This window comes from Macaca mulatta, chromosome 14 (assembly GCF_049350105.2).
Source record: "Macaca mulatta isolate MMU2019108-1 chromosome 14, T2T-MMU8v2.0, whole genome shotgun sequence".
Classification (NCBI taxonomy): Eukaryota; Metazoa; Chordata; class Mammalia; order Primates; family Cercopithecidae; genus Macaca; species Macaca mulatta.
In genome coordinates, this window is record NC_133419.1 from 57898896 (window position 1) to 58105958 (window position 207063).

General features: G+C 44.6%; 3 protein-coding genes across 52 annotated transcripts; 1 reads left to right on the top strand and 2 right to left on the bottom strand.

The window, feature by feature from the left end:
* Positions 1–9551: 9551 nt before the first annotated feature.
* On the top strand, positions 9552–19935 carry CYB5R2 (cytochrome b5 reductase 2). Of its 3 annotated transcripts, none has more exons than XM_001099164.5 (9): positions 9552–11376; positions 12202–12345; positions 12563–12635; positions 15338–15444; positions 15735–15864; positions 16506–16589; positions 17255–17340; positions 18482–18581; positions 19491–19935. In XM_001099164.5, the coding sequence occupies exons 1-9, from the start codon at positions 11356–11358 to the stop codon at positions 19661–19663; spliced, it is 918 nt and encodes a 305-aa protein (XP_001099164.3). In that variant the 5' UTR covers positions 9552–11355; the 3' UTR covers positions 19664–19935. The 3 variants fall into 3 exon arrangements, with proteins under 3 accessions (XP_001099164.3, XP_014970425.2, XP_002799707.2); XM_015114939.3 differs by having other exon boundaries at positions 18486–18581; positions 19491–19926; XM_002799661.4 differs by lacking the exon at positions 9552–11376 and adding an exon at positions 11623–11673.
* On the bottom strand, positions 17750–172433 carry PPFIBP2 (PPFIA binding protein 2). Of its 48 annotated transcripts, none has more exons than XM_028833731.2 (28): positions 171875–172433; positions 135890–135989; positions 119662–119876; positions 91714–91806; positions 87392–87505; positions 74980–75111; positions 68224–68406; positions 64537–64629; positions 59786–59897; positions 57312–57373; positions 56116–56191; positions 54615–54718; positions 52728–52795; positions 51120–51177; positions 50087–50128; positions 40061–40199; positions 38872–38904; positions 38322–38463; positions 37522–37650; positions 30861–31011; positions 30484–30595; positions 30160–30248; positions 29743–29865; positions 28443–28568; positions 27558–27746; positions 26202–26378; positions 23919–23984; positions 22210–22683 (listed from the first exon to the last, which is right to left on the bottom strand). In XM_028833731.2, the coding sequence occupies exons 2-28, from the start codon at positions 135951–135953 to the stop codon at positions 22612–22614; spliced, it is 2964 nt and encodes a 987-aa protein (XP_028689564.2). In that variant the 5' UTR covers positions 135954–135989; positions 171875–172433; the 3' UTR covers positions 22210–22611. The 48 variants fall into 48 exon arrangements, 46 of the variants coding, with proteins under 46 accessions (XP_077819664.1, XP_077819666.1, XP_077819676.1 ...); XM_028833730.2 differs by lacking the exon at positions 171875–172433 and adding an exon at positions 171378–171500; XM_077963538.1 differs by lacking the exons at positions 22210–22683; positions 23919–23984; positions 171875–172433 and adding exons at positions 17750–18477; positions 171378–171500.
* A 1768-nt stretch (positions 172434–174201) lies between these two features.
* On the bottom strand, positions 174202–202141 carry OLFML1 (olfactomedin like 1). Its single transcript, XM_015114956.3, has 3 exons — positions 199523–202141; positions 197143–197431; positions 174202–176145 (listed from the first exon to the last, which is right to left on the bottom strand). Exons 1-3 carry the CDS (start codon positions 199649–199651, stop codon positions 175355–175357), a joined length of 1209 nt encoding a protein of 402 aa, XP_014970442.2. The 5' UTR covers positions 199652–202141; the 3' UTR covers positions 174202–175354.
* Positions 202142–207063: the final 4922 nt, after the last annotated feature.

Here is a 207063-nt window from a genome sequence, read left to right on the forward strand (position 1 = left end):
TTCTCCTCCATGAGAATTTCTTGAGTCCCAGTGTTTAAAGCAGACTTTAATGAAACTATTTTTTCAGTTTTGACTTAAAGACCTCAGTCTGGCTTTCCTTGAGATAAGTCTGGCAAGCTCAAGAGAGGGAGACAAATGCAAGAGGAAGACAAACACAAGAGACAGACACCACGATGTTCTCAGAATTTCCCCCTTAAGATGCTAAGATTTCATTGTCTCCCCAGACTCTCTGTGCCTGGATCACTGTTCCCTCAACCTAAGTTCCTCCTCAGGAAGCTCCTCAGCACTAAACAAATAGACTTTTGCTGATTCCATCCCACCAGTTCATACATCACTGGATATGTCTGAAATCTGCTTAGACTAAAACTGAGACTGCCCATCACACAAGAGAATCAAATATGTCTTATAAACAGACCATACACCTCATTTGTTGGGGCTAATTTGTAGTTACACTTAAGAAGCTAGGGACAAGATGAAAAAGAAATGTGCTCTAATATACCTTACCAAAACTGGATTTAAGAACCATTTTTTATATATATACATATACATATACACACACACACACACACACACACACATATATGTGTATATATATTTGAGGGCAGGCAGCTGGCTTCCCAGGCACAGTGTCCCAAGGTGCTCTTCAGGGTCCAGGTCCTCAGCAATGTTGGCCCAGAAACTCAACCATGTCAAGATGCTCACAGGGACGAGGCTCACAAGAAATGAGTTCCCGACTCAACAAGAGGCTATGCAAACATGAAGTCCGGTATGTGAATGTGTGAGAAGGGCTATTTCTTTCCAGTAAATAGAATATATGTAGCATGAGATCCATACCTCCACTTCTCCTAACTTCTGCTGACAAAGTGTTTTGATGGTCAAGAAAGGTCAGGCATTATCCTCAAGGGCATCTCATCCAGGCATCCAGGTATAGAACAGGTCTGCTGACAAAGGATTCTGCAGTGAGAAAAACAGACAACAGTTTAGTGGGGATGGGGAAGCAGATAATAAGCAAAGAAGTAATATATATATTTTTAAATATTTTATATATATAAATATACATATATAAGAATGCCAGATGGCAATAAATGATACTGAGAAAAATAAATCAGGAATAGGGGATAGTGAATGCAGGTGGGCAGGGTATTGCAATTGTAAAAAAAAATATGGTCAGAGAAGAGCTGATAAAGAGACATTTGAGAAAAGGCCTGAAGGAGTTGAAGGCAAAGGCTATGCAGATAATAGGGGTTAGAGAATTCCAGGCACAAGGAATGAAAGGCAAGTGCGAAAGACCTGAGGTAAGAGCATGCCTGATATATATGAAAGCCAGCCAGGAGGTCAGTTATGTCTGGAGAGTCATGAGCATGGGGATATCAGAGAAGGTAGGTGGGAGGGCAGCTTGTGTAGGATGTTATGGGCTAAGGTAAAATTATTGGCGTTTACTCTAAGTGGAATGGGATGACATCAAATGGAGTAACGGGACCTAAAATCATTTTAACAAGATCACTGTTTCTATTGTATTGAAATTAGACTGCAGGAGAGGGAAAGGGAGGAAGCAGAGAGATCAGTTAGGAGACTATTGCAATAATCAACGTAAGATACTGAGATCTGAATGCTAACGGTGGAAGTGGTAAGTCAGATTCTGGACATATTTTCAAGAACAAACCAACAGGATCCCCTGATATATTGGATGTGAGGTGTGAAAGAGAGACATCAAAAGTGACCCTGGGGCTTTTGGCCTGATCAACTGGAAGTATGACATAGACCAAGGTATCAGAATTCAGGGTCGGGGCGGGTGGGGGGCGATAGAGACCAGGAGTTAGTATTTGATCATGCCAAGTTTGATTCCCCTGTTCATTGAAAAGGATATACCAAGTGGGCAGTTGGATATATGAATGTGGAGTTCAGAGGACTGACCCATCCTGGATACGAAAACTTCAAAACTATGAGCATATTGTTGATATTTAAACCCAGGATGCAGGACAAGATCACCAAAGGAGCTGTCTGTGATTTGAGCCCTGGGACACTCCAACATTTCCAGGGGTTGGAAATGAGGAGAATTGACTGAGAATTGACCATTACATTAAATTTAGCAATGTGAGGATATTGGTGATTGCAACATGGGTGGTTTCAAAGGAGTGGTGAGAGTAAAAGCTTTTTTGGAGTAGACTTTAGAGAGAATGTGATGGGAAAAAAATAGAGATCACAAGTGTAGACAATTCTTTCAAGGAATCTTGTCATAACTAGGAACGTGGAAGTGTGTTAGCACCTGGATGGGGATAAGGAAGTTAAGAGAAGATATTTTGTCATTTAAAACATGGCAGAAATTACAGCACATATGTCTATTAATAAGAATTATCAAATGGAGAGAAGGAACTGATCATAAGGGGCAAAGAGAAAAGAACTGCTGGGGCAATGTTCTTGAGCACTGAGAGGAAAAGAGTGCTAGGACACAAAAGGAGCATGTAGTCAGATGGGAACAGTAACTGGAGGAAATGCAGAAGAAAAATGTATGTTTTCTACATCTCTGTACTTTCTCAATTTTCTTCCACTGGCTCTTAATCAAACTGCAGGCTGTGCAAAGCTGACACCTCAATACCAATGACCCAGTCATAGCCCTTCCTCCAAAAGCATCACTTAACATCTCCGGGCCTCAGCTTTACCAGCTGAAAATGGGGAGCTTCTTTCAATTTGAAATCAGAAATTTAAATTTGCATGACATTAAAATAAAAATGTTATTTATGCATTTGCTGGCCCACAGGTTGCTGTGGTGTGGGGGAAGAACACTAGGCTGGATTTAGGAACATGGGCTTACGTCCCAGCTTCGCTACTGTCGAGCGATGTGATCTTTGAGAAGGCAGAGAATCTTTCTGAGATTTTTTTTTCTCCAAACTAAATTGTTTGTAAAAAGATTATAACAATTTCAGAAAGATGTTTCATTGTTATGCTTTATAAACTATACAGCTCTATGAAAACGAAGGCTTTAGAACGCCCAGAATGGAGACTTTAGCCCAATTTGTTCTATTTTCACTTGTTTTGCTTTTTAAAACAGAAATTGTCATCACAAACAAAACTCTTCTCTGAAAAGCTCCTGCTTTTGTCCCCATAAAAGAAAAGGAAGCAGAGGCTGGGGCAAATTTGTGAAAAACCAAAGTCCTGGTCATGTTTAAGTAGGAGTCTGGAATGCGTCCCTTCATTTATCTTTTTTTTTTTTTTTTTTTTTTTTTTGACATTTTCCCCTTCTCCCCGTCATGGAAGCCAGCTTTTCTCCTATTACAAATCTGAAGCTCCCAAGCCCACACTTGCTCATGCAGGGGGAATTCTCCACTGGAAACTACCTCACTTACTCCTGGTTGTCTCCAAGCTGTGAACTCACAAGCAATTCATTCTAGAGGCTCTAAAACAGCCCCTGCCACAATAGATGCTGTTTATAAAGAGTTGAAACAACTGCTGTAAATATTGGTGAAGTAATTGACTAGCATCATTAGCACAGCTCTGTACACATAGCTAGGTGTGGAAGGTTCTACAGGAATAGGACCCTGAAAGTGGTTCTGTTGACTCTTCACAACCACACCATTTCTAGCAAATTCTGACCACTCCAGATTCTCAAGACTCTTGCTTGTATGCAGTCTTACCCTATCATGCCCACGTTAGCCCCACACTGCCAGGAGTGCACAAGGTTTTTCATGGGCACATTTATGTTGCATAAGTAATGGTTGAAGATATTCCAGAAAGCAAAATATTGCCATTGCTTTATGCCTGTCTATAGTGCTCCTTAGAGAATTCTGAACAGGTAGCATTAACATGCTTGGCATGTTAAAATCCTTGAAAAGGGAAGCTAATGAAACTCTGATTTAAGAAATATTCTGCATTGGTCAGCATTGAGTGTCTGAGTGGGCTGGGTGCTCCATCAGTGGTCCCTCATGAAGCTCAGCCCAGTCAACTGTACTAGTCCGCTGAGCCTCTTTGTTCAGGATGACATTTTAGCAAAATGCACAAAGGATGGGCCAGCGCCAGGGTGAAGAGGAAGAGATGGAGTGGGTGGGCTGCTTACAAGCTCTGGCAAAGACAATGAGCCGAAGATGTGACTGGGTAGCAGGGGGCACATTGGAAAAGAGGCCCACAATCAAAGCAAACAGAACATCAGAACAGGGGGCTCCTCCCTTGGGGGACTTCTGATCCAAGCCTTAGGAGATTTTTTAATACAGTAAATTCAAGTATAAATAAATAAGCCCTATGAGACAAAAGCAATCATTCATTTATTGTATTAGTTTCCTATTGCTACTGCAACAAATTACTACAAATTTGGTGGCTTAAAGCAACACAAATCTGGTCTATTACAGTTCTGGAAGCAAGAAGTATGAAATAGTTTCACAGGGCTAAAGTCAATGCATCAACAGGGCTGATTCCTTCCAGAGTCTCTGAGGGGAAAATCCATTTCTTTGCCTTTCAGCCTCTAGTAGTTGCCTGTATCCCTTGGCATGTGGCCTCTTCCCCCATCTTCAAAGTTCATTACGCCAATCAATCGCTGCTTCTGTTATGGTGCTGCCTTCTCCTCTGACTCTCTTCTCCTGTGTCTCTCTTATAAAGACCCTTGTGATCACATCAGGCCCACCCGGATAATTCAGGAGAGCCTCTCTGTCTCAAGATCTTTAAATTAATCACAGTTTGAGAGTCAGAAAAAAAAAAAAGTGTTTGTCCTGTTCTTTCTCTCAATGATCAACACTTCTGTGACCCTAGATTTGTGGAAATTTTTCCCCATACACCACGTGAGCCATTCTCCAGTAGACACTGGCTGACAGTCCTCTAATTCAATTCATTTCTGACATCGTCTACTTGGAAGTAGCCTAAGAGACCACACATTGAGGGTTCAGTCCCTAAGACTGCCACCCACCCCAGATGCCAGTCTCAAGGCTGGGCTTCCAGAATTTCTGACTGATTGGCTATGAAGTGGGGTTCCCATGACTCCCTACTCAAATTAGATTAATTTGCTGGAGTTGCTCATAGAACTCAGGGAATCAAGCTAGTTATGTTGATCATTTTATAATAAAGGATATTCCAAAGAATACAGTTGAACAGCCAGATGGAAAAGATGCACAGGGCAAGGCATATGGGCAGGGTCATGGAGCTCCCATGCCTTCTCCTGGCACACTGTGCTCTAGGGACTTCCACATGTTCAGCTATCCAGAACCTCCCTGAACTCAGCCCTTTGAGGTATTTATGGAAACTTTGTTATGTAGGCATAATTGGTTAAATTATTGACCACGGGTGAGCGATTCATCTTTCAGTCCCTTTCCCCTCCCTGGAGGTTGGAGGGTGGGAGGCTGAAGGTTCCATCCAACCTTCTGTATTAGTCCATTTTCATATTGCTATAAAGAACATCCCTGAGACTGGATAATTTATAAAGGAAAGAGGTTTAATTGACTCACAGTTCTTCATGGCTGGGGAGGCCTCAGGATACTTACAATCATGTCAGAGGGTGAAGGGGAAGCAAGCATCTTCTTCACAAGGCAGCAGGAGAGAGAGAATGAGGGAAGAACTTCCAAACACCTATGAAACCATCAGATCTGGTGAGAACTCACTCACTATTATGAGAACAGTATGGGGAAACTGCCCCTTAATCCAATCACCTACCTCCCTCTTTCCCTCTACACATGGGGATTATAATTCAAGATGATGAGATTTGGGTGGGGATACAGAGCCAAACCATATCACCCTCTAAACATGAGGTTGGTTTCCTTGGCAACCAGCACCCATCAGGAGGCTATTCAGGAGCCCCTAACAATCAGTCAACTCATTATCATATAAAAAGATCCATATCACTTGGGAGATTCCAAGGATTTTGGTTGTCGTATGCCAGGAAACTGGGAGGAAGATCAAATATATATTTTACAATATCATGCACAGCTACAAAGTCCCTTTTGTCATAAAGGGTAGCATTCATAGGTTGTGAGCATATCTGGGGTGCCATTATTCAGTCTGCTCCAATTTAGGTTTAACAGCTAGGACCTAAGAAATGGTCATTTATATAGAGAGTAAAATGGAAATAAATTATTTTCAAGAGTAAACACCTAATGAAAAGTTCACAGCTGCCTGGAAACCGTTTTGTGAGCAAACATTCATTTAAAGAAATTTTTACCTTTTATTTTAGATTCAGAGGGTACATGCACAGGTTTGCTACGTGCATATTACTGCACAATGCTGAGGTTTGGGATACAAATGATCGTGTGACCTAGGTAATGAGAATATTAGCCAATAGGTAATTTTTCAGCCCATGCCTCCCTCCCTTCCTCCCCGTTCTAGTAGTCCCCAGTGGCTACTGCTCCCATCTTTATGTCCATGTGTACTCAATGCTTAGCTCCCACTTAGAAGTGAGAACATGCGGTATTAAGTTTTCTGTTTCTGTGGTAATTCACTTAGGATAATGGCCTCCAGCTGCACCCACATTGCTGCAAAGAACATGATTTTTTTTTTATGACTATGTAGTATTCCATGGTGTATCTGTACCACATTTTCTTTTTCCAATCCACCATTGATGGGCACCTAAGTTGATTCCATGTCTTTGCTATTCTGAACAGTGCTTTGATGAACATGTAAGTGCATGTGTCTTTTTGGTAGAATGATTTATTTGCCTTTGGGGATATATCCAGTAATGGGATTGCTGAGTCAAATTGTACTTCTGTTTTCAGTTCTTTGAGAAATCTCCAAACTGCTTTCCACAGTGGCTGAGCTAATTTACATTCCCAACAACAGTGTATAAGTGTTCTTTTTTCTCCACAGCCTCACCAACATCTGTCATTTTTTGACTTTTTAGTAATAGCCATTCTGATTGGTGCAAGATGGTATCTCATTGTGGTTTTTATTTGCCTACCTCTGATGATTAGTGATGGGGAGCACTTTTCCATATGGCAATCACTCATTGACCAATGACTTGGGCAGGACATCAGTTCCCCCAGAGGATACTCAGTAATGAAGGAGGCCTCGCTCCTGCACAGGAAGAGCTGAATCTTTGGGGGTGGAGTCTCACAGATGTTCAAACAGTGACAACAGAGATTCATCTTGTTTTGTTTTTCTTTTCCTTAGCAAATGCATGCTGAGAGCCTACCCTTGCCAGGCCCTATTATAAACCTGGGGATTTAGAGACATGAGACTTGTGCTTATGATTTATTTCAGGGAATTAGTAGAAAATGAGCCAAAATCCAGGCAGCACATGAGCATGTGAGGGACACATTTACAGTGTTTAGGAGTTAGGAGAAGAGAGGGGGATCACTGCCCTTTCAAGATTACCGGGAGCCCATATAAACGCCTTTTATCCTGCTCCAAGAATGAATAAAGAGAATGTGCTTGCTATCTGCCTCTCTAATAACAAAAGGGAACAGGCAGAGAAAATGAGAAGGAAGAATGAAGGGTAGAAACAAACTACTAAGAAAACCACAGGAAAAGGTGAGGTGCCTCTGGATTTCAAAGCCAAAAGTAAAGGTTTTTGCCAGAGTCAAAGGGAGAAAACAATGTTTGTTCATTCATTCACACATGCAATAACTATTGAGCATCTACCAATTGCCAGACACTGTTCTAGGGATATAGCAGTAGCTAAAATAGACAAAGTAACTCCCATCCTCATGAAGCTTACTGATATGGTTTGGCTGTGTCCTCATCCAAATCTCAACTCGTAGTTCCCATAATCTCCATGTATTGTGGGAGGGACCCAGTGGGAGATGGTTGAATCAGGAATCATGGGGGCAATTACCCTTAGGCTGTTCTCGTGATAGTGAGTGAGTTCTTACAAGATCTGATGGTTTTATAAGAGGCTTTTCCCCTTTTGCTCAGCACTTCTCCTTCCTGCTGCCATGTGAAGAAGGATGTGTTTGCTTCCCCTTTTGCCATGATTGTAAGTTTCCTGAGGCCGCCCCAGCCAGGCTGAACTGTGAGTCAATGGAAACCTTTTTCCTTTGTAAATTAGCCAGTCTCGGGTATGTCCTTATGGCAGCATGAGAATGGACTAATACACTTACAATCTATGTAACAAATAAGTAAAATATGTTGTATAGGTAAAAAAGTATATGATCTGGTGCTATGTCTTACGGAGACAAATTAAGCAAGGAAGGGAACAGAGTACGATGGAAAGGATTGTTCCTCTCCTAGGTGAAGAAGTATATATGGAGCATCTATCATGTGTTCTAAATGCTGTAGGGCAGAGATGAATTCATTCATTTGTTCATTAAATATTCATTGAATGTTGCCTTTGTGACAGTCAGTGTGCTAAACCCTGGGAAAACAAGGTGTCTGCCATAAAGGAACTTCCAGACTATTGTGAAAGTCAGTCATTTAATAATGCACTATTCAAATGTACAATTACAAACTCAAGTAAAAGCTATGAATAGGACCGGGTGTGGTGGCTCACACCTAAAATCTCAGGACTTTGGGAGGCCAAGGAGGAAAGATCCCTTGAGGCTAGGAGTTCCAGGCTGTACTGTGCAATGACCATGCTTGTGAATAGCCATTGCTCTCCACCCTGGACAACAAAGCGGGACCCTTACCTCTACAAAAAATACAAAAATCACCCAGGTATATGGCAACAGTCCTTGCTACTCAGAGGCTGAGGCTGGAGGCTAGCTTGAGCTGGGGAGTTCAAGGTTGTAGTGATCTATGATCATGCCATTGTGCTCCAGCCTGGGCAACAGAGTGAGACTTTGTCTCTGAAAAAAGAAAAAGGCTATGAATAGAATAGTTAAAGTAAAAGAAAAATTAAATTTAACAGAGTTTCATTGAGCAAAAAACAAGTTATGAATCAGGCAACCCTAAGAACCAGAATAAGTTCAGAGCAACTCTGGGGCTGCCACATGGTTGCATAATACTTATGGACAGAAACAGGAAAGTGATGTACAGAAAATGTAAGTGAAGTACAGAAACAGCGGGATTGGTTACAGCTTACCATTTGCCTTATTTGAACACAGTCTGAACAGTTGGCTGCCTATAATGGCTGAAATTCCATGATTGTTACAATAGTCGGTTACAGTTCACTATGTACGAAGAAACTTTTAGGGTGAACCTAAAATATGTAAGGAGGCAGCTTTAAGTTAAACTTAATTTGACAGACAAATTAAGTTACAAACATTACAAGTTAAATTATGTTAAAACATTAATAGGTACATGTACTTAAGTTGGGGGATCACAGAAGCATCTCCAAGGGAGTGATATCTGACCCGAGATCCAAAGAATGTATAAGAATGAAAGACATAAACACTTGTTATAAACTACTGTAACTAAAACAGTGTGGTATTGTGACATGGTTAGGCAACTAAATAATGTAAGAGAAATGGGAGGCCAGAGCTACACTCACACACTTATGAAAACTGACATAGATAGCACAGGGGTAGCAGATCAGTTGCAGGTCAGTGGCCAGGTGTGAGCAATTCAATAAATATTACTGAAAAAAACACATTAGCCACATGGAAAAATGAAATTGTATCCCTGCCTCACATCCTACACAGAAATCAATTCCAAGTGGTTGAAAAACCTAAATGTGAAAGGAAAATCTTTAAATCTTATTGGGGAAAATACACAATATCTTTAAGGGCTTGGGTAGAAATAGACAAGTCACAAAAATCACTAACTATAAAGGCAAAAAAATTGAAGATTGGTACATTTGGTTACACTGCAATTCAAATTTCTATTCGTCAGACTACACCACAAAAAAAGTGGGACAGAAAATAAAGAAAAAAGGAAGAAGTTACAAATTACAAGAAAACATTTATAACTCATGTAACTGGCAAAGAAGGGATATCTAAAATATATATAAAAGACTCCTAAAAATCAGTAAGAAAAAGACAACGCAACAGAAAAATGAGCAAAAATCATGAGCAGGCATTTCTTTTTTCTGAAAAGGAAGCTCCATGGGAAATAAATATATTAAAGATGTTCAACCTTATTAGCAGTTATTAGGTAATGCAAATTGGGTTCCTGAGACATCATTTTACACCTATCGCATTGTCAAAAATTAAAATATCTGACAATAATATCCAAGCACCTACGGGTAAATCAAAAGTAAAGGCATTTGATTAAGTCAAAGAGAGAAAATTAAGTTTGTTTATTCATTCACACAGCAAGAATTTTTGAGCCTGTGGTGGTGTGTGTTTTGGAGATAAGGGTTGGTGAAGTGTTACGGGTTATTGTTTTCACCCCGATTCTTATGTTGAAGCACTAACCCCCAGTACCTAAGGATGTGACCTTATTTGAAGATAGAGCCTTTACATAAGTAATCAAGTTAAAACAAGGTCATTAGGATGGACCCTAATTGAATATGACTGGTGTCCTCATAAAAGGGGAAATTTGGACACGGGCACACATAGAGGGATGAAGATGTGGAGATACAGGAAGATGCCCCTTCTCCTAGCCCCTCTCCTACAAACCTAGGAGAGGCATGGAACGATCCTTTCCTCCCAGCCCACAGAAGGAACCTACTCTGCCCACACCTTGATTTTGGACTTCCAGCCCCCAGACCTGTGAGACAATAAATTTTTGTTGTTTAAGCCGCTCAGTCTGTGGCACTTTGTTACAGCAGCCCTAGCGGAGTCAAACAGGCGGGGATCTGCTTCTGGGCGTCTCTGTTTCACACAGGTCCTGAGGCAAGAATTTGCCTTTGCCTGTAATCAAGGGTGAGCGGGCAGCGAAGGCTCCAAAATGCACCGTGAAGACCCTCTAACCGTGCCTACTGTTCTGCTCCCCTCCGATCGGCGCGGGGCCCTAGTTCTCCCTCTCCAACCAGCGAATGAATGAACACATGAACACATGAGTCTTCAACTCGGCGACGCCCCTACTTCGGCCCCACCCGGAAAACACCCACCCCGGACCAGGCCCAGAGTAGGTGCCCAAGAGGCATATTAAATGAATATATTCACGCGTTCTTTGCAGCTGCCTGAATTCCTCCTTCACCAGCATCCCCCTCCGCCCAGTCCCCCAGACGGCCTTCTCCAGCCTTGCCGCGTTTAAGTAAGCTGAGGGGTGCTCAGTGTGGCAGCTCGGAAGGGGCCAGGATGCAGAGAGGCAGCGCAGGAGCGAGGACGCCCGGGCTCAGCGCCCCGCCAGCCTCAGGATCGAGCGCTGCCCTGGGGGCAGGGCTGACCCAGAGCCAGCGGCTCGCGAGTGAGAGCCCCCCGACCACGGCCCTTCTCGGGGAGCGGGCCAGCAGCCAAGGTCCCAGCCTGCGGGGTCCGCCCGAGCCTCTGTCCTCCTGGGCGCGCATGTCCGCGTCTCGGCCGGTTCCCCGTCGGCCAGGCGGAGCTGCAGGGCGGCGCCACGAGTCTGCGGGCCCGCGGGGGGAGCCGCGCACCGGCCCCCGGCCAACCCCAGTTCGACGACATGTTGGGTGTCTCACTCCGGGTGGGTTCCGCGGCGGGGTGTATTTATGGAGTATTTAAGAAATATCTCTGTCGGGACGGCCGGAAGGAAAGAGGCCGGAGGCCGGCTAGAGCCGGGAACGTCAGACCGGGCGGCTGGGAGCCGGAGCCGGAGGCGGGGGAGCGGTCGTGGGCGGGACCGCGAAGGGCTGGGAGCGGGGCGGGCCGGCTCGGATTCCGGAAGGCGTGGTGAGGGCTGAGACTCCAGCGCCCGGGCGGGAGGAGAGGGAACTTTCCCTGTCAGGCTTGCGTTGGGAGAGGAGCAGGCCGGCCTTGTGGGGTAGGGACAGATGCGGGGAGGCTGGCCGAGTCTCTGGCAGTTGAGTGCCCAGGCCCCCTTCGCCCTGTCCAGGAGAGTGTTGGGGAGTCCCCAGGCTCTAAGTCACGGGGCACCTCTTAAAGCTACGCACCCTAGTTCTGTCTTTAGGGACTGGGCCCCTTATTCCGGATTGTGTGTTAGGGGTAATGTCCTCCACCTTCACCTCGAGGAAGGGACTTCCAGTGTGTGAACCTTTGGCTGTAGCCAGGAGGGGCCTAGTGACCTGAGCACCCCAGGCCATGTGTGCGGCCCGGTCCAGGGGCCTGAAACATCCTTCCTGTGTGACCTGCAGCTGACCCCTCCCTACCTTCTGGTCCGCCACAGGCTGTCCCAGCCGCCTTCTGTGTCACTACCGCTCTCTTTGCCTATTTCCTTCAGGCAGAGCTCAGCTTCTGTGCCTTTGGTGAGGGGAGGGTGTACTGCGCCTGAGAGCTGCCCTGTCCAGGGCGGGCAAGACCTGAGGTGCTCTGCTTACATTGTGTCTACCAGGACCCGTCCCTGCTCCTGACCATCACCGTCATTGGGGTCACTGTGCTCGTGTTGGTCCTGAAGAGCATGAACTCCAGGAAGAGAGAGCCTATCACCTTACAAGACCCTGAAGCCAAGTACCCGCTGCCTTTGATTGAGAAAGAGGTAATGGGTCAGCCCTGCGGGTGTAAGGCAGTAAGTGGATGATGGCTGGGATGGCAGGGCAGCCAGACAGTCATCTCATGGCCTCCAGTTCACTCCCTGCCGCCCTGTGTGCCTGTGCTGGAATAGCGCCAAACGGATCTCCTTTCCCAGGCATCTCACCTGCCCAACAAGGCTTTCTAGAAAGCTGACAGAACCTGCCTATGTTTTGTTTTGTTAGAAAATCAGCCACAACACCCGGAGGTTCCGCTTTGAACTGCCTTCGCCTGACCATGTCTTAGGACTTCCTGTAGGTGAGCTGGGCTTGGGTCATCACCAGGACTGGGGCCTCTGGGGGCTAAGCCCTCCTCTCCGAACAGAAACACAGGTTTCCCACGTCCTGAGGTGTGGAAGATGCCCTCATGCTCCTCCTGAGCCTGTGTGCTCAGGAAGATAGGTGGATGCATGTGGGACAGAAAATTTATTTTCTTCATTATTCCAATTGGGCTGACACAAGAATGGTACCTCAGTGAGCATTGAAAAGAACTGAACCTAGAGCCAAAAGGCCTAAGATCTCACGGAAGGCTCCTTGCTGGGGAACTTTAGGGAAGTCCTTCAATCTCTCTGAGCCCCAGTCTATGAAATGAGATTTCCCAGGCCTGCCTGTCTACCTCACTTGGGTTGTTGTGAAAGTAGAGTGACTGATGGATATGAAAATTCAGAAACTGCAAAGTATTGTGCACCTGGGAGGGATGGGAGGAACCAATGGTCAGGGGAAAGGCCCAGAATGTGCGGGCAGGCAGGAATGAGTTAGGTGTGCCCTGCCCCCACGGTCACTTAGATTCTCTGCAGGGGCCTCAGACCCACATAAGGAGGGGCCAGCCCTAGGAGTCCTAGAGTTGACTTATCTCATTTCTAATCTGTAACACCATCAGATAGCTGAGTCAGTCTTAGTGCAGTAGAAAACTGCTAGAATCAGGGATTCAGAGAAGCTTTGTATAATCTGCTAGTGCTGCTTGCCTGCCTGGTGGATCCTACTCCATGGCCTATTTGTCTTATATGCAAACAGGACAAAACTTTGACCTCAACTCCATCAGGGGGTGAGATTATACTCTAGCCAGCTGGCTGGGCCCCTGAGCCTCCTTGCTGCTCCCTCACTCCCTCTCTATGCACGAGAGCTCAGTGTTGTGCGTGCGGTCTCCCAGCTCTCTGCTTGGCCTGTCAGGCCGGTCCTGTTGGCAGGAAGCCTAAAAGAATGAAAAACTTTGAGATACAGAATTTCTTAGAAACTGCCTTGACCCACTATCTCCTCAGCCTTGGCCTAGGCCGTGCAAAGTTAGTGGGACAAGGTAATGTAGAGGCTTCTGAGAGAGTCTAATATGAAGCCTCAGAGTTCGCTGCTTTGTCCCAGGTCAGTGGAAGTGAAGCCAGTTAGAGATGGGGCCTGAAGGACCAGCCAGGGAGCCCCATTTGCCCTGGGGACAGCATCGGGCCGGGCCTAGGTGGCTGCATATGAAAGAGCCTTTCCAGGTTTCCAGTTTCAGGTTCTCAGAAGGAAGCTAGATGTCTCAGGCACTTATTCCTGCATATCCCTGGTGCTCAGAGGGACCATGACCAGAGTCATTGAGCCTGTTCTGAGCCCAGAGTGTTGGCACCTCAAAGACTTGGCTCATCCCCTTGAATCAGCTTCAGGGACCAGCCCCTCTAGTGCCTACTCTGCCTCCTTTTTTCCCCTCCTGCCACCTCCTCCTCCCTGCACCTTAGGTCTTGGTTTCTATCCATATTTCTGTTCCATCTTCCTTGTCTCTTGACTAATTTCCTGTATGTAGTCCACTCAGTTTCTGAGCGAGTAGAAACTGAGGGAGTAGAAACTGACTACATACAGGAAATTAGTCAAGGTTTAGGGTTAGGGTTAGGGTTACAAAACTTTATCTCTTGATTGCACTCCTGTCCCTGCCACTAATTGCCTTAGTAATTTGAGTCTCACATTTTGGATCCAACAGGTTGTAGCTGCCCAGTGTATCATCTGACAGTGGGATGTAGTCATGATCCATAGGTCTCCGGCCATACTTGGTTTATTGAATTCTACCCAGGAAGTGCAGAGTTACATGGTTTAAAACTTCACTGCTACTCCTCACAGGGCCATAGGCCAGGAAGACATGATATTGTTGCTTCATTTGCTCCATGGGTACCCAAATCCTAGGACCCTATAGTATCTATTAACCCAGGCCTGCTCTGTGCCTAATACCAGGATACAGATGGAGTAGTTGTAATTTATTCACAGACCCCAGTGATACATCCAGTTTAGGAAGAAATTAGTCTGTGAAGGCCACTATTTTTCTTGAATAGACAAATACTCCTTTCTGTATTTTTTTTTTTTTTTTTTTTTTTTTTTTGAGACAGGGTCTCATTCTGTCGTCCAGGCTGGAATGCAGTGGCACAGTCTCAGCTCACTGCAGCCTCGACCTCCTGGGCTCAGGTGATGCTCCCACCTCAGCCTCCCAAGTAGCTGAGACTACAGGTGTGCACCACCACACCTGGCTAATTTTTTGTATTTTTTTGTAGAGATGGGGTTTCGCCATGTTGCCCAGGCTGGTCTCAAACTCCTGAGCTCAAGCAATCCACCCGCCTCTGGGCTGGGATTACAGGGGTGAGCTACCATGTCTGACCCCTTTCTGTAATTTTTAATACTCACCCTCCAACTTTAATGATCTTTTCCTGCTCCAAAAAGCAGTTATACTATGATCACAGGTGGGCAGACATATCATCCCTATTTTACAGATGAAGACACCAAAACCCAGAGAGCTGAAGTGACTTGCCTAGGGTAGCACAGCAAGGCAGAGCAGGCCTAGGATCCAGGCATCCCATATTGGGGCTCCTTCCCTGATCTCTCCTTCCCGCCCCCCTTAACATTCTGCCCCAGTATTTGCTCCCTTCACTGAAGCTCAGTCCGTTATCCCTGGGCCTTATTTAAGCTAAGTATGCTTTGACTCAGTGCTTGATGCCTTTTCTATAGGTAACTATGTCCAGCTCTTGGCGAAAATTGATAATGAATTGGTGGTCAGGGCTTACACGCCTGTCTCCAGTGATGATGACAGAGGCTTTGTGGACTTAATTATAAAGGTAAATAGTGCTCACCATATCTGGCTGCCTCGTGCTTTCAAGCCTATTGAGGGTGGTGGGGTGGAGGGGCAGTGCTTTTTCTCTGAGGGGACATATGCCCTAGACAGGGCTTTCCAGCAGTGAAGCTACAGTTAACCTTGAGGCAGCTTCATCTTCAGGGACTGCGTACAGCAATTAAGAGAGCAGAACATTTTCTCTGCAAAGCTTCCAGCAGTAAATGCATTTTCTGGTTGTGTGTGGCTGTGGCATTGTGTCTGGGAATGTGAAAGCAGTGCTGCCTTGCTTTTCAGATCTACTTCAAAAATGTACACCCCCAGTATCCTGAAGGGGGGAAGATGACTCAGTATTTGGAGAACATGAAAATCGGGGACACCATCTTTTTTCGAGGGCCAAAGGGACGCTTGTTTTACCATGGGCCAGGTACTGGAGGGGTTCATACTGGGCTCCCAGCCAGGAGGAAGATTCCTTCAATGGTTCCATTGTTCTCGTACACGCCTCAGATTTGAGTCACATGGGGTTGTCCTTAGTCTTCATTCATTCACACACAATGCATAATGACCACACTTGTTATACATTCACACACCCACTTCATGAGGTTGTAAGCTTTTTTAAGGTAGGGGAATGATTTGGTGTTTCCTCATCATTGTATCAATGTCTCCAGCACAATGCCTGATACATAAATGGTGCCTGCTAATACTGAAAAATGGATGGAGGAGTCCATGCTCCTTTGCTTACTCACATAGCCATTATTTACTCACTGGTTCACCTCCGTGAGTGAGAATGCTCTTTGAGTCTCTGTGTTAACTTCAGCTTGCCCCTCTTTTTCCTCAGAACCAAAGGTCCAGCGATTCCCTGAGCAGGCTCAGGCTCTATTCCCACTTTGTGCACTGGGGCGCCAGAACTCGCTGAGGAGACTGCCCTGGCCTGCTTCACCAGCTTAAAATGGTGCAGACAGTCCTTTAGTTGGAGCTGCCTCCTGGGAGTCCTAAAGAATGTCAGTGATCTTTTGCAGTCTCTTAGGCAAGAACTGCAGAGGTCATAAGCATTCCCTGTGTTTCCAGGGAATCTTGGAATCAGACCAGACCACACGAGTGAGCCTAAAAAAAAACTGGCCCATCACCTGGGAATGATTGCTGGGGGCACAGGTAAGAGGCTTCTAGGGGCTCCATCCGGAGAATGAGCCCTGAGACCATTCTGACTTGGGAGTCATTTGATCCTCGAAGGGACAACATGAGCGATTTCGCCCCCAGCTGTAGAAGGTGGGAATGATGAATCAGTGACAGGTCTTGAAACTGACCCTGTGTGCCCTGCTTCCCCTAACCAACATGGTGGTTGCTCAGGAGCCTTGCGGGGACCTCTCAGGTCAGGCTGAGGGCCAAGCTGGGCAGGCCCACCCATGCTGTCCCAGGAGCGCCTGGATCCGGTTCAAGTCTGACTCTCCCCATCCCTTGAAAATGACTGCCTGAAGGAAGAGAACAATCTTTGAAGGAGACATACAATGTGCCAGGCACTGTAATAGGCACTCTTAAAGCTATCACATTTACCCGTCATTAATTGTTTGATGAATGAGGACACGGAAGAACTTAGAGTGTTCTTTCCATCTTGCCATATGAAAATGAGAAAGACCTTCTGACTTACTGTTGCATTAGAAAGGAAAACCAAAATGAAGGGCTGTTTCCCACTTTTGAGTTTTGGGGACAGAAGTGAGAAAAGGATAACTGGGGCTGGGGGCAGGTAAGCTTGCTGCAGGTCAGGGACTGTGGGCTTCAGAGACAGGGAGAAAGCTGGCTGCCCACTCACTATGTTCCAGGCATCACACCCATGTTGCAGCTCATTCGCCACATCACCAAGGACCCCAGTGACAGCACCAGGATGTCCCTCATCTTTGCCAACCAGGTCAGTTCCTGCTGAGCTTGCAGTGGTAGGATGGAATGTTTGCTGAGCTGGGCTCTTGTTTTCATTTCTCCTCCATTGACTGAGCTCATGCTGCTTGGGTGCCTGTGACTGTGGGAGGGCTTAGTGGGATCAACAGGGCTGCTGGCAGGGAAGCTGAGTCTAGGCCTGCTTTTTGCATGTATTTAACTCTTTTGTGTCTCCTCAGCCAACCCTAAGCACTAAGCATTCCTTTTTTCCTTAATATGTATTGCTACATTTTTGCTAAGTGCAAAATCACAGATGTCCTCAGTGGACACTTCAGAAAATACAGAATATAAATACTTACTTATTTTTAAATCTTTTTTCTATATATGCGATATATTTATAATTTATATATGCATTTTTTTCACTCAGCATTACCACACAGGCATTTTCTTCTCTTTAAACTGCTTTATAAATATTTTCATCATAGTTTTTATCAAGTTGCACTATAATCTAACTTCTATATTCAGGTTGTTTTCAGTTATAAATAATATGGTGATGAATAATTGTGCCTACGCTTGATTACTTTTAGATTATTTTCTAAAACAGAATCCCAGAAGTGGAATGACTGGGATGAGAATCATGAAGGTTCTGTGCAGGTCTTCTGTGCAGTACGTTTGAGCCTGTGACAGGTTATTTTTGGCTTTGGTTCCCTTTCCCCCAAATGAGGCTCCAGACTGTTTTCCTCTCCTTCACATATCCAGTACTGTTCTATCACAGGACTTTCTGAGCCCATTACATTTCTTCCAGAAGATCCTGGGCCTGCACTGAGCTTGTTCCAGTTAGGTTTGCTGTGCTAGAGCTCAGTGTAGATGTAGGAGGCAGGGCTGGAGCTCTGCGTGAAGCCATCCTGGCCAGTGCTTGGCAAAGGTCCTTCTAGCTGGAGGCAGTCACTACAGCTCCATGGGAACCTACATCCTACCACCAACTTCATCCACAAGACAAACGGTTTTGATCTTCACGAGCAGCAGCAGAACTCCTGTTTGCCCTGAAAGTTGGCAGCAAGCATTCCAGCTGGAGCGGCAGCAGCTTTGGCCAAGAGTATGCTGACCAGTGTAGTCAGTCCAGGGAACAACAGGATGGCCCTGGAGGGGCTTTTCTAGTGTTGCTTCTTTTCTAGACAGAGGAGGATATATTGGTCAGAAAAGAGCTTGAAGAAATTGCCAGGACTCACCCAGACCAGTTTGACCTGTGGTACACCCTGGACAGGCCTCCTATTGGTACGATATCCAGTGCCCTCACCCACCATGGGTCAGCATCAGCCCTTGACCACTTTGAGGACTGGTCTCTGTTTGTTTTGTTTTTGTTTTATAGGAACAGATGTGGGGGTGAAGCCTTGGGCTCTGGCTCCAGGTGGGAAATGTGAGAAATTGAGGGAGAGAGGATTTGGGATGGCCTGCTTTTAAGGGCAATCAAGAGCAGGTGTCTAATACATCAGCAGCACCCCACACACTGCACTGAACATCAAAAGGGACACTGCCCCTGTCCACTCTGAACACCCACCCACTCCACACACCATCACATACACATCTAATATGGGCACTGACCCCTTCACCACTCACGCCTCTGCTTACGGCCACCACACCCCTCACCACCCACCTCGCCTGGACAGCAATCTTCACATGCTGAGCCCCCAGACAGCTGCTGCAGCCCAGGCAGCATCCCAGCAACCACTGTGCACAGAGCACCCCACAGGCGCACATCTCACACTGCGCCCAGCTGTACCTGCTTGTCATACAGCTTCGTGGTTGGCAGAGGCCACTACCCGTCTGAGCAATTCTGAGCAGTTCCACTAACACCAGGCCACACCCTGCCGGACAACTCCAGCCGGCCGTATTGATTCACACACCTCAGTATACCTCATTGTGTTCTCCTTCCTCATTAATGCTGACAGCTGACAGCAGCAGGGCTTCAGGGTCCCCGCAGTGAGCCTGGGACCTGGGGCGACTGCTGCAGAGGGCTGTTTACTAGTTCTGAGGCTTTTTGCAGGGAGCCGTAGTACAGACTTCTAAGCCTTTGTAGAGCAGCTTGTCACCTCCTCCCTGGTTGAGGGTGGGTATATAGGCGGCCTGGGATCAGGAACTCCACCTGGCATCCCACAGCTTTCTCCTGCGTCTGCTTCATTTCAGGCTGGAAGTACAGCTCAGGCTTTGTTACTGCCGACATGATCAAGGAGCACCTTCCTCCTCCAGGGAAGTCCACGCTCATCCTGGTGTGTGGCCCACCACCCCTGATCCAGACGGCAGCTCACCCTAACCTGGAGAAGCTGGGTTATACCCAGGACATGATTTTCACCTACTAACACCTCCATGTGCTCAGGAAATTTGCATGTCCCTTTTCATCTGTTTCAGAGTAAGTTCAGTTTCACCACGTTAAACTGGGATGTTTTCAAAAGTGCCTTGCCAGGTACCCTCACGCAGACACTGGTTCTCCTCTCTTTTGGGTGGGGGCCTAACAAGAAGGGCTTAAGGGGCTGGAGACTGGCTGCTGGGGCCTCCTTGCTTGGAGGCTGGAAAGAGCTCCATTTCAGTATCTTTCTCCATGGTTTTGTGAAATAAACTCAAGTACAAAGCAGACAGCCCATGAAGTGTGGCTCTGTGGGGGACCTGCTAGGTAGTCAGAGGCCATGGCCTGGCCTGTGAGTTGGCGTCTGCATACCCATGGGGGTCAGAACTGTCAAGTGTAGGGGCAATTCCCAAAAAACTCCAAGTGGGGTCACATCAACTCTCAAGAATCTCTCCATGGCACTGGGGGTCATGGTAGGAGTGGTTACACACAGAAACTTCTCAACTTTCAAAGTCAGATTCCAGAAGCTGCCTTAAATCCTTTGTAGTATCATGAAACCCAAACGATACGAGTGACCACATGGCCCCCTGCGGTTCATGGCCAGGATGACACAGTGCTGCTCTGTTACCTGTGAGTGGGTAGAGCTGCTTCTGCCCTGCTTCATAGAAGTCTCATAACAAACCAGAGATTCTGTAGGGATTTTGTTCTCCAAATTATAGATGAGGAAACCGAGGCCTGGAGACTGTGTTCCCAGGTCATTCAACCAGTGGGTGGCAAAGCTGGCCTTCAACCTAGGCCAGGTTTATTCTAAGTTGTTCCCCTTTTCACAAAAGCTGACATAATGGCGGCCACATTGGAACTTGGTGTCACTGGACTTGTTACTCAGTGTGCATGTGCGTGAGGGAGAGGGGAGCGGAGAGAGAGAACAGGGCTCTGGGGAGCTGTCGGAAGTACAGCTGTGTCTGACCCTCCGGTGGCCAAACACAGAGATGACCTCACAGAAGGTCTGTGGGGGTGGGAGGGAGGGGTGGCCAACCTCACCCATCCACCTGTTCAGTGTCTCCTTGGGGATCCTTCACTGTTTTCAAGGGAGACCCCACTCTGGCCACCCCTTCTCTCCAGGACGCACTCCAGGGTCTGGCTCCCAAGGCCTTTCTTGATTTGGCTCCTGCTTTGTCAGATTTTCCTTTCCCTGGGCCCCCAACTCTGACCCCATTCTCTCGCCTAGTGGTTCTTCAACTAAGGGTGATTTTGCCGCTCAGGGAACAGATAACAAAGTCCAAAGACATGTTGGTTGTCAACTAGAGAAGGGGTGCATCTACCCTTTATTGGCACCTAGAGGGTAGAGACCAAGGATGCCGCTAAACGTCTTAAAACCCACAGGAGAGCCTCCATCACAGAGTATTACGCAGCCCAAAGTGACAGCAGCACAGAGGCCAGGAAACCCTGCTTTAGCCTACCAACTTTTGGCAATTCCTAGGTTGTGCTGCGCTGTTTCAAGTCTGTCTACCTGGAATGCCCTTCCCCTCTGGCATACCTGGGAAAATATGATTCATCTTTCCAAATTCAAGTGTCACCTCTTCCATGGAACCTATTCAGACTCCTTCCCCAAACCCCCATTAAAAATGATAACATGCTCTTTTAGGCTGCAGAAACTAATATTGGAGCATCTGTATCCTTTGGCAAAGTCTTGTTTGAAACTGGTCTGTACTCCACTAGACTGTAAGCACCTTCAGGCAGGGACCTTGGCATTCATGCCTATATCTGTAGCCCTGGCATGGAAGGTACTTAACACACACGTGTGAAGGAGTGGGTGGATGGGGAACTTAGGAGCATGGATCTCCTTGGCAATTGGAGGACTGTCTGTACGGGAACCAGCCCAGAGCAGGTGCTCCAAGTTTGTGGTGAGGACGGGTATGAAACTTCAAGGTGAGCTGTGCTCTGGCTCAAGGGCAGACACGGTACTGTGGGACACCTGACCTGTAACTGGATCATGCGGGAAGGCTTCCTGAGAGACGGTCTCTTTGACATGCCTTGGGACACAGGATTTTGCCTCATGAAGGGGACTAGGAGAAAAATGCATTCCCCAGCGAGGGAAGGGCCTGAGCAGATGCCTGGAGGGAGGAAAGACTAAAGAGTGGAGAGGAAACGGACATGTTTGGGAAGTTGGTGAGTTGCGGTGGAAACACGGAGCTTGAGGTGCCCAAGGGCCTTCCACTTGGGGGAGCTATTTAATCAGACATTATGCCTGAGCTGCTCCAAGGGCAAGGCCTGGGAGGCTGTGTGTCAGCTTGGGCGGAGGCAAAGGGCAGGGCGTGCATGTGTTGGGGACGCCTCTGCTCCAAGCTGGGAGGTTGCACAGATACCCCTTGCAGATGACGGGAGATAGAGTCAGGCAGGGCTGTGGGAAAGGGGCCTCGTTGCTTTCCCTGCTCACACCCTAAACACCTGCCTTGCCCGGCCACAGTCCTGTGAATGGAAAAGCATACTCCTGTGAAGCAGCGCCGGAGAGAGCTCCCGGTGATCATTTCACAAAACGCAGTCTCTACGGAACATTCAAAACAGTTTTTCGGAACTTTTTTTCCAGCAGGTTTTATTAACTAACAGCTCTCCTCCTCGGGTGTGAGAGCCTCCAGGATGTCACCAGGAATAGCATGAGCCATCTAGTCTGCGTGCTGATATCTCACTGCCCTCCCACAAAAGTGGTCCGCAGACCATGTATAAAAGTACAAAAGGTATGAAGCCTGCGGTGAAGAGCGCAGCATGGTTGAAGACACGCACGGACCCTGGGGCCACCCCTGGACACCTGTCCCACAGCTCTGCTTCGTGCCTGTCGGCACCCTGTCTGAGACACCCTGCCAGCCCAGACTGGGCTTGCAGAGAGGGCTGTGTGCCAGCTCCCCACAGAAGCAAAGGCTCTGGGCCCCCACACATGCCTCCCTACGCTCTCAGCCATGAAGAAAGTCATCTCCAGTCATCAGAGTCGGGGGCAGGCAGGCGAGAGTCATTCAGCAGCTGGTCCTGGCTCAGCATTGTCTGAAAAGGACACAGCCGAAGGGTCAGTTTAACAGAGTTTTGGTCCAGGCTGCCCTGCAGCAGCTGCATGGGAACTAGAGGGCACTGGGTGAGGGCTGCATCTGACGCAGGTGAACTGTATAGTGTTTATAGTGTCCCAAGAAACCCTGAGTATTGGATCAGAATAAACAATACTATTAAGATAAAAATAAATTGTTCATCTTAGAAATACATTTTCTATTTTCAGGCCACCGAAGGACTAGATCATAAGGGCAAGTGTGGTCAGATTCCTTTCATGGGTGGGCCAATAAATACAAACGTTGAATAAAACTGATCCTGTTTGGAGTCAGGGAGACTTCCCTGTTGTGTCCTTGGATACAAGGAGAGTCGTGTGTCCCTGTCCTTGTCCTGTCTTCCCAATGGGCCTTGTTAGACAAGCAAGCAAAGTACAGTGACAGGGGCCTCAATGGGGACAGACCCTACAGCCAACAGGCTGAGTGATGGGATGTCCAAGAACTAAAAGGCCTTGGGAGTTATGGGTCCTCAAAAACAAATCCTGTGCTCTGTGGCTGCGCTCTGTGGCTGGCCTTTTCCTGCCGGCTCTAGTCTGCCTGTAAGCCTGGCAAGGAGGGTATCATTAGCCCTGCTTTACAGATAACTAAGCCAAAGCTCAGGAGAGAATGACACCCCAGGTCACAGAGCTAGTGAAGTCAGAGCAGAGACTTGAGCCTCACTCCAAAATTGCTTTTCAAGGCCAAGCTCCTTCCCCATGATATAGTTTGTCCTTTCAGGCATGCCAGATGTGCTCACAAGCCTGTCAACACTTTGTGATACCCACAAAGTCAGAGGCACCATAGGAAATGCATTTGTCTCTGGGCAGAGGGTGGAAGTGTCCACTAGGACAGGATGCAGCCTGGGCTCTAGGCTGCTGAGACAGATGATCCAGAGCTGCTGAGCATTTTGGTTTCCTCATCTTTAAGCCTGGGAAGAGGACCTGAGATCTAGTGTGCTTTAGCTGGCTTTGGCTAACAGCCCATGAGCCTCCCCAATGCCCTTAAGGGCTCAAGGTCCAGTAACAGGCCAACAGAGAAGGCCCCTGGGCTGCTTTCTGCCTCGGGGCTGTTTCAGGCTCAGGCTGTGACCCCAGCACTGAGCACCATTCTTTGCCGTTCTCCAGGCCTTGTGCACTACCACACCAAACTCACTGGGCCTCCCTAGCACCAGTCTGACTATGGGGGAGAGGGTCAGAGTCCTACCGTAAGGCGGTGAATGTCTTGGGAGAGGAGCCCTATTTGCGTCACGGTACCTTCCGAAGGTGCCATCTGTAAAATGGGCAGCAGCCTGGTCAGCACACATGGACGTAGCTCGTGATTCACAGAAATGGCATGCAAGTCCTGTCATACTCAAGCCTGGCTTCTCCAGGGCATGCTTCCCTGGAGGGATGGGCAAGGAGGGGGCCGGGCCCTGAGGAGTGACAGGTGGGTGGAGCACAGGCTGCTTCTGTTTCCTGGGGAGAGGCATCAATGTCCCACACTGCATGCATACCTCTCCTGGGGCCCCACTGGGAACTGGCATTCAGGGTACACAGAGGCAGGACACAGGCTTGTCAGAAGCAGCCCTTCTGCACGTTTTCAATGTTCCAGCTATTTCCAGGAGCAGAGAGCAGTAGCAATGAAGGCCTTCAGGATGCTAAACACACTCACACTAACCAGGCAACAGAAGCTCAGACACCAATGCCCTGACATAGGTGGGCATCCTTCCTCACTACTCAAGAGCCTCCCTCCTGCCCCTCCTTCTCAGGTAATGCTGGTCTCTTCCTTCTTCCCTAAACCTACTTAGACACTGTAGATTTGGAAACATCCTCTGTAAATTTGGAGGGCACCAAGTGTAACCCCTCCCTTGTTTTATAGGTAGGAAAACTGAAGCCCACAAAGGGAACAGGACTTAATTGAGGGTGCAGAGAATCAGTGGCAAAACAGTTCCATGCAGGTTTTGAAAAGAGGCACATGCAGAGATCCCTGTACTGTGACATAAGAAGCAAGGGACAAAGCCTGCCCTGACTGGCTCTACAACTCCAATGGCCAGGCGTCAGCCTGAATGACCACTTCTCATCCAGCGGACCTGGGTACCAGGATCTAACAGCAGCATTGCCAGCTGGCAAGCTTGTCCCGACATCTCTCACCTCCTGTGGCAACAGACCATGCCTGAGGCTGCTGGTAGTTTAAGAAGCGAATCTTAGCATAGCCTCCATCTGGGACAGAATCAGAGTGCCACAATGGAATGGGGTCATCAGGCCGTGCCCAGGCCATCAGATGGCGGTGATGTGGTGTTACTTTTCTGCGATGAGGCCCAGGGGATTGAGGGGAGCCAAACGCTGCCTGGGGGCAAACTAAAGTCTCTTGACCAGGAGCCCAGACTGGCAAGGCACGTCTCTCCCTCAGTCCCAGCCAGACAAGGCCCATCTGGAGGAGCCATTATCAGTCAGTCAGCCTCTAAATCAAGGAGACAGATCTCTTTCAGTTCTGCCAGCAGACAGACCAGCCCCCACCATGGTTATGAGCCTGGCTAAGTCAGTAATAGAGAAGTCAGAAAAACACAAGAAAGAACAGAGAGTCTTTCCAGCAAGGTGCCCTTCTTATCTCCCCACCATCCCCTTCACTGAGGGAGCTCATGCCACTAAAACCAATCAGCTTTGAGGTCTGCACGACAGATGTGCCGTATGGTCAGGACGTGCATGAGACACGAAGCCCCCTCTGCTTCACAGAGGGAAGCAAATTCTGGAGCACTGAGGTCACAGACCTCCTCTGAAGGCTATGGGAGGGGTTCCCGCCTTGTTCTATCCCCTAGTGAATCCTGAGCCTGCACCTGGCTGAGGACCAGGCTCAGTGCCATCGGCTCTTCAGCTCTGCAATTGGTAGGACTCCATTTCCAGCTACCCTCAGCTCTCTTTCCCCAACAAAGTTAAAGATATGTTGCACTTCTTGCTTTCCACATAAATATTGCTTTTATTACAAGAAAGAAGAGACCACCTCTGAAGTAAGGCACAACACAATTCCATTGTCACTGTGGCAGAAGTCCCTGTGGCTCATCCCTTTGATCTCAGCCAAGACTGTGGCCCACGGGCCTAAGGCACTTGAGCTTTTCCCTCAACTGAAGCATAGAGGGTGCCTGAGAGCTGAGCCTCGTGGGAGTGTCCATGGTCTCTGGACCTGCATCGAAGTTCATGTGTTTCCACTGGTGCTGAAGATGAACATCAAGACTTACTAGAAATGTAAAGGTGTCTTTAAGTGTCTTTCCTGCTGAGTCCACCTTTGACAATGGTCCCCAAAGCCTGGCCCCTTAGAGATGCAGCTCCAGATCCTGGCCACCCTCAGAGTTCAAAGAGAGACTGGCCCAGGGGTACACAATTGCTGGAATGTTCTCTGCGAGTCATGCACATGTGCAGGGGTGAGGTGCAGTTATATGGTGACACAATGTTACTGTGAGCTCTCAGGGTGCACAGAGGGCAGGTGACAAGGGCATCAGCTAATCTGTCCCACCTGGTCCAGCCCATCCAGTTCAGGGGCATCAAGGGGGCTGAGGTCCCGGTAGCCACTGTAGACCCTATGACTGTCACTGACACCGTCACCAGGCTCCATTGGGCAAATGTAGTCCGTCGATTCATCAAACTTCTTTTTTCTTATGTTTCCAAAGTGTGAAAATCCTAGTTTCCTTGGCTAAAACACAGCAAATGTAAGATTATGAGAAGGCAATCAGGGCAGTATGTAGGTATGACTGACAATATAATTAAAATTTAAGAGCAGGCCCGCAAGGAGAGGAATGATGTAAACTGCTCCTAGAAAGATTCTGAACAAAACAGAGCTCTTGTAAGCAATTTATATGCTGCAGAAAGGCCAACAGGTAAATAATCTTGAACAATAAGAGCTGCCCCTCCAATACTATGCCAGAAACTCATGCCTGGCTGCCCCACCAAAGTGACTTTCTTATTTCCACAGATGAACTGGGAGTTTCTTTAGAATGTACTTGAGGTCTGCACTTGAGGCGAAGCACAGAGAACTTGCCTCAGCACAGCTACTGGCACCCCAACCCTTTCCCATCTGAGCACCTGGCACCATCTAAAGGCATGTAGGATAGCCCCAGGTTGCTCCCTGCCCTAGCGTCACACAGCACTGTTTCTGCTTGACTCCCCCAGACATGCTTCCTGTCCTGCTCCCTTGGGGAACGAGGTCTGTGCCTGAGTTATAGCTGGGCATGAAGCCTCAACACTACCAGGGATAGGACCAGCCTGGCCTCCAGAGGTTGCCTGTGGGTCTTTAGTCTGGGAAGAATGTGGTTTGAGGATGCTGTGGCTCAGGCAGGTCTAAAGGGCTTTGTGGGATTCTGGGAGCCCCAGTGAGTAGTGTTGGTGCTTGGAAGACCTTGGGACCTCTGGGTATCTGTGTGCTGGCCACGTCACAAAGCAAGACAAATGGAACCAGCTTCCAATGGGAACACTTCCTATGTCAGCAGGACAGCTTTGGCCAAGATCCCACGGCATTGCGGCACGCAGGCAGGCCTGACCGAAGGAAAGCCAGACTCGGAGCACTTCTGCTCCGCAAGATGAGTCACGGCAGCAATGGGGTAGAGGGTGAGCTCGAAGTCACCTGAGGATAGGTGCTTCCTGAACATATTTTCTAGGTAAAGAAACCTGCACTGTCTTCCTTGGACTCAAAACTGGTGGAGAACTGGCTTAACAAAGACTGGCCTAACAGACCACAAGACCACAGCAGAAGCTGCAAGATCCTCCTTGTCCAGGCTGCGCGTGCTGCTCTGGCTGCGGGCATCGAGCCAGGTGCTGTGCTGCCTGAGGGCCAGGAGGCAGCCCAGGGCCCACTCAGAAACGGTCTGCAACTCACCCGGACTTTGGCTGTGGTGGTCAGTGGTGTGTAGGCTGGTGAGGCCATCTTCTCTCGCTTTTCCTGTTCAGCCTCTGGACCAATCAGGGCATTGAACTTGGTGGTCAGGTGGCGCCTGAGGAGCGTCTTTTGTGGGGGGATATTGAGAAGCATAGCCAGGGTGTCCCCAGTGAAGCGCGGCTCCAGGATCTAAGAAGGAACCAGAAACAAACCTGGCCAGGAGCAAATACAAATAGCTCGAGGGGAGGATGCCGAGAGATTGGCCTGTTGGGCTGGGGGCACCTCCAGAGCAGGGGCAGGAGCTCAGTCACTTGTTCTGAGTCCCACTCCTCTCACTGGCTGGCACAGGACCTGACTCTGAGCACACACTAGCACATTTGCTGACTGACCACCTTGTTTTCACAGAGCAGCAGAGAACTGGGACCTCTTTGGTAAGGCTGTCTCTCAGGATCTCCTCTGGATGACATCCAAGCCACCACACTTCCTCATTTCCCCTCTGGCTTTGTCACTGACAGATCTGAGTAGTGATAAGAATCATACTGCAGCAAGTGGGAAGCTGCATTTTTATGGCTTCCCAGTCCCTTCCCCAGCCCCACTCAGGGACAGGCAGATCTGCCTTGTAAGCGTTGGTCTTCATGCAGCCCATTGACCTAGAATCCTCAGGTCTCATGCCAAGGAGGTGCTGCCAGAAGGCAGCTTGCTTCCATGAGGTATATTAATTCTCAAGGACAAGTTATCAAAATACTTTGAGATGTCAAATTATGCAAGAGCTTCAGATGAAGTACCTATTTTTTTGGTTAGATTTTATGTCTTGTCCTTAATAAATAAGTTTCTGAATATCCCATTTGCACCAAGGCAGGTGGGCTAGGCCAGAGAGCCACTCACAATAAGGCCTCCATGGACTCCACTCCCTCGAAGATTGGGTGCATACTCTGCCAGGTCCACAGATCGCAACCACTCCATCACTCTGTGGTTGGACCACTGTACAACTTCTGAAGGAGAAAGGTTACTCTGTCAGAGGGAGGAAAGTGAGGAAGTTAGGCTTAATAGGTCCCACCGTGGTCCTCTGTGGAGTCAGCCCCTGTAATTAGCCCTGCCCCAGACGCATCACAACAATAGAAGACCCTCAAGCTTAGTGACCCACCCCATCTGCCAGAGCACCAGCCTCCCCAGTTTCCAGGAAACAGAGCTCCCACTGAATCTTGCAAGATCTTCAACACTGAGATATCTGAATCCAGAATTCTGTTGCTCCCTCATTTTCTGGCTAACTTTGAGACAAATAAATGAGGACATTATAGTTATTCTTTCAGTGATTCAATAGAACTTTAAAGATGACTGTCAATTACAATCCAAGTGGTTTACAGATGAAAGATCTCCCTAGCATGGCCAACAATTTTAGGGGAGCGCACCTTAAGATACTTATTCCTAAGTGCTCTCACCTAGCACTGTGGTCTTAAAAATGCACAGCGCTGTGCTTGACATATACAAGACATTCAAAACATGTTGGTTGAATAAGGAGAAAATAGGAGATAGATGGCAAAGGTAACAGCCTAGGAAGCTGAGTTAATTTTATATCAAGGTTGGACCTAGTTCCCAGGAACAGAGGAGATAGGATGTGACTGACAATCTGCAGTTTGAGGGTCCACCAAGAACTCCAAAGTTCATGGAACATAATCAGTTATTTCTTCATGACTTGGGGTGCTGTTATTTTCCTATACTGTTTCTTCTGTAGCAAGACTGCTCATGGATCCCTTGTACCTGGGCCTGGAAGTCAGTTAATTTTGGATCTAGAAGTAGGGATACCTATTCTGAAATGTCTAGCTTCTATGGGCTCCTGTTCCCTCTCCTCTGTCTCTTCTCTTCTACTGTGACACCCATCTTTCCATTTTTTGTTTCTGTCTCCCTCTCCTTTGCACCATATACTCATCTCCCTTAATCACTATGATGACTTTATAGCACGTGTCTCCCCAGTGGAGGGTGGGAGCTTAGAGGTCTATGGCTACTGTGAGACACAAAGTACAGGTAATGGGTGTTTGGGGCACCAGGAAGCACAAGCAAACAAAAGAATCCCAGGCACCATGATCCAAAAAACAGTGCTTTTATGATGTCATTCTTGTTTGCTCATGGTCGATGTTTCGGAGGTCCTGGTTCAGGGCTACCTGGAGAGATACTATTGTGGTCTCACCTCATCAGCTGGCCGCCGGTGCAGGCAGTGGGGGTTGAACTTGTTGACATGCAGCACGTGAATGGCACATTTGATGCTCAGATGATGTAGTTGGCTGGTGACTTTTAAGAAGAGTAAATCATTCTGAAAGAGGAAAGTTTGGTTGATACACCAGAGTTTCCAAAGTGACAAAAGACCTCTGATGTCCCTTACGAGACCAAACATAGACAAGTCAACCACATCTCAGGAAGGTGCACGCGGAGACACCAATAGCTTATCACAGTGGTTTGTACTCTGCTACTTGGGACCTCTTTTGTGACAAATGATACTATTTCAAGGCCTTAAGAATATATGGAATCAAGTTTAAAATGACCACTATGGGTACATGTGAGCTGAGTGCTCACAGGGACAACTGAAATTGAAAGAAAAAGTCCTCACCACAGTTAGGTATTGCAGCATTCGTCCGTCAACTCTAGATTCATGAAACTGGTCTTTGTACTGGGGTAAGCCAATATCATCAAGCCACCCTACAAATACAAAAACCCCAGATGTGTCAGGATTCATGAGAATCAGAGAATGTAGATGCAAAAAAAAGGGGAGCAAATTATATTTTGAGGTTCGTGTTATTCCCCCAAAAGTTTAGTAATTCCTCTGCCTTTTACAAGGAGACAGCTGTCCTTGAGGTACCCATTTAACAGGGAAATTCTTTCTACCCTTAGTTGCTGCCAGAGACATACTTAATATATATATGCCTGTCCTTACGTGTCACCCAAATGTGGTCTAGCAGTGCAGACTTCTCCTCCTGTTTGGTGTTGATGGCTTTCACTGCTAAAACAAGCTTCTTCCTGTGGAGAGGGTGCTTAATTCCTAGCTCCTGAAATTAAAAGATGAAGACCACATGTGAAATTTTGGCAGGCAATTTGGTCCTCAGAGAAAGCTGTGTGTGGGTGGAGATGCTCTGAGAGTATGGCAGTGGATCTCTGCACCGTGCCCTGGGATGCCAACCTGCAGCTACAGAGGGACTATCACCCTCCTTCATCCATCCTCCTGTGTGTGTGACAGGAGTGGTGGACCCTGCCCTCCCCATGCATTGGTTTGGGAAGAAATGGGCGCCTCCTCTCCCCAAGCTCAGCCCTTACCTTTTCCATGTCCTGAGGGGTGGCTGTCAATAAAGTGTGGCCAGAAGATACCCACTGCCTGGCAAAGATCACATACTGAGCCAGGCCAAAGTCCTCCAGCCATGCACACACACGCTCTGTGCTCCACTGGGCAAAGGGGGCATTGGCGTCACTGGGAAGCAGGAAAACAGCATATTCCTGTTAGTGGGAGAGCCTGAGGTTCTGAATCTAATCATGTCTCACAAAACAAAACAAAAAACCTGTTTTTTGACAAACAACTTCCATCGTGAGATTCTGTTGAACAAAATTCCACTACAACACACTCATAGGAGGAAGACCCTAGAGTTTTCTTAATAACATAAGATCTGAATTTCAAATCTCAGGCTACTTAGAGAATGGGGCAGCCTGTATGACCCTCCTGAGATCATGTTCACATGTCCTGGGTGCACATACACACATATACATGACACAAGCCCAGAACTGTGGCCTCATTAGGCGGAATCATCTTTTTAGGAAAATGCTTAGAAAACTAGTTTTCTTAGCATTTAAGAGGGTCAGTTCTCTTAACATAAAAAAACAAAAAACAAAAAACAAAAAACAAACAAACAAAAAAAAACACACACCAAAAACTAAAAGCAAAAACTTTCCAATCAACAACAGCTAACACATTACTTATTAACAAAACAAGAGGAACATTCACATTAAATTCAATAAAAGGACAATATGTTTTTTAGCAGTGCTAATAACACTGGTCTGAGAGTCGTAGCCAGTATTAGAGATAAATAAGAACAAGAAGTATAGCTATTAGGCAGAAATAAAGCCATTCTTTACAGATGACAGGACTGCCCATTTAGAAAACCCAAGAAAGCTCAGTAAGATGGCCAGTTATGAAATGCACATATAAACATATGTAACATATATGTTACAATACAAATATCAACAATTTTCTAATACCATCAATGCACAGATACTAATGCTGTTAAAACAATTTAAAAATCCCACTCATAGTAACCAACATTATAAAACGTCTAGGAATTGCCTTAACAAGAGATGTTTGGCCTTGTGTGATTATGTGTGGGGACTGCGGGGGTGGGGAGAGGTATTGACTACAACAGTAAACTGAGCAACATAAAAAAGGACATGAATAAATGAAAAGCTAGATTATGTTCCTAGACAGGATGACTGGGTTTTATCAAGCCATCAGTTCTTAAAGACATCCATTTTTCATTTAAAGTGTGAATATAATAGCACACTAAAAATACCAATAGAGTCATTTTTTTTTAGGGGGGGATTCGACAGAGCAACTTTATGTTCATAAATGAGGATTTATAGAATATTGAAGATTAGATATTCCTTCAAAGACCAGAAAGAGTCCTTCAAAGTAGCCCTAACATACTAGATTAAAACATATTTTTTTAAATGCCTGGTTGAGCTGTTCTTACAGTGAGGGAATTCCTTAAAGGATAAGCATGATAAGAATGCCCCATTTTAGAACAAATGCTAGAGATGATGTATACCCTGTGGCAGGGACTGATCAATCATAATCTGGAACCTGGGCTTTCATGGGTCCTGAAAATGTTTTACGAGGCCTGGAACTTACAAATTTTCTCTTCAAAAAAAGTATAAAATTTGAATATGTAATTAGAAACAAAGGGAATATTTAGAATTAGAAAACAAGCCACAAAAATTGCAAGTTTTGCAAAACTGAAAAAAATCACAAAATGTAGAAATATTTTATTATATAAAAGCTTGAGATACCTCTATAGTTTGATTCTTTTTTGAGACAGGGTATTTGTTATTTCAGAGATGGGGTATTTATTTTAGAGACAGGGTTTTAGTAATTAATTATTTTTAGAGATGGGGTCTGGCTCTGCTGCCCAGGCTGGAGTGTATAGTGATGTAATCATAGCTTATTACAGCCTTGAACTCCTGGGCTCAAGCAATCCTCCTGCCTCCTCCCAAGTAGCTGGGACTACAGGTCTGAGCCACTGTATCCAGCTATAGTACTTTTTGACTCTCATATTTTGGGTGGATACTCTTTGACTGCTTCTTTATATGTCCACAACTTTATAATATTTTCTATGACAACAGATGGTTGATTTAGTCTTCTAACATGATCAATATTTATCTTTTATGATAATAGTTAAAAAGTTTTGTCTCACAATTTGTAACTGGTATGGTCATGTACATTTTTAGAATCATTTAAATTTAGAAAGGCCTCTATCAAATGTCTTTTATATGTAAGTTGTAAAACTATAATGCATTCAAGTTTTCTAATGCTATGGCTAATCTTAAACATTCTTTGAATTGACAGTATTCATTTAACTCATGTGTTGTCTATGTCCTTGTGGCAGTACATGAGTTTTATGTTATCTTTGTCACTGTCAGTATATCATGTAAACTCAGCAAGAAATTTCAACCTTTTCCCAGTGGGTTCATATCATTCATCTTATATGAACAACAATCTAGAAGGCTATTCACGTTTTTTGTTTAAAACTTACCTCTTGCTCTTAGCAAATTATGCTTTTGGTATGATCTGGATTTTTTGTTTATAATTTGTTTTTTAATGTAAGAAAGTAATTTCTCTCAAATTTCAATGTTCATTTTATCACTTTTGTTTTATATTCTATTTGGTTTTTATTTCATTTGTTTCCTTGTTTCTTGGAAGTGGGAAAAACAAACATATCTAAGGGACCTTTCAGTTCTTTTTTAAATTTTTTAACTTTTATTTTTTGCCTAGTCTTTGTGAACCTAACATTTCAGCTCTGAAGGGGAAATAAGTGTTTTTGAGATCATAATTGGAAAACCTCTGTCCTATTGACCTTTTCAAAACCACCTAGAGCTCTGGGCCTCATCTCCAGTAGTCTTCCCATTTTTTGTTTTGTGAATCCTCTCCTCCCTCCTAAACCTTGAAGTGTTCACACAGAATCAGACCCAGCTTCTGCACCTCCTCCTCAGCTCCTCTCAGTGCCAGCATCTCCCACCTCAGCCAGGGCACCACTGAACACGCTGGGAAATAATTTGGAGATGACAGAGAAGATGCCCTTCATATATAGCCAAACCATTTGTTTTGTTGACACATTCCAAAACATCTTTTCAAATTGCACTTCAAATGATGTAGCTGAGATTTCTCAAATATGCTCTTCTCATGGTAGGGGGAGAGCACGTGGCACATTTATAATTGTACAGTTCATAAGTGAGTACAGAGCACTGAGCGAATCGGCACAATGGGAAGTAGAAGAAATCCTGGAAGCCATTTGTGCAGTAGGAAAGCTAGTGAATTAAACCTAACTAAACTAAACATGCAGTGACTGCAAACCACACACACACACATCCCACCCTAAACCCAAACTACATGTATCCTCAGGCTAACTTCCCCTTAACAAGTCCCCCAAAATCCCCACAGCTGCCCTAACACCATCTGTTATAAGGAAAAGCATAGATCAAGGGAAAGTTGCAGTAAAAAGAGTCAGCAGTCTTAAAACTGGTTGTATTTAAAATACCTCTTTTATGCAAAATTTTCAAAACACCTGGCCCTGTTAACACTATGATCAGACTCTCTCTGGACCCTGGAAGGGCTCCGTACAAAGGAGGGTCCCTGAAGCTTAAGCATCTTTACATTCATGATGAATCTGACTCACTATGCGTGTAGGAAAAGGAAACAAAAAGGGGTCCAAGGTAGGGGAGCAGTAGGATTGGGGACCTCTCCTAAAGCTGGAATCCTGAAGGGCAATACACTCAGTAGATCAACTCAGGAAAAAAACACTCTGCAAAGATGGGATCCAGCCATGTGGCTCGAGAGCCTGTTTGCCTTAAACATTATACTTTACTGCCTTTTTCTCAAAAACAGTAACTCATAATAAACTCACAAACTAAAATAATTCCTAAATGGATTATTCAAAGTTTTTAAAAATCACAGAAAAAATTTAAAACAAAATGAAAGAATTCACAAAGTGGATAAACCTAATTCTATATCAACATAAAAATTCCATGTATCAAAGTATCAGAAACAAAAGTAAAATTCTGCCACAAACCTAAAAATACTATGTCACAATTATTAGACATGACTTAATATCTTAATAGAGAACAGTTAGAAATCTATAAGAAATACATTAATAATGAACAAAAATGCAGATAATTCACAAAAGAATTAAAATGACAAACATGAAAACTAAATTACCAATAAAAAGGAAATTTGGAGTTTCATAAAAGTAGAAAACTTTGAAAAAGAAAAATGTAAATACTTAATGCTGACAAGGATGTGGGTGTAATAGGCGCACTCTGTCCAGCAGTGCTGACTGGAATGTAACTCTGTAAAACTTTACCCGGGAGAAGAAAGCAAATAAAATGTGTTCGTCCATAATCTGAAAGAGAGTGCCTACGCAATGTTATCAATTCTCATATTTTTAAAAAAATCAATTGTTTTATTGAACAAAAAATGGTTGGGGCTGGAGGCTTTCAGTAACAAAGTACTTTTCCTAAAGAATACTAGCAACAACAGTTTTAAAGCTACACCTAAATATTAATATCTAGAAATTATAAATATTACCAGGGGACATTAACATATATCAAATTTCTACTTGAGAGTTATAAAGGCCTTTCTTTTCCACCAGCAAATTCATTTTGCACCGTTATGATAAACAAAGCAATCTCATCAGGACCTCTTCACACTTCTTCCCTTTCTCATCCACTGTTACGGTTAATAAAGCAGAAAGACATTCGAACAAAGCAGCCTTGGGGCTGGAACTGCAGTTTTTTCCTTTGGCAAAGAAAGCTACTGATCCTGGTCATCCCATACCCTAAAGTGACTGTCAGAATACAGAGAGCTCCCTAACCATGCTCTCCTACTCTAGGGACAATGCTGAGGGGTCTTAGTAAAGTTTTTATGCCCTGACCCAATGATTCCCCTTCTAGAAGCAATCCTTCAAGAACTAGCCAGAATTCAAACAAGGATGAATCATTCAAGCTTACTATAGCTTGATTTTTTTTCAGCTCACATAAATCAGAAACAACAGTAATATCTACATTGAGAAAATTGCTAAGTAAATTAGAATATCTAATTACTGAATATACAGGTAAGCTTTCTCTGGCTCACTTTCTAAGGGCTCTGAATTGGTCTCTGACTTACTTAGACTGTGTCCTTAGATTCTCTAGCCTGTAAAAGCTAGTGGTCTACACATTCTCATGTTTCTTTTCAAGGTACCTGGAGTCTGGGGATACTCATTCAAAGAATAAATGGATCTGGAAAGGTCCCATGTCTCATGCACCAGGAGGACCTGGTAAGACTAGAAACCTGTTTGGCAAGCTGGGGAAGTGGAGTATCATATCCATGTGCAAAATAAGCTAAGGCTCCCTTCCACAGGGGATGCAGGTCTGCAAACAATATGATGCATTTAGGGAAATGGCTTTTCTTCCTTAATTGGAATCTAGACTGTATTATTTCTGAGAACGGATATTTGAATTATACGCATCTTAACCAGCAACTACCTGTACTTTCCACTGGTATACGGCAATCTTGAGGGGACTAAACTGAAGAGAGTTACAGCTTACTTTTTGCTTTTTGGTTGGATATAAAATGTCACATTCAAATCCTGTGGAAGGCCCTCAGGAGTACTGATCTTGGCTGAGTAACTCAGAACTTAGGAGATATTGTGCTGGAGATGATGTTATTGTAGGGACTGCTTGGCTGGGGAAGAGAATATGGAAAGGGGTTTCCCCAAAACACAGTAGTAAAGATTCACCTGTGCAGGTTTGAGGGGAGATACTCTTTTTCAGAGCAGGGAGATTAAAGGAAAGTGGGTAAAGCTAGTAACTGGAGGGTTTCCACCAGGGACACCTCTGGAGAAGTTTAACGTTTTCTATGCTTTTGTATGAAGGTATGATGGGAAAAGTGACATGAAACTTCCCACTTTGACTCCAGTGCCATCCCTTTGTAACCCCCTTTAGTTAACATCCTACAGTAAAGTGTGGCACAGGATTATGAAAAATAGTGGCAGGCGTGGCCAGCTCCACCAACATCTTTCTGCAGAGTCTTTGTGGCAGGATGGAGCTGACCCAGAGGCAGGTAAGAGACAAGGCTCACTTTCCCGAATATACTAGAGGCTGTTGACTCTTGAATGGCAGACAGCTCATGTAGTAGCTCATGTAATCTTCACGATAACTTTAATAAAACAATTGTTTTTGACATCTACTTTACAAGTGAGGAAATGAAGGCATAGAGAGAGATACTGTATAACCTGGTTTAAAGCCCACAGCTAGGAAGTGGTTGAGCAGCGATTCCCAGGAATTCCCTGGGATTCTAGAATCTGTGCTCTTCCTGGCTACACTAAGGCTATCCATCTAGTGTGTAAACCCACTGCTGAGAATGGGTTATACGTGTGTAGCACTGTTCAGGTGCTCAGGGAGGCCCAAGGGCCCACCCTTCTACCCTAGCTCCCTACCTCCAGCTGTAGGGAGCTTCTTATCTTTACCTCAGCATACTTCTTATCTTTACCTCAGCATACCTCAGCATACATGCATGGAGCAACGTCCATGCATATTGAATGGGCAAGTTGAGAAGCTCTGCACTAAGGATTCCTGGCTTCTATTTCTGGAGGCTGTGGGACAACAAGCACCCTCTCCCCACTCCACCCTGGCTGGGATTTTACACAACTTTTTGTAGATGGACTGGAGGGAACCTTACCTTTTCTGTCCCTTGGAGTCCCTGGTCCTAGAGAGTCTTGGCCCTGCGGTTGCCCGGAGCCCACCTCGTCGAAACTCTGCCATCCCCAGCGTGTCAGTGTTGAAATTTCCTGACTGAGTTCTTCGGATTCTGCATGGAGAAGAATCCATGGAGACTGTCATGGAATAGTTGGAAAGCCTACAGTCACTGTGCCTCCTCTTTTGCAAGGCCATGCAGGCCAGCACAGGGACTCTGGGCAGCATTGTTTCTCAGTACCTTCCTAGAGATCAAGGATCACAACCTATTGCAGCTCCTCCGCCAGACTCAAGCCTCAATTCTAATCCTGCCTCTGGGATTTGGTCACTTGCCATAAAGGTCAAAGCAAAGTTTGATGCCTTGTAGGAGGCCCCAGTTTCTGCCTCATGTCACAAAGTGGATCAGTTGGGTCAGCAAGTACTTGGCTTTCAAAGATTTTTCAAGGATTTCTTAAAACAGATTGACTCCTAAGAAGGGAGAATACAGTCTCATCTATGTCTGTCCCAAAGCCCATGTAGCTGCAGAGACTATGTTCAGGGTGTGTGGAATGGGTGGGTGCCTAGGATACATGACACAAAAGGCAACTGGATATATTTAATGGGTACCTTTCATACTTCTCCTTCTCTTGGCCCTGAAAAATATCTAAGATTCTTCTCTTTAAACATGAACACTCTGTTCTGACTGCTGTTTCAATGTCTAATGGACCAGGGGCTTAGATAGACTCTTTGCCCAATCAAAAAGAAAAATTCAAAGCAATATAATTAGGATCAATAGCACCAACTTACTTTCCCCAGAACTTCTTAATGCCTTTGGGATTCCGTTTACCATCTGGTGTTAGAGGAGACTGAGGACCTGATTCAGTGCCCGATGATGTGGATGAGAGGTCATTGACCACAGCAGTGTCATCCCAGCCACTTTCTGTGTCTCCTGAGATTGGGAGAAGGCAATGAACGTGAATGTAGCCTCTGGAACCCTTCTTCCTCAAGCCTGGGCCCTCCCCTTCAGTGGGAGTCCAGAGAATCTGCCCAATTCTGCCTTCAGCGCAGAACTCCATACCAAGATCCCAGAGACTAGTGGGGACTCCAGGCTTCCTTGCTGAGAAATTAGTGTGCTCAATATTTCAAATGTAGGTGAGCTAATGTCTTTAATGTTAAGGATTTGGGGTCCAAAGTACTTGTGGATTATTTCAACAAGGAGCTTGTTCTTTTTCCTCAGAGGGAGATGCAGGAATGCAGGCAGTAGTGGGACCCTGGCTGAGTGTTGGTGAGGGGGAGGGTTAGGGTAGGGAAACAAAGGCATTCTCACTCTCCATCTCACCTGGAATGGGTACAGTACCTAATACGGGGGCACTGACACTCCGGCCACGATCTCCAGTGAACCAAGAAGCAGAGAAGCCACATGAAGAAACAAGAGAGGCCAAAGTCCAGCCCAACAGAGTTACGGGGAAGCAAAGAAATAAACAAAAGAGTGTCATCGAGCAAGAGAGAAAAACTCAAACAGAAAGAAAAATAATCCCATGGAGAAGGATGGGGTGAGTGGTGACTGACATTGAGAGGAGGTTTCATGTGAGGGGACCAAGTGCTCCCAGTGCCCCTTTGTGACAGGCTGAGGTGTCCACACCCAGGGAAAGGAAGGGACAGCAGCAGGGGCTGAATACTCCAGGTCACGGGCAGCTCTTGTGCAGGTGCCTGGGCTCACTCAGCTCACACTAGAACAATCTGAAGCCGTAGTGAGTCCAGTTTGAGTGTCACTAGAACTCATTCAAGGGCTTATCTGAAGTTCCTGCAGCCAACGGCAGAGCTGGCCTTCACGAGGCCAATGCATAGGCCAGCTCAGAGAAAAGCTGAGGCTGAGGAGCCTCAGGAAGAACTCTGCCAGGACCAGAATGTTCCCTCCTGGGCCCTTTGAATCTTCTGCTGCTGGTGGGGAAAGATGGCTTGTTTTGAATGAAAAGCAGCAAAAGCCTCTGTGGTTTCAGGTCTTACCCACCGAAAGGATACCTGTAGACCGACACCCTTGCCCATTGGCCACTGACTCCATTTGCCTAAGGAAATGCTCCCACTTGGAGTGCATGATACCCTCCTACTGGGAATAGGGAAGCTGCAGAGAAGAAGGTGGAGGCAGGAGAGAGAAGATCAGAATGACAGAGGAAGGAAGCGCGAGGGGCAGGAAGGGTAGAAGGGCGTATCTGAGAGGAGGGAAAACAATGCTAGGAAGGACAGGAAGGGGTTCGAGAGGAGGAAGAGAAGAAGAGAGGAAACGAGGGTGAAAAGCTGCAGCTGAAAAGAAGTAGGGGATACACACACCCTGGTTTGCTGAGACTGTAGAATGCTTACCTTAGAAAACAGCTCACCCAGGGGGAGCCTCTAGAGGTGGGACCACCCCAAGGTACAACTTGTTCCAGCCACCCACCCCACCATTCTCCAACTGTGGATTGTGGTGGTAGGTGCAGGGATCTTATACAATCACGGAAAGTGCCAAGGATGCTGCTCAGAGGCCACCAGCACCAGGACTGGACACTCACTCAGCCTCAGCAGGCTGCTCCCCGTGGCGTCAGGCTGGCAGACAGTGGGAGGAGATTTGGCAGCCTCTCCATTGGGCGTGGGTCCCGAAAGCTTCCCAGGTAAAGTGGGATATTTGTGCTCTGCCAAGAAAGGGCTGTCCTATTGGAAGGTGAGAGAAAAAGAGAGATATCGACTTAGCTGTCAGCCTCAGTTAGGAAATCCTTGGATACAGAACAACTCCCTGTTTTCTAAGAGACATTTTTCACATATGGTGACTTGAAGACCCCTCAAAGATTATTTAGCTAGTCTGAGAAAAGGGACCAGAGTTCCAAGGAAGGAAGAAACTTTTCCAAGGCCACACAGTAAGACAGGGACAGAGTCAAGTGCAAATCTGGGGCTGACTGCAACTGCCTCTAATAGGAAGTGAAGTTGTCTTGCAAAGGGGCCTTTGCTGTCTGGCCTAGTGCTCAGAGACCCAGTGAATTAACAGCCATGAATGACTCTGCAAGCTCTTTGGATATGAAAATTGGCATTCTAGGGGGCGGAGCAAGATGGCCGAATAGGAACAGCTCCAGTCTCCAACTCCCAGCGTGAGCGACACAGAAGACCGGTGATTTCTGCATTTTCAACTGAGGTACTGGGTTCATCTCACTGGGGAGTGCCGGACGATCGGTGCTGGTCAGCTGCTGCAGCCCGACCAGCGAGAGCTGAAGCAGGGCGAGGCATTGCCTCACCTGGGAAGCACAAGGGGGAAGGGAATCCCTTTTCCTAGCCAGGGGAACTGAGACACACAACACCTGGAAAATCAGGTAACTCCCACCCCAATACTGCGCTTTAAGCAAACAGGCACACCAGGAGATCATATCCCACACCTGGCCGGGAGGGTCCCACACCCACGGAGCCTCCCTCATTGCTAGCACAGCAGTCTGTGATCTACCGGCAAGGCAGCAGCTAGGCTGGGGGAGGGGCGCCCGCCATTGCTGAGGCTTAAGTAGGTAAACAAAGCTGCTGGGAAGCTCGAACTGGGTGGAGCTCACAGCAGCTCAAGGAAACCTGCCTGTCTCTGTAGACTCCACCTCTGGGGACAGGGCAATAACAAACACAGCCGAAACCTCTGCAGACGCAAACGACTCTGTCTGACAGCTTTGAAGAGAGCAGTGGATCTCCCAACACGGAGGTTGAGATCTGAGAAGGGACTCCCTGCTCAAGTGGGTCCCTGACCCCTGAGTAGCCTAACTGGGAGACATCCCCCACTAGGGGCAGTCTGAAACCCCACACCTTACAGGGTGGAGTACACCCCTGAGAGGAAGCTTCCAAAGCAAGAATCAGACAGGTACACTCGCTGTTCAGAAATATTCTATCTTCTGCAGCCTCTGCTGCTGATACCCAGGCAAACAGGGTCTGGAGTGGACCTCAAGCAATCTCCAACAGACCTACAGCTGAGGGTCCTGACTGTTAGAAGGAAAACTATCAAACAGGAAGGACACCTACACCAAAACCCCATCAGTACATCACCATCATCAAAGACCAGAGGCAGATAAAACCACAAAGATGGGGAAAAAGCAGGGCAGAAAAGCTGGAAATTCCAAAAATAAGAGCGCATCTCCCCCGGCAAAGGAGCGCAGCTCATCGCCAGCAACGGATCAAAGCTGGACGGAGAATGACTTTGACGAGATGAGAGAAGAAGGCTTCAGTCCATCAAATTTCTCAGAGCTAAAGGAGGAATTACGTACCCAGCGCAAAGAAACTAAAAATCTTGAAAAAAAAGTGGAAGAATTGATGGCTAGAGTAATTAATGCAGAGAAGGTCATAAACGAAATGAAAGAGATGAAAACCATGACACGAGAAATACGTGACAAATGCACAAGCTTCAGTAACCGACTCGATCAACTGGAAGAAAGAGTATCTGCGATTGAGGATCAAATGAATGAAATGAAGCGAGAAGAGAAACCAAAAGAAAAAAGAAGAAAAAGAAATGAACAAAGCCTGCAAGAAGTATGGGATTATGTAAAAAGACCAAATCTACGTCTGATTGGGGTGCCTGAAAGTGAGGGGGAAAATGGAACCAAGTTGGAAAACACTCTTCAGGATATCATCCAGGAGAACTTCCCCAACCTAGTAGGGCAGGCCAACATTCAAATCCAGGAAATACAGAGAACGCCACAAAGATACTCCTCGAGAAGAGCAACTCCAAGACACATAATTGCCAGATTCACCAAAGTTGAAATGAAGGAAAAAATGTTAAGGGCAGCCAGAGAGAAAGGTCGGGTTACCCACAAAGGGAAGCCCATCAGACTAACAGCAGATCTCTCGGCAGAAACTCTCCAAGCCAGAAGAGAGTGGGGGCCAATATTCAACATTCTTAAAGAAAAGAATTTTCAACCCAGAATTTCATATCCAGCCAAACTAAGTTTCATAACTGAAGGAGAAATAAAATCCTTTACAGATAAGCAAATGCTTAGAGATTTTGTCACCACTAGGCCTGCCTTACAAGAGACCCTGAAGGAAGCACTAAACATGGAAAGGAACAACCGGTACCAGCCATTGCAAAAACATGCCAAAATGTAAAGACCATTGAGGCTAGGAAGAAACTACATCAACTAACGAGCAAAATAACCAGTTAATATCATAATGGCAGGATCAAGTTCACACATAACAATCTTAACCTTAAATGTAAATGGACTAAATGCTCCAATTAAAAGACATAGACTGGCAAACTGGATAAAGAGTCAAGACCCATCAGTCTGCTGTATTCAGGAGACCAATCTCACACGGAGAGACATACATAGGCTCAAAATAAAGGGATGGAGGAAGATTTACCAAGCAAATGGAGAACAAAAAAAAGCAGGGGTTGCAATACTAGTCTCTGATAAAACAGACTTTAAACCATCAAAGATCAAAAGAGACAAAGAAGGCCATTACATAATGGTAAAGGGATCAATTCAACAGGAAGAGCTAACTATCCTAAATATATATGCACCCAATACAGGAGCACCCAGATTCATAAAGCAAGTCCTTAGAGACTTACAAAGAGACTTAGACTCCCATACAATAATAATGGGAGACTTCAACACTCCACTGTCAACATTCGACAGATCAACGAGACAGAAAGTTAACAAGGATATCCAGGAATTGAACTCATCTCTGCAGCAAGCAGACCTAATAGACATCTATAGAACTCTCCACCTCAAATCAACAGAATATACATTCTTCTCAGCACCACATCGTACTTACTCCAAAATCGACCACGTAATTGGAAGTAAAGCACTCCTCAGCAAATGTACAAGAACAGAAATTATAACAAACTGTCTCTCAGACCACAGTGCAATCAAACTAGAACTCAGGACTAAGAAACTCAATCAAAACCGCCCAACTACATGGAAACTGAACAACCTGCTCCTGAATGACTACTGGGTACATAACCCAATGAAGGCAGAAATAAAGATGTTCTTTGAAACCAATGAGAACAAAGATACAACATACCAGAATCTCTGGGACACATTTAAAGCAGTGTGTAGAGGGAAATTTATAGCACTAAATGCCCACAAGAGAAAGCAGGAAAGATCTAAAATTGACACTCTAACATCGCAATTAAAAGAACTAGAGAAGCAAGAGCAAACACATTCGAATGCTAGCAGAAGGCTAGAAATAACTAAGATCAGAGCAGAACTGAAGGAGATAGAGACACAAAAAAATCTCCAAAAAATCAATGAATCCAGGAGTTGGTTTTTTGAAAAGATCAACAAAATTGACAGACCACTAGCAAGACTAATAAAGAAGAAAAGAGAGAAGAATCAAATCGACGCAATTAAAAATGATAAAGGGGATATCACCACCGACCCCACAGAAATACAAACTACCATCAGAGAATACTATAAACACCTCTACGCAAATAAACTGGAAAATCTAGAAGAAATGGATAATTTCCTGGACACTTTCACTCTTCCAAGACTAAACCAGGAAGAAGTTGAATCCCTGAATAGACCAATAGCAGGCTCTGAAATTGAGGCAATAATTAATAGCCTACCAACCAAAAAAAGTCCAGGACCAGATGGATTCACAGCTGAATTCTACCAGAGGTACAAGGAGGAGTTGGTACCATTCCTTCTGAAACTATTCCAATCAATAGAAAAAGAGGGAATCCTCCCTAACTCATTTTATGAGGCCAACATCATCCTGATACCAAAGCCTGGCAGAGACACAACAAAAAAAGAGAATTTTAGACCACTATCCCTGATGAACATCGATGCAAAAATCCTCAATAAAATACTGGCAAACCGGATTCAGCAACACATCAAAAAGCTTATCCACCATGATCAAGTGGGCTTCATCCCTGGGATGCAAGGCTGGTTCAACATTCGCAAATCAATAAACATAATCCAGCATATAAAGAGAACCAAAGACAAGAACCACATGATTATCTCAATAGATGCAGAAAAGGCTTTTGACAAAATTCAACAGCCCTTCATGCTAAAAACGCTCAATAAATTCGGTATTGATGGAACGTACCTCAAAATAATAAGAGCTATTTATGACAAACCCACAGCCAATATCATACTGAATGGGCAAAAACTGGAAAAATTCCCTTTGAAAACTGGCACAAGACAGGGATGCCCTCTCTCACCACTCCTATTCAACATAGTGTTGGAAGTTCTGGCTAGGGCAATTAGGCAAGAGAAAGAAATCAAGGGTATTCAGTTAGGAAAAGAAGAAGTCAAACTGTCCCTGTTTGCAGATGACATGATTGTATATTTAGAAAACCCCATTGTCGCAGCCCAAAATCTCCTTAAGCTGATAAGCAACTTCAGCAAAGTCTCAGGATACAAAATTAATGTGCAAAAATCACAAGCATTCTTATACACCAGTAACAGACAAACAGAGAGCCAAATCAGGAATGAACTTCCATTCACAATTGCTTCAAAGAGAATCAAATACCTAGGAATCCAACTTACAAGGGATGTAAAGGACCTCTTCAAGGAGAACTACAAACCACTGCTCAGTGAAATAAAAGAGGACACAAACAAATGGAAGAACATACCATGCTCATGGATAGGAAGAATCAATATCGTGAAAATGGCCATACTGCCCAAGGTAATTTATAGATTCAATGCCATCCCCATCAAGCTACCAATGAGTTTCTTCACAGAATTGGAAAAAACTGCTTTAAAGTTCATATGGAACCAAAAAAGAGCCCGCATCTCCAAGACAATCCTAAGTCAAAAGAACAAAGCTGGAGGCATCACGCTACCTGACTTCAAACTATACTACAAGGCTACAGTAACCAAAACAGCATGGTACTGGTACCAAAACAGAGATATAGACCAATGGAACAGAACAGAGTCCTCAGAAATAATACCACACATCTACAGCCATTTGATCTTTGACAAACCTGAGAGAAACAAGAAATGGGGAAAGGATTCCCTATTTAATAAATGGTGCTGGGAAAATTGGCTAGCCATAAGTAGAAAGCTGAAACTGGATCCTTTCCTTACTCCTTATACGAAAATTAATTCAAGATGGATTAGAGACTTAAATGTTAGACCTAATACCATAAAAATCCTAGAGGAAAACCTAGGTAGTACCATTCAGGACATAGGCATGGGCAAAGACTTCATGTCTAAAACACCAAAAGCAACAGCAGCAAAAGCCAAAATTGACAAATGGGATCTCATTAAACTAAAGAGCTTCTGCACAGCAAAAGAAACTACCATCAGAGTGAACAGGCAACCTACAGAATGGGAGAAAAATTTTGCAATCTACTCATCTGACAAAGGGCTAATATCCAGAACCTACAAAGAACTCAAACAAATTTACAAGAAAAAAAACAAACAACCCCATCAAAAAGTGGGCAAAGGATATGAACAGACATTTCTCAAAAGAAGACATTCATACAGCCAACAGACACATGAAAAAATGCTCATCATCACTGGCCATCAGAGAAATGCAAATCAAAAGCACAATGAGATACCATCTCACACCAGTTAGAATGGCGATCATTAAAAAGTCAGGAAACAACAGGTGCTGGAGAGGATGTGGAGAAATAGGAACACTTTTACACTGTTGGTGGGATTGTAAACTAGTTCAACCATTATGGAAAACAGTATGGCGATTCCTCAAGGATCTAGAACTAGATGTACCATATGACCCAGCCATCCCATTACTGGGTATATACCCAAAGGATTATAAATTATGCTGCTATAAAGACACATGCACTCGTATGTTTAAAGTATAATAATAATAAATAAATTAAAAAAAAAAAAAAAAAGAAAATTGGCATTCTAATAAAAGCTGCCTAGTGCTTTATCATACATACCTACAAATATATGTAAAATAACAATCCTGCAAGAGAGGAAACTGAGCTCAGTCTAGTCTGTTTCTCCCAGATTTGCTTTTCTGTGGTGAGGAGAGAGGTGTTTCTGCTCACTGGGACCCTTACTCAGACCAGGCAAGGGCAGATATCTGTGAGGGCCTGACCAACTGCACAAATGATATGGATCTTGCCTGAGAGTGGCTATGGTACAGAAGAGAAATTATAGTTTAAATTTGGAGCAAAAGAAGAAAAAAACCGTATATTGTGATCATGGCTTCTTTAAAAACATCATGTTAAGGCAAGCATAAAGATACACACACTCTTGGGGGAGGTGACAACAAGAAATGGGCCAGAGGACTACATGTCAACAGAGCTCTTTTGGGAACTTAGGATCATAGTCTGCACGAGGTAGAGCCTCAGTGCAGCCAGCTCCATGCTTGGACCCTGGCCATGGAAAGGTCCGAAAGAAACAAGTTGATTAAATGAGGAAGGAGATAGCACTTATTTGGTAAAGAGGCATAAAATGGCCTCTAAATCTGCAAACCCGAGAGAAACACAGTGGAATGTACTGTGAAAGTGAGAATAAAAGAAAAGAGAAATTGAAGCAATGTCACTACAGGAATCAGCTGTGGATCACCTGATTAGATCCAGAAGAAAAGTAATATGAAAAACAAACAGATTTCAAACTGACAAGTCAGAACAGTAATGGAAGGCTGCTGTGACTGAGACATCTTCTGAAGTTCCACTTAGCTAAAAGCCAAATATCCAATATATTTCCAATTCAATTTGCTTATAAATGTATGTCCTAGAAATTGTTTGAGATTCAGTTCATTCATTGACGATAACTCCCTAAAAATAATTCAGAAAGGAGAGATACAGGAAGAGGAAACTGAATTCTGAAAGAATTCTGGAAGAACTGGCTGGTAGAGGAGAAGTAACTAGAACCTTAAGAGAGGAAGGCCATGAGATTTTCAAGTTTGTGATGACCCATGACATAAAGATTAGACATGATCAGACATGTGGTCAAGACCCACAGTTTCCAAATGGTAGTTCATGTGCTGGCTGCTCTTCATAATTACCTGCGGCACTTGTAAAACAACATGAATTCCCAGATCCCTCCTGTGCCCAGTCCCTGATTCAGTCCCTCTGGAAGCACACCCCAGATGTCTATATTTTTAACAAGCATCTCAGATTAGCTCAGATTATACTAATGCAGTCAAACCCAGGAACCACTGACTGTGAGAAGGTAGTGTTCAAAAATTTTAGAGACCTGAAGGACATGACTCCAAGCTCCCTATTATATAGGACATATGGGAGGGGGGAAGAGCTCTCAAAAACAGGTTTCTGGTTGCATCATCACGTATGCTCCCTCAAGGCGGGGTAGAGACAGCCAAGGAGCCAAGTGGGCCACCGGGGGAACTCCCTGAGGAGCTGAGATGCAAAGAGAACACATACCTAACCCAAGGATGGGGTTTAAAAGGCAGCCCAGACCTATAAGAAAGATAGCAAAAATGAATCAGTGACAATGGAAAGGACTCTCTGAGCTCTGCTCAGGCCAAGAATAAGAGCTAGGAAGAAATGACTCACTGATGTGGAAGGCAGTGCAATGTCAGGACATGACGCAGATGCTCAACTCCAGTTCTGTTTCTCCAGTCTCCAAAAAGAACAATCCTCCTGGCTGTGGGGGAACAGAAGCCCCAGCCAAGGGAGTAGTATAGAACTGATTATCCAGCTGCTTTAAATTAGAACAGAGAAGCAGCACTCCAGAATGGAAAGGGCCTAGCCTTTGAGTCAGACCAACTCAGACAAAGCTCTTTCTCTTCCACCTCTCAGGACCTCTGTTTGATCATTTCTAAATGGAGAATAACAATTCCTGCCTCAAGTTTGCCAGGAAATAACATATCCACAGGGCCTAGCACACAGTGGACAGTGGATAAGGAGAAAAACACAGGAAATATCACATACCCAGGGCCTAAAGAAACAGCAATCTAGAAGAGCAGTCCTTAGACCAAGGCAGGCGCTGGTGAGACTACATCTAGAATATCACACTCCAAGTCTGGTCCAGGGCACAACTTGAAGAATACATTGAGAAACTAATGCTGATCCTAAGAAGACTAAGTAGCAGCTTGAAAGGCTTGTGATCCATGCACATGAGAAGGTGATGTTCAGCACAGAGAACAGAGCACTCAGAGAGGGCAAGAGGGACTTAAATTCCAGAGCTGTCAGAAGTAAAGGAGATTGACTTTTTCCATGGGCTAGACACGGAGAGAGAGGATCAGCAGATGCACATTTTAGAGAAGCTCACAGAGGTAGAAAAGAATACAAAGGATGTCTTACAATGAAATGAGCTCTCAGTCACAGAAAACAAGAGCCAGTTTAAGCAAGGGCCAGATACCAAAGTTAGGAATGCTGCAGAAAGATGGCTGTGGAACGGTTCTGCACCTGTGGAGCAGTTCTGGGGAGGACAGTGGTGTATGTGGGTGAGGGGAGAGGGGTGACCATGTTGAATTACTGAGGTTGTATAAGATTGTGATTATGGTCAAAACCATATAAGAATTAATCTTTTAATCTGGAGCATTTTTTCCTTTATAAATAGTCCCACATCACTCATATTTCTTGGTAATCAAATTGGCATCTTAAACCTTGAGCCTGTGAGCTGGGCATGTTTCCAAAGGAGGAGGTGGTCACTTACAGGTGTGCTTTAGAAACACCTGCGAATGATCTCTGTGAAGCTGAGGTGGGAGGGGGGACTGCTGAGCGATTTAACAGCTGTCTCCATAGGAAGCCTTTCAATTCACAAAGGGACCACACCAACCCCAGGCTCAAGGGCCTGTGTTCCAGAGCACCTGGGCAGGGGAGCAGGCAGAAGACTTTTGCTGTACAGTTCAGATGGCCCAAGGAATGGCTGCCCACTTGAAGCACCAACTGCTACAAATATGGAAGTGTAGAGAAGCCCCTTACATAGATGCAGATGTGCAGAAAAGATCTTTCTCTTACACAGATGTGGAGGAGCAGAGATGCCTCATATGACTCACCATATGGATGTGAAAACAAAATGACCCTCTCAGGCAGAAGTCAGAAAGCAATGAGAAGCTCCATGTTTCATATGGACATGGAAGCAGGGGACAGAGAAGGGAAATGCCATCAGCCTCACAATACATTTTCCATATAATGTTATAAATGGTCGTTGGGTGTGGCTGAAATAATGCTAATGATATGAATCTTCATTTCTTTATGGGCTCAACATTTGTGCACTGGCCTAAAAACTTAATCCTCTTCCATGACAGGCTTCCCTGGAGAAAATCAGTCCTAATGAAATTTTTATAACATGACTTGTTCATCAAAGCGGGACTGAGTATACACTCGTGTTTTTTTAACCATGACGTATCAGTCCAGAAAGGATGAGAGCTATCACATTCTTCAGTGTGCTGAGATCGTAGCAATCCCCTTCCCAGTGATTAAATCTGGATTACTTTGTTAAAGATTAATTTATCTGAGCCTACAAAATGGAGGTGATAATAATAAATCCTGTCCCACAGATAATGGTAGTGAAAGCATATTAAATAGCTGAGTGCACATAAAATTAAAATGGGAGAGAAAAGTTGCTTCTTTCCTCTTGCCCTCTTACTCCTTACAGTTAGCACATTTTAAGGTTAGGAAAACTATGACGTGCTAAGTTAAAATACTAGCAAACAGTGTAAGCACAAATAGGCGATGGGGCATGAAGTCAACGTACCTTGGGTTCTACCACCGGGAAGGGCTGGTTCCCATCCATACACTATGGAGTAACAAGAGGATTTCGTTTATGTGGAGAAAAAGAGACTTGTGTTATTCACAAACAGCAACAACTCAGGACTACCTGTTTGCTTAAATCTGAAAGGCTCACCCCCTCCCTCCACATCTTCATGTCAAGTAATCATCATCCACGGCAGGAAAGATCCCCATCCCACTCCATGGACAGATGTCCTGGGCAGCTGCCAGCAACATGACCATGGCAACCAAGAGACACGTGACCACGGGAGCAGAGCCATTGAATAAGCCCAGGGCTCCTGCCAACTTCAGCCTTTATGGTTCTCCACTGTATCAACAAGGAGGCTGATGAACATTATTGGAGACCAAGGGATGGTATGCAGCACAGGCTCACTGAAGGGTCTCTATCAGGGCAGGTTCCCTTGGGCAGGCAGCTCAAGAGCCTGCTACTATCCCTTGCAGGATGAGGTCCACCCACATGATCAAGGGCTACTCCCATATAAGGAGCCACAAAACCCTCCTCCATAGACTCTTACAACAGCTCACTCTCCAACATCCTGAAGATCCCACATCTTCCCTTGGGATCATCTCCTTTATTCACATTAATTCATCATTAAAAAATTGGTATGATGTCCCCAAGTGCCCCAGGGATATAGGACTAGTAGTCAAGATCTTCCCTGGCTTGATCTGTCTCATGGCTCTGACCTTACCTCGTTCTACTCCCCACCATTTCCCAAAACCTGCTGGTACCCGGCAGACTCTAACCAAGCTTTGCCGACCTCAACATCTTCTCTCATCAATTCCAGGCAGCATCTCCTGAATTGTCCTTCCTATAAGATGCTTTGGGCCATACCCAGTTGGTTAATTTTCTCAAAATGTTCATGTAATTCCTGGTTCTCCAACAACTTTATAAAATCCTCTACAAGGTAGGGACCAGGACCTGCCTGTATATATCCCAGTACTATGCTAGGCCCAAAACAGTAACTCAGTCATCTTTAAGGATAGGTTGATGAGCTGACCTTATCCATAGATTCACTTCTCAAGTCTTCTAGACTACAAGAGAGCTTTTTCTGAGCCCTGAAAAAAACACAAAAGAAAGAAATAGTTATGAGAAGGAGGTACATGTTATCACTCATGCAGACGCCACTTCAAATGCTTAACCAGTGGTCTTGGGCTTAGGTTCAAGGTCATTGAAAAAAAAAAATTACCCTCTCTTAATAGCCTTTACATACAAAATGAGACTGGCCCACCTTGGGGGATAGACTGGATCAATAATGTGTTAGCAAGGGCATGAGGGGGTCACTTAAATCCAAATGAAATGTTCTTGACATTGCACAAAAAGCCAGAATACACTCAATTCTGCTGCACTGAGGTGACAATTGTGTGGTCATAAAAGACCAAGGTCTACAGTGTCAAAAGAGCGGAAAGGCACTGATTACTCTGATTCTAAGAGTAATCCAGACACCAGGGAGCAGGGACCTGGGCCTCCTCAGAGTGCAGATGAACACATTAGCCAGCCATGGCTCTAGAACATCACCTGCTAGGACCCTTCCACACTCTGCTCTGGATCTGCATGCCCATCTAGTCTGCTTAGACTCATTTGGTTCTTTCAGGGTCTATTTTGCAGAGAAGGGCACCAAATGTGTCAAGAGGCAATGCCACCAGTGGTCACAAGGGTAACCTGTGCCAAGTCTCCTTGGCAGTCATATTTCTCAGTTTATACGAATAAGTCATCATTTAAACAAATATTGGTCTCTTGTAAATCTGGTCAGTCTGAGTTCCTTGGTATTGACCTTCCCTCAGTGAACTCATAAACCACAATTCTTATTCTCCAAAACTAAGGATTGCCTGATCAACTTCTTTAACATTACCATTTTCCTCTGGGCTAAAGGCTCAAGGGAACAACTGCTTTCTGGAAAGTGGACTCAGAGTGCAGGCTCTGGAGACTCAGCACCATTCTGGGGAGTTTCTGTGATGCTTGTGGTCATCTGCCCCAACACCTTAGCTGAAAGGCAGCCTGTTCTTTGTAGTGAAGCCTCCATGTTACCCTTACATGGGGCTCAATTTCAAAATGTGTGCTAAAGTGCAGGCCTAGGGAACTAGATTTAGGTTTATTTTAGAGGGAACAAGAGAGATGGCAGTCAAATGACCTCAGAGGTGAGCCCATTATTAGTTCATTGTTGTGAAGCATCCCTAAAGCAATTAGACCAATTGCTATGAGAAGACATGGCCATCCCTGGAGAGCTTTGATTGCCAAAGGGCTAAATTTGCTCTAAGAGCAGGAAGCAGAGGCTGACAAAAGCAACACACATCACACGATGCTCTCAGCTCTGAGGAGCTGTCGTAAGACACAGATGAGTTGCAGCCACCTCTCCTCTGACGCTCCAATCCCTGGCCAGATCCTTTCTCAGTGACAATGATCCACACCCTCAGCCTGAAGGATGAGAAGCCCCTCTGTGGCCAAAAGAGGTAGGCTTGGTTTGTAACTGCCCTAACAACAGATGGGCAGGTGCACCTAGGATGCAGTGGCCATGCTTACCATTCACGGCCCTCACCATCCACTTCGGCAGCCCCAAGGCAAGCCTGAGAGCACACTTGCCTTGTGGGGAAATGCCCAGGTCTCTTACCTGGCTTCCAGTGATTTCTGTGGCAATGGAGGTGGCCCCGCTGTAGGAGAGCTACATCTCGGAGGCATCTGCATCAGAGACAGAAGAGTCATGGTAGAGGACAGTCTGTTTGGGGACCACCCACCATCTTTCCCCCTTCTTTACATGATTCCTTTTAGGGAGATATTTCCTCCCTGGGTACAGCCATAGTGGATACATCATTATAGATGCCTTGCTCTTTCAAGATGCCAAGGGGGCGTGGTAGGCCTATCAGTCCATCTGGGCCAGCTTGCCTCTCCTTCCTGGGCCCTAGAGCTTAGATCATGTTCATATCCCAGCAGTAGAGTCCTGAGACCTGGGTTCTTGGGCTTTTTCTGCTCCTTCCCTTCCTGAGCTTGGTTCTTCAGCTTTTCCTTTCATTCAGCAAGCCACTGCACACTCTTTTAAAAACAATTCTTTTTGGCTTAGGTTAGCCAGAGCCAAATTTTGTTGCTTTCAATGAGAGAATCCCATTTGATATGGTCACCCAATAAACATCAGCAACATCTACTCCCTGCCAGGCCCTGTGCCAGGTCTGGAGCTAGCACTCCTCACATCTGGGAGACAGACAAGTAAATTAGGAGAACAGAACAATGTGCAATGTTCTTTTGGCTCCAACACCTGTAACACAATATGGGAATAGTGGGAGAGAGGGGCTCCCTCTCACTGATGGGAAGGCTGAGAAAGCTTTGGAGAGGAGAACAGCTGAGCTGAATTTTGAGAAATGAAAACTGGTTAAAGCAAGAAAGGAAAGAACATTACAGGTGGAACGACCACAAGCTAATGATGGTATGAAAGAATACAGTCCCGTGTCTTCAGTATTGCACCTAGCACAACACTGTGCCTTCAGTAGTGCACCTAGCATCACAGGCGGAGCCACCTTGAGCTAATGGTGGTTATGAAAGAACACAGTCTCCAGTACTGCCTCTTTTCTCTAGATCCTAGCATCCTCTTGGTCTACTATAAGAACAACCCTGGCATTATAGTATAGTTTTAAAAGCCTAGGCTTTGTGGTCAGACCTGGGTTCAAGTCCAGATTCTGCCAGATAGATTGTTCATCACAGTGACCACATGGAGGTATACAGTAAGACTTGGACACCGCTATTCTGTAATTGCCAGCAATCTGGTGTGCTTGTTCTGAGTCAATAACTGGCTCACTGGATGATGCTTTTGCTCCTTAATTAAAAAGGTTGAACTGAAGCACTAAGATTCTTTTCAGTTTGATAGTCTGAAGTTTCAGGAATCTTTTGGACCCTAGGCTGAAGCCCCTCCTTCACCTGAGGTTTTGTTTATTTGCATCTAGCTTAAGTCTAGAGAGAGTCATACAATAGGACCAGATTTTAAACAAATGAAATAGATGAGAAGGAAAATCTGTGTCCTGGCTATAGGGGCTGAAGGGCATATCTGTCAGGAAGGAACGCAGCATTTCAGAGGTTGCAGTTGATTCCTCTAAATGAGCAAGACATGTTCGTTCATTCAACAAATATTTGTTGAATTCTACTGGGTATCAGGCATTACTGCAGACCTTGGAGAAAGGGTGGTAGATAAATCAAACACCACCTTTGGTCTATGCTTACATTCCAGAGGAAAAAAAAAAAGATAAAAATAAACTAGCAGCCTGATTAAAAAGAAGAACTCCTATCCTTGAAAGTTCCAGTATCCACCATGCTGCCTCCAACCAGAGCACAGGCCAGAGCCTCAGCCTCTTGCTCCCCTATCCCCACCACAGCCTGAGGGGCACTTTATTAAATTTAAGTATTCACCTGCCAAGATATGTACCTGACACATGTCTGACTAGATCCTCCCTCAAGCTCAGGGCAAGCTCGGAGGAGCTACTGAAACCCTACATCATGGATGGAAACACAGTACCTCTTGTTTAAATAATTCTTCAGGGCCCTTATTTGTAGTGTTCCACTTTCTGAAACCTCCCTCTAGTTCTTCTTCATTGATTGAGAGAGTTCTCTCTGAAGGCCCTGCAAGCATTAATGCAGTAAGAGTGAATTGTTGAATTCATACTACGTGAATTGTTTAGAAACCTATAATCGTACCGCAAAATTTTAACATTGTTTCCCCTTCATTAAGAAGGACTAAGAAATATATAAAGGGACAGTAAGAGTGTGATTCTGAAGAATCTTCAGGGCATCTGAGCAAGGGCTGGCATCAGGATCATTTCAAGGTCAAAGTTTATTTGCAGAACAGAGGTAAGGTACCCCCTGCCTCCAAACTTCTCACTCCTTAGCTACAGGCAATCAAAGCCCTGAGAGTGGCTTGATCCATGATCTTAAAAAGAGGGCTGTGAGGCCAGGTGCAGTGGCTCACGCCTATAATCTCAGCACTTTGGGAGGCTGAGGCAGGTGGATCACTTGAGGTCAGGAGTTCCAGACTAGCCTGGTCAACATGTTGAAACCCCATTTCCACTAAAAATACAAAAATTACAGGCAGGTGCCTGTAATCCCAGCTACTCAGGAGGCTGAGGCATAAGAATTGCTTAAACTTGGGAGGCAGAGGTTACAGTGAGCTGAGATTGTGCCACTGCACTCCAACCTGGGTGACAGAGTGACACTCCATCTCAAAAAAAAAAAAAAAAAAAAGAGGGCTGTGTGTGAGGGCTGGCAGAGGCCCTGGTCAGTGACCAGTCAGCCACATCCTGGCAGAGGCTTGGCTTCTTCCCAAGAAGAGGCAGAAGCTCAGCCAGAATCAGAGGTTCCTGAATATCCTTCAAAGCAGCCCTGTGCTGTGAAACAGCTGCTTCCTCAGGATCTATGATGGGAGCCCAGGTCAATGGCATGAACAGTGAAGGCAGCCTGGCACATGCACCACTATGCCCATAAGAACCCTGATGCTGCTTGCATGTTGCATTCAGTCTGGGCAGCAAATATAAAACACAGCAGCTCTCTCTGTCCTGTGACTTCCTATAGCAACTCAGGCCCAGCAACTCGAAGAAGGCTCCCAGAGGGCCCTTTGAGTCTGCTGCGGAGCTTTAGATTTTCTAGGAGGTGGATGAGCTCTAATCCTCAATGACAGCACTGAGTTGATTTTTGATCCAGGTTTAATTGCACTTGCTGCCTCTAAGGTGTGTCCTGGGAAGGTGCATAAGAGACCCTCCAAGGATGGGGAATTCACAGGCTTTATATTCTTGGTGATCTGGATAGTCCCTGAAGGCCCTGAGCTGACTTCCATTTGGTAATATTTCTGGAAATCAACAACTGCTAATTTCTCATCATGCAGAAAAGTCTAAACAGCTCTGTTCTCCAGTAGGGAGTCTTCTCCGAAATAGAGGTGAAACGGCTGCTAGCAGGACTGCCCCTGGATTTAACACAGCTGATGGAATATCTTTCAGAGACAATGATAGGATTGCCCTTGCTCTTACCTTGAGTGACCACCACAATCTCCTTTACCTTCCGGTACTGGTTTAACAGCCCCGTAAGCTCCTCTATCCGACGGTCCTGCCACAGTGTGAGCAGAGATTTAGATTAATGCTACGCTGGCAGCTCAGATGATTTCATTTTGGGACCCACGCTATGTTCTGGGCACAAGGAGAAGAAATCCCACGTGGAACCAAAGGAAAAGAGTGTCCAGGCCCCATTCCACAGAGCTGGGATTTCAGTGGTCTGCCTCATAGGCATCTGCAGGCATTCACGACTCTACCTGAAGACTGTGAGTCATCTGAGACACCCTTCACAGGGCTTAAACATTTTCAGAAGCACGCAACTCACTGTCTTCCTACCTTCCTGAAGTGGTCATTGAAATCTGCCTCCTGGTCCTAGTGTTGCCCACTGGAGCGACACAAAAAAAGACTAAAATAAAGCTGTCATATTTATCCCAATATACTCATTTGTTCCCTAGGAGTCTGAGATACCTCATACTGCAGAGTAAATTCCCAGAGAAGATTGTTTCATTCAAGGCAAAGGCCTTGAAAGGAACTTGGGAGACCACACAGGTCGTAGATAAACTTGGGTGTGAAAGCTGGCTGTGCTATTTACTAGTTACCTGACCTTAGGCCAAATTACTTAAGTACTCTGAGTCTGTTTCCTCATCTGTAAAATGAAGGGTTGTGATCCTCAGAGATGATGTTTATACCAGCCAGGTACTCTTTATTTATAGAGGTGGCTATTTATGACTGTGCCAAAATTAGATGCAAAGGATATAAGATGGCAGAGTAAACTGAGGCACAGCATGCTGCCAAGTGTCTCTATGATGGTTCTATTGTCAGATCATGCATATGGGAGATTGGGGGGGCTATTTTGCTAGGAATTCCAGCAAGAGCTATGATATTGGCAGTGATCACAGCAGCAGCAGTATTTTTTTCCCCCCACACCAGCAGGAACAGGCAGGGCTATAATCTGCCTTTAGGAGATTCCATTTAGACAAACTTTCCATTTCTCAAAGCTAAAAACAGGTGGCTGAGGTCAGGTCTCTAGGAGGCATAAGTCATTCTCCTGACATACCCCTATGTCAATGGCATAATAAGTATGGCCCTGTCCAGAATATCAGAGACCAGCAGGGACCAAACAGAGCCAGGGATGTAAGCATGGAAAAGACAAGGCTACCCAATGACCATCTCACCTTATCTTCATTGGCAAGCAGCAAAGTTTCCATCCCCATTTTCAGACGTTGAATTTCTTGGTCTAAAAGAATTCGGGTATAGAAATAATTATTTATATAAATGCAAACAGCTATCCACACTTGCTATGATGCCTCCCAAGTTCAAATGAAGACTTTCCATGTGAACATGGCTCTTTTAGTTCTTTAAAGAGGCCAGGATGGTGTCTGCCACAGACTCATTCTCTTTAAATATTTGCTAGACTACTAAATGAAGGAATCCAGTATGCTGTCTTCTCTTTACAGACATTTATGGGCAAAATCAAAATGCCCATGTACTTGAGGTGACACAGATCTTTCAAAACCAACATCTCCTAAGAATATAGACATTTTTATCCTTTACAACTTGAGTAGGCATGTACCTGGGCTTCTGGCTGGCTTTGAAGAAAATCATACAGTCTGACAAATCGTAGGAAGAGGAGAATTTAACATTAAAAGAATCTACAGTTGAGTGAAGACTGGGAAATAAAAATTATGTAAAAGAGTTGGTACTTGGCTTAATTTGAAATGATATAGTCAAAACTGACTAACAAATGTTTAGATGTATTGGGATAGATACATATATGCAAATGCTGGGTTAAGGATAAACAATCTTATTTCATCATAAGCCAGAATTTCCCTATGGGCTGAGAAATCTGTCGGTCTGCAGTGGAAAACCCGCAGCCTTCTCTCAGTTTGGACCCAACAGGGACTCTGTTGATTCCTTAACTGTTTTGGAGAGCCTAAGGAAGCTGGAGGTCATTTGCCAGATACTCTAGGAATTGGCACGTAGCTAGATTGTTCAAAGAAGGATCTATGCCTCCTCCTAAATGGGAATAGGGATGTCTATATCAAAAAAAAGTACAGGAGTCAAGGGAATATATAGGCCTCCCATTTTCTTTTGGGATGCTTGTTACATCTAACAAGAATAGCAACAGTAGATCTATGGACTTTGTGTAAACAGTTGTGGAGATGAATTTTCAGAATAAAGTGGATAATCGCTTGCTCATTATTTAGGCTCTGGGTAGCTAATATCAGCTCTGCAGCTCACTTTGCTGGGGAGGGCAGTAAGCTTCATATGAAGACTGGCAAACCCTGATCCACTGGTCAGAACCTAACTTCGACAGCAAATGACCCAAGGACCAGCTCTAGAAAGTACCCAGTAATGGAGTGGGGTAGGGCCTGGGAGGCTCAGACTGTGGGGGGAGGAGGGGTAGACTGGGAAGGCTGCCTGGCCTAGAAGTCATGACATGGGGCACTCTCTGTCCAGGCTTAGCATCAGAGATAGTCCAGGTTGTCTTAGTAGAGCCCGGCCTCTACAAGCAGGCCTTGGCAGGTAGGCAACACAGCCAATGGCTTGGGCGGACACTGAGAAAAGCTAGGAGAGGGATGAGCATGTTGATAACTAATTTCCTTCTCCAGCCTAAGCCATTGTTGCATGGCTTCCACACCCCAACTGGGGATCCAAGCTAAACAGTGCTGAGGCCAGGATGTGACTAGGTAGTGACACCAACCCGTAGGACTATATGATCTTCAGCATTGCTCTGCAGCCTGGTAGTGAGTGGAGAAGTTGAAAGGTGTGTGATCATTTTGTATACATGGCAAACAGCCATAAAGATTTATGTGTTTATTACAGTAGTTGAGGATTTATCCTCTATTTTTGATCAGCAAGACTTGAACTCCTCAGGGACCATTCACCATCCTTTCACTTATTCAAGAAATATTTCTTAGGGAAATATTTCTACAATGAAATATTTCCACAAGAAATATTTCTACAATGGGCCGAATATTGTGCTGGGCTTTGTGGATACGCTCTTAAACAAGAAACATATAGTCCTTGCCCCAGAGTGGGGATAACACACAACACTGGTAAGTTATAATAAGTGCTAGGCAGGAAAAAGAAAGGATATGGAGTTAGAGAATAATAGGACTGGGACCACCTATTTGAGTTAGGGTGGCCAGGAAAGGTGTTTCTGAGAGGTAAGATTTGAAACCTCAAGAATGAAAAAGAACTGACTTGTTTCTGTAATCTCAGGGCCTTATACAAGCATCAGGCAGATCTCCATGAAACGACTGAATAAATTGCTAAAGCCTCCCCTTTGGTGATGATACAGAAGTAAGGCCTTTCAATCAAATGAGAGAGTTAGGTATTTCCTGCATTTTCAGTAAAAGCTCCAGAGGTGGCTGCACAGAACTTCTGTGCATCTGAAAAAAGCCTTCTAGTTAGGGGAGAGTTCCATGGGAATGATTCCACAATAGTGCTGCATTATAGGGATACACACAAACACACAAACTGGTGCATCCATTCACTTGGCCATGCTTGCACACATATATGCATGTCCATTAGCATGGCTATACACACAAGCATATGCACACTCATTTATAGAAAAACAGGCTCACTTATAAGAGTAGGCCCAGGGACCCAGACAACTGCATTTTGTCACAGTCAAGCTAGTCACCTCTCTCTGTGTGGTCACCGTGGAGAGCTGCTGTCCGGGACAGCTGGCTGTGCAGACGCTCAATTTCTGCATCTTTCAGGGCCACCTGTTCTTGCAGCTGGGCGACTTCAGCCTGGAAAAGCAACAGAGGATCCCTACCAGGTCAGAAGGACTGCTAAATCATGATGAAGTGCCTCTCGTCAGAGTCCAGAGCCCATCAGGCACCAGGGTGAATCAGGAGTTAGGAGAAGAGGTGAGCAGTAGCAGGGGCTCACTGCCCTCTCTACAGGTGGAACTCTGCTGACTGAACTCACTCTTCTAGGCCATCCTGGCCCTCCCCCACAGCTCTGGACATCAATGTGCTTCTTCCCCTGCATCTTCCTACATGACCAGGTTTTCTCTCCCCTGCCCTGTGAGGACTGCGATTGTGATGAGGAGTTGGGATTGTGTGCAATGGGAGGGCTGTCCTTGCTGCAGAGGAGGATATTCTGGATGTGGTCTTCCTTCTCCCAAGATACTCATGCAATAACATTTAGAGACACCACTGTAACAAGTGCATGCAGCTTTCATCTTTCCAACCCACACAGAAAATACAGCAGAAGCCAAATCACCACTGGTGGAGAAAAGGTAAGCCAAGGGCTCCCTCCTTCAACACGCTCCTACCCTTTGGGCACAGTCACTGCCTCTCTCCAATGTCCAGGCATGTGTGCATGTTCACTCATATATAGATGTACAAACATTCAGGAGTGCTTAATTTACATACTGTGGCAAAAAAGCATGTATACACAGCTCATAAGTACACACATACATTCATATTTGCACACACACAGGCAGCTGCACTAGATGGTTCCCAGGTCGCAATTAAGTAGTGCAGGTTAAATTTCATACACAACACTAGGTGTGGTTGTTCATGCTTTCCCATACTCATTAGGAGATCAGAATTGTATAGGTCCTGTCCCAAGAGGTACCTGGATTTTGGAGTCAAACAAACCTTGATTCTCTTTAGTTGGGTGACGTTGGGCAAGTAAGTTAACCTTTCTGAGTCTCAGCTCACCTATAAAATGGGAAAAACTACACCTACTTCATGGGACTGCAATAAGGCTTAAGATAATGGTTATGAACGACCTAGTCCAACATTTAGTATATACTAAGAGCTCAATAAATGCTACTGCTATTTGCTCCTCTCATCCTATTCTTTTCTTTGTGGATAATTGGTTCAATTCTCTCTGCATCAAACCAGGTAAGAAAAGGGATGAGCATCGAATGTGGAGTTGGTCAATAAAAGACAGCAAAGGCTTCTCCTCTGGCCACCCCTTCCCCATGTGTTGGCCCTATCATGTCCCACCTTTGGTCCTGAAGGTCATAGTATGAGCTGTTCATTTCCACAAAGGCCCAAGTTAATATGTGAACAACCCCAAGTAATTAAGTGAATACTGGCCCTGTTGGCAACTCTGTTGCTGGACAGGCCTTGTGTTCAGTTTCAGCACAAAGACTGAGCACCCACCCTGATCAGCCCCTGCGCTCACTTTCTTACATCAAATCCTCACAAGAAACCACCGGAGGAAACAATATCTCCGTAAGTCATCAGGGAGCAAACGGGAGTAATACAAGATTCTGTGTCAGTCACAGAGCTACTTGGTGACCAGGCCAGGATGCAAACCCTGGCCTGCCTGCTCCAGTGTCAGGGCTCCACCCACCACCGCATGTCTGCTTCTGAGTTAACAGGACAGATGAAGGCCACTGTTACCAGGCTTGGGCTCCCTGAGCTCACCTCAAGGGTTTCTGAATCACCTTCCCTAACATCCCCCAAATAGGACAGGGATGACCATATAAAGAGATGACAAGGGGTAGGGTTTCCTTATTCCAAAGTTCATAATGAAGCACTGCCCCTCTACTCACAGAGGCCAAGAGCTGGGTCCTGCTGTGCAACCCGCTTGCTGAGACATGCAGCTATGGAGCAGTTTATCAGAGCTCACTCAAGGCAAAGATGCCCATGGGCTTATGACTCATGGTGACAATGGCTTCTGAAGATATTAGCTTTGGGAGTCTCAACATCCATTTCTACAAAGGCCAGATGATTCTTGAAAGATATTCCTTTAACTTTTCTTGTACCTCTCCACACCCATTTCTCCCTTTCTTTGTGGACAAGATGGGCACTGGTCTCTGTCAGAAATCTGGATACCTGATGCTTGTCTGCTGGCCCCACAGTTGGGAATTCAGCAGTGTGGACTGATCAAGACAGAATCTAGCACCTGGCACTATGAGGGCTCTTCTTCCTGAGCCCTGCCTCTAGGGGAGGTCCTGTAGGTATATACAATGGACCCTACAGACCAAGTGACTGGGTCCAACCTGCCTTGTGCCAATTTCCACAGAAATAGGCCAGACTCTATAGGGGCTCTGTAATCCTTTGAACGATCTCTGTCCCCGCAGTTGGGAAGGCCAAGAACACTCCAGAGACCTACTTGACTGTGTATGTTACTGCCACTTGACTGTGTATGCTACTGTCTGAGTCCCTGCAGATGCTGTGCCTCATTAAACCCAGGGACCATGCCCTACTGTCATTGCACTGGGAGATGAATCCCCTTCAGGGACTGAGAGGCCTTAAGCAGAAAAGTGAAAAACTTCCAAAAACAGTGCTGGTTTTCTCTGCAGGGAATCAGGATGATGTTGGAAACAACATGAAGGCACAGGAATGACACAGACCCAGATGTGAACCTCAGCTTGGCCATGCTGAGCCTCTGTTTCCTTCCCAGTCAAGTGAGAATAAAAAAACATATACCTCACTAGGTGATTTTATGGATTATATGATCAAATGTGTGCAAATAGCTTGGTACATTCTGGCACATAGGAAGTGCTCCACACCTGGTAGTTATTAAATAACCCTTAGCATCTCAAAGGTCTACATGCCAAGGCAAAGAGCTGGGGTAATTTAAAAAGAAAAGTATTATTTGGTTTTATGACAGAGGGTGTACAACTTCAAAGGTTTCCCCAAGACAGGGCTTGTTTGAGTGGGGCATTGTGATGGAAGGTTCTGATCTACTGGACAAAACCAGTGCCCCTAGAGCTGGTGCCTGTGAAGCATACACATACACAACTACACTCAGATACACACAGGCCAGGTCACAGATGGGTCTGATTGCCTAGGCTTGGTACCAAATAGCTGTAAAATCCTGGGAAAGTTAAATCTCTCTGTGCATCCATTTCATTATCTGTAAAATGATTAATCAAATTATTTTACATGTACACACTAGATTACATATTTACATATGTTCAGTGCTTTATTTTGATAACATGAGAAGTCATAAAATTTTAAATAATAGCATGATATAAAATTGCATATAAATTATCAACAATAAAAATTAAGAGACAGAGATAGGGAGACCCTGATGTTTGAATATTTCTTCCTGCCAAATCTCATGTTGAACTGTAACCCCCAGTATTGGAGGTGGGCCCTGGCAGGAGGTGAATGGATCATGAGGGTAGATTTCTCATGAATGGTGGTGCCACCCTCTTGGTGCTGTCCTCGCAATTGTGAGTGAGTTTTCACGAGATGAGGTTGTTTAAAAGTTTGTGGCACCTCCTCTCGTCTCTCTCACTTGCTCCTGCTTTTGCCTTCTGCCATGACTGAAAACTCCCTAAGGCTTCACTAGAAGCTGAGCGGATGCGACCAGCATGCTTCCTGTAAAACCTGCAGTACCCTGAGCTAATTAAACCTCTTCTTTATAAATTACCTAGTCTAAGCTATTTACTTGTAGCAATGCAAGAATGGCCTGACACAGACCTAAAACAGAAGAGAATACATGGAAGGAAATATTAGCACTGGTAGTACCTGGGTGGTATGAGTGCTTTTGATTCCTTTAATTTTTTATGTTTTGAACATTCTCTATAGTGTGTGTTACTGTTTTTATAATAATTAGCAATTAACCTGCACAAAAAATAAAAATACAAAGTAGAAGTTAAGAAAATTCTAATAAAAACGATCCAGTAATGCCCTTGGGTGGCACTGCAGACACAGTAGGGGAAGGCAGGTGTGAGCCTCCCATCTCCCCATACTCCCCAAAGGAAACCTAACTGTAGCCTAATGTAAACTTCCTGAAATTTAAATAACAATTCACCGTTTTAAAATCCAATGTGCAGGCCAAAAAAATTCATGGGCTACATGTAACCCACTAGTTTTGATCTCTGCACTTTAGTATAGGAAAAGAAGGAAGAAACAAAGAGGGGACGGAAGAAATTTATTTCACAATATAATTTATTTTTGGTGTCCTTTAAATTGCAGGCTCCCTAGTTTAAGAGAAACATGATTTGATTGAAGAAATAATTCAAAGCTTATATCATTTTTAGGATTATATTTTGTGCCAAATATAAAGCATGCCTATTTTTTGAAAAACTGATTCTAGAAGGGACTACTGAATTTAAAATGATGCATCCAACATCTGCTTTAGGACTCATGACTCACTGCTTGCCACTCACTTGCTCCCCCACTCCTAGCCCCTTCTTGGTCCAGCTTCAGCCAGGCATTATGGGGTGCAGGGAGAGGAAGCAGACTGGGTTACTACTCTTGAGCAATTCATAATCTCACAGGCTTTCTCCATGAGGATATTTCCTGGATCAAGTCTGTCTGCTGCCCAATCTGGGCACTGTTGTGTGTCCACACTGGAGGGCTGATTTGCATTTTCAAACTTAGGCTACTGGAAACCCCCAAGTTGGAATGCAGACCTTCTCCACAAGGCCCTCGTACTCTCTCCGTAAGCATCAGGAGTGCCGTTTACCTTAGTGGCCTTTAGCTTCCATTCATACTGATTCCGTTCATTTTCCAATTCTTCCACTTTGATTTTGAGGTGTCTGAGCTCTTGCAGTAACTCCTAGAGGGATGAGGGAGAAAGACAAAGTTCTGATGGTTAAAAGATGTGCTCTCGATTTACCAACTTGGTTAAGCTCATGCATAGGGGATGCAGCAACCACATCAAGCTCCACATAGCAGCTTTAATCTTTAAACAAGACCCTTGTTTCAGGAAAGCTGTATGGCCATTAAAAAACAAAGGCCAGTGCATTCCAGACATAAGAAAGTGAAAACTTTCCTTTTAGTTTTAGAACCTGTTCTGCCTGCCCCTTTCTCTGACATCTATGTCCTCTGCGGGGTATGCCAGCATCACACACATGGGTATAGGCAAGCAGGCGAGGCTTTGGAGTGGGGAGAACAGAGCTGCTGAAATGAAGCAGCTTCTTCCCTGTGATGCAAAGTAGTAGGAAGCAGGCTAATTGGGAGCATCTCTCTGTGCTGGGAGTGAAGGAAGATAGAAGAAGGGGCCTGTGATCCTGGAAGGCCTCACGGAGGAAAAAAATGAAACCCGAAGGGAACAAACGTTAAGGGCCAAATATAGATGTCATAATGGGTGTTCCAGTTCAGAGGAAGATAATAGTTTGAAGAAAGAAAGGAGGGAGAAAGCATCCAGGGAGGAGTAAAGATAGGAGACAGAAAGGGAGATAACTCATGGGGCTGGAGCTGAGGATGGGTGTAGGTACACAGTGGAAGATGAGGCTGAGAAGTTAAGGTGAGGCCCTAAGGTAAAGGCTTGAGGATGAGAATACATATGATGAGTTCTGATGCCATTCTTTGGACAGTAGTGAGTCACTGAAGGTTGCTGAGTGGGGAGGTGACACAAACAATTTTCTCTTACATGGAATTCAAGCCCCTATATTCTGACTCCAGGACCCTTGTTTGTGAAACTACTCCTTCTATAAAGATGACTCCACTAAGCACTGTTATCTTGAACCAAGATTCTCTTAACAGACAATTAGTCCTGCTGACTAGCTCCCATCAGAAGAATTGGCATAAAGATAATTATTTCCATAGGCTTTCTGAACTACAGTCTCATACAACAAACTTCCTACTTAACATCACATGGATGCTCATAGGCATCTCCGGACCGTCATGTGCCAAGTGGAATCCTCAACTCCCCTCCTAGTTACTCTCATCTTACTAAATGCCATATCCATCGATCTAACAGCTTATCCAGAAACATAGGATCTATCCTCAGCATCTCCCTCTCCTTCCTCCCCTATGTATGCAGTTCATCCCCAAGTTTTATTAATTCTACTTTCAGGAAAACGACTTGAATGTCGCATTTCTTTCCCACTCAGGCACCACCACTCTGGTCTAGCAATTAGCACTGACAGCCTGGACAGTCAATTCATTGGTTGCTTCTCGGTTGTCTTGCTCCTCTCAAAGCAGTTGACCCCGTGGCATCTGGGGGTGTGATATGATCAAACCATACATTAGATCACGGCACTCCCATGCTTCTCAAAGCTCATAAACTTCAACACATGACCTGACACCTCCCTGCCTGCCTCTTGGATCACTCTTTCTCCCTAGTTATGCTCTAGCCACATGGATAATTTTCAGTTCCTCTCTCCAATTTAGTTGTTTGCAGGTAACATTCCCTCTGTCTGGAATTTTCTGCCAGGTTAACTCCTGCCCATCCTTCAGGTCTCCCTGAGTAAATCTATCCTGACCTCCATACTATATCAGGCCCCTCTGCTATATTCTCTTGTACTTCCTACATAATATGCAATTAAATATTTATTTGTATGACAGCTAACAGCTAGCTCTCCTCCTAAGCTGTAAACTCCATGAGGCATTTGCTAACCTCTGATTATCCTGCAGTGCCTGGCACATAGTAGGTATGCACAATTTGTCAATGAATGCACACATGAAACTCAAGTCATTATTTAACTGGCCTGGAGGTCTTGGCCTTCTGAGATCATCCACCACGAAGTGACATTGCTTACCCTTGAATTTCATAGGGTCATTTATTAAGATTGCCTTCTAGCTGAGGTGAGCATTTGCTGATGCCCATTAAAAACAAAACAAAGAAAACTTCTGGCCAGGCACGGTGGTTCACACCTGTAATCCCAACACTTTGAGAGGCTGAGGTGGGTGGGTCACTTGAGATCAGGAGCTCGAGACCAGCCTAGCTAACATGGTGAAACCCTATCTTTACTAAAAATACAAAAATTAGCCAAGTGTGGTGATGAGTGTCTGTAATCCCAGCTGGGAAAAAAAAAAAAAAAAAAAAGGAAAAGGAAACTTCTCAACTAAGGCTATTGCATCCATGATCTGCATCACTGGTTACCTGCTTTGACTTGCAGCAGACCCTGAATCATTCTCTGAGAACATTATTGGCCCTGCCTGAGAGGCTCCAATGCCCACAAGTTGGGGGTTCTTCTGCTCAGCCTTGTATCCTAGCCAGGCTACTCAGTCTGTTGGAGAGGGTGTCAGGCCAGCTGATATCAGAATCGGAAGTATGCAGGTTCCTACTGCCTGAGGAGCTGCCACTGTGGGTACACAGCGATCATCCTCTCCAGGCTCTGTGACCTCTGGAACATCCTGTTCCTTCCATGTTACTTGTTGTCCATCACTGACTACCAGCATGAGTACACGCACATTTTACCTTCCTTTAAAAGTCTTGCTGGAGTAACCTACTCAACATAGGTCATGGGCCAACACCCTCTCAAGGCTTCTCTATCCAAATCTACATTTACATCTTGACTTTCCTATTTTCCCCCTGTCCTTTAATGCAGCAGGAAATCTTTCCCACCGAATCCCTCCCCCCAAAACCTATGTCTAGATTTTCAACAGGCTCTCTAATTGAGTATGGACCATAGTAACTTCCTACAGAGCCAGGGTACCCTCTGTAGTACTCATGGCTGCTGTGACCTCAGTCTTTTCTTGGGGCGCTTCCAAGTCCTTTTCAACAGTAGGCCTCCTTAGAGGCTAGGCTTGTCTCTGCTGAAGCTGCTATCACCTGCCATGAGCAAAGTCACAGAGGACCAGGTCATCCCCATGTGGAGAGCCAAGTCCAGAGTCCCAGTCAGATACAGCCCTGCATGGCCCAGTGGTTATAAAATCAGCCTGATGTGATTACGTGGGGGGGATTTTTCCTGGAAATTCAGATGACGACTTAATTATTCACAGCACATGAAAACTTGCATTTTATTTTTTCACTGGGGGTAAACATAAACTTGAAAGGATTCTTTTTCATAATACTTTTTTTTCCTTAAAAAAAAATCATGTGAAACAAAACTTTGTTTAATCTCCCAGCCTGGGAGGAGGAATCAGGATCTGAGTCATATACATGGGAAGGGGAATCATGAGGCTTCCTGTGGCACAAATGCCCCATCACTCAGAGCACCTGGTGCACCTCATTCCCAGCCCTTAAGGAGATGAGTGCCACCTGTTTGAGGGTTGGCCTCACCTGCTCAGACCCTGCTCAGTGAGGGTCACTGAACTCACTTCACATCCCAAGAGGATTGAGTGAGTCCAAGCTCTGCCCAGAGGTAACAACAGATCCATGCCAAGTCACTGCACTCTGTTCTGGTTAGGAGAAACCCCAGCCCCTCCACGAGTGAAATGCCCCACACACGCATGCTCTGGTATACTTAAGTGTGGTTCCTACAGATGACCCCTCCCAACAGGCACAGTCCTGGCCGCAGGACTGGGACTCGGCCACACCGTCACTGGCCGCTACCTCCTCAGGGTGGTCCCTACTGTGTAACAGGCGCTCTTGAATCTGCCTGTGGATGTCCAGCTGCAGCCTACACATCTGCTCCTGCAGCTCACTGATCACATTCAGAACCGACTGTAGGAAGGAAAAGAAAGAAGAGAAAAGCGCTCCAGGTCAGACAGCTCTCAGATGCAGAACTCCTTAAGAGAAAAGCACAGAGGTGCATGGGGCAGGGAGGAGGTGGCACCCAGTGGTCACTGTCGACAGCCCTCCACTTTCCTCACCAGAACCAAAAGACATGGCATTTTTCCTCAGGCCTGCCCCATCCAGGTGCCTGTCTGGCAGTTCAAACAAATCCCCAACAGCTCCTTTGTGCCATACTGTTGTGTCAACACCGAGATATGGAGTCTAGAAGAAACCCTTCATCCAAGCAGAAACAATAGCAGATGTGGGTGCACACCGGGGCACACACACAAACACATCCCCTCTCCACATATGCATGATACACATACTGACTCCCCTTACCCAAACACCCAGTGTGTCAGCACGTATGCACAGGCGACATATGGCACACATAACACTTATCCATGACAATATGTACCTAAACTCTGAACTCGGTCAGGCACCAATATGCTATTTCAGTGTCTTCATCTTACATTCCTCCATCTTGTCTACAAGATTATCCCAAGCAACGTTTTCGCAACACTTCAGTGAAATGTGGATTTACCTGGTCTACCACAAGACACATTCCTGGCCAAACTGATAAGGCCAATCTAATGTGACTCACTCCTCGAGGACACCAATCCCCACTACTTTGTCTCCTAGCTTCTTGCAAACCATCATAGAGTTGGCCCCAAACTCAATAGACTAAAATTTATTGAATCTATCACACTTTTGCCATTTTGAAAATCAAGAAGGAAATGGTTCCAGTTTTCTAGAAACATTTGATTTTCCTGATTCCTTAAAGTTAACTTATAGCAAGCACTTTGGGGGACTACTGTCCTAAATTTTTTGTACCTGTCAGAGGCATCCATGGAATCAAGTCCATTTTTTCTTTGTTTTTCTTATTAAGAACATAACTCTGTGTGTGTGGTGTGTGTGTGTGTGTGTGTGTGGCTTTGTGTTGTCCTCAGCATTATCCTTTAGTTTGGGATGTCCCCTTCCTGACACTGGTCATGCAGGTGCACTTTTGTCTTTAGCATATGTCCTTTCTGCCTTTTGTACAAGCCCCTCTGAAAACTACTTCCTTTCAAGACACCTCTAAGCTCTTCCTTTTTATTGGTATTATCTGTGAGATTGCACAGTCAGAATTATATTTAAGTAGTTCAACATTCTTGGGTCTTCCTCTATTTGAGAGTTCCCCATCCATTTTATTTTTAAACTGTCAGAGTTATGACTGACCCAAGTTTACAGTGCATGTCTGTTTATGCCTAGTTTTTTCCATGCTCACCCTTGTGAACATTCAAATAACAACGACCACTTTCTCTCAAGGTACCTATCACTTTTACTTCATAAACCAGTGCCTCCTTTTGCTTCAATATTGGAGCTAGAATGGCAGTTTTCCTAGTTTTGTCTTCTACCCTCTGAGTAGAGGGTAAGCAAGTGAGAAAAACAAACAAGTAAACATTCAAATGCTTCAGAATTCAGCTGGGAGACATTTAGGAGCTAACCAAGTAAGTTGCTGCTCCCCTTCCTCCATCACTGCCCCTTGTGTGTATCAGTCTGGAGACCTGCATCAGGAACACATCTGTTTTCCTCCCTCTGCTCAGCGTGTGGTGTACCCAAAACTTCTGGGCTACTCTGCTTTAATTCTCCTGAGCCATGTGTTGTCACTGTTTTATGGTATGTCTGTCCCCAGGCTTGGCATTTCAACTTAGCTTTATAATTTTTTTTTTTTTTTTTTTTGAGACAGAGTCTCGCTCTGTCTCCCAGGCTGGAGTGCAGTGGCGTGATCTCGGCTCACTGCAACCTCCACCTCCCAGGTTCAAGTGATTCTCATGTCTCGCCTCCCAAGAAGCTGGGACTACAGGCGCACAATACCATGCCTGGCTAATTTTCATATGTTTTAGTAAAGACAGGGTTTCACTATGTTGGCCAGGCTGGTCTCAAACTCCTGACCTCAAGTGATCCACTCTCCTCGGCCTCCCAAAGTACTGGGGTTACAGGTGTGAGCCACTACACCTGGCCTAGCTTCATAATTCTTTATCTCCAGGGCTGGCCCATCTCCTCTCTTAACAGGTCTGTTTCCCTCCCATAAAGCAGACCCTTTTGTAGCTCTATTCCATTCTGGGTCCCACATCATGATGTCTAGGTGGCATTTATGAGGTTATAATTGCTGTCCTGTGTTGTAATCTCAGCTCACTTTGTTTTTTAATCACACTTTGCCAACCATTAAAGTTCTTCTTTATGGTTCTTTTCTGTGTGAAACTACTGAGCACCTCCTGTAATCACAGTTGTTCCCAATTCCATCTTACCTGTTAATCTTGTATATAATTTTACTTAGTCCTTTCTTCTTTTTTCAGGCTCAGTTTAATACTGTCCTGGCACTCTTATGCATTACATTGCTCATGGGAATATAACCTCTATGTTCTAGAGAGGGCAATTTGGAAATATCTGTCAAAATGTCAAGTTCGCGTACTCCTTGACCCATAAACTCCACATCAATATCTTTACATATATACAAGATTATTCACTGCAGCATTATTTGTAATAGCAGAAACTTGGAAACCACCTCAATGTCCACTGAGAGAGGACTGGTTAAATAAATTAGGCTATAGTTGGATGGTAGAACAATATGCAGACATAGATATGAATGAGGAAGTTTTTAAAAACATACTTGGTGTAAAAAGAACTCCAAGACTACTAAATTTAAAAAGAAAGGTCTAGAATAGTGAACATCTGTATAAAAATGAGGGGAAGTGTGTGTGTCTGTGTGTATCCACATGAATGTACTTGTCCACACATAATATAACTCTGGAAGGATACAAACTGATGGCACTGGTTCCTGACTGCTGACTGGAGGATAGGTGTTGAATGAGATCTTTTGCTATATGCCCTTTTGAACTCTTGATTTTTGAATTGTGGGAGTATATTTCCTATATTGATGCAAATGAGTAAAGAAAGAAAATAAAAGCAAGAATAACAAAACTTTCCTCATTAGGCCAGCTCATCTCTGAGCAAACACAATCTTCCCAGATCTTGCTCTGTAGTCCAAGTCCATCATTCTGTTGCCTCAGTTCAGAAATCAGAATCCCTTTCTCCCAAGGTCCTAACCACAAGAAAGAAGGAATGATGGCATCATCGCTTGTGCTATAAGATGTGTCCATTTTCTGCAGGAAATCCTAAAGATTCTTTCCTGTTCTCTTCTTGCTCACACGTACCCCTGATCAGTTGGGCTGACTCCCCTTCCTAGCATATCTGGGGTCCTTGCTCCCTTCTTAACAGGCTGTTCTGGTAACTACTCACAGAACCCTCCAGTTACCACAGTGGGGTCCAGCTGCAGGTTGCCGGCACCCCCACAGCATGGGGAAGCCAGATTCCTTTCTCAGAGAAGACCCATCTGAGCAACACGCCTATGCAATGCTTTGATCTGTGTCCACACACAGGTTTCCCTTTACCTCTGGATCTCTTTCTTTCATGCTCCATCTCCTTATTGTGGTATTTACTTTCCATGTCAATCATTCTTCCATAGTCCTGCTTTTCAGGAGTACATCTAATTTATCCAGTCTTCAGTACCCTCATATGACACTGAACCATTGCAAAAGGCTGATGAGAAAAGGTAAAAAGGAAACCTAGTATTCATCCAAATCTCATTTGGGCCACTACTCATTCCTGAGCAAGGCTGGCCATCAAGGAACCTGTGCCTGCAAGTCCTCAAGTCTTACAGAATGACTGTCAGTAATCATTTCCACAACTTAAACAGCAAGATGCTGGCTTGAGCTATGATCAGAATCAGAGCAGAAGGAGCAGTCTGCAATGCTCTTGCCACCAGCATTCTTTTCTTTTCATTAAAACATAAAACAGAATTTGAGGATAAAGCCTGAGCTAAGCTGAGGAGGTTTATTTCAGATCTGGCTACCTCATACCTAAGGGGGGAAAAAAAAAAAAAGAATCCTGCCTGTTCCAACCCATACACAATGAGCCCTTAAGCTAAATACATTCACCGGAAAAAAACAGCTGCAGTACAGTATGGAAAGCAGCATTCCCTTTATTCATGCAATTACAACATCTGATGACCTCAGCTAGCAAAATGTCTCACTCAAAATAAACATCTCCATGCACATGACAATAGTGCAGCTTAAGCAGCACCCTGTGGTTTTAAACCCCTGGTGCTCCAGATACTCACAAATAGAGGTAGAAGTTCTGTGCATACCAGCAAAGATTATGTGCAATTACAAGAATGAGGAATTTGTTTCAGATCATGTGGCTGCTCACTGATTATCACAGGTTTGCACAGCCTGCAGAATTCCTCCACGTGGAAACCTAATATTTGTACTAGCAACTGGAAAGGGCTGTTATCTGGTAGAATTGAGGCCAGACACTCAGAGTCTACGTTGCCTTATGCATGAACAGACCAATGAAAAACAAAAACAAGAAATTCAGATTTAAAAATAATCCTTCAGAAAAGAAAGAAAAAAGCAAACAGCAAGATGACTGTGTTAGTGCTTCTTATCCCAGAAGCAGGAGCTCTCCTTCCTTTCTGATGTCCCTTTAAAAGGACTGCATTATCCCAGCTTGGTGCTAACTCTGCATACTTCCACAGATGGGCTGACTTTAATACTCACACCCCCCACCCCTCATGCACGGATCCCAGAGGTGACTGGTGTAGAACCAGGTATATGACCCAAATTGACCCAATGAAATGCACTCCTGGGGCTTTTGCTGGAATCTTTGAGAAAGCACCTCTTTGACTGCAGAAGTTGCCTGGCTGGTAGGATATCATTCTGGAGCTACCAATGGCTATCTGTGTCACCACTTGGGGAGAGTCTTCTTGAGAACAAGGCTAAAACAGAACCAAGTGATACAACTGAGACTAATTTCTAGTGACACTGTGAGATTACCTGGATCTAGTCATACTGCATTTTTTAAACCCTAGACTTTTCAAGTTATGTGACATAGGTCTCTCTCCTCCCTTTTTTTCTTGATTTTGAGTTGAGTGTCTGCCACTTTAAGCCTTCTCACAGAGTTTATGGAATTCTGCCCCCGAAGTCCTAATGTGTGTTCACATACAATCATGCATGTTGAAACATTGGTAAAATAACTTTAAACCAGAAGAAAATTCAGTTACTTCTCCCTGAACATTTAATTCAACTAACACTTCACACAGATTAGCTTTCAGGCTGTGTAAACTTTGCAATATGTAAATAACGTATCTATGTCTACATTTTCATTTCCAACATGCTTAACAATACTATCAGTAAGTGATCAATAAAAGCTAACTATTACTATGCTAAGAGTTCCACATACATTGTCTCATTCACTCCTCAGAATAACCAAAGAAATTGGAAGTATTACTACCTCCATCTTACAGAAGAAGAAACGGGTTTGGGAGGTTAAATTACTTGCCCCAGATCACAAAGCCACTGAGCTCAGTTTAAAGCCAGGAGATCTGATTCATCAGCCTGGACTCTTAATCAATACAAGCTACTGTTCTCAGCTTATTGGGGATATCTTCTTTTGGCAACTGTACTTCTAATTAATGAACATGTTCTCAAAAGCAATGCAAGGAATATGCTCGCACATTAGAAATATTCTAATCACCAGTGTGTTTACTCAGCAAACATGGCAGGTTTCAGTATGCACTAATGCTGGCACTTATCAGAAGGGAACAATATCTGTCTTTGGCCTAAATGTAGGAAGGAGATGAAGACATACCAGGTACTGACAAAATGCCAAATACTATGACAGGTACTTAACTTTCATGATTTTATTTGGACTTTACCACACAGTTATCCGCTAACAAGTAGTTAGGTCAGTAAATGAGCAAGGTGTTTCTAAACCTAAAACCTATCTTCTTTCATATCTCTCATTGTTGGTGTGAATACAAGAACTTAAAGGTAGAGGCACAAGAAGAAGGTTATCTAAGGTTAAAACAGGCTGCCTGCTCTCAAAGGAGTCTGAGTCTAAAATTCTGTAAACATTTATTTAAAAAAGTCTGGCATGTTCCAGCCAATGGCATACAAAGACTGAAAAACAAAATTAGGAAAACATTCTCTACGAGAAGGCCTTCAGATGGCCACTCCATAAGACCCATCAGGAGAAAAGAAACACATAACCTGAGGTTCCACCTGGGTCAGGGAAATGCACGTCAAGAAATGTTTCCAGACTCCTTGGATCTAGTGACAATGGGCTGTTGGGAGGCCAACTTCATTATGGTACGTCGTCATTTCCTTGGTTCTCACAGAAGACATCTTGTGTCCCTCCATATTTTGTCTTATTCTTCCCCAACTATTGCTTCTCTTTCCATCCTTGTCAGCAGTTTGAGGGCAGATAAAGCCTTAGAGCCAAAACTGGGTGGTTTGGATATTGCTGAAATTTGCAGCCACAGCAAAACTTGATAACTTGGTATTAACAGATCACTGCATCTCTAGTGTATAGATATTTCTGGCACCCAATAGCTTCCAGGCTGGGAGTTGACAAGACAGCCTAAATTCACATTATGACAGCCTTCTCAGGTCTGAGCTTAAGACAGTACAAGTTCACCCTCACCTCTGCTTTTCTCTGCTTCTCCTCCTGCTCTCTCTGCTCCTTCTCCATGCCAACCAGCTTGAGCTTCAGCTCAGACACTTCAGTCATCAGATCAAGCTTCTGGGTCTCAAGAGATGTGCGGCTTAGCAGCTCCTGCAAGCAAAAACAGATCTTGAAATCAGAAACCACCATGGCAATAAGAACAGCTCTGGCTTCATCTACAGCACATAAGGCAATACCTAAATTGTGTGTTCAACAACACAGAATTGAGACTGGTACATATGAGTCACAGGCCTATTATGGATGGGCCTGGGCTGATGCTGGGCTATCAGGAATAGCACACCCCCGATACCACCCACTATGCTTTGATAGACAAGGTGAGCTACATTTCTCAAATATGTTTGCCCATAGAGACCATTATTCATTATTTCCATATCGAGAAAAGCGAATGGATACTTTCAAAGAACCAAATTTATCAATTTTTTTAAAAAACAAAGCAGCAGATATTCTCTATCAAAACAAACAAAAACGCTTAACAATATATTTTTTTCAAAGTCAAAATTTCTAGATCACTTTCTGGGCTCAACCAATGCTCAGCCCAGTCTTCAACATGTTTGAATACAGGACTTCACTGCAATGAACCTAGACAGGAGCTAGAGCACAAAGTAGATGTCCAAAGAGTATTGAATGATTACATATGAATCTTATGTGAGATGGATCTTTCCTGGGCTATTCCAAAATTATAATCTGGCCACTCTGGAATGTAAATAAGATTGTTCTTTCCCAATTGTGAGAACAGACCAGGAAGCTTATTACTAGTCTTGCCATCACTAGAACAGTAGCAGACTATAACCAAATAACCCAGGTCTTTGACGACAAACCTGTCACTAATAAAAACACTTAATAAGCATAAACAAGGTAAAAAATAAAGATGATAGACAAGACACCCACTTAGAAGTAATATGATTATAAAGGACCTCAAAAATCAGGATCATTTCCTAAAGTCCAGGGCAACATATTTTTTCCATTGGCAAAGGACAATGTCCTGTAAGGTCCAAAATCCTGGCACATGGTAGACACTGGCTACACAGGTTGTGGCAAGAATAGACACAGCAACCAGGAATAGCAATGGGCCAAATGAACAGAAGAATATGCAATATCCTGCCATGGTTTGACCATTTTGTATCATCTTGGGCAACCCAAGCTCAGCACAAGAATGGCAATCTCAACACCCTGACTCAGCCACTACGAGGTCACAGATTTGGAACTGTCCTCAGATCATGAATCAAACCACGCAGGACAGAAATTTTTGACTTGGAATACATGATTCCCCAGGCCAACGGCCTGGGAAACAGCCTACCTGGGAACGGCAGGCAACAAACTGTTCATCTGCTAGTCTGAGGGGATGGGTATCTATCTAGAAGTCCAGCAACTCAGCATAATAAGCTCCCCAAGCTCTGGGACTAAGGAGGCCAGCTCTTCCTGGGCCAGCCAGACTGGAAGCTGGCTCACAAGGCAGAGGCAGAGCACTGCAGCCAGAGCACAGGCTACTTGGCCACTAGGAGTCAGCCAGATGAGTGTGTCCAATGCACTGGAGAACTGAAATATTTTGAGTGCCTCTTCTGTACCAGAGACTGCTGGTGCTTTTGTATACATCTTCTTAATAAACCCTCCCAGTGAGTTGGCAGTAAATATTATCCCAATTCTACAGATGAGGAAATAGGCCAAGAGAGAGTATGTAAATCTTTTGGCCAAGGACACAAGCCAATCAGCAGCCAAGTTAGTTTTTCTTTCTTTTTTTTTTTTTTTTTTTGAGATGGAGTTTCACTCTTTTTGCCCAGGCTGGAGTACAATGGCGCGATCTTGGCTCACCACAAGCTCCACCTCCCGGGTTCAAGTGATTCTCCTGCCTCAGCCTCCTGAGTAGCCAGGATTATAGGCGCCCACCACCACACCCAGCTAATTTTGTATTTTTAGTAGAGACTGGCTTTCACCATGTTGGCCAGGCTGGTCTTGAACTCCTGATCTCCAGTAATTCACCCGCCTCAGCCTCCCAAAGTGCTGGGATTATAGGCGTGAACCACCACGCCCGGCCAGCAGAGTTAGTTTTCAAACATAACTCTGTTTGACCCCAGAACTCATTTTAGTCTATTGTATTACACAGTTTCCCAAACAGAGAAAGAAGTCCAAGCATTTTGAGAGACATTTTAAAAAAACACGCTAAAATAGGCAATCAACAAACATTCAGTGAGCCCAGGAAATGTCCACTCAAATTGCCAAGACTTCATTGAGCACATACTACCTATCAGGGCCTAGTGCTAAGGCTATGCAGGCCACAAAGGGCCTTAAGCAGTTCTTCCCTGAGTGTGAGGGCACACACAGTAAGTTCTCTGAGTCTTGAGTACATGAGTACCTTAAGATATAATCATCCCCCACACCACCTATTCTCTTCCCCTTCTTTCCTTTCCCTACCTCCCTCTCTTCCTTTATTACCTCATTCTCTAGTTCTCTATCCTTCTGCCTACCCACCTTGTTCCCAAAATGTTTTTAGGCAGTTTGCAAAATAGATATTTTCAAGTTAAAAAATAAATCATAAAAATTAAAGCAGGTAGGAAAATAAGTTAAAGTCAGAGTTACAGTCAGTAGAAAATCTATGCCATAAACTTCTATAAACAGCTAGAGATAGACTATAATGTACGTGTGAGCCTCCCAGCTGCCAATGCAAAGGGGAAAAGGAACAAGTGCACAGGTCAAGGTCCACAAGAAAATGTCTTTAGACTACTAAGATCTCAGGGAAAAAACATCCTCCATGAGACTTCATTCTTTCATTCAACAAATATGTTTTTAAACAGCTACCAGATGCCAGTGCCTAGACACATGACAGTTACTAATAAAACAAAGCCCCTGTTGAGTACTTGAACATCTTAAGATGATGCTCAGCCTGGGCACAGTGGCTCATGCCTGTAATCCTAGCACTTTGGGAGGCTGAGGTAGGTGGATCATTTGAGCCCCCAGGAGTCTGAAATCTGCCTAGGCAACATAGTGGAACCCTGTCTCTACAAAAAAAAAACAAAAAAACAAAAAACAAATTGGCACCCGTGGTGGCATGGGCCTATAGTCCCAGCTACTTGAGAGGCTGAGGTGGGAGGACTGATTGAACCTGGGAGGTTGAGGCTGCAGTGAGCTGTGATCATGCCATAGTACTCCAGCCTAGGCGACACAGTGAGACCCTTTCTTAAAAAAAAAAAAAAAAAAAAAAAGATATTCACGCAGTTTTGTCTTCTGATCAGCATTCAAAATATTGCTTTGATGTGATTTTTAAAAGTTTCACAATATATCTCTTTTGAAAGCTAAGAGTCTACTCTGCTTCCATCATGGCCAAAATCCCTATTTTAACTACCAGGTTGTGATTGGTCATACCAATGTTCCAGCTGATGAAGACAATATTTTCACTAGTTCCAATAGCCATTCCAATTGGTCATGACAGTGTTTGAATTAGTCACACTAACATTCCAAATAGACATTCACAATTGGACACACTAACATTTTAATTAGAAACCTGGGGTTGTGGCCGGGCGCGGTGGTTCACGCCTGTAATCCCAGCACTTTGGGAGGCCGAGACGGGCGGATCACGAGGTCAGGAGATCGAGACCATCCTGGCTAACATGGTCAAACCCCGTCTCTACTAAAAATACAAAAAAAACTAGCTGGGTATAGTGGCGGGCACCTGTAGTCCCAGCTACTCTGGACGCTGAGGCAGGAAAATGGCGTGAACCCGGGAGGCAGAGCTTGCAGAGAGCCGAGATCATGCCACCGCACTCCAGCCTGGGTGACTGAGCAAGACTCCGTCTCAAAAAAAAAAAAAAAAAAGAAACCTGAGGTTGCTTAATTTCATATAGTTCACTGATAATAGAACATTACTTATTCTCTTCAGCTTATATCTATTAGCATGTGCTTCTACCTTTCATGATCATCTTCCCCTTGTCCCTGTCATAATTACTGTTCTGGTCCCTAAACTCAAAATCAGCCTTCAACAAACGTATCCCAGTCCAGCTCTACTTCCCCATCTCCAGATCCAGCAAGGCCCTTAGCCACTATTATGAACTGTGATCTCTAAAATGTGTGTTTTAATAGGAGTTAACTTATCCTACATCCTCAACTGCTCCTTCTACTTCCAACATAAAGTGAATCTTGTGCTTTCAACAATATTACACATTCTTCCCAGTCATTTCAGATGGAGACCACTCAGCTTCTACCAGCCCAACTTACAGAACACTGTGCTCCCTATATTCCAGGGCTGCTTCCAACCCACTATTTGGCCCCCCGACCATCCACATCTATCCTCCTATTGTAAGGCAGTGCTCTTCACTTATACCACATTCTCCCCAAACCGAAGGAACTAACCCGCTTCCTTCAGGCTTTTTTCTTGATCAACAGATTTTCTACCTACTTTAGGCGCATTCCACCTCCTCAATAGCTTCCACATCCTTGTTATTAATTTTTCCATTCAGCATCCACTCTGGCTTCACATTCTTTGACCTCAGCTCCAATAGGCTTTGCTTTCCATTTCGTTCAGCTTTTCAGCAGCACAGTCACAACTTGGATCTCACGTGTATCCAGAATGTGTTTGCTTTGCTTCTAAAATCTTCAGCTCTGAAATTCTCTCTGGCCACAATCTTCTGACCTTTCATCTGTCCCACTTGCTCACTCAACCTCTAAGTTCTTCTGTGGCCACTAGTTACTTAGTAACTCTATTTTCCTGGTTTATCAACTTCCTTGAAGCAACATTGTTCTCCTTATCCACTCTGTACCTTGAGGTGAGTCATTTCAATTGTATTCATACCTACAGCAGAAAATCCTCATGGGATATCAACCCTGTACCAGGCCTCGTGTGCATTTGTTAGTCTTTTGTCTGATTCCACTCTCCACAGCTTAAAAATTGCTAGTAAAAGTAACTTGATGCCAGTTGGTTTCCATACAAATTTATGCTATCTAATTACAGCTGATCTTCCAATACTGCCTGGCAAAACTTGTGTTTGTCTCTGTCCGATTCCTTTCAGGAACTGTTCCAAGTCTTTTCTGTTCTGCTCAAGCCCTAAACCCCTACCATGTCCCCCTCTTCTCCTCAAATAATCTCTCCTCATATTTGCTGAAAAGATAAAATGCATCTGTTCACTGAATGTAAGTTCTATTTCAAAGTTTCCTAGCATCATCTTTCATTCATATATCTTAAATCCCTGTCTAGAAACAGCAAGCCCATAGTTCCTTTCCAAGGATAAATTGCCACAATTGCACATTGCTATCTTTTCTACAGGCTTCTTTCATCTTTGAAAACTGTTCCCTAGCTCAGAACACTTCCAGGTGCACATAAAAAGTAACCATCAAAGGATATAATGCTTCCAGAATTTGTTCCTGAATTGCCCCTGACTGACCTTCCCATTTCTGGCTATTTCTCAGCCTCCTGACTCTTCATACATCCCCATACAACTTGATAAACCTTACGGTAACTCCCTGGTCAACCAGCAGCCTTTGGCCCTGTTCTCTGAGTTCTGATCCTGTTTCTCCCTCCAGCTGGTAACTCAGAATGGCTCCTGCTCACATGGTCCCAGACTCTCCCTCACTTCTATACTGCCTTTGAGCAAGTTCCTACCAAGCTCTGTGCTACTCTAGGTTAGGGCCATCAATCATCCACTCTGGCAGGCATTTAATCTCTCCCTAACCATCAGCTCCCATTCCTCAGGCTATAAACATGATCAAATTTCTGACATTCTAAAGAAACTTCCGTCTTGACCTTGCACTCAAAGCTACCACCATCAACTCCCATGTCCTCTTGCTGGACAGATGCATATGTGTGTGTGTGTGTGTGTGTGTGTGTGTGTGTGTGTGTGTGTATGGGTGGGTGAGTAGGTTTGTGTGGGGTGTGTATGTGTGTAAGGGTGGGTGAGTAGGTATGGGGTGTGTGTGTGTGTATGTGTAGGTGAGTAGGTATGAGGTGTGTGTGTGTGTGTGTGTATGGGTGGGTGAGTAGGTGTGTGTGGGGTGTGTATGTGTGTATGGGTGGGTGAGTAGGTATGGGGGGTGTGTGTGTGTATGTGTAGGTGAGTAGGTATGAGGTGTGTGTGTGTGTGTGTGTGTGTGTGTGTGTATGGGTGGGTGAGTAGGTGGGTGGGTGTGGGTGCATGTGGGTGTATGTGTGTCACTCCTCAATAAGATTTCTGCCTGCCTGAACCTGGCTTCTGCCTTCACTAACTAGGGCACAGAAATAATCCTGAAACCAATGTACAAACTTTGAGATGCAGCTTGCATTTCTCATATCTTAACTGTCTCGCCCTTCATCCATTCAATGTAAGGTACTCCTAGCCACCCCATCTTCCTTGCTTCAGGTTTTCCTGACCTTTCTTTTTTCTTCTCCATCTCCTTTGCTGGCTGCCTTTATTCTGTCTATCCTGTAAGGAAAACATTCTTGGAGCCCTTATTCTCAAGACTGGAGTGAACTGTGATCCAGGCTGTCTGGAACACCCACATCCTCGCCAGGCAATGCTTGCCCCCTGCTGAAGGCTTCCTGACCTTCAGGGTGGAATTCTGTTGGAGTCATGCAGCTACTGCAGTGTATGAGTAGGAAGTTGAGGGGAGGCAGTGAGCTGAGGATAAGGGGCAAAGGCTTCACAGGCGGCATTCTGCTTCTGCTCTCAATTGTTTGAAGGTTGCCTGTGCAAATGAAGAGGGAGGTGGTCTGGGGGAGGGTGGTTTGTTTTACTCACTGTGATGGACCATGAAACTGGGTAATAAATGTTTAGAAAAAAATCAATGGACAAAACTGCCACTAACCTTTTCAGAAAGACAAATACTTCTTCTTTCTAAGAGATGAAAGAAAGTTTATATCTCGGAGCAACTCATCATTTCCTTTTTCCAAAACTCAGGTTCTGACTAAAGCTGAAAAAAAGAATTTGCCTTTCAACCTATTTTCTCCTTAAAGGGCCACATCTTGAAGCAATTACCTCTATCTTTCAGTGTGGAATATGACCCAGGGAGTTACTGACCAATGACAGAGGACTGCAGCCAGACTGGCAACCTGAAACCAGAACGAAAGAGTGGGCAATGGAAAGGCATAAAAGGAAAAATAAGTCTCTTTGCCCTTTGAAGTAAAAGGCCCAGGTCTTGCAGGGAAGTCTCTTTCATGAGTAACACTGTGCAGAGAAGAGGTGCTTGTAGTCAACTCGAGTTTGAGTCCAGACTCAGTCCTCAGTAACTCAATCATCTCTCTGAACCTCACTCTTATCTGTAAAATGGAGTTAAAGTATCTACTTTGCCCTGTAGTCTGGATACCCAACATCACATCGGATAAGCATGAAGAAACTCATTAGCTCATAAATCCCCAGAGGGAATTTTGGGGAATATTTGAAAAATTCCTGTTTTCTTCACTTCTGAATCAGTGTCTTACCCACCTCAGAGAGATTTGTGTTCCCACCGGAACATGTACACAGCTCTGTTTAATATTCTCTTTGAGATAGAAATACCTGCTTAAAGGCACTCCTGGGAAATTTACCAGGCAGCTACTAGGCCTAAGTCTTAGGCCCACGACCTCCTGCTCAGTGTCTTGACTCACAATGCCCAACCGTGTGATAGCACGTGCTTAATAACACTGGAATAACTTTACTATAACTCTGAGAAGAGGTGGGCAATACAGAGTCCATATTGTCATCCTCAATCTCTACTAGTAAGAAAACAGGTGCACTGACTTTCCCAGATCAACAGCAAATAGCGAATCTACAGAAACTCATATCCATGAACTCTTAATCCCCTATATTTGTCACTCCCCAACCTCACCTAAAAGTCAAAAAAATGAGGTTGCCTAAACCCTGAAGCTCTGGCTCAGTAGGGAGGATGGAAATAGAGGCTGGTGTTGTCCAAGATTTCCCAAAAGCAGGATTATGTCCTCACAAGGTTTGCATCCTTACTTCCTCCCCACGGTGCTCCCTTTCCCTGTGTTGTTTTGACACTGAACATTGTTTCTGTTTATATGGATTATATCTGTAAATGGCCAGTCTCCGGAAAATGCTCCATTTGGCCACCAGCTCCATGTAAAACCTCTTATCCACTGAGTAGCATCAGCTTCTTCCCAGAGATCCTCTTCCTCTAGAGAAGGGTGCAGAACCTACTAGACCCCAGTGAGCTCACAGTGGCTACTTTAGAAAATGCCACCACGGGCCTCAAGTATATCACAGACCAGGGAAACCCTCCCCATGATACAGAGATTTTTGTTGCCAGCATAGTTTGAGCCAGTCACGAGAACATTGCTGGTCCATGCCTGAAACCCTAGGGTACAATTCTGGGCCCTGGCCTCTGATAGCCTCAGTGTGCAGCTGAGCAATGCCTTGATCTGCTTAAGGACCAAAGAGGCAGGGCCCAGTGCTGTGAGTTCTACTTTCAGGCTCAGACAATACCAGACCAGTGAAAACTGACACGGACTGTCCCTCCCTTAAAGATCCTTTTGAGAAATGTCTCTTCATTTTATTTTATTTTTTTGAGTTTCATTCTTGTTGCCCAGGCTAGAGTGCAATGGCGTGATCTTGGCTCACTGCAACCTCCATCTCCTGGGTTCAAGCGATTCTCCTGCCTCAGCCTCCCAAGTAGCTGGGATTACAGGCATGTACCACCACACCTGGCTAATTTTGTATTTTTAGTAGAGACAGGGTTTCACCATGTTGGTCAGGCTGGTCTCGAACTCCTGACCTCAGGTTATCCGCCCACCTCAGCCTCCCAAAGTGCTGGGATTACAGGCGTGAGCCACAGTGCCTGGCCAAGAAATGTCTCTTCTTAATGGGGAAAGTTTCCTGGGCAATCCAGACATGCTCAGTGAGTCTAAGACCACATCTGACTAGGTGCTTCCATAGGCAGTCCTGAGAGATGCTTGTAGCTGTCTATACAGACAGCTACAAGGTATGTCTATATGTCTATGTTGACAGCTATGAGATGCTTGTAGCAGTCCTGAGAGATACTTGTAGCTATCATATTCCCTTCCCATCCCATATCCTGCCATGGGCTGCAAAATAGAAACATTATTTTGCCCTGAAAAGTGTTCATAATCTAGGTGGGCTCATGTGGACCTGCCCCTTTGCTGGCTCTGGTTGGTTCTGGTTTGCCTGTCTAACCCCAAGAGAGGTCTTTTTGTTCTTTCTGGAGGCTAGATGAGTTCATGTGTAGACAAAAATAGATACGAGTTGGGAGGTCAGCCTTGAGCAGGGACAGGCTGAGGATGTTGTGGCTGGGGATACAATGAGTACATTGTTCATGAACTGGGTAGGGAACTAACTCCTCACCTCTTGTGCTCCTGGAGGGAGGTTGACATTGGTCAAGAGAACACTATGGAGAGAGACAGCTCAACTGGGGTTCCTGGAGCCCCTCTAAGCACAAAGTTTGGGCTATGCTCATTGATTTGGCTTTCCCCAAGTCCCCCTAGAGTTATTCCAGACTGTGGAAGGGGCCAAGTCTAGAGGAGAGGTTGCAGATTAGAGGCCTGCAGGCCAGGCTTGACCTATACGTATGTACTGTATGATTCACACAGCATTTAAAAAAACTTAAATTAGCTGCTAATATTTTAAAAGCAGACGTCTTTAACTCTTTAAATCTGGATTTTGAGTCTTGTGAAAAATGAGAATATCTAGCATTACTGGGCCTAAATGGGCAGTCAATGAGTAGAATAGCAGCTGCTGCCTTCAGACAGGATGTCTTCAGCCTGCAGGGTTATCAGGAGCAGCAAACCCAGAGGAAGCACTTTATCTATAGGCAGTCAGAAGGGCGCATGCTGAGACAGTGAAAGGATTTCCTTTAGAGCCTTTGAGCAGCAGGCTCGCCTTGGCTCTGGGCAGGAATGGTTTCTGAGGCTGGCAGAAAGAGGCAATTGTTTGTCTCCATTCTCTGCCTCTAGGCCATGAGTCATTCTTGCTCCTACCACCAGAAGCCAAGGGCCCTGCAGCCCAGGATATCTCAGTCAAATCAGGCAAGTGTCTGCCTGTCCCTAGCTCAGAGAATGCATACATAGTCCAGCCAGAGATATTGCATCAGCACTGTGGTGCAAGAATCAAGTGTCTTCACAAACAGCATCAAACAGACGTCAGGAAAGCAACAGCATGTGTGGCCGAACATTCAACTTTGGATTTAGATCTGGGAACTCAAAAGATCGCAAGCTCTGGTGCCACCCAGCCCAGCGAACACATGAGTGGGAGATGAGGCTCAGATGTGTCCTATGGCTTGAACTCAATTTGTTAAGAAAGGAGCACTGCACACTGCTATCATTTTACCCTTGACAATTTGAGAGAACACAATGAAAGCTTACGAGCAGAAAAAAAACTTAGTCAAGCTCAGGAATCTTTGAAACTCAGAAGTGGCTACCATACTCCAAAATATGCCAGGTTAAGACATCTACTTGTATGGCACATGGTACCACATGCCCAATACCAAACCCATAGCACACAAGAAAGAGGATTTAGAATAAACAGAATAAAAAAGGTAACTGAGCTTATGACTTTTTAAAAAGTCTAAAATGGCATCCATGGGATGATGCTTAGAGGAACTAGACAGCCTCTCCCCAAGTGGTACAGGGCATCACAATCAGACCCCTTGTCACAGAGACTTTGACAATGGAGCAGAAACACTGCCGTGGAGAGCTATGCAGAGCAGGCACAGCAGCACGGGCAGTCAGATAACTCAGGCACTACAATGCAGCTATTCTCTGACCTCTGATTATGTGGTTACTCTCCCGGCATAACCTTCCTGAAACATCAGCCTTCTGACATGTTCCTTTCCATATTCAAATATTCTTGATCTCTTTCTGGATTGTTTACACCATTCCATCATCTTCCTCCCTTATCCTTCTCACCTCAAAACCACACCTTGTGCAGACTTGAAAACACAATCTAGTAGGTTGTTTTCTGCACTCTTTCTGAAAATACTTTCATCATTTGAGATTTTTATCCATCAGGCTATTTTCTTTCCTGGGTCTTCAAAAAAAAGCTTCAATTCCTCTTGCTAGTCAGATTTTTAGGGAATATTATGAACAAGAGAAATGGCACACAACCTAAGTAGAAAATCAAATGGAGCCAAGAATGTGGTAATTTATTAATCAGCAATGAAAAGATAACAAACAAAAGTTTCAGAGCCATTGGAACTGGTTTTTATGGAGACATACATATAAAAACACTGACTTACATTTATATAAAGTTATTCAAAGGCACTCAAACTAGCAAACACCAGAACTAAGATGTTTATCATGTGACCAAAGGCAAAACACAAAGCCTATGTTCACCAGTATGCTGTCAAGAAACAATCTGAGTCTTATGCTGATCATGACAATTAAAAAAAAAATGCTAGTGCTTTTGGGGGAAAGATTGTAAGTAGTCCTCTAATTGAATCCACTCATTTTAAGGACCAAACTTTTGTTCTTTAAGTAATTGTGAGCACCTTTTATGTGCCAAGTACTCTGCCAGGAGTTATAAGGCATACACACATAAACTTCAGTCATTGTTTAATTTTCAAGATAACTTAAAATGTAAGAATGATTTAAGGAAAATTAAATATTAGATATATTAATACAGTTCATTTAAAAACCTAATTAGCTTCTCAACAAATTCTGAAGAGTTTTGATGCAATACAAATTCAACACCCCTTCCTAAAAAATTGTAGCTCATTATTTACAATACAGAAAAAGTATTTAAGAATTGAAAAATAGTTAAGTCAATTCTGATACTTTTACTAAGAAAATCTATTATAAGTGATAGTAAAGATGACAATACAGTAAAAGTTTAAAATGGGATAAATTATATGATATTAAGCATACAAAATCAGAGGACTAAATTGCATATCTCTTGGGACTACAGATTTGGAAAGTACATGTATATACATAACAAGGACAAAAAGAAAATAAGGAGAAGACATTATTTGAATGGTAGGGAACAGTTTAATATTTTTTCCATTTTGATAGCTATTAAATTATATTAAAATGTTATTTATGTAGTAATTTTTATTTAAAAAACTATATAGAGTAGGAAGAAGTAGAGCAGGATGGGAAAGGGGCATAGAATCAGCTGAGAATTGACTTTCTAAAACTCCAGATGGCACCCACAGGATGAGGGTGAGGCCCCCAGCTGAGGGCTCCCTCACTGCACCAGGTCTGGGGAAAGTGCTATCTCGGAATCTGTCTAACCAGCTCAGCAGGTTATTCATCTCAGGGCAGCCCTTCCTTTCCCTACCCCCTCTGCCACCCTCAACGTACAGGTTGGTTTCACTTGCTGTATAAACACTATACACTGAGCAGCCAATCCCACCTCCAGGCAGGATGGGAAAGACGACAGCGAGATCTGTAGCCTGGGCATACAAAGGAGCTTCAGCACGAGCTGCTTCAGAACCCAAGGGCCTTCAGTGCACCCGCCCTTACCTGTTGAAGCATCTCTTCAGCAGCATTGAGTTTCACCTGGTGTCCTTCCAGACACACTTCCAGGTCTCGAATCTTCTCTCCCTGGGCTTCTACTTGGTCTGTGAGGACACTCACCTGTTCCAGGAAATAAAGCAATGGTGGAGGACCAGGGACTTCACATGGTGTAGGAAAGCCTCCCCACCGCAGGCAAGCCGTGAAACCTCACCACTGACTCTTATACACAGGGAACAGTTTTGCTTTTTGCTGAATGGCGGGTGGAGGAAGTGCCCTGAATGAAGGCAGCTCCAGTTAGATTCTTACCTTACCAGGGAATCTCGGCCACTGCTCTGATGATATGGGTCACGTTTACTGTTCTTGACAGACTCAAGAGTAAAACACCCAACAGCCACAGGAGCTGCCTCTGGGCTGGACTCCTGCTCCTTATTCCTTTTCCAGAACAGCCCCAACCTCAAGGCACATCTCAGCTGGCTTGTCAGGACTTCTGCAACTTCATGTGGAAGAGCGTTCCAAACTTCATGGAAACTAACCAATGACCTTACCTCTCTCATAAGGGTGTGAGGACTGCTCACCTATCAGGCGAGTGTTTTGTTGCAATTAAGGAATGTGGGCTGTAAAGGGCATGTATTAGCACTGACAAAACTTGGCTCCAGAAAGGTTTTTGTGCTTCACAGGCCAAAACATGACTCTAAGTCATAAATATACAGGAGCCACATTACACATACGGTGGCAGGAACAAAGTCATCTTTCTGAAGAATGCTGAGAATCTCTATTGAAAATATTAATTAGTAAAAACTCATTTACAGGAAGTCATTCAAATTATGCCCTAACTATATATTAACAATGGTTTTCATAGCCTTCTCTATTAGCAAACTGCCCCAGGATCCTTTTTCTTTATTAAGAGATGGCTCAAAGCAAGAAGAAAGAGAATGAGTGTCCTCTCCAAAGTGAAGAAATTAACAGTTGATAAACTGAGATCCTTTCGACCTTTTTGATTAGAGTCATTGCCATTTACATATAGATTATCTGGAATTATTTCCCAGTCTGTAATGGAATAATAGATGGAGCATGAGTTGATGTAATTCATTTATGAGTGTTTAAATAAACTTTCTGAATTATAAAGCGCCTGTTTAAAAAGGAACTAATCTAAATTAATATGCCTACTTTAAGATCTCCATTTTTATTTTCCCAAACGATGAATGAATTATTGAAACATATTCCTGGAGTCGACACATGGTTAACATTCCACTTTTAACCAAAAAATCTGTTTAAAAAAAAAAAAAAAAAAGGCTCTATCAACTTGGTCCACCTTACATGCAAACCTTTGTGGGTGGGTGTTTATTTATTAATTCCTGTGGCCCAACACTCTCAGCCATCCTGAACTAACTCCACTTTCAAAAGGGCAGGACTCTCGGGGTGGGCTTTGTTCGCTGGAATCTAGAGTTTCTGTTTGTGAAGGATGTTTTCTGGCTAATATTATTATGAGGGTTAAACATTTCTATGGTCTATACCATGCCTTGAGGCCATATGTTGGTGATACTCAAGGAATTATAGGATCTCTAGCATTCTGTAACTAATTGTTCAGCTCCAGGGTCCTTCTGAACCTCAAGGCTGATTCTAAGTATTATGAATGAAGGGATGTAGGAAATCCAGACAAAATACATAAAGGTCCTAAAATGTGACCTTCGTTCACTAAAAACAACTATTTTTGAAACCCTAATAGATGCTAGGCATAATTTTAGGTACTGGAGGATACACAAGTTAAAAAAAAAAAAAAAAAAAGGATGAAAATCCTTTTCTTAAGGAGTTACATTATAACGAAGATATAAGAGATTTTGGTTTTGTTTTTAACTAATCCTAGAAACAAAGTATTTTGTTATGTGTGATTTGCCTTTTTCTACCAGTAGAACCAGGAAAACTTTCTGGGCCAAGGACTCTAAATTAATTCAGTCTGGCTAAGCTGCTGTGTTCATTAAGCAAGAGGCTCTACCCTGCTGAGAATCTGCCTAACCAGCTCCACTGGGCCACTACAGAACAGCAGTGATCACGTAACAGATATTCCTGGAGTCTGCCCATAAGCTCCCAGTAAAGTAGAAACCACTAGGGTCAACTTCTGACTTTACTGGTAAGCAGCTTCCCAATTGTGTTAGGATTATTTAAATTGGGATTATTCAATAATTCAGAATTTTAGAAAACTATGAATGTGAAAGGCAGCATTATTACACAGGACTTTAAAAAATTAAATTGTAATCCTCTCTAAATAGGAATGTGCTATTTCAATCATGAAGGGTCCTGGTTCAAAAGTTTGCAATGCCATACTGTTTGCTGCCAAATCTTACATTGGATACTCTTTCATTAATCATGTCATTGGGATAAGAGTTTCAAATTACATATCCCTCAAATATCTGTGCTACAATGTGCTATTCAATCTGGTCCCTGCTACCTCTCTACAAGGCAGCTTGCACCACACTTTTGGGCACAGACTCCAGGCACAATGGCCCCTTGCTATTCTTCCCACACCCCAAGCACACTCTTGCCTCATTGTGTGGGCTGGACTGACCACCTGCTCTGCCTGGAATGTACTTCTCCAGGTATCTGCATGGCTCCCTGCCCGGCTTCCTCCTGTAAAGGAGATCTTCCTTTTACTACACAATCCTCATCCTGCTTTACTTTTTTCCAGAGTTCTTACCAGTGCCTGAAATAGTTTATGTATTGGCTTATTGTCAATTCACACTCTCCTTTTTCTTTTCTTTTTTTTTTTTTTTTTTGAGATGGAGGCTCGCTCTGTTGCCCAGGCTGGAGTGCAGTGATGCGATGTCAGCTCACTGCAACCTTCACCTCCTGGGTTAAATCAATTCTCCTACCTCAGCCTCCTGAGTAGCTGGGATTACAGGCACCTGCCACCATGCCTGGCTTATTTTTGTATTTTTAGTAAAGACAGGATTTCATGCTGGTCAGGCTGGTCTCCAACTCCTAACTTCAGGTGATTCACCCGCCTCAGCCTCCCAAAGTGCTGGGATTACAGGCGTGAGCTACTGCACCTGGCCCACTCTCTGTCTTTCAAATGGAAGATCCACAAGAATGGGAACTTAGTTTGCTTCCTTCACTGCTGCATCCTAGCATCTAAAACCAGCATCTCACAAGTTGTAGATACTCAATTATTTTATAATGAAGAAATTAATGAAGTGAAGAAAAACACAAAACTTCAAAGTAAAACTGTATATTTGGTATGAGCTCAGTTATTTAGAATAGAGGCAAGAGAAAAAAAAAAAAAAACATACACTGGAAAAAAGGCCAAAATGTTAACCTGGTTCTTCAAATTTTTAGAATTTTAAAAGCTTCTAAAATCATTCATTACCCTTATGTTCATAAAATACAATGAAAGAATAAAACATATAAGGTAAAAAGAGAGAAAACAAACACATTGCCACCTCATAACCCTAGTGCTCCAAGCTAAAGCCCACAGCCTGGGGTGGGGGCCAGGCCTCCCTCAATCCCTCCCTTCATTCTATCACTAGTCTAACTCATCACCCTTTAAGCTTTTAAGGAGCTGGGATTAGGATACGAGCCTTTATATTTTCCAAATCACCAATTAATATCTGATGCATACCAGACCTTGAATAAATGCTTGCTAAATCAATTTATATTTTCAAGAGTTAACACAGCAAAGTGCTAGACCTGCTTCTTCAACAGCCTTCTTACAAGAATACCTAACTCTATGTCCTACCAAGGCACACAAACTTTCAAGAGCAAAAAAAGCTCCCTTGACTATCCTTCTCCGTAAAAGGTTTTAGAGTTCCTCTCTTTCAAGCAAGACAGCGATCAAAGGCTTAGCCCATTACCAGCTCGAGGGGATTTGGCATCAAAGTGATCAGTCTAGATCCAGCGTCAGACAATTTGGACTTGATTCCATTAGCATTCACCCTTAGGCCCATATCACCCACAGCTCTGTTTTATTAGTGGCATGAGGATATATCTCCCCTCCCGCACAAGACTCAGGGGCTTCTGGGGGACAGGGCCCATTTTGTTCATTCTTAGCACCTGGAAATCAGCCTGGTCATGGGGCTTCCAGTGTATAGAGGCAAGTGCTTGGTAGTGCATGATCAATGAATGAATGAATTCACAGCCCCCCAAAGCCAAGTCTAGAGTTAAATGTCCCCTGAGTTACTTAATGTTTTATTTCAGGAAAAGTCTTTTCTAAAAACATATGCTTTGGAAGGAGAAAAATTCCAACAGAGAAAATCCCTTGTGCTTCCCTTCCACGTAGGGGAAACTACATAGTAGGAGGTAACAGGATAAGCTGGTTCTCACCAAACGGTACCCACCTGCAATATGAGGGACTCCTTATCCCCTTCTAGACGTGCCAAGCGTTCCTGGTAGGTTTCATTACTAGCAGCACTGTGGTGGTTTACCTGGGACTAAAGAGGACAGAAAAAAAAGAATACACTTAAAAGGTTGGAAAAACATCTTACCAACTTCTAAATGAAATAGGGGATGCATGTAATTTGTGAGGATAGCTTCACTGATTATATGTACAAAACCACTCATCAAAACAGGAAACCACAAGATTTCAAAACTACCATGAGGAGAACCAGATCACATGCCACTGAAAGGTGTGCCCTGAAAGTTGGCACAACCACCCCCTGGATGACCTCACTCCTGGCCAGGAGGGCCTCTGTGAAACTCTAGGCCCAGCAGTGCTTGACTTGACCAGCTGGGTCTGGGTTAGCCAGAGGCACAGCCTCCAGAGGCATGTTGACAGTGAGGGTCTGCTCTTTGAGGAGACTGGAGAGCTGGCACCATACACCAAGGGACTACATGGGAACAGCTTCTGGATAGATCTTGGTATCTCCTAACTCTCATGCCAGGGTCCCCTGAAGCCAAGGCACACCTTGCTGCATGGAGGCCCATCCTGAATATCACAGTGAGCACGAAGGATGGAGGATGTCAAATGCAAGGCCCTTCACTCACACATCCCTTCCCACCCCAATCCCACCCTCTAATAAGAGCTTTGGTAGCCAGGCTAGCAGGTCACATTTCTGCAGTGCTAGAGCTGAGAGAAGCAAGCTAAGACAAACATCTTGAGAAGAACTTAAATAATAGCCAGAGGGATGCCAGAGCAAAAGCACAGGAAATGACAGGTAGCCAGAAACTACAGAAAACAGAGGAAAGGGAGAGGATGTGAAATGTCAGAGGAGAAGCAGAATCTTACAAATGCCCCGAGCAGAGAAAGGAGGTGTCACTTTCTTGGGTGTGTCTGACCTGGTTGTGGGCAGACAGGAGAGAAGGAGCTAATGTCACCAAGCTGGCCCCAACACCTCCTTCCTCCATGCGAATGGAAGACTGAAACCAGACTGGTCTGCAATAGGCCACCTAAAAGGTTGGCAGTCTGAAAAAGTAGATCCAATTGCTAAATGCGGAACTGAGTATCATATAATCTGAGCTGGTCCAGTGAAATCAGTGCTTCAGTATTCACGAGGGAGGTGTCTACTACCCTAGAGGAAAGTCTTAATTGTGCAGAGGCAGATGTGAGAGACCCAGAGTTGGGCTACCTTGTCCTAGGCCATTTCCCCACATTTCAACTTTTAGCATGGGCTCTCCCACCACCATGAGAAAAGGCACCTCCTTCCTCCTCTCATCCCACCCCTTCCCAATGCACTGCATAGGTGAGGGAGGCAACAGAGTCATGCCCAGTCCTAGAACAGAAATGTGGACCAAGCATACTGCATTCAAACCCTGGAGTCTCACTAGTGAAAGATGCATTGCTTGTTTGTTGAAGGTGCAGCCGGAGGACAGGCCCAGGGGCCACTCCCCAGGCCAGCTGTGCCAGGCAGCACCTGCTGCCACACCTCTGTCTTCTGCTCCAGCCCCTCTGGAGTCTATGTCTTGTTCATTGTTATGGAAGCTCTTAAGAACGTTAACAATCACAAATGACTTCTTTGTTAATGGCAGTTTATTGTTGCTAAATTAATATTCCAGTTCTCACATGATCAAATCCTCTGACTAGAATCCAAGAATATATTATAATCTATATTTTCTCAGAACCTGAGAAGGAATGATAGGAGAATAATTCTTAATAGCAGGTCAACTTCTTTGTCAAATAATTCATATGATGGTGATTTCCAGTGGACAGAGAATTAAAAAGGACCCAGGTGTCCAAGTGAAGCTCTGCACGTAGAACCCCAGTGCCAAGTCCACATGGACACGGAGCCACCTAGCTCTGGCAGCTGCCCATTCTCTGGCAGGAAATGAAGGACAGAAGACTAAAGGGAAGACTCCTTCCACAGACTCCAGAAGCCACTGTACCAACTATGCCTTATTCAAATGGTGTGCAGTATATTCTTCATTATAATAAAAGGTCTACCCATACAATCACCCAGAGAGGTAACTATTTTTATTAGTTGACAAAGAGTAAGAAAGTTGAAATCAGAAATTCAGTTAATAAAATGTATGACCCAGATTCTATAACACATGCTAGAAGGGGGATCAAAAATCTAGATCCACGCTAGCAGCCAATGAAAAAAGAGAAGCACAATCAAGTTAACGGATGCGCAGATCAGTGTGGTAAAATCAAATCAATTGCCTAGGAGAAGCATAATTATTCTGGAGCAAGGGATAAACTTCATGTTTTCATCCAGAGATTTTGTGTAATGGGATCAGCAATACCCATGATGACACCCTTAGAGTAAACAGAGCCCAGTAGAACTCATTGTTTTTGTGTGATGTTCTCAGAATAGTTCAGAGGCTAGTGGACAATATGGGCCAAAGGTGAAAGCAATTCTATGGAGACTAATATAATACGATTCAGGCACAGTGCTGTAAATATACAGCAAGCACCTTGTGCTCAGTATGTGCCAGGCACTGTTCAGAGCACTTTGCCATAATGTTTGAGTTTCCTACAAAATGTTTCTATTAATTAAAATATATTTGAAAATCTAGAAGCACTGTTAGAGGACCTAGAACAGTGGTTCCTGATATTTGTCCCTCCTATAACAGATTCAAGGAGCCAACTCCTTTCCTAGCAGTCATACTGGTCCATACAGCAGTGGTGTGCATGGCAGACAGGTCCCTCCCGCACCCAGTGCATCTTCCTCTTCTACAGGTCCTTCAAAATCACTGGTCTCCAGCAAGCTTTTTAAAGGTATTAAACAGCAGTGAAAGATAATGTTCCAGACAGAAACGCAAAGTATCACTAGCCTTTGCTTTTGATGAAGTCAGAGCCATGTGTTTTCATGATCTATATAGGACTGGGATGTTAAAAAAAAACTGAATTCTTCAGAAGGGCATAGGCCAGGATCAAATGCCACCTACGCCTGGAGAAAAACTTGGAAAGCATCTGAGAACAGGGCCAAGAAGAGGATTGTCTTGCTGAATGCTAATACTCATCAGCCAAAGGTAAGGATTTGCCTTTGGGTGAATCTGTATATTCTGTATTCTTATAATATGGCAACAGGTTCAATCACATTCTGGTATCATTCTTGCATTATAAAATGACTACATCATCAGGGCATAATAAGCTTTGTGGTTATCAAAATGTGATTCCAATTTATTGAGAAATATATTTTAAAGGACTGAGTTAGGACACACCTCTGTTTTGCTCTACTTTAAAGAGAGCTTGCTTGGTCAACAAGTATACCTGCTTCTTTAATAGTGGAATTGCAAACAGAAGGCTTGGATGGATAGTGGGTCCCTGCATGATTCCAGGTTTGAGGCGTCCCTGAAAAGTCTTGTCCATGTTCCTGATTAGGTAAATCAGTGATAGGGCAGTTGCCCAGCTCTCCATGAATGAAGTCAGGTTACAAGAACCAAGCCCACATTCCACAGAAAAGAAAGTCCAATCAAATTCTGAAGGATGCCACAAGCTAATTTTCTGGGTTTTTTTTTTTTTTTTTTTTTTTTGGTTGTTCTTTTTGAGATGGAGTCTCATTCTGTCACCAGGCTGGAGTGCAGTGGCGCGATCTAGGCTCACTGCAACCTCTGCCTCCTGGGTTCAAGCGATCCTCCTGCCTCAGCCTCCTGAGGAGCTGGGACTACAGGTGTGCACCACCACGCCCAGCTAATTTTTTGTATTTTTAGTAGACATGGGGTTTCACCATGTTGGCCAGGATGGTCTCCATCTCTTGACCTTGTGATCTGCCCACTTCGGCCTCCCAAAGTGCTGGGATTACAGGCATGAGCCACTGCACCTGGCCTACATGCTAATTTTCTATTGTTTCCCACTGTGATATGGCAAGTGACTATAAAGGAGAGTATCATCTACCCCCTGTTCTACTTGTTAAGGATGCTCAACCCACAGATGAATATAAGAAAGAGCTAACTTTTACTCAACCAATGACATTAGCCACTAGGCTAGACCTGCCAATGGTAAGCTCTGTTACATATATTTGATCAAACTTCCTCCCCCTCTGTTTTGATGGTTATTGCTACAAATGTGACAGGGAAAAGTCAATCTTCTCATTCAAATTTTCCATTGTCAGAACTGTTTCTGATACTGTAATTCAGGTTAGTTACCTAAAAATATTGTGAGAACCATGTGATCTGTGTGCCCTATGGAGAATTGTTAACTACAGATATTTCCATATCCTCTTCAATTTTGACTAAAGAATGCCACAGTGAAACATACTACCTCTCCTATATCATGGAACTGAATCAAGACAAGGGCTTCTTGAATGCATATCGTTAAGAACTCAGCACCTTTAGTCAAGATTATTGAAGCCAAACCACCTTTCTGTCTATCAAGCTTTGCTCTCAAGAGGTTGAAAAAAGTCTCAGACACAAGGAATTCATCCTCTAAAACTCAGATCTTGTGGAGGCAAATATAAAACACAGCACGGAGTTGTCATATCAAGGTCTTCCCTAGGCCTTGAGAGTAATATTCCAGAGTGTTTCAGAAACAGTGACAACACATCTCCTTGATTCTTACAGGTTATCCTAGGGTCTGTTTCTATAAGACCCAAACAGCTACCACTGCTGGGGCTGGGCAAGCCTAATGTGCAGCTTGAGCAATTAACAGCCTAAGGTGTGGGTATTTTCTAAGCCATCCCTAACTGAGAGGGGCCTCAGGAAGATGTATCAGCTGTGCAGGATATTCTATGGTTGGGATTCTGGAGTTGATCATGATAGTCAATCAGCCTCAGCAGGGAGAGGATAGAAAGAGAACTGTGAGTAGCCAGGAGGGAGAGGACTGGCTGACCAGCAAGATTCCAGCAGGGATAGTCTCCACATAAGGGGCATTTTGGACCGTACAATGACACTAGCCTAACCTAAACCAGGTCCTGTCCCTGCCTCTCCCATCCCTCCCCTTGGTCAGTAAGAAATTTACTCTTGATAAGTTCCTCAGGCACAGAGAGCTAGATGCTGGCAGACTCAAGAAATCAAGATTTCTGCACCTTGGAGAACATTGCATTTTAGGGATGAGATTTTCAGGGGATGTGTAAGGTCCAAAAAAGAAACTTCATCAGGAATTGTGGTGAACCCTAGATCAGCCGAATTTTCCCCTTGTTCTCTTGCTAAGGAAAAGGAACAGAGAAGACTTGTATCAGTCTTGGCAGAGAATTCTTCAGCACCCTGCTTTAATGGAATCTATTGTTTGTGTAGAGTAGGCTGAGATCATCGCTTTTACTGTAATTATGTGGCACAAATGAGGGCTGCCATCTTCTTAGAAAGATCCTCATCTCCCTGCCACTTGATCCAAGCTTGACTTGTTGAAATCCTTCCTCTGAATTTTTAAACTTGGGAACATAGCATGGTAGTGGTGGTGCAATAGTTCTGAGGTTGTCAGTGGCCATGTCCTGCTCCACGGGGAAAAAGCTGGTTTGCAGCAAGAGACAGCTATGAACCAAATGTGCACAGAAAAGCAAACAAAAGCCAAGAAAAAGACTGGAGGCATTCTCATCCCTGGTGCATGCTGTCTAAAAGCAGAGATATATTCCAGCCCTTCCTGTTGGTTCCCTCTTGGCCTGGTTCAAACTGAGTTTCTGTTATTTGCAACCAAAGTTCTGGTTAATGCATTTGTCTCAAAAGGTGATCAACTGACTAAAATTTACTCCTTTGGAAACAGACCTGTAGGAAAGAATTCCTGCTATTTGGATATAGTTCTGAATTGCAAAGGAATTCTGCCACTATTGCTTGATTTGTTTAAACTGGTAATTTTTAAGATAGGACTGTCAGTCCTAAGCCAACTATAGTTCAAACCAGGATTATCGTCAGGGGCTAATTGAGATCTACTTTGTGGCATAGGGAGTGTCTGTGTGGGATGTACTAGGATAAAAAGGAAACCCAGTCTCTTTTGTGTGTGGAATAGATGACTTTCTATCCACCACCTGTTTGCTTCCATTCTTATTTCCCATGTAGAGCAAAAAGGTTAAGACAGGGAATGAATACAAGATGCAACAGGCCCATGGGCATCAACCGGGGTTGGTGGAGGTGGGGAGCAGGATGTGGGATATGAAAAAGTAAGTTCAAACAAAACAAGAAATAAACAGGAGCTAAAGTCTAAAAGATATAATCAGAAAATGAATCAGAAAATGAATAAATGAAGGGTAAATAACAGAAATATATCTAACAACTGTTTAAGTAGTTATGTCGAGAGAATTACATGTCAGACACAGCTATACAAATGCCAGGTCTGGGCACTGGGAGGCTGAGAGCTCTGGGTTTCCTGTGCCCCTGATTTGGCCCAGCTGAACTTCAAGTCAGGGGATCCCTGGGGACTTTCTTGTGTTGCTTCCATATTCATTTACAGAATTTCTGTTGCATCCTCCTCCCCAAGGGACCACCTTCTCTGCAGAAAGAGGACAAACCAAGAATAATTAGGAGGCTGGGGATGCACCTAACCATGTGTAATCTCAGGTAGGTCACCTCATCTCAGGCTTTCCATCCTTTCAAAAGAAAAAATTATGCTTCATGGAGCAACAGAGAGCGTCAAGTCGGGTCAGTATACCTGAAAACGTGTGGTACTAAAACTATAGAATGCTCTTTATAGTAGGGTGCTCTAAGTATTCCTGTGTGACATAAACAGTTTTTGAATAATCATAGGAATACTTTTTTTTTGAATAATCATAGGAAATGATTTTTAAATTATAATTTAACACATGAATTTAGCTAACTTATAAATGAATTTAGCTTTGTTTAATCTAAAAGACAAATGTTCAGTTAGAAGCACCAGTTAGAAGGCATCATTTAATGCTTTCTACAAAAAGTTTTAATTAATTCACTTTTTTTGTGTAAGAGAACAATGGGGGCAATATTTCTGATCAGGATGCCTAAGAAATATCTATAAAGATCTGTACAAACAACCCAAGGAAACAATAACCAAAATACTTTCAGGCTTGAAATGAAAAACAAAACAAAACAAAAAGAAAGCCTCTGTGATAGTGACAACACAGAACCCATCATTAGCTAATAGCCCTGGGATCATGCCTTTGGGCCACAATGCCAAAGATGAGTTCACTTCTGCACTATCCCTGAAAAAGTGCTCACATTTTGGAGTCATATATTCATGGCCACATTTTTTGCTTTCGTACAAGTGTTTTATTGTGTACTGTAAGTATTATGTGCTAGATACATGTTTATAATGAGTATACTGGGAATTTCTGTAGCTAATAATAACCAATCATAAACACATGGGTTTTTATTTCTGTTCCAATCTAGTGGTTAGTTCAAATGCGGGTTAAACATGAACTTTTCAGCCAAGTTAACTCCCAGCAGCCTCCTCAAAGACATCACCCTCTGACTGCAGTGGCTGTTCATATCCATGACAATGCTCTCTCCTGGCCTAGCCCTTCCACTGTAGCGTGGCCACGGGATAGCCATATTAGTCTCTCCATGGAGCTCTAGACAGGGTGTGAGTGCTTGATGCCATGGCTGGGGTCCTGCAGATTTGTGGGCAGCATGACTGCTTTATGGCCTGGCTGGCATTTGCAAGGAGAACACACCCTTCACATGTGCTCTGGTACACCTCAGGGATGCTGGGTGAGGGCATTTCTGTAGCACTCCCCAACTGGCACGACCCAGGAGACTTCCTTCTGGCACTGTACTTCACTGAACTAGGGGAAGGAGTTGGTTCCAGAGTAGTCAAATGGGGCAAGGGGAAGATCACAACAGGGCTGTCATTGGTATACAAGTAAGGAGTGTGGGAAAATCTAAGACAGTCAGTTCCCCAGTGTGACAGCTCTAGCCATCATGTTGGTTTCTGAAGCCAACAGTTGCTTCTCAAGGCTCTTGCCTTGGGATCCTCAAAATGCATCTGCCTTCCTTTATTTTTTTTTGATATCAATAGCTGTCATCTTGGCCAGGTAGAGTTACATTTCCTTCAGTGCTTCTAATAAGCTATAAATTCCAGTGCCTTCAGGATCTTGGCCATAGTACATACACTGTCCCAACTGGTCAGAGCATGTTAAATTATATGACGGCTCTTTGCCTGTAAATACGCTGAGATTTTGAATACAGCATGTTGGGTAAGCCTGTAAATACGCTGAGATTTTGAACATAGCACATTGGGTAACCTTGTCCTGGATAAGCCTTAAAATGATTCTGCCTTATTTAGCCATTTAGATGACATGTATTTTTAGCTGAATAAGAAAACAAAAGAAAATGTATAGTGTTTCCATGCTGCCTGGTCAAAAGGATCTTATCAAAATCCAGAAAACCAGTTACAAGTGAACCATAGCTGCCAGGCACAGGGCATCAGGGGAGATATTCAAGTTACTAAGGCTATATCTTAAGCTCAGAAGCACCACTCACATGCAACCCCTTTTAGAAACTTAGAAGACATAAACCTTAAAAGGAAGGGGACCAAAATAAATAAATAAACCAAAATGATTGGATCACAAAAGCTAGTCAATTCCTGCTACAGGACTCTGGTTACCCAACACCAAGGGATCCCAGCAGTATGAGTGTAGGCAGGTGCTTATAAAAAAGAAAACTTCCCTTAGATTTTTTTATTAAGGAGTTCTAGGGCTTTCTGGCACTTATTATAAACCTGACTATTCCCAGGACCAGTTCTACTTTTTCTAGGTGAAGAATGGTCAAGCCAATCTACCATCTTTGGCACAGTGTTAAAGAAATTTCTTCCAAATGCAATGTGAATAGAGTGCAATCAGATCCTTTGCTACTAGGAGTCCAACAAGATAAAGTCTATCCTGACCTTGACCCTTATGCCCTCCTCCCCTCAATTATATATAAGGTGAGGTTAAGTATTGCTGATGGGGTTATCATCCAATGATCTAAATGTCCTCTTTTAAGGAAGAACAAATCAGAGTTCATAAACAGCAAATAAATAGCTTCTTGGTTGACCAATGTTCACGTCATCACACTCCATGCATGTTCATTCAATGACTTGAATAATCTTGAGCACCCACTAGGTATCACTTTCTGTACTAAATAATGATTTAGTTCCTGCCCTTAAAAAGCTCTGTAGTATTATAGGAATAAGGACAGAAGTTAAAAAGAAATCAACCTTTGCAGCAGGATGTAATAAGTACTATCATAAAGAGTTGAACGCACATGAATGGCAGGGGCATAGAGGAGAGACAAAAATATTTCACCTTCAAAAGAGAGAAGAGGCTTTAAAGTGGAGGCACCATTTGAATGATTGAGTCTGAAGGCTATAAAGGAATTCCCCTAGGAGAACGTGAGAACAGCAGCTTTGCAAATAGCCTTCCCAATACAGACATGCTACCCATGAAGCTATGACAATCACTACCCTTCAGGCATTCTGGTCTTCTGGAACTAACACGGCAAACACAGGACACCTTGAAGATGAACTGGCCATCAGCTCTCCAACCAAGGGGCTGGCACAAAGCTCCTAACTGATCTTCCTGGGGAGCTAGATTTGTAGAGAAACACATTTGATTTACCAAGATTTTTTTTCCCCAAAATTATAACCTTGGCTGAGCTTAGTCACTGCTAAATTCTCTTTATCTGGTGGCTGGACACTTAAAAAGCTTATATCACTGGGCTGCAGAAACAGCATTTGTATGTGTGCTGGTATCCTGTAATGAGAGGATGTGAAAGCCAAGAGGAGAGTAAAAAGAGAATACTCTTTGAAGACTGTCCTCACCTTGCCAACTCCAATAGACGCACTGAGTCATTATTACTGGAAACAGCTTCAGAGACAGTGCAGCAGGACTGGGTGCTAGAGTTGGGGTGGAGTGGGCGCTGTGACTCTCTTAGCTCCCCTGGAGGCTTTGGAGCCTGGTGTCTCTTCAACTGTCTAGACCTCCCATATGAGCAACAAACAATCATATAGGCGTGAAAGATCCAAAGTTGGAGAACACAGAATTAGGCAAGGGCCAAAATGAGGAGCTGCTCCTTGGGTCACAAGAATGCCATTAATCCTATAAGATTTCCAGATGGAAGTGAATACAAAGGAAAGTATATGGGGAAGATTGCTTGGGAACTAGAGGCAGCAAGAACAACATTACAGAAGGAATTTAAAAGCTGACTATAGGAACAAAGCTAGTGCTCACTGGCTTCAGGAGTGACCAGGAGGGAGTAGAGATGAACAAGCAGGCTAACAACTCACCAAGGATCTTACTGGTGAAAGGAAGGTAAGTTATAAGGCAGCATGAAGAGGCAAGCACAGGGTCAAAGACAGTTTTGATTTGTTTTTTCCCTGAGAATTGAGAAGCATTTTCCACCAAGGGCAAGGGACAAATAGGCAGGGAGGAGCCGAGAGAAGAAACAATCAGAGGAAGAAGAGGAGATGGAAGAGGACTGGGTCAAGGACAGGATACTGGGATAGCCTTGGCTGAGAGAAGAGACTCTTGGCCCATGAAACAGAGGGATGCTGAAACACAGTTACATTTTGCAGTGAAAGGGAGGAAGGGTAAGAGACTCATCTCAGTTTGGCTGTCTTTTATTTCTTTCTTGTTTTTTTTTTTTTCTATGACATTGGTAGCGACATCAGTTGAAAGGGGAGTATAAGGTTGGAGACTAATGGAAAAGTGTGAAAGAGCTGCTATGGAGGATGGGACAGAGAAAAGCAGGGACGAGTCAAAGGATCCCTAAGTGCTGCTGCCAGCCCACAAAACCAACAATGACTGCGCTGCTCTGCAGTGCCCACAAGTTATTCAGCAAATGACCCTGGTGTGATGCCACTTTGTTAAATCCCACTGGGTAAAAGAGACCTCTCTTCAAGGAGCTGGCAGGAGTAACAGGTGCTGGGTGTCAGAGATCGCAGAATTCTAGCTTCTAAATTATACCAGGAAATATGATGTACAGGTACCTTGGGTGTGTTGACTAGAAATAGGAGGTATCATAGGAAATTGAGGACAGCTAGTGCTCTTGGGTGACCATATCCACTGTTGCCTTTCCCATGGGATTGAAAAACCTCTCTTTTCAGAATCAAGGTTGGGTACATGGCTCCTGAGTAACCACAGGTTGTCAGTTCTGATCGATGTCATCATCCCCATAACTCTAACACTTATGAAGTGCTTCCTATACACTTAACACATATTGAATTGGCTGGGCACGGTGGCTCACGCCTGTAAATCCTAGCACTTTGGGAGACCGAGGCGGGTGCATCATCTGAGATCAGGAGTTTGAGACCAGCCTGGCCAACATGGCAAAATCCAATCTCTACTAAAAATACAAAAATTAGCTGGGCGTGGTGCCGTATGCCTGTAATCCCAGCTACTCAGGAGGCTGAGGCAGGAGAATCGCTTGAACCCAGGAGGAGGAGGTTGCAGTGAGCCGAGATTGCACCACTGCCTGGGTGACAAAGCTAGACTGTCTCAAATATATATATATATGTGTGTATATATATATATGTGTGTGTGTGTGTATGTGTGTGTGTATATATATACACATGTGTATATTATAATATATAGAACTGTTTATCCATATATTATAGTCAAGGAAATTGAATTCTAAGAGGGTTAAATAAATTGCCCAAGTCTACACAGAGGTGAAATGTGAGCCCAAGGAATCTAGATCCAGGATCCATGCTCTTAACTAGTAGAAACAGCCTTCACAGAAGCTCCTGCCTATTTCTGTAACTTTTTCTGCAGTCCAACATGAATGCAAGACAAGTCAGTGTCTGGAGCAAGGGTGCCTATGTGTCCGCCTTTGCAGCTCTTCTGGCCCAAGTGGCCAGGCTACTGGATCAACCATTTGAGCACCAGATGACACAGAATAAAGTCTCACATTAGCAGCTTAAGTTCATTCCACTTTCTACTGCAGAACCCAAGCCAATTGCATGGGGGACCTGTAGTGATTCCATTTTCTTTGTGACTTCGAGTTGGAATTTGCTTAAGCACTGAGAGTGCTGGAAGCCAGGAAGCAGTGTGAAGATGCTGACAGTCTGGGATTTCTGTTCCTGGGAAAATGAATTCTTGCTGAAAGAGCAGTGGGTGGGTCCCACAGACCCTGCTCGGAGCTATTTTTAGAGGCGTGTTCATGGTTGTGTGGGTTGGATCCACTGGCCTCAATGTAGGACAGGTGGGAGCTGTTTGTGACTGAGTCCCTCTGGATACTTGTGGCAGGAGACTACCTTATCCCTAGGCTTTGTCTGTTAGAGAATGAACTAGAGCATCAGCCCTGATTAGCCTTCACTCAGCAACCACAGCCAAGCTGGCCGGATCCAGCAGCCAATGAGGCCTCTGGTCACCTATGATGGCCCAGGTTGCAGCTGCCTCTTCTAGGTTTTCTTTTTTTTTTTTTTTTTTTTTTTTTTTTTTTTTTTTTTTGAGACGGAGTCTCGCTCTGTCGCCCAGGCTGGAGTGCAGTGGCGCGATCTCGGCTCACTGCAAGCTCCGCCTCCTGGGTTTACGCCATTCTCCTGCCTCAGCCTTCTGAGTAGCTGGGACTACAGGCGCCCGCCACCGCGCCCGGCTAATTTTTTGTATTTTTAGTAGAGACGGGGTTTCACCGTGGTCTCGATCTCCTGACCTTGTGATCCGCCCGCCTCGGCCTCCCAAAGTGCTGGGATTACAGGCGTGAGCCACCGCGCCCGGCCTGCCTCTTCTAGGTTTTCAATATGCTTGGTTTGAGACCTCAATCTGAGTGTGGGAAAGCGCATAGAGCTGAAGCACTGAATGGCCTGAGAGGCACTGCTAGGAGAGAACCTGGTCCCATCTGTTCCTCTTTCAACTTCTCCCTTCCTGATAATCACCAACAGCAGTTAATAGCAAACATGTTATTGAGTATTTCCTACATGCATGACACTGTACTAATTGTATCGTTTTAGTCCTCATAAAGCCTGTATGTGATAGGTACTATTATCTCCCTTATTTTACAGTTGAAGAAATCCAGGCTTTTGAGATAATTTACCTTGGATCACACAGCTGGTAAACGTGGCAATGCCAGGATTCTAATCCAGGCCTCACTCCAGACTCCATATTCTTAACTATAATGTTAATATTATAGTATCTCTATATATTATATATATAATATCTATATAATATTATATATATATAGTATCTATATAATATTATATCTATCTATCAATATATCTAATAATCTATATATATTATATCTATATAATATTATAGTATCTATATAATATTATATACTATCCCATCCCACAAGGACCCTGGAGCAAGGTTTCTTTTCTGGGCAAATATTTCCCCTCCAGTTCCTTGCCTCTCTGACCATAGGTATCTCCCCTTTGCCCTGAGACACTAACTACCACCTTGGACTGCTCAAAGGGAAAGCGTTCCTGCTCTGTGCACCAGGTACCTCTTCTTTCAGAATCTACGCCCTCTGTAAAGGAGAATGAAGATGACAGTGTTTCTACCTTCAAAAACATGAGTTCAGAGAAACCAGCTCTCCATGCCACCTCAGCTGAAGGGAGCACCGGAGAAAGGGTGGGTGAGCTGTGCAGATGGGAAGTGCTGCAGACCTGGGCTACAGGAGGTGGGGAGGGAGGGCCAGCAGAGGTTTCCTGGGGAAAGACAGCCTGGATGGAGTCAGATGAAGTGGAAGAGAATTAGATAGGAGGTGGTCATCTGGGGTAAAAGCTCAGAAAAGGGAAGAAATACACTTGGGAGCTCATTAGGGTAGATATAAAAGATAAAACTAAAAAGGTAAGTTAAGGTGGGACTGCTAATGGTCTCAAAGGCCAAGCAAGCTGAAGGGCCTGAGATTTTTCTTCTAGACTAAGGGTGAGTCCAGGGGGGCTCATCATCAGGGTCATAGGATGAAACGGAATTTATTTTTGTTTTTTTTTTCAAAGAAGATTTTAAAAATCTGGCAGTAGTGTTTAGGGTAGAGAATAGGGAAAATACTCTTTCACACTGCCTATGAAATGTCTAACACTTTGAGTTTTGCTTTTGTAAAATGCTCTTTAAAATTCTAAAAGTAGAAGAAAAATATCTGTTTTGCTATGAGTCATCCTGGGGGGTTCTAAAGTCTCCTTACCTAAAGTTTCCCTAAGCAAACTTCTAACTGTCCACAGGAGCCAGAATACCCTGGGTCTTGGGACAAGAAGGGCCTTCTTACATTGCATCACATGCAAAATTAGTTCTTCCGCACACAGAACTTCTCCTGTAGTAGGCAGAGTTACAGTATCTGCCCCAGGGGCTGGGACAAGGCTCTGACAATCTTAGGCATATGTTGGCTGAAAGGATTTCTTGATTAAAAGTTTCATTTGGAATACAGGGAAAGAAGGACCAAGTGATGGACAGTGCATTTCTTACATATTTCCTGCCAGTATCTCCCCAGTGGGACTTTTAAAAAACGTAAGATGATGCAAACCTTTCCCAAAACGTCTGGTCATCTCAGCATGCTCTCTGGTGACTGTGATGCCCTAGGGGCTGGGCACAGACAGGATTTCTGCTGGGTTCTAAAGCAATAATTTTATACATACTTGGCAGAGAAGATGAATAAAGAGAACTAGACTGGGAGATACAGAACAGGGTTCAAGACCAGGCTGCACCACTAATAGCTATGACACTAATACCATGAGGTTCTTAGCCCATCTTGGGCTTTGTTAAATGAGGGGTTTGTACTAACCGATCTCTTCAAGCCCTACAGCCCTATAATTGTGTTCAGCTGCCTCACTTTTCCCAACATAGCTTACCATATACCACATCACAGCTAGAGTAATTTTCTTAAAATACAAATTGGACCGCCGTAATGTATCCCATGTCACTTCCCTGCTACAAGTCCCCCAGCACACAAACCATGTCGCCCAAAAGCCTTACGGTGGCCTTCACTGTCCTGCGTGATCTGGCGTCTGCCCACCTCTGCCTGCCATCACTGTGCTCAGCCACACGAGCTCTCCCTCAATCTGGACACTTGGCAGACTCTGTCTTGCTTAAGGACCTTTGCATACATCATCCCCTTTACCTGGAATGTTTTTCACCCCATTCTTCACCTGACTCATTCTTACTGTTCTTTCAGTTTTCAGCAAAGTATAATTTTCTCAAACTCCCTGACCACTCCCCCCAATCCCCCACCCCTTGTCCATCAAAACAGCAGTCCCTTGTCTTCTGTTCTTCCTCCAGGCACACTTATTGTTTGTAATCTGAGGTTTATTTCCTGGGACTGTTTCACCTACATCTCCAGCATTAGGTAGAAGATCCACAAGAGACTGGCTCCATTTTGCTCACTACCATACACCCAGTACCCAAACTCAGTAAAGATTTGCTGAAGGAGTGCTGCTGCACTCACACAAAAGCCAGCCAGCCCAGTGTCTGGGAGTCGAGGTCCAGGCATCTGCATGCCCCTTCTGAACTGGATGCTTCCTGGCTCTTCTGTCCTTCTGCAGTTACAATGTCAAATTTCTAACCTGTTAGCTGCTTTTGCCATTCCTACCTCTGAAAAACATTCAGCCTAAAATCCCTTAGTGTGAAAATCAATTCATACCTATCTTAGCCAATTTAAAGGCAGCCACAAAAGAAGAAAGAGCCTTAGGAGTACGATGCTACTCCAGCCCCCAACGTCCATTCATTCCTTTCTCATACCACACACTCAGGTTTGTCCTCTAAAGAAAGGGCATGAACAACTTGCAACATAAACCCTCAGCTTCAGAGCATTCAAAAGAGAACTCCCTGAAAGCTTTCCTCCGGAAATGCAGAAGCTCATTCTGCTGATAGCAGATGTGTGCTCCACCGGATAACATCACAGTGAGAATGAGTTAAACAACTTCCGAACCCAGTACATTTAAAAAGGCAGCAGCTTCCTCCCTACATCCTCAAACTGAAAAGCGGTGGGCACATTTTTCTGGTCACGGTGTCTGGAGCTTCTGACTGTTTAAGTGCCAAAGTTAAAATAACCAACTTTCCTCACTCCATTCTTGCCTTTCTGTACAGAGGCTCATTCACTAGAATGTCAGTGGAGAAACAAAGACAGCTGACTGTTTTCTCCCTGGTGTCTATAATTAGATTCTCATGAAGAACTTGGCCACAGCAGGGCTTTGCCGGACAATACCTCCCCCTACCACACACACGCACACAGCCCCAAAAACACCCTAAAGCGTCTCCCCCTCACTCATCTCCACGGAGACCCAGACAAAGCAGCCAGTCACTTACCCTCTTCAGCCACGAGAAATGCTTGTAAACATCAATGTCCCCATCCATGCTGGGCACCCATGTCAGCAGTTAGATGCCTTGGTGGAAAAAGCCCTTTTTCTGGCTGGAGACCAAGTTCTCTCCTCTTCCTTGCCTCTGCCCCCTCCCCCACTCAAGAACTCCAAGCTGTGTTCAAATTTCCCCACTTCCCTGGCCTGCGTCCTTCAGCCTCTCCCTAGACAGTTTCAGACACACAGCGACTCAGAGAAGAGTGTGCTGCTCCAGTGTCCTCCCCGACCACCCCAACACACACACACACACACATACACGCACACACACACGCACCAGGACTGGGATTCAGAGCCCTGAGGAGAAATCAAATGTAACACAAAGGTAGGGGAAAAAGAAGACTTGGACAGGAGTTGTACACACAACACACAAGCGCACACACACGGGACCGTTCTCAGTGATAATACCGGAGCCTGCCAGAGGGAAACAGTCCTGAAGAAAATTCCTTGTCTGGCTTCCCCCTTCTGGAGTGGCTGGAACTCATTACTGAGAGCCCCGATTTCCTGTCTCTGCTTCACTCTGCATTTACCCAGGGCTCCCAGCTGCTCTCAGTTTATTTGGGACTGGGGAGAAGACTAAAAATAAGTGCTGCTCTTGGAGGAGCTCGCTGGTTCCCACACACAGCCTGACCCCCACCCTGAAGCCCACGCCTACCCGTTTTCCAGGCGAGTGACAGGCTGTGCCCCGAGGAAAGCCTGTTGTTTCCAAAAAAGAGCAGATTCAGAAGCAGCTCCAGTCTGGGTTCTTGGTCCTGCTGCGCGATGGGCCCTGCACAGAGCGTTTGCTGTCCTTGGCGCTGGTGGTACCATCCATTAGAGACCAAATGCTGCAAACTCAGGGGAGTCTGGCCCTGGGCTGTTGGCCACGAGCCGGGGCTCCCTAGGGGCCACATTCTGGACAGGGGCCAGGGCTGGAGGGTCCTGCCTCTCTGGCTGTCCCCCACTCTGGACTACCTGCCTTACAAACCAAGGAGGTGGAAAGGTTGAGGCTGCTTCATGTGCATTTCCATGAGACTCAGGGAGCAGTGCTGGGTAGACAGGGGCCTTGGAAAGGCTGACGGAGACCTGGAGCTGTGACTGTTTTCCTCCTGTCAGGGCAGGTCACATGCGGGCTCTCCAGGTGGCCCCTCCAGCACTCCCTAGATGCCAGCCCCCACCTCCTCCTCATATTCCCATCTCCTTTGAGAGCTTCCCGCTAAAAACAGCTTTTCTCCCTTGCCCAGCCCTTAATGTGTGGCCTTTGGCTATGACTGATTGTGAAAGTGACCTTTGATGTGGGTGCGGTGGGAATTGTGGTTACATGCAAGGCCCTGAGCTCTGCTGTGGCAAAGGACTTGCAGATGCATATCTTGTGACTGCCCTGGCCTTCCCAGGTCCCTTGGGGGTCACCTCCAGGGTTTCCTGGAACGCCCAGTCTGAAGAGAAGTCCCTATTGGGTGTCAGCATGTCCCTCAGCATGGCTTCAATGTCCACCAGGGCCAGAAGCAGGGCCCAACAAAGCCTGGCAGCACAGTCCCCAGCAGGCTGGGCCAGCCCACAGAGATCACAGAGGCAGCAAGGAGGAGAGCTCTAGTCAGCAGCTGGCATGAGGGGAGGAGTAAATTCCTGGAGACACACCCAGACAGAGGCCAGAAAGGAAAAGCAGGCTTTCCTACCCATGCGCTGAGCTCTAGCCCCTTGCTCCTTACCTCTGGCCCAGCTCCACAGCACAGTGTGACCCACCCAGCCCAGGTTCCCTGCCCACGCTATGGCAGGATGTTGCCAAGGAAGAATATCTCTAAAGGTACAGGGGTAAGTAGGTTGGTTTATCTCTGTCTAGAAGCCTGAATAAGTCACATGAAGAAATTCATCCAGTCAATACACATTTTCCCCGCATCCAAGGCAAACGAAAAACTTCCTGCCTTGGCTTAAGAATTACCACATGGTATGCAATAAAGGTATATCTAGGACTCCAAGGAAGAGGAGGTAGGCAAGCTGATTTGGGAGCTGGATAGGGAGAGGTGGTGCAGAGTTCCAGCCTCTACAGGATGGTAGACAATCCCCCACGCTCCTGGGATGAGCACAGTGCTCTCCCTTAGGTTCTGGTACAAGAGAGGAGGAAAGAGAAAGGTGGCCAACATGGCTGCTCTCATCAGCCTTGCTTACTCCCAGCTTACACAGAGCTGTGACTCAGGTGTCCCTCTTCTATCCCCTCCTGAGCACCTGCGTTCCCTTCTACTTCATCACTGACCTTGTCACACCAGACCACCCCTACTGCGCCAGACTGTCAGAAGTATGTCTGATTTCCAACTCACTTCTCCTACTTCCATGCCTATAATTCTTAGCACACAGTATGAATTTAAACATTTTTTTGGATAAAAGAATAAGGCTCCAATGATAAGACTGGTAAAGTAAGACTAAAATTCTACTTGAAGAAAAGAGACTTGAAGGTCTGTTTCTCCAGGGTAAAGATGTTTGACACAAAGAGGAAAAGACGGGACTCATTTCCTCTGTTAGCTCAACTCAATGTGTGATGAACAAAGGTGGGGGGTGCGGAGTGGGGGAGAGAAAGGGACAGAAAAGGGAGGAAGGTAGGGAAGAATCCAGATAAACTGCAGTTAAATTCTTGACATTTTTATGGCATCCTCAAGTAGCAAGTCTTACCTCAGCATTGTTTTTCCTTAAACACCAAAGTACATTTTACTTATATTGTAATTCAACTCAAAAATCACAAATTAACACCCCAAAAGACCTAGGAGCAGGTTGGCAGGGGGACAACGGGAGGGGCTGAGTGAAATGGGATGGATTGAGAAGCTAAGGTGCCTCCTCACTCACCCCACCCCCAGGGGCAGCTGGGTCCCTGTCGTGGCTCCCTCATCACGCTGGCCTGGCAAGGCAAACCCATGGCTGCACCACTGCCCTAGAAGTCCATCCTGTCCAGGGCACCTCACTTGATCTACGGATGGAATTCCAGGGATCAGAAAAGCCCCTAAATATGTTCACCAAATATATACAAAGTACCACTATTTGTATTCACAAATCTTTCTCTGAAAAAGAGTTGTCAGATTATCAGAACAGTCCATGACTCCCAAAAGGCTAGAGGCCCAGATTTTATTTGGCCTAGGTAGTTACTCCCAAAGGTCTAGGCTGTCCTTATTATTGGGAGCTTGGGTGCCTGGGCTTCCTGCTCCCATTACACTGCTCCTGTGAGGTGGTGTCTCAGACTCGCTGGACCCGTCCCTGAAGACAGAAGTCCTCAGGAAGCACAGAGGGTACACAAATAGGGGTCACTACAGTGACCTAACAGCCCCCAGGGCCTTCCTGGAAGTACTTTGCTCACCTACAACCAGACTCATTACTGCCTGCAATATGCAGCAGTCAGCTATGGGAAAAGGGCAGGAGACTGTGAGGCTGAGCGTTCTGGGAGTGAAAACACAGCTAAGAGGCCAGGGTGGTCAGGTTTGCTGGGGAAAGTCACTATAGCTTGCTCCACCCCTGTCCTAAGGTCCAGAAGAGAACCCCAGGATTGTCACCTACCTGACTGGAATTCCAAGTACTTGAGGGAATGGCTGAAAAAGGAGCTGAGGTCCCCTGATGTGTTACTCCAGCTGCCTACCAGAAGTCAGCAGCATCTTATCAGGCAGAACTGTAAACTGAGAGGAATCTCATGGTCACATGCTGTTCCACTGACCTATCACCTACAGGCATCCTGGGCTCCGCTCAGCCCTGAGCCTTCACCTCTGGGCCATGGGTGGCAGCTGCTAGGACACTCCCTCATAAATCCTCATAAGTCAGATACAAACTTGTGTTCTTCAACAGACATGGTGCACAGTGGGCCCGCTGCTAGTAAGAAGGAGAAGCGGGGGAAGGGAGTGAAGAGCGCAGTGGAGGAAGTCCTGGCCACTGCAGCTCAAGCCTCCACAGAACACAAGCATGGAGAATGCACTTCCAAAACAGATCAGGACAAAGGTCACCAGGCTTTTCCTGTAAAGGGCTAGATGGTAAATATTTTGGGTTTGGTGGGCCATATAGTCTCTCTCATACTCAACTCTCCCATTTGCAGTGCAAAAGCAGCCACAGCCAACACCAAAACCAGTGTGTGGCTGTGTTCTAGTAAAACTTTATTTATGAACACCAAAATGTGAATTTATGTTATTTTCCCATCTCAAAACATTCTTGTGATTTTTCTGCAGTCTTGAAAAATGTAAAAATTATTCTTAGCTGATGAGGGTAAGAAATATGCAGCAGGCTAAGTGTGGGCCATGGTTTGCTAACCCCTGGGTTAAAACAGTGCTTCCCCATCCAGAATGAACTGCCTGGACCCGAGGGGGTTCTAGTAAAAATGCAGATTCTGGTTCAGTAGGTTGGGTATGGGGCCTGCTGTTGTGCACTGCTGACAAGCTCCCAGGTGATGCTCGTACTACTGGTCCCAGGACAACACTTGGAGGAGTAAGAAGTTAGGAAACTGCTTTCAAAAGTTTCTCAAGGCCGGGCATGGTGGCTCATACCTGTAATCCCAGCACTTTGGGAGGCCGAGGTGTGGGCGGATCACCTAAGGTCAGGAGTTCAAGACCAGCCTGGTCAGCATGGTGAAACTCTGTCTCTACTAAAAATACAAAAATTAGACCGGCGTGGGGGTGCACAACTGCAATCCCAGCTAATTGGGAGGCTGAGGCAGAATTGCTTGAACCCGGGAGGTAGAGGTTGCAGTGAGCCAAGATCATATCACTGCATACCAGCCTGGGCAACAAGAGTAAAACTCTGTCTCAAACAAACAAACAAACAAACAAAAAACAAAAACAAAAACAAAAACCTCCTAATTACTAAACAAACTTGCCTAGAAGCATAAATTCCCTGGAGGCCTGCCTGCCCACTAGCGGGTACCTGAAAGGGCAGAAGGCTCTTGGTAGTGTGTCTCTGGCAGGTTTTTCTTTTGTGAGTGGAGAGTAAGTGGTTGTCCACATGCTCAGACCTCAAGTTATGCTAACCTGGCAACATCGTCCACCATGGCCCCTGGGCCTGAAGCAGGAAATTTAGTGGGGAAGGATTTATTTGCTCTTTCACCAGTGTTTGCACATTCTTGGTCATTTATAAACATTGGTTCTTAGAGGCTGAAATAGTCTCTTTAGGTCAGGTCTGAAAGGAGCCGGATTGTTAGAATTTAGTAGGGTAAATTTACTTTAGGGGGCAGGGATCAAGATCCAGGAAAATTAAAACTGCTAAATTTGCAGTGGCTGAAGGCCCCCTTGGCTGCTGTGCCAGGAAAAGGGCATTCAAAATCCCCCAGGGGACAGGAAGCTTCTCTAGGGCAGGGCATGACATACACTGTGGGCTAGGAAATGCCCCCAGGAATGGAAAGGGCCATCCTACTAGCACCCCAGCAGAAGGCACTGCAGTCAAGAAATCTGGAGAGGTTTCTTCATATCCACAGGGGAAGGTCAGGTCTATGCTCCCAGGACCAGCCCTGTCTCTTCTCCCCCACCCTAAACAGTGGAGCCCTCCCTTGACTGCCCTTTGTCCACTGTTTCTAAGGAAAATGGCAAAGAATTATCTTTGCCAGCAGACCTAGGTGCAGTTAAGCAGTTTCAATAATGAGAGATGCTTATGTTATCTTTATCTAAAAGAGAAAAATAAAAAGTTGTTTTCTCATACAAAGCCCATGCTGTACCTCATTCTTTGGGATTTCACTTCCCAGCATTTGTCCCTGACTCCCACCTAGTGGCTTCTTCCAGCACTGCACAGTGACAAAGAACCGCCACTGGTGCCATGGGAGTCCGGCCCCGGAGCCCCTTGGGAGCTGAGCACAGAAAGCAAGCATGGACACCTATTCCTTTCTCATCTCTCACTCAAGTTCACACCTGTCACAGGGGAGGTAAGAAAACATGCTGGAAACAGGCTCTACTTTTTTTCTTGAAAAATAAGCACCGAATTTTCCCTCCTCTTAAGATCCAGAGGAAAAGGTTTACCTATAAAACTCCTTCTGTAACTTTTCAAAATTAAAATGTTCAACACACATGTATCCTGACTATCTTCTGTTTTCCATTCTGGAGATACAGAAATGAATCACATGGTAAAAAATTCAAGCTCACATTTTATAATTCACAAAACAACTTTTTCTCTCCACCATTTTTTTGCAACTCCTCTGGCTTTTCAATATGGTAAACAGATTTGCTACTTTGGACAGAATGAAAGATTGCAAGCTGGATCTGGCAGTAATGTATGGGCTTTGTTTGAGGAGCTTGGAGCTGAAGAAGCTGCCATCTGTGACAAGGTGGTTTGGAGCTGAGAAGGCGGGTGGCTGTGCTCCCCAGCCTGGGTCTGGGTTTCTTTGTTTTTTGGGAAACTAGTTAAAAAGGTAACTGAGGGCATCTGAACTGACTGCTGGGCTGTCAGAGGTGAGCACTTACCCAGCTGGGGCCAGCAGAGGCTGCTCATTCAGGAGGGCAATTCTTCAGGTTTTTCAATATGGTAAACAGATTTGTCTCTCCACTGTTGAGATGTGGGCCTCCGTCAAGCTCTAACATAAGGGCAGCAGTAAACTGAGAGGATCCTAACCTGTCTCCACACTTTGGAACTCAAGAGGTCAAGACTGAGGGAGGCAAAGGCGGTGCTTACAAAGAGACCACTCCATATAGCTCCTAGAACAAACTGCAGAATTGGAATGCTTGGCCAGATCTTGCAGACACTTTCAAACTCAGCTGTCATTTCCAGTAGGGAAACTGAGTCCCAGAGAAGTGAAAAAGAGGCTCATATGAGTAGTAGGGCCAGGGTAGAACCCTGGCCTTTTAACTCCTTCCTACCTTCCATACTCCCTCACCCTGGTTCAATTTGCTTTCACCTACTCAAGCACACTGACCAGGACTCTTGCAACCTTGCAAAGAAAAGCCTGGGTTCCTGCTGGGTTCCATGTACCCCAGTTCTAAACAGGGCCTACAGTATAACCCTTCTATGGGTTCTCTGCCAACCACCCCTCACCCTTGAGCCTGAGCTCTTCCTTGACTTGCCTTCACTTTGCTGCTGGGTTTGCCTACCCCTTCTCTGGCTTCATCTTGAAACTTCACTGAGAATCTCCTTGGCCCATACCCAGTGTGCTAAACAGCAGAACAGACTGGCTGGCAGGTAGGAGATGAAGGGTATACATAACATACTGTTAGAGAAGCACCCATAGCTACTTCATATGGAGACTCTACTGGCTCTGGTATCTTCTGGGCATCACCCAAAGACCTGGGACACGAATCAACACTGTGTACCAGCCTAGGTCTACTCCTCCCAGCTAACTGGCTATTCCCAGCCCTGTAGAGCCCACTTGAATCTGCTGGCTAACCTGTCTAAGGTTTCCACCACCCAACCTAGCTGTAGATCTATGCAGCCAACCACCCAGCCAAGCCAAGCAGGTGTGGAGGGGTAGAGACACCCCTTTCAGACTATGGGAAAGCCCCACTCAAGGCACAGCCAAAATCCTGGAAGTGGTCACAGTTGTACCAGCTCCTTCTTGCCCGGGCCAGGTACCACATGCCAGGGCCACTGATGAGTACATGTCAGTACATGCCAGGGCCACTGATGAGCACTGCTTCCATTTCCGGGCTTCAGGACCACCTGTGGGGTTCTGGGGCTCCTGACCTGAAATAACCACACCCTCCTGAGGGCATCATCCTACATTTCACCATAGTAAACAGAGAAGAAGGAGGATGCCCCTTTCTGGAACTCAGCTCTGTTCCCATCACAACAGAGCTGCCTCAGCCTTCCAGCCAAGGCCTCAGCTGCATCCTTCATGAGCACTGACCCTGAGCTTGGCTCTGTCTTCCAGTTATAAAGGACCACCTTCCCATCTCCTAAGGGTAACACTGCTCTGCTGCACCACAGGCAGGACAGCCTCCCAAATACTTCCTCTGCAGGCCAGGTCCCAGCTCATCTTAGACCCCAAGATACCCTCTATACAAGGTCCTCATTCACCAGCTTTCCAGAGGAAATACTGCTCCTAGACCAAGGGAATCCAGGCCCTTTGTTCCTTGCCTCACTGAGGCCCCAGAGGGTGTCCCCATTAAGAAAGCCTCGCACATGCCCTTCTAGGCCCGGAGCCCACTTCTCCTCATTATACCTACTGTCAAGGGGCAGGATGCTAGTTTAGACCCCAGAGCATGGGAAACTCTCTCACAACCGAGTGCCACTGACTCCTGGGCAGGTCTGCTCCACTTGGCCTTTACAACGAGTCTGCTCTGTTTTATACCCATCTCCAGGCAGAGTCCTGGCCAACAGCACTCCTACTGCTGCCGACTGTGCTGGCCCAGCTGTGCTTCAGCTCTGCCAGGACCCAGCAGAAGAGGAACCAGCCCTGCCACAAAGAAACAGCTGCCCAATAGGAGGCACTAGGACTAGGAGTGTCCTTTCCATGTAAGACATAAAAGAGAGAGCCCAGGACTAATCTGCTATTTGTCCTATTCTAACTATGGACCACTCCTCCACATCTACCCCTGCTTCTCAGCAGTCCATTCTTCTGGTGGACCACAGATGCCCCAGTGCCAGAAGGTCTGCAGTCCCAGATGAGCAGCAGCAGTACAAGACCACATTTTCCACTACGTAATCCCTCCCCTCTGCTAACAGTTGATTCACTCTGGGGTAGACACCTGATCTAAGGTGTGCATCCATAGCTGTGAATAAATTAAAAGTCTTTAATGCCTGTTTCTTTTACACTTAACACTTCTTCATTGATCTGGAGGACTTCGCTCAAAAATAATTAACTGGGTCAATCAGATTCTTTTCCTTAGAAACTTGAGTTTAAAAAGAAAACATATTGAGAAAACATGGAAAGAATTTGTCAGTCAACAAGAGTAAACTCAAACCTAACAGAAGTTTGTGGCAGTCACTCTGAGCTGTCTTCCTGAGGGCCACTCACTTTCCCCCACTCTATCATCATTCCTTTCTGACAGAGGCCACCTCCCTGTATGGCAGATGGAAGTGCCAATACTTGCTTCCCCAGCCTCCCTTGCAGCTAGGGTATGCACAGGTGAATAAATCCTGGCCACTGCGGCTAAATGGGAAGTCTGCTAGAGGGTTGCAGAGAGTTTCCCTCCTGATTAAAAACAACAACAACAAAAACATACTAAAGAAACGATTCTCTACCTCTGCACATAGTTGTATAGTTGTGTCTTGTAAGGACATGCTGCCTGCGGTTCTAGTGGCCATCTTGTGACTATTAGGGGATGTGCCTGAGCAAAAACCACCCCTTGAGGATGGCAGGGCAAAAAGATGGGAAGAACCAGTGTCTGTGAGGTCACTCAGAGCCACTTATTTAACCCTGTGACTGTCTGTCTTCTGTACATCTTGTTAGTGGTCTATCTTGTTATTGTTTACATCATTTTACTGGAAAAAGTATCCCAACTGATATAGATGCCACAAGACAGAGTTGGACCATGTCAGGCCAGTGTCATGGCCAAGCAGGAACTCTAGGTGTGTAACAATGCCAGTGTGTCTACAGAGGAGAAGGGAGCAAATATGCAAGGGATGCACAGACATCACGCATGAGAAGGCGCTGGGCAGTGCTGCCTAATCCTTCAAACCGTCTTATTAGTTCCAATTCCAATCCTAATCCACATGGGATTCTAAAAAAATAATTCAACTGAGTCTCCATGGTTGAAAGCAGTGCTTCTTAAACTTTAATGTGCTTATGAGTCACCTGGAGATGGTTCAACAAGTGTGAGATGGGGTCCATATTCTGCATTTTTCACAAGCTACTAGGGGATAAGAAAGCTGCTGAGCCAGAGACCAAAATTTGAGCAGCAATAACTTCTAACTAAAAGTGTCAATCTAAAGCCCGCGATGAGTTTGCTCACCAGTCTGAATTTTATTTCCATACAGATTAAGACCTTGTGTGGAATGTGGATGTGCCGATTGTAAAATGACTTTAGGTCTGCAAGATCTAAAATACAGACAGGCTATCTCTGTCCAGAATAAAAACTTTAACATACAGCTCTTACATCTTGGAATGTTTATATGAACTTCTGACCCCCTAAAAGTACTTGCTTCCCCATTCATAGGTTAGTGATGTCCATAATTACTCTAGAAGATTTATGAAAGCAATCACTTTTAGGGAAATCTCTTCAAAGGCAGGCATGCCCTAAACCATTGTAAATAACCCCAAGACAAAACTGCAAATCTGAATGCAAGCTGTTTTCTACCAATGCATCTTGAAAAAAAACAACCATGTCAACTGCCTTTGGATCAAAAAATATTTTTAATAAATTTCCAAAAACTGTTTTAAAAGTTAGATTCGTTGTTTATACCAAACACTAAAAAATATTGTTGATGGACTAGAGTTAACCATAAAATAATCAAACCATAAACTTACTAGAGGGAGATACAGGTGAATAGTTATTTGTTCTGAGGTTGGGAAAGGCCTTGCTAGGGCCAAAAGGAAAACAAGAAACCAAAATAGGAAAGACTGATAGAGTGAAGTACAGTTGGTTAAAATTTTATGTCTCAGAAAGTTCCCTAAACATTTAAAAACAGAGTGAGGAAAATATATGCTACAAATAAAGCAAACGGCTAATAAAAGTTCATTCAAATAGATAAGAAAAACACTAAAATCCTAATAGAAAACAACAGCACAGAATACGAATAGACTAGAGTGGGAGAGGCGCACCCAAGAGGCTCAAGGTGATTTCTGAGTGTATAGGGAAAAATATTGGAACTATTTTTTAATCTATCCTTTAAAACTCTATTTTGGTGAGCAATGGATACCCTAAATACCCTGACTGACTTGATCACTATGTGTTATATAACATGTAACTAAATTTCACATGTACCTCACAAATTCATACAAATAAAAAACTTCAAAATTCTGTTTTGTGGTATTTTTATAATTTAGGTATACTAGTGAAATACTGGCTAGGTGCAGTGGCTCATGCTTATAATCCTAGCACTTTTGGGAGGCCAAGGTGGGTGGATTGTTTGAGCCAAGAGTTCAAGACCAACCTGGGCAACATATGGAAACCCCATCTCCACACACACAATTTTTTTTTTTTTTTTTTAATTAGCCAGGTGTGGCGGTGCACTTCTGGGAGCAAGAGTTGGGAGAATTCCCTTGAGCCTGGGAGGTCGAGGCTGCAGTGAGCCATGATCAAGCCACATTGCACTCCAGTTTGGGTGACAGAGCAAGACCCTGTGTCAAAAATAAAATGCTGCATGTGAATATGTATATGGGAAATGCATTCTTTTTCCAGATAGGATAGAATCAAAAGTTTAGAGACCATACAGAGGAATACGAATAAACTAATTTTTAAAAGTTTAGCCTTTTTACCAAACAAAGAAATGCAAAAATAAGAAAACATTTCCTCCTAAGAAATTTGTCACGCTTTTTTTTAAATCAATGAGGTAACCAGTCTTTTGTTTGTGGTAAGAAATAAGGGGTAGTGGGATCTAGCTGAGGGGAGAGACACCAGCCAGGGATTAGAACTCAATAAGCAGTACTTGTAATTCGAGGGTGTATGTGTGTATGTGTGAAATCGTCAATGTTTGTCCTTCTCTAGCCCTGGATTTCCTCAGGAGAGAGAGACTGTGGACCACGGAAGGGCAGAGGACATAGCTTAAGTCCCTTGACTGGGCTCTATACTCCTTGATAAGAAGGGCCACCCTGCAGCGTTGGCTAAAGTGGGATGGAAGAAAAGGCTAGAAGGTGTACAGATGAGTCAACAGCCCCAGTCAGTAGGGGCACTCCATGGGCTGCACCATTACATTCCCCAGTAGTTCCCAATCAGGCCACGGGACTACTCACCAAGCTCTCTTCAAACCACTCCTTTATGTAGGCAGCCGTTGGGCCAGGGATCTGGCTCAGGAGGGCTGCTCTCTCCTGAGGAAGCTCCAGCATCTCCAAGGCCAGCCTCAAGTCCTCGATGAGATGGAGCACCGGAAAGGAGTTCATGTATGAGGCTGGGGAAGCCAGTCCAGGCTCACAAGTACCATCACTAAGATCTGCACCTGTTTTAGTGCCTGCAACGAGAGAGAGGTGGAAACTCAGTAAGAAGGGTGGACACCATGGGCAAGGAACTAGTAAAGGGCAAAGGTGGTGAAAAAAAGGTGAAAGGGACAGATAAGAAGCTGGGAGTGAGCTGGGCATGGTGGTGCATGCCTGTAGTCTCAGCTACTTGGGAGGCTGAAGCAGGAGGATCACTTGAGTCCAGGAGTTCCAGGCTATAGTGCACAGTATCAGGCTTGAGAATAGTCACTACTCTCCAGCCTGGGCAACAGAGTGAGACCCCATCTTTAAATAAAGAAACCTGGAAGGCCACCTCGACCCCAGCTGAATCACTCACAATGTAAACTTTCCAGAAATCATCTTTATCTAATCTTGGGCTGGACAGTGTAAAAAGAGGCATGCAGAGGTGGATGACCATACCCTTTGGGACTGACATATGAAGCTCACACACTTAGACAACTGGGAAAGCACAGCCAGTCCTCACTAGGGACCACAAACTGCTAGTTTAGGCAGTAAGATCTCATTCTTCAGCTTTTAGAATATTTTTTTTCTTTATATTAATGTCATAGATTGCAGTTGGCCATCAGAGATTCCTCTATTCCTGTGTGTGCATTCCACTCCTCTGATAAAGGGATGGATCTTGACTCTGGGCTGGCTTGGTGACTTGCTCTGATCAACAGAATGCAATGGAAGTGACTCTGTACCAGCTCTGGGCCTGGGCCTTAAGAGGTCTAACAGGTTCCACTCTTTCTTTGACCCTAAACCACCATGTAACAAAGCCCAGTTACCCTGCTAGAAAAACAGCCCCACCTTTCTTAGCCCTCCCAGCTGTAGTGACAGACATGTGAATGAAGCCATCCAGGATCTTCCAGCCCCCAAGAGCCACCCTAGCTGACACCATGTGGAACAGGGAGGAGACACACCTGCAGTGCTACTCAAATCATGAAATTACAAGGAAACGATGGTAGTTTTAAGCCAATATGTTTGGTTTGGCTTATCCCACAGCAATAGATGACAATTACTATATTCATTTTGGTGAGGGTTTAGTGAACTGGAATCTTTCTGGATCTTCCCAGTTGGGAGATCTTCATATTCCCTATATATCTCTATATGTTCTTAAATTTGTATTTATATATATCTCCATACCTTATCTCTTTATTGTGGGCTGTGGAGTCTCTGAGAGAGTCCATGGTCCATGTTACATTTAGCCGAGTTCCCAGCATCATGCACTCTACCCAGTAGACACTGAAAAGGAATCTGACCAAATGCCTGCACATATACCTGAACGAGTATCTGGAGAGAGAGTGCTTCAACGTCCTCAGAGATCTGGTATATTGGGTCAGCTCTTTCTAATTTGATAAGCCCCAAATTTGACTGTTCCACCATTTTTTTTTTTTTTTTTTTTTTGAGACAGAGTCTCGCTCTGTTGCCCAGGCTGGAGTGCAGTGGCGCGATCTCAGCTCACAGCAAGCTCTGCCTCCCGGATTCATACCATTCTCCTGCCTCAGCCTCCCAAGTAGCTGGGACTACAGGTGCCCACCACCACACCAGCTAATTTTTTGTATTTTTTAGTAGAGACAGGGTTTCACCGTGTTAGCCAGGATAGTCTCGATCTCCTGATCTTGTGATCCGCCCACCTCGGCCTCCCAAAGTGCTGGGATTACAGATGTGAGCCACTGTGTCCAGCCTGTTCCACCATTCTTACACCCATTTAACAGCAGCAGCAGCAGCAGCAGCAGCAGCAAAAATCTCCTTTCCATAAGCTCAGGGATATATTTTTCAAATCAAAACTGGGGCAACAGTCTAACAAAGGAAGTCTGTGCTTCTTTCAGCAGTAAACACTTTAGAAACTATGGTTTAGGTGGTGGAATTTCTAGGGCATTTGGATTATTTATAAGGCCAACCGGATGAAAGATTTGAAATTAGGACTCTACTGGAAAATGTGAGCTTGGGGCCACCGCATCCATGGTATGCTGCAGGCCTGACGTCCAATTTCCAGGTCCCTTTACTCTTCTCAGAGCCAACCTCCTCCTTGCCAGGCAGTCTTGGGAATGAGAAATCCACACAGATGGAAACAATTACCATTTGATTGCCAGTTTGCTTTCTGAAAATGCATGATACAGGGAATCATGGATCACAATCCACAAACAAGTCAGAGGCTCTGGGGAGCCAGGAAACTGCCCAATTACCCACCACTGTGATGTGTGCTCAGCACTTTCTGGCTCCTACAAATCCAATTAAGAGCGGACTGGGAAGAGCCACAGCCAAACTTCAAGGAAGAAAATGGACAGAAGCAGAGCAAGACCTTCAATCTCCAAATCATTGCTGAGTAATCCCTCTCCATTCTGTATACACGAATTTCAAACACGTAGCCATTCAGTTTCATTTTAAGTATTTCATAAATGTAGGAAGAATGAGTCAGGCTAAAAGGTGGATGGAAGATCTGGGTTTTCATTAACTTTATACCACTGTGTGGCCTTGGAAAAGTCTCTTCCTTTCTCTGGGACCCTCTCTGCCCTAAAGCTTTGAGATTCTTTCCTACTATTCAGAGTGTGTGTGTGTACATGTATGTGAGTACATGTATATCTGTGCCAAGTTTTACAGGCATATGTGTATATATGTATAAAAACTTTAATTTATATTTCTTTGCAACTTATATTTCTTTTATTACTTTATCAAAACCAATAGTCAATAAATACTAGATGAGGGAAGTGAAAAGATAAATATTTTGTCCCTGAGCTAGTGGTAATGACAGTGACAGAAAAGCCTCAGACGACAAACTCCACTTGATTTTAAATTTAATCAGATAAGGTTACAGGGCAGAAAACTAAGGGAAGAAGAAACTTCCAGATGCCACCATTGGGCTTTGGGATGCAAATGACAAAATGATATTGAATAAGCATCTACACAAAAGGAGATACAATTCTAAATTTCTTCTCAGAGGAAGAGTTTGGTAACCAGCTTCCAATAAGCCGTCAGTGACCCATTCCTCTTAATGTTCGTAATTTGTGGATATTATATCATGGTTGCTCCGTGTCACCAGTAGAATATGACAGAAATGATGGAACGTTGCTTCCAAGGCTAGATTATAAAAAGCACTGTGACTCCTTCTGCTTTATTATATCAGGCCACTCGCTCTAGGGGAAGGCCGCTGCCATGATATAAGGACATTCAATCATCCCTACGGAAAAGTCCATATGGTGACGAAATATGGCTACCTGTCAGCAGACATCAAAGAACTGAGCCCTTCTACCAATGGCCATATGAGTGAGCCACTGTGGAAGGGATCTTCCGGCCCAGGTGTTCCCAACCCCAGCCACAGACTGGTACCAGTCCATGGCCTGTTAGGAATTGGGCCACACAGCAGGAGGTGAGCAGTGGGCCAATGAGCATTACTACCTGAGCTCCACCTTCTGTCAGATCACTGGTGGCATTAGAGTCTCATAGGTGCGCGAACCCTATTGTGAACTGTGCATGCGAGGGATCTAGGTTGCTCACTCCTCATGGGAATCTAACAAATGCCTGGTGATCTGAGGTAGAACAGGTTCATCCTGAAACTTTCCCCCGACCCTCCAGGTTCATGGAAAAACTGTCTTCAACAAAACCGTTCCCTGGTGCCAAAAAGGTTAAGGATTGCTGCTCCAGCCCCAGAGAAGCCTTCAGATGACTGTAGCCCCAGCTAATATCTTAACTATAACCCTTTAAAAGACCTAAGCCAGAACCACCCAACTAAACCACTCCTGAATTCCTGGCAGATAGAAACAGATGATAAATGTTTGTTATTGTATGATGCTATGTTTGGGGTAATTTATGTTACACAGTAAAATAACTAACCAATAAAAATAGCTGAGAATATTCTGAGAAGTACAATCAAGAGACACTTGCCATGCACTGCTAAAATATGTTACTAGAATTACTCTCACAGAAAAAAATAAGATCTTTATTCTATACCATACACAAAAATAAAATTTAGACAGACAAGGATTATATGCTTAAAAAACTGAACTAGAAATACAAAGAGAAGATAGATCAAAACTGAGTTAGAGGAAGATTTTATAGGCACAAGAGCAATTGAGCAAGACATAAAAGAACAATAAATCTGACTACGTAAAATTAACTTCTGGAATATTAAAAACACAATTAAATTAAAAGACAAATTATAGCCTGAAAAACCTACTTGTAAGGCCAGGCGTGGTGGTTAATGCCTGTAATCCTAGTATTTCGGGAGGCCGAGGCGGGCAGATCACCTGAGGTCAGGAGTTCGAGACTGGCCTGGCCAACATGGCAAAACCCTGTCTCTACTAAAAATACAAAAATTAGCCAAGCATGGTGGCAGGCCCCAGTAATCCCAGCTACTCGGGAGGCTGAGGCCGGAGAATGGCGTGAACCCGGGAGGCGGAGCTTGCAGTGAGCCGAGATTGCGCCACTGCACTCCAGCCTGGGTGACAGAGCGAGACTCCGTCTCAAAAAAAAAAAAAAAAAAAAAAAAAAAAAAAAAAAAAAAAAAAAACCTACTCATATCAATTACAACAAAAGCTCAGTACAGCCTTCATTGAAAAAAAAAAAAAGAGAGACCTTATCTATCAATAAAAAAAATCCCCAATTCACTTCTCACACATAAAACAGGCACAAGGTTCTTATGTGGGTAATTCTAGAATTAAGAAACAAAAGTAAAAATTAAAAATATGGAAAGAAAATGTTTTTGCACTAGTAAATAGAACATTTAAAAATGATATTCAATTTTCACCTACGCAAATTGTTGAAAATGCAAATGCAATGATAGTTAATGTTGGCAAGCTCGTATGCTATTCATAAGGGTACCCTCATACACTGTTACTAGACACAAAGACCAGCCTAATCTTTCTGAAAAGCAATTTGGCAAGATACAGGAAAAATATTCATGGCTTTTGACCTAGCAAGTCCAATTCTAGAAAGTTAACCTACGGAAATATAACCAGACATGTAGTCAAAGATTAATATATAAGAATCATCTCAGCAGCATCTTAATTTTCAAAAAGTAGGGCAAAAATCCCCCCAAATTGCTGAATGTTTAAATAACTTCTGAAACAAAGAATATGATTCATATAGCTATATAAAAAACAATTATCTAAAGACTCAATAACATGGGGAAATACTTGCCTTATTCAGTAAAAAAAAATTATAAATATATGTATACGGTGTATATATACAGAAAAATACACAAATGTTGACAGTATTTTCATTACTTTTATAACAATTTGTTTTAAACTTTAAATTTGTTGAATGTAAGTGAGACATTCAAGTTTGACATTTAGTTTGCACAGGGACTGTAGGTTCTCTTGCTCTCTGAAAGTCCCCACAGGATGCTAGACAATATGGAAGAATTCAGGCCTTTATTTGGTCAGGAAATGAAGTGAGTAAACCCAGACAGGTTTCTTCCTTGTGCTATTGATTAGCTTTCCCTCTCTCCATAATTGCATTAGTGAAAGGGGGGAAAACCTGGTAGTATTTCCACAGAACAATCATTTCAGAAAATCCCAGAGCAGGCTTCTTGGTAAGCTAGCCATGTACTGCTTAACGGGGAGCCTTCTGGAAACAGGACAGACTCAACTGCCAGGAGTCCCTGTTACCCACAATGAACAAACAGAAAAGCTGAAAAAGATAACACCTTTATTTCATTTTTATTTTTTAAGTGTGGAGCCAAGCTTGAAAGACAGTAAAAACCTTGGGTACCAGAAACAGAGCGAACTCAACAGTGAAATTAATTCAAGCTGACTCTACAGTAGCCCGGGGCAAAATACCCAGCTATAGGGAGGAACCGAGGTTGGGGCTTGAGGTTTTAATGTCTCCAGTGAAAGCAGTAAGTTGAAAGTGAGACCCCTATAGCAAGAAAGTACCCCGAAGTATTGCCTATTTCATAAAGGGGTCTGAAAAATTTCACCCAACGGCAGGGAAGCTTGCAGTATGCTAAGGGGCCCCCTACGTGTTTATAATACCACGTATATACACCCTCCCTCACCCCCAGTGGGACATCAAACCTACAGGCCTCTGCATACTACTGGTATAGTGCCAAATTTCTACTATGCACTTACTACTGAAACCCCAAACCAGAAATCAACATACATGCACACAAAATGGTCCAGAATAGTGCAACACCTAAAGCCCAGCATTAGCAAATGCAAAATCTCCCAGGAGGCTCATTTCCACACTCTACACACATTCCCCGCAATTATCCCCTGTAAAAAAAATTACAACCACAGTGGGAAACAAATCAAAATAGAACAAAAACAATAAATAAAGAAAACGTGTACCCTAAAACCTGGGATTAACAGGACAATTTAGAAGGCACAATAAACCACTAATACTGGATATGCCTAAATATAAGGCAAGATTTATCCCCCAAATTTCTCAGAAAAGGGTAATTCAACTTACAGTCAAGCCTAAAGTTTCTCTTTGGGGCATTCTATTTCATTTTGAGCAATGAAGTATTCAGAGTAGCACAAATGTTTTCAACTTTCAATGCTCACTGAAGTCACCTGAGCAGTTTTACAAACTACAGATGCCTGGGCCCTCCTCCAGGGATTCTAATTTAATTGGTCTGAGGTGTGACCTGGGGTAATAAAAAGTTTTCCAGGTGACACTAAAATGATGCTTAAGCTGAAACCATGGCACTAGCAGATCACCTCAATCAAGTCTAGCTTTGATGGTTATAGAGGTCACCTGAGAATTTTTATTTTAAGGAAGAAAACCAAAATTTAATGAAGATGTAGTAATTATTTTTGAGGATAAGACCACATACAATGCAAGTGTTATAGGATTTCATTGAAAGCCTTTTCTTTTCTTATTTTCATTTATTTATTTTTTTGAGACAGAGTCTCTCTCTGTCACCCAGGCTGGAGTGCAGTGGCACGATCTCAGCTCACTGCAACCTCCACCTCCCAGTGATTCTCCTGCCTCAGCATCCTGAGTAGCTGGGACTACAGGCACGCACCACCACGCCTGGCTAATTTTTGTATTTAGTAGAGACGGGGTTTTGCCATATTGCCCAGGGTGGTCTCGAACTCCTGACCTTGTGATCTGCCTGCCTCCGCCTCCCAAAGTGCTGGGATAAAGGCGTGAGCCACCACACCCGGCTGAAAGCCTTTTAATGATTGCTTTTGAAAACACATAGGTATGTATGTGGTAGTGACTGGGGTTGTTCAGGTATTTTGTTCTCCTCTGCTTGCATTCTTAGTAGGCTTACAGTTCTGTTCCTTGAAGTCACGCATGGTCACATAACTTCCTTTGGCCAATAAACAGAAACTATGTGTATCACTGGGAGAAAGTCTAAGAGCCAGTACACAATTCCCCATATCTCTTCCACCTTCCCTGACTCCTGGCAATAGTGGAGACTCAATCAGCCTGTGTTCAAGTGAAGATGATAAGGACCAGGGCTCTTGGCAGATCTCAGAGAACTTGCAATGTGCACAAGAAGTAAACCTTTGTGTTTCTCACCGCAACATAACTTAGCTTATCTTCATTCATGCAAAATATATATGTTGTACAATTAAGACATATAAACAAGATAAACTTTTAAAATCTAATCTTTTACTATGTAAATGGAGTTCTTTGGCATGAGATGAAATAGCTGATGACAGCATCATATGTGAATTTTAAAAGTGTTGTATTTAAAACAACTTCCAAGTAAGGATGGTGTGTTCTAAAACCTTGCCACTTAAAAGTGGGGTCCACATGAGTAGCAATAGCAAAACCTGAGAGTTCATTAGAAATACAGAGTCTCAGATCCCATCCCAGACCTACAAATAGGAATCTGCATCCTCAAATGCTCTACAACTGCTCTAGAATGCTAGGATTATTCAAAAAGAGCTCTTATAATGATAGAAACAAAGATAAGTATAAAAAGCTTGAATAAAATTATTTCATCAGATGTGCCAGTGACAGGAATGGTGGCGGGCACCTGTAATCCCAATTACTCAGGAGGCTGAGAATTGCTTGAACCTAGGAGGTGGAGGTTTCAGTGAGCCAAGATTACGCCACTGTACTCCAGCCTGGGCAACAGAGCAAGACTCTGTCTCAAAAAAAAGAAAAAACCAAGTGCCAATGAGACAAGAAGTTCATAAATTAACATATCATTTTGAATTACTGAAAGCCTTTTAATTAGTGCTTAAACATATAACTAAATCAATACATGAATATTATGAATAAATATTTTGTCTATTTGGGAATATTTGGGCATATTTCATATGTTTTATGTAATTAAAGGAGAAAAGGAAGAAATAAAAACCTTAAAGAAAATGAAAGCATGATTTTAAAAAATAGGAAAATTTGAAAAAAAAAATACAAACCAAAATAAAGAATGCAGCGAAACAAATTAAAAATTAAATGAACAGGTTAAATAGCAGATGAGAGAATTATTGGAGAGGAAGATAGATCTGAAGAATGCTGCATACAGAGACACAAGTGAAAAATATAAAAGAGGAGTAGCAAGCATGGAATTAAAAAAGAATGACAAAGTCCAACACAATTCTTCAGGAATTCCAGAAGAATACAGAGGATGAAGCAGAGGCAACAAATAAAATGGCTATGAATTTTTCAGAATGGAAAACTTGAGTCCTCTCAGTTTAAAGACACTCACTGAGTCCCAAGAATAATACATCAAAACAAATCCACCGAAGAAACAAGACAGTGAAACTGAAGAACACCAAAGATAAACAGGAAGTTTAAAAACAACCAGAGACAGAAGACAGATACAGATTGCCAGACTTCTCATTAGCAATAAATCCCTGTGACCACAAAATAATACCTATGGATAGTGCCCAACCTACAAGCCTGTATAAGATAAACTATCATTCAAGATTAGGAACATTTAAGGACATTTTTCAAATGACAACTAATACAATCTATTACTCACAGACTATCAAATTTTAAGGAAGAAAACTATATCATGCAAAAAAAGCAGCAGGATGAAAGAATCAACTATGATTGGAGAGGTTGTTAAAATTGTTAAAACGCTGCCAATTTAAACAACAATAATTTGGAGAATATAAATAAAGATACTAGAATACTAAACAAAAATAATGTGGAAGATGGGGCAGTGATGGGAATTAAAGCATTCTAAGAGTCAAGTATTATTTATTTTATTTTTATTTTATCTTTTGAGATGGAGTCTGGCTCTGTCGCCCAGGCTGGACTGCAGTGGCGCGATGTCAGCTCACTGCAAGCTCCGCCTCCCGGGTTCATGCCATTCTTCTGCCTCAGCCTCCCGAGTAGCTGGGACTACAGGTGCCTGCCATCACGCCCGTCTAATTTTTCACTGTGTTAGCCAGGATGGTCTCGATTTCCTGACCTCGTGATCCGCCCGCCTCGGCCTCCCAAAGTGCTGGGATTACAGGCGTGAGCCACCGCGCCCAGCCCTCTTATAAAGAAATTTAATCGTAGTTTAAATTTTTTTCCACACAGAAAACACCAGGCCAAATGCTTTTATATGTTAATTCTATCAAACATTAAAGAATAATTCTAATCTAAGAAAGTATTTTAGATAAAATATAAAGGCCAACTTGATGCTAACAAAATGGAAAGCCTCAGTAAAATGGACACATTTCTAGAAAAACTTAACTTGCCAAGACTCAATTAAGAAAGCCCGTCCACACCATTACAAGAAAAAAATCTTCAAACAAGAATACATGATGCCCACACAGTTTTGCAGCTCAGTTCCTATACCTACAACTATAGCAAATATTTAAGGAACACATAGTTCCAGCCTTATCCACTCTTTCAGAGAATGGAAAACAAGGCACAGTTCCATAAAGGACTGGGAGATGGGGTCTACCAGTGAGGGAAAAATGGAATGAGGGCTGTCAAACAGTGGGTGCCCCAGTAGCAGTTTTGACCTCTTCATACAAATGGCAGTCTTTAATAGCTCTGCCCCTTAGACACTCCTAAAACCCCCACTCCAGCTCTTCTGAACAAAGTCCTAGCAGGGCTCTCCCACCCCGCAATGGGAAACAGTGAGTCTGTTACTGATGACTGCTATATGAGGCTCCACCTCAGAGAAGCCGGGATAAGACCAGTTAAGGACTGTTCAGAGTATAGTCTCAACAGCCTTCAGCACCACAGCTGACTTCATTCATAGGCCGACGTGAAGAATCTTGGTCTTGATCAGAACTTTCTCTGCCCCTGCACAATCTTTTGTTGTTTTCTTTTTACAAACCCAGACGCTAATCAGAGTTGGCAGAATGGCCGCAGCTGACAGGGCAACCTCTTTAACTGTCATAAAACAGACTCCTCTTAACTATTCCTCCTCAATGAGTACTGCTTGTACATAACTGCATGAGTAACCTCCTGCACAGCCAAGAGGAATAAGTGGCCCTCTGTGTCCTGACCACGTGGCTCTCTGGTCCCCTGCCAGAAGTGGCCTGACAAAGTAGCCACTGAACCTGTCAGTTCACAAATTAAGCCCCATGCAAAATTAGTGTCTGTGGCAGTTGCTCTGGGCCATCCAGAGGGAGGTAATTAAGCAATATATAGTTCAATTTCAATTGTCAACAGTGTAATTCAATTACAGTGTAATTTGCAAGCAGAATCACAGGGACTAATCAGGAGGAAGACTAGATCAAAGGTTAACATCCTACTGAAAACTATAATAATGGTCTTTCATATTGGAACCAAGTCATTATTGACACAGGTCCTAGAGTCTTTAACAGCCACCCTTTCCCAACTTTCTGATATAAAATCCTGAGGTCCAAATCTAGTATAGTCCCACTCTAGTATAGTCTAGTCACCTGGGATTCAGCCATTCAGATTTCAAGAATTCAACTTTACAAGGAGTTTCATTTAATAGTCCTGCTTACAAGGCATTTCTTTTTGCATTTACAAGAACCAATTTCTGTCTCTCACACCTCCCAAGCGTTGACCACCTGAGATGAAGGCCATCACACTATGGCTCTGGAGGGGCGTAATTACCACTTGCGCATTAGGATGTCCTCTCAGAGTACTCCTGGTCTGATTGTTTACAGGAGTGATAATCATCCTGCACTGTTTGCACTTTTTTAGTTGATGGGGGAGGAGATGGACATTTTTTTGCACTAAAAGCTTAATTACATAAACACTGATATCACATGCCCAAAGTGCACTCCTTTTAGAAGGAGTTTTGGAAAGTAAACAGTAACCTAGCCTACTGTAATTAATAAGAGGCAATTCCTTGTTACATAGTATATGATTATTAGTGATCACTGAATAAATTACATCCATTTTAGTAGGAAAATGTGTTGTTTTCGTGTAAGTGGCTACTATTTGGGAGGTGCAGGGAGCCCATAAAGGTTTTTTCCATTGAAATACATGGTAAAACACACTCTTTGGGTACTTGAGTACTTTGATGGAAAAGCAGTTGTGTTTTGGCAGTGGTGGTGGCACTACTTGACATCATGCAATCTGAAATTAATCAGAGAATATAAATAAAGAGAGGAAGATTTAAATGTTCACACAAAAATGTCATTTCTGCAGGATCTATGGTATCATGATGTGGTGTCACAGTTTTTCAACTTCTTTAGCTGCGCCATCCTTAAGCAAAGGAACCCTTGTTTGGAAGAAATAATGTAAGAGAGACAAGAACAAAACCACTTTGGCTTAGGGATTGTGATCAAGAAGAGAAAAGTATCCTTCCCTCTGTTAATTCTTTTCTCTTACAGACAGCCCCACGCATCAACATAAAAACCAGCCCAGGAATAAAAGGAGCCCGGAAGAGACTCAGATGGCCCTGGACTCAAATCTCAGCAGTATGATCTTGGGGGGTAAAAATAATTTAATGCTAGTATCAATAAAACAAATAACTTGGACCAATTCAGCACTTTCTAGGTGCCTTATTTGCATTAATTCAACCCTCACAATAATATGAGACAGGTACTATTATTACCGCTATTTTATCAATAAGTAAATTGAGGCTCAGAAGAATTAAGCAATTTGTCCAAAGATCCCACAGCCAGCACTAAATGGCTGAGCTGGGATTCAAATCCCTACAATCCAACTCTGTAGTCCACATTAATAACCACAAAAATTCTTAACCTCTTTGGTCCAATTTGGCTCAGCCATTTTAATGCCATCATAAAAATGAGGAAAAGTGTCCTCAACAATCTTGAGAAAAAGTACCCTCAACAAGACATTCAAAAGAATGATCATTATTTTTATCAAGAATAGCATAGACCTCAATGTTGAATAATGTGTCAAATAGCTCCTGTCAAATATCTACGTGAGCCAGTTACTACTTCAGGGATGGTTCACGGGACATACAAACTACTAGTTTTCCAATAAATAAATAAATAAATAAATAAATAAATAAATAAATGATTTGTTATTCCAAAAAGAATCAGTGAAACAAAGGTGAAAATAGAGAAAATAAATGAAGTTCAGTAGGCAGTCAGATAGAGGATGTATACAGAAACCTATATGTATACCTCCTAACCAATGAAAAGGAGATCCTAGTCACAAAAGCAAATAAAAAAAATACATCTAGCATATATTAAATGCTTATTAACTAAAATGCCTAAAACCACCAATTAAGGCACTGGAGATACAGTGGCAGAGCCTCTATCCTTAAGAAACTCACATGCTGGTGCAGGAGGCAGACAATAAACAAAGAGGCAAATATGAATGTAATAGGTCAGGAAATAAGTGCTATAAAGAAGTATAAACAAGATACAAGAACAGAGTTATGTGGGAATGCATGATAGACACAGTCAGGGAAGGCCTTCTGATATGGTAACATTTCAGCATAAGCCTAGATCTGGAGGAGGGCATTCCAGAAAAGGGGAGAGCAAGAGCATGGTTAAAGTGAGATAAGCCCTGGGAACATAAAAGGGATGCATAAAGGGCTGCAAAAACCAAGTCATACCAAGACCTTGCTGGCCATGGTAAGGGTTTTAAACTTTATCTTGAGATGGGAAGCCATTGAGGAGTTTTGGAGAGAGGAGTGATATGACTTAATTTACATTTTCAGGTTTACTCTGCAGCTCTGTGGAAAAGAGTCTATAAAGGAGCAAGAACAGACACAGAGGGCAATCAGAAGACTATGTATCAATCTTGCAGACCCTGGGCAAATCCAGCAATGGATGCACAAGCCATATACAGTGAAAACCACAAAACTCAGATGGGTGAAATAAGAGCTTTAATAAATGAGAATGCTACCCTGTCCCAGAAAAGATTCAACATGATAAAGATTATTTTTAGTCCCTCATTAATCTATCAAGAACTAACATTTTATAGTGCTTACTATGTGCCAGGCACTGTTCTAAGCACCTTACGTGTGTTAACACAGGCAACTCTCCAAGATGGGTACTATTACTATTCTCATTTCAAATATGAGGAAACTGAGGCACAGACCATGCAAGTAACTTGTTGTAGAGCTAGGATTTCAAACAAGTAGTCTGGCTACAGGTATTCCTCCCTACCAATCTGCAAAGAACCAATTTGCAAAAAATGTCTTCTCTCTATAAAACTCTCACACCTGCTCCAGACAGAGAAGCCCAGGAGTCCTTCTAGATGGAACCTTCCAAGATGGAGGACTAAGGAATGGAAGGACAGAGCAGTTTGTACTGGAAGATCAGAAGAATAGGTCTCCTGGGTTTCACACAACCCACACTTAGGGCCCCTCTCTCCACACACATCCCAGATTCTCAATTGCAGATCCTGGGTCAAGGCAAGGCCTTAAGGATCCAGTCACATAATGTCTCTCAGAGACAAAATGAATTTTCCCAGAGGCTCTGTCATTTCAGGAATGCCTGTATGGAGAAATCAGGAAGCAGAAAGAGGTACTGACCCCATACAAGGCTACTTTTCTTTAGAAGTCTGATTCATCGCTCAAAAATTCAATATTGTGAAAGTGTCAGTTCTTCCCAACACGATCTAAGTTAAATGCAATCGCAATCAAAATCCCAGAAAGGTACTTTGTGATAAAAAGAAAAAAAAAAAAAAAAACAACTGACTCTAAATTTCATATGAAGAGGCAAAAGGTAGCCAACATAACATTGAAGAATAAAGTTGGAGGACTGACAGTACCCAACTTCAAGACTTACTATAAAGCTACAGTAATCAACACAGTGTGGTATTGGTGAAAGAAAAAATAAACAAATAAATCCATGAAACAGAATAGAGAGCTCAAAAATAGACCTGAATATGTATCACAAAAATATAATCAAATGGCCTTTGACAAAGCAGCAAAGATAACACATAGAGAAAAGACAGTATTTTCATCCCTCCCTGACAACCATGGAAGAGGTCTGACAGGGGCTCGCTCAGTCTCCCCTTTGCTCTTTGGCTGAAGGCTCTGAAGTGCTGACTGCCTCAGGCATTTTCAGGCAATGATCCTGTGGCTCTTATCCCAATGCACATAAGCTCCCAAGGAGCTCGCAGGTCAGTATCTCTAAAAGGATTGCTAGGAAATCCACTTTCTTGACTCTTTCTCCTCAGTAAGGCATCAGAGACCCTAATCTAGAACATGACATCTGTATTGGCCAGGGTTCTCTAGAGGGACAGAACTAATAAGAGATATATATACATAAAGGGGAGTTTATTAAGTAGTATTAACTCACACAATCACAAGGTCCCACAATAGGCCGTCTGCAAACTGAGGAGCAAGGAAGCCAGTCACCGTCCTAAAGCTGAAGAACTTGAAGTCTAATGTTCAGGGACAGGAAGCATCCAGCACAGGAGAAAGATGTAGGCTGGGAGGCTAAGCTAGTCTAGACTTTTCATGTTTTTCTGCCTGCTTTATATTAGCTAGCAGCTTATTAGATGGTGCCTACCCAGATTAAGGGTGGATCTGCCTTCCCCAGCCCACTGACTCAAATGTTAATCTCCTTTGGCAGCACTCTCACAGACACACCCAGGATCAATACTTTGCATCCTTCAATCCAATCAAGTTGACACTCAGTATTAAACATCACGACATCCCAGTCTATGGAGCCTCTGAAAAGCAGGACATTAGTCATGGCTTCTCAAGGGCTCTCTATCCACTGAGAAATTGAGAAGCAGACAGATGATAGCTAGAATACATCACAGTACCAACAATAACCTGAAGAAGCTGCAAGACACAGGCACACTCTCCCACCTCAGGCTCAAACACTAAGAGCCCTCTGTAAGTCAGGTGAAACCCTCCAATGGGAAGGAAAAGCAAATGCCTGAGAAGCGGCAGTGTCAGGTACTCTGTATACTTTCTGGGGTCTAGCCACACTTGGCCCAATACCTTCCTCCATGCTCTCTTCCAGCCACAGCTCAAACAATGAAGAGCAAAGTCCCAAAGAAGCACATCCAATCTACCAATGAGGCTACTGAAGTGTACCTGGTAAAGTCAGAAGATTTGGGACCTTCTGGAAAGATTTCCAACAAAAGGTTTGGTCTAATCAATACAGGCTTCTGGTTGCTCCCGTAAAGAAAGGAATCAGCTGGAACAGCTAATGGATAGTACTTTCAAATTAACCACAACTTTGCTAGATCTTTTCTTAAAAAAAAAAAAAAAAAAAAAAAAAAAGTCCCCTACTGGCTAATGCAAATATTAAAACCAAACAGTTGAGATGGATAAAAAACAATATGGCATAAAGAACATTTGAATCACTAATTGAATCAAAACAAAACTGCCTCCCATCTCTTAAACACACTAGAGACCATCTGAGGAAGCTGACACCTGCATTAGGTGGCAAAGTCTGCTAGATTTCAAGTTTCAGATCAGCTGTAATAAGCCATGAAAAGCCCTGAAAATTTTACATTAGAATCAGTCTCACTGAACCCAAACTGCCTCGCAGCCCGAATCCAAACTGAGGCGGTAGATGGTAGGTACATCCACACTGTCTCAGCAGAGACCAGAACGATCACACCAGACATCAGAGAGTGGTATAAGTTCGTATCAAAGAAAAAAAAAGAGTTGATATACACAATAACACTATTGAAAAATAAATACAACAAGAGACTTTTCTCTATGCCAAAAAAAAAGTAAAAGGAGAGAAGCAGTTTCTGGAATGTGGAGGATGAGACCTCAGTTGCTGGGGTTCCCTGGGCATACCTGCAATGATCCCGTCCATTTGCTCCAGGGCAGCTTCCAGCGCATGACTAGCATCAGAAGCCATGACTCCTTTTGCCTGCCTAGTCTCCTCCTCTTCTTACTGAAAATTCAAATACAGAACAAAAGAAAAATTACAGAGAGTTTCACGTTACGCACACAAGATCACAAAAACCTTTCATTCCATCATCACACAATGTGTTTTCATAAGAATCATAATAGCCTACATGTAGTTTCTGCATCTCCACAGCCTTTCCCCTCCTGGCATGAGTGCTTTTTCCATGAACCTTTAGCACACAATCCCATTCACTTCTGTAATGAAAAACCACCAGGGCTCTCCAGAGTCACCTGTGGCAGCAAGATGGCAATTGTTAACACCTCACCAGGTGTAACAATTGGAGTCCCAGGTTCCAGAAGCTCCAACCCCACTGTTTCACTGAGTCTACTTTGCCACTCCACTAAGTGGCGTAGGAGAGCAGCGTACCTAACAGGGATACTGCCAGGGCCAGGGCGTACAAGGCAATGCAGTGCAAAGGCAGGGCCTGGGACAGTCCCTGCAGGCATTTAACATCTGCATTTGCCCTAGGCCTGCAGTGCTTTCCTTGGGTGGGTGTAAGCCAGGCTGAGAGGGCTCAAATGCCACTTCCACTCCTTCAATTGGGAAAGGGTGCACTGCCTAGGAAGGCTACAGGCCACGAGGATGTAGAGAGAGCACTGTCCCAGGAGCACTGTAACTGACCATCTTAGATCCACTCTACCCAGCACCATTCGAGGTTCAGAATCCCATCTTTTCAGGGCAGATGAACACCTGCAAGGATACACAGTCCAGTCACTCCCATAATGCTGTATCCCCTAGCTATAGCAAAGGGGAACTGCTCAGTGCCTCTCCCCTGTCCCTTGGACAATTGCTTCCATCTCTAGACAACTCTACCTCAAGGAAGGTCTTTAGTTTAAACTCTCTTCCTGCCGCCTCCTCTCATTTTTCTTGTTCCCCACCCTCTCCCTGGGTAGCAGGGAGGGATTTACAATACCACTTGTAATCTCAAGAGAATTAGCTCATGTCTGTAAACTAGGGGAGCTGCTGTTTGCTCATTCAGCAAATCTACACATGTGCCTAATGGCCATACATGCTATGGAGAACAGAGGCACAGCTCCCACACTCCAGCATTGTGCAGCACAGGAAACAGGTGGTTCTGAAGCTCTTTGCCAGTTTTTCCTGTGAAGTGGGACATTTAGAGTGAAGACAGGAAAATGGGCACCACCCAGGAGTGGCTTTGGAGATGGTGTGGATAAGCATATCAAGACCAAGGAACCACACTTAACTGCACCAGGAAGTAATAGTTAAAATTCACAGGCTCCAAAGTCAGATAGCTTGAGTTCAGACCCAGCTCTGCTATGTATTATGTGATCTCTGAGCCTCAGTTTCTTCATCTGTAAAATGGGGATAACAGCATAATCCATAGATGTCATGATTAAAATTATGTAGAGAGCACTAAGCATATTCCTTTGCACAAAGTGTTCAATATGTTAGCTGTTTTTTGTTTGTTTGTTTGTTTTAAGTGAGGATATAACATCAGGACATATTTTTGTCAGCTCAGAGGAAACTTTAAACAAAAATAGGTAGGTGCAGGGAGGGAGAACCAGATAAACTCAGGAGGCTGGTTTGTTTGGAGGTGGCAGGCATGGGGAAGGAAGATAAGCAACCACGCTTGTGAAGGGGGAGAGGGCAGGGATTTACAGGTGCTAAGGCCAAGGAAGGTTCAGAAGCAGGCATTCAGCCTCAGGGGTCAAGAACCACTGCACAGTTAGCTTAGAGAGAATGAGAATGGGAGCTCTCAGGGGTGTCGGGGAACTTCAGTGTACCTTAGGGCCCTGGCAGGAGCCAGAAAAGGCTGCAACAAGGAACAGAGCTGCTCCGAGGTGAGATGAGCAGCCCAGGCTGCTACAGAGTGAACACGGTGTGGAAATCCTGGGGCCTGAATGGAGCCAGCTTCGGACAGGATAAAAGAAGAGGTAGCAGGGAAAAGAGGGGAAGCAGAAGGAGGGAAACAATCTGCAGACTGTCACCTGTTCAGCATAAGAGATATTAAAAGTTTGAAATAATCCCTCCAAATCCTTCCCACTGCTCTTTCAATAAGGGGAAAATTCCCAACTCCTTACTGTGGCCTATGACGCAGGTCTCAGGATCAGGCCAGGCCATGCTCACATTTCTCCCCTCATGGCTCCTCATGCTTCAGCAGCACTGGTCTCCTGTCTGCTCCCAAGTCCTCCAAGACCTTCCCTCCTCTGCAATACACCTGCCATCCCCCTACCCTGAGCTCACTTCCTGGTTCTCTGTACAGCTGATTTATTCTCATCCTTCAGGTCTCAGATCCAAAGTATCAGAAAGGTCTTCCCCACACTATCCTCCCCGGCACCAGGTAAAGCAGCCCCTTCAAGGCACAACAAATCCACAGTATCTTGTTCTATGTATTTGTTTCCTTGCTAACTGGCCACCTTCTCACAGAGGCAGAGGGACCCTGTCTGCCTTGTTTACTCCTAGGTTCCCACTGTCTAGCAGATAGATACTTACGAATAAATGGATAGATCCATGCAGCCAGCATTGTGCTAGGGCCTAGAAGGATACTGATAAATCAGACCTAGTCTCTGACCCCCATGAACCACACAATCTAGTGGAGGAGATGGAAGTATGAACAAATAATTATGACACAGTGCAAGGTGTGTTGATAGAGGCAGGTGTGCAACTTCCCTGGGTCTTGAAGGATGATAGAAGCTTTCTCAGAAGGTGAGGAGGAGAATGCTGTTCCAGGCAGAGAATGTGGTGCACATGAAAGCCAGGGAAGCATGCACAGGCAGGATGTAGTTGGCAAAGGCCAAAGTGGTTGATGAGATTATGCAGCAGCACCCAGCTGCTCAAGATGAGTCAAAGCCTTCCATGGAATTCACATATGCAGTACAAGGGCAATGCATGAGAGGAGCCTGGGAATCACACCCACCACATCAGGGGACTGGATGCCAGTGCCTAACAAATCAAGTGGCTTCAGATGTAAACATGACAGAGTGTCAAATCCAGAGGGCCCAGGCTATGTGCCCCTGCAACAGAAGGGCCATAAAACAAGACCCACGGGCCCTCTGCCCAGCGATGAGTTTGCACTTGGCAAACAGTAAGCTGGGTGGACCCGTGGGAGCTGGCCTGAAGTGAAACATGATTCAAGGTGTATCCTATTCACAATGCATGACTAGCATCAGAAGCCATGACTCCTTTTGCCAGCCTATTTTCCTCTTCCTGAAAATTCAAATACAGAACAAAGAAACATTACAGAGAGTTCCACATATGCATACAAGACCACAAAACCGCTTAAATCCATTGTCATACAATGTACTTTCATAAGAATCCTAGGAGCCGATGTGTAGTTTCTGACAACACAGAAGCAACCAAATAGAAGAGATGCACAGGGCAAGGGACTGGGTGGGGTGGGGAATGCATGGAGCTTCCATAGCCTCTCCAGGGCTGCTACCCAGCAGCACTTCCAGGGGTTGACCAACCCCGAAGTTCTCCAAACCCCTTCCTTCATTTAGGGTTTCTTATAGAAGTTCCATTCCATAGACATGATTAATCCAATCAGTCCTTGGTGATCGAACTCAAGCTCCAGCCCCACTCTCCTCCCTGAGGTAGGAGTCAGGAGGATGGGGAGTGGAGCTGAAAGTTCTAACCCTCTAATCACAAGGTTGGTTTCTCTGGTAACCAGCCCATCCTGCAGGAGTCGCCTCATTAGCATAAAGTTGAGTAAGGTTGAAAGGGGCTTATTATGAATAACAAAAGTTGCCCCTTTTCTGTGCTAGGAAACTGGAAGGAGACCAACTATATATATTTTTTAATTATAGTAGTCCCCTCTTATCCTTGGGGGATACATTCCAAGACCCTCAGTGACAGCCTGAAACAGTGGATGGTACCAAGCCCTATATATAGAATACAATGTTTCCTGTACGTACAGACCTATGATGAACTTTAATTTACAAATTAGGCATGGTACAGTAAGAGATTAACAGTAATTAGTAATAAAATAGAACAATTATAATAATACACTGTAGAAACATTATGCGAATGTTTTTTTTTATTTTGTTTTTGCTTTTTTTGAGACAGGGTCTCACTCTGTCACCCAGGCTACAGTGCAGTGGCACGATCTCGGCTCACTGCAACCTCCACCTTCCAGGCTCAAGCAATTCTCGTGCCTCATCCTCCTAAGTAGCTGGGATTATAGGTGTGCACCACCATGCCCAGCTAATTTTTGTATTTTGGGTAGAAGACAGGATTTCACCATGTTGGTCAGGCTGATCTCGAACTCCTGGCCTCAAGTGATCCCCCCACCTCGGCCTCCCAAAGTGCTGGGATTATAGGCTTGAGCCACCATGCCTGGCCCTGTCTCTTTCAAAATACCTTACTGGATGGTACCTTGGGTAACCAAACCCCGGGAAAGCAAAACCATGGGTAAGAGGGGGCTACTGTATCTCATAGTATCACAGGTCTCAGAGGTAAACGTGCTGTCTGATGACATGCAGTGTGTTGTTCAGTGGCTTCCACATCGGTTCCTCCCACAGGGACACGGTATCTCCTAGGGAGCCAGGGCTCTTCAGGGATATGGGGCTTAACTGTACCAAGCTCCAGAAGCAACATGCCAGGGAGAAGACAGAGGGAGCCAGAATCCAAGACAAAATCCCAAGTAACATGTGAAAAATCAGGATATCATCTAAGCAGATGGTGGGAAGTAGATTTTTTTTTTTTTTTAAAGGAGTCTCACTCTGCCACCCAGGCTAGAGTACAGCAGTGCAATCTCAGCTCACTGCAACCTCCACCTCCCAGGTTCAAGCAAATTCTCCTGCCTCAGTCTCCCAAGTAGCTGGGACTACAGGCACCCGCCATCACACCCGGCTAATTTTTTGTATTCTTAGTACAGACAGGGTTTCACCGTGTTAGCCAGGATGGTCTCAATCTCCTGACCTCGTGATCCACCCGCCTTGGCCTCCCAAAGTGCTGGGATTACAGGCATGAACCAGGATGTAGAATTTAAATCATGCTCCCCAGCAATGAGAGGAGAGCTACAGCAGCTAGTCGAGGGCTTTACACAGCACGGACAACAGAGGAATCAACAATGTGCCATGGGGACTGTACGAGGGGCACCTAACCAGCCCAGGAAAGAAAGGAGCGGACACAGAGAAGGACATTGCTCTTATCACAAACAATACAGTGACAGTTGTTACACGGAACCAAAGCACTTTTCATTCTCTCTGGACACTTAACATAGCTGGCATTTGACCCGAATGAGCAGGCTGGCTTCTGATACTGAGACACTGTCTCATCCCTGGCCATAAAGATAAGGCAGGGTATGTTGTTTAAGAAAAAAGGCAGTCCATCCACAATTCATCCTTCCTTCACTCACAGACCTATATGTGAGTATAGATCTCACATATATGTGCTGTCATCTTCCTATCTGGGACAGCGTCTGAGGTTGGGGCTCCTGCCCATTACAGGACTTAACCCTTCTCTTCACTACCAGTGAGGGAGAAAATGATCCCACACCCCCTTAGCTGTAAATGCAGCCAGTGAGGAAGTAATAGCCATGTTTTAGAATGGCAAGGTATATGACATGCCACAGCCACATGAACTGCACCACACAAAGGCCAGTTTGGCACCTGGAAGTTGATTAGGGAGCAAGATCTGTATGTGTTCTAAAATTTAGAAAGTGAGTCACAATTGACCCTCATCATCTGGTATGTTCTGAGGCAAACAGTGATTTATATACTACGTTAACTCCTTTCATGTTTGGCAAAAGAAAATTCTAAGTAGGCAGCATCCACTGATTAAGGTGAGTTTGAAGCAAGTAAACCTTAATTTACCCCACCCACACTGAATTCCATTTCTAAACTTCTTTTCTCTCAATAAAAATGGTTAGGGTTGTAACTGACGTTTGGAGCAGGCTAACACAGCTTTGGATGCTGAAATGAACTAGGAACAGATCTGGAAGTCACCGCTATTCCCTGTTCCTCCAGGATATTCTGGGCCTTGGACACAGTTCGGCTAGAGCTGAGACCTGACTCCTCAGCAGCTGCCACTAGACAGGGGCCAGTATTTCTGCCAGAAGGCAAGGCCTGGGGAAGGAGGCCTCAGCCAAGAACCCCACCACAACCACAGAACCTAACTCCTTTCCTACCTCTCCCTTCCCCAAGTGGCGAACAGATGACAAAGAAGTGTCACCATATCACAAGAAACTGGAGTCTTTTCCCCACAATTTACAGGCTTCCCATAAGCCATAGCTGCTCTTAAATGGTTATTTTAAGAAATACCTTTTGCTATCCCTAGGCTTAAGAGAAAGCCTCTGAAAAGGATATAAGAAACCTCTTTGGTAGAGTGGAGCAAGAAGCCATTTGGAGCGTCCAGAAATAAAAAGGACAAAGACAGATATGAAGGAATTTGATGGCAGCGCTAACAACATCCCATATTAACCAATAACTACTTTCTTTCTAAAGGACAAAGGAGAGAGAGTACAGCTTTTATAGACAGACGAATTAAAACATGGGCTCTGCTGCATAATGGCTGTGAGTCTTTTAACCTCTTTTAGCCTCAATTGTCTCATCTGTAAAATCAGTATAAAATCACTTTCATTGTTATGGGCAAATGTAAATAAGACAGAACTCAGATAAACACTGCAGGCTGAACCTAAACATTTAATTTAACTGCTAATTTAAACAAGAGAGAGATTTATTTTGAAAGACATAAACTCAAAAGGACACAATGTCATAGCCATAAGGGAAATGCTAGGGTCCAGTTCTGCAGCAAGCCTGCAAGGTCAGCCTTGGGAGAGACTTCATCAGTAATACGAAATTGACAGAATACCTGGTGCATCTGAACATCTTAACAGACTTATATAATTGGTGAAGACCTTGTTTAATCCAATAAGAACAGATAATGACAACTGGGGGAAAATAATAAAGTAGCACAACAAGCATTTTTCTAGAGCTACAGATAAAAATACAGGACTAGAAGAATTAAAGAGCTCCATCTGAGGAGGAACAATGGGGTGGGGAGGTGGAGAGGTGGCTGTTTTAACAAATTACATACAATTATTTGAGTCTTTAAATTGTGTGGATATATAGTGGTGACAAAAATTAGAAGAAATAAAAAAGATTAAAAGAGATAATACATGTGGCATGCAGGCACAGTGCCAAGATTAAATTAATGCGGCGTCTGTCTCCTCTTTAGTTACCATATATTGGGCAGATAACTGTTAGCTACTTGCTAAGGGTTTACCCAACATTATCTCACGTAATCCACACACCAGTTAGGAATTATTCTCCCCCGTTACAGATGAGAAAAGAGATTAGGCAATTTGCCTGAGGATGCACACCATTTTTCCTCCTGTTCTTCCACTTTCCTGAGACAGAAACCCATTTAGAGGGTTCTAAGGATAGAGTTGACATGATCTGACTTAACCTTTTAAAAGGATTACTCTGGCTGCTGCTTGGAAAATAGACTGCAGGGGATGCAGCAGTGAACACAGGAAACCCGGCAAGAGATGAAGTGGCTCAGATCATAATAAATTAGATGTTCTAATTCCTGATATACCTTGAGGACAAAGCCCGTAAGATTTACTGATAAACTGGACATAGGCATGAGAGAGCAGAGTCAAGCGTGCCTACACGGTTTTTGCCCTGAGTACCTAGAGAATGTGGAGGTCTGCAGAAGCAACAATGTAGGGTGTCCGGGGATGAAATCAGGAGATTGGTTTTGGAAACATTCAACTTAAGATGTCTACAGACATCGAGGAAGTTACGCTAAGTAGCCATTTGGAAATAGGAGTCTGATGTTTACAAAGTCTGGGATGGAGATGTCAAATACATCTTCATAAAGATGTATTTAAGCAATTGCATGAAGTGACTTAAGAAGTGGTATTAAAACAGAGGAAGCCCCAGGACTCCCTGAAACATTCCACCATGCAGCCACCGGGGAGAAGAGGAATGGACAAAGGAGACAGGAGGAGCAGCCAGAAGTGAGAGTGGCACCCAGAAGCCAACCGAAGGGTTTCTGGATAGAGGGCGCAGTCAGGTGCACCAAATGCTGCTGAATAAGACCAGAGCACTTCTCTCCACTCTCACGCTAGTGGTGATCTCACCTGCTCACACAGCCTCACCTGTCCCTGTATTACCTCACCCTAGATGACTACAATAGTCTCCTAGCCGGTTACCCTTCTCCGAGCAGCCCTCCCCATTCACTCTGCACTGAAGATTCACCTATCTCAGTGGTCCTCAAACTCTGCTATTAATCAGAATCACCCTGAGAACTAATCGAGCAAGAAGCCCAACCTCCTGTAAGTAGAGCGCCTGACCTTTATGGCTGATCTAGTCATTCGGGTGATTCTGATTCTGACCAAAGTTGAGGAACTGATGGAATGCAAACACAGCCCTGCACCAGGCACCCTTTTGCTTAGACAGCCTCAGGGGCTGGCCACCAGCCACAACAGTAGAAATCATGGTCTATCATCATATGGACTCAACCTACTTGGTCACAGCTTTAACTTTTACCGTACATACCTTTTGGCAGACCTCTGCCCCATCCTAACCAGATGCCTTATCACTAGTGGACTGATCCCAATTGTTAGTTAATTGGCTGGCTGTCTGCACTGCTTTCCAGCTTTTATGCCCATGCCTACTGCTGTCCCTGCTAAATTCCCATCAAGCCAGCTCTTCCAGGTAATTGTACTTAATTCTGGCTACCTAAGTGGGATCTCCCTGATTATCTTTTTCATCCGGAAGGAAAGGGATGACAGCAGCTGTGCACAACCATCTCCCTGACAACTGTGCCATGTGTCTGGATCCCTGTGGGGTCCCCCATTCTGTAAGCACTGGATAAATGTTTACAGATTTATTGATAAAATAACCAATTCATTGTCCATGGGAAGCTAAAGCCTGGGAGATAGTGGGGACTGGAGTGAGGTTACAGCAGGTTCCCCACAACAGCCCCCAAATCTTCCTATCCTGAACACCCACCTCCCTCTCTATATTCTCACAATGGGTGGCAGCCAAATGCTTCCCATCCCACCTTGGTGATGCCACCATGGTCACCAAGATAAAAACCTGGGAATCAGCCTTGGACCTTCCCTTTTGTTACCCATATCCAACTGGGCACCAGATCTGGTAAAATCTCCTTCCTCACCCTCTTTCAGATCTGTCCCCTCATCTTCACCCGCCCTGCCATCATCTATCAGAGTGGCTGCACTGGCTTCTAACCAGTTTCTCTGCCTCCAGCCTCACTGCTCCCCCATACACCTCATCCTCCACATTGCTGCCAGGAGGATGGGTCTATTTCACAAATTTTACCAAGGCTCCCCAGGGTTCACAACGCTTCACCAGCTTTCTATCACCCAGGCAACAAAGGGGTGCCTGGGGACCTGGAGAGGAAGTTAAGGACCCACAAGAGCAGTTAGGAGAGTGGGCTCTGTAGTCAGACATGCATGTAGATCCAAGTTCTTTGCTTCATGAGCTGTGCCCCTGACAAGCTCCTTAACATTACTGAACCTCATTTTACCTATTTATAAAATTCAGGTGAAAAGAGACACATTGTGGGATTGTAGAGATTCAAAACTGGGTGGGAGTTCACAACCCCAGCAGTCGTAATTCTCCTGGCTATATCTGGCTCCTGCCCTGAGCAACAGCCAAGCTATTGTCTCCAGTTTACTTCTGTTTTTGGGGCTTCCTTGGTGTTTTAGCTGAAGTCCTTCGTTCCACCTGCTTGACTCCCACTCCTGTTTTGAGGCCAAATTCCATCATCATTATCTCCAAGGATCCTCTTCCATTCCCCAGATGGAAGTGACTGCTCCTGAATGGGTTTGTCCCCCCTCGCCACTCCCAGGACAGACCTTTCTAGGGCACTTTTGTCTGAGTGGTAAGGCCCTCACAGGCAGGGCCATGTCTCTGACCCCGGAGCTCAGCTCCCATTCTAAAAGGGAGAAAGTGAAAGGAAATAAAGAGGTCATTGGTCTACACTGGCGAAGCTCTCAGCATAGCAGTTGAAGTTGTCCCCACCTTCTGCCGGGGCCACAAGCTGTACCTGTCCTCTACAGATCCTATACCATCCTGAGGTCACCACTCCCACAGGATCAGATCTGACAGTGGAGAGAAGCCGCACACCTGGCCTGCGAAGACAGCTCCTCAGAGCAATGGCAGAGCCCACAGACACTGGCTTTATATCACAACGCTAAATTTCACTCAGGACAGAGGAGCTCAACACAGCAAGACATCCTGTCAGGACAAAGAGGAGCCATAGCAGGACAGAGGGGCCAGGCTGCTAAGAACATTGCTATCAGAGTTGCTGAATGCCTTTAGTGAATGTCGGAGTCTAATAAAAGTGAAGAGGCAGAGCTTTGTTCTCTTTTGTCAATGAATAGAAGCTTAAGTAGCCTAAAAGAAGCTGAAGATGAGAAAATAGAAGAATGCCACTGAAGGTGAACAAGCATGCTTAACTGGTCCCCATCTAATCATATTATCAGTAACTCCTAAGAGCAAACATTTGTTTAAAGCTTTATAGTGACAAAAATATTTGGCACATACAAGGTTCCTTGTTTCCACCTAAACATCCTAGATCAGGCTGTTCTGATTAGTCAGTTAAGCTCAGGCCGGTGGGGGCGGAGATCTGTCAGAACAGCCGAAATGGGCTCTGAATCTAGACGCAGGCTGGCAGTGCTGGGTGGCGGCAGGGGATGAATGCAATATTTCTTGCTTAGCATCTTTTTCCCGCTATACCAGGTTAGTGAGTTGTGTGCGCTGGGCATTCCCAGCCACTCCTTGTCAGGCGAGTTCCAGGACATCCTTAAGAACATTTGTGCTGGAGCCTAGTTCTGCTGAACCCACTGGGAGGATTCCTTTTGCTTTCCGGTCCTTCCATTGAAGACACAGCCCAAGTCCTGCTCCACCACCAGCCTCCTTTGGCATAGCCAAGCCCAGATGCTTCCACTTAAGCATTCCCAAAAAGCTCAAGCCCTTCTCACGAAACCACAGCCCTTTAAGCAAGGCTCCATGATCCCAAACAGCATTTCCAGCAACATATCATAACAGCAGGGCATTCAGTCACAAAGCTGAACACTGCCCTCTGAAGAAGGCAAAGAACAGCACCAGGCACTGAGACCTCACCTCCGGGCGCCCCGAGGCCAGACTCCCTCTGAGCCTAGCTGTCCCACAGTCTCAGGAGCGACATCCTCCTCCTACTGGAAATGGCAAGCTTCTTAAGAGAAACGCCACCCCAAAGACATGAGCATGAGACACCATGAGCCCAACCCACAAGGAGGAGCACAGGGTCTAGCCAGGAAACGGGTGTGAGTCTGAGGTTCTGATGGCTCACACCCAGAAGCACATCTGACCTTCTGGGCTTTAGGAACACTGAGAAGCTGATGTCAAGTTTCCTTCACTGTGTTTGCCTGATGTTGTTGAATGCTTGCTTCACCCTCCTCTGACTCTTCTCACCTCCTATTTCTGCTCTTGATATTCTGCCTTTGTTTCCCTCTCTCCCCAAGCTGGTCCTTTTCCCAACTCAATCATTGATTAGGGTAAATGGGCCACAACAATCTTGGTGACCAAGGCCATGCCTTAATGCCAGGTCTGTCAAAGAATGGTATGAGGAGACATCAAAGGTCAAACAGTGTAGGTACTCCAACAAGGAGAGGGATTGGGGGTGGGGGGGAAGCGAGGCAGGGTTCTGTGCCTTTGGGAAGAATTGAGATGGAGAGCCAGACAGCATCCAGGGAGCAAAGCATCACCAAACTCCATCAGTCTGCCCTTCAATACTGTAAGACAAGTATATCAGTGCCCTAATGGGGATGGGGCCCACCGCAGCCACTTAGAGAACTTGCAGAGAGGAGGCTCTTTCCCTTCCTTCTGAACCACTCAGAAAGAGTGGGTCTAAGAAGTAAACGTAAATGACAGTCTACCCTTTGAGGCTGAGATATGAAGAGCCAGGACTAGGAATAAATAACTCACAGATTCTAAGATTTGGCTGCCTGCCCTGGCCACACAGCCATTCACAATAGATCAAGATGATGGTGAATTACTTCATGCCTGTGCAATATCCACCTGTGTGTAAAAACTGCCTGCTCTGGAAGTTCACAGGTTTCCTGTCTCCTTTGAGAAGCTGCTGCCCCTGTGGAAAAAAAAAAGTATCTTCCTTTTTGTTTTCTCATTTAATCTTCAAGGGGGTCCTGTGAGGGATATAGTACAATTATCAGCCCTGTTATACAAGGATGTAGCTCAGTGGCCAAAGAGCAGGGGAAAAGTGACAGCGAATGAAGCTGACCCAGCTTGAGAAGGGTCTCTCACCTCTCACCCCTATAACATAGCCTGTAGCCATTAGGCAATTACAGCCACCAAGGGAGCCACCTAGAAGCCACCCACTCTTCCCAGCAATAACATAGGAGGAGGAGGCGGGGACCTGAAGGAAGGATCCTTCTCAGTGAGCTCAAGGATCTCTCTGGATTCCCCTCCCCAAGGGTAACCATGCTCTGCCGGCCTGCCCCTCTACCTGCCCACTTCAGGTCCCCACCTATCCCCTCCCTCCCCACACTTCCTTGACTCCACTTCCTTTTTCGCCATAGCCCTATTCCGGACAATGTGGAAGCTCTCTCCCTGGCTCTGTTCGTCAGAGCGTAGAGTCCTCACCTCTCTCCAGCTGCCTCCCAGCTCACACTGAACCTGCTTCTCAGCTCATTCTGCCTCTCTGGTCACAACTTACCCTCATCCTCCCTCTGCCTGGGGTACCAGGTTCACATGTCTCTTCTTCCTTCTGCTCCCGGGATGCTAAACAACACATCAGACATTCATGCGCCCGGGATCTCTAATCTCATGTTTCTTCCTGTCAAGACTCCCTCAGCAAAGTACCATGCATCTTTCTTTAATGAGAAACAAAACCTCTTGATTTCCCTTCTCTCATCTCTTACCCTCTCTTCATATGCTGTGGAAAAGCTGCCTCTCCTCTCTGTGACCCCTAATCTCCAATCATCACTGAGATCCAACCTCTCAATTATTCCCCCTCCAAACTGAATCTGCACTCTCCCTCTCCTGCTGCTTCCTCTGCTATCCTAGAACATGTCCTTTGACCCTGCACCCGACTGTTATTATTCCATGTTTCTCCTTCGCCTCAGAGCCCCACTGCCCACCTCCCATGCTCTCTGACACCCCCAGTGGTGGGATGTCACTCATCTGTGTGCACCCGTGCCATGCTCTCATCCAGCCAGCTGCTTGTGTTTCCATTTCCTTAAGAGGCAGTCTAGGGTGGGGTTAAAAGCCCAGGCTGGGGTTGGACTGCCTAGGTGACAGCCCTGATTCCGACACTATATGTCCCAGGGCAAGACATTTAACCTCTGTGCCTCAGCTTTGTCATCTTTAAGATGAGGATAATAATAAAACTGCCTCCCTGACAGGGTGTTTGTGAAGGTTAAATGTTAACAGAGTAAAGCACTTAGACTCGCCATCAGTCAGCATTGCTCCAGTGCCTTCTTTGGCATCTCATCAGTGCTGATACTCTCCTCCTCTGGCATTTGGGAGAAGCGCTCTCCGGGTCCCTCCATGAATTATGCAGCCTGCATTCACCTGTCATGCTTCCCCACCCTACTCCCCTCCCCTGTGAGCCACCAGGTCTCTGTGGTCTCCCCCTGCAGGGATGCTCTTCTCCATCTCATCCTTTCCACTCCTACTGCCCAGACTGTGTTCAGGTATTCAGAACTAGGACACTGGAGGACCTCCTCTCACCTGAGTAACACCTGGCCTCTCCCACAGCAGTCCAAATGCATGAGCTGACATCCAAATTGCAGCTGACCCCAAAATATCCTGGACTCATGATGGTAATTATAATGGCTACCATTTATTAAGCACTCACTTCTATACTGAGCTAAGTTCTTATATTTATCTCATATCTCAATATTTATAACTATTATTATCCAGATTCTACTGATAAGAAAACTGAAGCTTGGAGAGGTTAAGTGACTTGGCCAAATCACACATCCAGGAAGCAGTAAAGATAAGATTTGAATTCAGGCAGTCCAACTCCAAGGTTATGTTCCTAACCACACTTGATGCACTTCCTCACTGAGCCTGACCTGCTCCTGGGTTCCTGATACCCCAGCCGCAAGAGAGCGTTCTTATGCCACTGTGCCTTTTTCATGCTGTTTCCTCAACTAAAGGCCCCTTCCCCAATCTCTGTCCATCAAAACTAATTAATTTTTCAATGCTCAGGCAAGTTTTCTCTGTGACAGCATCCCCACCCCTGCCTGTTCAAATGAATCTTGGCTGAGACATGGGCTCCCAACTCCATTTAGTTTCTGCTTCATGTTGTCACGGGGAAGATCCAATGGGAGGATACTGACTCCCTCTTTTTCCAGGATTTCCTCCCCGGGGAAACAGGTCAGTATCTGATGGTAGAAATCAAAGAAGGAACTGAGCATGTGCAGCTCAGCCCATTCTCCCCTCTCCCTAGAGCCACCTTGGTGAAGGAAGTGGCCTGTGCCAGAAAGAGCCTATGAGGTCCCATCGGGGCCTGTAGTGATACACCTACAATGGACATGGTGCCTTCCATTTGAGAGCATGGCTCCCCAGCAACCTGCGGATGATGCTGTAATTCACTTTCCCAGGTGGGGTAATGCCAGGAAGGCGGTCTGGGAAAGTAGGCATTTGTGTTGTGGCCACTGCACAATGCCTGCCAGAGTAAATTAAATTGGTGTCTGGCTTACGGACTAGCCTTGTCAGGTTGGTCAGTGTGAATTAAGCTCTGGGCAACAAACCCCTCCCAGAGAATGGATAAGGGTGTGTGACCTGTGGTAGTCCTTACCTCCGTTCTCTCCCCTGTCCACACCGCACCTGGCCCCACAGCAGACAGAGAGCCTCACGCTCCTGACAGGACCCTGTTGGCAACGTGCCTCCTTAGCCCCAGAACTCACCCTTCAAGGGAAGCTACCCTCATTTTCCTTCTTACAGCAAAGAACACACAGGCATACACACAATTTACCTCTAGGGAGGAACAAATGGACATGAAGTCATTTCATTGCCTCAACCGGATCATAAACAGATTCAGAGAAATGCTTCAAATGCAACCTCAAATTGAATATTTCCAAAAAGCTTCATCTCAAAAATTGCCCCCCTAAAAAATAATACAAGCAAGAGGTTGTTAAGCAAATGATAGGTGAGAGCATTCATTTTACTATTTCTATTTCTGTGTACATTTGAATTCTTTTTATAGTAACAGGTTAACACAAGAAACCAAACCACCACCTGGGGATGTGGACTTTTCAGGGCAGGGGGCACAGAATTCTACCTTCCCTTCCAGCAGAACTGAGATTTGAACCTAAGTTCCTGATGACTCATTTGGTGCTCTTTCTACTGTGCCATTCAAACTCCCTGAATAGGTCCTAACATTCCACCAAACTCTCCTTACCTCTCACCTCACCACAGTTTAGAACCTCATCATCTCTCAGCTAGATTGCAAAAGCTGCTTCCTCTGGGCTTTCTACCTCTAGGCAACTCCCCTGCAATCTTTCTTTCTTTCCTCGTGCAGGCAGGACATGTTCCATGGTGCTCATGACATGCTCCTCTGCTCCCAAACATTCCTCGGCTCCCCAGTGCTTTCAGGAGAGAAGCTGCATTTTGCAGCTCTGCCAAAGTCCTCTAATACAGTTCACCTTCCCCGCTACACTCCTCACCACTCTGAGTTCCAGCTTCACTGGACCACCTCTTACCCTCAAATACAGAAATACTCCATTTTCTGTACTTCCTCTATGTGGGTGCTTTTCTCCATCTCTGCTTTCAAATCCCACCCATGCTACAGCCTTATCCAAATGACCACTGCCAGAAAGCCTTTCCTAACACCATTACCCCGTCATCCCTGAAGGCGCTGGATGCCTCAGCTCTGCTCTTGTCATATCCAGTATGCACAAGCAAGAGGTTGTTAAGCAAATGATAGGTACAAGCCTATCTATAAACAAGCCATTATTTATAAAGATGATAATAATTTGTATTATTTCTCAATATGTCTGCCTCCCTGTCTAGATTAACTCCTAGGGAGCAAGGAGTATGCTCCATTTACCTTTCTATCCTCAGAGCCCAGCAAAGAACCTGGCACAGGACTTTCAGTAAATGTTTGTTGATACAAAATGTTAAGTGTTTGTGTATCTGAGTGGAAAGTTGAAGGGAGGTTGGGCATGTAACCTTGGCCAGCATTCTGAAATAAGGATTGGGGGCAATCCATGACAGCCTCTCCCACTGAACTTTCTCCATACCTGGGGCCCTTCTCTCTTATAGCCAGATATTCAGAGGTGAAAGCGTCTCTACCATAACGGGAACTTACGCTTGGGCTTGGCATGAGCGAGAGACATCACTGATGGATGCAATTGTATTCCTGAAGAACCAATGAGAAAAAAGGATGACACTTCCCCTAACAGATGATAAAACCAGGCATTTCTCCCCATTCCATTATTTTAGAATGCTAAGCAACAAGATTAAAAAAAAAAAAACAGATATGAATTGGTAAGTTTTCTCTATTAGCTGCAGCATGCATAACTTTTGCCTATAGCCAACTCCCTCCTACGAGCCTCCCTGGCTGCCTGCTGAGGGATAGGCCCCAGAATTTGGCAGGCTGGAGGTAAACACTAATTGAATTAATCAAAATGTATTCTGTAATTTGAGCCTTCATTTCAACATTTGTTGAACGGTTTAATTTTGATTCAATGCAATGCTTTTCCTCTTGCAATAAAAAAAAATTAAGCCAGTAGAAGACCAAAGAATTTCTTTAAAGACAGGCCTGTGTGCACCGTCAACAGCCTGGTCCCTGCCTCCATCAGAGGAGAAGGAGGCTTCCCCCAAAGGCCTGGACTGGAGGGTATTAGCAACTCTGTCTTCACTGGAGTTTCAAGGGCCACACGGGAGCCAGATGAAGTCACTGCACAGAAACTACTACTGCCAGAGAGCCTGACTACAAGTAAACAGCTCGGCCTGGAGCTGAGCTTTTGGACAAGGCCAGTCAGGCTTCCTCCATTAGCTAGCTGGGTCCACCATCCTCTCCTGGTCCCAAGGTTGGCAGGATCAGTAATAAGTACCTCTCCATCCTTCACCATGACACTGAGCCTTGTTCAGTGAAGATTTTGGAAACACCCTGTTATGAGCTGAATTGTACCCACACACTCAAAATTCTTATGTTGAAGTCCTAACCCCCGGTACCTGAGAATGTGACTATATTTGGAAATAAGGTCTTGAAAGAGGTAATTACATTCCAATGAGATAATTAGGGTGGGCCCTAATCCAATAGTTGGTGTACTTAAAAGCAGAGCAGATTAGGACACATGGGTACAGAGAAAAGACCATGTGAAGACAAAGGGAGAAGACAGCCATCTAAAAGTCAAGGAGAGGCTGGGCATGGTGGCTCACGCCTATAATCCCAGCACTTTGGGAGGCCGAGGTGAGTGGATCACCTGAGGCCAGGAGTTCAAGACCAGCCTCGCCAACATGGTGAAACCCTATCTCTACTAAAAACACACACACAAAAATTAGTTGAGCGTGGTGGTACACACCTGTAACCCCAGCTCCTCAGGAGGTTGAGGCAGGAGATTCACTTGCACCCAGGAGGTGGAGGTTGCTGTGAGCCAAGATCGTGCCACTGCACTCTAGCATGGACAACAGAGACTCTGTGTCAAAAAAATTAATTAATTAATTAATTAATTAATTAAAAATAAATAAAAGTAAAGGAGAGGCCCCAGAAGAAACCAATTCTGCCAACACCCTGATCTTAGACTTCTGGCCTCCATAATTGTGAGAAAATAAATTTCTGTTGTGTAAGCCCCCCAGTCTAGCACCTTGTTATGGCAGCCCAAGCAAACTGATACACACCCCCATTTGATCCTGCACACGCAGCTGGGAAAGTTATGGGAAGAAGGCAGCCTCCTCTCCCAGGCTGTCGGCCTCTATCCTGACCCACTGGTGTTCCCCTTCCCTCTTAATCCAGGGGAGACTTTGCTTCACATCCTCAGATCTTAAACCACATCCAGGTAAGCACAGTTCCCAATATTCCTTTATCTGTATTCTTTGTAAGTCAGCTCTAAGTCGAATCACACCTCTGGACCAAGACCATTTAGTGAGGCCAGTCTTTAGGATGCTACAAAGAGTAAACTCTAAGATCCTGCAGCCTGACCAGATGTCAAGCTGCATTCAAGGACCAAGAGCCCCAGGCCCAGCTCTCTTCAACTCAGTTCAAAAGCTCCAGCATGTGGGGAAGCAGGGGAAGGGTTGGTCCCTAACCTCAGCTTGCCAGTCACAAGATATTTGCCACTTGGATCACTTCCCTCCCCTAAGAATTCAGAAGCCAGAGAGTGGTTTAGGGACTTTCCCAAGAAAAGTGCTCCAGGAATCCCCCACTTGCACAAGTGTTCTGCAGGCCAAAGACTGGCCTGCTGGAGAATGACACTGCACTAGGTAGCCCCTTCCCTGCAGGCTCAATTGGTCTTACTCCTGGAAGTTTGTTAGCTGGACTCCAGGGGAGTGGGAAGGTCTAACAATCTCCTGGGACCTCTCTCCTACCTTTCTCAGCTCTTCCTTTCCATAAAGCAGGGTCTTTATTCCCCTATAGAAGATACCAAAAGAGTTCCTCAGAATGAAAGGAAAAAGTGAAAAGCACAGAAGTCTATGTGACTCAAAAGGGCCACAGAAGGGACAGTATAGATGCCAGGTCCCCATATGGGGGGATGCTCCCCAGCCCCATGCCTTCTGAGGCTCCTTTTTTCCCAAGTGAGGAGGGGTTTCTTTCCCTGAAGAAAGAGAGGCGCAGCAGGCAGCAGAAAGAGCCCAAGCTTTGTCTTAGTCTGTCCAGGCTGCTTTAACAAAATTACCATAAATTGGGTAGGTAGCTCACAAACAATGGAAATGTATTTCTCATAGCTGTGGAGGCTGGGAAGCCCAGGAACAAGGCAGCAGCAGAGTCAGTGTCTGGAGCAGGACTGTTTCCTTGTTCACAGATGGTGCCTCCCAGCTATGTCCTCACATGGTGGAAGAAACTAGCTAGTTCTCTGGGGCCTCTTTATAAGGGAACCAATCTCAAGCATGAGGGCTCCACTCTCATGACCTAATCACTTCCCAAGGCCCCACCTCCTAATACCATCACTTTGGGGATTATAATTTCAACATATGAATTTTTAGGAGACATAAACATTCAGACCATAGCAAAGTCAGACAGACTTGGGTTTAAATCCTTGCTCCACTACTTATGAGCTGGATTCGTTTTTTACCTTAGGTAATATGGACATTAACCTTTCAAGTTACTGTGTAATGGATATAATACCTGCCTCACACAGGGTTAGTCAGAGGGTTAAGAAAGAGGACAGAATAAACCACCCACCTCAGTGCCTGGCCCAGTAAGTATGTAACAATCTGCCTCTCCTCATCAGAGAACAGGTTCCCAACTGCACTATTCCAGAAGATGGCTTTAGCCAAGACACTTCATCGGGGCCTAAATGTTGGGATCAGGGGAAAAAAACAACCACCACGATGTTGAGTTCCTTTGAGAAGTTGCCAAATCTCTCGCAGGTAGCCCCCAAAGTGGCAGACCCTGGGGTACGGCAGCTCAAACAGCCCACATGCTCCAGGTTTTCTGTATCTCTCTAGTCGTACCTGACAAAACAGAGCAAGGCTAGGGCCACACGGCCTTCCAGAGCTGAAGGTATCCTAGGGATCACATGCCCACTCTTACGGCCCCTCGGTGCCTCCCTCAGCCATTCCACCAGGGTTACAAGGTGACCTGCTTAGGGACAGTGAACAGGCTGAGTTATGAGGCTCAGGGGCCATCCCAGGGGCAGGTACCTGACAGAGAAGACACCGCTGGGGAAATGGATTTGGGAGGCCTCAAACACATAGGCTAAAGCTGAACTGGGCTCTGTGGAGTTAGGGAGGGGAAGGGCCAAGTCTTGACCATGTTCATGGCTGGCTGCCTTCAGCCTTGGTGTAGCAGGTCCCTGGCTCCATGCACTGGCATCCAGAGAGTCCACAGTAACTCTAGAGATGGCCTTGAGAGAAGATGGCTGAGCTGTACTGGTATCCGAAAAAGGCCTTCTGGTTATTCTCAGTGGACACCACACTCTTGGGGGACACCTATAGCCAGATAGGCAATCACCCCAGGAGTTACTAAGGGAAGGTTTCCATATACGATGTGTAACAGTGATGTAATGAGATGCATTTTTCATGCAACTGATAAGATCTGTCTCATTAACTCCATTTCCCATTCAGCTGTCACTTGGCTTATTTAAAATTCTCTTTTAAATATAAATCATAACAAATTTGTGACCCTGGAACAGCCTTTAACGGGTTCTCAAAGTGCTCCTTATTAAGTGGTAGGACAAGGAGGTAGAGCTTCCTCCCACATCAAGTCTCCTGTTAACTTGAGATCCTGAGTCACTGCAGCCCAGATGCTCCCCCAACTTCTTCCTCTGAATATTTCCTCTGTCTTCTCAGTGGTTACTACTGCCCCCCAGGTGGTCTCAACTTTTCTCTCCAGGCTGATGAAAAGCCTCCCATTAGGAAGTCTGAAGGACCCTGGGTCCACTCTGAGGACAGAAGCAAGGTGTGGCCACCAGGGCTAGATCTGATTTCTGAGCTCCAGGAGGAAGGTCAAACTGGATGGAGAATTGGGCCCTGGGCAGATCTGCTCACCAATAAAGACTGGCTGACTCTACTAGATATACACATCAGAATGAACCCCAACTTGAGCAGGCAGTCCCCACCAACACCCACCTGCTCAGAGCTTGAACATGCTATCTGTGAAAACAATGCTGTCCTTTCATGCAGGTATCCCAGCACCCACTCCACAACCCTGCATGGGCAGGCTCTCAGCAAACGCTTACTAAATTGTATCAGTCCCTCCTCTCAACCCCTACAGCCCACCTGGGTTACTGCCCATGTTTCTCTGACTCTTACCCTCATCCCACCCTTCCAACCCACTTGGAGTACCACTCTTGCTAAATATCTCTTAGGGCTGACACCTTGGTATCCTAAACAGGTAAGGTTGGTTGTAGGTAACTTGTTACTAATGATAGAAGCTTTTTGTATAAATTGGAGAAGATTCAGGCTTATCTTGCCCCATTCTAATATACTTTATTGATGGGATGAGAAAATATTGGAATTTAGCCAGCAATTCAGAAATTGCCTGTAGCAGTCTGGGAGTAAGTTTCTATTATAATGTGAAAACTGCATTTAGGAAGTTAGAGATTAACTTCCTAAATATACATGTGTATGTATACACATATATGTATTGGAACTGAGATATGCTTTGTGACAATCTGGCCATGTCCACCAAGTACCCTCTCAAAGGTTACTGTGGTTTGCCATGTGCCATCTGACCATCTTCCTGCCTCAGTACGGTAAGAACAGGCCTTCACTGTAAATTTAAGACTGGATAATCTGGACTCTAAACATAGTGGCAAGATTAAGTGGAAAGAACAGAATTTGGGGTCAGGCAGCCTGGACATCAATCTTATTTTGGCCACTCACCAGCTAGGGAACCTTGAGATGATCAGATATCTTCTTGGAGCCCATTTCCTCCTCAGTTAAAGCCCTGAAAGGCTGCTTTGAAATTTAAGTGAGCATAGACTCTGTGCTCAATGGCTGATGCATGATGGGTACTTTATAGATGGTAATTTCCAATTCCTGATGCCCTATTTAACCTCATTTACTCCTCAGTTCCAGCCAAATCATGCCTCCAGCTGTTTTCCACAGGTGCCCCTTAATTGGTGTTACTCATGCCTTCCTTTGTGCACTGCTGTTCCCTCTGCCAGCAATCCCTTCAGCCCCATAGAAAAGCGTGTCTCCAGTCCCTGTCTTTCCTTCAGGACACACCTCAAATGCCACCTCCTCAGCAAGCCAGGTCTCCCAACATCTTTCTCTGAATATTAACTGTATCTTCTCAGCAGTTACTACTATCTGTTTGAGTAAGGGGGTACATTTCTTAAGTTCCATTCAGTCAGGTCAGGGGACATGTCTGTTCATCTTGTGGTCCCATCATCACCATTCTCAGCATAGAGGACAGTTCAAAAATTATTTAGAGACTGAAATAATAAATACTGTCATAAGCCTACTGATTCCACAGTACTTGAGAAGTATGCTCTACCTCTGCTGCTAAAAGGTAGGTTTCCCCAGATCCAATGGGCCAGTTCTGACCTTGGGGTTCCATGGCCACTCTTCCTACCATTCTGGCCAGACTCCCTCCTTGCCACCCAGACCAAGACATGCCGCTCAGGCATCCATGTTGCCTAACCACAGCAACTCTCTCCTCCCATACACCACACCCCACCCAAAACCTCAGCCTACTTGAATGAGGTACCCACATCCTTTCCTTGCCTCCCCTCCCAGGGATGGAACCTTGCTCACTCTATGGCCGGAGCTGCAGTCAGTCAGATTTCCCAGGGTAAGGTAGGTATAGAAGGGAGTGATTCAGGAGGACATTCTTGTGACCAGTGTCCTCCTGGATCACTCCTTTCTATACCTGCTATGCCCTCTAGGATGCTGTGAACCCAGCTGTTTCACACCACATGCCCTGGTTCTCCAGGTCTCAGGATCGTGTGTTCTCAAAATCTTCAAGGGATGGCAAGTGAGTCTACAACAGCTCTCAGGCCACAGTCAGGTGGCTGGGCCAAGGTAGGCATCAGCAAAGAATATACACAGTCCAGTCACTTCTTGGGATCATAGTCTCATTTTCAGCCCACAAAGACATTTGCTCAGAGCCTTTCCCTTCTCCCAGCCCTTGTTACTAAGTGGGATGTTCAGCCTGTGACTTGGGATAGAGAAGCTTCTGCACAGCTTTAAGGCTGCTCTTTCCCCAGCCTCCCACCCTCACTCCAGCCTACATCTGCTGCAAGTCATTTCTCTCAGAAGCCACCAATTATTCCCCACTGCTGACAGGGTAAAGTCCAACTTCCTAGTTTGGTATTTAAGTTCCTTTTCCCTTAGAGTCCCAACTTCTTTCTTTGACTTTTAACAATGGGAAGAAGCTGGTTTCCTTATGATTTCTTGATCCCACTTCACTCACTTGCACTTCTATGCCTTTTACTTACTTGACTGACCAGGGATCCCCAGAGAACCTTTTCTTCCCAGCTTCCCAGGATCCCACCCCAGTTGGTTGATCTACAAAGCCTTCCTTTTGCCAAAATCTTACAGTACTTTAATTAGAGCCATAACCTTTCAGTACACCCTCCTCCCTGTTATTTCATAAACTCCTCTCTAGTCAATACTGCTTGAACAATACCCTTTGCAGGTAGACTCCAATATCTGCTCTAAAACAGCTGTTTGGCCATAGAGACAAGCTTGAGTTCTTTAAAATTTCTTACATTATGTCAAAGTAGAATCTGCCCTGTCTTTAGTTTTCTTTGCCATCACTACCATAGGCCTTCGTCTCTGCCCTCTGAGCAACACAGAACACGCTGCCCCTCTTGCCCACCTGAAAATAGCAGTCATTCTGCTATATCTTCCTGACTGTCCTTGGGCCCCTCCAAAGCTTATAAGACAGGGATACTAGCTTTGCACACTCCAGGTGTGGCCAGTCTCAGCCAATGCAGGGAAAAGATACTCTACCAAGGTCTAAACCCAGGACTTCAATTAATGTAGCCAGGCTAAGCCAACATATTGGGCTTTTCTATATAGATGAATAGGACACTCACAGAATTAATTTTCAGGGCCTAAGGGCAGGACTTTGCACTTAACCCTGCCACGTCTCATCCAGCTGGTTTGGGCTCTGCGCTGTTTGCTTCTTTTGTCCTGTACGTGGGTGACCAGGCACCTGAATCCAGGCTGTTTTCTACCTTATCATATACTTCTGCCTCCTGGACTTTCTGCTCACCACCACCATGGCTGCCCTTTCTGTGTCATGCCTGGAAGCCCAGAGCGTGCAACTTCCCACCTGAAATTTCAGGATAAGTCCTCTGGATGATCGAAATACCTCTTGACAAATGATTTCTCTCAGGCTTCCTGAGAAGGGAATAATAGCATTTACTGACTACCTATGATGTGCCAAGCACTGGAGTCAACATTTCATCTCATCTAATTTTCTTTTTCTTTTTCTTTTTTTTTTTTGAGACGGAGTCTCGCTCTGTCGCCCAGGCTGGAGTGCAGTGGCCGGATCTCAGCTCACTGCAAGCTCCACCTCCCGGGTTTACGCCATTCATCTAATTTTCACAACCACCAAATGAATTGGCCTATTATTGTTCCCATTAAACAGATGAGGAATGTAAACCTCAAAGAGGTAAGAAGACTTGCTCAAAGGAGCAACAGCAAATTTGTGTAGAGCTGAGATTTTAATGGAGGACTGTAACCCTCCACTCTAGAGCTACCAGGGTCCTCAGGAGTTAGGGAGGCCAAGCCCTCATGCTGGAGAAAACCTGTTGCCTGCCATGATAGAATGAGGGGGCGGGGCAGGCAAGAGGAGTCAGTTTCCTCATCTCCAGAAGCAGGACAATAATCCCTGCCAGGGGCATTGTGCCGCACCAGTGAGCAGGCACAGTGAAAACCCAGACAGACACACAAGGCTGTTGTTGTTACCAGGTGAGCACATGCATCCAAGAACCAGATGTCTTGGCTGGTTGGTCACAGGAAAAGCTTATGTAATAAAACTTTTTCATGACATCCAGTCAAGGTCAGATGTCAGAGTCAAGAACTATTCCTCTGCCTTGGTGAAATGTTGAATTAGAAGAATCTGCTATTCCTATCCCAAATCAATTTCCACCCCCTCAGGCCAATCCACTCTCCCACCCCACCCCTTCCCTTTTCTGCCCCCATTGCTCATAGAATTCAGAGTTTTGAACACTGAATTTGAAACCACACATCCCAATGTGCCTGATCCTGATCTTCCCCAGGCCCCATCCAGTTTAGCATTTATGTGCCTCCTTTCACTTTCAAAAGTGTTCAGTTTGGACAATAAATTACATTAAATCTAATACTCTGGAACCTTCAAAAGTGTCTACTTCTCTGGCACCTGTTTCCCATAAAATGGGAATAACACTACCCTCACCTCAGGAAACAAGCCATTTGTCAAACCCATCAAAGTTGCAAGTTCTGCTCTATCCTTTCCTGTGGAAGAAACCTTCTGTGGGGCCAGTCTACACCTCCACTGCCTCCATGAAGCAGTCCAACATTGAACTAGTTATTCATGCAAAAATGTCTTTGATTTGGAGGGAACATGGACTTGCGTGTTGGGAGAAGGAAACTGTTGACCCTGAAGATAGAGGCTTTCTTGCCTAAGCAAGCAAGAAAGAGGTAACCCAGTTTTGGTCTTCCTAAGCTTAAGCATCTGTGGCTCTACCCACTGTCTGTTCCCCTTGTCCCTATAACAAACCTCTTGATTCCTACACAACTCACACACACACACACACACACACACGTGCACGCACACACACACACACAATTGTCAACCAAGTAGTTCCTTTTGGCAGAGTTCTCTGAACCTTTCACCAGAAGCAACTTGGAGAAGTTTGCTAAGAAGGCCTCTTGGGATAACCAGTGCAGTCACAGGAGTGGCCCTCCAGGTCAGAGTGAGAGGCCCAGTTGCATGTGATGGCTGCATTTCAACCATGCACACAAGTCACTGTGGAAGTGTAACTTTACCCTGGAGAGCAGGGGCAAGAGTATCCCCACTAAACACGCCTCATTGGCATCCCTAAGCAGGCAGAGAAATCCTGAGATCTGGATCATCTCCTTCCCTATTCCCAGGAGGAAAGAGACATACCCGAAGCAGAGCCACCTAGGAACACCACAGTGGCCATAGGCCAGGGAAGAGGCAATGTAGGATCTAGTCCCCATAGCCTCCCTTGGGCTAACAAATCCCTTCCTGGAGATGCATTAGTGGTTCCTCCAACCACCTACTTCCTAAGAAATGGGAAGCACAAATCTAAGTCTGTAATCTGTGCAATTTGTGGAGTCCCTGACACTTTACTATGGGTGAGCAGGCTCATGCACATATTTTGGCCTTAATATGAAAAACAGAAACAAAAAACCTTCAGAACAAGATGAGGTATAAACTGGCAAGACCCCACTACAAAGCTCAAAAGAGAAGGGGAGGCTTGACAAGTTTTCCTTCAACATTGGCTCCCAGTATTCTTTGTGCATACGTTTTTATTTGGCAACTAACACATCTCAGACAATAATCCAAATGTTTCACATTCATTAACCCAGCTCTTCCTCAAGAAATAGAAGTGACCACTGTGTCAGCATCCACGGCAAAGACAAGACTCCATCCTGGGAGGCTGGAGGCTGAGGAGCCTGGCTGGGCAGAGAGCTGTGGAAGGGAGGGGTGAGGAGGATTGAGGAACTCCAGCCTCAGGGCCACTGAGTCTCCCTACAGCAGTACAGATTCTAGATAAGATCCTCACTCCTCATCCGACAGCTGTAGCCCTCATCCAGCCATCTGAGTCCCTGATCCTGACTCTACGCTGGCCCCTGCTTGGATGAGGTCCTCATGGCTGGCTGCCTTCCCTAGCTAGCTGTTCCCTGCACCCAATCCCCACTCCAACACTATAAGAGGCAACTTTTCATGAATTGGCTGGATGTGTCCCTGAAGTTTGGGTAAAGGAGGTGTTTGGGCCTTGGAATACAACTTTCCATGGAATTGATAAATTGACTGGTGGTTACATTCCCAGAAGAAAATTAATACACATGTGCCTACATTGAGCATAATAAGTATAAGAGCACTGATACCCTAAAAGTACTTCCTACCTCCAATCAGTCCCACATACAGCTAGGTCACAGGGCAAAAAGGAGGCCTCATGAGCCTTCAGGCCCCCATGGCATTGGCAACCAGCAGACATTTCCCATCTGGGTGCTTGACCTGTAAGACTCCAGCCTTAGCTGTTCTGCAGGCTGAATTCACCCCAAACCTGGTCTCGTTCCCATTTTTCATTGCCTAATGGAATCTCCATCTCGACCTTCTGGCAGCTCTCCTCTGTCTATACTCATGCGCTACAGAAAATAGAAGCCCAGGCCATAACGTCAGGAGGCCTGAGTTCTACCACCAATAGCTAAGTGATCTTGGGTAGGTTTCTTTGGGCTTCACCATTCTTTCACGGGTAAACATATAAAGGGCAAGCAAGAAACTACCCGAGACTCCCTTCTGATTCCAAAAGAATCAACCACTTTCATTTCCCTTCCCCCTTCCATGAAGTGCCTCCATGCTTTCATTAACATGCTATTGACAGTTGCCTCATTCTTCTCCCAGCAAACTAACACACAATGTCAGTATCCAGTTTGACTCTTTTCTCTCTCCCTCAAACACAATCAGTCACCAAATCCTCCCAGATTTCTTGGCATGCTCACTCGCCTCTGCTCCCTTCTCTCTATTCCTACTGCCATTGCTTTGATTTAGGTCCTGAGCTACCTCAATGGGTTATTCTAACAGCCTGTGCTCATAAGAAGTTCCTCCCTGTCCCTCCAACCTGCCCTTCCCAGCCAGAATCATTCTGAACAAACAGTTTTACCATGTCTTTTCCATACTTGAGTATGGAACCTTCAATGTCATCAAAATAAAATTTAAATTATATAGCTCCAACTTTCAGGGCCTTCCATGATCTCTTCCCAGCCTGAGATTCTATCCTCACCTCTCCCAGTGTCCACCCAACCCCCTGACTCTAGCCATGTGGGCTCACTCTTCATTGGGCCTGTCCTTCCTCCCAGTCTCTCAGTTTCTGCTCCTGTTCCTTCTCTCATCTACCACACGAAATAACCAGCCCCTTTCCCTCTTTACTGAGGTAAACATTGCAAAGCCAGCCAGCTTAAGGCCCATATCTACCACAGACTCTTCCTGAACATCTGCTAACTGTGGGGCCACACACAACTGCTGATAGAGCCCTAAAGCAGCTCAGAGTTTAGAGGAGTATGGACAGAGACATACACATAAAGTGATGAAACAGCATCGCAGATCTTTATTTGATGTGATATGTATGTAACAGAAGAGTAAAAACGACTTAGGGGCAAGGGGGTTTCAAGAATTTGATCTATATCCTGAAGGATTAATAATCTTGTAGAACAGAGACAAAAGGGCTTTCTGGGAAGATAAAAATAGTGTATGCAAAGGCAGATAGGCACAAACAAATAGAAATTATTCAGCTTCTCAGTTTGGGGAACAGTAGAGATGCAGCTGGAGAGCTAAAGTAGGGCCCACCACTGCAGAGACTTGAATGCCATACAAGGATGGTATATTTTATCCTATCAGAGAGACAGTCCTATACACTTCTGTGTCTAGGCCTCCCATCTACAGGTATGTTAGGGGTCATGATTACTATGCAACATAGAATAGGGTGATTAAAAGCATCATGCACAATGAATGCTCAGCTTTCAGTGTGCATGAATGTGTACATATGAACAGGACAGAGAGAGGAAATGAAAGTAAGAATTACAAGGGAGAACCAAGCCAAGGACTGTAAAGCAAACAGAAATCATACATTTGCTGAAGACAAAGCTCAGAGTCAGCAGTCCCCTGGAACTTGAGGCGCTAAGGAGATCTGGACCTAAAGTTAAACAGATTGTTCTAGGACAGCCTCTTTTAGAGGATTATTTACCAGATGAGTGAGAGATAAGAATGAAGCTTGTGAAGATCCACAAAGTCAAACAAGACTTGACTTTAAGGGTATATAAAGGATAAAGCCCACCTTCCCCAGACTACACATAGATTCCATGAAGACAGAGACACATAGGTGCCATCAAGCATTGGAACCAAAGAATGATACTAAGAAACATAAAGTTCAAGAGAAGTGGAGCTCCTCTGAAGAAGAAGGAAGCAGGAAAAATAGTGACTCAGGAATAAACAAAGCTGCCAAAAGTTTCAGCCTAGTTGTGCCCACACCAAATGGGGACTGAATGTCACATCTTGAATGGGGATGAACAGGCTGTAGAATGGAATAAATGTTTAAATACCTTATCAGTTGTGTTTATATTAGTACTTCCTTCTTATATTTTGCATTAGGATATCCACCAGAGGATTTCAAACAGGACAGCATCATGAACAGATTTGGATTTCAGGGAAAAAAAAAAAGATCTTAGGGTCAAGTAAAAAACCACTTCTAAACTGAAAGATTCTCCCTGGGATCTGAAAGCTTGAAGAGATAAGTAACTCCTCCCTTCTCAGGCCCAGTCCCAAGGCACAAGGCCTACTTGTGCTAGCAGCCTGTGTCAGCAAGACAGCAGAAGCAGGAAGAGAGCCAGCCGGAAGACATCTACCCTGCCCGGAAGACACGTACCCCCTGAAGATCGAGAGGTGGGCCATCTGGGTACCGCCTAGCAGCTACCGCAGACTGCGACACTTCTTGTTTACAGGAGACTATAAAACCCCTACCCCATCCTCATTTGGTGCTGATGCTATTTTAGGCCTCAGCCTGCCTGCACCCAGGCGCTCATTAAAACAGCATGTTGCTCCAACCGCCTGGTGTTATGTGTTGGTGCGCTCTCGGGGTTTGAACCAATACAAGAACCTTTCATCTGGTGCTGAAACCCGGGAAGGGCTCGGGTCTGTGTCCCCCGTGGACCTACCACTCCACGCTGGAAAGCAGGCCACAGCAGCTGGACAAAGGAAGCTCCCCAGCCCCTCTGTGCATGCACGTCGGTCACTGATCTCGCTTACTGGTAAGTTTCGCCGGGAACCCAGTTAACAGGGAAAAATCCGCTCGGTCTTTCTTGGTTTCTCCAGTCCGAAAATTCAACGTTGGTCCAAAAAGGCTCCAAAGTGTGCCAGGCACTCGCTGATCATCTGGTCTTAGGGGGACACCTCTAAACCATTTGACCCCATTCCAGGAACGAAAAAGACGGTGGTGACGATTGCTCCTTTTATTGTCTCCATCCCGCCATCCAGGACCGTCTCCTTTTTCCTTGTTCTCCTATGCCTACCCTCCGTTATGGGAAACTCCTGGTTCTCCATTCCAAAAAACAGCCCTCTAGGCTGCCTCATAAAAAACCTGCAAACCTTAGGCCTCAGGCAAGATATCCGCCCTAAGCGCCTTGTCTTTTTTTGCAATTCAGTCTGGCCACAGTACAAATTAGGTAACGGTCCAAATGGCAGGCAAATGAAACATTCGACTTTACAGTTTTAACTGATTTAAGCAATTATTGCCAACGACCAGAGAAATAGGGAGAAATTCCTTATGTCCAGACCTTTTTGCACTCAGATCACAACCTGACCTCTGCAATTCTTGCTCACCTGTTCAAATCCTTCTCCTCTAATCTCGCCACCCTAATCGCCTTTCTCCTCCCAACCCTACCTCTTTTTCCCCATTAGATCCAGCAGACTGCTATCCATCCCTCCCAGACTCTACCTCTCCTCTCAACCATCTTCTTTAACCCCGCAAGCCCTTCTCTTTATCTTCTCAGCTGCACTCTTCTCAGCCGCCATCTTTCCAGTCACCATCTTCTCAGCTGCCATCTTCCCAGCTACCATCTTCCCAGTCAGCAGTACCCACTTCTTTTCCTACACCGTCCTCTCCTGAGGACAACTCTAGCATTATTTGTACTCATTCTCCTTCCTCACTGCCCTCTCCTGAAGCCTGTAAACCCATCCCACCACCTTATGCCCCTATCTATCCTCCACTGCCTATCAAATCAAATCCCCTTCCCCCTTCAAACCCTCAGCAGGAACCACTTCCGGCTTCTTCCTTCTCTCCTGCCCATACTTGCTTGATCGCCATCTTTGGCCCATGCCCCACCCTCACTTCAGCACCAGTGCTAGAGTGCCTCCTTTGGGAAGTAGCAGGAGCTGAAGGTATTGTTAGAGTTCATTTTCCCTTTTCCCTCACTGATCTCTCTCAAATTAACAAAAGACTTGGTTCATTTCCAGAAGACCCTACCTCTTATATTAGGGAGTTTCAGTATCTTACCCAGTCTTATGAACTAACTTGGCATGACCTCTACGTTATCTTCTCTTCTACCCTCACCTCAGAAGACCAGGACCGTATCTGGACCCCAGCTTAGGTGTATGCTGATACAGTTCATCACCAAGCTCCTGCCGAGCCTACTGGTGCAGAGGCAGTCCCCAACCAGGCCTCCCACTGGGATTATCAAGACAGGGCCTCTAGATGCTGCCATCGAGACCACATGATTGTGTGTCTCCTTGCAGAACTCAAAAAGGGTACCCATAAAGTGGTAAACTATGAAAAACTTCCAGAAATTACCCAAGGTCCTGACAAAAACCTAGCCCTTTTTCTCTCTCATGTAACTGAAGCCATGAGAAAATATACCAACCTAGACCCAGCCAGCCCAGAAGGAACCACTATCTTAAACCTTCGGTTCATCTCCCAATCCATTCCCGATATGGCTCAAGCTTCAGAAGCTTGACGACAATGAGACGACAAGCCCTCAAACCCCCACAACGAGACCTTCTTAATTTAGCCTTCAAAGTCTTTAACAATCATGATGAGGAAAGTAAAAGGCAAAAACAGGCAGAGTTTCAAATGCCTGCCTCCACCATCAGGGGCCCTGCAGGCCCACGGGGCCACAGCTCCACACAGAAGCCTCCTAGCAATCCACCTCCACCTGGCGCCTGTTTCAAATGCGGCAATGAAGGCCACTGGTCCAGACAATGCCCAAACCCAGGTAAGCCCACTAGGCTGTGTCCCCTCTGCAGAGGACCCCACTGGAAGTCGGACCATGAGCAGCCCCTGCAAGGACCACCCCCATCCCTTCCCGAGCAGGCCAAAACCGCCTACTCGGATCTCGTCCGCCTTGCCAGTGAAGACTGACGGTGCCCTGGAACGGACGCCCCGGCAACTACCATTGCTTCATCTGAGCCAAGGGTAACCCTGATGGTGGCAGGTAGGCCAGTATGTTTTTAAATTGATACCTGGGCGACCTACTCTGCTTTACCTAATTTTTCAGGACCCACCCAGTCCTCTCACGTCTCTGTTGTGGGAATTGATGGACAAGTCTCCAAACCCCGAGCCACCCCTCCACTTTTCTGCTCCCTGCACACCCTTTCCTTCACTCACTCTTTCTTAGTCCTGCCCTCATGCCCAACTCTGCTCATAGGCAGAAACATCCTTTCAAAACTCCACACTACTCTCCACTTCCACGTTCCCCATAGTACCCAACACATCAACCCAGACCCATCTGAGGCTTCTAATTTTCTTCTACTCCTGCAACCTCCCACTCTAAAACCTGCAACCTTTCCTTATCCCCCATCTGTAGTTAACCCCACTGTTAGGGATACTTCCACACCCTCAGTCGCAAAACACCACACCCCACACTATTGAAGTCAATCCGCGCCTCCTAGGCACCACTTCCCAAAAAGCTGAACTCATCACCCTCGCTCGAGCTCTCACTCTAGCAGCCGGACAACAGTTCTCTAACTTTGGAGGATTTAAAACCCTGGTAGGGACAGTAATCGTCATCACTGGGTTCCTCCTTTTCCTCCCCTGTGTTATCTCACTAATAATAAAAGCCACTAAAACTCTTGTTGAAACTACAGTTAGCCACCGGACAATTCAGATTATGCTCCTGCTGCAGTGACACGATGGATACCAACCCGTCTCTCAAGAATACCCTAAAAATTAAGTTTTTCTTTTTCCAAGGAGCCCATGCCACCCCTATGTCACACCTGAAGTAGTTATTGAGAAGGTCACTCCTTATCCCTTTTTACTATAACCAAATAGACAGGAATGAAAGATTCTCCCCGGGGTTTGAAAGCTTGAAGAGATGAGTAACTCCTTCCTTCTCAGGCCCAGTCCCAAGGCGCAAGGCCACTTGCGCCAGCAGCGTGCGTCAGCAACATGGCAGAGGTAGGAAGAGAGCCAGCCAGAAGACACCTACCCTGGCCAGAAGACATGTACCCCATGAAGATTGAGAGGGAGGCCGTCTGGGTACCACGTAGCAGTTACATCAGACTGAGACACTTCTTGTTTACAGGAGACTATAAAACCCCTGCTCCGTCCTCATTTGGTGCTGATGCCATTTTAGGCCTCAGCTCACCTGCACCCAGGCGCTCATTAAAACAGCATGTTGCTCCATACCGCCTCGTGTTGTCTGTTGGCGTGCTCTCTGGGTTTGAACTGATACAAGAACCTTTCATAAACTTTACCTTAAGTATTACAGTCTAAAAGCCATACCATTCCTCAGGCCCAAAGCTGAATCTTCCCAGCATTGTTTCTCCCTCCTCACTTGTCATTCCATCTAATCAGTCTAGAGACTGTCCCATTCCCTAGTCCTCCGTCCTACAGATTCTATCTCTCCAAAGTCTCCCTACCTGTCCCCTCCTCACCACTCTCTCAGGCCCAAAATAAGGCCTCATCCCTTCCACCCTGAATCAGCCTCCCAGTTTCCTATCCAGCCTCACCGCCCCCACTGTCTTTTTCCCTTGGACTTTGCTTCCCACCACACTGCCAGAACTTTGCCATTGCAGCAGTGGCCTTCGGATTTGTCAACAGAATCACCTGGGGGAACTTGGTAAAAACATCCCAGAGTACTTAATCTGGACATTTTACAAAACTCCCCAGATTATGAGGCAGTTTGCAAACTGCTATTCTAAATTCTTGCTATACATAGGGAAATGATCAGCAAGCTCCTGGGAATCTGTTAGAAACGCAGAATGTCAGGTCCCACCCATGACCTATGGAATTGTAATTTGCATTTGAACAAGATGCCTGCATGATTCTCAAACTTGTTAAAGTTTGAGAAGCTCTGCTCTACAGTGTTGTCACATCATGCACTCCACAAATATTTACTGGATTTTCTCTGTATCAGGCTAGGAATTGGGAGGGTTAAGGACCAAGGTCTTTGACTTTGAGAAGTTCACAGAACCATCAGTCAGTCCCCTGCTGTGCCTTCAGACCAAGTCCAGACTTCTGCACTGGACAGCTGGCGCCATTTTCCAGCCTTATCACCAGTCTTACTGTCTAGCACTCAACATAAGAGCCAAGCTGGACCACTGACCACTTCTCATGGTGAGTCCATGCCTGCCTGCCCACACAGTTGTCACAGCCCAGGCCACACTCTACCCTTTTCTGCCTTGAAAAACCCAGGAGGGATCCTTTGAGGTCCATCACATCACCCTTTCTTAAAATTATCCCAGATTTCCCACTCAGATGAAAGACAGGAATTCCCATAACTTTGTTCCTACCGTCTTCATGTCATTGATCTCATTCCACTTAATCTTAAAGTCAAAGCGCATCTCCTTTAGCTACCCAGTAAAGAAGGCATCATGATGGTAAGCAGCTTGTCTCTCCAGTAGCAATAAGCTAACAACTGTCACATCACCAAATCTTAAAATAGTATTACTAATAATTGAAATATGTTAAATAAAACATGGATATATGCAATCAGTGAAAACCTCATCAATCATCCCCATCTCCCACTTCAATGTTATTTAGATATTAATTTAAGCAAAGTGCAAATGGGTTGCCTCTTTTAAGCCAAAGAGAGAAATAATTTCTAAATTAGATAACACTTAGAGTTTTCCATACACCTATAATAATGAAAGACTGAATATGCTGAAGATGAATTATGTCTAAAGCCCACTACTTTTCTGTAGTTGACCATTTAACTTCACATAATACACTATAAAATTTGAAAAAAACTTCAGATTTGTATTATAATCAATTAAGGAGGGGTTGAGAAAAGAGGGAGATGAAGAGAAAGACAGAAGAGAGATGAAGAGAAAGACAGGAAATAGACCAAAATATAGAAAAAGGAGACGGATCTATACCAATTATCCGGTTGCTCTAAAAGTAAAAATATAATTAGATTCGTTTTTTAAGAAGATTAAACACTGGCAAAAATGCCTGTCTTAATCCTACCCAAATGCTGGAAGTTCTGTTCTCTAGTTACATAATCTTATTTTCATCAGAGGAAAATCTGCGGGTCTTAAGTCTGATGTGATGAGGTGAAGAGCCCACTTTTAAATAGGACCGTCCCCATCCTGCAATCTACGGGGAGGCAGTGGTTTTAGATTTTGAAAAGCGTGCTGTATTTTTGCACTTACACTACAGAACTGGCTTTAGCCGAGGCGTTGCATCTAGACACACGCTATGTCCAACAGAGAATTGCCTGGGCTGGACAGACCTAAAGCTTCCGCAACCTCCTTAGGCTCCCTAGTCCACGCAGCTGCTCGCCGGGCTGAGCAGGGCTGAGACGCGCCGCACAGAACTCAGGGACCCCACCTCCCTGCGCATCTCCAGGGCCACGCTGGCACCTGCAGGAGTGCGGACTGTCCGCTGATCCCAGGCAGGGTGGGGTGGAGATTCGCAGCCAACCCACAGGAGTTCTGCCCTCCTCCCAGGCTTCTGGCCAGTGGAGTTGCAGAAGGGTCCCCGTCCTCGAGCCTGGGACACGCTCCGGGGCTCACGGAGACACTGACCCACACGCCCCCGTGGTTCGTAGCTCTGGGGGCGCTCCACTCCCCAGGCAATGCTCCCGACGGGGATCCCAACCCCGACCGCGCGGCGAGCCCGGGGTGTTGGGAAAGCCCACTGACCTGGGTGCGGGGCCACGGCTCCTCTCCGGGCGGCTCAGGTGTGCGGGCCGCTCCCGTGTCCCTCCCACCTTCAAACATGAGAGCCCAGAAGCGAGCGACAAGCCACTGGCCCACCGACCAACTGCCGGACCAAGCGCCCGACCAACCAGCGGACCGACCGCAGCGGCCGGGGCCAGCGCCCACGTGACGGGGCGGGGACCTGAGGGAGGCTCTTCCCGGAGCGCCGCGCCCCCACCCCGGGACCTGCCACGGGGACCACCCTCTCGGGAACCCGCTCCCTCTCGGGCACCGAGGAAGCCTGCTGGGACCCGTCCGCCAGAGTTCCTGTTCCCCGGGGACCGGCCTGGTCAGCCCCGCCCCTTCGAACCTGCCTAGTCCCCACCCTCTGGGCCTCGAGTCCCGGCACCAGCCCGGAGTCTCTCGGCGGACCGCGCCCCCTCCCGGGAGCCCCGCCCCGCCCCGCCCCGCCCCGCCCCGCCCCGCCCCGCCAGCCGCACCTCCTCCTCCGCACAGCTCCGGTTGCTGGGAGGCCCGCGTGGGTCCCCAGCGCTCTGGCTGCTAGTATCCTGGGCTTCTCCAGCCCTTCAGCGCCGTTCTCCGGTCACAGGGAATGAAAGCGAGGAAGAAGGAAACTGTGTCGAGAATTGCAAAGGGAGAAAGCATAGAAAACCCACATTAGAGGCACACCCAGAGCAGCAACCCTTCGAAGCATCCCGACTTCCTCAGGCCGCATGGGATACCAGCAAAACTGAGGTGGTCTCTGAGCCGTCCTCCCTAAGCAGGTCGGAAAGCCCCGAATCACCCCAGGTCCCGCCGCGCTCCACTCGCGACCTGGGGTGGTGGAGGTCCCTCTAGTGGTTGGCACCAAACAAAAGTTCTGTCTTGCGAAGAGCCGAGGTCAGGAAGCATTTCCCTGTGCCCAGCACCAAGGATCTGGGACCTTAGGTCCAAGAAAAGCGTTGGCAATGTCTGACCACAGAAATGGGTTCTCGAACTGGGGAGGACTGAACCCTGGAGACCTGGTCCAACCCCTACCTCCAGTGTGTGGCCTGAACCCGTTTTGGTTGTACTGCTAGGCTGTGGCCCTGCCCAGGCCTCCAAGGACTGGCTGCTGTTAAGCTGTTTAAAATCCCTGTAGGCCTCAGATGGCAGCGACACCAGGGACTCTGGCATAGTCCCCAGCTCTGGCAGGAGTCACCACAGCTCTGGCCTTTAGTTCTCTACAGGCTGGAGTGTCAACAAACTCCACAGGATACAACTTTTTCGAACCAAATTTACCCTCGCGGTCTGAAGTGACCAGTGGGCCCAGGAGACTTTTACATGTGAACAGAACCTAAGCCACCCTGGCAAATATGAGACGTGTGGTCACTGCAGGAACCTGGCCAGCAGCAGACCAAAGCACAGCCAGCAGGGGAAGGCTGGGGCCCGCAAGAGTTGTGTTACAACAGGACACCCTTCAGTTCTCTTTCACTTCCTTAAAATAGCAGCAGAGAGGCTTTTGTAGACCGAGGCTGCCGCAGTTCACAAGAGTTCGTGGCCGTTTCCAAACCCCACACTTTATTGCCCTAGTGGACCCACTCCCTTATCTCAGCCCCCAGAAACTGCTAGCCTGTTCTTAAAACGATACAATTACCTTTTTAAATGTTCTAAGTCACCGGCTCTGGAGCTTCTTTGCACTTTGGAACCACATTGCGGGAAGGGACTTTAAAAATACTGATGTCTTGATTCATCCCCAGAGGTTATGATTTAATGGTCTTGGGGGTATGGCCATGGCATGAGGACTCTTAAAACTCCGCAGGTGATTCTTATGTGCAACAAAGTTTAAGAATCACTGATGTAGGTCATGTTGATGTCAGTCTTCACTTAAATCCAACAAGACCCCAGAGCTAAAAAGTTCACCTGAAAGAAACCCCATTCCCAGGCCTGCATACTGACCTGCCCTGGCTCACAAGAAGCAAAGTGGTCCCTTAACAGGGGCTTCCTGGAGAAAATGTCTTGACCTAAAAGAGTGATTCAAGCTGCAGGGATTTAAGGTAGCTACCAAGGTGAGTTGTTAGGGGCAGATGTGCCCCGCAGAGCTGTCCATCAAATCATATCCCAGATGGAATCTAGAAAGCACATTTCAGGCAACCTCTCCTCTGTGCCTCCAAAGGAACTATGGTTGCAGGACTCACTCCTATTGATAAATCTACCCCATTATCCTCTGTGAGGCAGCCTACATTGCTTATATCTGTGAAATAGGTGGGTAATGGGGCAGGTAATATCACATTTATTTTATTCATACCTGTCTCATTCCACAAAGGATATGGGCTCTCTGTACCCTTCTGTTAGAACTGTGGGTAATTACACTGTATCCATGGGTTGAGTAATTCCCTTTTGCCAAAGATCTACTCAAATGCTATGGAAAAAAACATTTTGTCTTCACTGCCTATGGTCCCAGCCTGGGCTTGGCAAAGACAGGAAAACAGCTGCAAGCACACAAAGCAAACTTTCTCATGTGACCAACCTGGAAAGAGAGAGGCCTCAGCACGTGACACAGACTGGCACCACAGCCTGCACTTGTGACTTGAACTTAGCTGAATTGGACAAACACGTGGGAAACACTGAGGAAGCCCCTGTCAAGAGGCATGCTGCCCTCGGTGCCACAGGGCATGCCTGCTGTGGCAGAGTCGCTTGCCTGCTGTATGACTTCTGTCCAGATTCCAGAATATTTATTAAGGGCCTCAGTGTGTTGGAAATCATTCACTGTAAACCTAACACAAGCAGCACTCCCAGAAAGCTTTTATGCTTAGGGTATGTGGGCAAATATAACCTGATGGGGTTATTTGCTCAGTGTCACTTTTATTGAATTTAAAGCAAAAAGAGAGAAACAGAGGACAGCAAGACAAGGGGAGGCTAGAGTTGGGGGTCCTCACTCTTAGACTAGTTTTCTGGAGGAATTATTGTTTGAAAGGCCTATTGAAAGGTCTTGCACAGACATGAAAACTGGCTAAAGGGGCAGACTGTTATTTTTAAGCTGAAATGATGAACACATTGACTATAAGAGTACGTGAACAAACATACATATTTGATGTTTCCTTGGGCGATGGAAAGACCGGCATTTGTATTTTCTAGCTGTATCTTTCACTTTGTAATTGTGTTACTCACCTAAACTCTAGAATGACAGCTGTAAAGACTTGTGCATGTTTCACAATGGTGAAATGAGAATTAAATGATGTGCAAACACTCTACACCTGGAAAGTGGCATTCAAATGTTAACATTTTCACTTTATTATTACACCTGCCTAGCTTAGTGGAAGGACAGGGCTAGGGGAAATAGAGGTTAGACCTCAATAAGATATAGTACTTTAAGCCAGGTGTGGTGGCACATGCCTGTAATCCCGGGTACTTAGGAGGCTGAGGCAGGAGGATCTCTTGAGCTCTGGAGTTTGAGACCAGCCTGGGCAACATAGTGAGACCTTGTCTCAAAAAAAAAAAAAAAAGAAAGAAAGAAAGAAATATTAATAGTATTTTAGTTGGGCAGTGAAAATAGGAGAATATCAATAGACATTTGAAAAAGAGGGAAGAGCTTCAGCAAAGGCCAGGGGAGAGAAAAGCCAGTGGTGAATATTAGGGGCTGGTATATAACTCTAATTGTGGGAGGGAAGAGGGCAGAGTTACAGTAAATGCTGGGGGGGAGTAAAAGAAAAGGCTTGAAGTAAGCTGTATCAGAATGTGGTCAGCCTTGAGAACCAGGAGGTTTGGGGGAGTAATGGACATTGTTGAAACTTTTCTAATGATATGCTCTTGCTCTCATCTAAGCTCCTGGAAGATACCTAAGGCAGTGACATCTGGGTAAGGATGCATATGTATTTCCACTTCTACACACTCTTCCTGTGTGTGATTAGAGGGATACTATATTGTGAAGGGGCTGTAGCCTCACTGTCCTGTAGAACAGCTGCCAAAGCCACAGTGCTCTTTCTCCCAGCTGTAATGCATTACTTCAGAGGCAGCTTTCTCTTTGTCTGGAGCTTGTAAATGATTTGGTTTCCTTCATTCCAGGCATAGAGCTGCTTATCTCTGGGGTTGTAATGGATCATGGAGTGACTTCTTGGTCTCTTGGGGAAGAACAAGTTGGGCAAGTCCTCCTCACTGATAGTGCCCAGTGGATCATAGACACAGGTGATGCGATGAGGGCCCTGGCCTCCAGTACGGTAGACCACATAGAGAACCCCACACAAGAGGAATGAGGCTTCAGCATCCTGGCTTCTGCATGGGGTATCCCATGAATGCTCCACTCCCAGTGTGCCCGGCTCAATCTTTGTGAGAACCAAATGGCTATGAGTGCCTGGCCCGGAGTGGATGGCCCAGAGCCCATGCTCATCCACAGCCAGATCAATATAAGTTGAAGGGGAGTGCTGGTAAACCAATGCTCGGCCTACCCCTCCTGGGAGCAGCATTCGATCTTCCACAGTCCTCTTCTGCAGGTTATATTTGATTATCTCATTAGAAGTCGCCTGGTTGTGAAAAAATAGAAAACCTTTGTAGATCACTTGGCCTGTTCCCTGCCAGGAAAGTGTTAGGATTTGCTTCCGGGGAGCTGGCTTGGTGTTATCCTCCATGAATGCCCGTATGTTTGCAAATTCCCAAACAGTGTTGTTTCTGGATCCAATTAACAAGTACACCTTTGGAGAGTTATAGACAGCATCTTTCATCCAAGAGCCATGTGTGTCCATCATCTTCTTCACTATTTTCAGAGACTTTATGCTCATCAGCATGTTGTCACAGCCTGGCCAAACAGGAGAAAAAGGAGAGATTACTTTAAAAACATGAGCTGTCTGCTTTCTGGAAGGCTCACTGTGCTTGGTAAATCTTGTTTCCTTTCAGGTTTAATACTGGTAGGGAATATTTTCAGTTCTACTGTGACATGACAGTCCTTAGAAGAAGGGTTTCCCTTGGAAAATCCTAGAGTGAAAATGCAACATAGGCATGCATTTTGTTTCCTTAAGAAAAAGGGCATTTAAATCCCAGCAAGAAGCTAAGCCCATTCTTTCACCTCCTTATTTTCACAGATTGTTTTTTCCTTAGTGTCTATAATAGTTATTGTATATAGATCAACCACAATTCATTGTATGACTCAATGAATGAAAGAATAAATAAATGGTCTCTGTTAAGGGACTTGCTATCCAGTTCTAAGAGTCAGCATTTTATTCACTTCAGGATATTAACAGCTATTTGCTGTTTCACAGACCGTGTTCACTGTCTAGAGCACTTGGGATTGACACAGTGAGAATGACTTAGGTGTGAAGACACTAATTCAATTCCATTTACCACGATTTTATTGTACTGTGTACTTAGGTTACAATGTTTCCAGAATGGTTCTAAGTATGGAGGATAAAAAATACAATATCAACCCTACACCTCGAGGAGATTATCTCCTAGTGAAGGATTCTGACCCTTAACATGACTACAACATTATAAGAGCTCTATTTATTTATTCATGAATGTATGAATGAATGCATATAGTTAGCAGACACCGGATACCTACAAGGAGCAAGATAATGAGCGAGGTATTATGAGCTGGGGTTATGAGCAAAAACTGGGCATGGTTCTTTCTATTAAGTCCAGGACTAACTAGAATATAGGGAGTAAAGTGGAATTTTAAGAATAGAGAAAGGAAATGTCATTTGATGCAGGGAAGAATCTGTATTTGATTTGGTCCTTGAAGGATAAATGGAGTTGAATACTCAGAGAGGAGTGGAGAAGCATTCCAGACAGCAAACAAAACCACTTTCAGGAAAGTACTCTAAGATTAGGTAAAGAAGTGTAGAGTTTAGACCAATACAAGCTAATGTTTGATGTTGCTTCAAACTAGATATATAAAGCAAAGTACAGTTGACCCTTGAACATGAGTTTTAACTGTGCAGATCTCTTAAAATGTGGATTCTCTCCTGTCTCTGCCAGCCCTGAGACAGCAAAGCCAACCCCTTCTTTTCTTCCTTCTCAGCCTACTCAGTGTGAAGAGGATGATGAGGATAAAGACCTTTATGATGATCCACTTCCACTTAATGAACAGTAAATCTATTTTCTTTCCTTATGATTTTCTTAATGACATTTTCTTTTCTCTAGCTTACTTTATTTTTAGAATAAAGTTGCAGTGCTCTTTCTCCCAGCTATAACGCATTACTTCAGAGGCAGCTTTCTCTTTGTCTGGATTTGTAAATAGGAAAGGACCAGATTAACATTCACAATATGTGTTAATCGACGTTTACCTTATCAGTCAGTCTCCTGGTCAACAGCAGACTATCCATAGTTAAGTTTTGGAGGAGTTAAAAGTTACACATAGGCTGGACATGGTGGCTCACACCTGTAATATCCCAGCACTTTGAGAGGCTGAGGTGGGCAGATCACAAGGTCAGGAGATTGAGACCATCCTGGCCAACAGGGTGAAACCCTGTCTCTACAAAAATTAGCTGGGTGTGGTAGTGCGTGCTGGTAGTCCCAGCCACTTGGGAAGCTGAGGCAGGAGAATCGCTTGAACCCAGGAGGCGGAGGTTGCGGTGAGTCAAGATCATGCCACTGCACTCCAGCCTGGCAACAGAGGGAGACTCCATCTCAAAAAAAAAAAAAAAAAATGTTGCACATAAATTTTCAACACACAAGGGTCAGCACCCCTAGCAACCACATTATCCAAGGGTCAATTATAGTAGATTGAAGCCATCTCTATGCCTGGAACCTTAAGGGCCAGGCTAAGGAATTTGGATTTTATTCCATAGATGGAGAGATACTGAAGTTTTTGAGCAGGAGTGAAATAAAGGCTGTCAAGACTGTTCCACAAGGTTAAGCTAGAAGTCCTGTGTATGATGGACATTTGGAGTGAGACCAAAATCAGGGAAATCAATTAGTAGATTATTTCTTTAATCCAAATGGGATGATAAATGATCTAAACTGGAAGAAAGGAGAAAAGTGAAGTAAAATGAAGGAGTTACAGTTTTCTAGCTCCTCAGTGCCACTTCAGGCTACTATTCTTCCCACCTACAGCAAAATCTCTTCCTTTTTAGTATTCATGCTTTGTGTCTCATGCTGTCAACTCCTCCCAGTCTAAATCATTGGCAATTCTCCAGGACACTACCCTATATGCATGGAGCATGTCCACCTCTTCAATTCCATGGAAACTTACTTTTAAACCACATTAGCATCCTTCTCCAGGGTTATGCTCTGATCTCCCATTCCCAACAACTATTCCGTATCTGAAATCGAAAACCCCAGTATCCCACTCACCATGGTTATTCTTCCATTCCTCACTCCTTTGCTCATGCCTTCCAGTCCCTTGGCCTCTACTTTCTCCCAGGTCATCAGCCCTCTCTTGACCTTGCTTTCTTTCCTATACAGCCTAAACCACTCTAATAGCTCTCTCACTGGCATTCTCACCCATCAACCCCTAGTTATGCCACAATATCCACCCAACAAAAGTCCCTGGCCCAGAATGAGTTCAAACATCTGCCTTGTCCTGGAGTTGAGTGTTGATGGAGGAGAAAATCTCACAATGGTGTATATTGGTGCCACTAGACATAAGGGGTCTCCAGTGTCAACTGAGCCCCAAATACCATACTGGTCTTCATGGTTAGCCCACCATCTTCACATAATACTAATATCTTCCCTACCCCGCCCCACCCATCCTGCCCTGGCCAGTCCCTTCACCAACAGCAGATTAATTCCTTTGAAAAAACAAATACCATTAGACATGAACTCTTTTCACTTTCTGTCTCTTCACTTATAAACTTTTCTTTAGTTGTTCCCCTGTTGCTACCCTCACACACATCTTAGAAGAAACTGTGTCATTTCTCCTGTCCAAGACTAATACATTCACTTGTACTGTGATCTCATCTTTTCCTGGCTTCTTCTAGACTTCCTTGATGAATTATCCCTTTTCTGTTATCTTTAATTTCTCCTTCATTACTAGATTCTTAGCCTTAGCTTATAAGCATCTAGCCTACATTAAAACAACAACAATTCACCTTCAACTAGGCACCTTTTTCTAGTTGCTTCATTATCTCTTTCCATCATTTTATAGCCAGCTTCTCCTACAGAATAGGCTATACTCTGTAATCTACATCTTCATCTCCCATTCTTTTACTTCGCCATAACGCCATAGAAATTATTCTATATAATGTTACCAGGAACCTCATAACTGAAAACTCAAATAGATATTTTATGTCCATATTTTACTTGATCTTCCTGGAGCATGGTCAGTTCTTCCTCCTTGAAGATTGATGTGAATCAGGATAAGATCAGCTCTACTGGTCATTTCAAGAAAAGTCGGTCATCAGTTCTAATTTTGGACTTTTTTTTGGAGACAGCTTTTTACTCTATTAAACAGGCTAGAGTGCAGTGGCATGATCTTGGCTCACTGTAGCCTCAACTTCCTGAGCTCAAGCAATCCCCCCACCTCCTCCTCCTGAGTAGCTGGTACTAAAGATGCATACCAACAGGCCCAGCTAATTTTGTTTATTTTTGGCAGCAATGAGGTCTACTATGTTGCCCAGGTTAGTCTCAAACTCTAGGACTCAAGTGGTCTTCCTGCCTTGGCCTCCCAAAGTGCTAGGATTACAGGCATGAGATACCACTCCCAGCCAATTGTGGACTCTTGTTGAGACTGCCTTATCAGGCCATCTGTTGTGAGGTGAGCAATGTCATGGAAGCAGGGAGTGGTGGTCTTGCTAGGAGCATGAGGAAACTTGCAGGTCTACCGCAAATCCTGCTGAAGTTTCTATTATGGGTAGGAAAGAGTAGTCTTAATAAGAGCATAGGAATCCTGGGCCTCCCTCATTGACTTCTGGGTGTGAGGTGGTGGAATGATAGTTAGATAGAGTCTTTAAAGGACAAATGAGCACTCTGAGGAGCTCCTTCAAATCCTTTGAAAGGCTTTGGTATAAGAAGCTGGATGTGGACCGGACACCGTGGCTCACACCTGTAAGCCCAGCACTTTGGAAGGCCAAGACAGATAAATCACTTGATCTCAGGGGTTCAAGACCAGCCTGGGCAACAGAGTGAGACCCCATTCCTACAAAAAAATGCAATAATTAGCCGGGTGTAGTGGTGTGCACCTGTAGTCACAGCTACTCAGGAGGCTGAAGTAGGAGGGTCATGTGAGCTCAGGGGGTAGAGGTTGCAGTGAGCTGAGATCATGCCACTGCATTCCAGCCTGAGTGAGAGAGCCAGACCCTGTCTCAAAAAAAAAAAAAAAAAAAAAAAAAGTTGGATGTGTCAGCAGGTTGTCATTTTCTTAATCAGTGCTTGGGTTCTTAAAGCCCACTGAAGGTCAACTGGAGTCATAGGACAAGAAACAGAATGAAGGAAAGAAGACTGGACAGGAGGAAGAGAGATGCACAGTGAGATGGGTCCCAGAGGTTCGGAGGTAAGCAAGCATGTTAGCAAACTGCTTGTTATATGCCAGCTGTGGGCAGCAGTCCTATCACGCTTTCCATATGACTATCACACTTTCTCATCTCCCTGCAAGCCTCCATCATACCCTCGCATGGAGATCTTCCCACTTACTCCATGAGAAAGTAGAAGCAATCCTAGGAGAACTGCACCATCTCCTGCCTGGACTACTGTGGCAGCAGTCTCCTATATGGTGTTCATGCCTCCATCCTTGCCTCCCATAGTCCAATTCCCACAGCAGCCAAAGGCATGCTTTTAAAATGTAAGTCACATCATGTCCTGTGTCTGCTTGAAACCCTCCATTGGCTTCTCATTTCACTCAGAGTGAAATGGATAAAGCTTGGGTCTTTACCTCCAAAGCCACATGTAAGCTGTTCTCCTATTGCTTCTCTCTCTGTTCTTCCACTCCTTGTCCCCTACAACTTCTCCACCTTGTTCATTTTTTTCTACCACACTGACTTCTGCTATTTCTCAGATTGTACCAAACACACTCCTGCCTCAGGAACTTGGCACTTTTTGTTACCTCTGCTTGGAAACAAATATCTACATGGCTTCTTCCCTTGCTGCCTTTAGGCCTGTTCCAAATGGTCTTTGATCATTTAGACCTTTTCCCATTACCCTATAAAAAAGGCAACCCTCTTCTCCAGCTCTCCAGGGACTCCTTTACCCTAGATCATTTTTCTCCATAGTGCTTATTTTGTCTGACATATTATACATTTGTCATTAGCATATTATTGCTTGATTCCCCTCAATAAAATGTAAACGCCGTGAGAGTATAAGCTTTGTCTTATCTGTTTCATTCACTACTGTATCTCTTGTTCTTAGAATAGCATCTGGCATATAGTAGTTCCGTATTTTCTGAATGAATAATGGATTTTCAACAACCATATCCATCAACAAACTGCTCCTGACCCTGCATTCTCTGCCGTCCTTCTTGCGTCCTTTACTTTTGCAGTGGATCTCTTACCCTTTCACCTACTCAAGAACTTATGACCTGAAATTATCTTCCCTTTCCTACCTCAGTAGTCTCTTCCTCCCTATTGGATCATTCAGTAAATCATCCATCCTGGAAAAACCTACTAGCATGGCCCCATTTCTCTATTCCACTTTATATTAAAACTCCTTGAAAGAGGCGTTTCCTTACTTCCAATGATCCTCTAAGCCATTCTATTCAGACTTCAGTTCTCCACTGGTCTAAACTCTGCTGCCCATTTTTCTGAATCAGTCTCTGTCAAGGTCACCAACAGCCTCCATGTTGGCAAATCCAAGGGTCAATTCACAGGATTCATCCTTATCAACTTTACAGCCGAATTTGATTATTTGGTCAATATTTTCCCTCAAAACTCTTTCTCTTCCTGATTCTGGGATATCCCCCTCATGTTTGTCCTCTCATCTTTCTGGATTGTTTTTTATTGGTGTCCATTGCCAGTTTCTCCTCATCTTCCTCTTTTAAATACTCTATCCCCAGGCCTCCTCTTTTCTTTGTCTACAATCACTTTCTAAGTCATTCCATTCTATCTCTGAGACCATGGAAGTTCTAAATAATGATGACTACCAACTTTGTATCTTCAGCCCCTGTCTGGATATCTACTTAGTCCCAAACCTATTTATCTACCTGCTTATTCAATGTCCCTACTTGGATATCTTCAAACTTAACCTGTCCAAAGCAGAACTCTTACTTTTATCCTCCAAACTCTCTTTCTCCCTACTTTTTCCATTTCAGGCAAGATCCATAAACCAAGTTTCTTACTTAGAAATCCTTGATTTCTTTCCTTCTATTCTCCAACACCAGCAAATCCTGATAGTATAACTTCTCTTGAAATTATAATGTTACATAAGGCCAGGAGCGGTGGCTCACGCCTATAATCCTAGCACTTTGGGAGGCCAAGTTGGGCAGATCACCTGAGGTCAGGAGTTCAAGACCAGCCTGGCCAACATGGCAAAACCCCATCTCTACTTAAAATACAAAAATTAGCCAGGCATAGTGGTGCATTCCTGTAATCACAGTTATTTGGGAGGCTAAGGCAGGAGAATTGCTTGAATCTGGGAGGCAGACGTTGCAGTAAGCCGAGATTGTGCCACTGCACTCCATCCTGGAGACAAAGTGAGACTCCGCCAAGAAAAAAAAAAGAAAAAGAAAAATTATAATGTTACATGAAAATACTCAAATATACATCTCACTTTCAACCTACTACCTCTTTTTTCCCTGGAATCCATTCATCATCACTTTTTGCCTAGACCACTATAATAGTCTCTACTTTGTCTCCCTGATTTTATTCTTACTTACCTTTAGTTAGTATGTTCTCCATAAAGCGGTATGAGTGATCTGTTTGAAAACATAAATTATGTGACTGGCCTGGCTAAACCCTTTCTATCATATTTAAAATAAAATCCTAAACCCTTGCCTAAGGAATCTACATAACGTGGCCCCTGCCTTTCTCTGTGACTTTCCCTGATACCTTTCTCCCCTTGCTCACTGTGTTGTGATTACATTGGTTGTCTTCCATCCTGCCAGGATGTCAAGTGTGTTTCTGCCTCAGGGCTCCCGCACTTGCAATTTTCTGCCTAGAGTGCTCTTTTTCTTGATCTTCCCACAGTTAGCTCCTATTTAGCCTTCAAGTCTCATTTTCAATATTATGTCTTTAAGAGGCTTCCTGTGACCACACTATGTAAATATGTCCACCCAAAAATTGTCTACTCTAGCCCTTTTCTTATTTCCTTGAGATTGCTTATCATATTCTTAATTATTTCATCTGTTTTATTTACTAGCTCATTGTCCTTCTCTCCCGCTCCCAGGCTTCTAGTCTCTGCTCCTTCATCTTCATGGATAGTGTCATATCCCAGTGCCTAACTCAGTGAGTTGGGGGTTCGTAAATATCTGTTGAATGAATTTAAAAATAGTCTCATTTAAGCAGATATTATTCTAAAGTCTAAATATTACTGCACTTCCAGAGTTCTGACTGCAGGCCCATCTTAAGTAAATAATAATTTGTAAAGTACTTTAAAGCTTTTAAGATACTTTCAAACCCATTATTCAATTAAAAAATCTGACCCAAGGTTTTCATGAAGGGAATACATGGCAGAAGTGGGGGTGGGAGCAACCCTAGCTGGGAAGAGCTGAGTCTCAGGAAGTCAGTCCTTTCAGTGGTCATGACATCACTGGCTGTTCCCAGGGACACAGTGGCCTTGCCTGGCTTACACTGTGGCCAGAGCCAGACTTGGAGGCAAGCTGTAGAAGTCTCTCAGCCATCAGCTGCCCCCATGCTCCCCTGCTGACATGGTTCATCAGCCTGAGGGGTTGCTTTCTTGTGGCCTCCAGGTCAACATTGTCCTGGGTCAGCCCGGGTTATAGGAAGCCAAAGCCCTGGGGAGTGTGGAGAAGTCTGGGACAACAGGGAACCTTATGCATTGCAGGAGCAGCTAACAGAAGGACCCCCTGACACACTGAGCTACTGGGGTCCATAGGCTGCAGTGCAGAAGGATGGGGAATGATCTGCCCTGTTTGCTAGGGCCACCCCTCCACCTGAGCCCGAAAGAGCTTTCTTCAGTTTCCCAAGCCTAACCTGTCTCATGTGAAGCCTCTGCTCTTCCCTGATTCTATGCTGATTACAGAGGATGAGTAAGGGTTTAAGCCTGTGAGTGACCATAGAGGACTTTTATGGGGTAAGAGGGAAGGTCTATTGGCTGTGAGAAAAGCCCAGAAGCTATTCCTATTAAGGAACAAGCACAAGGGCTAGAGAAGTTAATAAATATCCAACAAATATATCTGACATATAGTATGCTTGGTACTGTGCTAGGCACTTTACATTAACTAATATAATTCTTTTTTTTAAGTTTTTAAACATTTTTTATTTGATTATTTTAGAGATAGGGTCTTGCTACGTTCACCAGGCTGGTCTCAAACTCCTGGCCTCAACCAACCCTCCTGGCCTTGGCCTCCCAAAGTGCTGGTATTACAGATGTGAGCTACCATGCCCAGCCCTATATAATTATTATTTTTTTAACTTTTTAAAATTTCTATTTTTAATTGACAAATAATTATATATATTGGTGGGGGGATACTATGATGTTTTAATATAAGTTTAAAATGTAGAACTCACAATTCTTACAATAAGCTTAAGTGGTAGATGTTTCAATACTCATTTTCCAAATGAGAAAACATTAAGGCCTGTATAAATTACCTGGAAAGGTCACACAGCCATAAAGGGGGATGCGGTCCTCTGAGCTCAGTCTGAGCTGGGAGGCAGCCAGTCAGGACCCCTCCAGCCAGCCCCAAGGGCACAGTGATGTGTATGTATGTATGTGGAGGGAAAGGATGAATAGCATCTGGGTGTGCAGAACGGTGGATGAGGGCAATGGGCTCTCTGGGACCTAGTCACAGACTAGGGGCCTTGACTAGGAAGCCCCCAGCCTTCCCATCCTTCTTGCCTGAAGAAAAGCCAACAGGCTTGCAGCCCAGCTACGGAGGGACTGTGTCTAAGAGCAAGGTCAATTAATGTCTCTCCCATAATAAAATGTTCATTTAAAATACAGTAGAAATGACTGGGCCCAGTGGCTCATGCCTGTAATCCCAGCACTTTGAGAGGTTGAGGTGGGAGGATCCCTTGAGTCCAGGAGTTCAAGACCAATGTGGGCAACATAGTGAGACCTCACTCCACAAAACATACAAAAATTAGTTGGGCTTGGTGGCACACTCCTGTAGTCCCAGCTACGTGGGAGGCTGAGGTTGGGAGGATCACTTGAGCCTGGGAGGTTGAGGCTGTAGTAAGCTGACAGTGCATCATTGTATTCTAGCCTGGGCAACAGAGGGAGACCCTGTCTCCAAACAAACAAACAACAACAACAAAACAAAACAAAACAATAAATCAGTCAATAAAATAAAATACAGCAGAAACCAACACAAACTGCTTATTTTACCCTCTTCTTTTCTAATGCCGAACCCTTGGAGAAGTAACACAAGAGTGGATATATGGTTTTGGTCAGGGAAACATAGTTCTGGGAAAAAAAAAAAACAATTCCCCCCATGTGTCTTCTGCTTCTCCTATTCCTTCCTTTGTAGATGAAACCCAGGATTTGGAGTCAGAGATGTGAGTGGTCTGAACTCAGCCTTTGGCTCTGTGTGTCTCCCCAAAAGTCCCTTTGTCAACCCAACCTTGTTTTTCCCAGCTGTAAAACAAGAGGTTTAGGTTAGATGCTCTCTATATGTAGTTTTCAGCGCTGATACTCTGTAGGTTTTATCAATTCCTTTTCTTTTGGAATTTGAGGATAATATATTAATTTACAGTGTTCAAGTAAAAGGGTAAGTTAAAACTCCCTGCTGTGCTTCTCTTGAGAAGAGATAATTAGCAGGAAGAAAAGGTTGGGGAGGGATGGGAAATAAATTTGAAACCTTTGGGTCCAGCCAAGATGCAAATTTTTTTAACAGAGACAATGACATGCAGGGTTTCCCTGGCAAACCAGAGAATGAGAATCTGGGTTTCCCCCTCAGGCAGAATTGCAGACAAGCAATTAGGATAGAATTTGGCACAAGGCCTCACAGTAAATTCATACACAAGTATTACTTATTTGAATCTTTTCATATAACTTATAAATTCATACACAAATATCACTTACTTTAATCTTTTAAATACTTTTCCCCTGATTTAATAGCAACACTTTCCATATCTGGTGAGACGTATTACTTTATGTGGGAGTCACTCAGTCTGAGTTAAGGATCAGAAACACTGGTCTGGCTGCTGGTGGAGAATGGCTTGGGGATGGGGAAGGACAGAGGGATACCAGGTAATGAGTTTGTAAGTATGATCCAGATGAGAACTATCCAAATAGTGACGGATATAAGTAGTTAGAAAAAGGAGAGATCAGGTTTTAATAACTGATTCAATTGAGGGAACCTGTTGATACCAAATCAGACTCAAAAATGGGGTGATAGGGTACATGAGATAGCAGCAGAGAAGGCTGGCTTGGGAAGAGTGATGAATTCATTAAAGAGAAGAGAATTCTCTTAAAACCCTGAGTATTTTGACTGCTTCCTGAAATGCTGTTATAAAACTTGATTTTTTCAACCATCTAGATTGTATTCATGTTCATAAACATTTGTCAATACTAATCAGCTGATAGGTAGGATGTAGGCACTGAGATGACAAAGATGATGGCTTTCAGACTTGTAGTCAGATATAAAATATCTATAAAATTGTCAGCATGGACTTATTCTAAAAATTAGGGGTATTTCATGATTTCACCCACGGAATAAGTTTCAGATATCTCAGCATAGCATGCAGAGTGCTTAATCAGCTTCCTCTCTTGTCACTTCCTCATCATGCTAGTCACTAGTCACCAAACCTGCCATGGCTTCCCACAAGTTTTAGACTTTGCTCAGACTTCTCCTTAGCTCTCCTTTGCTAACTTGGGATACACCTGCTCATTATTCAAAACAAAATCCTCTGCTCCTGCAGAGCAGTTAGGTCATTCTCATCTGCCGAAAGCATTCTGTGCAACCCCTTCTAGGGCAGTTATTATGCTGAACTAGAATTGATTATTCACTTTGTTTCCTTGCAAGCACTTTAGACTCTATTTATCCTAAGTGCCTGGGACACAATATATATCTCCCTCAGTAGTCAATTTACTGCTTACTCTCCAAACTCAGAAGCCAATTAGATTCAGATTATGCAGAGTTTGTCAGTTTCCAAACTTGCTATCCCAATTCATGCTGTGCCAGCCTAGAAATCAAATAGATTAGCAGGTGATATTTCACTGAGTGCTTCAGTGGATGGGTAGTAGGAAAATAGGTACTGTATAAAATTCAGTGAGCCATGGGGCAATTTGGCATTGCAGAAGGGCTGTGAACCCAGGGTTAGGGCTTAAACAGGGCCTGGCATACAGTAAGTGCTTTATATGTTGGTTTTAGTGAATCACACAGAATCCTTTATTAAATCCATATCATAGGTTTTTCTAGCTTTCCAGCACTAAATTCAGAGTATTCCATGGCACCCTGTCCTGAACCCTAACAGCTTTATTGATAATAGCAATAAATTATGAAAAAGAAACAGACTTGACACATGGCTTTTCACATGCATAGATATATGTTGCCCAAAAACATCAAGTTGAGAACTTCAATGGAGAGTGTGGAAGCTGCGAAGATGTGTGAGGTATGAGTGTGAGTCCAGCCTGGCTCCACCATGGGGTCCCTACAGTTGGAGTCCAACACAGGCAACATAGACAACTTCCTTACAATGCCTCCTTCTGGAAGAGGCCAAGTCTCCATAACCCCTTTCCTTAGTTTATTTTCCTCTATAGTACTTATTATATTCTGTCTACATATTATACATTTATCTGCTAACATATTTATTGTTTGGCCTCCCTCAAAAGAATGTCAGCTCTAAAAAATGAAAGAAAAATAAAGCAGGGGCTTTGTCTTATCTGTTTTTCTTTTCACAGATGCATGTCTTATCCTGGAATAGCATCTGGTACATGTTATTACAATTTCTCCATTTTAATTATGAATATGATAAATGGTCAATAGTTATAACCAGCCTCAACAAAACCTATTTGGAGGCCTGAATAATTTTTATGACTGTAAAGGGTTTCTGAACCTGACAGTTTAAGAACTGTCCTAAAGCATCCAGGCTCGTCAACACTCACATAAAGCATGAAAATGGGCCATCCTCTGGGGAATTTATTTTTTTGAGACAGGGTCTTTCTCTGTCACCCAGGCTGGAGTGCAGTTGCATGATCAAGGTTCACTGCAGCCTAGACCTCCCAGCTACATTGTAGCTGGGACTACAGGCACATGCCACTATGCCTGGATAATTTTTTTATGTTTTATAGAGATGGTGTCTGGCTTTGTTGCCTAGGCTGCTCTGGGGAATTTCTGATCAGTTTCCACTTTCCACCAATTATCTGACTGCAACAACATTGTAACCATTCCAAGGTTATAATTATGAACTTCTTGTTTTTATTTATTTCTCATTTAAAGACTGAGCTGATTTTTGCAGTGTGTGTGTGTGTGTGTGTGTGTGTGTGTGTGTGTGTGTTTCCTGTAATATTCCAAACTGAAAAGGGTGGAAATGCTCTCAATTTCTAGCTGTGGCAATGCCATTCGCCTGTGTGTAGTTAGAAGACACAAAGTCATTTTGTTGTTTCCCCATGGATTCTTCCTGTGAAGTACATCTCATTTCATCCTATTCTTTTTATCCTTTCTCAACATGTGATGGTCTAGGGCCTGCTTCCTGAACCTGAACTTTGCAGCCGCCTTCTCGCTGGTTCTTTGGTGATACTTCTTCAAAACTGCTAATCGTACCAATGCCTGACTCATTGCTTTCATGTAGATGTTTGCATATTTTAAAATCAGGCTTGATTGCTGCCCGTTTCCATGGGCATTGAGATGAAAAGCCTTATATGGGTATAACTAGAGGTCATAGTATATGGGTGAGCTTCAGAGCCATACTTGGAACACCAAAGTGTTAAAGTGACCAGGCTAAGTTCCTAGGGACCTTGTGTGCTTCTGCTTTCTCTCTTAGACATCTGCCTCCGTCATGAGGCCGGGCCAGGTTAGCGTCATACAGGAGCAGAGGCCACACAGAGGGCAGCTCAGTCACCCCAGCTGAGGCCATCCTCACCCAGCTGTTCCTAGGCAATGTGCCACTGACTGCAGGTGCACAAGTGAGCCTACCCAGCCACCCTATGGACCCCTGAGAAATGATAAATGATTGTTGTCTGAACCCACTAAGTTTGGGCATGGTTTGCTATGTAGCATTATCGTGGCAGCAGATAACTGATTCAGGGTGGGGTGGAGATTGTGAGTAGACACAGAGGCAGAGATGGATCTAGTGTGTCTGGGGTGGTGCATACTCCTTATGTGGCAGGAATGTGGGGAGAGGAGATGGGCTCTGTGGAACTCTCTAAGCCACAGTTTCTTCATCTGAAAAGGAGCTATAATAGTATCGACCTACCAGGGTTGTTGTGGTCATCAGACAAGACATCAGATTTAAGGGCTGAATGCTATCTCTGGCAAATAGTTTCCTCCACTTTCGAATAAACGATTCTTTCAGGTCAGAAAAGATTGATCCCCTTCTCTGTTCTACGCACAATGATAGACTTAGGGAACACAGCATAAATGACTCAGGCATGCATGAGGTATAGTTTACGTTTTCAGAATAGCAGGTGAGATGGACAGAGCACCAGACAGATAGGGATAGGCAGCAGCGGCACAAGATGCTGAGGGATGCTCAAAGTTGCTGTGTTCAATTGTTGGCTTCTTATCCACTTTTATGACAAAAGTAAGCACAACACATATAGTGGATACCATGGTCACAGTTTTTATTTAACTTGTAAATATTACTTTCATACTTAAACCAAAGAGAGCCAGGCTGGCAGGGGTCAGGTTGTAAAGGACTTTCTTCATATGTTATTTTGTGGGGGTTGCTTTACCCTGCAGGTTTTGGTTGCCATTGAAGGGGATAAAGCAGCGATGTGGTAACTCTGGCAAGATTACTCTGTGGCAATATAGGATAAGCCCTAGAACAGGGAGAAATGGGAGGCAGGAAGGTCAGCGAGGAGGCTTTCATAGGAATCAAGACTAGAGATGGTGAGAGAGCAGTGCAGGTGGAAAGAGTACACTTGAGAGAGATTCACAAGGAAAAATCTACTGGACATGGTGACCAGTCAGATGAGGGCCAAAGGGAAGATTTCTAGCCCAGGAAAGTGTGTGTGTGACTATTCTGTTAACTGAGCAAAAAGTGGGGAAAGCACAGGAATTTTATTGTTTAAAAGTCAATGAAGAAATGGCAGGGAACTAAAAAACAAGAGGGTAGGGAAAGAAAATTGGACCTTCTTGGCCAGAGTTTAAGAATCTAAAACCAGTCTGTTTGTAAGTAGGAACCATCATCCAATAGTGACCAGGAAAACTAACATGGTCTTCATACTGTGACCCATGATAAGATCAGAAACAGCTAGAACTTCTGAGCCCAGGCACCTACTCTCACAACAGAAGGCTCCTACCTCATGTGCCTCCCTAGCAGTCCTGGAGATGGCTTCACTGGGTTCAGCCTGTTTCTTCTGTGTCCCCTCAGCCTCCCCTACTGCCATTCTGCTCTGCACCTTGTGGCCAGAATGAACCTCCTCTGAGCCCCGATACTCCCATTCTTATCACTACTATGCAGACAGCACAATGGAAGAGGTGAGTGTGTGCAGGACCCAGCCTGTCTGGGTCGAATTGCAGCTCTGCCATCTATTAGTTGTGTGACCTTGGACAAATGACTTATCCTCTCAGTGTCTTTGTTTCCTCATCTATAAAATGGGAGATAATATACAGTACCTATCTCACAGGGTTATTGTGAGTATTGCATGACATAGTCCAGTGAGATATGTAAAATGCTTAAGGATTATGTGGTACATAATACACATTCAGTAATATTAATTGCCGTCGTTCACATTATTCTGATTCCCTACAGCTTGCAAGTGTCAACTAGTTTAGCACAAAGGAGCTTAGCTCATGTCTGGTCCTTTCATCGCCTCTACAACTTCCTCCTTCACCTGAGCTCCATTGAACAACTTGCTCCACAAACACACTGAGCCCAATTATGCTTGTGCTGCACCATGCTGTTTCATTTTCTTGAAATGCCCTTTACTTGATTCTCCACTTAATTAGCTTTTTTCCATGATTAAAACTCAGCTTGAGGGCTACTTTCAAGATTCCGTAATCCCCCCATCTACATGGCAACCCTGACCATATCTACTTGATGCCTGTCCCCTGTGCTTTTGTGACATCCTTTGCATCCCTCCATCAGAGCCATTATCACTCTGAATTTGTCTAGACAGCTTCTCCCCTTGGCCGTAAGCTTTTTGAGGACAAGAATGTTATCCTATCCAACATTCCATTTCTAATGCCTGGCACAATGCCAACATATTTCTAGAATTCAGTTGGACATTTGTTGAATAAATAAAACAACTAAGTTATAGCGAGAATGAGTGGATGTTCAGGGCACCTGGAGCCACAAGCTAACCCTCTGTGAGAATCCGTAGTGATGGGATTGGAGGTATCCTCATAGACCACAGGCCTTTCAGATGGATAAACAAAAGAAGTGCTATGTACGTAGGTCTTTCTGAACCCAGCACAGTGATCCATGGGCGTGGCTTCTCCAAGGGAAAGCACAGGATAAGCTGTACTCTACACATACCTCCAATGTTGCTGTCCCCGTGAATGCAGAAATAGCTGGGTGTACGCAGGCACATGTACACGCACGTGCACACACACACACACGCACCTGTACTTACACTTGCATTTATACTTTCAGTCCCTTCTGTGGTAAACACATCTGTTGCAAATTAGTTATACTTCTTTTCATATTTTGTTCTGCTCATGACAAACTAATGGACCTTGAGAGTTGGCTAACAGATACATTTTATTTGGTTAATAGCGGGGATTTTTGTTTAGTTGTTTTGCTTTTAATGGTTTTGAATATGGGTCATGCACACTTATAAAACCTGGATAGATCCCGGAGGCTTTAAATATGTTGCAACAGACTTTCTTATTTGAAACATGATCTAGCAAAAGATATGACTTATTTAATTCAGCAGGGTGAAAATTACTTGAGGTAACTTTCATGCATCCTTGCAATAAAAAGAACTGGATGACAATAGGAAATAAAATAAAATCTGCCATAATGGCTTATTTTGACTGCCTGGAGAATTTTTCTTCACAGACTATTTACAAGTGAAAAAGAGGTTAATACTTGTATGCACACAAGAATGCAGCCTGTGGAATCTTCCAAAGAGTATCAGTTGGATAAATTCTTAATCTGGGTGTCTGAGGCAATGATTCTTTGTCATAAGTTATAAAGTGCAATGCAAAATTTTATTTTAATAATAGTTATAGTTTCAAAGACTTGGAATAATTTTTACAAATAAGTTAGACTTAGTGTTATAGTCAAATAGTGTTCACTTCTTTGCATCCTAAATTGTGTATGTGTGTAAATGAGAGAAGAAGAGAGAGAGGGAAGAGTGGGAAAGTGGGAGAGAGAGTTAAGGTTCTAAGATTGTACCTACCCCCAAAATGTCCCTGAGTTGAAGACCTCATGTGAATGTCATTTGGGGATAATCTCTAAATAAAGGTTGAAGATTTGAGAACAGCTTTCTAGGGAATGGCTTAATTATAGAGCCATTTTATCTTATTATTCTCAGTACTTGGCCCTTAGTAGTTGCCTGAATAATATTCCTAAAATAAGTGAGAACCATTGAAATTAGTACTAGAATTTCCTGGAAGTCTCCTGAGATATAAGGTTAAATTTTCCAAGAAAATTGTATCATCTATTCTGTAGGGGTTTACAAACTCTCTAAGACAACGCATACATATGAATGAAACCCTCTGAACTGACCTCTGGCAATGCCTTCCTAGCCCATAATCCCATGGTTTTTGCCCACAGAAGGGTGCTAACTTGAGTCTTCAGGATTTTAGGGGAAGGTCTGTAACTGGCACAGTCTCTATAGGCCAAGGTTGGAAGACAGGAAGATCAGAGTCGTCCAGGAAGAAGGCAGGTACAGGTAATTAGTAGCACCAGCTGAGCCTATCAGACTAAAGCATTGTGATAGGCAGAATTCTTAAACAGTCCCCAGGATTTTTACCCCCTGGTGTATATGCCCAGTGTAATTCCCTTCCCTTGAGTATGGGCAGGACTTGTGCGTGTATGACAGGACAACACTCTGTGATTGCATTACATTGTAAGACAAAGGTGAAGGAATTTTGCATATAAAAATAAGGTTCCAAATCAGTTGATTTTGAAGTTATCAATAGGAAATTATGGGTGGGCTGGCTGAATCACATAAAAGCCCTTAAAAAAGGGACTAGGCGCTTCCTAAAGAGAAGCACTCTCCATCTACTTGAAGGAGCAATAGATGTGTTGTGCAGTGCCTACGGCAAGGAGAGGCTGTAGGAGCTGAGGATTCCAGCCCTACAAGTAGGAGCTGAGGGTTCCAGCCCTACAAGTACCAGGAGAGGACCCAGCTAAGCCATGCATGGACTCCTGACCCACATAAACTCTGAGGTAGTAAACGTGTCTTGTTTTAAGATGCTAAACCTATGGTAATTCGTTGTACAGCATGAGAACCGATATAGGCATAGTTACTAAAAGAAATGGTAAAAAGCAGGAGTGTGCATAATATATACAATACAAAACAGTACCTAACAGGGGAATAAATTGACTTTCCAAAGTCTACTCATAGATAGAGAACCTCTAAAAATAATAAGCTGGAAGGGCACTAATCACACAGTTGTGCTTGTTTCTAGGTTTGTCTTTCCCTAAACTAAGCTCTGCAGGGGCCTCTGCCATCATTATTTCTTCTGTAAACAATTTCTGTGGCCTTCTCCATGGGAGGGCATGACCTAGACTCTGTGAATGCAGAAAAGAAGATGTCAGTATGTTTGTGGAATGACTGAGGAGTCAAACACATACAGACTTGTGTGGTCGGGTATGTGAGATGCTCCCTGAGAGGAATGAATGAAGTGCTCCAGGAGTACTGTAGGCCAATCTGCCTGGCAGCCCCCTCACCTCTATCCTTACCCTCATAGGTCTTCACAAAGAATTCACAGCATTTTTGAGTCACAAAGGATTGCTAGGAAAAATATATATAAATATATATTAATCATATACATTTTAATATATACATATATACACACATACATAAATATATGTATATGTATATTTAAACTGCATTTGGGTAAGTTATGGGAGAAGGAGCTGGAGATCAACTTGCATCACTTCGTAAAGGGCCTTTCTTATATAAAAGAAAGCTAGGAGATTTCAATGGATTTTTTTGTTGTTGATAATTGATGGTAAATGACAAAAATATGTTCCTCACAGAGGAGAATTATGATCTATTTTGTGTTGTGGAAAGTCTACATGACAGCAGGCAGACTGTGGGAGGCAAGAGAAATGGTAAGGAAGCTAGAGCAGGATGCAGACGTGTCCTACTTGGTCCTCCATCCCTCCTGTGCAGCACAGGGCCCATACAGTAGTGGGAGGCAAGAAGTATTGGCTGATTTGTAAACCAACACAGCATCAAATGTGAGCTCCAGAGGCAACAGACAGGGATGCAGCAATCTCTGATAGGTTCAGAAATGTTTTCATATACCACAGAGCTAGGAGAGGGGATATTTCAGAAGTGCAGTATCTGAGGGGCAGAGGATGGGGGTTGAAAAAGCAAGTCCAGTCTCAGGACCTCCACTGAGCTCTAGCTGGAATGGGAAGGGGTAATCTCAACACCTGGTAGGCTGCGAGTGTCCAGGGACCAGGGACAGCTCAGGAATACAATTCAGCACAACTATTCAGACTTAGGGTCCTGCCTGACCCTCCAGTGTGAAAGTTCAGACACATTCTAGATCAGGCCACATTAGCACCCAGTCCTCTCCATGAGCATTCTAGGAAGCCCCTGTTCATCTCGGTTGGTCTATTTCCTTCCCTCACTCTGTGCTTACCCCCAGCTTCTCCCTCTTTGAGGATGATTCATCTCAGGACAAAGTCAGGGCCAAAAAGGATTGCTCACTTGACCTATTGCTTCATATTATAGGCAAGGCACCCTCCTCTCTTTCTTCTGACTCAGAGATAAGATGTTTTTTGGGTTTTTTTTTTTTTTTTGCCTCCAAAGCTTGACTAAGCCCTCTGCCTGTGTTAACAATCCCTACATCCATTCATTTATTTGTTTTAATTATTTAATTACTCACTGAAAACTATTTATTGAATAGACCTCATTCTAGGCACTGAAGACACAGCATTGAACGTGAAACTGGGGTTCCAAGTTCTCATAGAGCTGACATTACAGGTAGGGAGGTAGGAAATAAGCTGTGAGCCAATAAATGAACTAAACAGTTTCAAAATTATAAATGGTCTAAAAAAATCATACAGTAATAAGTGCTCCCAAACTCCTTTTGAGTTTTCCATTTCAATATATTTCATACCAACCATTCGATGACCTAAGCCCAAAACCTGGGAAACATCCTAGAGTCATCTCTCTCACTCATCCTTTACTTTTAATTAGCAGTCAGAAAGCCATGTGGATTCTAACTCTCAATGGCTCTCAAATCCACCTGTTCTCTGTCCCATGACACTTAATGCCAACACTCTCACTTGTTGCCCAAATTATTGCAGCATTCCCTGACTGGTCTCCTCTCTCTAGTTTTACCCTCTTCCTTCTTATCATGCCCTTGTTTAATATTGCTCAATAGTTCTCTGTAGTTTCTCCAGTGAGCTTCAACTTCCTTTATCTAGCATGCAAGGTCTCTCATTAACTGGGTCCTGCTGAGCTCTTCAACCTAGTTTTCCTACTGTCACCTCTCTAAAAAGCTTTCACTCAGCCATATTTGCGGGTCTACATGTCAAGGTGCTACAGTACCCTCATGCCTTTGGTACATTGTGCCCTGACTTGAAGTACCCTCTGCTCATTCTTTTCTAACTTCTTTGTTCAAAAATCAGACCAAGTGTCACCTCATTTAGGAAGACTCTTTTCCTTATAGTGATCATGAAGTTCTTAGAAGGATTTCATTGAGAAGGTACGTGAAACTTTTAGTACAATGATGGCACTCAGCTTATATGTCATTTCCCTGATGGAGGTTCTTGAATTGGAACAGATGTAATTAGCATGTAAATAAAGTCTTCCTATTTGTAATGAAAACATCTCAGAATACAAACCCTGAGGTGGGAGATTTGTCTCCCTCATTGTTTTAATGAAATAGACTCATGCACAGAAAATTTTTCTTTGTCATTTGTGTGTTTATTGCCTGATACTGTTTATTATAATTTGAGCTGCTACACATTATTCTTAATGGCCTGGAAGTGATTCTGATGGATCACAAGATTAGACCACATCCCATGCCTATCACCATCTCAGACAGCACACACAGTAGTAATTCACTGCAGTTTCCAGCCCTGAGAGTTGGCTGTTGCCATTTCCAATTTAAGACTGTTTCTTGGTACGTTTGCAGATGCTATCTACACCCTGGGTACTGGATGTAGAATCCACCAAACTGCCACTTTCCCTGAAAAAATCTGGGACCACACATCTCCACCAAATCAAGGTTTATCAGGAGGTGGTCTCCTTGGGCTGACCTTTGACACTATAGTCTTGACCTTCTATGGAGTCTTTAGGCACTCTGTGTGAAAGAAAGAGTGGCTTTCTGAGAATGGATTTCCCTTTGGACACCTGTTCTCTTTATAGCTTTCTCTCTCAGCAATGCACACAAAAGCACACCTCCAGCTCTTTCATTACTCTACGATGCTCCCTGACTGCTCTGAGTCTGTGTGTTTCTGAGCATGATAGCCCCTAGAAGGGCTAGGAAAAGATGCAGTTTTCTTACTTGCATTCAGCAGAGTCCAGATCTTTTTCTCTTCTTCAGCTTCTTGGAGCAACATTTCTGCCAGTGTCTTGTCCTCTGATTCTATGCACTCGTCAGCTTCTCGAAGGTATTGTATGTAGTCAATCTCCCGTTGGGCACGTTCAACTCTCAGTGCCAAGTTACCCACCGCACTCTTGTACTCACTTGTGTAGGTCTGACATCTTCCCAGCATGACAGATATATTTTTTGAGAACTCTTGGAATTCTTGAATGTATGCCCTTGTTGCTTGGGTACATTTTTCCAGCCCTTGCTTCAATCAGAAAATAAATTTGCAAATTATTGCTTGTTATTTAAATTACCCAAATAATATAAATAGCTATCCTTTATAGAAAAGGATTAGAAAATTATACATAATCGAATAGGAGAAAAATTGAAATCACCCCTAATTCCTAAATTCAAAGGTACTATTGATACTTTAGTATATCAGTTTTTAAAAGTTTTCCCGAGCATTTAGTCATACATATGTAAATATATTTTTAAAATGTGATTTTACTATATGTTTTGTATCTTTTTCACCTGTAGATATATTGTGAACATACTTAGATACCAATTAATGTATACCTATACCATAACTTTAATGAGCACATTCCATTGAGTTGATATCCCGTTATTTATTCTTAGACTCTTTTTGATGTATATTTACAGTTTTTAATTTTTTGTCATTCAATCAATGCTGAGAAAAAACTTTGTATTTACATCTTCATGAGATTATTTTAAGGGAAAAAAAACCTTTGTATTTACATCTTCATCAGATTATTTTAAGACAGATTTCCAGAATATCCATCCCTAGCACTTGGCACAGGGCCAAGCACATAATAATACTCAATAAATATTTGCTGAACAAAAGAACAAATGAATGGGAATGGGATTGCTTCGTCAAAGAGAATGTCGACTTAAAGCTCATTTGCCATAGTTTATCAAAATGCTGTCCACAAATGTAAAAATGTATGCTCCAAACAGCAATATGTAAGGCTGTTTATTTTGAAGGGAGAAAGACAGAAAGACCCAAAATACTTCCCTAAATCCCTACCCTCTTTTTTCCTACGCTTCTGACACTGGCTTCTCAGGCTGGGAATGCTATCACTGTGTTGTTAAGTGTCTGCGCTGGCCAACGGTGACTGCCACATGCGACTTAGCTTCACCTCAGGTCAGGACTGGGGTGGGAAGATCTTGTCTTTTTCAAATCCACATTCATAACTATAAAAGGATTAGTCTGTACTTTATACCCTTGACAAGTTCTTAAGGTATTGAAAGACAATTTGCAGGGATTTGGCTGGCTTTACTCCCAAGGCAAGTCGGTGCTAAATGCAGAGGGATCCTGGGTGAGCATCATTCTGGCACTTCTAAGGAGGTGAGGCTCAGGAGGGAGCAAGTGAAGAAGCACAAGAGGCTGCTCGTCTGGGAACACTTCAGCCACTGCCTCCAGGCCTCAGCCTGTTGGCTGAACGCCCTTAGAAAATGTGTTTGGCCTGCTGTGTGGAATTACTTTACCCTGACTGTAACTAGAAGAACACGTAATTTGGACATGAAGATTTTTCAGGAAAATGTAGAAAATAATTATTAGCAATAAGAGTGTCTTTGAAAGAAGATAAATAATTTATCAGTTTAGCTTGTACAAAAGCAAGTCATTAAGTATGAATAGTCAGTGCCAGGGTGTGGCAAAGGCTAGGGTGGAGGGTTACATTTGTCCCTGGGAGCCTGTCCAGGCCGCCAAAATGTTGGGTTTTGCACATTTTAATGAGGTGGTAGCCCGAATGCTTTCTTTCTGTTTAACTTGGCCAAAATCTGCTCATTTCTAAATCTAAATCCAGTTCAGCAAAAGAAACTAAGACTTCTCAATACATCAATATCATGACTTTTTACAGTGACCTAATGGTTTATCATAAAAGACAAAAAGAAAAGCTGAAATTCATTATCAGCCTGCAACACTAAACATGAAGAAAAAGTGACCAACATTTTTAAGTTTCATATTTTAAAAAATGAACTATGGTGAATAATAACATTTTAGATACATACCATTATGCCAGGCAGTATTTTAGCTATGGATTAAATCTTCAGAATAGCCTTACAACATAAATTCTACTGTTATCCCCATTTTACAGACGAGACAAACTGCCAAATCAGAGCACACAGTGCAACTATGCTCAAGGTCTGGGAGTGGCACACTGGACACTGGAGTTGGGCTCTAAACAGCTAGATTATGAGCATTTTGAAGTGTAACTTTGGCAATGTGTCATTTGCTATCTGGGAAAAATACAACCCAGTAGATAGAGAAACATGGGTAAAATAAGGTATTTCTGGGAGGCCTGTTCCTTGTCCAAGGTGTACAGATGCCACCTACCTCCAAGACTCGAAAGCGCTGGTAGATGTAATGCACCATTGCTGGGTCCTGAGCACACTGCGGCGGGGGCAGAAAAGCTGCAAGGAACAGAACGAGCAATGCAGAAGCTCCTCGAAGGGCCACCATCATCCTGCAAAACACCAACCAGGGTAATCTCTTACGCTGTGGCTCTCCTCAAAGAAGTCTTGAGGGTTCCAGTGGTGGTCTCCTGCTTTCTATCCACTGCTGTGGCAAATCCTCTAAAAACAGCGTTTTGCACAGCAGAGAGCAAAGTCCGCTTGTTATTCCACCCGATGCATGAGCTCAGTTTGCCAGCTAGTGATCAAGTCCAACTGTTGGTATGTTGGTCCCTGAGGCCTTGCAGACTGGCTTGTGGCAGAGAGCTCCCTGGGTCCAGCATCTGTTGCCCTCACCCTTGACACATGTGGACCCTCCCCAGGCTAGTGGTTGCACGCTGCTTCCAGGCTTAATTGTGTGTGCGTTGGGGTGGGGGGTGAAGATGGCTTCCCCCCTATTCCCTCGCCCTAGCTATTTCCTTTTTACTTTTGCTTTCCTCCTCCCTAGTGAATTCTGCAGTCCAATCACAGGCCTTCCCCAACACAAACCACCCCCAACTTTTCAAAGTTGGAATCTCAGTTTAGCTTCTGGCAGAAATTCCCAGGATCCTTTTCCCAGAAGTCCTACTGGGAGACCCCACCCCTCATCCAGACTCCCTTCACATTCCTGCAGCTCTTAAAGGCACAGCCAGGAAAAATAAACATGGATCTACCACTATCTCTGAACAGCCAGTGCACAGGGCTGTATCACCCCTTGGGCAGAAAGGTACAATGGGCTACAGGCCTGGCCACCCAGGCTGACAGCTGAAATATCTCAGGATGGAGCTGAGAAGAATTTGATTAAGAGGAATAACAACAATCGTTGATACAGTGATGCTTCCAAAGTCAAGCCATCAACAAAATTAATTCCTTACAAAATTCCTTTGTAAGGAAATCCTTGAGTTTTCTCAATCATTAGAGGCAGAATTCCCTTCATGTAGCTGCAGGCCAGAAATATGTAGGACTAAACTCCTGCAGGCCCTGGTCCAATTGAAGATAAATTATAGCCCTAGGACAAGGTAGTAAAATCTTTGATTTTGTCTGCAGTCCAGCCTTCTTCTTATCTCAACCTGTCTTTCCGTGGGAAAGGCCAGGACACCTTTCTCAATCACCTGCCAAAATGAGAAAGGTTGGGGCATCTATGGGATGTGAAAAGAACGCTCTCCAGGGGTCAGAAGGCCTGTGTTTCCATTTGGTTCTCACAAGAGACACTAATAGATACCTTTATCAAAACATCTCATGTACCCCATAAACACCTACTATGTATCCACAAAACTTTTTTAAAAAGAGACACTAATAGACTGAGAAATTGCCACTGGTGGTCCTTAAACTTCCTTATCCCCAGTAATATTTCTCCCCACCCTTCTTCCATATGGCCACAGCTCCTAACTATTCCTCCTCACTCTCTTGCTAAAATCCCAAACAGTAGTTCCTCATCCTTAGAAACAATTCCTCATATTTCTGAGAACCGTCTTTGCACTATTCCCTAAACCAGTTGAACTTCAGCTGACCCTGCCTCCTAAATCCTTATTAAAAAATCTGCCTGGCTCACGCTCCTTCTCCAAGTGAGAATATTCTCTTTGAAATTACTCATGCCCAGCATTTTTGAATAAAGTCTTAGAGTAAAGGTGCTCTAATTGATTTACTTCCACAAATGCCTCAAGTCCTAACTTTAAGACTGTGAACTAAGATGGATAAGGTCCACTGGAGGAAAATTCTGATTGTATCATAATTAACTTTTGGGTGGTGGTGGTGTGGATAATTCTTTCCTGGGTTTTCTAGAGCATGCTTATATTACTTTTTCAATGAAATACACATACCATACTTACGATGTCTAAAGAATTACAGGAGAGTCTGTGAGGGGGAAATGCAGTGGGAAGCCTTGGTTGCAGCAGAAGTCCTTGGGGTGCTTTCAGGGCTGCTGTTGCTCTTCTCTCTGTGGAGTGGGCTCCAAACAGCTTGCTCAGGCCTGGCAGGCACCATCTCTGCCCACCAGTGATTCAGGCCCAGTACCACCTTCTCTGCGGTCACCACCTTCTTCAGAGGGACACTCGTGGCCTCTCAGTTCTGACTGCCCACACCTGGTCTTAATTGGAGAGCTTCATTTACTCTTTGTAATCCCAAACAGGGACCGCAAATCTCACAGCTGGAACCCATAACCCATTAGGATTGATGACCCATGGTTCAGAACCAGAGTGGAAACTCTCATATTCTTGTGACCAGAGGTTTCATAAAGAAAAACCAAACTCACATTGGAGACAGACCCAACTTTGACTTGCGATGGCCTACTGAAGCCATCTTTATTAGAACAGTCCCTCCCCAATGGGTGCCGGGTGGGTAAGTGTGAGAAAGATGGCCTGCTGCACCTAAACCTGCGGTTGGATGAAATCAGTTAGCTCCACTATCTTCATTACACTTAACCTCCGGCCTTGACTATTGCTGTCACTAACTGGGACAGTGGACAAGCACAGTGACTTCTCTTTTCTCCTCTGCAAGTGTCTGATCCGTCAGCTTTTCTACCCCAGTATCCTGAGAGGGGAAATAAGCTCCTTAATATCCATCACTATTTCCTCTCTGTGGCTGGATCCAGGTGATTGGTCCTTAATCTATAAGCCAGGCCTGAGCTGACTGTTTTCTCTACATGAGAAAGAGCTGGGTATATCAATGCTCTCAGCCCAGTTAGCCCCCTGAAGCTGATTACATCCAGATCTCCAGTTCCTTTTGGAAATTGTTGCTGTCTTCATCCCTCTTGGCTCCATTTGCTGCTGTGCCTCCACATTAACTGACCTTCTGATATCTAGAGCCTTCTCTGCTTCCAGTACCCCCTCACTTTGCTGAGAGATGCTAGTCAACTCCAGCAAAGTCTGGAGGAGACTTTGCCTTTTTGAGGTTGCAAAACCCAACTCAAAAGAATTCCTTCTGGGATATTAGAATTCATCATTTAGATGTGAACAGGATGCCTCGTTTTTTTCTGTTTTTTTTTTTTTTTCTCTTTGCCTCTACTTTTCCCTTTATCTTTTATTTGTCATGCCTCCCCTGCTCCTCCCTTCCTGATAGCTGTTTGCTTTAAGTCATCTTCAAATCTTCCAACCTTTTACCAAGTTAATTGCATTGTTTCCTGCATGAGTGATTGGAACAGCCTCTAATTCCCTATCTTCATCTCCTTAGATAAAGTGTTGGCTGATTTTATGCCAAAATGAAAGCTTTTTACAATATAACCTCGACCAACCTTTCTTCCTTCAACTATTGGCATCTACCACATTCATCCCCTACAACAGCCACATCTAATTGTCCCCAAACTACCCATGAAATTTAACATGTGGTATCTTTCCTTATGCAGTTTCCTCAGCCTAAAAGGTCTCTCCCTTTTGTAACTAGTGAATTCTTCAAGTCCTCCTGCCACCTTTTTGACCCCATTCCAGGCAGAATAATACCCGTAACATGTTGAAGCCTGAATCTTGGAAATTTGAGGGGAAGGCTAATCTGGCCATTGGTGCTTGATGAGAGCTGTGGGCTTGCTGCCTCTGGGACAGACAGCAGTGTGGAAGGGGAAAGAGAAGAAACGTTGAACTGTTAGGGGCTGAAGTATGTTGCCTCCAAATTCATATGGTAGAGCCCTAACCCCCATGACTTCAAAATGTAATTATATTTGGAGTTAGGGTCTTCTAAAAGGTGTTTTAGTTAAAATGATACAATTAGGGTGGACTTTCCAATCTGACTGGTGCCCTTATACAAAGAGGAAATTTGGACCAGGGATGTAGGTGCACAGAGAAAAGCCCATATGAGGACAGAGCAAGAATGTGGCCATCTGCTAGCCAAGGAGAGAGGCCACATAAGAAACGAAACCTGCCCACACCTTGATCTGGGACTTCTGACTTTCAGAACCATGAGAAAGTAAATTTCTGTTGTTTAAGCTTCTAGTCTATGGTATTTTGTTATGGCGGCCCAAGCATACTGGTACATATTATATCCTAGTGTGTTCCGAGTACTGGACTATGCACTGGGGATACAACAATGGACACAATAGACATATTTCTTGCACCCTTAGAAGATGTAGTCTAGGCTGGGCATGGTGGCTCATGCCTGTAATCCCAGCACTTTGGGAGGCCGAGGCGGGTGGATAATGAGGTCAAGAGATCGAGACCATTCTGGCCAACATGGTGAAACCCCGTCTCTACTAAAAATACAAAAATTAGCTGGGCGTGGTGGCACACACTTATAGTCCCAGCTACTCAGGAGGCTGAGGCAGGAGAATGGCTTGAACCTGGGAGGTGGAGATTGCCCTGAGCCAAGATTGTGCCACTGCATTCCAGCCTGGCAATAGAGCGAGACTCTGTCTCAAAAAAAAAAAAAAAAAAAAAAAAAAAAGTAGTCTAGTAGGGGAGGTAGCACATGGATACATAAATAGAATGCATTATAATTTGTCTAAGCATTAATGAGGTAGTACTAAATGTCATGACAACATAAAGACAGAGCACCTGAGCTTTGTGAATCAGGAGGACTTCCTAAAAGAGGTGACATCTTAGCTGAGACTTGAAGGTAAATAGGAAAAAGGTAGGAAATGCTCTAGGGAAAAGAAATAGCTTGTGCAAAAACCCATACAGCAGAGAGAGCTCAGTGGACTTGAGGAACTGATAAAAGTTCCATATGAACTTTCTATGTCTGAATAATGTTTCTGGGAGAGTATTGTAGGTCAGACTCTCCAGGAAACAGAGTCTGAGACCAATTTACATGCATGATGTTTCTTCAGGTGTGCTGTCTGGAATACCTGTGGGGAGTGAAGGATGCATGACTGGGCAAAGAGAGAAGTTAAACTGCCATGCAGTTACAACACAGGCCTCAACTGATCCCATGAGGGGCTCTGGAGATAGGAGGGCCCATCAGCTATGTCCCAAACTGAGGCAAGGAGACCAGACCTTGGCACTCCCGCATCAAGCAGTCATTGGATGAAAGCTGTGCCCAAGGAGGAAGAGTAGATAATCTTGAGTGAGGTGCTTTTCTTTGGATGAGGGGAATGCCTGGAAAGGGACTCAGCTGTGAGTTGTTAATAGTAACACTTGCACAGCTGGGAAATGAATGTCCTCCTAAAGAGTAAATTTCAGCGATGCACCACAGTGTCTGCTTCAGTAGGTTAAGCAAAAGCCAGACCTTGTCAAGTTTGTAGGACATGCCAAGTATTTTAGGTGTTATGGTAAGAACAATGAGACAGCAATTAGAGTTTCAAGAGAATAACACATAAATAGATGTGTGTTTACAGAGGTCTCTCTTGAGGCCAGGTGAAGGACAAATTGGAGGGCAAGACTAAATTCGAGGTGGGAGACGGATTAGGAGGCTGTGAGAATGATCTGAAAAGAGAATGATAAGAGCCAGAACTAGAGTTGTGTCAGTGTAGAGAGATCTAACTGGTTGCCTTTGAGAAATATTTAGAATGTAGAATTGCTAGAGCTTGGTTAGTGATTGAGAGGAAAGAGAGGGAGTCAGGTTGATGGCCAGATCCTGCGTTGTCTACAACAGGCTCCCTTCTAACCCCTTCAAGTCTAGCGTCCGCGTTGTAGCCAGAGTGAGGGAGCCAGTATGCAAACCTCATTGTGTAAGTTCCCTGCTTAGAAGCCTTGATTGTTTGCCAATTCCTTCCCAAGAACGTGTAGACTTCTCAGGCTCAGGGAAGTCTGCAGTTACATCTAAGCTAAGATCTACAACGTGAGTAACCAGTAGGCCAAGGAGGAGGGAGTATGTGTTACATTCCTTATGGAGGGAGACACACACAGACAGCCCTTTAAAGGTTGCTCTGAGGCAGAGGCAGGAGGATTGATTGAGCCCAGGAGTTTGATATCATCCTGAGCAACAAAGTGAGACCCCATCACTACGAAAAATCAAAAAATTAGCCAGGCATGGTGGCATGAGCCTGTGGTCCCAGCTACTTTGGGAAGCTGAGGTAGGAGGATTGCTTGAGCTGGGAAGGTAGAGGCTACAGTGGGCTGTGTTCGTACCACTGCACTCAAGCCTGGGAGACAGAGTGAGACCCTGTCTCAAAAAAAAAAAAAAAAAAAAAAAAAAAAAAAAAAAAAATCATCTCTGAGCCACGAGGCTCCCTGTAAGCATTGAACATTGAGCATTGCCTCTTCCAGAACCAATCTCTGCTGCCTGCTTCTTCTTCTTTCTTTCTTTCTTTTTTTTTTTTTTGTCATGTATCTCCTACTTAGTTTTGGAGCCCTATTTGATCACCCTTGCCTAGACTAACACCTGAACCAACGGTACCTTTCTTCTTAGCCTGGGCTTTTGTCTGCCTCCAGAACTGGCCCTTTATATAATTCTTCCCGCCCTGACTTTGCAACCAAGTTGTATCACCTGATGTCCTCTTTGAAAGACACCTGCAAGTTTGCATGGATGCACGTAAGTACCTCGGCTCTATTATTGGGGCCCACTTAATAGATTTTAGTACAAATCATATATTTTTGAGGGGCTCAATTGTCTCTAACCCTTAGCAAACTGGAGACATGTGAAGTGATTTCTCTAGTTCAGCCTATCCCACATACCTGTGAAGACAACGCTCTTGGTAATGTTATATTTACAAACCATGCAATACTGTAGATGTGTCATCTCATTTCTCTATGAGACATTCCTTGTAAATAAATTTTCAGAAAACATGGGATTCCTTTTACCTTGGGAAAATGCCAAAACATTTTTTACACTTGATCTTAGCCAAAAGGTTGAAAAGCGATGCCAAAACATTTTTTAACTTTAAATATTTTAATGGAAATCTTCCCAAATGTGTTTCAAACTTACTTACTTTTCCAAAGTCATTTGTTAATGTCGTAAGATGACCATATAGATATCAGCTATTGTATCATGTATAGGGACCTTTCAGAGATTATTAAGTATATAGAAATGTCTGCCTTGGTACTTTCTGGCTAAGGAAAAATAGGGATTTTGAGTTCCTGTGTCTGTTGTTATATTTTCTGTCTCCTTTTCCCTGTCTCTGTCCAATCTTTGTAAATAAAAGAAGCTAATTCTCATGCTGAGATTCTGAGCAGGTGAAATAGCCCTGTTTGGCATTAGGTTTAGACTTATGCTTCAGAAATCATTTGAGGTTGCCCCCTATTTTGCTCACTCAGCTGCTCTCTGTCTCTCTCCTGGGATCATAACCTTGATCCCAGTTTCCATGACTTGCCCTGGCTCTCCCGTGTAGCAAGATCTAGAACTGGATTTGGGTTTGTTATTCTGCTTCACTTCAGCCCCTTCTAGATCATGGCCCCTGGACTCTCTCCTCCAAGTTCATGGGTCTCAGCAGTGAGTATGGGATACACCATCCCATGACTCCAGTAGAGATCTGTGGGACCCACTGGAATAGGCAGGGGTGGATGTTTGATTATACCCTCTCTTGGAAGTCTCTATTCTTTTCATCTCTGGCTTCCGCCTACCACTTTCTGTAGCTCGCTGTAGGCT

Coding starts and splice junctions, on each gene's coding strand:
- CYB5R2 (XM_001099164.5), top strand. CDS start 11,356: ATGTTGGGTGTCTCACTCCGG. Junction 11,377..12,201: donor TGTTGGGTGTCTCACTCCGG/GTGGGTTCCGCG, acceptor TGTGTCTACCAG/GACCCGTCCCTGCTCCTGAC. Junction 15,445..15,734: donor TTGTGGACTTAATTATAAAG/GTAAATAGTGCT, acceptor CTTGCTTTTCAG/ATCTACTTCAAAAATGTACA.
- PPFIBP2 (XM_028833731.2), bottom strand. CDS start 135,953: ATGGCTTCTGATGCTAGTCATGCGCTGGAAGCTGCCCTGGAGCAAATG. Junction 37,651..38,321: donor ATTAAGAAGTTCTGGGGAAA/GTAAGTTGGTGC, acceptor TTCTCCATGCAG/AATCCGAAGAACTCAGTCAG. Junction 27,747..28,442: donor GAGTCCATGGAGGCCTTATT/GTGAGTGGCTCT, acceptor GTTCCTTCTTAG/ATCCTGGAGCCGCGCTTCAC.
- OLFML1 (XM_015114956.3), bottom strand. CDS start 199,651: ATGATGGTGGCCCTTCGAGGAGCTTCTGCATTGCTCGTTCTGTTCCTT. Junction 197,432..199,522: donor AGCGCTTTCGAGTCTTGGAG/GTAGGTGGCATC, acceptor TTCTGATTGAAG/CAAGGGCTGGAAAAATGTAC. Junction 176,146..197,142: donor CTGGACTCTGCTGAATGCAA/GTAAGAAAACTG, acceptor CTGTTTGGCCAG/GCTGTGACAACATGCTGATG.